At 41.9% G+C, this 288,358-nt stretch overlaps 10 protein-coding genes and 1 pseudogene across 11 annotated transcripts; 3 read left to right on the top strand and 8 right to left on the bottom strand.

The window, feature by feature from the left end:
• Nucleotides 1–8,828: 8,828 nt before the first annotated feature.
• Nucleotides 8,829–19,526, bottom strand: C1H3orf38 (chromosome 1 C3orf38 homolog). Its single transcript, XM_076350823.1, has 3 exons — nt 19,313–19,526; nt 16,954–17,174; nt 8,829–13,243 (listed from the first exon to the last, which is right to left on the bottom strand). The coding sequence occupies exons 1-3, from the start codon at nt 19,443–19,445 to the stop codon at nt 12,668–12,670; spliced, it is 930 nt and encodes a 309-aa protein (XP_076206938.1). The 5' UTR covers nt 19,446–19,526; the 3' UTR covers nt 8,829–12,667.
• Nucleotides 19,527–26,489: 6,963 nt separating this feature from the next.
• ZNF654 (zinc finger protein 654) lies at nt 26,490–62,796 on the bottom strand. Its single transcript, XM_076350812.1, has 9 exons — nt 62,647–62,796; nt 50,489–50,634; nt 45,832–45,913; nt 43,739–43,874; nt 39,432–39,634; nt 38,523–38,662; nt 33,564–33,705; nt 29,545–31,861; nt 26,490–29,152 (listed from the first exon to the last, which is right to left on the bottom strand). Exons 1-9 carry the CDS (start codon nt 62,776–62,778, stop codon nt 29,145–29,147), a joined length of 3,306 nt encoding a protein of 1,101 aa, XP_076206927.1. The 5' UTR covers nt 62,779–62,796; the 3' UTR covers nt 26,490–29,144.
• Nucleotides 62,797–63,506: 710 nt separating this feature from the next.
• CGGBP1 (CGG triplet repeat binding protein 1) lies at nt 63,507–67,283 on the top strand. The gene is made up of 2 exons (XM_076350798.1): nt 63,507–63,524; nt 66,213–67,283. Exon 2 carries the CDS (start codon nt 66,242–66,244, stop codon nt 66,743–66,745), a length of 504 nt encoding a protein of 167 aa, XP_076206913.1. The 5' UTR covers nt 63,507–63,524; nt 66,213–66,241; the 3' UTR covers nt 66,746–67,283.
• A 9,505-nt stretch (nt 67,284–76,788) lies between these two features.
• On the top strand, nt 76,789–99,318 carry BTLA (B and T lymphocyte associated). Its single transcript, XM_076350788.1, has 6 exons — nt 76,789–76,925; nt 94,292–94,600; nt 95,699–95,734; nt 96,419–96,556; nt 97,480–97,526; nt 98,624–99,318. Exons 1-6 carry the CDS (start codon nt 76,856–76,858, stop codon nt 98,963–98,965), a joined length of 942 nt encoding a protein of 313 aa, XP_076206903.1. The 5' UTR covers nt 76,789–76,855; the 3' UTR covers nt 98,966–99,318.
• Nucleotides 99,319–132,459: 33,141 nt separating this feature from the next.
• LOC143166416 (OX-2 membrane glycoprotein-like) lies at nt 132,460–152,115 on the bottom strand. 2 transcript variants are annotated; one of them, XM_076350774.1, is made up of 7 exons: nt 152,099–152,115; nt 151,176–151,239; nt 149,018–149,099; nt 146,674–147,000; nt 145,730–145,996; nt 143,742–143,858; nt 132,460–134,922 (listed from the first exon to the last, which is right to left on the bottom strand). In XM_076350774.1, the coding sequence occupies exons 3-6, from the start codon at nt 149,073–149,075 to the stop codon at nt 143,746–143,748; spliced, it is 765 nt and encodes a 254-aa protein (XP_076206889.1). In that variant the 5' UTR covers nt 149,076–149,099; nt 151,176–151,239; nt 152,099–152,115; the 3' UTR covers nt 132,460–134,922; nt 143,742–143,745. The 2 variants fall into 2 exon arrangements, with proteins under 2 accessions (XP_076206889.1, XP_076206880.1); XM_076350765.1 differs by lacking the exons at nt 151,176–151,239; nt 152,099–152,115 and adding an exon at nt 150,573–150,622.
• A 5,649-nt stretch (nt 152,116–157,764) lies between these two features.
• Nucleotides 157,765–161,607, bottom strand: LOC143158907 (uncharacterized). The gene is made up of 5 exons (XM_076335402.1): nt 161,604–161,607; nt 160,398–160,740; nt 159,316–159,381; nt 158,682–158,802; nt 157,765–158,043 (listed from the first exon to the last, which is right to left on the bottom strand). The coding sequence occupies exons 1-5, from the start codon at nt 161,605–161,607 to the stop codon at nt 157,765–157,767; spliced, it is 813 nt and encodes a 270-aa protein (XP_076191517.1).
• A 10,045-nt stretch (nt 161,608–171,652) lies between these two features.
• Nucleotides 171,653–180,046, bottom strand: LOC143158820 (nectin-3-like; annotated as a pseudogene).
• A 4,147-nt stretch (nt 180,047–184,193) lies between these two features.
• On the top strand, nt 184,194–197,034 carry LOC143155869 (uncharacterized). The gene is made up of 4 exons (XM_076328852.1): nt 184,194–184,352; nt 190,581–190,630; nt 192,312–192,346; nt 195,840–197,034. Exons 1-4 carry the CDS (start codon nt 184,327–184,329, stop codon nt 196,035–196,037), a joined length of 309 nt encoding a protein of 102 aa, XP_076184967.1. The 5' UTR covers nt 184,194–184,326; the 3' UTR covers nt 196,038–197,034.
• A 1,353-nt stretch (nt 197,035–198,387) lies between these two features.
• Nucleotides 198,388–207,776, bottom strand: C1H3orf52 (chromosome 1 C3orf52 homolog). Its single transcript, XM_076328851.1, has 6 exons — nt 207,514–207,776; nt 204,398–204,521; nt 203,695–203,828; nt 202,735–202,805; nt 200,660–200,859; nt 198,388–199,673 (listed from the first exon to the last, which is right to left on the bottom strand). Coding segments are annotated over exons 1-6 (699 nt in total). The 5' UTR covers nt 207,682–207,776; the 3' UTR covers nt 198,388–199,671.
• Nucleotides 207,777–211,391: 3,615 nt separating this feature from the next.
• On the bottom strand, nt 211,392–235,083 carry LOC143166411 (suppressor of tumorigenicity 14 protein-like). Its single transcript, XM_076350753.1, has 17 exons — nt 235,003–235,083; nt 234,500–234,668; nt 233,733–233,857; nt 232,752–232,819; nt 231,560–231,741; nt 231,425–231,463; nt 230,443–230,662; nt 227,672–227,811; nt 226,076–226,173; nt 225,039–225,151; nt 223,988–224,121; nt 220,022–220,129; nt 218,809–218,928; nt 218,005–218,188; nt 217,031–217,302; nt 214,183–214,319; nt 211,392–211,550 (listed from the first exon to the last, which is right to left on the bottom strand). Exons 1-17 carry the CDS (start codon nt 235,081–235,083, stop codon nt 211,392–211,394), a joined length of 2,349 nt encoding a protein of 782 aa, XP_076206868.1.
• A 1,719-nt stretch (nt 235,084–236,802) lies between these two features.
• TMPRSS7 (transmembrane serine protease 7) lies at nt 236,803–270,598 on the bottom strand. Its single transcript, XM_076350740.1, has 18 exons — nt 270,548–270,598; nt 265,832–266,030; nt 264,850–264,980; nt 261,809–261,876; nt 260,830–261,023; nt 259,885–259,923; nt 256,202–256,430; nt 254,663–254,793; nt 253,298–253,410; nt 251,556–251,662; nt 247,380–247,516; nt 246,108–246,215; nt 245,365–245,475; nt 244,104–244,220; nt 242,376–242,553; nt 241,932–242,200; nt 239,860–239,996; nt 236,803–237,079 (listed from the first exon to the last, which is right to left on the bottom strand). Exons 1-18 carry the CDS (start codon nt 270,596–270,598, stop codon nt 236,909–236,911), a joined length of 2,490 nt encoding a protein of 829 aa, XP_076206855.1. The 3' UTR covers nt 236,803–236,908.
• Between the last annotated feature and the right edge of the window lie 17,760 nt (nt 270,599–288,358).

Here is a 288,358-nt window from a genome sequence, read left to right as displayed (position 1 = left end):
TTCTTTTAAGCCTATTCCCTAATTTTTAATGCTTTAGTTACTGTAAGCAGATAAGAAAATACAAGGCCTCTAATTCTCTCTGGCCTTCCACAGGGCACGTAAGGCCAAGGGAAGCGCATGGTGGGATATAACATGTGCTTTCTGAAATGAAGTGCTGATTTAGGATGCTCTGTGTACAAATGAATTAGACACACGTAGCTGTCCCAAAACACTACCTCGGTAACTGCACCATCTCCATGCAATTGCAAGGTGGCACAGTTACTAATTAAACTTCCAAATGCATAGAGTGCTTCTGCCTTCCAGGACACAAGATCACAACTTACTTCTCCATGCAGCAGGAACCAGTATGTTACAATCAAGCTGCAGGATGCTTTTGCTTAGCAAACTTCCTACACGTGGAGTCACATGTCCGATAAACACATTGCAGGATAACCAGACACTCTTACCTCTGCCTGGGGCTGTTGGAGGATGGGGTCGGCGGTCTTTTCAAAGAAGCTGCAGAGCTGCCTCTTGTGTCAGGACCACCAAAAGGAGTCATCTACAGACAGTTTCTCCCTGTGGAGCCTTCGATTACTCAGAGCCTGCAGCCAGGTACTTTCCATGACAGGGTTTAAAAAAGTTATATACATCGTACTTAGCAGTGTCAGCTGGCTGCCAATGTTTGTCAGCTATAGCTTGAGAGCATCCAGCTTTCTTTGGGCTTGAATCAAAGCCCTCTGTTATGTACGTAAAAGCATTAGGGCAAACATGATGTTTGCATTCCCAGTGCAAAATTGCTCGTGGTTGGTTTTCTCTGATACAAAAGCCTCTAACCGGGTTTCAATTAGAAAGTTTTAACAGAATATTTTTATGATCTAGTTGTTTTATTGTCACCGCTCAGTACACCAGTGACACCACTTACGCGTACGGGTCCTTGTTTACCAGCCGGCTGTAAACGGGTGTTACGCCAGGCTGAAGCAAGCGCTGCCTTGTCAGTCACTTTTTTCTCACTTGTGCTGCAGCACTCAGCAAGCTCACGAGCCGGGCGTCCTGGGCTCCAACTATAAAACCTGACAGATTCATAAGAAAAATCCCAGTTTGGGCCAATAATATGGAAGACCAGCTAGCACTGAAATCCAGCTCACCTGGGGAAGAATTTGCCCTTCTGTTCCTCCCAAAGCCCTTGTCCTCACTATTAACCCTTCACTGACATCCCAGTAAATTATATATTATTCTCCTGCCCCTGGCAGAGCCCTTTCCCTTTATGTCTGGGGAAAGCAGTTGTTGCAAACAGCTGGAAAGAGACTTTTATGATTATTGTAGTAGCTGCAAAGTCATATGCCCCGTGGTAGCACTCGGATATCTATCACTTTCTGTTGCAGACTCAGCAGCACCAACACCGGTTTTAATGTAGAAATGGGTCCGCAGGCAGCCAGGGGAACCCACGGCACCCCAGCTCAGACGCATTTCAGAGAGCGGCAGCTGCAAGGGGCTGGCAACACCCTGGAAGATGCAGAAGACCCGTGGAAGGAGACATTGTTGGGGACACAGCTGGAGACACACTTGGAAGGAGGTGCTCCATGCCAAAGGGGGGCACAGCTGAGGGACCCCTGCTGGGGCAGGGACAACCCTGAGGGACCGCAGCCAGCCCACACTGGGGTAGAGACAGCCTTGGGAGACCGTGGCTCGCTGGCCACCCACGCCAGGGCAGGGGCACCCCTGAGGGACTGAGGGTGACACGCGGCGAAAGCAAGGGAAGGGGAGGCCAGAAAGGTGTTTGACTGAAGTTGACCCTGGGGAAGGGAGAGGAAAGGGGTTTCCCTAAGTGGGTTTTTTCATTTGTTTTCTTTCTTCTCAACCCTCAAATCAGCAATTAAAACTTTGTGTTAATTAGCAGTAAATTCAATCACGCAAAAATTGCTCGAGTCAAGACAGTTTTGCCCACGACACACAATCCCAAATTAAATTTGCCCTTACCTTAGAAGGCTTCCAGCTTATTTTATCCTATTGTATACAAATCTTCTGCAGAGATGCAAATCTAACACACGCAAACTACTAGACAACAACGTCAGGCATCAACAAGGCAGGTGTGTAAAGTATTTCAACTTCACATTCCTTTACGTTACCTTAGTAGTCGGTGGCTAAGGTGCAACAGGTAAATTCAGTCCTTATAACCTCTCTAGCTGAAGCATACAGGGTGCACACATTTCGCGGTCTCTATCGAAACTGTAGCCAATGAGGATGCACACACCATCATCTCCCTTCGCAACAGGCCAGTACAGAGAGCTCATAGTTTGGTCACTGTCAGTCTGTCCCAGATGCGATAATGTCAGTCTGTCCCAGATGTGGCCCTGCTGCCACCTCTCCTGGTGGAGAAGCCCTAGTCTATTCACTCATTCCTTGCCTGAAAGCTGCTCCTGCCCATTATTAGGGAGAGTAACTACTCTTTTTCTTCTTTTGAGGTTCTCAGGCACAAGACAAAATTGAAAATTGAATTGTAAATTTAAAATATTGAGATCCTTTTAGTGCCATAACAACTATTTCTAATAGCAGTGTTTAAAGTGTTTGCATCTCATAAGCTGAAGTTTCTAATTTCAGAAAAAAATGGCTATTCATCTGAGCATTTCAGATGTACGCCAGCTAGCAAGTAGTTGAAGACAAAGTGTTTTTCTGTAATAAACCTCCATAATGAAAACACCAGAGTAAAATCCTAGAGTTCAACTCAATATATCACGCTAATCTTCAGAATGGGATTTTCTCACCACTAATCTTGCTAGAGCTAGGGTACTGCGCAAATATATCTAAACCCATAATTACTGAAGAGATATTAAAAGGATCAATTTATTTCAATAAAAAAATGCAAACTTTGAGAAGAATTCATTAATACTCAAAATCCAGCCGTGCAATAAATAATACTAATGAACTGAGAAAAAGGAATAGATGAACAAGTACTGACATGATGTCTTATGCTTATTGCTGTTAAAGAGGAAATGACAACTACTCCATTTGAAATGTAATTCTAGTAAGGGAAATGCTAGAAAGTGAGAGAAAGACTTGTTAAAAATATGTATGTACATATATACACACATTTTATAAATGTATTATGATGAAAACTAATTTAATTTAGTCCTAAGGAGGCTATAATACCAGTTTCAACACCCTTAAGCTGTGTTTACATTAGCAAACAGTGCTGTGCAACAGGAGCATGAAACAGCTGTTGCCGAGATGCTGCCAGCACACAGACTATACATGTTGGGGCGGTTACCGCCAGCTAGCTCCAGGCTGGTCCCATGGACTGACTGCCTCGCAGTGAGCAGGGTACCTTAGGTGCAGGGCTGGAGGATCTCTCCAGTTTGGTTCCATCCGAAGGGAACCCAGAGTACATGCTTCAAGGGTGCTCTGTGATGTGAGTCAAAACACATTGATTGTGTGCGTGGCAGCAAACATGAAATTTTCTTCAAAAACTGCCTCCCGACTCAGACTAAAAAGCTTTCTACAGTGGAAGCACTCATAATGCTGTAGATGGTTCACTCTAGGACAAAACTAGCTAGACACAGCAGAAATGTAAGTACAACACTCACCCACATTACCTAGATGATCCTATGACAATGTGGGGTATCTAAAATAGCCTTTTAGGGCTGCAATAGCTGTTGAGACAGAACATAAAAACATCTTTTTCCATACGCTTATGAGCTTCTGCCATTAGCCAAGAGGAAAAAAAAAATCAAACACTTGGTTTGCTATTTTGGAGTTATGGCTATTCAAATAGCGCACTTGGAGTTAGCCAGGCTGCTTTAATGGACGCTTGCAATAATTTTCTACAGGCTTCCCAACGCAACCTGAGACAAATCCCACCAATATCCATATCTTCACTGCTCCTTAGTTACACCTGGCATTTTACAGAAGGGAAATCTTGGTGCCTCAGTTGTGACACAAAGAGCAGATTCACATCATGATGGGATCTGCACTGACCACAGGACATGCCTCTTCACAGGAGATTAAGGCTTTCTATATTACAAGAGAAGACCTGGTCACACCCTATTATCTTTGAGGAGTAGCTTGAGAGAGAGGAAGGAGCTGGAAATGACAACATGCAAAAGACAGCTGTCATAAATAGACCAATGATCTATTATTATTTTTACCACAGGAGCTGCTTCCCTCCCCGCCCCCCCATTTTTGTTTGTGTAGTTGAAAGGATGTAGAGCACCTAGGTCTCCTCAAACAAGTCACAATACATCTGAAGACTGAAAATGCCCGTCCAGAGAGCTGAGATACTGGGATCCGACTAAATATGAGGCAAAGAAAACAAGTGGCAAAAGTGTAAAAGATAAGTTAAAAGGAAAAATACAAAGATTGAAAACTCTTCCCTGACACTTAACTACGTGGAAAGAAGCATCTCCTCATTGTTTTCCACCTGCAAGTTTTACTCAGTTCCCCAATTCTTACAGCAGAGGAGGTGGGGAGTTACTATTCCCTGCTGCCACCTCTCCTGGTGGAGAAGCCCTAGTCTATTCACTCATTCCTTGCCTGAAAGCTGCTCCTGCCCATTATTAGGGAGAGTAACTACTCTTTTTCTTCTTTTGAGGTTCTCAGGCACAAGCCACCAGGCTTGTGGCAGACTTCAGCAGCTCAGGAGGGAGAAAGCTCTCTCCTGATGAGGGAGGATGAGCCCTTCGTTTTGTTAAATCACGGTCAAGTTATTAGAAATTGCCATTTCCTTTCTCTCAATAGTCTCGTGGAAAAATGCTGGCAAGGCACCAAAACCTCATCTAGATGAGAAGCTTTGGCTTTTACTGGTTTAAAAATGAGTGATTTGCGGCGGCACGTACACCATGATGTTATTCCCCTTGCAAGTATGCTCTCAGAGTGCAGAGAAGAGGCGGGTGTGCACAAATTACATGTCCCTTGCTCCTTCCAGCAGACGCCTGCCTCTTCCAGAGCAGGGCCAACCAGACCATAGAGCAGAATGGAGGAACCCTCAGGCTACATGCCACTCCCCCTCTCCTTTCTACCTGCACAAACCTGCCTGGCAAGCTCCGCAGCTACCTATATGAAAAACGGCAGACAGCTGCTGTAACAGCTAATGGCTGTTAGTGGCTTTCTGGATGCTTTTTACTGGGATTTTACAACAGCTTGAACCATTGCCTCTCTGCACACATAAGCCTATCACAAAAACCTCTGCTTTGTTCTAATCCACATCTCTAAAGAGCCCTTGTAAGGTCAATTACTACTGGCAATGAGCCAAATAAATTTCATATTTTTGTTCTCTGCTAAGTTTATCAAAGCAAGATAGGAAGTTTCTTACTTCTCATTCCACTCTATGCAAAATGTGATGGGCTGGGCATGTCTAGCTTCTCTGCCCAAATATAATTTCCAGTATATTTAATCTGGCTGTTTCCTTGGCATTTTCAATAAGGACTGGGGAATCCGAAAAAAAACCCAAAAAAACAAAACAAAAAAACCCAGAAGGAACACTGTTTGAACTCAGCATGATGCAGAGGGCTACAGACTACCTCTGAATGAGGGCGATCCTCTGCCCATTGAGCCTGAGAGGTGATTAAGATTTGCAGTTGCAAGCAATATTGAGAAACAGCAACTGTGCTGCCTTCAGGATCCCAGCCACCCGACCGAGGCATTCTGGAAAAAAAACAGGGAAGCAGACGCCAAAAGAAATGCATTTGTTAACAAGTCAGCTGAAATTTTATTGCCAGGAAGCCTTCTTATCACCATAATGTTTCCCTCTACAACCCTAGAACAACAGGTTTCCTGAATATCACATCACTCGATGGGCTTGACATCACTGACGGGCTGAAATCTTTAAAACACCCTTCAGATCCTTATCAAGGGCTGATGGACTGCCTTCAAGCTTTCCTTTTGATCGAGGCAAGGGAGCCACCGGCAATGTCAGGCCATTTCGTTGCCAGCAACGAAAGGGATAAAGCAGGCACTTCCTCCCCTGTCTCCAGAGCAAGCCTCAAGTGCCTGTGCCTGCATCCGTGCACGGTTTAATCAAGTGTACGACTACAGGCGAGCAATGAATCTGCCACCAGATGTCACCAAAAGGCCATTATGCCTGCTGAGACTAAACCCAGCCTCTGGATTTCCTGCAGGCAGGGCAGGGATGATTATAGTACTGTTATTACCCTTACAGTTACACAAGGTCGTTCCTTTCTACCACTAACAGCTGAAAATGGGTTTAAAAAAGAGGATTCCTTGCAATTGACTGGCATCACTGCGCATTCCAGGTTTACTTACATGGCACACAGGCTAATTAGCCCTTCCAGAGAGAGGCTTAACTTCACATCCGTCACAAACCGAAACTCAGAATCTCAAATTAAGGATTGTAACACCGGTGGAAATGTTGTCAGTATACGTAAAATTCTGCTCTTTAATGTCTTCTCCTCCTCGGTTAATGAGGCACTCCAGCAAGCACTGCTGTGGTCACAGCGATCAGTTGCCAGCTGCTTGTCCTCCAACCTTCCTGCACATGGGCCCACATAAATTGCCTTACGTACGCATCTTTTATCAGTCTTTACTGATGGGCACACTAAATAAGTCCTGTCTCTGGCTACTATGGTCCTTGCTATTAGTAGTATTTGAACTGCCAACTGCACTGCAAGTATGTCATCACTGTAGAGAAGGTAGGAGAGCCCTATGTTCTGCGTCGGTGAATACATCAGACTCGAAACCAGAGCCTGATGGTTCAGAGTGAAATACATCTGGGAAAATAGTTGTTGACAGCAGCTCCTGTTAGTTCCAAGCTGTGAGAGAAACGCTACAATTCACTAAGGATTTCTACTTTGTTTCCTGAAAAAAGAAACTTTCAATCTGCAGTAAGCCAAATCCTATGATTTTTGCTTTCTTTACTGAAGGCCTATATTTCTCTTTTTAAAGAACTTGATCACCTTGCAGAATTTACCCTTCTCAAACACTTAGGGGGAAAAGAACAAGCTATCAAGAAAGATAAGAGATTGCAAGAAACAGCAAGCAATGCAAAAAGAAGCAGAAGTGCCTCGTGACAAGGGAACAAGGAAAATTTCCTGCCATAATGAAGACAATTAGAACAGGAACAAAATAAAAGCAGAACAATGAAGAAATGCTAAAGTTCATCACCTGGAATGCCTTATTTCGCTGCTTACGTCATTCATGGTCTTGGAAGTGCCTCAATACTGAATTTCAAATATGAGCGTTCATTAGAGGAAACAACTAACAAGAACGTGGCATTACTTAGCCATCTTTAGACTCCACTCTAACAAATATCTGTGACTCTTTAAAACCAATTTGTTAAAAATACGTGACATTTGTCCAAAATAACTGGGAATTAGAGAAAAATCAGTATTTCAAGCAAACATTTTTCTCTTCTGGTTCTTCACACTTAACAGTTAAACCTGTCGAGTTCTCTCGGTTTAGTTTGAGAAGATCAAGAAATCAGTCACAAGATAAAAAAAAAAATCTCACAGCAGGTGATGCTCGAAGACTGACACAAGAAAACACTGCAGTTCCTCGTAACATCATGCTGGCAAAGTAGCTGCCTCTGCACACTATATGTAATGTTAGATCTTCACATTTAATAAAATATACAGAGAGGGTAAAGCTACAGTACTCTGCAATGATACGGTCTTGCTGCTGCAATCACCTTTCAGATTTTCTAACACTAGGATTTCTTCTGCCACCAGGTACTGCCTGGCATCACTCTGTAGGATGAACTTACTCTACACATTCCACCACCATCTTTAGATCTGTTGCTCTCTTCAAACAATTATATAATTCGTACTAAAATCGTACTAATTTGTAAATTAATCAGTTTTTAGCTACAGGCCACAAAAAGCATTTGACTTAGGCAAATTACTTCAACTGCCAAAAAAGTTAGTAAAGATTTTACAAATAAAGTCAAATTCATACTATTTGAAAAGCATAAAATCCACGCCTACAAGGTGTACTGCATTAAGACAGTTTCCTACAGCCTGTTCTGAAAAAAACACAGCACAGGCATCTGGTCAAACAACGGAGCAGAAGATGGGTTAGCACAGCTGATTCTCCTGCAGACATCTCCCTGCCCCCACCTCCTACAGCAGGCCTTGCTTCTGATCTGCAACGCCAGTATGACCCTTAGCTCGAAGAAATGTCCTTAGCAGCATTTAGCGTCCGACGTACTGTTAGCTTCCCATTTCAAAATAACAACTACTAATTAGGAGATCTACGTGCTGCTGAAGGCACCCAGACCCCCTAGAGAATTAAGAGCCTGCACTTTCACAGAGTGCTTAGCAGGGAAACTTTGTCATTTCTACCCTGCCTAATTTCGATTAAGATACGTGAGGAGGACTGCAGGTACTCTGCAGGCAGTGTGAGAAATGCTACTGCTTGCAAACATTTCAGGTGAGAAAACAATAGCAATTCCAAACAAATTGTTTTCCTCAATCCAATGGTATAACAACTGAGCTACTTCTGCAGCCACCACTAGAGTATATTACAATAAATTTGTGAACTAATAAAACTAGAGCTAGTCTGAGATGTGAAATAGTCTTTCCAGTAGCAATGAGGAATCCACACCTTTTGAAATAGTCCCTGAAATAAGCATTGGGGTTTTTAAGGTCAGGGAACTGGATGTAGGAAACGGTGTCAACTGACAGCTTGCTTAATGGTACATGCATTATGAAACATTAAGAAAAACAGACACTGAAGTCTGCAAAGGCAACGTTCATCCACCTTTGCAATTAATGAGGGGAAAAAATACAACCTAGCAAGTATTTTGATGAAGACTAGTCAGCAACCTTAAGATTTCCTCCTCAGATTACTAAGCAAGCAGGACATACATGAAGAATATTAGACACCTTCTACAAATTCCTAAATACATTTAAAAATTTTATTTCATGGAGGAAATGAGGATCCACAGAAAACAGGTTTCTTTCGTTATTATTACAAGCTTGATAAAATAGCATGCAGTTGAGCATTGCTGGATATTTAGACTACAGACACAAGTCAGAACTCATTTAATGCTCTGCATAAGGTCTCCTTGTGATTATTTTTCTTCTTCTGCATTAGGAGAGTAAGCACAGCCAAACCAATACAGCGTAACCTGCAGTAAGGTAGCTGGCCTGCATGACCACAGAGGTTCTGCTCATATATTGCTTTAAGACATTTAAGCTTCCTACTTCAGAGGCAAAAAAATTAAATCCGTCTGGTGTGGCTGATTAGAACAGAGGGCCACAATTTCCACTGTTTAACATTTATATAATTCGGCAAGTTCTGCCTCTTTCACTGCAAGTCAGTATTCTGCTTACTATCAAATTATTTTCCACAGACAGGTCTAGAAAATATAAATTTAGCTTTTCAGCTTAAGTAGTAGTGATAGACATAAGCAATTGTTACTGAAAATATTTGTCTTGAGCTTTGACTAAATAGTGCTACAAAGGAAAACTGATGAAAACAGTTTTAAAGAAGTTTCATTTAATTTTTCTGAATCTCCCAAATGCAATTAAAATGGCCGTTGTTTCCAAAGGTAAACCAACTAGTAGTTACTTCAACTCTGAACAGCAGCATCTAGAGGGAGTGATGAAATCACTTCCATAAATATTTCAAGTGAAGTTTTTTGGCTGTACTCCATTTAAACAAGTCCTAACTTGAAGGAAAAAGTCAAGGTCAAACTAAAAGGACTTTCTCAAATTTACCCTGCAGTTAGTGCTTTTCTACTCTTAAAAAAAATAATTCTGTGATTTGAAGGATTTTCAATGATTTGAAAATTGAATTCTGAACTCCCAGTAAGGATACATATTATAAACAATAATAAGAACACCAGAAAAATAAATACCTGTGACATCCTGTGGTATCGTACTACAAATATGACCTCTCAACTCTCACATGGCACAAAACAAGCACGCTTCTACATATATGAAATGTCAAAGAGCAGAGGCATCACCGCCTCCCTGCCTCCCCTACAACTGACTGCAAACAGGCAGCAGCTTTCAAAACACAGTTCCGCCTCCTTGCAAGGTGGAGAGCCTGAAGAACCATTATAAAACTGGAATCCTTTCTTCCAAGTGGAAATAAAATGTGTTTAGAAGGGATGAGTATGCTTTTGAAAGAGGGAATGCAGGCCTGGGAGAAAAAGAGGAAGGTGTATCACAGGACAAAAAAAAAAAAGTCATACCAGTTAATAACTGCAAAACCACAGTTACTCAGCATCAGCTGACTGTCAGCGCCTACCAAATATTCAGGTGGCGAGACTGTAAAGAGCAGATACTGTACTGTTTCCTGCATTTTGCAGCAGCAGCCTGGGATAACTGCCGCTCATCAGCAATCATCAACTGCTGATACCAGCTGCTCCTTGGTAACTACAATTTGAAGTAACCCACAAGCACACACCAAAACTAGCTGCTGCAAAAATCAGTTATCACTCAGCAGCTAATGAGCACAGACTAATGCATGCAGATTCTTAACAGCCTGATCAACAATGCAAGAGCAGCAACTGCACCAACAGGTCATCAGTAAATCATACAGCACCTACTCCACTCTGCAACAGAACAGGGATTTACACAGCGGTCACAAGGCTGTGACAATTTAACATTTTCTTGCATACTTTGTGTAGGAGAACTGAAGGAGTAAGAACAAGCTCATTAGGTACCAGCCTTAGTAAAAAGCTGATTTACCACAACGCTCCTTGCATTCAGTATTTTGAAGTTATCAAGCATAAACATTTGGAATGTAAGAATTAACAAAGACTGCTATTTGATCACTTGCTTAATCCCACAGAAATTCAGGTTGTCACCAAAAAAAAGCAAATTCTCATCTCTGTTCCTCAAGCTGACACCAGCACCTGTGTGGCCGGCCTTCTTACAGAGCTGATCAGCCTGAAGGGTTTCTGACAATGAGTTAGCTTTCATTGGGATCAGTCCCCACTCCCTCTCGTTCAGAGTTAGCACAAGCATTAATGCCGATACAAGAAGGAAGCAAGGACATGCACCTGAGTGGAGGAAGGGGACCGCCCGCACCACATCAGCTGAAAGCACTCATGAAAGCTACACCCGTAGTCATGTTGGTATGACTAAAGCAATAGTTACACTGCCAGTTACAAAGTACAGTTCTGCAAACAACAAAATATTTAGTTGAATTACGGGCTGTCATACTGAATGTTGAAAAGGTACCCATTTAGGCCCTTAGGTAGGCTTTTGTCCTCACTTGAAGAGGAATGCAATTCTCAACACATACGATGAAACTGCTTCTTCCGAATTTTAAATTCAGGGTGATTTTTATTTGTTATACATCAGTAGCTGAAGAAGCCACAACTCAACTGTTTATTGGGAAGGAACATTCCAACACAGTATTTGAACTTTTGCTCAGGAAAGAAATTATTTTAGAAATTTTTAAAGAGCACTCGAGATTCAGACTGTTCATAAAAACCAGTTCTGTGCATACTTGAATCTTCTTGTTTCCTCTCAGCCACCCATAATTTTACCATTTGTCACCTTTGACAAACATATCAAAACCAAAAGAACTTTTCCCATGTTACAGGGAATGTTTCCTTTTTCACAACTTGCATTGGTGAAGCTATAAAATTAAAACAAAACTCCCAAACAATCCAAGCAAGCTGCGGAAATAGAAGTTTTCATCTTGTTTCACCTCTAATCACTTATAAATTAAAAAAAAAAGTAAGAAAATTCAACTTCTACAATGGCAGTAATTTCAGTTATGAAGTAGTAATTGGGTTATTTATTTAATATCACCTGTCGTTGTAACTGCCCAGTGTTAACAAATTGACTTCTAGTCAATGTAACAAAGCAGCTCAGAGTAGATAGAATTCTTATTTTGAGAAAACATACAAAAATCACAACTATTATATTAAAAACTCTGGTGTAAGTATATACAAAATAATCATCAAAGCATTTTGTTCATACAGTGCTGCTGTAAATCATGAAATCAACTACTTGATCCAAAAGAGTCAGTGCTAGAAATGGATGCCTGGGCAACCATCTCAAATTTGTCTGCTTGGGGATACAGATAGAACAACAGAGAGTTTTGTCTGTATTCATTACAAAGTTGGAGCCATAAGGTAAAAGGAAAGGAAGCTACTAACCCAACGAAAAAAGACTTCAACGATGCCAAGTTCTCTGCATTGTCCCATTAAAGTACTTCTACTGTTCCGTGATGGAACCACATTTAGAACATAAATGGCAGCAGCCTCCATTCACATTATTTTGTCTGTTCTCCCCAAAAATTCCTGAAGCGGCAGATGATTTTCTTGGGACTTAGACGTCCATTTAGACACTCACTAATCCCAATTTCAAAAAGCCAGAAGCAATGACTTCCTGTTACAACTCAGATAAGAGTTTAAACTGGTGACCTGAAGAGAAGCAACCTGCAGTTTGTGAACCCCGAGTTATCTAGTTCATTATATACTGCTGCCAACCCATATTTAAATGTAACCATGTTTTGTAACCAAGAATAACCAAACTAACTCCTTTCCTAACTACAGTACAAAAACTAAAGTAATACTCTGAAACATTTTTTAGCTCTTAGAAAGGTGCCCGAAAGCATCACCTGTATTAAAACTTTAGACCGTATCTCAGTTCGTCATCCAGCAAATCTGACTCAAAAAAGGGACAACATCACATGGCTGCAACCATTTCAACTATGCACTACAAGTGCTGCATGTTCCCCCCCTCGCCCAGTCACACAGTTGTGAAAGAATTGCTCAGAATTTCTGAGGTTCAAACACAGTCAGTTCTTTCCCATCATACAACTCTTGAAGTTGGTTTGGCTCGTATTTTATGGAGGGTTTCTCAATTTGCATCCCAGGCTCCAGGGCATTCTGTCCAACTATTTTAAGATTCACAACTTTTATTTTCCAGGTATTCTCCCTAACGGGACAGCTAATGAGTCCAAAAATTTGTTCAAAGATGCCCAAACAAGTGTTGTCTCTATGTACCGTGCCAGCCACTGCTACCAGCACTAACCCATGTTGAGACGTGGCACATTTCAGTCCATTGGCGTGCAAATTAGGGTTGAATAGAAGATACTCTTCTTTAACCAACGAGAGCAGACGAAGGCTCACCATTTCTGCACCAACATATTCTTCCATGTTTTTTTCAAATGTGTTGTAACAGAACTTCATCCTGGCATCCTCCCAAAAATGCTGTGGTCCCCATCTTTCTTCAGATTTTAGTCCCAAGGGATGTTGAGAATTCAGGAGTTCAAAGAACCATTGACAGAACTCTCCTCCTAGATCATGAATGTCATCTTGTGGTGACTTTTGTCTCTCTCCACGACTCTGCAATCAAGCACATTTTTTTTTTCTTATAACTATTTAGCCTTAACATGCGAGATTACCATTTAGAACAACATAAAATCATGTAAATACTTATTTTAAACATTCTAAGTCTTCTTCAATTGTTCTGAGACAGAGTGCCTATAGAAAAACAACGAAGTAAAATCTAATTTATTTTCAAGATCATGATCATCTTATCTAGAGAATCAGGGTAGGTTGTCTGAATTACAGTTAGAATAGTCCTCCAGTTTTGTCTTGGTCTCCAATTTATAAACAAAGAGGAAAAGCTTGGTTCTACTGAAAAAAGGCAGGGGAAGGATTTTTGAACAACTTCCATGAGACCAGGATTCTCACACTGAGAGACAAAATTTCTGCTGAGTAAGAAGTACCTGGGTGACTAACTTCACTGGCCATTACATTTCCCAAAGAAGGTTACAGAAAAACAAGGATACAGACCCAACCTGAAAAGATAATCTCATATTAAGGCGTACCAATTTACTAAAAAGTGCTTACAAATAAGCACTTATGTTGACATGTTTTTCTGTTTCATCTTGCCATCAGTCTCTTCTTTTTGGTTCCTTTTAAGTTGGTGAATTGTGTTGGTCTCTGCATCTTCATATAGCTGATAAGAACAAATAGTACTTATCGGGAAGTCACCTTTTGAATATGCACATCCTTATACCTGAAGCTGACAGAATACTTCTGACTTATGGGGGTATTCTACCTATGTCAGTGGAATACGCTAAAAAAGTGCAAAACTAGTTCAGGAAGAACTGACGCTCAAAGAATTAATGTGTTCCAGAACTTTTTCTCCACCAGATGACGTGCCTGAATTTAGCCCTGTTTGGCAGTAAGACTGCCAAAAATCACCCAAAAGATGCTTGGTCACTTTCAAGAGTTATGTTTGTAGTCTTCACCATATTTCTTAATAGGAAAAGAGCCCAAATCAAAGAAAACCATAATTTATGTTACCTTTGCTCCTTCAAAATAGACAAAAGTCTTGAGGAATCTCAGTTACTTTTCTAATTGTACAACTGATCACTTAAAACAGACTGAGACAATATGACATTGGGATAGGAGGGCTGCAGGGATTTTCACATAGCAACATAGGCTTACTCCCAGAATAAAGGCAACTCCATTCAGCCTGTCATAAAATCCTTTGTTCAACACTGAATCTGCTGAGAAAGTATTTTTAAGTAGTGAGACAAAGTAAAGATTGCTAGCAGACAGCCAAACGTTCAAAGAATAATTCGAAAAGGCTCAGTCAAAGATTCTTGTCTTGTATAGAAGCCTTAGAGAAGAATGGGCCAGTGAAAGAAAGCATGAAAATACTCAAAACACGTCTTCCACTAGTTCCCCCATAGGTTACGGACAAGCCACTTGTGCCCTTTTTTCCCTTGTTTTACAGAAAATGACACACACACACTCCTAAAATACATCTAAGATGTAGGGGGATAAGAAATACTTCAAAATAATATTTAAGTTTAATGATGAGTTGCTGAGACTGACAACAGAGTGGTGGGTATAAAGTTTTGAAGCCAAATTCACAGTAAGTAGCAAAAGCAAGTATCAGCAAGGAACCAATGGTCATGTTATTAAAACCACATCAGAAGAGGGTGACAAACCACTCCAAGTGTTGTATCACTAAATAAAGTGATACTGTTGTACTGCAACAAAGCAAGCAGTAAGATTTTTTAGATGCTATTATGGGTCAAGCTAAGAAAAATAATCTATTCCTTGCAATTGAATTCTTGGAATGTCTACAACTGTGTGTAGAAGAATAGCAAAATTTAAGCACAACCATTTAGGAAACGAGTTGCTTCATGTTTAGATATTTAAGAAAGGTTTTTAAGTTGATTATAAAAACACATTTGGTTTAGAGGACACTTCTTTCTAAAGGAAGCGTCACTGTAAAAGGCAACAATTGGATGCTCAAGTAACAGTCCTGTGAGCCTATTTAATTTGTACATACATAGTTTGTTTATCCTCTGCTTTCTCTTACAACAGGTAAGATTTTTTACTTAAGCAAAATCATCCAAACTTTCCAACGTAAAGATATATCACCTCCAACTGTAAGGTGAGGTGTTTTTTGAACGAGAACTAAATGTACAGTTATTTTGTAGAGCTTCTCAGTATTTGCAACTTGACAGCAAGACTTTTGGAAGTAAACCAAATGTCAAGTTTGCTAACATCAAAGTCTAGTAAGTATTAAATTAAGTATGTTTTAAGTAAGTATTAAGTAATTAAGTATGAAAAGTTTGGAGACTTCTATATAGAAATATAGAAATGCTGTATTTGTTTCACAGTAAGTTGCAATTAATTTCTAATTCTGTTACATAGGTTCATTTTACCCATTTCTTCAAAACTGTGAGGGCCACAAGAATTAAGAGAAAACAAAGGCAAAGGAAGATGTATGTGATAAATAAACCAGTTGAACTTCTCATTCTTCGTGAACGTGTTTTAAGTACTTTGGAGAATTTAATTTACTTACTTTCAATCATAAAACTTCGCTATGGGGTAATACTTGGAAAGTGTTCTTGCAAGAGCAACTTTTTTTTTTTCCCCAAAGTATGCACACAAAAAATTGTTTTGAAAACAATTCTCACCTAAGTCGTAATTCTCATCAGTTAATCCCTGAGAGAAAGCTCAATACAATAGGTTATCAACAGCTACAGAGCTCTAACAGTCCAGCTGGTGGGGCTGTTGCCCATTAGGTCTCAGGAGTACCGGCACTTGAAAGAGCAAGGTGGCTATTTAGAGCCACATGGTAAAGATCCAAGACTAATAAAACACTGAAAGCTCATTACACCACGAGGATTTGCTAAATGTCAAAATTTTGAACTTCAGAATAACCTGTAATTGCCAAAACGCATTTAGCTACGCTGTATTAAGTGTTACTAATACCAACGGGAAAAAATGACACAGACCTGGCAGGGCTACAAACTACATTTCAACAATATAAAAATTTGCTAAAATCCATTCTGCACTCTAACTGCAAGAGGTGAAAAGGAAAACAGCTTACAGACAGTGCTACTTTGATTGCACTGTCTCTAGAAGTAGACCAAGGCCACTTACAAAAAGGTACTTTTCTCTCCATTCCCTCCCTCCCCTGCAACATTTTAGACCACAGTCTGACAGACGTTGTCACCCTGTGATCTACTATCGACAGCATCTCTTTGCTCTGCTCTGGGATGTGCCCTACCAATGGTATTGCTAGTGCCTGGTGGGCTGGAGGATGACTAGAAATCCCGGATCTATACCAAAAGTTTAAGAAGATCCACCACAGTAAAAAAATGACAAGGGGCTATGGAGGGTTTCTGTACGATTAACACTGTTTTCAGCTGTCCTTGAATCCACATAATTATTTGTGAATACCCTCTATTTTAGCTTACAGTGCAACTTAAAAATTAAAAGCATAGAGAAGACCCCACACATTAGAGTTCAAATGCACTAATATACTTTGCAAGACAGAGCAGAAGACTGTACTCTGCAAGTGATACGTTGGCACAGACACCTTTAAATGATGTAAATTTAAAAAAAACAGAAGAACAAAAAAACAACCAAAACCAAACAAGCCAAGAGTTAAAGAGATTCAGTACCTTCCTCAATACAGATGAAGAGCCACATTTTGGATGTACGTTAGAACATTTACACGGGTTATCCTGCAAAAGCAACGCTAAGCATCCTCTGGTCTTTCAGAAAGCAGCACTCACCTTTGCGTGTGGTTTTCTCTCCCCTGACTCTGAGGAACGTGTTGTGAGCTGCCCACTCCAGTACTGCTTTACACGATCAATGAGTAGATGTTTCTCAGAGGAAGGAGGCACTGGAATTCCTTGTGCTGCCAAATACTTAAAAATTATTTCTCGATAGACTTTTCTGCGTTTCAAAACTTCTTCTACATTTTGGCTGTAAACCAAAATGGCATGAATGGCTTCTGCAAGTAAAGAAATTTAAGTTAGCAGTTGCTTCTCTCACAATTAAAACCCAAACCTATGCCATTTCTTAAACTCCTGACCAGCACCTCCAAAGACAGTACAAGACAAGCCTAAATGAAATACAAAGACTTAAATTTGCAAACTGTAATCTGACCCAATCATATTAGACACAGAAGATACCCAAAGACTTGGGAACATGTTTAAAAAACGGCGCTGTTTTTACCGAAGACCTTGCTACCTTGTCATCCCTACTTCCAGTACCAATGACTGCTTGGAATTTATTATGTACTATTTGAGCTTGACGAAAAGGATGCAACTTTTTCTTCCAAATGAAATTACTAATATTCTTCAAGTATTTTCAAGCTGTTTAGAAACTCCAAGTGCTTCAAGAAGTATAAAGATTCTTGCACACAATGCATTTTACCTATACTTCCCGAGATGCAGCTAGCCTTAACTTCAAAATAAGGTCATTCAACATGAAATCATTTAGGGCTTCCTGCTTTGTGTCACCATACAGCAACTTCACTTAGCAAAAGCTGAGCTTGGTTTCATTCTCCATTTGAAAAGCTCTGGGATATTTCAAAATAAGCCATCCACATGTCTTCTTGGAAGCAAGATTACACAGAGAAAGAAGAACCAGACAAATCTTTTAAGGTTCTTCTGAATATGGACTATGAATCTTAATTTCTGCATCAAATGGGTAGTTCACATGATTCGGTCAGAGAACACATGTTATTTTGAAGAATATGCAAGTTTTCAAATGTTTCCCATGAACAGAAAATTGACCGAAACGCAGACGGAGAGATAACTAAGGTAATCTCTGATTCCTTGTATGCTGAACAAGAATTCTAGTAGCAGAAGTTTGCAGTTCTTCAGACAACCCACAGTAGTTTGTGAAAGCAAGGTTCCATCTAGGCTCCTGAAGACTGATGGAAATGGAATTAAATCTGTTTTATTTCCACGCTAATAAAATTACTGTTCCCGGGTTCACAAGAAAACACCATGCATCGTAGCACAACGACAGTGCATTGAAACGTAACATTAAAAAAAAAATCAGCTAAAAGGCTCTGTGGCAAAAATAGGAAACACAAAAACTGAAATACACTTTTAAAGTAGTTGTGGTAGCCATTTCTCACCTGAACTGAGGCTGGGTACTTAACATGTTACCTATAAAAACTGTAAAGTTTAAACAAGAAGAGACTAATAGCTGAAGTAAAAAAAATTAACATCTTTTCATTTAACCTAAAATCACTGCAAAAAGTAGATAAAAAAAGCAAGAAGAAAAACTACGGGCATAAGACCTTTACAAGAAATGTGTTTGGCAAATCTTACAGGTCTGAGTTATATCACGTGAAACGTATTCAAGGTTTTTGGATGAGTCTATTTCAGGGCAATATGCTGAGTGGCCTCAGGTAACTCATACAAAATTAAGTTGTACGAAACAAATCTCAACATCTACAAAGTTACGGGGGATGCTCACACCTGAAAGTGCTCTGTTCTACAAAGAAGTAAGTTCAACATTTGATTTCTGTTTTACCCTTTCAAAACCTGAAAGCAAACGTCATTAACGCAAACAGCAAGAGAGACTTGGGTTTTAAATACGTTTTTAAACACTAACAGGGCACAGCAGGGGCACAGCAGTGCACGAAGCTCACCGGGGGTGCGGGTGGGGGTGTGGCCTAGGAGGGAAAAAGAAGCGCCCGAGATCTGAAAACCTGCTAAAAGCCACTAGCAGCCGCACGTTCCCTGGCCAAAACAAACCCCAAACTCCCAGCAGCCAGATGCCCGCGCTGTTCGGAGGTACGCAGGCCCACTGGAGGAGGAGGCTCCCAACAGCCACAAACCAACAAAACGCAGCTGCACGTTTCGCCACAGCCCGGCACCGCGGCAGGGCGCTGCCAGCTCTCCAGGGCCCCGAAAATCCCCCTGGGCAGCTCCAGCACACCGGCCTAGCTCGCCTCCCCGCCAGGCCCGCGGCCGACCGGCCGGCCGGGGAAGGGGAGCGCAGGGGCGGGGCGGCCGCGCCCGCCGGCGGGGCACAGGGGCAAGTTCCAGCATCCCCGCCCCGGGGCCGGGAGGCGGTCGGGCCGGGAAGGCCGCCGCAGGAGTCAGCGTTCCCGTCGCGGGCTCCGCGCACCTTGGCGGCTCTCCGGGTGCACCAGGCGGTTGGTGACGGTGTCCGTCAGCGCCATCAGCTCCTCGGTCTCCAGAAACTCCAAGAGCTCGCGGCACCCAGCTTGCTCCCGCTCGCTCAGGCCCAGCGACGCCATCGCCCGGCCCGGCCCGGCCCGGGGAAGCCGGAGGCGCCGCCGCTTCCTCAACTGAAGCCCTAGCAACGGCGGCCCTGCACCGCGCTCTAAGCGGTGTTCCCCCCCTCCCGCGTCCTCAGCCTATAGGCGCCGGGTAGAAATAGCGGCTCGCACTGAGGTTCCGGCCGGGTGCCGGCGCCGCCGACGGAAAGAGCGGCGAGGCCGGGCCGCCGGCCTCCTCCCGGCAGCGAGAGAAACCTCCGCCGGGTTGGGTGCCCCCGGCCAGCAGCTGTCCGTGGAGAGCCCTTGCTCTTGCCAGGCAGGGGAGGGCCCGAGCGCTGCAGCCCAGCCCACGGGTGGAGGAAAGCCACAAGAAACTGAACTTAAATGTACACGTTGCATGTAGGAAGAGCTTACAATTAAGTATCACCCTTCCCTTCCATCGGATCGTGAAGTTGCCATGCTAATTTTATTCCCCCCACCCCTTAAGCCAGTGCAGTACTGCTACAAAGTGCTCTGACCCCGTCTGCCCTACATCACTGGCCCCCCCAGGCGCATGGTGACTTCCCCTCCTTGTCACGTGCAAGCCCAGCAGAGGATGCAAAGGAGAACAGAAAGCCAATCTCCCACAACTGTTTACTTTAACAACGGGTTTTCATCGTTGACGCAGAGCCAATGCCTCCCGTGTCAGTATTTCCAAGCAGCTCTCCAGGGTCACAGCCTGCCCAGAGATGGAGGCCTTACACAAACAAGGCTCCCAACAGGAGCCACCATCGGATCCTCGGGAACGGCTCAGTGCTCCTGCTGAGGTCAGGCAGATGCTCGCAGTGGAGACAGCCCCTGGAAGGCTATTGATAGGCCTCAAAAGCTGTGGTAACGTCTACAGTGGTCACTGTAGCTGGACTGACCGATCTTTGGGTATCTGAGATGCAGCCTCTGTGGCATCAAGTAAGGCTTCCACTTGTGACTGAGGGAGCTGTTGAACACCTTGGGAACTAATGCCAAGCAAGTGACACATGTCCACAAGAGTGGGAAATCTGACAGCACAACACCTGCCTAAGGAAATGAAGTTCTACAAGCCAAAGCTGCTTTTCTACTACATGCGAGGCTTGAACCTTGCGCTGCTCCTCCACTTGGCAGTATTTTCTCGGTCAAGGGCAGAATCACCAGTGATGGTAACTTCATGGGTTAGGGAGAGAAGAGAAAAAAGAGGAAAGATGAACAAAAAAGGGAAAAGACAACAGCAGAAGCTTCGGTTGAGCTAAGGACCACAAGCTACGTGAGGGCTGGTGCTGAGGAAAAATACAGGTGCAATGAGTCCTTGACCTCACTGTGGCAGAAAAAGCAGGCACTCTCATCAAACCCATAGTTTAATATGGGTAGCGTAAGGAGGCCACCTTTTGGTGCTAAAGTTGCCTGTGGCTTCAAAACCAGGAAGACCTAGAGTCCGTAAGGATATGCAGACCATCACTTGAAGACAATTACTGGTGATGCTTTTGTGCCAAGAGGTGACAAAACAACTGAATGCTTCTTTATGGCAGGCTCTGTTCAGATCGGTAGTAACGAATGCCTGCCCTCAAGATCTCATAAACCTAAGACAGAACACCTACGTGAACACGGAACACATCCCTACCCCGCCATGTTACATATACATTTGGTTTAGATTATTGTTTCCTTTTTGAGGTCTAAAAAACTGCCCATGCAGATCTCCCAGGTTCATCAGAAGGAAAACCAACACACATTCAGCTAGAGTAATAGGTATTCTCTTGAGCTATAGCAATGAATGCAAAATAAACCAGAAACAGCTGAACCAGTTTTGTTCATGAATTTTAAGTCTAACTTTCAGATAAAAATTCAGTCCTATAGCATCTGGAAAGATTCAACACAATAATGCTTACTGTCTGCTGTGCCAAATTTCCCCTCACGTGTACATTGATTTAATATTCTTTATGCAGTTAGAGCAGCATGTAACAGCTTCTATTGACATTAGCCTCATGTATAATATAGGTGGCCTTGCCATACAGCTATTACACATTCTGTAAGACCAGTTACTTGCACGCTCTTCATGTAAAACAAAGACCTCCCACCACAATATGCAGTGCAGAATTCTGCATATCCGTATTAAGAGTTTACAAAGCAAAATTGGTTCATCAAAAATGGGACAACCTATATGCCACCAAGGTAATTTTGCTGCTGAAATCCTGAATTTCTTAAAATTAATCCGGCAAGCTTAAAATTAGAAAAGGCATCTGAGAAATATAAATGAACTTTCCTTCATTTTGCTTATGTTTCAATAAACCTATTTAGATTTGCAGACTTCAGGGGAATAATAATAAACTGAATATTCTAGAATTCAGGGAAAAAAATCAAGATGCCATTTTAAAAATTAGATTATTTTGAGATGTTTGCTGTGTTTTCAGTAAATAATTTTTTTTTTTTGGCAGGTTGCCTTATAATTGTCACATTCCCATTAATTCTGAGAGAAGAAAAGTGTATGTCATCACAGATTGGAGAGCCTCTTTAATGTTCAGAACTGATTCTCCCCCCCCCCCCCCCCCCCCCCCCTTCTTATTTTAAATAAAGGCCAGCACTTTTAGCAGGATTATACCTATACCTTGTAAGTGCTTTCCCTTTGGGGGGGGGGGGGGGGGGGGAAGGGGAAAAATCTCAGAAACAGGTTTTATTTTTTTTCTTTCCCATAACTCAGAATTCCCTACAGAGTTTTTATTCAAACTTTCAAAATTGACTTTGTTCACTGACAAGGAATGCAAACTGACATTCCTAAAGGGGAAGAAACAGGAAAATTATTAGCCTATATAAACAAAAGGTGACTAGAACTCTTGTAACATTAAACTGCAGTCGTAATTCAAGGAGTCACTACAAGTGATCCTCTCCCCCCCCCGCCCGTCCCCCCCGGCCTATTCAGAATTTTATTTACTGCAAATTATATCCCTAAAAAGTCAACCATCCTCTTATTTCTATGAGCACAGTGCAGATGTCAGGCACCGAGACAGAAATACTGGATTTAATTATACTGATACATAGGAATATAGCTTCAGGCAGTGCTAGATACTGCTCTAAGTCACATAGGCACTGCTCTGACACCAGCAAGACAGCACAAAATATACTCGAGGTTATTTGGATTGGCAGGAACTGAACTGCAATACCAGTTAGACTTTTTTTTCCTTCCTTTGAAAGCTAAGCAAAATAAATGAGAAATTACTACAACACAAGCAAACACAGATATAAATTTTACAGTCATCTGAGAAGTAGCTGTTTTATAGGTGGGCACAGTCATAAACTGTAACAATTTCAGGATATTCACATACATACTTAAATGACGCTGGCCACTGCATTAACTCATTTTGCTGCTGCTATCCTACACTAAATTTCCCAACAAGTTAGCTTGTTACAGTGTCGACAATGCTGGTAGACGAAGATGACATGAACGGCCTGAAAGAATACGTTATAAAAATGGACAAGAGTAGCTAGTGACCACATGAAGCACATTCAGTTTAACTGCACCTCCCATTCAATTTTATTTCATAACCTTGAATTGATATCTTACACCCCCTACCTGCCATCATTGTTACATTTTTTTCTTACATAATTCTAAAAATCAGAAAAAAAATTGTTCCAAATATGACCTTTTCAACTTTCAACATACAAAATTCGAGGACTTAAAGTCATCTGTATACCAAACAACCTCAAAGTTGGCATCTGTCTTAAACTTACGTAGACTATTTCAAGCACCCTTGAGCACCTCTTTGGTCTGTCCAGCCGCTTCTAATTGTTAGGTGCTTCATTCATCCAGGCACCCCAACCTCCTCCTCCTGGGCTCAAAGCTCAGTATTTACTCCTCACAGTCCAGCTGTTTAACGCCGGACACGGAACTTTTCCTGCCCTGTTTACCAGCCACACTGACCCGTTGTGAAGTGGGCCACCGATGAGAAAACTTACAACGCTGCATTAGGCTACCAGCTTAGGGTACAGGTCTACTGAGAAATTGTTACTTCTGCCTGAGTTGTTAGCATGTCAAAGGAATTAAAACAATATCCAGGGCATAAAAGTTTACATTTGGTACATTAATATATTTTGCAATGAATTTATCAAATGGCTTATTGCCATTTTGATAAATATTTTGCCTGCAACATGCATGTGCCATAGTAGCAGAGACTTGAGAACCCTTACCCCTATACCCAAACTTAGTAACTCTCTCAGGCAAAGGCCTTGTCAAAATTATACAAAGTAGAAAATAAGGGTAAGTTTGAAGTCAAAACTTTGCACAAAAAAAAAAAAAATCACCATTCAAAATTTTGCAGAAGACAGTCAAAATCTGTGGTCAAAGAACATGAAGAATTTACAGGACTGCAAATAACACGTCTAAATAACCCAGCATTTCCAGATGATGGTATCGAACTTTTTGAAGCAAAAGAAAAAAGCAGTTACACTGTCTTTATCTCTGGACTACAGCCTTCAATCAAGGGGACTAACAAAGCAACGGAAACAAGCGTATCACACCAGATGTTACTATCCCTATTAGTAGCATTATCAGAAACAAACATAAGCTCATAAACGGCAAAAACCGAGGCTCAGCTCTACGTATTAGTGCCAACCAATCTTCCTAAAAGGTTTAGGCCAGCATTTGGTACTTGTTATGCAGGGCCGCTGGAGAACTTCAACAACTTTATGCGGGAGAAAGACAAACAGCTAGAAGCAGAGGTATCTTAAAACTGCTGCATCCAGACCTGTTTGTGGCCCCACGTTTGGCTTTCAAGCCCTACACAATAGCTTCAGAGTGGTTAACCTCCCCCGCATTTTGAAGCCATTGCCCCCCAGGGGTAAACACCATGCAAGCCATTAAAATGAACATAGGTCTTCCGATTTCTTTAAACACCACATCCAACTTTTCCTTGCTAACTTTATTCCTCCCAACCCCTACCACCTGCACCTCTGCCCTGCCAGCCTTATGCCGTTCTCCACACACGTGTTAAAAACTATTACACGAGCCCTCCATTACCAGGTCAGAAACTTCACAGGCCTGTCTCGCCCTGAGATCTGGGCTGATCAACGAGCAGATGCCCATTCCCCCTTGTGTTCTGATTGATTCCCTTTATCAGGGAGCGCAACGTCATCTGAACAATACATGATGCTTGTAAATTACATCGGTATATGGACTAATTACAAAGTCTGGTTTCCAAGTGCACATGGCTGACTATTTAAATAAATGATCCTGAAGTTGCCCGTGTTTTGAAGATGGTTAGGGCCAGTCAAACCTGAGGAGTGGACTGCTGGGTGTCTAAGGTTCAGGTGCTGATGGAAGCTTTTCCTGCAGTAGGTGTGCTCTTCACATGTCTCAGACTGATGACCAAAAAAAGCTATTCCTCTCCCTCAGACACAGACATGCTTCTCTCTTCAGCAGTTATCGATTTGTAAAGAATCTGTAATAATACTATGACTTTTTGAAGACTTATTTAACTAAGAGACCCCAAATTTACCAGAGCAGGTAGTTAATTAGCTAGAGGGAAGAAAAAGGGCGGGGGGAAGAGACAGGAGTTCTGTTTTAATTTCCTTGGTAATCCTGGGTATTCTTGGATATACCTGAATAGAATTAGTCTATTCAAATCCAAATATCCACGCACCAGGAACGTCAGGAGCTGGCAGCTTTACACAGGTGCTGTGCAACAATCATACATCAAACACAACACAGTAACTATAAACATTGCAGCCGTATTTTCAGAGTGATTCCCCAAAAGATAAGATCAATTACTATCAACAACAAAGACAATGTTTTATTGAACAAATCTATGTACAGTACAAAAAAGTTTTTAAAATGAAACACTACTGTTGATTTATTGCAGTTTGATGGCTCAGTTTTAATTTGTACTCTTATATAAAATGCAAAGTAAAATAATTTAACATTCAACAAGGAAGCACAAATTTCCTTTCTTGCTGAACCTGTAACAGCTTTTACAAATTAACAGAGTCCCAAAATGCATACACTGCATTTAATCAGAAAGGTGTTATACAGTACCAAATAAATTAAGAAAATATAACACTACCGCCCCCTTTGAGTCTTTTGTCCATACCACTGGTGTTAAACAATAAAAGAAATGAGTACAGCTGAACCTTCAATGTGATATTAAAATCACAAAGTTTAATGTTATAAATTATCCAAACTATACAATTTATAGTTTTAATGAATATGGCTAAATAACCAAAGTACCAGTGACCTTTCCCCACAGATATGACCACTTTCAACCTACTTCCAGTATTTCTTTTTTTGTGAAAGGTGCCTACCAAGCGGCAACTCTTTGAAAATTAGAATTTACATGACCTTTACAGTGAACTGTGATCGGGTTAGAGTAGACAGTCTTAAAAGGAAAGTCTAAATCCAAGTTACAGCCACCTGGAGGAACGTTATTAGAATACGATTATCAGCAATGAAATGCACAAACTTTGATCCAACAAAGCTCCTAAACTCATGTGTAACTTCAGGCAGCTTTAAGGTACTTGCATGCTTACATTACACATGTGCTTCAGTACTTACTGAATCAAAGTGACACATCCTGAAGAAGTATTTCCAATTACATCATACAATGCTTAATGCCTGGGGGGGAAAAAACCTTTCAATTCTAGATTTGGAACCTTTTTCAGCCCTAGAAGTTGCAGGCTTAGTATAGGGTAATACTCAACACACTAAAGAATCCTTAAACAGCATGTAGAATTATCCCCCACACATTACCAGTATCTTTTTGCTCCTGATTAAAGTTGCTTAATACTGCAACTATCTGAGAGTACCAATACGTATCAGAGAGCAGTTTAAGCAAAATGCAATGTCTTCTGAAGTAAAAATCATTACTTAAACCAAAAATGTTACCACCCACTTGCTACTTTAAGTCAATTTAGCATATTTCTGATAGGTGTTAGGTGATGCTAACGTTCACCTACGTAAGAATTCAGTTTTCCAGTTCTCCAAAGTGTATATACTGAACACATGGTATAAACAAATGGTGGTGTCCAAGAAAAGCATCTTTGAACAAAAAACGCGTTTAATGCAGGTACAAAAAATTATGGTCACAGTTTATGCATGTACATAGATGCATTTATCTACACACTTCAGCCAAAGAAAATACAAGTCTCAATCATGTTTTTAAAGCATCTTCAAACACGTGGAGCTCCAGGAAAAGGCAAAAAAGCACCAAAGATTAAAGGTACATTTAAAAGACTTTACACAAACATTTTTGTCATATTTATTGACTGAGTTTTCAGATTTTTAAAACTGTAATACTTTAAAATTAACCTTTTTTTCCAGATATATTTAAGCAAATTTAACTAGATTAACAATGTTAAGCAAAGAAAGGGGAGCCTGGGAACATTCAAGATGGTAACTGGGTCCTTAAAAATTAGTTGGTAACTTGAAAGCAAAAAATGTGAAAGTGCATTGGGCTGATAAGGTCCCCATTAATTTTATGTTTAAAAACTTTTAATGCATTTATATATGTAAATATATATAGTGTGTGTATATATGTATATATAATGAAGGATGCATTTAAATCAGTTTTTTTGCAACTGCAAAAAAAATTCTTTGGTGCCTCAAATGTCATACAAATCTCTGAAAGTGGGCCAGTCATCAGTATTAATGTAATGCACACATACCTGTGATCATAATTTTATAACCTTTTACATTAATCCAACTCAAAGTTAAGGCAAAATTTTTCTAGAATTCAAAAGAGTATGATTTTGAATTTGTGTTCTTTTTACCTCCCAGGAGGGGAAAAGGAAGCAGAATCAATGCAAATATCTGTTTAATTTCACAGAGGATTATTAGCAGAGGCATTACTGAACTATTAAGTTTAAGTTTCAGAACTACTTAACAGCCTATTTTACAATGAAACCCTTAGGTTTGCAAGTGTGAGCCATTGCTACAATGAACAGATCTTTTATGTACCTCTTGATTTTTTACTCATTAGTTTTTACATATCTGTTGATTTAAGCAAGTTGATCATCTTATTATGCCATACACGCATTGTGATGAACTATTCAGTAAGCAAACTAGCTGAGCAGGAACAGTTGGTCTTTGCTGTCCTACATTTCTGTGATGACTCCATCTATACACACCAGTTCTCACCACTATACCTTCCGTGCCTACAATCACATTAAAATTTTCAGCTACCCGCATAGAACAGGATCCCAAATAAAACATTTTTAGGTGGCAAGACAGTATAAGATAAATTAGAGGATAAATTAGCACAGTAATTAGACAATGTGCATGTTTGCCACACCTCTGTTTGGGGTGGGAAGACCATGAACTACAACAGCATCTTTTCTGGTTTCCAAATGTCCTGTATTTCAATGTTACATATAGAGCTGAATGACTCAGATTTCCCATCTTCACATTCTGATTGTTTCTATGAACAGTGAATTTTGGATAAAGTGCTTAACATTTAAATCTAACTCCTTCACTAACTTCTGGGAAAGGCCATCTTTTCAAGAGATGCTACTAGATAGGGTTGTAATGCGTCTTAAGGTTGAGTCAATACGTATTTTCTCCCTTCCTCTAGGCAGTAAGTAGTTACAGTACTGAGTTGTGACCTACCACCATTAAGCAACATCACAAACAGGCTCTTCCTGATCTTTTTTTTTTCCCCCCAACTTGACATATGCTTTGCTTATGACTGCCCTTTTTTTTTTTAAAAAAAAAACAAAACTTTTTTTTTTAAAACAGGAAGCCATCTCAAGTTCTTTTCAGTCATACCAACAGCTGAAGGACCTCTGTATTCACATAAAATTAGTTTAACTCTGCCCTGTAATGCAAGCTTAACCCCCTTCACCTTCTGTATTTGTTTCAATCTGCTTCTGTTAATATCCACACAATCTGTGCATGTACTGCTTGTATTAGTCTTCCTGCACCTACAACAGATGTTTTACAGGACACTCTTAACATACACATTTACCATAGCCTTGAAAAGGGCTTCTCTTATGCACAGTGGAAACCAGATGCATGCAACTTCCACACTTCATATCACATCAACTCACTTTTCCTTGCATGCTCTGTACTTCCAAGTTTTTGGCTATTCGAGCATTCCATCCATCTTAGATTTCTTTCTACATTCCTCTTTCTGGATTCTGAGTATAAGTTTACTAAATGAGCTCCATGCTTTTTAGCAGATAATGGAATCATACTCAAACTTCGAAAAAAAGAATGCATGGTTCCTCTACGCATTTCTTATCCATATTATAATAATGTAACAGCTTCTTGAATGATTCCTTCCCAGCTGTGTGGATGGATATCCTTTAACCACACATTTTCCAACTAAAGCAGCTTTCAGAATTGGCTGGTTTTATTTCCATAAGGCAATTAACACCTCTGCTTTCTCTGCTTGCTCAACTGTATGCCTTATTTTCCTTAAACCTTCATGCTAGAAAGACTGTGCCACTAAGCTTCAATCACACATTTGGAATGAATGTGGCTTTTCGGATAACTGGTACTTTGGGGATTTTGTAGCAACCTTTCTGGACTCAAGACCTGCAGAGCTCCTGCTACTCCTCTGTGAGTTTTGTCTAGAAAATGTGCTTTGTCTTTATCAAGGTCATGTTTTTCTTTAGTAATTTGAGACTGCTTTATGATTAAGGCCAACTGGGAAATTAACTGATGCTTCTTCATGTAGTGTTTTCTTACACCACTCCTCGTCCGATACATTTTCCCACAACATTGAATCAGGCACCTGCAAAAGAAAATGCATTGGGATCAAAATGAAGACTAACCAATGTAAATCATTCTTTAATCTAGAACACTGCTTTTGTTTTTCGACATGTTTAGTTTCAAACATGCAAGGAAAGACAGATTGAATTACCCCCTTCTGTCTTACGAGAAGCCTTTTCCATTAGAGTTGTCTACCAATTCTCAACACCTCTTTCTTATTCTAAACAGCATGTCCAATTTGAACTTCCAATTTAGCACAGTACTGTGATTTACTTCTCTAAGTTCTAGCATACTACAATTGCTTAGAAGTTGTGTCTGTCTTATCTATTCCATCAGGTTGCCTGTTTTCAAAGACCGTTTTCTGGTTGGTATTTTCCTCCAAACAAACCAACCCAGAAGGACTGTAAGACTTACTTTCATCATCTGAATCGAATCCAAAGAGCGTCTGACACTTCTTTTGTGCAAGGTGAGCCTCAAGTGCTTCTGAATTACAGTAGATGGTCAAGCAGTTGCCACATCTAAATCTTTCTGTTGATTTGCTACAAAATTTATCTTGTTCAGAATGAGCATCTACTTTATCAGTCAAAATTTTTCTACGTTTTGGCATGCTAATGTATCGTTCATCAAGATAACTTGGAGGCAATGGTCTAACATACGGTTTTGTTAAGATGACACCATATGAAGTATTCTCTGTTGTCTGATTTGGTTTAGAAGGTAATTGCGAGGCAGCAGCATTATTTTGTGGTATATCATGACAATTCTGTAAAACTGGTAACACTGACCCATTTTCTGTCCTTGTTTCATCTGCCACTCTGTCCAAAGGTATTTCTGATGACTTTGATGATGTCTGATCTACGTCACTGTGCCCATTGACTAGTTGGTCGCTAACAACATTACAGTTTTCAGAATTTGGCTGTAACACAGGTGTCTTTTGGTCTATCAAACTTAAAACTGTAGTGCCACCCTCAGATGAACTTTCATTTCCATTGTGAATTACATTATTTGCTTTCTTCTCAACACTTTGAATATATGTCTTTGGTTCTGTAGAATCCTTCCTTGACTTCCAAGTTGGAATTGGTAAATCTACAGTTTCTTTTTCATTAATAGATTCATCATCATCTTGGTAACTACAAAGTTCTGAAGGATCATCTGAAGAATCTTTTTCACTTGCATCTTCTGAACATTCTGGCGTTTTATTTAAATAATGCTGAGCCTCATGTTCGTACAGCAAAGGGAGCTCCTCAAATAGCTCACAGCACTCTGCAAAATTGCATTGAGCTTTAAAAACACTATGACTTTTTGTATGTTCTGCAAGCTCAGTTGACAGCTTAAATCTCTGATTACAATTAAAGTGTAAACAAAAGTAAACATTTGGATACACATGTCTCTTCAGGTGGTCTATAAAATGTTGGGAATCAGCAAATTTTCTCTGGCAGAACCGGCATTTTCCTTTATTCCATTTCATTATATGCTGCTGCACCTTCAAATCAGTTGGATGAGCTTTTCTTGCGTGTTTATTGAGGAATCTTATCTTTTTAAACACTCTAGCACAACCATTAGCAGGGCACTTAAAGCTTCCTTCCTCATCCATAGCATCAATGTCTTTTTGAGGGCAAAAAGCTCCATTCACTTTATGCAGAATAGGTGACTCTTTACTGGAGCTCTCATCATCTTCGGGCAAACTTTCTGTACTTAAAGCATCAGGAACGTTATTAAAACAGCTGTCACTACTATTTTCAGTAGCATCATCCTGGTCACTTAGATGGTTTTCCACCGCATCAAATACCTGTTCTGCATTCTCCTCCTCCACTTGGACCACTTGGTCAGCACTTGGAGCTATTGCAGTCTCTGGTTCATTATCTTTGGAACCATCAGAATTCCCGTTTTCAAGAGACAGAGAAACATCAGAACATTCTAGTTCATTAAGAGCAGGAGCCTGCTGACTAGCCTCAAGAACTGCAGCAAGATGTTGCCTTTCTATCTTCCTGACGTGATTCTTTAAGTGCTTCAGCATAAGTCCTCTTTGCCTGAACTTTCTGGTGCAAAGTACACAGGAAAAACTGCCCTTTTTTTGGTGAGCTTGTGCATGTTTCACGATGTGACCACCAACAAATTCCTTGTTGCATATCACACAGCGGTGCCTTGGTACAGTTTGATCTAACATTTTAGATGCCTCAAGAGCTTCATGGTTCTTTTTGACATTACCTTTGGACTGGGCTTCAGAGAGGTCTTCAGGGTCAAGCTCCCCATTGCTGACATCTGTTAAACAGACACGTTCCTCGCTCAGAGCCCTATACTCTGTTATCTTCTCTGTATTTGCAGTAGAGTTTTCCAGTGTACTTTCACTTAAGCCAACAAAGGCTTTATCCCCCAATAATGCTAAACAATTCTGCTTGATCATCAAGAAATTCCAAAACTCAGGATCAAAAAACAAACCTTTTTTCAAAATCGGAAGCAATTCAAAACGTACACGGTTTTGAACAGAACTAGTGCACTCATTGTATTCTTCATCTGCACATTTATACAAATGTTCAACAGTGTAGTACGATTCCAAGGTGCGCTCAAGAAAAAAGATTGAAAGAGCACAAATTCTGAGGATCTCCAAGTCATTTGGCAGAAAATGAGCAATTGCTTTATAAATAAGACTTTTCATGTTGGGATCTTCACGGAGGTCTAACTGTAGGGCACATCCACATATCTCAACACATATCTGAAGACCATCTTCACCAACCTGCAGAAAGGGAATTACAGTGTACATAATTATAAAGTATGCATAATGGTATTTTCCTTATGGGCTTACGGAAGTCTACAGCTTGAAAGTAAAATTAAAAAAAATCAGACCCACAGAAAAAAAAAAAAGAACTAGTCTAAACAATGCCCAAACATCAACATCCCATGTATTTATATTCATCTACTTGCAAAACAGTTAGGAGTTCAGAAAGCATCCTGCTAGTAAACTTCACCTAAAGGCATGTACATTTTAAAACAATGCTCAAAGACTATAAATACAGATACAAAAAATGCTCAAAAATAACATCTGGTTTGCACTGAAAGCTACACAGCTACTGTAAACAAAGCTTCAGATGCTTTTGCCACGTGCAGTTCTATAGTTAAAGAAGATTAATTATTTGGCAATATAAAATAAGACTGCGGCAAATCATATCTGATCTAGCAGTATCTTCTGTCTGCATCTTCACTATCTAGGCTGTGTCACATTATAATTGGACAGTTACTCTATATTTTGCCTCTGTTCCAACTCATTTAACTTGCATTGCATAAAAATACAAGCTATAAAATATCGCCCTCAATTTTGAACAATGACCACCAGGGAAACCATAACAACCCACGGCCAAGCATCCTAAAAGGCTTGACTTTTCAGAATTGACAAACCATCCTTCCAATGGGCAGAATTCCTATTCCACACTTCAGGCTGGGGGCCCTGCCATGAACATGTAATTCAGAGGGATGATCAGAAACAAACTGCCCAACAGGTAGCAGATTAAAGTAAAAAGAGTTTCAGGAAGTTTAGAAATAATTAATACCTACCTGTATTTAAATGTATGTTAACAAATACATACAATGCTCCATATGTAGTGGGTTATTAAAAAATATGATCATTCAGATGCAAATACAAATAAAAGTTATTCATGTCACCACAAGTATTTTAGAATACATACTGAGATTAAAATCTTGAACAGCAGCAAATCATTGCATTTAGAACTGTACAGCAGCACCCGTGACAAAATAATTTATAATTCACTTCGGGCATAGAATATGAAGGAGCTCTGTTCGGTCAGGTTAATGATAAAAAACAACATTTGTTTGGAAACAACTCACACTCCTGTGTGTGAAGCGTTGCACATTACATCTTTTGCAGATGTTTGTATGGGACAGTATAAGACTAACATCTGAAGCGTGAAACACTGCACTTTTCTGAAGCAAAATTATGTCCAGCTTTTCCTTTATGTTACATTAAGCACTTCCTCAGATTTGATTGGAACTGGTGAAAGGATTCAGAACTTAACAAAGGTGAAAGGCAGATAACAATGGTATTACACAAGTCTGATTTCCTTAAGGAGCCAGGCTGAAAAAAAAAAACCTACTGATGCATCTTTCACATTTAGTCTGTGTATTTATTATTAATTTCCCCATTTATTTATAGGGCATGACATTCCTCAAACTTACTGCAGACAGAAAGAAAAACTCAGAATTCAGTAAAATAAAAAAAATCTTAAACACACACAACAGATCACGGGCAATCATGATACTGAAGCACATCTGGAACTTGAGAAAATTTTTAAGCTAATATTGTGTCCTTCCCTCTCAACTTTCCAGAAAAAGTGGCCATTGCACAATATAAACATCACTTCTCTTTACTTTAACTAGTTACAAAAAGAATGGGGGGTGGGGCAAAACAAACAAACAAAACTTACTTCATCCTTAATGACTTTCATGAAAGGGAAAATTACTCTGACATTTGTAGCAATTCTTAAAAGCTGGTAGCACTGGTCAACAAATACTTGTTTTGATGGGTTAGATTTAAGCTGCAGTTTACTCCAAATGAAGATCAGGTCCCTATAAGTACAGAACAAAATATTTCAATTAGATTGAGTTTTAGAACTCCATCACTAAGCATGATGCATTACTAAGAACAACTATTTGCATATTCTGTAACTAAAATCATATTTGAGGGTGTAATACCAATCTAACTAACACCACAACTATGCACAATGGAAAATGCAACTTAATTACTTTGTTAAAGCTTTCAGGGTATCTCCTATCACTAAGCCAATTAAATATTCAACAAAATATTAATGTATTCAGCTTAGTATCAGAGAACTGCATAATAAAATCAGATTCTACAGCATCTAGCCCTTAACACCACAGGCAACAAACGTCAGGCTGAACAGCAAGCTGTGTGCTCTTGGGATTAAGTTACTTGCAGTACAAGGATGAGGAGTCCTTCAGGAAAAGAAGTGTTTGAATGTGGAAAATGGGAGCGTTGTAGAAAGCTAGCTTCTGATATGGTCCATTGACAGGAAATATCGATGTTCTCCAGTTATGCATATTACAACACAATTTTCTTTTTTTACTGCTGTCATCACTGGTCTTTCTAGCCGATAGCAGTTACATGAAAGTATCAGGCTCTACAGCTATTCACACATCTCTATGATCCTCAGTCAAACAACATTTCTGACTGATAGAAGGACACATAAGAACAGATTGCTAGACTCTGCAGCAGAACTCCTACACAGGTACTGTGTTTAGTCTATAAAATATAGCTAATTGAAATTTACAGCCTCTAATTTCTATGCACTTTAATTCAGAGACTCGGAAGGGCAACTGCACTTAACTTTTAGTTATAAGAAAATTTGCCAGCACAGAGATTTTACACAGGAGTAGATCTAGTTAGGACTAGGCAGAAATCCCACCATAACATTACAATGAAAACAGGGGACCAATTGACTTTCATTTTCTGAAGGAAGACACTTTTTTATTCCACCAGCCTCCTCCCTCAGAAAACACAAACTCAGTTACTGACAAAATATTTGGTTGATCTTCCAGAGTCTCTGGTTTGTGCCAGATACAAATCAGACAAACCAGACAAACCTTTTGAGACTAAGCTTGTCTAGTGAGGTCAGTGCCTGCATGAAGGGAAGCGACAGAACTGCCTCTGACAAAACACCAACTTCACTTTTAAATTTAGGACAGCTCTACAATTCTGCTTGACATTTTAAGAGCTAGACAAGAGAGCTTGATTGTTTTCTTTCATTCAGAACCCAAGAAAACTGAAGTTGAAAGAAAGATCAAGCTTACATGGGGGAAACTGTGAAAAAGGAGTTCTATAAGCAGCTCTACCCACAAAAAATTAGTCTTACAGGTTTTCTAAAGATACAAGCTGTTCACATCTGCCTTTACCAGGCTGGAAATCTAAATTCCTGAAAGTCTTTGCAAACTTCACGTGTAAGTTTGAAACTAGCGTCTTCATGCACCAAACCATTAATAAAAATTCAGTAAAAGTCTCAACCTGAAGTACAGAAGAACTGAACATTTTTGCTGTTAAATGTTACAGCAGTTAAATAATACAACTTATTCTCTGCTTTGTCTCATACCATTTGAGAGCAAGCCATTTCAACACTAATCCCAGAGAATTTGAGAAAACTCAAATTATTCTTCTGAGAGATTAGTGGTTAAAGTGGCTTGCCACGTGTTCAGACAAGTGTGACGGCTGGCACAAGGAAAGAACTGAAAAAGGAATGGAGAAAACTGAAAGTAGTAGGAACAGCTCCATGGGTGAAGAGCAAGCTGTTAAATCAGCTTAACCACCATTTGACTAGACCCTGATGTGAAACAGTATTTCAGTCTTATTCCTCCATGTAAACATGGAGGCTTCTCCTTCTCAAGCACATTTCTGTCTTCGATAATCATTAAGGATTAAAGCATTCTCAAAGAGCTGACTGGACTCTGTTTCAACCACTTAAATGCTTTGGATACCAACTTTAACACTGAAGTCAGCAGCACTTGAGATACTTCTGTGTCACTGACGACAACACAGATGATAAACTTGAGATAATGTAGGCAGGGGTAGTTTTCTATTTGCTCAATTATTACGGCATAGTAGTACAGTACTTAATGACATTTACTTCTTGGATAGTATAACTTAGTTCACACTGAGGCCTGTGCTTAAAGTATTATGGACATGTGTTGGGGCAATTTAAATTGTTACTGTGAGATCACAGAACTCGGTACCTCTTTACCAGCAGCAACCAGGTATTCCAGCCTGTTAACCCCCTGCAAAACACCAAACCCATTGCATGCCTCCATCAGCAACATAAGAGAATGGTTAAGCCTGCCCTACCTGACCTAGATCTAAAATCTTTGCTATTGTTGATAAGTAGAAAGTCTATCTTTTCTTGGGTATAGATAGCACACTTTACCAAAAATGTTATCCAATTCACAAAAATTACCTAAAGGCCAAAGAATGAACGATCGGGTGGGAAAAATTCCCTGACTTACTGAATTTACTGCATAGGAACCACTTGAAAACAGCCAAAACAGCATTTAAAAATTGCGAAAGGCAAGCCGTTCTGCTACACCTGTTCCATCAACATTTTGGCTGTCTTCCTGAAGAGACATCACTTTTTGATACTAGAAAGTCATTAATCACATCATGATGGACTGATCTCTTACCAATTCCTTGTACACAAATATTTCTAGTAAGACCAAGCACAGCTTGCTTTCTGATTAATTTGTAAGTGGGCTTTCACTTCAGAAAAATAATTCAGATTATCTGAATCTAGAATTTATTCTTAATGTCAATGAAAACAGTAAGAGTTTTGTGACAGAGCTGCTTAAAGTCCATCTTCCTCTGACATAGTAAGAGCTAATGTTTCAGCGTGAAGATTTCATATAGGCTGCTTCGCACGAAGCGATAGCAAGTATCTGCTATTTACAGCTTTCTAATCTATTTTGGTATCTTATCTTTGCTAGTAGTGTTTGCTGCTAGATCTGCAAGGTCCTCAATTCCAGACAAGGCAAGATGATTTACGCTGTGCTGAAGACGTTAAAAACTTCTCTAGGGAAAAATACACGATGTGGGTTAATTTAACCTGGCTCCTACTTCTTCGAAAATTTGAATTACATGCCTTCACAAGCTTTGTTCCAGTTTACATTATCTATCAAGCGTTATGCAGATTTCTCTTGTTGGGTACACAATTGTTAAGGCTCAGCATCTCTAAAAGAATGAAACAGCTGTTCTAGCTGCACAGACATAACTGCTCTGAACTCTTTCAAAAGATCCTCAAGTTCTATATTCTGAACAGAGGATTAAAATACTAAGAGATGCCAAAATGGCTTCCTTGATAAGCAGATATCAAACAGTACTTCAGTCTCTTCTGGAATTTCATTTTTGACATCCGCTTTGCCAGAACATAAGGACAGACATCTTGTTTGAATAGCAATTTTCAAAATGGATGATGCAAAACTTAATGATCAACTGGGTAAGAGCAAAGTTAACAAGTTACTATAGCAAAAGGCATAAAAAGTGGTTTAATTCCAATATTTAAAATGCACTTCTTAAAAGACTGAATCCCCGAAACAGAGAGCACTAACCATGTAACTAATACGTGCAGGTTACATCTGCAAATTTCCTGATAAGTAAGAAGTCAGGAGATCCAGCATTTGGGGAGGAATCAGCAAAGTCGGATTCCATTCCAAAGTTGGTCATTGGGCTCACACAAACTAGGTACCTTTTTGGTTGAACAACTTCGTCTGTCCTATGGGGACAGTCATGCCCACCTTTTTCTGGACAGACAATGAAAAACGCCACTAGGTATTGCCAATACATTGTATTATAAATGTAGGTCATAATCATAATTCCAAAGGTTTTGATTCAACACAATCAATTACTCATCCAATAGTCAAGGAAAAACTTTATTAACAAACCAAGCATTATCATGTCTGACCTTCACTACTTCCTCAAGAAGGAAAAAAAAAAAAAAAAGAGGAGAGACATCTTACTTTTCAGTTCCCTGAAATCTGGGAACAGGGAAATCCTAGAGTCTGAACTCCATATTAAAATTAGTTATGCAGATTAATAATTTGATCTCTATTGATTAAAAAACCCCAAATCCTTGCTGACTAAGCCTTTTTGCTTCAACTGCATAATCAAACAAACAATTTAAGCATACTTTATCAAGGAATGCAGATGTTACTTTAGGTACAGAAATTATACAGGCTAAACAGAAGGATTATCTTCCTTAGCCATCTTTCAGTCCTCAGAATGATGAAATTTTTGAGAACTCTTTAGAAAACTCTTCTTAGCCGTAAAAACATCCCACTATGAAGCTGATTCAGGGTCTACGAAGACATTCTTACATAAATGTTTTCTAGAGGACCACCATTTATGTTATAGCTCTGTTTATGAAGTAGAAGTTTGCATAATTCAGAGCACATTTTCAGAACCACATATTCTCTTTTTAGACAGATTGGTGACATACTACAGTTTGGTTATTATAAGCAGTGTCATCTAACTAGCAGAACAGCAAAACATCTGTATTGCCAGAGAGTCTACAGACTGCATATTGTTACACATTGCTAATAATAAATGCCATATTTATAGGTATTTACAGCCTGATGTATGTAAAAGCTCACCCTTCTGTAACTTTGAAACAGTTAGTAAGTGTTATGTACTATGTAGGCTACTACTGTGCATGATTGCGTGTAAAAAGGCAACAGGCATAACAGATGTACTAGGAATGTTTAAAAATCATGTTAGAATGTTTTTATCTGGTATTTTAAACTTGAGCTACATCTCAAAGTTAGGTGAGTTTCATTTTGGCAATAAGCATTTATTATCTGCTAAGCTGCTTCACCAGAAATAAAGTATTTACCATATACAATACATGTCCCCATTTTGAAGCTGTGGGACTAGGAACGATTCACATAGCTGTAAGGCTAAGGTAGTCTTCCCTTCTTTTTCAGTGTTGCAGATGATCTCAATTCCACTCTTGCAATCAGTCCTCAACAAGTGCTATACAATTAAAATAAAATCAATTTAGATAAATTTGCTAACATGAAATAAAAATCTATCAGACCTTGCTATATTAAAGAAGCTACTGAAAACTTCAGGAATTGCTATCAACATAGGATTTCTTTGGAACAGCTTTTGTGGAGGTCTGTAAATAGAGATTTTGGAGATATTTAGCGTTCTTTCATATTTCTTAGAGTAATGACAATTAGAATAATTGTCTGAGAAATTAAAAGACTACACAAAAGCACTTTTTTGCACGATGGTAGCTTGTTCTTAAAACAAGGTTAAGAAAAGCATTGTTATCTAGTAAATGCTATCAGTGATAAAAGTAGGGCCACATTCAGCTAAAGTGTCATTTTACATACTGGGGCATCATTAAAAAAACTTGAAGGCGAACAAAACTATATAATGTACAAAACACTGGACTGACATCAATTAGGCTCAAGTGCTTTTGCTAGAATAATAGTCAATAGTAAAATAGTCGATACACTCAAGTTACAAAATATTAATGACTCAAGTTATTTAGGGAATATATCTACAAGTAAACTTGACCAAAAAAATTGCATTTAGGTCAACAAGATTTGTAGGCGCTTAACATTAACTTTTCAAAGCTTAAGCCAGCACTAAGTTAAGCAACACCGGTGTAGTTGCCCGATTTTATGACATTTGGTTCTACAAAAACAGAGTTCCATATGCTCCTCTTGACAACTTGTATACAGTAAGTATAATGTACCACTTCATTAAAAAAATGTATACTGACAAACAATACCTCCTGGAATAGCTGATCTTCTAATGGTGACATATAAAGACAGGTGAAAAGAGCTTGATGGAAATACAGATCTTTACTGATATCTGGATGATTTATGCAAGATTTGATAAGAGCCATTGCCTCAGGGATGCGTTCACAGGCAATAAGGTATCTGGCACGTAGTTCAAAGAACAGTGGATTTTCAGAGCTTAAATATTTGTTAACTGTACAGAAAAGAAAGATTTAAAGGCAATTAGAATATGAAGTCCAAACAACAAATATATTTAAATGTAATGTTGTTTTTAATAGTGCAATGTCAACAAATAATATAAAAAAAGGCTCTGCTAAAGAAGCTATCGTATTAAATTAAACACCATCAAGAATCTGTCCTTCTGCTTGGAAACAGAAATTGTTATTTTTCTTACACCAGTAATCTAATTCAGTATTTTGTTTCTAACAGATCAACACAAGGTGCTGCAAAGGATTAGTAAAATATACACTATATAGAAGCAGATACGAACATTTTCAAGAAAGAAAATTCCCTCCTTTCTCAGCACTGGAATCTGGGTGATTGTCAGAAGTATAGGACTGACGTCACTTCCAACGCTATAAATGTTTAAAACAACTCAGGATACTCATTACCCATTAAAATGGAAGAGGTTGGAGTGGTGAAAAAGTTAACTAGAATTCACATGCTGTTGCTTTAAGTAGCTTTGAACACCTTAATTTTGCTTGGAGAAGTGGAAAATACAATACTTTTTCTTCCTCTAAAAGTGCTACTGGGCACAATTCTAAATCCCTAAATACCTTTAAATTCTAGGCCCTGATTTCTGGAAATCTGTTTTTCAGATCTAAAAGCTAATCTTAAAGCTAACATTTGAATGAAATTGTTTCAACTGAGATACTCAAAATACTTAATGTTTAAGTAATTGGGAATTATGAAATACATAAGATGCTTTAGATCTCTATTATAAAAGATCACACAGATTTCTAGTATCTCTTAGGATTAAAAGTTAAAATATCACTCAAGGGTACAAAATGCAATAATGCTGCTTTTATTTTGAGTATTGTTTGCATCTTGTCAAGTAAATGCACACTCCGAGGTGTTAACAGTGTGATAACATTTGTGTAATGTATTGGACAATATGGCCTGATCTTCCTCTTACATTCTCAACAGCTACCTTAACAGAAAGAGTTAAAACCCCACAATTTCTAGTGCATACCCTGTAGTACCATACAGTGTTTCATATTTTAAAAAAAGAAAAAAGAAAAGAAATTGTCAATTTAAAGTCAATGAAGGCTAGAAGTGAGCATGGGAAGTTTATACCTTAGAAGGAACCCATATTAAGAAAGTTACAAGCAACTTAAAGTGACACTTAAAATGATTAAAAAAATAGAATTGGTTACTGAAAACCATAATCTGAACAGCTAAGACAAACTTTTTTCCCAAAAATAAAAAGATTACTTGTATAACAAGCTTTCACTTAAAACTTTTTTTTTTTTAAGGACGTCTGGTTTGAAAGACATTCCTTATACTCAGGAACAGGATTTCTCTAGCATCTTTATTTTTACACAAGCTAATGGTATTATATGCTAGTGAACATTTAAGGAATATTATTCAAGGTGATACAAGGTTTTAGATGAGATTTGTTAATAGATGTACCATAAGGTCCACCACAAGAGAAGATCTCATTCCCACTATCCATTAGCACTTCTAGGCACAAACTTAGTAAAGACGACAACTGAAAGAAAAGCCAGGGTCTAACAGTGGTCATTAACTACAAGAAAAAGTGATCATACAGAACAATCCTTAAAGCCAGGTAAAGGCCTCTCCTTTTTTGAATTAACATACTTACGATAATAAACCAAATCATCAGTTTCATATGCAAACATTACCCAACAGATTAGTGAATATTCACATTGAAAAATCAGGCCAGAAATACTTAGCTTTTGTTATGTGCTAATGTTAAGAAAACGCTGCACATATAACAACTGGCTGTAACATCCTTCTCCCTCAAACGAGGGAAGATTGCAGTCCACAATACAGGTTAACTTGTTATATCATTTCCACTTTCTGTGTGGGGAACTCTTAGGTCAGTATGCCCCTCTGCTCCACAAATGAGAATCCTACTTCTGACAGCATGAGCTCCCAGGGAAGGGAGTCTCCTACACCCTCCAACACTGTTTTTAAACAGACTGAGTTCCAGCTACGCCACTGGCAGGATTGTGCTCCCTCCCTGTAGTGGAATGCCCTCTTTGCCCAAGGAAGCATTTACAGCTCTTCTAACCCCCCAACCAAAGACAACTGCTAACTATAGCAGCATTTAGACTAGTTAGTCTGTGATACATTAAAAACGGCTTGGGGAAAACAACATCTATTCTTGTCCAGGCAGCATGTGCGATGCTTTGCTTTACAGCAATAGATGCCAACCATCACCTTAGAAACTAATTAACTGCTTACATCTGAGTGTACCTTTGTCTACAGTACTCTTCTAGATGTTCACAGTAGGCTGCCTTACTGTCCCTAATCTACTAGAAGTTTATCGCTCCTGTGTTTCAACCCTGCTATTTTTCTTTAAACCAAAGACTGCCTTACTTTCCAGCCATCTCAAAATAGACTGCAATACTACAATTCATGTAAAGACAGACACAGCGAGGTTTGTCTTGGCCTAAGCTTCTCTGTGTAATTAATGAATCCAAGACAGGATTATGTAGTTCACACAGTACATATTTATCAAACTGACTTTTGCAAGTAATGGTTGGTGATTCAGCAATAATAGGCAGTTTTCCTTATTTAAAATAGTGATCCCTGAGGGAACTATACGGCCAAGTTTCAAAATATACAGCAAACACTGCCAGCCTATAGTAGTGCAGAATGTTTGCTCTGTAAGACTTCACAAGAATCAGATTTTAGAGGAAGTGAGACAAGAAAGAAAAAGCTTCCAAAAGATATTATCTAAAATAAAAAGTTTATCATCACAGATGAAATATGTCAAGGGGGTGTGTGGGGATATCAGAAGATGAAAGGAGGAAGAATACCTCAGCAGAGGGAAAGGAGATGTGGCCTGCAACAAAAGGAAACAAAATGATCATCTAGTGACAACAGGCCATCTCGTTCCTACTCTGCCACGTTAAAACTAAGTAAAAGTCCTCAAACTGCTACCCATCATATAGAGGCTTCATGATGACTAAGGGAATTATTAAGGCGAAGGACTAAACTAATTCCTTGCTGGAGATGGAGATTGAGACCTAACTTGAGATCATAACCACCAAAACTTCTAGAGTTCGTCATGCGATGCAGAACAAAACAAGGATAACCCTTTGTTTTCATTTTGTTTTTGTAGGTATTCGACTAGAAGTTTATCAGATATATAATAAAAATCATGAGTAAACTATGTTGCTCAAGTGCTTGCTTCACAAGAGAGAAAAACAACAAAGACTACCCACTTAATCACGTTAATTTGCTATCAAAATACTTTCTCTGGTTCAGGAGGCAGCTGAGCTGTTCTGACTTTATAGTCCTCTTCCTCTCTACAGAATGAACACATTGTCATAAACACAGTAATGAATCTGAATCATGCATTACACCACAGTAACTAGAGAAGAACTAGGATTTTCTATCACTATCAAATAGAAACAACTTATAAGAGGTCCTCTGTGAACACTGCTAGAAAATACGTAGTATAAGATGTTAGTAAAGACTTTACTGTAGATTGGATATTTTCCCCTTACAAACTTTCATTAACATACTGGCAATGTTTGTTTCCACGCACTGTTAAAAATGCTGGTTTACTCTGCAGCCTGAACAGAAATCTTTCTCCTACTCCCAACTCTAGGAATTACATATACATAAACAGAAAGCAGCTATCAGGTGTAGTCACAGGCCTCATTCTAAACAGAACCAAGAAAAGCCACAAGCCCAAGTATTTACAATTTAAAAAAAAATTGAGTCGGAGTACCATGAGACAGAAATACACATCAGGTCCTCCCCTGATCATGTTACTTCAGTAGCCTAACTAAAGTCAAGTCACTCTCCATGCTCTTTCAGGGGTTGAACACCTGGATTTGGTAAATTCATTTTATAAGTAACTGCTCAGTAGCCTCTTGTATCTGAATAATCTGACCTCTACACTATAAAAGTAGACTTAAACTACTAGCACAGAAATTTAGTTTTCTTTCAAATAAAAAAGGGACCGGTACATTTTACCACAGAAAAATAGTTAAATTGTGTGCAACACCAGCTGAAAACACCTGACCTTAATATAAAAAAAAGCATAATTTAGCACATTTTTCTGTACTCTAAAAAATTAACGTGGTAAATGAAATACCTAATTCCTGTGATACAGGCTTTGCCTTAAGAATTGCTTGTAATACTGGATCCTCCCATGGTCCACCATCTCGGATGATGCGAGTCACTAGTTCCAGGTTCATATTTCTGTATCTATTTAGAAGGTTCTGACATTCCTATACGTAAAAAGAAAAACAATTAGAAAGAAGAAAAAAGCATTGTCTAAAGATAAAGTTAGGCCATCCAAAAGATAAGAAACAAGAAAACTCACACATGTTTAATTATTTCCTCAGTCAACAATTCAAGCTACAAAGTCTTTTATTGACCAGGCCTACACAAAGACCTAAAGCAACAACTTATATTCTCTAAAAACAGTAATACAGAACTGTGGAAGCCAGAACGCTCATGTCTTCTATAGGCACGCAGCAAGAGCTTGTCATTTCCATAACAATGCAAAAACGCCTTTCCTTGAATTAGAGATATTACTGGCATACGCTGTGGGAGAAGTCTTCACCTCATGCTAGTCTGCACAGATTTAGACATGCTTGCTGATGCTGGATCTGTGATCCAGTGATTGTGTCTGAATTCTATGAGGGAAAAATGGAATTAAGCCATGTGAGTCACCAGCCCTCCTCAAGCAACCATTTTTCTCCAAATCTCTACATAACAGAAATTATGCTTGCCTAAAATAATCCGGAATGTTTTAGCCACCCATGATTTTCACATGTACCAAGTTCCCCCCTCTCCTTGTTATTTGCTGGTAAAAGTGTCAACATTAATGTTAATCAACAGTAGAATTTTAATCACAAGAAAAAGGTATCTAATTTTGAAACAAAAAGATGTAGCCGAAGAATGGCTTCTATGCACATACAATTAACTTCTTCACATATGCTTTTTTGCTGTAAATTCTTTTAGTTTCAACTCATTTTTTTTCTTTTATATTCAGGTGAATATGTTTGATGGTAAAAAATGGTTAAGTAACTGAAAATGGTTTTCACTACCAGTTTGATTACGCAACTGATTCAGAAATTCTTTATCTAGAAAACTATGTAAAGATATATTTTAATACATTCATTGTTTAGAAGTCAAGGCAATTGAGAATTGTAATACAAAAGCACAGAGAAAAAAGTGTTATACATCACACTTTTTCCTAAATACTTTCTTGTTCATAGACTGTTTTTGAAAAGCACTTATTGCAGGACTGCCAAAATGTCCCATTACTCTTATGCAAGAGACCCTACCCATTCCTGAGGCTGCTAAGCCACTCCTTGACCCCATTCTTCCACCAATTCTAATCAAGCATGTAATTGCTGCTGGTTTGATAATTAAGGTAAGTAGTGCTGACACATTAATTTGTAGCAGCAGTAACAAACAGGTATCAACATAAAAATAACAAAGGGATAGCTATTTTTCAAACTGCAGTTCCATGATCAGTATTAACAGAAGAAACGACCCTGGTTTTCATCCCTTCTTTCCCTACAACAAAGTTTCCTCTCATGGTTGCACAAGTGCTTGTGTTCCCATGCAGTGAACTTGACTCTCAAAATCAGTTCAGGTCAAAAAGACACCTGGCAAAAAAAGTTAAGATTTTAAATCCAGGACTACTTATCTTATGCAGTTGTATACAGCCATACAAAACCTTGTCCCAGTCTAGCCAAGAGTACAACAGTTTTAAACAATGTGAACTTATGCTGACCTGAAGAGCTCATTAAGATAGAACTTCAATTTCAAATTTACTGTTTAAAACCACAGAGGGAAACTTGAGGTTTCATGTCATTAACTGGTATGCAACACTGGATGACATTAAGTTCTAATTAGATATAAACAAGCAAAGCTTCCCTCTTCTATATATGGGAAACGCACAAAATATGTCTTTAACAAGATTGGTATTACAAACAGAGAAGTACATTTTACTAAGTCCAAGTAGATTCAAATAGCAATACTGATGATAAATGTAAGAATAAAAAGCTTTCCTTTCAAATATACCTTTTCCCCTTTGGGTATAAATGTAAGCAAAGCAGCTACCTTCTTTCACTATAATGGCATGTTTCCTCCAGGTTATATATCCACAAAAACTGTCTTTACATGTACTAAAATAATATTAAAGGTTTATATGAAAGTAGGCAACACTACCTGGATTGAACCTAAAATATCTTTCAAAGGATCTTCATAGAACTCGTCCTTTCCAAAGAACAGCAGCAATTCAAAAAAACTCCTAAAAAACAGAAGTAGTGACAAGTCAACCAAACTAAAAATGTTAATTCAAAAAATGAAACTACTGTAAGTCTATTAGTTTTCACAGCACTAAAAACAAAATTAGGAGTTTCATAAGTTCTAGACTCATGCCCATGCCAGACTCGCTCTAAAAAGTTTGGCTAATGCCCACACTCTCTAAACGCAACTTATATTTCAAAAACTTTATGTTGGTCTGCTATTTTGTGCTGGATTTTGGCAGTTAGACTTACACACACACACTCCAAACACATTATTCATCAGGCATCAAGTCGCAAATACAATACAGCTATAGATAAGCCAACAAGACCAGATCAGTAATAAAATAGATTATACTTAAGCACAATTTAAAATCCCTTCTGCCGCACCTTTTTCATAAGTTCAGGACATTTAGACTGACTTTTAGACCTGCCTGATCTTCTCCCTCAAGAACTCTTATGTCCTTCCTACTGCTGCTCCCCATTCACCATTATGAAAGTGAACCTTCCTCAAAAGCCAAAGCATTTGTCAGACACGCAGCGATTTTGAGGAAGAAAGAGGACAACTGTAAAATTACTATAGTATGCACAGTGTATAAGGAGTTACATTCGAGGAATAGTAACTTCACGTGAATGCAGATTCCCAACAATTCATATTTTCAAGTGTGATAAGCACTTTCTACTAACACATTTTATTCCATTTCAGCCTGTCTTGCCGTAACGCCCACCGAAGCCTCTCTATGAAGATGCAGGTTTAAAGGTGCTATTAATTTCATATTTCCAAAGAAAGCCATTGAAGATTATTTTCAAAGGGAGAGCTTTGTGCAAATATGCAATTGGAACTACATTCCTCTTCTGTGTGGCTTTCAAACAAATTGATAAAACTTCAGTTTTGCCACCAACAAGTTTTTAAGCAAATCAGGTCTGTGTGCAGCAACATGAATTCACAAATGTTACCTCAAAAGAGGTGGCAGATAAGGGAGAAGGCAGGACTGATCCTTTCAACAGCAGCCTAGATTTAAACTGACTTGTGGCCTCCATGTTTTCCATCATCTTAAAATACTTGTCTAGCATTTTATTTATTTTTAATACAGTGACTGAGACAAACAATCCTGACAGCAGAATCAGAGAGGTTGGTAAAAAGTAGCTTTCCAGAGCTCAAGTCAATTTAGGTCTTCACTTACAGAAGCATACTTCCAGATAATACTTGCAACTAGTCAATTCAATCAAAAACTAGCGAGTTGGATCTCATGGATCTGCAGACAGCTCCAGTGCACCTGCTATTGCTCTGCCTTAAGATTCAGAGAAATTTAATTTCTATTTGGAAAAGGTAACTACCAAGTACTGCACTAACATAATCTCCAATTGCTGGTTGAGAGAGTCATGAGCAGCAGGCAATAACTGGGCGACTCTCAGAGGAAAAGATAGTACTGAAAGAAAAACTGTATCTAGGGCGTTTTAGAAACGGGACTGAACAGCAAAGGCTTTGGTCTCGTAACAGAAGAAAATATGAATAATTTCCTTTAAGATTATTCTAGACATTTTTTCCAAACGAACAGGGAGAATAAGGAGGCAGAGAGTGAGAACGTGGAAGATGACTCCTAAAAGAGGTTCCAGCACTCTTCCAACCTATAGGTTTTTGAGTCAAGAGCTTGCTGATGGCAATTTCTTTCCTGACTACAGCATTTAGTCTTTTGTTGCGACAGCTCTTAAAACAAAAGGCAGATTTTCATGAACAGCTGGACAAGGAACTCTTTTGCAGAACAATTAAATTCACTGCAGTTATCCCCAAATTTAAAGTCAAACTTAAACATATTTAAAGTTAACACCCAAAGTATTCCTACAAAACATTTCCCTTTTAATAACACTAATTCAAAAGAAGTTAAAGAGCAGACTTAAGACAACTTTTTCTCTCAATAACATTTTCAGAAATATTGTGCATTAAAAGATCTTAATATTCACATAAACAAAATGAAGTTTTGTATGTGAATAATGCAAAAGTATCAAGAAATAAGGTTTCCTTTAGTTTATGCTGCAGTATTTTTCCTAACCTAAAGTGATAAGCTATGCCAAAAACAGACCTAGAAAATTTAAGATACACATTCATTATGTTCAATGACAGAACTTTTCTCCAGATTAGGTCCTTGAATCTCAACTCAAATATGGAATGAAAAAACAACCAGTACCCAAATAAGTACTTTGTTCTGAAAAACATTACCTCATTTCATGTTAATAAACAAAATTTTGCAGCATACTTGACCCTCAGAAAAGGTCAGGCATGAGTCATGTCATGATCTGGAAAGCAGCCAAACTGAAACTTAAATAATAAGACAAAACTAGTTCTAGCAAATGATGCATGGATCCGTTTTTATTTGCTTTGACTGATTTAAAGAGAATAGGATCTTGAAAAAAAAAAACCTCTGGAAATTAATAGTGAACAAGTGTAAACTACAGTTTTCTTCCCTATCAATGCACCTGCTCCACACTCTTATCAGACTAATAAAGGAAGCTATCAAAATATTTGTATTTCCTCATCACCAGTCTCCATTCAGTTAAAATTACTATAGTCAATTCCAGCTTGGCCCTGTTATCTTAAATCAGTCTGCAGGATTGCAGATCCACATTTACATCCGTTTATAATAATGGTGCTTCTACATTTATCACATCACTACTTTGATGTTACTGGCATCAGAAGATTGCCTAAGAACACTAGTATACTGGCACCATTAATGTATTAATGGCAATACAGATGCTGCTTCATTTGTGATGAACAGCAAGGCTAGTAAGCATAGGAAACGCAACAGTCATTACTGTTAATAGTTTATTGCCTGGTTACCAAGGAAATCTTACTCAAGTATGACAATACAGTCAGGCAGATTTTTGCTCTCCAAGAACTAAGACTTAATATACACCAAATTTTCAAAAGCAATTGGAGCAAGGTCTCCCAGGTAGCTGCAACTACTAAGTCCCAGGATCCCTTTACAATACCACATGCAAAACTACACCAGTCAGAGTCAGAAGAAAAAATAAGCTGGAGTCTAGAATGGAAGAAAATCTCAGTGAGTAAACCCAGCTCCAAAAACCAAGATAGACAAGGGTGACAGGAACTCAGTGACCAATTCACTTCTAGATTATCAGGAAGTTACCACCCTACATACAAATACCTGAATTTCTACCTTTTTTCCTCCCAAGCTTTGATATTTAAAAGTGTATAAAAGTGTGGTTTGAACTTTATAAGTCTTTTCCTAAAAACTAGTAGAAAAAAAAAACAGAGGTCACCATGTTTTGATGCAACTGCTAGTCATTCTCCGATACCTGAGCATTCCAGTTTTAAAAATCACGGTCTTATGTTTCCATAAATAGTCCCACGTCAAATAGTTTCATACACACAAAACAGTAAATCTCTTTGGTGAAGTCACACCAACACTTAAAGATAGCATATACTCTGTAAGTGTACAGAATAAACCCTTGACTCCTATGTAATTAGTACTAATAGCTCAAGAACAGTGGAAAGGATAAGCAACCCAGTCCTCCTGACCAAGTAAACTAAGTGAGGAAGACTAGGAGACTATTCACTTCTGATGACTAGATGAGGCGGGAGCAAGACATTTCCACACGAAATTCTGAACTGAGATACCGAGCTGTATTTGAAAGCACTGCTCAACAAGAAAGCTGTTTAACCAGCTGGACAAATAAATCTGATTTACTCAAACCAAACTCGCAATAAAGCTAGCTTTTAGGTTTCTGTCCCCATCTGCTGAGAGAAGGTCAAGTACATTGCATCTCGGATAAGTATATTTAACTCACTTCAAGATTTTTTTTTTTTTTTGCTTCCATTCAACATTGAGGTTTTGAAGCCTGAAAAGTAGGGTTTTAGAGCAATTAAAAAAAAGGGACTTTTACTTATCTACTGATCATTACCCTGACACTTTCAGCCTTCATCTGGGAAAACCACCAAAGCATCAAGAAAATCGAGATTATAGCAAGATTTATGACCTAACATTCTGCAGTTCTTTAAGTTGAATATGACTTTTGGTCAGTTAGCTGTATAACAAGTCATTCCCATAAGCATTTTGATGACTCAAACATAAAATCCATTCTAAAATTGACTCATTTCTTAAACACTACAAGAAATTTATCTTAACAAATACTTAGCTTATTACATCACTAGAGGTAAAACAGTAAAAACTTTAGATAAATTATTTACAGATAAATTAGATAAATTTAGATAAATTATTACTGTCAAAGGTTGGTCTTCAAATACTCCAAAATAAGATTTTCCAAGAAGTCTGTATGGTGATCACTTATTTCTTTAGATTATTCATTTTGCCAGAAAACCCTTATGACACAACATTGTAATACCTGACTTGAATATTTAACAAGGACATAAAAAGACTAAACTAAATTCTAGGTTTTGTATCCTCAGTTAGCAATTCTTGGTTCCACGTAGCTACGTCACCTGGTAAAACCACTCTTAAAAGCTCTGAGTATCTCTGAGACCCTATTGCTATTATAAAAGTAATACAGACAGTCTATATTGTAAAGGAAGTAATAATTTAAAAAAAAAAAGATGTACTTACAAAGCTAGGCTACTCAATACGTATTGTACGTGCTCACATTCAGCTGGGAATGATACACAGGCAGACGTGAAACAACAGAGCGCCGTCTGAAGCACCTGAAGCTGAGGCAAAGGAACCTGCCATCTTCCAGCATAATCTTCAACAACCTAATTGAAATATATATTACAATGGAAAACATTCTCTTTAGTCAGAAATAGTAAGTAGTTAATACTGTACCTGCTTTATCTCCTCTCCTTCTCCCTCAGAAGTAGGGTTTGTAACCAAAAAACCTGACCATTTTGTGTTATCAAACAAAAAAAATAGAAACTTTATGACCTACATTATAAAAGATATACCACAAAGAACCTTCAACTATTCTTTTCAGAGGGTAAGGCAGGAAATACTTTCTTCTTACATAGTATCACAGTAGATATTACATTCTGCATTTAAACACAAGTTTTTATTTTGCAAGAGGATACAAATTAGAGAGTCTATAACAATATCCAGACATTCCATTTTAAAACTTTCAAAGAGGGGAACAACTAGCCCATGCTCTTCTAGCCTTTATGTCAGCAGAGAAAGGCACAAACACACCAGTCACCCTTTCTTATCTGATCAAATAAGTAAATTTGGCCTTTTTTATCCGTATGATGGAACTAAGGCTAGTTATGCCCTGATCTACAGTTACGCAACTACATCACTATTTATAGAGAAACATGAAGGTGAAAAATAGGTGTTTTAACGGAGAAAATGGAGAAAAATCCTTGCTTGGTCATCTAGTCAATCTTGTTTGTATTAATAAATGCAAATTTCTGGCACTGCCCATGCCCACGTTGGGAGGCTGAATAACCCAACACCATCTGATATTTCTACACAAGTATCCCTATGCTGAAGCCCTCTGAAAGGCCCAGTCCATTTAGAGCACTCCATGTATAAAACACACAGCACCGAGTTCAGCATGAACCACAGCAATAAAACAGATGTCTGTAAAGACACCCACCAATTCTATGACAGACTAGTCGTTATGCTGCAGTCCCCCAGCAAGTAGAAGGCCAAGGGCTTCGGGTCGCCTCTCCTCCTTTAATTAACAGCTAAGACATGACTCACAGGCAGTATTCTAAGCAGAGACTGAAAACCATATTTCTTCCACGCTCTGGCACACAGCTTATCTCATTGCACTACAGTCAGGCTCCATTTGCTCACTTACTCTTGCCTTATTTTTTTTTTTTCATCATAACAGCACAGCTTCAATATAAGCAGAAGAGTGGACTGGCTGCACTTCAGGGCCTAGGGCACTCTTCTCCAGTTGAGGAAACCTAACTGAGATCTCCTACATCCTGAGAAAGTGAGAAGCAGCTGGGGAAACACAACATCATCAGCCATGTTGTAAAGAGAAAGTTAAAGCACTCCACAGCATATGGAAGAGACAAGTAACTGGCTTCAAGAAAGCTATGAAGTGCCAATCCTAGTTAACAGCTGGCCCACAAAGCATAGACTAAACCAAAAATCAGATATATCTCTCTTCAGGATTTCTTTTTGACTTAAAAGTCTGTGAATCCCACTTAGATTTGTCTAATTCCCCATGAACTAAATAAGGGGTTTGTAAGTCAGATTAAGTGGCCTACATTTTTAGTTCCAAAGCTGCGTGCCTAACTTTGTTTAAGGCTCTGCAACATGAACGGGCCAGTCTCCCATTTCTGACAGTTTGGTTATAGCCGCTCCAAAGCGAAGCAGTTACTGATAATGGGACCACTAATTTGTTCTCCTCACCAACAGCAGCTAAGACTGATTTATATTTTGTCAGTAGGTTTTGACTTTCCACCAAATTTATTTTAATAATTCCTGTTTGAAAATCTGTTAGCTTAATGCAGCAAATATCTAGGTCAACTGGAAGAGAATTAGCAGACTTGTAGATGATAAATACTCTTCCTCTTACAAGGAAGAATAAACATTTCATAAAATAGTACTGCCTCACACATCTATTGCAAGTTCTCTGAAATACTTTTAACAAGGTCCCCTGGATAGGAAAACACAAAAGCCTTAGGAGAAACAAAACAGACAGGGAAAACGAACTTCCTTTAGTGGCTTTAGCCTCCAAATGGCCAAACAAAGGTAGAAGTAAAACATTAGTTCCCACCATGGTGTTTCACAACACTCTGACCCAAGAGGTACAGTATAGATACATTCATAAGTGATTTCAAGCAATGAGACAACATTTTGCGATGATACTGGGTTTTTTTTCTTGGTAGCATAAAGTGCTAACTGTAAAGAACTGTAGAAAGGATTTATGACAGTGAGCAATGAAATTCAGTGTAGACAAGTGTGCAGTAGTACTTGGGGAACAAAACAATCCTAACAGGTAATATGATGGCCTTCAAACTGACAATTACCACCCAAGAGCAAGACTGTGTTATTATGGTAGATGTTTGAATGAAAAATCACCTCAATGCTCATTACAATGGCCAAGAAAGCAAATTAAATATTAGGAGAGTAAAAAGATAAAACAAAGCAGGGTGTTAACTGCTCAAAAACATAGCACATCCCCACATCTATAAAATTGCACGCTGGTTTGCTACCTACCCATTCCTACCTCAAAAGAGAATACAGAAGGCCTAAAAAAAAAGCTTCGAAGGAAGGCAAAAAATGCTAAGTACCAAAATAAATTTCACATAAGGATCAATGCAGCTAACTAGGACACTTTAGGTTGTAAAGAAATGACAAGTGCAGGGGGGGACACCAAACAAGGTTGGCAAGCAGGATCAAAATAAATTACAGGAGGTAGTTCTTCACACAGGGTGCAATTAAGCTGTGGAGCTCCTTACTGAAGGGATGCTGTGGATGCTGAATGGCTACATGAGTTGAAAGAGGCTGCATGAGCTGAAAAAGATATCCAGCAAAAGTTACTAACTACAGTAAATTAGCTGAACTGAAAATAGTTAGAAAGGGGAAAGTTACTGTATTTGCTCGTCTCACTCTTTGGTTAGGCATATATGAACTTTTGATAAGATTCTGGTCCTAATGTCAGAGTATTGCTTCTGCAAATAATCAGCATTCAAAAGCAATACAACAAAGGCTCATGCTGACGATAATAGTTAGACATTGCAGTCTCTGAAAGGTGCGGTCCTACTGTCCACACTGTATAAAGGCCTATACAGTCCTACTAGTTGCCATTGCTGCACCTACAGCGCTCATCTGAACCCAAAGCAAACTAGGAAGCTGCAGTCAGTTCAGGAACTAACTGGCAGAGAACAGCCTCCTCTCCCAAAAAAAAGCCACCAGTCACTGTCTGCATTAGCTCTCTCAACTGGCCCGCCACCCTGCCACAGAAATACCAGAGGCAGCACAGAAAGGAAGACACCACAACAGCAACATTGCCTTAGTCAGAGGCAGTTAGTCTGCAACTCAAATGTATCTGCAAAAGATTCACAGCAACAGCCTCCTGCAACTGGTCAGGAAGAATATGAATAGCATACTTTTTTTCTGAGTATGGATACCTGAAACCATGCATTCGTCAGTCCCGGGGGGGGGAAAAGTTTAAAATTGGTCAATTCTCAGCAGACTTGCAACAATCACCAATAAGAGATGGCGGGGAGGAGCACGCAGGGAGAGAAAAAGCTAAACTAAGTATGAAATGCATTCCAAACCACACCCCAGACACATTCTGTATGGGGGGGAAATAATGTATGTTTGTTTTACATTTCTCTGTATACTTCAATGTCTGTCTTTAAGTGATCTTACGGAATAGCTTTTTCCATTATAGAAACTAACACCTTTTTTTGTTCAAAATACTCAACATGCCATGCTTTGAAAAAGAACTGTAAACCAGAACATAGTCAAAGGTATATACCAAAAAGAACCCCCAAAACAAACAAAAAAACCCAGAAAACTTTACCACTTCTGACATTTTTCAAGGAAAACAAAAGTCGAAGGGACATGCGTAAGTTCACTCTCATGTTGTGAAGTTGTGTCATCAGAGCACTTCAGAAAGTCAGACAGATTATGCTGCTTGAGTCCTAAATGCTTTATTTAAAGTTTATGTCAGCACATTTTTAACAAGCACACTAATTTCAATATAATGAAGTCAGCCAAACAAGAAGCACATAACATTGTCAAAACAAAGTGGCCTGTTTCTTGTCCAATAGACAGTGCAGAAAACCAGAAGGGAGGTGACATTTTTATGTGACTTTCTGCAACAATTCCCTTCAAGAATTCTGTTAGGGTGCAATTTTTATATACTTAAAAACTCTCCATGCAACATTCCCCACTCTGTCTAACTTTTAAATTGCTACCATCCATGAAGAGACTGTGGGGCCTTTTGTCTTCCCTTTCTCATTCAGTGCAGATACAGATACTGAAAGGGAGGCTGTAGCATCTTTCTGACACCCCCTCAATTCAGCTCCACCCTTCTCCCACACCAATACACTATTTCTCCTTTAATATGTTTGAGTAGCTCAAAGGAAAATCCATGATTCAGATGTGTCCTATTAAGTGCAAAATCAAGACCAGACTTATCAGTATTCTATAAGAAGTTTCTAAGCACACAGCTAAAGCAGCTAACCCCAAAAATAACAAGGTAGTAATTAAAGACCTGAACCAATGTAAAAAATATTTTTTCCTCGAATATTATGTTTTAACTGATTAAATATACACATATATTTTAAGTGATTAATATACATATAAAATGATTTGACTATATTCCAAACACTTAAGAGAAATAACAATGCAAATAACTAGATTTGCGAATACATAGGACACAAATATTTTATGCAGTGCTAGGCCTGAAGTTGCTACAGCTTTTCCTGTCCCTCCCCACAATGAAAAAAGACACTAAAAAGAAACAAATCCCACCAATTTTAAAGTTTTGTCATGACCAGAATTTTAAATGAAGTTTAAATCAAGACCAGACTTACCAGTCTCCTATAAGAAGTTTCTAAGCACACAGCTAAAGCAGCTAACCCCCAAAATAACAAGGTAGTAATTAAAGACCATGACTTTTTGAGAGATTTAACTGTAAAGGAAGTCACCACAGGATTAAAACCACAACAGTTCTGTGAGTACTTCTGTTTACAGTTTTCAGAAAAAGAAAGCTAGTTGGCAAATATAGTGGTTGTCATTTGTTATACTAAGCAAATAAGTGGTTGTTACAGAATAGAATGAACCAAAAAGGATTTAAAATGCCAAGCAAAAAAGGGTCACTTTTAAAAAAAAAAGTTTCTTGAAAATTAAAAATCATAATTAAAAACAACACCTGCTATGGTTGCCTGTTCAGCAGAAGTACCAGAGCAACTTGGATACCAAAGTTCAGTTCTAGAAGAGAACTTGAATAACACTAAGTTTACTCTACCTGGAAACATCAGAAGAAATAAATCACACCTTTTTTACTGTCTTTTTAACCTATTTAGTGGACGATGAGCATTTTGCTCTATTTCCACATACAAACAAGCTAACTGTGTCGTCACAAAAAAGGATTCCATTATCCAAATGGAAAGCAGAAAAGGCCTTAAGATTTTAAGATAACATAGAACATTACTTAACAGATGCAAGTTTAAAATGGGTTTATATGGTGTAACTAAAAAAAAAAAAAAAAAGGATGTAAGCAATGGCTTTACTGCAATTCACATGTGAATATTACATAAGGAGTAACCAAACATAATTACACTTCTGGCAAAAGAAAAAACATCACCCAGCAACAGCATGACACATCCTATGAGATAAGTTTCTGCCAAAGCTCTACCCTTAAAGCTAAATGCTTCCCCCCACCCTTAATCACTGAAATCTCATCCATTTCCTCAGCCTGCTTGAGGCAAGAACAATATCTAAGACTGGGTTCCATATACCCGTTACATTTAGCTACCCAAAGGGCCAGTTTCCATACATATTTACAGTCTGTCACTTGCACAACAGTGAAAATGATATATTAATCCTAGAAAAGAAGTTTTGGCTACTTATAGCACTGTAGTAAATGTGCCTGTCTAAGATTTTATGACTGAAAGATAAATATTTATACTGAAAAGAAGTAATATTCCTCCTTATCTTTTGATTAGTGCCCCCAGAGTAAAAGTCAACTAATTTAAGGAATTGTTTTGATTATATATGGAAGAGAGAGTTGACAATCTTGTGAACACACACAAATGCATATGTCCAGATGACCAGTGATATTAGTAAAACACAACTTAAGATGCGCTTGAAGTAAAAAGTACAATTACTTCTTTCCCTCACCTGAACAACTGCTACCCAAAAGGACTTAACTTTTTGATTTTTACCTTACCCACTGCAGTAAGCATGCCTTTTCTAACTTGAAAAAGCCTACGCAGCAAGGCTATCAGACAGACAGAAGCATCATTCAATGGAGATACTACTTTTTAGGTATAAAAACCTGCCACTCCTTTGTAAGTTACAATCTTGATATATTTTTCCAAGCAAAACTCAAAAGCTTATTTTCATACAAAAGCTAAACTTTGAGACAAGGCATTAAAAACTGGAGAAGTAGCAATACCAAGAAGTTTGAGAGCGTGAAACAGGAAAGTTCCAAAGAAGCAGGAGAAAAACATTACAAAGATCAAGAAAAGTATACAACGTATCTGTACATTTGGGCGATGTTTCCTTTTTTAAATACTAACTCCTTAATTCCACTTTTAAAACAGGGAGATAATTTCTCAGGGTAAAGCCAAAAGGACAGCAGGCACAAAAGCTGAGGAGAAGCCAGTAGGAAGAGAGAAGTGAGTATGCGAATAAGAAAAGACTTTATGAAGTTAATGACAAGACAAGAGCACCAAATACTGACTCCTTCAGCCTACCGATCTGCAAATAAAGAGGTTGCAAACCAAATACTACTGTGAATTCTCCTAAGAAGCTGACTGAAAACAGCCAAATGCACTACATACACCACAACCTAGTCCTGCCTGATAGTGGCTTATCAGGTTTCCCATCAAGTGTCAAAAGGAAGAGTGCCACCACCTAACCCAGGACACCATTCTTTGCAGACAGGTAATCCTCAACAGAACCCAACCCTCACACTTGGCATTCAGCTTGGGAGTAAACATGAGCCGGTGCTTGCCACAGCTGTTTTGTAAGGATTTCCTTTTAAACCTGAACTTCACTTGAATTTCAAGCAGCACAATACTAAACTGCCAACTAGCAAACTGAATATGCTTGTTTTCACCAGCCCAGCATGGAAAGACCACCCAGTAAACAGAGAACACAATGTCAGGTTAATTTAAAAATTTAAACCATTTCAAGCAGTTATGTTATGCTTTGATAAACAGGTAAATTTAGTTACTGCAATGTATGGTTTGCCCTTTACAAGCTTTCATGTAACTAGCAATGTCACGCATCTAAAAACAACCCGAAAAACATCAGTCAAATAAGTCAAATGTGACTTTAAACAGTGCTCTCAAAATTTGAGCCACTAACAAGTAAAAAGCGTATTTATATTCAGGAAGCTACAAAAAACCCCCACCAAAACCTAGAACACCACAAATCATTACAAGAGAAAATAGGTGGTTAAAAACTACAAATTATACCTCCTCAGAGAAATAAGCCTCAAAGAAGTTGAAGAGATCACTTTCCACTACTAGTACTCATGTGAGCAAGATTTCTGTAGCTAAACTTTAAAATGATGTATGGAGATCAAATATGGATCCCAAAAGTCCAGAAAGTAGTAAAATAAAAGTCTGGCATAACCTAAAGGTTTGGGGGGTTTTTTGTATAAAATATAAAAGCAACTTAAAGACTATTGACTTGAAGTTCAAAGTAAGAGTCAAAAGCAAGTACTTTCAAATTTACACACATCACAAAAAGTGTGAAAATATATTAATCCCAAAATCAAAAGAACAAACATTCAAAGACATGTATATTTTTCTACCTTCATCCCCACAAAGCAAGACAGACAACAGTTGAGTCATACACCCCTGTATGGTTTTTGTCTACTAAAATAAATCCAGGAAACACTATCTTCTCTAGTGCGTTACTAAATTTTACTTCTTAGCTTTTGAGTTTATAAACCCAAGAATTACTTTTCTAGCAGTGACTCAAGATACCACCAATTAATGTAAGCAAACTAGGTAATCTTTATTTCAGGAGGTCAGATCACGGAAGGCCGTAAGCTGATGCCACAGTAAAAGCAGATCGAGTAGTGTTTACCCCTCACAGTATTACCTTGTTACTTTAGATCAGACTCGCCTTGTGTTTATTTCAGTCAGTACCGAACAACATAAAATAACATCTAGTACAGTTATGCAGCCATGTGGACAACTACAGAAATGTTGGGAGCAACTTGTAATATTTTGATAGTACTTGATGTTATGAGAAAAGATTCTGAAGAGAAAATTTCAAGCTAGTTGATAAAACTATACCCACGTCAAGTGCAACGAAATAAGCTATATCCATTTTCCAGCTCTCTGCTAAGGTCTGTTTCCAAATCAAGTAAATTTGGAAATTCATCCTTCTAACGTAAGTAATGTAAGTACTCCCTCCACCCTCATACCAGAAAACAACCATCTACACTATTTTCTCTGCCCTTCATCATTTGTATTTCACTCACACAGGAACCTCTCAATGGCTCTGGTCCCTGAGAAATCTCATGAAAGAATTTCAAATTCTGCATATAACATAACAAGTTGAAACTCATGAAGCTCTTCCAAACGTTTAGACTGAGAGGATTTCTGCTAGGTACCACCTTTCAAATTTCTTTACACCTACAAAGTAGTTACAGTCACCTTGTCCTTTTACTTGTCAAAGCTGGGAACAGTAGACTTGTTTTTCCCAATGTGTAAGTGGTTTCAATATACGGCGAACTTCACAAACAGGAAGAAATGCCAGGTCAACAATTTTTAGAAAGTAACATAGAAACAACTGGTGAGATGCAAGAGCTGGGCACTTATCTTCCAACTGCCTCTTTTCATTCCCAACCGCAGAAATCTTGATTTTTGTTTTCCCCATCATCAACCTCAGATAACAATCTAAGAAAACATTTTATCCCACTTTGCCTTGGAAGATTCAGGCTGTAATGACTCTGTATGACCACGCACACCTACAATACAAAAACAGATCCCAGAAACTACACACAGGTTTAGAGACTCCAAACTCTGACTTCATCTTGTATCATTATTTTGTGATTACGCATATATTTAAGGGAAATGCTCTGATAATCCAGTCATCTTTTGTAACTGTTACTTAACCTACTATCTGAAAGTGAAGTTCAGCTGCAATACTCCAGGCCTCAAGAGTACTGAACCTGGCTGTTTACAGCAATATTTTACCTTTCTAACATATTTCAAGGATGAAAGACACGTGCACGCCAATGCTTTTCAAGGTCTAAGCCACCCTCCTACTCTTTAAGATCAGCCAAGAGGTCTTTGCTTCAGTCTACAGAAAATGGCTCTGCAGACCAAAAAGGCTTTACACCTTGCTTCATTTTTCCTGTAGCTCTTACTGAGAGATGTGGATGTGCACACACCTCACACAGTAGCATAACTACAAGCAATCTAAACAATATTCTTTTCAGCTGACACCAAGCTTCATCACTATGATCGGAGCACAGCCATATATTTTAATAGACTGTTATTCTGAAAATAAAAATATTTCTTTCAGGTAGTTCAAACTCATAGTGTTATCGCTAAGCAACTATTTCTACAACTGCTGTTCAACTTTTGACACAAAACCAGGAACACAGGAGGCAAACTAGGACATTTAGAAGTGCCAAATAACTATTAAGACAAGCAAAACTGTGCTATCAGTGCAGAGTGGAATGAGGTGGAGAGGCTCGATCTGCACAACAGCCAAATATGACCTTCAGAAGATCTGGATAGAAAAGTACAAAGCAACAGGCTCTGACAAAAACTAGAGCCAAAGGGAAAAATTGCACTAGAAAAGACATATCTGGGGGAAAAAAAAAGAAGCTAAATCTAATAAAGTGACACAGTATTTAAGCAAGAAGTTTTGTTTTTACAACAAATGTTATGAGAAAGAAGTGACCTAAACTTCATGATACTTTCTGAAGAAGAAATATAAATATGCTTCATCACTTATCAAATAGGCTGAGGGCCTGTCAGCCTTCTGTACGTACAGGTATATATAGACCAGTATAAATTACACCACTGTCAGTCTCATGAGGGTAAATGAGCTAATGTGGAGCATGCACAACTTCATTTGTTGTCAAAACACAAATGTCAAACAGCTACCAGCTTTTTATACCAGTACCCTACACCAGTTAAGATCTTGTATTTATATAGTTAAATCAGTAGAAGAATCCATTACTAAAACACATGCTTAAACAAAACATGGAAGACTATATTTTGAGTGAGCACATGACTGCTGATCACACCAGGCCAAATTTAAACAAAACAAAAAAATCCCTGGAGACAAAGTGTTAATATATTAACTCACTTTCATCAGGATTATTTAAACTACGCATTGTTAAAAAGAAAATTTAAGAGAAAAGAAACAGAGCCTTTTATACACTCAGAACATTGGCTGCCCATGTAGAGAGTTCATAAACTCAAAGCAAAACAAAACAAAGTAGGGGAGAGGGCTTGGCAATCTTTCTACACAAAAGAAACTGCAGGAGGAGTCAAAGACAAATGATTTAGATGCTCTACCATTAATAACTGTGATACAACTGTTTTATAGGAAAATTCCTTCCCTGATCTTGTCCTCTTCTGTTCCCTGCTAATTCCTAGCTTTGTCTGGGAAACGGGATTTGCATTAGCATATGAAGCTACCACCCTGCCCACACCTCCTCCTAAATACGACGAATTCAACACACAGTAAGCGTAGCTAGAAAAATTTAAGATAAAACTCTCAGTGTTCAGCAGTAGCAAGTGTCTTTCCAACCTGCCAACTTAATAAAATATGGTTGTGATTTCTGACAACTGTAGTTTATGCCATACTTCCAAAGACATTCACTTCTCCTTTTACTGGCTTCACAATTTTTTTTTTTTCCACACATACTGAGTTTAAAGAAATCACTAAACATAAGAAAATATAAAAGGATCGATAAAACCAAAAAACAACCTGTGGACTTATTGAGCAGTAAGCTACCTGTGACGATTTTAAACACATCTTAGAGTAAATAGTATTTTAAGTAGACGTTTTATTGAATGTTAAAACAGGAAGAACAAAATAAGAACATGGAAACACGTTTCTTTAAATGGAAGAAAACAATTATAGTGGTGAGGTAAGCAGCCAAGAAGTTGTTGAAATGAAGTAATTCCATACAAAAAACCTCTAGACTGTGTTTCTGAAAACAGCAAGTAGTGTGGCTGAAATATACCCAGCACAACTAATGTTTCATCAACACCTGCTGATGAAAGCAACTAGGAAAAGCAACCTGTTGTTGCTCGTTACTTTGCAAGGCATACATGAAGAGGCTGCAAAGAGCGCAAGAATTCCGGGCCCACACGAAGAAACGCTGCTCTTCAAAGGAAAAAAAAAAAACAAAAACAAAAACAAACCCTGGTCTAATTTAGCCACCGTTATGGGAACTGTTTCCGAGGTCCTCCCTCCCTCCCCGCGCCCAACTCCCCAGCCCAGGCATAGCCACCCGGAATTGTTTTGCCCGCAGCACCGCCGCCGCCAGCACCGCCACCACCGCACGTGTCCCACTTCGCCGGGCCCAGCCGCGGCAGAGACTCCCAGCAGCGCCGGCGCCCCGCCGCCCCCAGACGCCCCCGGCTCTTCCTCGCCCGCTCCCGCCCCCCCCCCCGCCGGGAGACGCCTTCCCTCCCCTCCCCTCCCCCACGCAAACCTCCCTGCCAGCCCCAACCCGGCCCCGCGCCCGCCCCGGCCTCCACCCTCCCCCCGGGCCGGGCCGGGCCGGGCCGGGGGCACTCAGCGCCAGCACCGCGGCCGCCCCCCGCGGTCGGACAGACGTCGCCCCCCTCCCCCTTCCCAAGACACGGCAGCGGAGCGGGCCGGGCCCCCTCCCCCGCTAACACCCCCCCTCCCCCCCCCCAAGCCCTGCCCCGGCAGTGACCCCAAGCCGCCAGGGAGCGGCCCAACCCCCGCCCCGCGGAGGGCTGAGGAGCACCGGCACCGGCCCCGGCCCCGGCCCCGCGGCGTCCCCCTCCCCCGCCACCCCAAGGGGACCGGGGAGGGGGGGCCCGAGCCCCGCCGCGCCCCACCCCCGCCCGCGGGGGGGAGGGGCGAGGAGCGGGCCGGGGGGGCGGGGCGGCACTCACCTGGCAGAAGCGGCGGCAGTAATACTGGCTGTTGAGGAGGGCCGGCAGGCCGGCGGGGAGGCCCGGCGTCACCAGCGCCTCCAGCTCCTCACTGAGCCGCTCCGACTCCTGATCGCTCTCGTCTTCCGCCATGCTGCTCCGGCCGCCCTGCGCGTACCGAGCACCCCCCGCCCCGCCACGCCGGAAGGGTCGCCCCCCTCCCCGCAGCCTCACGTCCGGCCACGCCCACCCACCGCGCTCCTATTGGGCCAGCCGCCGTGCCGATCAACGGCCAACGACGAGAGCGCTCGCTGATGACCTCTGACCTCTGGCTCCTCCCTTCCACCCGGCCCCGCCGAAGCGTCCTTCGATTGGAGCAAAAGTCTCTTCGTTACTTTGTACCCCCCTTGCCATTGGCTGCTCATCCCGTCTGTTACACCTCCCTCCGCAGCCTCTTGCCGACGGCTGGCCGAAGCCCCCGTCCGCTAGACGCCACCGTCGCCCTCGCGCACTCTGACTGGCCCGAGCACGCCTCCATCACGGCGCTTACACCCGCCCCCCAATTCTAATTGGGCAAGAGTGCCGTCCATCTTCGCGAGCCCGGGCCAGGGGGAACCAATCAGTGAGAGGTTTCTCCCGCTCGGCCGCTCTGTGGCGGCGGGCAAGAGGCGGGCGCGGCGGTTGCTAGGCGGGTTGCTGGGTCCCGCCTACCGCGGCCGCCAGGGTGGGTAGGTCCGTCTGGCTGCGGCGCGGCGCTGCCTGCGCGGCGGCCCTCGGCGGAGGGGCGCGTCCGGCCCGCGGCGCGGGGCCCAGCGGCGGCGCAGAGGAGCCGCGGCGGCAGCCCCGCGGCGGCGCGGCGCCCGTCGGCGGGGCGTGGGGAGGCCGCGCGGCCGGAGCGGGTAACGGCACCCGGCAGGGGGCGGGCGGGGGCCGGTGGGGCGCGGCGCGGCGCGGCGGGGGGCTCTGCCTCGGCGGGGCCCGCCCGGGGCGCGCTCCGCCGCCTGGGGGGTCCAGGGCCGGTCGCCGGGGGGAGGGGAGGAGGCGGCAGCGAGGGGAAGGGGCGGCGGGGCCGCCTGCAGAGGCGGCGGCGCCTCCCGGCTCTGCCATGGAAACACCCGCCGTGCCGGGCGGAGGAAGGAGCGGGGCGGGGCCGGGAGGGGCCGCACCTGTCTGCCGCCGCGGCGCGGGGGGGGGGGGGGGGGGCGAGGCCTGGGGTGCGTGCGCCGCCGCCGCCGGGGGCCGGGCCGGGCCGTTCCGTTCCCTCAGCGCCCCGGGGCGGGGGAAGGAGAGGAAGGAGGCGGCCGGCGGGGCGGCGGAGCGCCGACCCCGCCGCTCCTCAGAGGCCCTCACGGGTTAAACGGCGCCGTTAATCCGGGGAGCAAACCCCAGGGAATAAATGCATCGAGCTCTGGTTCCCGGTCACAGCGAGGGGAACAGCGAAACCTGTTTGGCGGTGGGAAACCCGGACTTGTTTTCCTCCTCACCTGAAATACTCCTTGGGCTCGCCCCGAGGTCCCGTACACAGGCAGCGGTTCTGTCTCCGGTGGCACTTTTTAGCCACGGCGTGCTCATCCGCCTTCCCCGGGGCTCCCACCGCTTCGGAAAAGCCTGCCGCGTTTGCAAGCGTAACAGAGCGTAGATGGGGTGCCCGCCCTGGATGCCTTGTCCGCACCCACACCTTCCCCTGCACTTGGCAACCCAGGAGTAGTTCAGGCATTAGCGAACATCAGAGAGTCCACGCCAAAACTTGAGACCAAAAAAAAAAACCCACCAAAAATCCTGTGTTTCAGTAGTTGTACTGCTCACAGAATTCCTACGGATTCTGATAAAGCGTAAGTGCAGACACCTGGTTTGGTAGGGGATTTGACATTTCAGAAGCCTAAGCGACAAGTTTGTGTTAAGACTTGTTTTCCGCTTGATTTCAGGAAACGGTTACTTAGGAAACTCATGGGGATAAATTGCATAAAGCAACAAAAAGAATGGAAAAAGTTCCATCGATGGTGAAAAAAGATTGTTTATCTCAGTCTGTAGTGTTGTGCAGTATCAGTCAAGACTTCCAGTTCTGGAAAGTAGCAGACAGTGCAAAAAAATAACTGGGAAAGTAGCTGATAGCAAGATCTTGGTCTCCTTTTTTTCCAAAAGGTGGTCATCTCTTAGTGTGGCAGCAGTTTAAGAAAAAAAGACAATTTTGAAGACTGAATTCTCTGTTCCTTTACTCTATTTCCAGAGCAAGCAAAAGGCATTCTGGACAGCAGAAACGCCATTCACTCCTCAGAGCTGGACAAGCTCAACTTATAGTTAGTTTGGAAATTCTAGTCTTTTAAAGGCAGATCTTTTAAAATGTTGCAACAGCAAACTGTGTAACAAAATAAGTAAGTGTAGAGAATAATACCTCTGGAGGTGTTCCCATCTCTCAGTCTGCCTTGTAAGCATAGGCAATACAAAATTCTTCAAAGTCGTTCATACCCATAAGTAAATGCCCAGGCAGCCTATTATATTTCCTCAAAGTATTTGCTGAAATATATTTTTTAAGAAACACCCGCTGCCCTATTTTTTGATAAGGAAGTGGGTAGTTAATCTAATGAATGATCATTTTGCTCAGAAAACCTCAAACCTGAACAGAGCTGTTGCTTGACTGCAACTTTACTTTGAAAAGGACTTAAATTATCTTGGCTGAGATTTACACCAGCCACTCTATTTCTCAACAGCAAAAAAAGAAATAGGTCCTGTTTGATTTTAGTACACTTGACTAGGTTATTGCCTGCTTTGGTAACATAGCGTAACTTAGAATGATGTTAAAAACTCTCCAACTCTCTTAGTTATCAGAGAAGTTGTCGTCTTTGATAAAACAGGTTCTTATTTTGAATTGAAATGCATGCAACTTTCTGTTCACATTAGGCTGTTTCACCAGTCTCTAGTTTCAATGACAAAAAGATTTGCTTTTGCCTCCGAGTTAAGGTTCAATCTAGTGGTTGTGCTTTGAGCTGGGGCAAAAGTGAGGGGTGTTCCCAAATGAGGGCTGACAAAGCTCAGGTTTTCTTGGTTTGGTTTTGGGTTGTTTGTTTTGTTGAGGTTTTTTACTGGCTTTTGTAAGTGACAGTGATGGCCTTCTTGCCTGATATTTGGACAACTAAGTTTTTGCTAACAGAACTAATACACATTTTCAGGAAGTAAACAGAAAAATACTGACTCAACATAACTAAGAAACTGTGAAATATGTTAAAAATATTAAGAAGAAAGCACGCTTTACACTAAAGGGTAAAGAATAAAAACTGTCTTCAAGAAAATGAAAAAAAATCTTTCTATTTGACTTTCAGTGATGAACAGATTAAGTTTTGAGGGTTCTGTTGAGCTCTGTAGTTGTAGAAACTAAAAAGTATTTTACTCTGACCCACGAGGAGCTTGGTCTCCTAAGTTCTTTGGACTTTGAGATGAAGAACCTTTCAATAACAGTTTCATACAGGTGTCTTACGTGTAATTATCTCTTAGATGTCAATAAGCGCTGTATTGGATATTGAATAGACTGCATCCAGAACTATTTGGTTGAAATCATTAGCGCGCTTTAACAGCAATTTTTTTTTCCCCAGCTTTCAGGTAAAGTTTATTGAAGGCAACAATGGAACGGTTTGGAGTGAAGTCCGCTCCATCACGTAACCGCTCGAAGACTGCTTTGTATGTGACTCCTCAGGATCGCGTAACTGAGTTTGGCAGTGAGCTGCACGAAGATGGAGGAAAACTCTTCTGTACTTCCTGCAATGTGGTTCTGAATCACGTTCGCAAGTCTGCCATCAATGACCACCTCAAGTCTAAAACACACACAAAGCGAAAGGCAGAGTTTGAAGAACAGACCGTCAGGAAGAAGCAAAGGACTCTGACTGCCTCCCTTCAGTGCAACAGTACTGCCCAGACAGAGAAAACCAGTGTCATCCAGGACTTTGTGAAAATGTGCCTGGAAGCGAATATTCCACTTGAGAAGGCTGATCATCCATCTGTGCGAGCCTTCCTGTCCCGCTACGTCAAGAATGGCAGTTCGATACCTAAGTCAGACCAGCTAAGGAAAGCATACCTGCCTGATGGGTATGACAATGAGAACCAACTCATCAATACTGAAGACCGTTGAGAAGAAAACTCTTTTCATCATCGTTGTGAAGTTTTACATATTGATGGTGTGGTTTATTTTTATATTCATGCATATATACAGTGTTACATATTGGTTTTACAAGCTATTTTGTATTATTGTAGAAATGACAATCTATTTGTGAACCTAGTGGTATGCCACAGACTGTTGCTAACCCTGCTGTAGACGTCAGAGCTACATTGATGTAGGACTCATGATGAATGTAGGGAACACACCTGGCATACACCTTATCTATGTTCAGTCCAGCTGTAACTGATGCTAAGAAAAAGGCACTTGGATGGAGGACCTCACTTACCAAAACTGTGCATCTAAATATACGAGGAAGATGATGCGATAGGGATTGTTAATCGTGTCAGTGGATTGCTTTGTCCAGTATCCTGTCCGTGAGTGACCAAGAAGAAGTGCTGCACATTTGAAATGCAAGAAGCTGTAGAATGGTTAGTTAAAATATAACTGCTCTGTTGGGGGAGGGTTACTGCAAATTCCTATTCAAGTTCGATTTACGTTCTAAAACAGGAAACATTTTTCTTCTAGAATACTCTCTTATCCTATTTGGTGCAACCATGGATGTATTCATTATCTAGCTTAAATAGCCGGTCTCTTGCACTGACCTCTGAATGCCACTATTCTCACAAAGCTAGGGGTTCTGCAGGTTTACCATGCCCGCTTTTTTAAAATCACTGTTTCATTGTCTCGGTTTAACATGTCCCCTTCAGTTTCAGTGCCGATCTTTCAAAGTTGAGTAGACAAACCAGTAACTGAGTGTGGTTTGCAGTGCAGCTGGTGGCAAGTGAAACTTATACTGGACCAAGGTCTTAGTAGAGAGGATTAATGCCTTTTTCTTACTGGCGGGACGAAGGATGCTAAATCTAAATTGGGGGTGGGGGAGGCACTAAATTGTGGAGTTGAGAAAGCTTTTTTTACAGTGCCCAGGAGAAGAGGCTCCTCCATCTTTCCCTGAAGGTCCTCTACATCTCTGGCCTTGTCCTCAGCCTTTTAGTCAAAGGAGGTAAAGTGATTAAAATAGTTTTCAAAATAGTTACTGCAAAGGCTATTCAATACCTGTAAGCGCAAATAGGAAAGCGTGTGTACTTTGAAGCTATACTGGAATTACAGACCTGGGCTGTATTTCTTACTCTGTGCCAAGGCCACATCTATTGGACTGGCAAAAAGTAAAATGAGAAATTAAAGAATTTCAATAATGTTACCCTCCCCAAAATCTAGTAAACTGTTACTGAGCTATTCCAAATTACTATGCCAAATAGTCCACTCAATGTAAGCGCTCTATAAAGTTTTTGAATGGAATGAGGGAGCATTGTGCAGAGTGCTGGAATATGACCAACTTCTGCCTGCTCTAGATTTCCTTGAGATGCTCTGAGTTCAGGGAGGTGCCAAGCATCTTCTAGCAGCACAGAAATCCTCCACTCAGTGGGTACAATGGTGTAAGCATGCTTTAACTCCTTCAGGTGGAGCCAGTTCTTCTGTTCAGCTTCCTTTCCCCCGGTCGAGTTTCACGGTATCTGTTTCTCAGTATTTCTTTTATTCCAGATATTTACAGCAATACTAAGTAATTGCTAAAAAGAGACAAAATAACCTGCTTATTTTGTTTCTGTAGCTATTTCCCTAGCTATCTCAAGTGCAGTCTCTTTTGCTGGATTGAGAGAGACTTTCATACTTATTAACAACTGGTTTTTGTGCAATTAGCTTCTACAGAAATGCACGTGTTACATTATAACCATGTCTTGCACAGCCTTCTGCTGTGAGACGTGTTTGAATAAATGGACAAAACTAAAAAGCAGAAGGCTGCCTATCCGTGTGTACCAGTACATGGGTACACAGTACACTGCTGCACCTTTGGTCCCTGTTGAAGCTAGCGGGACTCCATGCAGTCACAGCAATCCTGTCAATGATACTGGTTGCTGGTTTAGAGCTTCATACAGAAATAATAGTAGTAATTTTTTTCTCTAATCCTAGATATCAAAATCTGCCTTCCAAAATATTTTTTGCTATTGCACAAGCTTGGGTTTAGCTTAAGATCATGAACTGCCTTGGGCTAGAACTGTTTTATAAATCTTCTTAAGCCAAGTGAAAGGTACACTGCCACTAGCCTTTTCTGTCCTGACAGTAATTGCAAGTGTTCTTTTACAGCTGCTGTTTCATTACGGTGAAACAATGTCCTTGCTTTAATTTTTTTTTTTTTTTTTTTTTTTTTTACCTTGTGAATGCTATCTTAGAATTGAAGCAAATACAAAACAATGGAGTGCTGAGAAAACAGGCTTCCATTAAACAAAAGCATCTAGAGAAGATGGTATGATTAAAAGCTATGAATTTGGGCTAGTTAGCTCAGTTCTTGCTAACATGGGATTTCACAGGCTGCACCCCATAACCATTTTATATAGGATTCAATGCTGTATGTTCTTCCCTTGACTGGCAAACCAACAGACATTTTGAAAAGCTTAACGGTAACATTAAATAGGCTCTTGCACAACTGAAAAAAAAACTAGTTACTTTCACTTATACGGTTTTACATAAAAATAAAAGTTAGCAACATCAACAGCTTTTGTTAAAAAAAGAAAGCCGGTCATTTTCAATAAGGCAAAGCAATGTTAGAACACTTAATTTCTCAAAAGCTTACTCTACTTATAAAGCAGTCTGTGTACAGAGCCTCAATTTACAGAATTAATACAATGCTGCAAGTATTTTCAGTAATTATTCTAGTACCAATTTATTTTTTATGCAGAATTACTGCAGCAGGTACGGGCCTGGTGAGAAACCTTATCAGTGTAGCCATAGGCTACCAACTCATAACAATTTGGAAGCAAAAAATGGTCATCAGGATTTTGAATGGAACTGGCTTAATGCCAATGCACAGCAGTTTGTAGGACACTGGTGTCTAGGATATTTTTGTTAAAAAAAAAAAGCCACAACATTTTTCAAGCTTTTTGAAAATCAAGATACCAATCCATTGCAACAAACGTTCATAGTGGAGTAAAACAATGAAGAATAAAGCACTTCCAGGTAAGCTAGAAAGAATAATGAGTAAGTAAGTTTATATTCATGGACATAACCCGGATCATCAGCAAGACAGTTACACTTATTTTCTTTAAAAGTAAAAATGGTTCCACTCAGTCTTGGAACAGAGTCCTGCAAACACTCAAGTTCAGAGCATAATTTTGCCAGTGTGGCTATAGTTGGATAAAGCATAACCTTGGTTTAATTGCTTTTGATCTTAGGAAAGATTTACAGCGGAAGTTTTCTGGTATATCTAAACCTAAGTAACAACTAATTCCTAGAACAGAGGCTGTGGTTAAGTTGTTTAACAGTCTCCATGAGGTTTTCCTTTTTTCTGCAAGAACACTGCATTATTTTTCCATGTATTTCCTGTGAAGAGTACTCTCAGAAGTACAGGGAGGATGGTAGCAATGTCTACATATGTATGTAAAATGAAAAGCAGGGACAAGCTATAAGGGATGCTTTTTGCCAGGTGGTTTTATTAATATATTTGAAGCTCTAAATGTAATACAAAAAAAAAAGAAAAAATATTTTCTTCTCTGACCAGGTACTTATATTAGTTTAGCCAACTCACAGCTAAAATTACTCCGAAGTTATTTTCTTGGAACAACACTTTCAAAGAGTAAAATACAAACAGGAACATTCTCTGTTTTATGACTGCTTACATGTATAAACCATGTTAGTTTCAGCTTGCATGTTCTTGAAAAAACATGAGCAAGTTTTAATATTTTTAAGCATTTTGAAGCCTGTAATTTGGCAGGTCCCTAGAGGAGGTGAAACATTTGACATAATGAAAGGGAAAGCTGTTTTTCAATTGAGAGAGAAACTTGGTTCGGCAAAGTATGGGATATTCTCATGATAGAAGGACTATTTTTAGCCAGAGCCCCTTTTAGCAATTCTGTTGAACTCAACAGTGAAATGCTCCCTGCTAGGTTTTGCAGCATGATGAGCTGGTTTTCAGGGAAGAAGGGCAGGGGGGGGGGGGGGAGGGGGGAAGAGCTGGAAGTTTGGCAAGGATAATCTCTATTTATATTTACATATAAAGAGAGGCAAGACTCGCTGTTGTTGTGCTCACATTGTACTCACTGCTAACTCTTTGTGTAATTTGAGTGCTTGTTGTCTTTGTACAATTTTAAGGTTGTGTCTAACTTTCAAAATAAATTTTTTTTAACAAAGCTTCTCATTGTAATAATGCTATTATAATTTAGTCTCTTTTGGGCTAGTGAAGATGCTTTATTTTTTGGTTTGGTGGTAAGGATGTCTTGCTGATGGTAAGTGGCCACAGAAATGGTTTTATTTAAACAGGTGATGAACTTACGATTAGATACTAGAGTGAGGCTGAAAGTACCTGGGTCCTGCAGTGCCACAAGAATTCCTGTTAGAACAGTAAGACCAGAGTAAGGGATTTAAGTGTTTATATTAAAATATTACTGGAAGAGAAATACTTTACTTTGTAAAGTTTTCACTTGGTAATGGAAAAATGGTCCTTTTTTTAAAAAATAAAGGAATTCCTTTTTCATAGAATTTATGCATGATCTCTTATTTTGCCAAGAAAGCAGATAAAGAACATGTGGTAGTTCACATATAACGGTAACATAAGATAGTCAAAATGGATGGTGACAGGAAAAATTAAAGAATGTGCATGCTGTCATTCTAGCTTAAGATACTGTCAAACTATATGTTGAAGCAGTTTGTTGGTGTATCCGTACAATCACACTGAAGTCTGTTTCAGGACTGGTTCTACAGAACCCCTGTTTCCTGTCAAGTATGTGACTTTCTTCACAGTGACAGAAATTCCCTAATTACGCCTTCTGTTGCAAGTGAACACCAAGTGAAATAATTGTTACTCATTTTGACACTGCAGTAAACGATTTGTAGGTATAGGATCTTGCAGCCTAATGCTTCAGGTCTTTTCAGGAAGAGCTTCTGCAATGTGTGAGAATTGGGTCTTACCAAACTGTCTGCAAAAAACTCACAGTTTGATCTCTGTCTCTTAGGGACTTCATGAAAGTTGAGCAAGTAACATCAGCCCATCAAAATTATCAAAGTGTAGGTTTGATTGTGTACACGTTCCTTTTCCTGAATTCTTATCTGGCTTGACATCTCATGATGGATCAGTAACAAACTCGTGCAACCTCTTGACTCATGGATTTATTAGTCATTACTTTCTCATTTTTAGTCATTTTCAGGTCACAGCACGTTAAGACCAAGTTACTTTTGTTGCCTTTATACCAAATGGAAAAGCAGAATAGAAATAAACATACCCTTTTATAAAGTTTTCTTGTGTGGACAATTCCTCTTTGAAACAGCATCTGTATACTTGCAAAATCAGTGTATCAGTAAGAATTTGTGTGGAAGCTGATGCAGAATCAGGTGAAGTATATATTTAAAGTTTAGTAATTAAGTCATGCTAAATTCTTATGATGACATTTTACTTTCCTAAGCGAATCATGCTGTTTAACCATATCCAAGATGCAGTAGGATGAAGTATACATAACTGCTTTTAGGCCACATTTATACTGATAATTAGATTTGACAGTTGTCATTTACATAGGCTGGACAGCCAAGACCGGAGGATAGACAGTCTCTGGCACTTCTGCTTAAGTGAGGTAAGAATTCCCCCCCCCCCCCCCCCCCCACTTTTCTCTTTCTACAAGGGGTTTGGAATTTGTGGGTCTTCTGGTGGTAGCGGCCACCTCTTCGATATTCAAAAGCAGATAGCACATCTCAAGTAAAAGCACAAGGTGCAGGCTCTGATATAGGATACAGAGAGCTACTGCGACTGTCACTCAGGCCTGACAGAGGGCAGCCTCAAGATCAGTGTTGCCCCTGAAGCTAAGTGTTATATATGACATATACTTAACACAGTTCTAGTCTATAAAATAGAAAATTAAGTATAAAATAGAAATTATAAACAATTGCTGAATAGCTATTTCAGTCCCTTTGAGTTTAGCTTTTGAGTATCCCAACTCCATGCTCACTTTAGGTTTCAGAAGCCAGAAACATTTGAAGATTTAGTCTTGCAAAAGAACACCTATTTTGCCAGAAGGTTTCTGCTAGATCTGGAGAAGGACACAAGGAAGATTACTGGTTTCAGTTGGTACGCAAAGCCCGTGTTCAGCTGAGCCAAACAAGCACAAACAATTTAAATTTATTCATGTTTTAGATGTATCTAAGCACTTACCTCTCTCTCTCTGTGTCTTCTGCCTAGTAGTGCAAGGAAAGGGAAATAAAAGCAGAGGACTACCTAAGTGCAGTGAGGTGACCAGTACTCATATTATATGTGCTCCATGAACACACTAAAATAAGAGTACACATTCATAAGGAATTTTCTACTGTCTTTCAGTGGATACTTTTACTTTTTCCTCCTATCTGATCCTTCTGTTCAGTAAGAACTATTGTGTCCCTGAGGGAAATAAGGAAATCTGTTTTCTCCTAACCAATAGAGTAGCTTACAGCAATGCAGTGGAGAGAGGTATCGTTCAGCAGTTCTGTTCAAAGCTGGAGGAAAAATAATTAGGAGCTTTAGAGGTTCTTAGGGGGTTTTTGTATATTGGTTTGCCTCAAGTATTTTTTTTAATCCGTCCTTCAGTGTACAGAATAGCTCCCAAACTCAGTGTTAAATTTCACTGCAGTAAATGAGACCTCCTTACCTTAATTCTTTTGTAATTAGCTTTAAATTGCTTTCTCCCTCCCCTTATTTCTGAAGCCTGTCATTATTGTAAGACAAATGCAATAACTAGAATAGCCGTGCTTACACTTTGTGTTTTATATACAGCAAAACCCTGAGTAGATTCTTAACCAACTCTATACTGAATGAACTGACACCCCTTGTGAGAGCGTCCAGGCCCATGCTCAGTCTGCACTTTAGAACCTGGTGCAAGGTGTGTTTGTTAATTCAACAAAGCTTAGCTCATCTCATTAAACTGAAATTGCTTAGGAAAAAGCAGGGAGATGCAGAGAATCTCATAGTGTGGAAAAAGGAAAGAACTTGCATGGAAATGAAGTAACTGATCCCACTTTAGCAGGGAGCCTCAGTAGTAAGAGATGAGAACAGGCTGCAGGGGCCAGCCATAGCTCATGCAGCAGCACATACTACTGCAAGCTGCGTGATCACTAGTGACAGGCAAGGAGCTGGATGGGAGACTCTAAATTATTGTTGTTCCTTTAAGATATTAAAGCTTCTTCATGTAGTGTAATGAAGGTAATTTTCAGCAGACTTACTGGAGCCCACTGCCTAAATGCTGTATCTCTCTATGTGGTTGGAGACCCATGCCTAACCACCTGCAAACAGGGAAAATGCAGCCCCAAAACGCAACCTTGTCTAGTCAGAAGAAAAACTGAGGTGGAACAGAAGGAACATTACATAGGGTTGTTTTTTTTTTCTACTTGTGTTTGGTAAAGCAGCAGCAGACACAACAAAGTGGACTGAATCAAGTGAAGAAAGTTTCTATTAATAGCAACCCTCAGGTGTTTAAGACTACCAAATTTTACTCCATATTTTTTGAGCCTCTTCCTGCAAATAGCATCCAACGCACACAGAACTGTGCTAATCGTTGTGTTTGAATTGCATTGAATTCTCTTAGTTCTTTAAATACTTGGTATCTGTTAGGATTCAGCTGAGGTCTGATTTGCATATAGCAAAGACATTACTGAGTTACTGCCGATAGTGGAAATCAGTGCCATCTAGTGACATCTTTTTCCACCATCTTCAAATGATATCTCATCTTGAATTAAACGCATATGCTCCTCCCTCTCCTAGTTATGCAGTTTTAGATTAGGACTCTCATTCCTTTCTTTGGTAAATAGTTACTTTATATTTACTCAGTATTTACTATCCTTTGAAACATGCTTTTAAAGCAAAACTAGAATATTTTAGTGTCTCAAATTCAGGGACTGATTTTCTCAAAAAATTAGAATATAAGTTACCATTTGGAGATCTACAAGATCTCATTTATAACTTAATAATATCACAAAAATAACAACCTTCCAGGAATGTCTCAAGGAAGTAATAAAGTCTTAACAAGAAAACGTGAAAGATTCAGATTCTTTGTCATCTTCCAGCAGATTCTCAAAAAACCCCACAACCCTACTCCTTAAGCAGAAGGGAGATAAAGGAAATAATGAAATGTCAGCAGTGATAGTAGAAGCCACATTTGCCAAAGCGTTTTTAAGAAAAGGGCTCCAAAAACATGGGTGAGTGTCCAAGATATTTACTATTGAAAATACAAGGTAAAGAATCCTCACAAGCCACATACAATATGCGGTACAGGAAATACGTGCTCCTTCCTGCCCCTCTGACCCACCTCACCTCTCCCGAAAGGCTAACGTATGACAGCACCTATTCTTACAGTTCAGAATACTTCCACAAAGTTAGCAACCAGGAATTATGCACCTAGACAGCCAATCTCAAAACACGGTAGAGAACAGACAAAACCTTGTCTTATTAAAAAGCTTCAGTCAGTAGCAAAGGACTCGGCCCAAAATAGTTCTTCTAATAAGAAGACAGAGATTAAGTACCAACTACTAATATTACATTCTTAGCACAAACTTTGGATAACTCAACATTAACAGAAGCAGAAATTACACTGCCAGGAAACACGTCCCTTTTAAAATGCCCAGTTTTACCATCTAAGCTAGCTATGGATTCAGCCACTAGATGTCTTCACTATACGGAAATGCAATCTGCGGTACTAGTATTTTGTCTCAAGTGGAAGCATGCTGTGCATGCAGTTATACTCAAGGAGTTTTCTTTCATAAATATTTTCCATTTAGACTGGATTGTAATTTTTGTAAGGCTATTTCAGTTTCTCACAAACATCAGTATGATTTTCCTGATCATCACATACTTAGCCAGACACTTCCAACTGGGAAATTTTGGAAAGCTGTTCAATTATTTTCTTCAGATATTACTTTGAAAAAATCCTGATAATTTACATTTTTGTTAGAGCATAATACGCATATATTTTGTCTAGAAAGCTTGAAATATTTGGAATAGAATAGTTCAGTTGGAAGGTACCTATAAACAATCATCTAGTCCAACTGCCTGACCACAAGTTAAAGCACGTTGTTAAGGGCACTGTCCAAATGCCTCTTCAACACTGATGGGCTTGGGGCATCGACCACCTCTCTAGGAAGCCTGTTCCAGTGTTTGACCACCCTCTCGGTAAAGAAATGCTTCCTAATGTCCAGTCTAAACCTCCCCATTTTAACATAGGATTTCATAACTGTATTCATTTCTTCCCTGGTTTCTGCTTGTGGTTGTTGTATTTGCATTGTAAGCAGAAGTGATAATTGCGATATACAAAGTTTCTGTTCAAACTTAGTTTGGTTCTAACTTTATGAAGAAACTCTGCATTGACAGAATTTTTGGGGAAGGTTCAGCTAAATGATTCAGTGTTTTAGAAATATTTAGGGGAAAAATGTGTTGAGGACATGCTGAAAAAGAACCCACAAAATCCAAACTCTATTTGGCCTTATGTTATAAGCAATCATCTCTTGTAGTGCATATTATTGTAAATTAATCTAATGCAAATTAAGACTAGTTAGACACGTGTTTCTGACATCTACCAGCTTGTGAATAGTGAATTTGTTCAGCTTCTTAATTTGTTAAGATTGAATTAGAATAATACACAAGGACTAAAGAAGTTTAAAGCACTGTTGTACGTCCCTTCTCTCTGCTATATCGCTGCTTGTAAAATCAAAACCTCAACTGTAGGAGCATCTTTAAAAAAAATCTGCAGCTGTTTGTTACACTGTGAGGGGAGCCAGAGAAAGGTGAAAGATGTTTTGCCTTCAATCGCAGAGGAGTTCTGAGATGATGTGAGATGATCAAGCAGTTCACGTTTCAACCACACAAAAAAGAGAGACAACTGCGTAACCACTCAGATTTTTTGCAGACATATTGCTTCCCCACCCCTTTCTGCACTGTCTTGACAGAAGAACTAGAAAAGGGAATCGGCTCAGACACATAGCCCAGATAAACCTAACAGGATGCAAGAGGCCATCTGAACTGCACTTTCTAAACCCGCGGGAACCTCTTCTCTCTACCATGCCCAGAGAACGAAGGCTCCTCCAGTCATGTTGATAAAAAGGATCTTACCGTACATCCTTCTAGTAATGCTGGCTCAGAGCAGCGATCAAGTTTACGGTAAGATGTGGTCTTATAATTTAATCTGTCTGCAGTTATTAAACATTGCAGGGGGAGAACAGAAACCAAAGCAGTGCTTAGTGTACCTTGGATATAATCTGTGTCTTATTTTATTACTATATCAGAGTCTTCTAATTCGATTAAAGATGATGATGATGACGACAATAATTGAGAAATATTAGGTAACAGTCTAGACCAGAACTCTAGCACTTAGGGACCAAACACATCTTGCTTTGTGGCCAAAGGCTCTGCCTTCATGGGGTTTGGCAGCATTCAAGCCTCTGTTTGAAATCCAGGAATCCTACTAGCTCTGAACTGGATCCAGAAAATTGTCCTTACTTATTTAGCTTAACTCCATCTAATTTTCATCCTGCTTTCAACTTTGAACCTCCACAGTTTTTAACTAGAGAGGCTCTCCTAATTTGGACTGATGCGAGAACTACCCCGTGCCCAGTATACTCCTAATATTTTTACTAGAGATTATTTTGTTTCAAGTTCTTTCCTGCTAATATCATATAGGAGACATAAATTTTAGTATTGAAAGGAAGGCAGTCATACAGAAAGGATAATGGCTAATGTAATGGATGCGCTCAGCTGCTGTTGATACATTTCAGATACATCAACTGATAAATTGATCAAAATAACATTTGTTATAAGGCACTGCTAAAATTACACAGACAAATTGAATTGGCTATGTGAAGCTTAGTTGACATGCATGACTAACTCTGCAAATCTATAGCATCTTTTGACACTCCTTGTTTTTATGAATAAACAACATCATTAATACTAACAGGAAAGGTTAAACAAGCATTCAGAACATCTGCCTAGGAAGGGAAACCCAAACATTTAGCTTAAAGACATGAATTACCAGGTCAGTTAGATGCAGCGGCTTCTTAATCAGGGCATGATCTGAGCTCAGGGAGGCTACTGAATTGCTTTATATTTGATTTTCAAATGAATAAACCAACATGCTTCTGAAGGGGGTGTATCTAGAGCTGATAGCCTCCTTCATACCCTAAATGGAAGCATCTTCTGTTCTTGTAAGAGTTAACCGCTGTTTCTATTAACTTCGTTAAATCTGCCTGTGTGATTAGTCCCTCACACAATCACCTCTCTGCATCATCCCGTATAGTTCACTAATACATGGACAAACCCTCCACACTCATCTGCCAGGTTCCTAGGTACTCTTTTTAAAACAGAATGTAATTTCTGTTATGCTGCTTATCACATGAATCTTGTTTACACAGAATTTATTTTACTAGGTTTTATTCTTTAATCTACATCAAGACTACTTGGGGTCCTCTGAGAACAATACTGTTTCCTTCTATACACCTATATTACTACAAATATCAGGATCATGTTTATAGGAGCATTACAGAGAGAAGTTTTGCAAGTCAGTCTCTACAGAACCATGATGTAATTTTTTTTTTTTTTAATATATTTTAGCCATAAGTTTTTGAAGCTTGTTTGGTTTTTTATTTGGTTAGAAGTAAGCTGATAATTGAAGCCAACTTATTTAAGCCTTGTATGTTGCAAATCTATCCAAAGTTTCCCTTACTCCTAACAGGAACAAAGTTGACCACTCAGATTTCATATACAAAGTCAATAACCAGCAAACCTCTTCTAAATTAGGGAAGGAGAAGTAAACTTGTTTCTGATAACTCACAACAGAAGGACCTTCTCCCCCTTTACCCCAGTAATTTTAGTCCAGTTAGACCCTGTGTCCTTTGTAACACCAAAGAATGGGTTGTTCCCATCCAGTCTCAAAGAGTGGTTGTTGCTGTCTGGACAGCATACACAAAGTAAATGAAGCTTTTCATCCCAATGAAAATGAAACCCAACAAACCTCCCCTCGTTCCAAGAAGCCCCAGCCAGTAACTAAGTACACGCAAGCATGCTCACTAATGGTGGGCACGGTTCTCGGGCTAAAATAACACCTTGCTGTTAGGCCTTCTTGTGGGATAGCCTGAACATGCTGACATTCAGCTAAACAGAATTGTTCCGTCTTCAAGTTTCAGTCATCAAAATATAAAGGCATATTTTCTGCATTTACACACTTTCATCAAGGATTAGTTAAAAAATGATGCAACTCTCCGTCAGCTACCTCAGCAAGCAGGTTGGCTTTACAAATACTACCATTGCCAGAAAAAAAAAAAAAAAAACAAAAAACCAGAAAACCAACAAGAAACCCAGAAAAACCTTCATTGTACATCAAGTAAATAGAAAAAGTACACTACTGTATCTTTAAGATGGCATGGGAAAAATTAAGTGAAAAGGACTAAAATTAGATTTCTATTAGCAAAATTACATTCTTCGAAAAATCTAAATTGTGGTATAAATTTGATGACTAAATGTCATCATCACTAAAAATGACTAAATTAAATTTTACATCATTCCTTGAAAAGTCTTCTCTGAAGCTGGGAGAAGTCTGAAAAAGCCCTATCCAGGTATCACTTAATATGTCTTCTGAAGTGCTTCTCTTTCTAAATGCACCTTACCTAAATTCAAGAAGGAAGCATATTTTTCCATGAGTTCTCCTCACAGCCCGTTTCTTTTTTTGTTGTTAAAATTAACAGTCATGAAGATCTCAGTGTTAAACATGAAACCCCAACAAATCTGCACTTTCTGGTTTAGTTTTTGTGCTATGGCCCCAATCAGAAACTTCCCAGAACATCGGACCCAAGTTAAAACCATTACTAGTGCTTCGTTGTGTTCACAGGCAGACCCAAACATAGGATTCAAAACTAACTGCAGACATTTATTTTTCATGAATAATTGACATTTTGTACCTCAGCCATTATCTGCCTCAGGGAATGATATATATGACTTGTATTCTATCCCATCCCTTGTTCCTTTTTTTTTTTTTTTTAAAGGGAGGAGAGAGTGAAAAACAAAGTAAAGATAAATCCTTTTGAAAACAAATGCCTCAGACAGAAATTTCAAGTAATAAGTCCTAGTTTACTGGAGTTGTTCTGAGTTCTTAGATGACTAGGTGTGAATGACACCATTTACAATTCAAATATTAGAAGGCTCAATTTTTAGCTATCATTTTTCTGCTAATGGGTTGAGTTAGGTAAATGGAAAGCCATCTCCATTAAACCTCTTTTGTTTGCTTAATGAGTCATGTCACGACTATGTTTTTTAGAACACAAGAATGAGAAAAAAAATTAAAACTGTTTTTTATAAAAGGAAGTATTGTCATGGGTATTGCCCTATTGTACAAGTTATGGAATACATGCTTTCATTTGAAATCCTTATCCTGGCAGTACACTGTACAGAAGATTTTCCTTACCTGTGCAAATTAATTTTTGGTGCAGCAGAGCCTGGCTCACCACAGCCCGTTCAGAAACACACTGAAGTGATCTAAAAGAAAACATACTTTTGGTCAATCTGAATCTTACCGAGGAGTGTAAGTTTGAAGCTGATACATAAGGCTTCCGTATGTTACAGATTCTTTTACCCGCTTGAAAACTGCACATTCAGATATTCATCATGACCACCAATATATGTGTCATTGAAAACTGAAGACTCTGTATAAGACCTTGTAACTGGTTTCAGGTCTCATCTTGTAACAGTGTTAAAAAAAGGGTAATTAAATTTATCTCAGAAAGCACTTTCACGTATAGAATATAATTGGCAGACAGTGCATCTACCACTGACTTCTCATAAGCCACAGGAGGCAGCTGATAGAAAAAAGTTAAGATACACTGTCACAGGAAAAGTGCACCAAGCCATCTTTGTGCTCATTCATTAATTGAAGTTTATTTTGTGTTTGTCTTTCTAATGACAACCAATGAACAGAAAAGGTTCTCCCTCATTATCAGGTGTGTTGATTTTTTTTCCCCTTTAAAAAAAAAAGATATCCCTCATTCTCTAGGATATTATGGTTTATATTGTTATTTAATCCCAAATCTTCACTGACACCAATTCCTGTCAAATGGCCTTTACAGGAAATCTGTGAAAGGTATTTTAAAAGTTTGCCTTAAATATTTTAGTCTATATAAAAAAGGTCCCAAATCTTTTTGTTTTTAAAAGGATTTTCTGCACTGCTTTTTGTCCACTTAAAGTTTCTTGCCAAGTGAGGTGTGATTTAGGAGAGAGGAAAGGTTAATTAGAGATTTCAGAGCATGTTCATTATGAATTCCCACACTTAATTACTAGAGAAAAAAAAGGCTGGGTTATAGGAAAAGGCTTCAAAAATAATTCAAACTAAGAATTTCCTAAAGCCTGAGAAAAAAGTTTAACTCTTATTCACTCATCTCTTCTGATGATATTGTTCTAGAACGTCCCCAAATTAATGACTAATAACATTTACCAAGGCCTAGGTTTCTTCCTAGCAAAAAGTTGAAAGCCTGAAGCCCAGGTCATCATTCAGCCATCAGTCATTAACAAGTCACAAAAACATACAAAAGCAATTGTGATTGTTTTTAATGCTCCAAGCATTGTCTTGTAACCATTAAGAAAACCATAATAATTAACAGCAGCCTAAAGTCCAATTGCTTTAAGCCTCTGAAAGAAAGGCCCTTTTGCAGGCTCTAGGGACAGTCTACAAATTCTCATACACACTGAAAGGCAAGCAGTAGCTTGTATAGCTCCTGATAAGGAAGTTCAAAAGATTGCTCTATTTGACTGACAGGAGGAAAAAAAAACCACCAACCCACACACAAATGAAATAGCAGTGTTTACCTAGTACCCACAGGCTTCTTCCAAGGGATCCACAAACAATAACTAAGAAAATTAAATCAATTTCCAGTAAGTTAAATTTCTCCTACTCAGTCTATAGCTACACTAGACAAGAAAAAAAAAAACCACTATAAACTAGAGGAAACACAAGACCAAGTGCAACCCAGTAATCTCAACATCCACTTGTTTTAAGGGAAAAGAGGAAGAGGATTTATATGCTAGGGTTAATTGACATCAGGCTGCCAAACACTTCCACCTGCATCAGCAGCCAGAAATGGAGGCTAAGAGCCAACACGTGTGTGTAGACCGGTGTCATGCAAACTTCTATCTGAAAATGCCTCTGAGGGTTAGTGGGACAGGAGGGCTCTACTGCTCAGAAATCCTGGGCAGGCAGTGACACTACTGGGCTGGGTAGCAAGTGCAGTACAAGTTTTCCCACGTGCAGTTCCCAAACCTCAGTGGCGTATTCCATAGGTAACCTCTTGGAGAAAGCAAGGGTGTTGGAGCCAGGGCCACTTGATGGCAGGGAATTTTGCTCTGGAAACACAACTTAACCAGACCCGATTATATTGGAATTATACTAGTAAGTGAATGATCACCACTAGAAGCTGAAGGAGCAAAACCGTGGCGCACGTTGGCATAGGCACTTGGGAAAAAACCAGAAGCACTATTCAAGCTCACCTGACTGAGAGACGTAATAGCACATTCTATTTGAACTCTCTTAAAAATATACTATGTGAGCAAGAGTAATACAAGTAATAGGAATGCCAGTGGAACTGTTTTTTAAAAAACAAATTGTAACCAGGTAAATCCTTTGTTTGCAGTGGAATAGCTCTTTATGACTTAATTGGTAGTAGTGCGGGAAGTTGTATGAGGGAAGTTTCTCGTTGTGGTATCAGTGCAAGTATCAGTGTGTCGTGGTTTAACTTCAGTTGGCAACTAAGCACCACGCAGCTGCTCGCTCACTCCCCCCCACCCGGTGGGATGGGGGAGAGAATTGGAAGAGCACAAGTTAGAAAAACTCGTGGGTTGAGATAAAAACAGTTTAATAATTGAAATAAAAATGATAATAATAATAATATGATAATAATAATAATAATACACAAAGCAAGTGATGCACAGTACAATTGCTCACCACCCGCCGACCGATGCCCAGCCAGTCCCCGAGCAGCGGCCCCCCCGGCCAGCTTTCCCCAGTTTATGTACTGAGCATGACGTCACATGGTATGGAATGTCCCTTTGGCCAGTTTGGCTGTGCCCCCTCCCAGCTTCTTGTGCACCTTCAGCCTTCTCAGTCGGTAGAACATGGGAAGCTGAAAAGTCCTTGGCTAGTGTAAGCATTACCTAGCAACAACTAAAACATCGGTGCGTTATCAACTTTGTTCTCATCCTAAATCCAAAACACTGTACCAGCTACTAGAAAAGAAATTAACTCTATCCCTGCCGAAACCAGGACAATATCCACCCCTTATTCTATACCATCTGCGTCATGCTCAAGTCTCATATTTTCCAGTATATTTTCATTAATCACCACCCCTTTATATATATATATATATATATACACACACAGAGATATCATTCCCTTCGTCTGTGGGCCATCCCTCTAAAATGTTCGGTGAGTTCATTTAGTCCATGACTTCGGGCTCCATCTGTCATAATAATCTTTCAGGGCAGGAAAAATGGAGATGGTATGTGGTGTTGGATTGTTCCATGTTGAAGTCAGTTCTGGTACCATCATCACTGTGCTTTGCTTGGTTTCACTGAAGTTATTCTTCATTAGTCTGGGTGATTCTTATTGTAATAACATTAGTATGGCATATAATATTATTAGTATTATTAGTATATCTGTGTATTATTAGTATAACTATTATAACTATAATTAGTACTTAACATCACACAATTCAGATCATTGGCTATTCTCACCCAAAATCAAATCCCCTTGAGGTACACATCGGACTTCCCCATCCTCCCGCATTATCCACCAAGTGCACCCAGGTCCTTGAGCAAAAGCAATCCCATGGATGGGTTTGCCTCTGCCTGAGGCAGGAATAACCCAGGCTGTCTTCCCCAGCATATTTTTTATGTGCACTACAGGAACTTTATTCCCATCTACAGTACGTAAAAATTCTGACTGGGCAGGGCCTGCTCGATTGGCAGATCCCCTAGTGTTGACTAACCAGGTGGCCTTTGCTAAATGCGTATCCCAATGTTTGAACGTCCCGCCACCCATTGCTCTCAGTGTAGTCTTTAACAGTCCATTGTATCGTTCAATTTTCCCAGAGGCTGGTGCATGACAGGGGATGTGATACACCCACTCAATGCCGTGCTCTTTGGCCCAGGTGTCTATGAGGTTGTTTCGGAAATGAGTCCCATTGTCTGACTCAATTCTTTCTGGGGTGCCATGTTGCCATAGGACTTGCTTTTCAAGGCCCAGGATAGTGTTCCGGGCAGTGGCATGGGGCACGGGATATGTTTCCAGCCATCCGGTGGTTGCCTCCACCATTGTAAGCACATGGCGCTTGCCTTGGCGGGTTTGTGGGAGTGTGATATAATCGATCTGCCAGGCCTCCCCATATTTATATTTCAACCATCGTCCTCCATACCAAAAAGGCTTTAACCGCTTGGCTTGTTTGATTGCAGCACATGTTTCGCATTCATGGATAACCTGGGCTATAGTGTCCATGGTCAAGTCCACCCCTCGATCACGAGCCCATCTATATGTTGCATCTCTTCCTTGGTGGCCTGAGGTGTCATGGGCCCACCGAGCTAGAAATAATTCACCCTTATGTTGCCAGTCCAGATCCACCTGAGCCACTTCAATCTTAGCAGCCTGATCCACCTGCTGGTTATTTTGATGTTCTTCAGTGGCCCGACTCTTGGGTACGTGAGCATCTACGTGACGGACTTTTACAAGCAGGTTCTCCACCCGGGCAGCAATATCTTGCCACAATGCGGCAGCCCAGATGGGTTTGCCTCTGCGCTGCCAGTTGCTCTGCTTCCATTGCTGCAACCACCCCCACAGGGCATTTGCCACCATCCATGAGTCAGTATAGAGATAGAGCACTGGCCACTTTTCTCGGTCAGCAATGTCTAAAGCCAGCTGGATGGCCTTTACTTCTGCAAATTGGCTCGATTCACCTTCTCCTTCAGCAGTTTCTACAACTTGTCGCATAGGACTCCATACAGCAGCTTTCCACCTCCGATGTTTTCCCACAAGACGACAGGACCCATCAGTGAACAGGGCATATTGCTTCTCATTTTCTGGTAGTTCATTATACATTGGGGCCTCTTCAGCACGCGTTACCTCCTCCTCTGGCAATATTCCAAAATCTTTGCCCTCTGGCCAATCCATGATCACTTCCAGGATTCCTGGGCGACTGGGGTTTCCTATTCGAGCCCGTTGTGTGATCAGTGCGACCCACTTACTCCATGTAGCATCAGTTGCATGATGTGTACAGGGGACCCTCCCTCTGAACATCCAGCCTAGCACCGGCAGTCGGGGTGCCAGGAGGAGCTGTGCTTCAGTGCCGATCACTTCTGAAGCAGCTCGAACCCCTTCATATGCTGCTAATATCTCTTTTTCAGTTGGAGTATAGCGGGCCTCGGATCCTCTGTATCCCCGACTCCAAAACCCTAGGGGTCGACCTCGAGTCTCCCCTGGTGCTTTCTGCCAGAGGCTCCAGGTAGGGCCATTCTCCCCGGCTGCGGTATAGAGCACATTTTTTACCTCTTGCCCTGCCCGGACTGGCCCCAGGGCTACTGCATGAACTATCTCCCGTTTAATTTGTTCAAAAGCTTGTCGTTGCTCAGGGCCCCATTTGAAATCGTTCTTCTTCCGGGTCACTTGATAGAGAGGGTTTACAATCAGACTGTAATTTGGAATGTGCATTCTCCAAAAAAACCACGACGCCTAAGAAAGCTTGTGTTTCCTTTTTGCTAGTTGGTGGAGACATGGCTGTTATTTTGTTGATCACATCCATTGGGATCTGACGACGTCCATCTTGCCATTTTATTCCTAAAAATTGGATCTCCTGTGCAGGTCCCTTGACCTTACTTTGTTTTATGGCAAAACCGGCCTTCAGCAGGATTTGGACTATTTCCTTCCCTTTTTCAAAAACTTCTCCTGCTGTGTTGCCCCACACGATGATATCATCAATGTATTGCAGGTGTTCTGGAGCTCCACCCTGTTCTAGTCTATGGCAAATGGTAGGGCTGTGTTTCCACCCCTGGGGCAGTCGGTTCCAGGTGTACTGAACGCCCCTCCAAGTGAAAGCAAACTGTGGCCTGCACTCCGCTGCCAAAGGGATTGAGAAAAACGCATTAGCAATATCAACTGTGGCATACCACTTGGCTGCCTTTGACTCCAGTTCGTATTGAAGTTCTAGCATGTCTGGCACAGCAGCACTCAGCGGTGGCGTGACTTCATTTAGGCCACGATAGTCTACTGTTAGTCTCCACTCTCCATTAGACTTCCGCACTGGCCATATGGGACTGTTAAAGGGTGAGCGGGTCTTGCTGATCACTCCTTGGCTCTCCAGTCGACGAATCAGCTTATGGATGGGAATCAGGGAGTCTCGGTTGGTGCGATATTGCCGCCGGTGCACTGTGGTGGTAGCAATTGGCACTTGTTGGTCTTCGACCTTCAGCAACCCCACAACAGAGGGGTCCTCCGAAAGACCAGGCAAGGTGGACAGCTGTTTAATTTCCTCCATCTCCAAGGCAGCTATACCAAAAGCCCACCGGTACCCTTTTGGGTCCTTGAAATACCCTCTCCTGAGGTAGTCTATGCCAAGGATGCACGGAGCATCTGGGCCAGTCACAATGGGGTGCTTCTGCCACCCGTTCCCAGTTAAACTCACTTCGGCTTCCAATACAGTTAGCTGTTGGGATTCCCCCCGTCACCCCAGAAATACAGATGGGTTCTGCCCCTATATAGCTTGATGGCATTAGGGTACACTGTGCACCGGTGTCTACCAGGGCCTTATACTTCTGTGGGTCTGACGTGCCAGGCCACCGAATCCACACAGTCCAGTAAACCCGGTTGTCCCTTTCCTCCCCCTGGCTGGAGGCAGGGCCCCTCTAATCCTCATCACAGTACTCATTTCTCATTTCTTGTACGTACGGGTCAGAAGTTTCTTCATTAAGATCAAGAGTAAGATCAGCCCTTCTACTCTCTCTGGGGAACTGCCCGCTGGAAACTGGAGCAGCAATTTTCCTGGAAGAACCTCTTTCTGTGATTGTTTTCCCTTGCAATTCGCGTACCCGTGCCCCTAGGGCTGCGGTAGGTTTTCCATCCCACTTCCTCATGTCCTCTCCGTGGTCACGCAGATAAAACCATAGGGTGCCCCGTGGTGTGTACCCTTTATATTCTCTCTCTTGAGCAAAAGAACGCTTACTTCTAATAGCCGAGATACTGGTCCGTACAGGTGAGGAGTAGGACCTATCCTCTCTGAGTTGCTGGATCTCCCGGGACAGTTTTTCGGACAGTTTCTCCACAGCCAAGACGATGGAGGAAGAAAGACTTTCCTCGTATTGCCGGAGTTGACTAGCCAATTCATCCACTGTTTGTTCCTCTCCATCTTTCCAGGTCATCACTGCCAATGAATTGGCGTATGACGATGGTGAGCTCCTTATAAACTTCCGCCACATGGGTCGTGTGCACTTGACTTCGTCTGGATCTTTGGATAGTTGTTTATTGTTCAGGTCACCATAAATCACCTCCAGCACAGCTAATTCTCTCAGAAACTGGATACCCTTCTCCATGGTGGCCCACTTGCTTGGGCGACATATGACATCTTCCTTAAAGGGATACCTTTCCTTCACGCTTGACAAGAGTCGCCTCCAAAGGCTGAGGATACGTGTCCCTTTTCCAATTGCTTTATCAATGCCCCCTTCCCTAGAAAGGGATCCCAGCTGCTTGGCTTCCCTATCCTCTAATTCCAGGCTACTGGCCCCATTATCCCAGCATCGGAGCAGCCAGGTGACAATATGCTCACCTGGACGACGGCTGAAATCTTTTCGTATATCTCGCAGCTCACTCAGGGATAGAGATCGGGTGGTCACTGCCTCGTTTATGAGTTCTTCCTCTTCCTCCTCCCCGATCAGCGGCCGGCTCTCCTCCTCCCATTCTCGTGATGGCCCTTCTCCAGGGTACTCGTACAGTTCTTCCTCCGGTTCCCTTTTAGAAGAAGCTTCTTCCTCCCTTACTAAACGAGCCGACTTCCGCTTCCAAAATTTCTTCTTGTGTACAGGGGCGACTGATACCGGCACAGGCTGGTTCTTTGGTTCAGCCACAGGGCCTGTTGCCGGGGTTGGAGTGGTCGCAGTGCATGTCGCCGGGGTTGGAGTGGCCGCAGTGCAAGTGCATGTCACCGGAGTCCGAGTAGCCGCAGGGCCTGTTGCCGGGGTTGGAGTGGCCACAGTGCACGTGCATGTCACCGGAGTCTGAGTGGCCGCAGGGCCTGTTGCCGGGGTCTGAGTGACCGCAGTGCATGTCGCCGGGGTCTGAGTGGCTGCAGTGCATGTCGCCGGGGTCTGAGTGGCCGCAGTGCATGTCGCCGGGGTCTGAGTGGCTGCAGTGCATGTCGCCGGGATTGGAGTGGCCGCAGTGCATGTCGCCAGGGTCTGAGTGGCCGTAGTGCATGTCGCTGGGGTTGGAGTGGCCGTAGTGCGTGTTGCCCGGGTTTGAGTGGCCGCAGGGCCTGTTGCCGGGGTCTGAGTGGCTGCACGGCCTGTCGCTGGGGTCGGAGTGGCCGCAGGGCGCGTTGCCCGGGTCTGAGTGGCCGCAGTGCGTGTCGTTTTACTGTCAGAGCCAGAGACCTTCCCTTCCCTTTGAGGGCACTGAATGGTGTTGAACAGGGCTCGGTAGGCATGGGCCAGGCCCCAGCACGTTGCAATGAGCTGCATCTCTCTGGAGTTGCCAGGGTGACAGCATACTTTTTCCAAATATTCTACTAACTTTTCAGGATTCTGCACTTGCTCAGGGGTGAAGTTCCAAAACACTGGGGGTGCCCATTGGCCTAGGTACTTGCCCATCTTGTCCCACACACCCTGCCACTCATAATTATTCAGCCTTGGGGCAGATCTCTGGATGATATTCTTAAATTGCTTACCAACTTTAGACAAAACCGAAACAGTATTCCCAAGAAGTATTAATAGAAGTATCTTAACTGCCCAAGGATGTTCAAAATACTGAAAAATTACTGTAATGAAGGAGGAAACATTATAGAAGAAGGTAGTGACCCTGCCATTCTGTATTTCCTCCGTAAAAAAACTCTCAGAAAAGTTACTGCAATTGCTAGTTGTCTCCACGAAATGATCTCTGTGGTACAGTAACGGCTTCATTGCGAAGTTTACATACCACACTAACGTCAAGGTCAATGTTCTAAAAACAAACCTCACAAGCGAGACATTACTATTCACTGCAGACCACAGCAAACTGCAAAACCCAACACCAATCTTTAACATGTACAGCAGGAAAAAGAGCGCGATGCAGATTATACAAATCAATGTCGAGAACAGAGAAACCAACATTGTGACCCACAACTACTAACAGATATAAGTTCTTTAATACACTCCGGTTAACCTGTTATTATCTCAAACCCTTCGAGCCCCACGTTGGGCGCCAAAAAAAAAGGACTGTCGTGGTTTAACTTCAGTTGGCAACTAAGCACCACGCAGCTGCTCGCTCACTCCCCCCCACCCGGTGGGATGGGGGAGAGAATTGGAAGAGCACAAGTTAGAAAAACTCGTGGGTTGAGATAAAAACAGTTTAATAATTGAAATAAAAATGATAATAATAATAATATGATAATAATAATAATAATACACAAAGCAAGTGATGCACAGTACAATTGCTCACCACCCGCCGACCGATGCCCAGCCAGTCCCCGAGCAGCGGCCCCCCCGGCCAGCTTTCCCCAGTTTAGGTACTGAGCATGACGTCACATGGTATGGAATGTCCCTTTGGCCAGTTTGGCTGTGCCCCCTCCCAGCTTCTTGTGCACCTTCAGCCTTCTCAGTCGGTAGAACATGGGAAGCTGAAAAGTCCTTGGCTAGTGTAAGCATTACCTAGCAACAACTAAAACATCGGTGCGTTATCAACTTTGTTCTCATCCTAAATCCAAAACACTGTACCAGCTACTAGAAAAGAAATTAACTCTATCCCTGCTGAAACCAGGACACAGTGTAACACTTGAACTGCTTATACCTTTCACCTACAGAGCAAGGGCTGCACAAAAACTACTCTAGAAGTATATCCAGAGCTCAGTAAGGCTTTTGCTCAGGAAATTTATATATACCCTCTCAGGGCGTGGCTGCAGGATAATTCAAAACTTTCTGTGCACCCAGTATCGCCCCTGTTCCCTCTCTCTGGGAGGTTCTGCCACTGAGTGTTACTCTAGGTTACACTGACCAGTGCAAGACAATCATTTCTTTAGAGCAATATTTAACACTGATAAGACATTTTCCTTTCCAACTACCCACACAACTAATGGTCTTCTGAATCCATGAGGACTGGTAACCCTGTCCCAAGTGAATGCTGTTGGATGTACAAAATTTGCTCAATGCTGATTGGGTGATTCTTCCAAAAGTGACAGTGGGCAGTGATGTGTACTTTGTTGTAAAAGCACCAGATGATTCAAAATCAAGGAAAACATGATGTCCCTGCATTGGAAAAAGATAAGAATGAAAGAGGTACAACAATTCGTGCCCCTCTCCCTGGTTCATAATGATGCTGAATGAGAGAGTGTCACTGAAATCTGTTTTAAAACTTTGAGAGAAACTGGACTTTTTGGACTTCTAGAAAAGTTTTGGGGTTTGTTTTGGGGGTTTTTGGGGGTGGGTTTTTTTTTTTCCCCAAAAGAGAATTTTGAAAAAGATAGAACTATATGATAAAATAATTAGATGAAGGACATCAGAAAATATCTGTTCTGCAGAGACCTGCATATCCTTCTGGAAACACCTGTTACATAGGATTATATCAGAAAGAAGGCTGCTATCAGGACACAATCCGAGCTTTATAGATACTTCCTGAAGCGTTATCTTCCATGGCAATCATTGCTGAAGTAATTGAAATCACTACTTTCTAATTTGAGCTTTTAGTTTCCATTTTCAGACTATTGATAACCATGTGCTGCTACTGTGGTATGACTAAAGTAGATATGACTTACTTGCCTGAAACCAAATCATGCTTTCTTTTAGTCAGAGGTGGAAGAGTCTAAGTGAAAGATAAGTGATTCTGCTTCATAACTATGTCTTTCAGAATGATCCTATTCAAGGGAGCAGAAAAGGGACTAGATGACTGGGCAGGGCATGCTGACCTAACACCTAAATGCTATCTTGTGAACGTGGCCAGGCTCTACACGTCAGAGCTGTTGCTATTGCAATATATTTGCCACATCATATACATTGCAATAAAAAAAAAGTTATGTATATTTAATATATTAAATACTACATTTAATTATTTTATTCACATTAAATATCATACAATATGTTAAATGTTATATTAAATATATTAAATATATTGCTATTGCTACCGCATCCAGATGGATGGTCCGTGGGAGAATATCTCTTCCTGTACACCACATATTTATTTATAATCAGGAGCTACTATTGAGGCAATGCTGTGGCAGAAAGCGGATCATGAGCATATCTTGTGTATCAGTGGAGACCATGTAAGAAATGCCATACTGCCTAAGACCAGTGCTCTGTCTCTGGCAGCAGCAAGAAGAAAGGCTGTTCAGGGAGAGCACATGAGCATGCCCACTCTCTGTGGTCCATTCCCCTCCTGTCCCGCCAGCAATGGAACAGTTGCATTGGGGACATCAGCATGTACATCTTTCCCAAGTCCTTTCAGTATCCATTTATGGACCTGATGTCCATGAACTTGTCTCCATGACTACGTACACGGACAGGTGAGAAGGTAAATTCAGCTATATTACCCTGACAGATGTCAGGGCCGCCAGTGATTCAAACTCTACAAGCTTCCACAGAAACCAGTTCCAGTATTACAGTTTTCACAGTCAGGAAGTTTTTCAAACTATGTAAGCAACCTTCCTTACTTCACTTTTAGCCCATTATTTCTCCCCACACCTAACAGAAACATGAAAAACCAGATTACTTCATTCTTCTTTTATGTCTTTACATGATTTAATATGTCCTTTCCTCTCATTGCTTTTCTTTAAATGAAACAACCCCAAGAATTTCAAGCTTTCCTCTATGGCCTTCTTGTCATGTTCATGGTATTTGCTGTCTTCTTTCCAACTTGGAGAGACTCCAAGCATTGCCCCCCTTCTTTCTTGAAGAGCAGTGCAAAAGACTGGACAAGACCTAGGTACACTTACCAGTCCTTAGCAGAACACAAAAGTTATCTCATGTCCGCTGTATATCTTCTTGAACTGACCCTGCCTTTTTACAAATCATTTCTCTAATTTATCTGGCAAATCTAATTTACTGCTGGTTATCTATTGATAGCTTTCTCTCTACGCTAACTAGTGAACTAATATTTTCTTAGTTTTACAATCAATATACTTACACTTGATGTGTTTTCCTAAGTGCATCTCATTCTCTGCCATGACTTTTCCAATGTTGCTCAGTTCTTTTATGCCCCTCCTTAATAACCTGACCTTCTTTATGCTTTTGGAGGCCTCCTTCTTGTCTCAGTGAAAAGTTTGTTCATGATTTAGCCAAGATAGTCTTTTGCTGCACTGCTGTAGTGTAGCTGCTTAGTGCTTGTACTCTCATCATTTATTGGATGGACCACCAGCGCTGTTTACGTCCTTTTCCTTTGTATTTACATCCGATGAGTTCTTATCTCCCAGGTCTCCAAACTTACTTAAGCTTTCTTTGCCGAACCCAACTATTTTTATTCTACTGCTCTCCTTCCTTCTCTTCTTAGGGATATTGAATGAGTTAAGGCTTCTAGTTCCCCTTGTTTTTTATCCAGACTTTTTTCATTCGTAAAAAGCTATTGTTTGTACCCAGAGCTATTGTCCTCCTTGTTCATTTTCTCATCTCCATTCAAATTATCTGAATTTCCTCCACTTGCCCCTTCCGCAAGGACCAATTTTAAAGTCCTTGTCCAAGTTGCTTACCTGTGTGCTTTTACCACTCTACTCACCCCACTTCAATCCTCATTTAAAGCTATCCTGACTGAGGGAAAGTTGGTATACAAGGATGATTTCAGATTTGGACCCCTCAAAGCAGAAACTTCCCAGGATGCCAAGTCCCATGAGCAGATGAGTTTTGCTATTGCACATGGCAGAGATATACCAGAGACCACAATTTCTTGCAGTGGCTGCAAATAACAGCCTTACAGTGAATAGCCTTTTCCTCATCACCAAGCACGATCAGGCACATTTGATAGGGCAAAATGAGAACAATATTAAAGATTTAGGTTTAGAGACAGATGAGTGCCACCTAATTTTTAGACACCCGTTCCCAGTCACCTTAAAGAGAGTGAACCGAAAAATCAACAGCAGCAAAGCATTAGCTCTGCTGTAATGAAGGTTATGAATACACTTATGCTTAAAACTCAGTATTACTGAGTGCTCTACAATTTATTTATGGTGTGGAGTAGTCTGAGATTTGTAGAGAAAAGGCTTGCAAACTAGAGGTCATAAATGAAAACTGTTACTCTGGCCATGCCAAGCTCTTGAATATACTACCCAGGTATTCACAAGGATTGCTGTATCACACGCATAAGAAAGCCTGGCTGACGGTGGAGGCGAGGTGTTCGGTGTCGCAGTTATGTGCGCTGGCTGCCTGGCGTCCCAGAGGCTCCGTCCCTTGAAACAGCACTGGCTGCTGACAGACAGACCCCTCCCCTCTCCACACTGCTCTTTCCTCCCCTATACATTTCTCCTGCCTACAAAACTTGCCTTCAACATACTTTACCATCTTTTCTACTCCCCTCTTTCAACCAGAAGATATTGATGTATTTAAGATTTCTTTCTCTGGACTTGCAAGCAATCACTTTCTTCAGTTCACAAGCACGGTACTGTTAGACAGGGTAGGGAAGTAGGGAGCGCGTGGGCATCACATAGTTTTTGTTACTTTTAGTTAGCCAGAGAAATAAAGCACCACAGGAAACATGAATCTTTAATAAAAGGTCAGGACATTCAATACCAAGACCCAGAGTTAAGGTGACATACCATAGCTTGAACACTGAGTTTAACAAAACATAACAAAAATAAAAAAATAGAGATAAGGTATATTTGCATTGAATATAATTCTTTTCATTATTACAATTATAAAAAATCTCTACCAAAGAAAAGCCTTTACTTCTGCAAATTAACAAGAACTGTGAAGTAAACAATAATCTGAAGTAAATCTAAAAGTAACAGAAAGGTCTGTGAGAAGGACGACACAGGAAAACCTGCTATGTATGTTTTATGTACTTTCTTTCTAAACTATTAAATTTCTAACTTGACTGAGCTATAGAAAAACGGGAAAAAATCATATCAGAGGGAGAAAGTGCATTTTAACAATCCTCCTAAAAATGAAAGAACCAATAGTCTTGATGTTATCTGCTATCACTGTCCCATATAGAGATCAGATCTCCTGCATATAGACAAGGTAAGTCTTGAGTAACGAGAGAGAAAAGGAACTGTGATTAGTGTTATGAGGAGTATATAGCAGACCCCCACCACCATGACTTTTGTTATGTTTTTCTTCTCTTCTAGGATTTGATGCCACCTATTGTCCAGTTGAAATTCAAGTTAAAAGAAACTCCCAGTACAAAATTAATGTCGGAAACTCTTTGATTATAAACTGTCCATTTCGTTACTGCAAGAAAAAGCCTCTCATGCAGTGGTGCAAGATAGAGGTGGATACATGTGTGCTGCTGAAGGAGGGCAAAGCAGAAGGGAATTCCAACGTGTTTACTCTGGAGCTTTTCCCAGTTAATCAGAATGACAGCGGAATTTATCGTTGTCGAGCAAGAGTGGACACCTTTTCCAGCGAGAGCCATGGAATAAAGGTTATTGTTGAAGGTGAGGCTCCTATGTTATGAAAGAGCCCTTTTAAACAAAAGGGTGCCACATACAGGAAAGCTCATGCATGCTGGATGATGGGTTCTCCCAACATGTTTGTCTGGTAGCACAGTTGTGGTGGTACTTACCACCTTCTTCATGCTTCTATCCTGCCTCTTGCTCCTGGGGAAATGAAATAACAAAATCAAGAAATAACAGGAGGATCTGGAAGAGAAAAGCAAAGCTGCCAGTACGAAACAGCCATTAGTGGACTATTTGATAATAAAAAAAAAAAAATCAATTGGAACACAAAAAGATTGTGGGAGGACAGCCTGATTGTACGTCTCATGGACTAGCCAGGATGCAAATGGTCATGCAGTAGCAGTCGATGAGGCCACACAACAGCAAAGAGGACAAAGCAATTCAAGCGTCTTGTTGAGAATGATCTCTCTTACAACAAACAGAGAAAGTATAGTTTTGTACACCAAGAAGTTCAAGAGCAGGAAAGATTACAATAGCTTTAAATGATCCTGAGGAGTTAAGGGCAAGTGAGGCCTTCACATTAACTTAGGCAGTTGGGATGCCAAGGCTAGATTATGACGAGCCACGCCTGCCCTCCTCAATGTTGCTCTGCAGCTAGAAAGTGATCTGTGTGGCTGCAGTGTCCTACTGACCCCAGGCAGCTGAGGTGTACGATTGTTCTGTTGCCAGTTCCTCTTCTGGTAAGTTAATGAACTTTAAAGCCTTGTTTAGTGCCACACGAAATGCTGCAACAGAGGGAGCAACATCAAAATTTATGGCTGTAATGTGCTAGCAGACACAGTATATGCCCAGCTCACGATGCAAGTTTCCTTCAAAATATGTGTTCTGCCAATCTATTTATTTGAACGCCAAAGAGGTCTGGAAGATAGAATTACTCTGTTGGCAGTGGGAGACCAACATGTCATTCCCCCTTCCCCCAGAACACCCTACCCTTTGCTTTTTGCATTTTGCTCCCTCTTCCATCGGCAGATTGAAGGGGAGCCTTGTAAAGACTTCAGTATGCAGCACAGAGAACACAACTGCAGCGCAAAATGTCAGGTTGCTGTTTCATTTCCCTGTCTTGTTTTTCTCTTTCAGAAAAGTCTGCAAACATTATCACAATTTCACCAGAAGGTAATTTCTGATTCTTATTTCCTCTTTAAGAGAGGGGAACTAATCTGTATTGCTATGAATTTCTGGTTAGAGTGTTTTGTGCAGTCAAGACAAATTTAAACTCACTGCTAAACTACAGTTGCTTTCTTCCCACTTGCACAACATACAGTCTCTCAAGGGTCACAGTTTTCAAGGCTATGACTGTCCAGCATTCAGCATAAAAGGGACAAAGCCAATCAAATTACCTCCTGGTGGTATAATCTACACTTCTGACATGCTCTTTAATATACCAGCAATATACGGCTTATACTTATAAAGTATTAGAAATCATGCTATACCGTCACTTTAACATAGCCTGAAGTATGGTTTTTACTCAGGCTCGGTTATTGCTCACAATTACAATTGCAAAAATATATTGGAAGTTCAGAGCACTGCTCTAATTCTGACCCTTTGTTTGCTTCTGCCAGCCTTCTGCCATGCATCATTCACCAATTACACTTTCCCATGCACTTTTCCTTCCGGTATCTTCATACTGCGTAGAATGCCCATGGAGATGGTTAGCTGATTGACATGCTGGACCAAGTTAAAGAATGTTTAAGTACGTTAAGAAGGCAGTTGCTTCAGAAAGACCTAATGCAAAAAAAAAAAAAAAAAAAAAAGCAGTCAAATATTTCTCTATGCTAATACATATTAATGCAATTTTAGATACCACTAGTATCTCAGAAGAGTCCCAAGAATCTGGAAACTACAAGATATTGCACATTATTTATGCTTCAGCATCTGTGGGTCTATGTTGTCCGTTCATCGTCGTATGCGTGTTTTGGTGTCTAAGGAGGTACCATGGTAAGTAGTTTCACCATCTAACCTTTGCCTAACATGCATTTGATTCCACACCTTTTTACAGCTTCACAGAAGTTGCATTCAAAGCTCTATGAAAATGCCGTAATAATTACCCCAAGTGATTGCTGAGATGTCCTTGCTGAGTGCACCTGTTAGGATACTGAATCTTTAAGAATTTAATTCGTCCCATGTATTGTTCCCTTCCAGAGACAGAGGGATGAAAGTAAAGTAAGAACAAATTAAAATCTCAGACTTTATAATAGTTGGAATTTTTTCTCCTGTATGGAGGAATATGCAAATAATCAAATTAGAAATAAATAGGAGTTTTAGCCATGCAAATGCAGTCAAGTTCTGTCCACTTACATTTTATATTCCTAGTTTTCCCCCTAAATTATCAAATAATTACAGTATTAATCTCTCCTGCTTTACAGGAATTCTTACACAGCTGCCATGTCCTAAATCAAGAATGGAACTTGGAGTCCCCCATATCTTAATTTAAGTGATCTCGCATTTGCCTATTATAATCCCGTGGATTTTTTATTTTAGGAAAATGAAATTATTTCGTCTTCCAATAAAATTTAACATGTTTGCTCATAGAATGGCTTTAGGATTTTCCGTGCCTTTTTATCCCCACTCAGTTCACTGAACACAGAGAAAACTGGTCACAAGTACACTAGGCATTTTTCTGCTCCTATTCAGAGCAGCTCTGTGGAACACAGAAATTCATTCTATGAATATATCATTCTGTGTTGGTTAGCTTTTGTCAGAATAGCTATTCCCAAATCCAGTTTGGAAATAGATTTTTATTCTTTGAGGTCCACTCAACAAGACAAGGGCTCCTATAGTAATTAATATTCCCTCCATAAGCAGAAAGGCACCTTCTCAATGCTGATTTATTGAAACATCTTTTTTTTTATTTTTCCCAGCAAAGCAAAAAAGAACTCCATTAACGCCACAGAGACAAGAGAGCCTGGTATGTTTAAACTTTGCCATCATCAAAACCTAACCACGTCCTGCATAACCACGTACCGAGAACAAATCTTTGTGTAGTACAAAACATGGCATAGGATCAGAGACAGATTTGGTGCCTGAACAGCTTGGCTTGCCTGGTGTGAGATATCACCATGGCTGAGCTGAAGGAAGGTCTTCGCCCCAAAGCTACTTTAGGCATCTAAATTCCTGTTAAAACGTATTAATTTGTACGTACCATTCCAGTAAGAGTTTAGGCACCTAAAGCACCTCTGTTGATCTGGTTCAAACTGTCTGTGTAAGACAAAAAATGTCCCACAGAGCAAGGAAAGTGTTTGAAAAGAAAGACTTTCATATGTGGCTAGCATGAATTCACACAGGTCTTGCAATCAGTTCCAGAGAAATTAGATTGGCAGAAGGCAGAATGCAAAAGACGCGACTGGAGCTGACAGCTATCAATCACAGGGGAAGTGTTGGTGGGGATCAAAGGGCACCAAACAGGGTGCAGAGCTCCCAAAGGGCAAGTTGGAGGAAAGAAAATTAAAAGCAGTATATTCTAAGTGGCTAGAAAAATGGATGTCAAAAGAGGACTTCATTAGAGAGAGATGAATTTATAGAGGAATTTGCAGATTTTGGAGAAGGAGAAGGATTTATTTGGAAAATAACAAGACAAAGAGGATAAGAAGCAAGAGATCAGGAAATGGGAGAATGGGAGCAATGAGGAAAAAAAGGTAGTCTGGGGTTTGGAGGTGAAAATAAGAAAGATTTCATAAACTGAGAAGGGAAAGCCTTGAATGAATGGGATAGAGAGCTCTCACAAAATGATGAATCAGTTTTGCCTTAAGTTGGCATCTTGCAAGAAAAGACAGAAAAGTTTGGGAAGGGACATGGAGAAAAGCAAGAGATACAAGAACGATTTCTAACTTTATTTCAAAGATCAACATAAAATCCAGTGACCAGGTGAATCCAATTCACCTGTGCTCAAAAGCAGTTTTAAGGGGATAAAGCAACTTGAACAAAATCTTACACACCTCTTATTTAGCAGGAGCACAGGCAACAACCAGATATGCACAGAGCTGTACCCTGTTCTGTTTTCTGCAGGTCAGAAGTCCAGCAGCTGCTCCATCCCATGCTGCTGGGACAACTCAAGATTCAGAAGAAAGCTCCTCACTTTACTATTGCTCCATGGCTAGCCCATTGCAGGCCTTGCACGGCAATGAAATTTATGACAATGATGTCCCTCCCTGGAACGCTCGGAGGACAGCATCTAATGCACCTCACAATGATCCTGTTATTCCTTCCACCCCAGTTTTACTTGAAAGCCCAGATGTCCTCACATACGCTGCACTAAATCATTCTGCTTCTGCAGAAAGATGCCAGAGAAGGCAACTAACTGTAGAACATGAATCTACAGAATATGCCTCCATTAATGTAAATAAATAAATGCGGCAAGGACTGCTCCAGGCAATGATTTTGCATGCAGTCCCAGTTCTAGCTTCCCTCCAGGATGTTGTTCCTTTCTCTTTCAGGAAAACTTCCCTTTTGTTAAGAACAACCTATGCTGTCGCATTCTGGTTGTAACACCAGAATTCAAAACACAGCCTGTGTTGATAGGTCGGTATTTGCACTGTGTGTTTGTCTCTTAAATGGGGGAATAAAAGCAAACAGTGAGCTTTCTTATTTTTCCTTTTTTTCAGGATTCTGCTTCTAGCCTGACTTTGATTTGGTTACGGTTTGAATATAGACAAAAGGGAGAAGGGGAAGGTTTTCCTAGGATAGAAACATGTAAAATGAATCTGTGAGAAAGATGATACTGAGTCAGGTTAATTTCTCCCAAGTAAAAGCTAAGAATGTTTGCGGGAGAATTTTTCTCTGAGTTTCTAAGAACATCCTTCCAAGGATTCAGTTTTTCATTCCAGTTTACTCTATCTCCTTGCAAAGTTCTTTGAGCACCATGAATGTCTAAAGCTATTGTTAACCAAAATCAAGTGAATACTTGTGTGTGTGTGTGTTTGTTTTGTGGAAGACAGGGAAGGAGAGGAGGGTTGTTTTCCTTTTACAAAGAGTTCTCACAAATAATGTGTGAGAAAATACTGAAATATAGCGCACTCTGTTTTTCTCTTGGTGCGATGATTGGTTAGCTAAGTTGTTGCATATTGCTTTTGTCCATGATGAATCAATGGAAAAAACAAATGATGAGCAGTGACTGACCCCAGTCAAAATCACAAATTTTTGTTCACAAATAACTGTGTATAACTGTGACATGCTAAGTTTTCCTCCCAACAGTGGCACAAAAATGTGATTATGCTTCATGCTCAGGTTTGTGGGAAAGAAGATAAAAAGGAGGTAAAGACCAAAGTGCCATTTGAAGTTTGAAAAGAATGCTCATGCCCTTCTTCTGCACCACTTATTCAGCTCTAGCTTGGAAAGCATCCATCTGCTTTTGCAAAATAACGCTCTTAAAAATTACTCTTAGTGATATTTGCACCAGAGGTTTACAGCGGCAAACAGAGAGTCTTTAACTTGGTTAAAAATTTGCACCACAGTTGAAAAGGAAGGATGTACTAGGTGTCAGGCTGCATGTAGCACATCAGATGATTTGTACTCAAGTTAATGGAAGAAAGTAAGGCTCTTCTATCTTCATATTTCATCTTGGCATCATTCCAGCTAACAACAAAGCTGTTAAGCACATACGCATTCACCCTGCTATTTTGGTAAGCTAGATGGTTTATTATGCTTATGGTACATTTGTGACCCGCCTACCCCCCCCGCTTTGAACTCAGTCACAGTATCTGTGTGGAGAAAAATCCATGGTAATGGTTTTTGCACTAAGTTGTTAGTTCAGGCCATTAGATGTGTTGGGATTTTTTTAAAGTATATAAATTATCAATCCAGTAAATCATTGATAATCCTCATTCAAAAAAGGTAGTAGAAAACGGTCTTCTAGAAAAATTCAGTTTGCTCTTTTTGTTTTAGTGGGCCAACCCTTGTATGGCTAGAGACTAATCATTTTAGGTGAAGGACTGGGAAACTTGGAGCAAGTTACGTATGAATAGGCCCAGAAATAGACCTTTAATTGCATTTATTGCTCAGCTGATGAAGGTACAATTATTTTCATAGACTACAAGTAGCTTTCAGAATAAGAAAACAATATTTCTTTGAAATAGATTCTACCTCAGTGACCTTAAACTGAAAAACAAGGACAGCCATTCAATGGAGAGCCTAAATGGATTTGAACAAAAGACATGAAACTTCTCTAATTGCTTTCCATGACCTGGTTACAGGCCTTGCAGGCAGAAGGGAAAGAGTAAAAAGGCCATCCTTCCAGAGAACAAGTACACATGAAACAATATGGTTCTCGACGATGCTTTACAATACTCTGCCCATACCATAGTACGTACAGGGAAGAGTCCAAAGACGCTCAGGAAGGCGAGGACGGGTGCTGGGGATAGGCGCTTTACCTGTTTGAGTTTCCAAACCAGCTCTGCAGTGCATTCATCAGGGCACACACAGCTTTCCCTCTGTCACCCCAGCCAGCTGAAAGCACCAGCAGGTCCGTTCAGAGCAGCCCCAGAATGACGCACCGGCAACTGGGACCTAGAATGAGACCAAACACACATGGAAGAAGTATTGCACCATCAAGAAACACAAAGGCTAGTGAAATCTTAGCATGGTTTGTTTCACCCATACGGCAAGGCTGAGCTTTGGCTTAATGAGGTCCCCAGAGAGCCAAGTTTGATTTGGAAGATGAGATTTTTGTAGATAAACAGGAAGTACCTCACCACCTTACCATCAAACATGCTAGCGTAGAAAAGCAAAGCACAGGAGCCTGCAGTAGGTTCATTTTTTTAAGCCAACAAATTGAAAGACTGTGCCTTTTGAAGCAGGGAAACAAAAGGCACTGACTGAAACCATCTGCCTTTTAAGGTGCAAATAATCCATTCAGATAAAGTACATCATCGCTCAGTTTTCACAGCCTTTTGGAAGAAAAGAAAAAAGTTGTTATTTCCACCATCCACTGGCTGTAAAACTGGCCAGTGGACAGAAGGACTGTGTGCTATTTCACTTAAGGTGCTACATATTCATCTCAATCATCTAGTGCACCTTTCAAAAACATAATGTCACATTTGAGACATCACACCCAACATCTGTTGTGTTAAGGCTCAGTGGACGGCCTCCAGATTTTACAGAGTAGCATCCTACTGGAGGGGCAGGACACCAGTGGGAGCAGAGCAGTTTTGTGATTTGCCCTGCGTGCTCAGTGCGTTGACTGAAAGGAGCCAGTACTGGGTTAAACCACGCAGTGAAACCACACAATCACAACAGTGCGCTAAAGGAAACAAATAGGCACGGGACCCATCCTGTGGGAGATGTACAGGACCTGTGCAGCCTCCCTAAGACATGGTCTGAGGGCCTCCAACTTATGTTACATAATTTTCTTACTTCTTGTCTTTCCTTTGCTCTTTTTGCACCAAATATGCTGTACAGGTATAGTCACACAGGAAGCCCAAAGAACAGAAACAAAGTCATATTGCTCTCAGTTACGCCCACAAACCCACATGGATGGAAAATAGCAAAGTCTGTGGAGCTGAAGGTCTGTTAATGCCAGCAAAGCACGTTATTGCTCTACATTGCAATCTCTTCCTTCAAGGGATTGACATGTAACTGGTTACTGCCTCCCGAGCAACCTGCATAGCACTCAAGCCTCTTACAAGCTTAGATGGGATGAGTGGGCTCTTAGGCAGTAAAACACATCAACCATCCTAGTTTCACTTTATCCAGTTATTCCCCCCCCCAAACTGTGCTTCCTCATAAAGACATAAAAAAATTAGAATAGCGTGAGGTTTATTCATTTGCCAACCTTTGGGCCCCAAAGGTCTATCAGACAGGGGACTGCTTTTGGCAAACCACAAAGTTTTTCATATTGCTATATCAAGCAACAGCTTGCCGAGCCTTGCTTCTCCACCTACCTGTTTTGCAATACTTTCCCCCACATCCCCACAATAGCCTGAGCCCCATTTTAGCTCATAAGGCTCACAGGCAGTGAGGAGAGCGCAGAAGGGAGTGCTACAGCTAAAAGTATGTGAGAAGTGGAGCTTACACCTCCAGGAAAAAGACATTGTCTTGCATTGCTAACTTTCCTGCTACTCCCAAAAACAAAGAAATAGGGTGTACAGACAATGTTTGTTCCCCAGTTCGCCTGAGCTGCTCCGCCTAGGTCCTGCTATACCTGCATTACCTGCACCGTTAAGGCAGTGGACTCAGGAAGAAAATGGGGCAGGACAGACAGATGGAAACACAGGATGGTTCGGGACTCAGCAGCCAAGCTCCACATCAAAGCCTTGCTCCCTGCACCCCAGCCATGCCCTGTGCTGCCAGCTTGGATCTTTCCAACCTCCAGGCAAGTGCTAACATTCCCTGGGTCTCCCTACATCCCGCATCCTCCCTGGGGACGGAGGACGCAAGCCTGGAGCTGAGCCCTGGGACCAGACCACAGCACCAGCCTCGGTGCACAGGCAGGTTGAGGGAAGAGGCCAACATCCATTTCCCTGCCTAGGCTGTTCCCCGTCCTGCTCCTTGCACAGGGTTCCTCATTCTGTGGTCTCCATGGCTCTGCTTCCCTACCCCATTTCATATCAACAAATGTCAGCCCAGGCAAATGGGAACCAGAGACAGGAACAGACACATGGACGGTGGCCAGGGAAGAGAGAGGAACAGATTTCAGGGGGAGACAGAGAGCAGGAGAGAGAGACCTGAATGGGCACCCAGAAAAGGATCCCCAAGGAAGACCGCCAGAGCCTAGAGGACAGCAAATTTAGCTACGAAGCTTGAGATGAAAACAACCCTATGTCCCTCAATACAAAAAAAATGAAGTAATCTCATTTTTCTCCTGTGAGTTTTAAATGGCAACTACTATTTTGCATTTAAAAAAAGCCTACACTGGGCCAGGCCTGTTCATGTGCAATTCCTGCTCGCCTAATGAAAAGGAAAATGCCTAAGAATCACGTTAGCCCACACTTCCATCCACACAGGTCAGTGGCATATGTCAGCCACATGAATCAACTGGACTCGTACTCTCTCAGTTTCACACAGGTGATCTTACCATGGCCTTTACATTCCTAACCAGTGCAGCTACATATCTAGCCTGAACTCAAATTTCAAACTCCTGTTCCCCTTTCTGCCTTCTCATACGTACATACACACCTCCAGGGACCCATGGATGGTGGTCAGTAGCTGCCATAGTTACTGTAATATAACTAAAGCAAGAAGGGATACTCAGTATTGGAAACACTGTTAAGAGGCTGAGCTTCTAACTATTCTGAATCTTGGCCTGTGAGACAGAGGAGTTCATGTTATAATGGACATGTACAATTAATTATGTGTTTTGTATAATTGATTTTAGTCAGGAGACATGCTTGATCAACTGAAGTTTGGAGTAAAGAATATGCTTGGCATGAGATGTAAGCAGACTTAACTGAGGACACGGGAGTGATCATTTTGCACGATTGAAGAGTAAAACTTTGCCAGCTTTAAGCTAGCGATACGGCAGCTGAGTTTTCATCCAAGTGGCATTTATTCTCAGGTAAACCAACTTGAATTCTCTTTTCAGATGAGATTTTCGAGATGAGCTAGTGCATATGCATTACTTTCTAGTTATCACACGTCTGCACACGGCATTACTGAGACTTCACTCAACAGCAGTGCTGTGGTGGTTGTTGCAGCTCAGCCACCTCTGCTGCTGAGACACAAACCTGTCATCTGGCAGTGAATCACAAGCATTCAGTTTTCATACTGCAGCTTCAGAAAGGGGAAAGGCATTCAGAGGCAGGCGTATTTGACAAGCACACTACCAGTGTACGAAAAGGAACTTTATGATACTGCGGTTAGAAACCAACAGTAACTAACAGACAATCTCTCTAGTCCACCCCAGCAAGACATGTGCACTGGGACTCAACACTTCCTAAAATCAAGCTGCCTTGGCCAATAAGAATCTCTTAAATTTATTAATAACCATCTAAGTCTTTCCATCTGAAATTGTGGCTAATAATATATTCTGTCGACGACTTGCACCTCAGTTGGGGTAGTACCTAGAAAAAGGCACACCTACTGCATATGCAGCATTCCTGCACGCAGCCAGATGCATCGACACCTGTCTGTTGACTGAGACCTGGACCAGAGGCCACGTCTCTTCAGGTCTCAGCACTGTTCTCTTTGTGGTCACAAAGAGACAGCTTTTCACCTAACGCAAAGGGATTCAGCGTCATAAAAATCTACAGAGCTACTTCACTTCACACCAGCTGATGTGTAGGTGTTTAGGTTTTACAGACAACAGTTCTTCAAACAGAGCTCAGGGTAATCCATAAAGTCACTATTCACAGATTTCTGGCTGCAGTCTCAGAGGCTACATTTATTTTCTCTCATGTAACCCATTCTAAAGCTGTCTGCCTCAGTAAAAGAGATGGGATTGTTGACTTTTAGTATGCACTAAGAAGCTTGCCTACTTTATAGTGTTTCTGGATTATGGGAAGGATGGTGAAGCAGGGGTAGCTTCTGCTAAATTTCTTTCTTCCTGTTTTAAATTGTTAATACCCAGAAGTCTGCCATCTAAACTTTACATCAGGGATTTAGCCTCATTTTCCTGAATTTTCACAAATTCTGCAGGGGCCCAGAACCTTTGGGAAATGCCATTTCAATTGCATTGATGTTGTGGTTTAACCCCAGCTGGCAACTAAGCACCACACAGCCGCTTGCTCACCCTCCCCCCCGTGGTGGGACAGGGGAGAGAATTGGAAGAGCAAAAGTAAGAAAACTCGTGGGTTGACATAAGAACAGCTTAATACTTGAAATAACAACAGCTTGTAATGGGGGGGGAGGGGAGAGAGAGAGAACCCAGGAAGGGGTGGTGGTGGTGGGGAAACCCCGCAAAAAAAACCCACCAAGAGCTGATGCAACCACTCACCACCCACCAACCGATGCCCAGCCAGTCCACGACCAGCAATCACTGCTCCCCGGCCAGCTTTCCCCCCGTTTATGTACTGAGCATGACGTCACATGGTATGGAATGTCCCTGTGGCCAGTTGGGGTCAGCTGTCCCGGCTGTGCCCCCTCCCAGCTTCTTGTGCACCTCCTCGCTGGCAGAGTATGGGAAGCTGAAAAGTCCTTGACTTAGTGTAAACACTGCTCAGCAACAACTAAAACATCAGTGTGTTATCACATTATTCTCATGCTTAATCCAAACCACAGCACTATGCCAGTTACTAGGAAGAAAATTAACTCTATCCCAGCCGAAACCAGGACAATTTTGATAAAAAAATGATACAATAACTTGCAGCTCCCTTTGTCCATGCCTTAGTCATTGGCAGTCATTTTTTTCTGGAAGAAGTGGAAGCTTCAGTAGACCCTCCATTTTCTCAAGAAAGTCATATTTAAAAGGTTAACTACAGTGGCAACCTCTGTCACAGTAGGAAAGCAAGACACAAAAACTCACCTTATGTAATTTATGGTTATAGTATCACTGCCAGCTCCCCAGCTGGGGACCTCACAGATGCACACGATGGTCGATTACCTCACTCAGAGGCTGAAAAACCCTGTGATCTATCATCTTCCTCTTCTCCGTAGTCTGGGAACAGGCTTTACTAAAACAGTGGTCTCACATTATGAGCAAGTGATAGGAAGTAATAAGTGTGCTTTGATTTTGGACACCTACTTGTCATGGTAAAACAAAGGTTGAGCAGAAACAGCTTTCAATACCCATGCAAGGCTCTCATCTTCCAGTGTGGTTTTTCTTTTTTGGAAGGGATTCGGAATTCTAAGCCCATGAAACCAAAACAAAAGGCAAACCAGAGACAAATCAGAAGTGTTAGTCAGTACTCAGGCTGACCTCAAAATACGGGAGTGGGTGCCAGGAAGCAAACTCAGAGTATAAGTGAACAAAAGAAGAGCAAAAGCTCTCCCCTGGGATCCTGGATAACCTCACGTTTCTTTGCAACAGTCCTCCAGGGGTGTAGCCCTTGCTGAAGTGCAGATTTCCACTGAGATGTGCAAACTGACACGTGCTGAGAGAAATTTTAACTGGGTCAAGTGGAGGTGCAAGGCTTCATTTTCTCGTCTTCTGAAGGTTTGCAGCACCTGCCTGTTGGCAAGAGGATATCTGGTATCAGAATTAGCACTGTAGCATCTGTCACCAGCACAGAAGGCCCTGGAAACTTTTTTCCCTAGTAAAAAAGAACAGAAGTGTAAGTCATCTCTGAAGTAGCCTGTGTAACACATTTCTCACCATGTTTTGCAAAAATGCACCCATTTCACATATAGGAAATGTGAGTGCTAACTGCTTGGAACTCAGACAATTTCTGGCTGTCAGTTCCAATAATGAAATGAAACTGCCTTCTTGAAAGCCATATGCACACATTTTTGGCTAAATGTGATGCATCTGCTCTTGGTAAAGTCACCTTCTTCGTAAAGTCACCTAGGGCTAAGCTTAAGATCACAGATCTCACTTGGATGTGGCATTCTGGCCAATCCTTCATCCAGCCTGCACTTTAACTAGGGTCAACTTTGAAGGTACACTAGGTTGCTCAGGGCTGGGTGCTTTTCACCACTCCATCTTTCCTATCTGTAAAATGAATTAAATGACATCACGATTGCAGAGTAAAAGGCAAGGAAGGACAACGTGACCCAGGACAAGATCACAATACTGAAGCCATCCCAAACAAGCCTTTCTCTAACTTATTTCTGCAGACTTTTAGTGATGGAGATTCCCTGGTCACTCAAGATCATCTATTCCAGCAGCTTATAATCACTACCAATAGAAGCTTTTCCTAATGTTTAGCCTGAAAATCCTTTCACAGACTTAAAGCCAGTACTTCTTATTCTATTTCAAGTGGACATGGAGAACATTTACTCCTATCCTCTTTACAGATTTGTATTTATGTATTTGAAGTTATCACATCTCACAGTAAACTAAATGACCCCAAGTCTTTCAGTCCTTCCTCAGACCCACCAGCAGTCTTGCTACTGTTCTCTCTGCTCTATCAAATTGGTTGACATCTTTCTTGAAGCCCTGAAAAATTGGACTCACTACCTTCCAAGATCCTATTTCTCTGAATCAGCAAGCACAGTTCTCAAATAATTTCTTAGTTATTTTACAGGGGAGAAAAAAAATTAAGTGGTGCCCTGTGTTAGACAAAAGGTTGTGAATTCATAGGTCTGGAAACAGCATTCTTGCTCCAGAAAACAGACAGGTGTTACCTAATAAGCTTTCACCCTGATATTATAAAATCAATCTTAAGGCTATAATGTCAAGGGAAGCATAGAATGTGAAAACTCTTTATACAGCTAAATATGAATTTTCAAATTATATGCATTTATTTTGCCAGGAGTTATGACAATCCTGAGCCCGGACACACCTGCCAACACCTATTGCAAAGACTGTGGAAAGAGGAGCTAGGAACGTAACTTATTCCTTCCTTTCCCTGCAGAGATGACATAATATCCTTTTACCTTAGAAACCAGAGAAATGCATACTGATTAGGCCAAATATATACCCAAGCTCTTTTGGTGGTCTGTTTGCATGCAAATAGCTCAGGTCACTGTTCTGTGGTTGGGGACCACAAGAATTCCTTGCAAACCCCATCCCGACCGAAGGTGATTGCGTCACATGCTTTGACATCTCACTTACATGGGATGGGGCCTGAAAACAGACCAGAAAGAGAAATTAGCTTAGATCTTTTGAAAACTTAGCTAAAATCTCGAAAAGCTATCTGGTAAACATGCTCCTAGATGTACAAGGTGAGCACCCTCACTGCAGAAGCATAGTTAGGAGAGGATCATGCATGCTGGGGAGGCTGCACTGCCCAACTGGACACTGCAGCAGCCAAAGCCACCACGGCCACTTGGTAGGCAAGAGGGAGATGGCTCTTGTCCCCTTGGTCCAAAATGACCACTGTCAGCAGAAAGAGCACCTCTCTGCAAAAAAAGGGTAAGGAGCATAGTATCTCCCACTACCGGGAGACTACCCACTGCTGGGACCACAGCCAAGCAGCCCTCATTCTGGCCATGATAATGCATGACCTCTCCATGTCCTGAAGGGTGCATTAATCACCTGTGGCTTGATCAGCTAGATAGCTGACCCTACTTGTGGGCTGACGTTCCCATCCCCATTCTCAGGGAGGTGCCCGATGCCCAGGGCTGCCCCTGGTGTCCCCTGGCTGTCCTGCTCCCGGCTGGGGGGGTGGGAGAGGTCCTGGCTGCCAGGCCCTGCCCTGCTGCCCCAGGTAGCTCCCGGCCCCGCTGCACCCCGACACAGGCAGGGAAGTCACCTGCCATCCCACTCTGCTGCAAGATACTCTCTGATTTCTCTGGGGAGAGGGGGTGGAAAAGGATATAAATAAAAAAGACAAAGTGATCTCCTATTTTTACGTCTCATTACTGCAAAGGGTAAGGTGGAAAGTACCAGACTCGTAAAGCACACTACTGTCTTTCATTTTCTACATGCGTGGAAATTTTGGATGAATGTGTCAAAGCATCCTACTTCCTCTGGGAACTGTTTTTACCAAAACCCCTGATAATCTGAACCTGCTTGCAAAAACAATACCCTGAAGGTTAGATCTGGTCAGGATTACTTTCTGTATATAAAGTGTCTAGTGAGTCACAAGTGTAGGGCCACTGCCCGTGTGAAAAGCTGAATGCAACATGAAGTCCTTCCAGGGAAAAAAATAATACACTTGAAATCTATTCAACATACCAAAAGCGTACACAGAGAACAACTTTTCTGGTTCCCGTGAGTGGGTAAATAGGAGTGACCGAACTGTCAGACCAACACACTCACCTGCATTTGCAAGTCACATTTCCTCTTATAATAGACATCGGCATCTGAGTTCACCACCGTCCTAATCTGGTAGTTATTCCCAAATAGTTAAGTGAGGGTAAAGTCTCACAAAAAGAGTGGATGCTACTAAGGGAATACATGTCAAATATCAAGGAAGGCCACAAAGGGGTTTGTCTACACCAGGGAATTTTTTTCCAGTGTTTGCCAGTATTTTACCTGTCTGTTGCTATGAGGGAATGGCTGGTAAGAATGCTGGGAGCAGACCCGTGGCCAGGCTGACCACGTCAGGGTGTTCAAGCCTGGAGGATGCCACTCCACCCAGCCCAGTAACACCAAGGACCAAAAAAACTGTGCTGTGATACCACCATCATCCAATTCAGTGCTGGCAACCCCCCGGCTTAGTTATTCAGCAACCACCAAAGGTAAAACTTTGAAGCCCTTTCCAGCCTAGACAAGGTCAGAAGGAGTGACCAAAACCTCTGCCACCTGGCCATCTTCTGAAGAGAAGAAAGAGCAAAGGGGAGCAGATGGAAGGATGCAGGAGCGCTACGGTCGCTTGGCTGTGCAGGGGCAGAACGCTTACTGCCCCTCACTGTTCTCTCCCCGAGCATACAGCATTCTCCCTCTCTTCTGATCGTGTTTTTAACGCCGTAAGATGTTGGGCAGAAGACTACTGTTTTGGTAGACCACTAGATGGCAGGAAACGGCAGGGATTGAGCACCAGCCGCGCCTTCCTCCCCTGCGAGCAGGACCCCCTAGTTCCCCTTCCCCAGCTGCGAGCCGAGACAAGCCTGCAGACCGGCCCTCCTAAATTCAATGAGTGCATCAGAGCGCAGACGCAACCCCTCTACACCCAAGCAAACCTCAAATTAATTTCCTCTTTTTTTTTTTTCTTTTTCTTCTTCTTCTTCTTCTTTTGGAGGGTGGTATTTTGGGGGATCTTTGGTTTTGCTTTGTCTTCCTACAGTGCTGAAAGAAGACATAGCACCTGTTTTGAGATGCCCCTGAACTGTGGCACAGTGGTGGTGCATCAATAGAGCCTGCTCTTTTTAGTGAAGGGCAGGAGCTTTTCTGCAGTTCTTTAGAAGACAGGATGACATGCCACCAGCCAAAAGAGGTTTTCATTGATTAAGAATAAAATAAAACCCTTACACCTTAAATTATATCTTTAATTGTTCACCCTTTTGCGCCTTCTCCTGAAGTGTTACGTGTCCAGAGAGAAAATCCCACAAAACTGTTGAAATTTCAGGGCTAAACAGGTTTACTCTGAGCAGTTTTCAGCACTACCACCCGGGGTATCATTTTTATTTGCATTTTTGGCCAGGGCAACTCTCATTTGCTTAACCAGAGAACACCAAACTCATTTTACAATATTTATTCCGTTTCAAGTCTTTTCTCCAAGTCTATGCTTTTTAAATACTCTGGTGTCAGGGAATGACCGTGTCATCCAAAAAGTTATATTCCAAACAGAAACAGAGCAAGATTCTTCTTAACAATATCTCTGCCACCTCCTGTCTTTCTTGACTCAGAGGAACCCTCTATAAGGATGGAAGTTGCCCCCTGTCCCATCCCTGCCCCTGAGCCCCTGCTGTGCCTGGCCATGTGAAGCCACGGCAGGGAGCTGAACGTCTTTCACTTTGGTGACTCTCCGATTGCCACAGGTCCTAATCCCCACCCCCAACCTGCTAACAGGCTGCCTCATCTGCAGGGCTTGCTTCTACTTGGCTGTCCCAAATTAACTGCTAAAATAATTGACTTTCTTTTGATTTTCTTAAAAGAACACATTTCTTTTGAACTGAATTTCTCTACATCTTCTACTCCCATCCAGCTTTGTCTCTGATAAATACAATATTTCAAAACTTGCTCATCTTTCCTCAGAGTTTCTTTCTCCTTCAGAAAGTAACTAATCAAAATGTAATATAAAACCTTATTTGCCACACGGGATATAATCAAGCATCCCAAAACTGACCTTGGCATCTTCCCCCTGGGCCCCGACTCTGTTGTGGGATTCATCCCACCCACTGCACACAGCTACAGTGGAACATTGTATCTGAGCTAACCACCACCAGGCTCCCTTAAGACTCATGGGAGAAAAATGAATCATATCTCACAATTTGTGCACACTATAGTTAAGTGGGCATTGGATGAATCACACCATAAAAAGGCTGATTCAGTCCTTGATTGTGAAGAAAGCCTTCCCATCCACAGAGTAGGGACCCAGTGACTTTGCTATGAGCTTCACCAAGGAGAACACGACTTCCTTTGGTGTGCTGTCATACGTTTATTTTCCAGCGTCCATGAGCCTCCTTTCCAACTGCAGTAAAGTACACCCACCTGGACCAATTAAGGCAGGTCTAAGAATGAGATCTGCTCACCTGATCCATATGCTGGGTCTGAGTATGATCCATTGGGTCTAGTTCCAGGACAGAAGATCCTCAACCTATGCTAATTTGTGGACGGCCTGCTACAAAAACAGATAAAAACTGAGCAGGAAGCAAAGCTACCATGACCCATGGCAGAAAGTACCTGTCTCAGCCCCTCAGACACAAAGGAGTGGAAGCAACTGAGCTACAGCGTTGATTCCAGGAGCTCAGAGCAGTGACCGTGACAGACAACACGAGGAAGGTCCCAGTGTGAGAGCTGGAGCGCACCCCTCTGCAATGCAGGAGAACAGAGTTGCCTTCATCCCCCCCTAACACGAAGGTGGCAGCAAAAGGAAGTCAAAGATTTGTATGAGTAAAAAACTTCAGGCCAGCCCACAGGTTTCCTCTGATCCCTGTAGCATCTGAAGTGAGATTACAGATTTTTAGGTAAACAAGGAAAACTAGGGTGGGTCTGATATTACAGTTTTCATATCAGATAAAGCGAGTACAAAGGTTAGTGGTGGCGAGAGATTGAATCCCAGCTTTCTCTTCTGCTGCACAGAAAAACAATTTGGTTACAGCTTGTCCCCACCATATTCTGGGATAAACAACTTCTGAGGGTTCTTGGTAGATGAACCAGAAGGAAGACAATTAATAATAAAAGAAAAGGGTATTTTTATAGTTTCATGTTTGTCTAAGCAGAGAGCATTTGAGAGGAGCAGACATACCACGCAAGCTGTTGCAGCTACAGTTAACCTCTTTCCATCACAGAAGAGGGCAATTTCTTTACAATATGTGGGGGCAGGGATGTTAAATTCCCTGGCGTGATTTACTGTTAGAGCAGCTCTATTAAAATCATTGAAAGATAACCATTAGAAACACTCATCAAGCATCACTGTAGAGAGTAAAGGAAAACCAAAGACTAAATCCTGAACCACTGCTTCTCCCTTTCTTCCTTAGCCAAAGTCAGGGCTCCTGCAAGAACCATCAGAGAGCGACATCCATGAAGTCAGGAGAACACCAGGTCAGCCATTTAGCATAACCCCTCTTTCATGAATTACAGAAATGGAGGAGAGGGGGGAAGAAAGAAAGGGGATTTACTCAAGGTCCGCCCAGCAGATCAGTGCAAGCACAGGAAGAGCAGCCAAGCACTGCTGACAGCGTGCACTTGGGATCAGTAGCAGAGCTGAGAAGGACTGCAGCGTGAAAATTTCCTCCCTGCATTTACTATTCTGATCCTTGTGAACTGCCTTACCCAAAGGACTGTCCCAGCAGGGCACACAAAGTACAGCTTTCCATATCCAGAAAATACGGTTATTGCACTTAACTATCACTTATCTCCCAAAGAATAGAAAACAAACATAACCTATTACAGGGCCTCAGAGAACTGTAATTTGCCCAAATATGGGGGGGAGACTATTCATTCAATCTTGACCATTTTAACAAGATGTCTAAAATTAATGTCCCTAGCATTCTCACGGTTCTTTTTCCATAAATAAATATCCTTTTGCTAGCTACTGTTTTTCCAGAATAAGGGCTGTATTACCAGCACGTGTACCTTTGATTACTAGTTGCATGGGATTAGATTATCTTTAAGTTTTAATTGTTCTTGCTTTGCTTTGACATTCTGAAGTACTAGATACACTCTCTAGTAGGTTAGTCTGCTAGTAGGTTTAAAAATTGTGTATTATCACAGGCTGTGTTTTGAGACAGCTCCTACTTTTGAAGTACGCAGAACGTAAATTCCTACCGGTATTCTCATAGTTGCTTCAACACCACTACTACAACAACAACAATTCCATTATAGGAATCATTTGATGCCATGGAGCAAATTACACATACTGAGAGGATATTGTGACTTCTGAGTGTTTTTCTTTCTTACAGAGCTTCAGTCATTGGTGAGGGCAACTGAGATGTCTGCATCCCCCAAGAAAAAGGACTGCAGCCAGTCAGAGATGACTTTTACAATCAGCCAAGCTAAAAATACTCGTCCCCCATCCACACATGCAAGATTTGGGCTGCACTAGCTGAGGCCTGCTGGCAATTAGAAGGCAAAAGCAGCAGTGTTTTATGTGGCTGCCTCAGGCAGTGCCCCTGGAGCTAGCGACAGGTAAAGCTCACAGGAAGATTCAAGACCTCTCATTAGGTTACCTGATCTGGCACACAGCTCTGGTGCAAGTTTTGATTACCTCCAAACTTACTCAGGGGTGACAAAACCCACAGGAACAAGTGAAGCTGCCTACATTGACAATACACAGCAGGCAGTGTCAGAGCAGGCCACGGGTGATGGGAGCGATGGCCCCCTGGCAGGTCTTCCAAGGAAAACAGCTCTGAATGACAAAGTTCTGGTTTTCCTCTTATAAATGGTGACTGCACTGTGGCCCTCCTCAGAGCGGAAAGACTACGATAAGGAGAAATAAACATTAGTTTCTTCTGAGACAGTCCAGAGCTTGCAAAGGTTTTAGAATAATGAGCAGGCACAGCACATTTTTTCGGGTGCCAAATAGAGGTTTTAACGTACTTCCTTTCAAAAATATATTTTTTGCTACCACCTTATCTTTGTTTTCCCTGAATTTATTGTAAATGTAATTTTGTTCCCAGCAGGAAGGTTATATGTGTAGCAGATGAAGGACCGTATTCAGAGTGTGGCGTGCACAGAGCGTTACCCTATAATTTTCACAGACATGTAGGTGTCTGTGTCACCTTGTAATTGCCTTACTATGTCTAAACCACAGGCTTGGTCTCTGCCAACAGTCAGAGAAAGAGGAGGGGGGTAGAAGGGCAACTGGCCCCGGCAAGGCAGGCAGGGGCTGAGCTGGGCACAGCCAGGGCACAGCCACACGCCACCCCCTGGAATTAGATACTGAGGTTTGGGCTGCCAATGTGCCAAACTGGGTCCAACCACTCGGGGGAGGGGAGGGAGTTTGAAAAATCTCCAGGAGTTTCAGGTGTATGAAAACAGCATTTTTGACTAAACAAACACAAAAGGTATTTGGCAGCTCTGTCCAGATAATTGTAGATAATTGTGCCCTCTGGGATAGCCCAGAGGAGGGGGATGTTTACACTGATGCTTAGGTCAGTGGTATGTACCTGTAACGTTTAATGCAGTCATCATAAATGATCCCTTTAATTTTTGCCACGAGAAAGCTTTTCAGAGTTTGTCTCCTCATAAGTTCTCCTAAAAAGTTGACATAAATGTTCAGAAAAAAGTATTTTCTGATGAAGATCATTTTTTTCAGATAGATTGTTTTGATGTAACAAAGAATTAAAAATTAATTCTGCGAGACTGTAAGATTTCATTTCCTCTTTATCTGAATAGGTGTTTTATTATTTCATTTGAAAATGCTATTTTAACTCACGTGTGGATTTCTTTTATATCTACTAGCTAAGCAGCTAACCTGTTACCATATCAGCTGCTGTTTTAGAAGTGGTTGCCTTGGTTAAGAAACGAATGAGACCTTGAACGGATAGGGCAAATAGGGCTTTTATGGTAGGCAAACAAATCTTCTGTCATCTTTAAGTTTGCATCAAGGTAAAATCGTTGTCTCACTCCATGATGACTCATGTTCCTTAAAGAAAGAGAAGACAAAGGTAGGAAGCCCTTTCAACCTGACTGCACGTTACTCATTTCCTGAATCCTCAGCCTCTGACCCTCCCTCCACCAAGGCACAACACTCACTGCCCCCAGGCACCCCTGCAGCTCCCGAGGGCTCTGAATGCCCATGCCCTCCTCTTCCTCGAGAGGAGGAGGAGGAGGAGGAGGAGGAGGAGAGGACAGGAAGCTATGGGCTTCTGAAACACTCAGAGCAGCGAATAATCACTGAAAACCACATCTTGAACAACCAAAATAGATGAGCGCTGTCTGTTCTAGTCACCAAATGAGGGAGAGTCCCATAGGGAAAATGTAGGTTGAGACTATGCTCATTCACACACCCAAGGAGGCCAAATTAAGATTACATACATAAGTTTTGCATTCTATCATTTCGTAACTTCCATTTACATAAGGGTATAACGCTGTTTTTCCTATTATTCATCCTGTTGTCTGGGTAAGCTGCCTCTTTTAGGATCTCCTTTCCGCTTTTTAGTTTCAAGGGCAGACAGTGCTGTCTCTGGCCATGCCTCGGTCTTTTCCGTTCTTCATGCAATTGTCTTCAAACACTCAACACACAAGAGGAGTTCTGACACCCTTTTCCCGTGCATTGCCTACCGCCCATTATCAGTGGGATCCTTGTTGCCCATTCCCGTTAGTCTCGCCAATAAGGTAACTGAAATCATGGTTCATCCATTTAGGACAGTGTCTTTCGTGTTGCCCTCTGAGAACTACTTCGCAACAGCACCCTGATTGCAGCGGGCTTCCCCTTCAGCTCCCAAAACTGTATTTTGGGCCTCACTGAGTATTTTGTGGCACCACCAGACAAATTCCAGTCCAAGCAAGTCCAGGAAATTAAATAAGTCGCAGCCAAACATAAATGCAGTTACTTGCTACCTAGCACCCAGGCTTGGACATTTTGAGCACAGCTTTCAGAAAGTCCCCCCTTCCCAGGTAATCTAACTACTTACACTTTTAAGAATACAAGGGGTTTTCGCCTTTAAAACACCCACTGCTTGAAATAGGGTATAGAAGAGGGGATCTCCTTGCTGATTTCATTCAACTTCAGATTAGGCCAGCCAGGAAATGCCACCTATATAACGCATTATTTTTGGCCTTAAAATGATGCCAGCTGGCAAACTAGGAGCTAGGGAGAACTAGGACGGGTTTTGCTGAATACATTAAAGTAAATAGAAATGAACAATTTTTCCTGGACTCTAATAATTCATCAAATAAAAGGACATAAAGGCTTGCAGCACAGTTCAAAGTGTTGATATGTAAGTTTAATTTAGTTTTAGTGAAGCTTTTCTGTCTTCATGAAAAGCATTGCAGCTCAGTTCTCACACACTCTGTTGGTCATCTTTACTAGGGACATGACCTCTATAGGATTGGATGGCCTCTTACCATGTCAATGTAGCAGGTTTCGCATGGGGCAGCCCAAGTATGCATTCCCATACAGAAAAGATGATCTTTGTAGCTCTTTAAGACTGAACATATCACCAATCTCAACTGAGCATCACACAAATAATATTTTAATACCATAAATGTCTCAGGTGAACATTTTTCTAGCTAACAGGCAAGAAAATTTTTCTCCTGGGTAGCTGAGTTGAAGCAAGGATGAATAGGTCTTACTTACTTACATCTTCACACGTAAGTACAGAAAGAGCTTTTGCTCCACTTCAGTAGGCACACATGCATTTTTTTTTTCCATGCAAGATTCTTAAAAACTTCCACAGTTTGCCAAAAGACTGTGTAATGGCTGTAAATGTTCTATGCTGCTTGGGGCCTGTAACTTAAGTGGATGTTTGAATTTAGATTCATTTTAAACAGAAGCCAAGACTATATACGAATCCCATAACTTAGAATGAGTAAACTTTTTAGCATTTTTCCCTCCCATGCGTTACATTAATCTCCCAACTTTCAATTTCAGCAGTAAGTCAGTAATACAATAAGCAAACTCTGTGCAAGTAATTTTGCACAAGTAATAAATGGACAGGAGACAGAATCAAGCATTGACATTCAACCTGTTTGACCTTCACGGTATGTTTGAACTTCAGCCTCTAGATGGAAGACCTTCTACTACAATGTTTGCTGCAAGCAGATCCAGGTTGCATATTATTTATTTGCTTATGAGAGATTAAATCTCCATTAGGCATTCCTCCAAGATTGTAACTAACAGCAAAAAATTTCAAAAATTATTTATCTTGGGCAAATTCATGAATACAGTCATGTAGGGTCAGCTTAGTACCTTTGAAGCTTAGTCTAAACCACAATGCACACCTATTCAGCAATACTGAATATTATTAGACAGTATTATATCAATCAGTGCCTGCCACCCATCTCTGTATTAGCTGAACAATAGATCCAGGTAATGTAAAATCACAAAATGAAGCTGTTTCACATGCCAGTGATTAATGATTTTACTTCATAGTAGAAAAAATTGCTCTACACCAAAAGCCCCAGAAATCTCACTGAACAAAAAAAGGTGGTTTAATGCCCTGCAACCACAAGCTCTATACAAAATGGACTATCAAGAAGGCTAAAGCATGAATCCTCACCGCAAGCCTTTATCCCTTGAGCTAAGACATGAATTGGTGAGATATATAGTGCACATGCTCCCATTCCCACAGAAGCTATGGATGCCTCCCTAGCTTGGCTTACAGGATAAGATAAGAACTTTCAGTAAGAGAAGAAAGCCTCTGCTTCTCTATGCTGCAGCTGATTAGGAAGGGACATTAACAAATCTGGAGTCAACCTGGGGACCCCGGCATTCTCTTGCTAGGCTCCCGCAAGCCAAAGATACTGGGGTTTACATTTTCGCTGGCAGATCTCTCTCCAATCAATATTCTGCTTTACTAACTCTCAGGCAGACCCTATAGAGGGTACGAGGTACTCCAAACATGGACCAGTCCCCCTTTTTTATTAATTACTATTCTTGGAAACTGAAGGCTGCTGGTTTGCCAGCTATGTAAAAAGAAATAAGTTTACATTTTGTCTAAATAAATATTTGATGACAACGCACAGTAACAGGAAAACAGTTACCAATTTTAGAGACAGGTACAGCCTTGTAGCTAACTTTGGCAAAACACTGGGATTCATGGATCTGTCTCCTCCTTGGGACCTACTTAAATGCAGACTTTCTCTGGGGTTTCCTGTAATCCATCAATTTGACAATCTTTCCTGGAATATCAGTTTAATAATATCAGCCTGGTATTTATGGAGGCTGTCATTTTAACTGGAGGAGAACTGAATGCAACTGCTCAAATTAGATGCTGACCTCCTTTGGGAATATGGATGTGGAATAACTTCCTGGACAAAAAAGAATAGAATAGAACAGAATAGTTCAGTTGGAAGGGACCTGCAATGATCATCTAGTCCAACTGCCTGACCACTTCAAGGCTGATAAAAAGTTAAAGCATGTTGTTAAGGGCATTGTCCAAATGCCTCCTAAACACTGACAGGCTTGGGGCATCGACCACCTCTCTAGGAAGCCTGTTCCAGTGTTTGACCACCTTTTCGGTAAAGAAATGCCTCCTAATGTCCAGTCTAAACCTCCCCTGGCACAGCTTTGAACCATTCCCACACATCCTTCACTGGATCCCAGGGAGAAGAGATCAGCACTTCCCTCTCCACTTTCCCTTCTCAGGAAGCTGTTGAGAGCAATGAGGTGGCCCCTCAGCCTCCTTTTCTCCAAACTAGACAAGGCCAAAGTACTTAGACACTCCTCACAGGACATTCCTTCCAGCCCTTTCACCAGCTTTGTTGCCCTCCTCTGAATGCATTCAAGGACCTGAACTTCCTTCTTAAACTGTGGGGCTCAGAACTGCACACAATATTCAAGGTGAGGCCACACCAATGCTGAATACAGCAGGATAATCACCTCTCTTGACCGGCTGGTTATACTGTGTTTGATGCACCCCAGGATGCGGTTTGCCCTCTTGGCTGCCAGGGCGCACCGCTGACTCATATTGAGCCTCCTGCCGACCAGCACCCCCAGATCCCCTTCTGCAGGGCTGCTCTCCAGCCACTCCTCTCCCAATTTATACTTGTGCCTGGCACTACTCTGTCCCAGGTGCAGAATCCAGCATTTGGCCTTGTGAAATTTCATCCCATTCATCATTGTCCAATGCTCCAATCTATCTAGATCCCTCTGCAAGGCCTCTTGTCCCTCAAGAGAGTCAATAGCACCTCCCAGTTTGGTATCAGCAGCAAACTTGCTAATGGTGCATTCAACTCCTGCATCCAGATCACTGATAAATATATTGAACAGAACTGGCCCTAGAATTGAACCCTGAGGAACACCACTGGTGACCGGTCGCCAGCCAGATGTAGCCCCATTCACCACAACCCTTTGAGCTCTGCCCTTCAGCCAGTTCTTCACCCAGCGCACCGTGTACCTGCTCATCCCGCAGTTGGACAGCTTGTCCAGAAGGATGCTGTGAGGAACAGTACCAAAAGCCTTACTAAAATCCAGAAATACTACATCCACTGCCTTCCCTTCCTCCACTAGGTGGGTGACCCTATCATAGAAGGATATCAAATTAGTTAAACAGGACTTTTCTTTCGTGAACCCATGTTGACTGTGCCTGATGATTGCATTATTCTTTAAATGCCTTTCAATAGTACCCAGTATGGTCTTCATAATTTTTCCAGGTACTGAGGTTAGACTAACAGGTCTGTGGTTCCCTGGGTCTTCCCTCACGCCCTTCTTGTAAATTGGAATAACGCTGGCTAGCTTCCAGTCAGCAGGGACCTCCCCAGACTCCCAAGACCTTTGGTAGATGATCGAGAGGGGTCCTGCTGTAACATCCGCTAGCTCCTTCAGAACTCTGGGATGAATCCCATCAGGCCCCATGGACTTAAGAACATTCAGCTGATACAGCTGGTCCCTTACAATTTCAGTGTCCACAAATGGAAAGTCACTATTCCCACAGTCATGGTCCTCCAACTCAGAGGTCTGGGCAGCCCAAGGTCTATCAGTATTATTAAAGACTGAGGCAAAAACCACATTGAATGCCTCCACTTTTTCTTCATCCCTATTTGTCAGATGACCATCTTCAACAAGTATCGGTCCAACGTTTTCTTTAGACCTCCTCTTGCTATTAACATACTCAAAAAAACCTTTCTTGTTGTCTGACACAACACTGGCCAGTTTCAACTCCAGTTCAGCTTTGGCCTTACATGTCTTCTCCCTGCCTATGCAAACCACATCTCTGTAGTCTTCCTGCAAAGCCTGACCTTGCTTCCAGAGATCATACAATTTCTTTTTCCTCTTAAGGTCCGTGAGGAGTTCTCTGTTCAGCCGAGCTGGTCTCCTGCCCTGCTTGCTTGACTTACGACACAATGGAATTGCCTGCTCCTGTGCTTCTAAAAGGTGGTTCTCAAAAACTGACCAGTACTCGTGGACTCCTAAGCCCTCGAAAGCAGATTCCCAGGGTACTCTGCTAAATAACTCCCTGAATAGCTTCAAGTTTTCTTTCCTGAAGTCCAGGGTGCCAACTCTGCTGTCCTTTTTTCTCATTACACTGACAATTTTAAACACAACCATTTCATGATCACTGTGGCCAAGACAGCCACCTACCATCACATACCCCACAAGTCTTTCTGTATTCACAAATAACAAGTCCAGGAGGGCATCTTGCCTAGCCGGCTCACTGAGTACTTGTGACAAGAAGCTGTCTTCAACAAACTTCTAGAATTTCCCAGACTTGCTTGTCGCAGCAGTATGGTATTCCCAGATGATGTCTGGGAAGTTGAAATCTCCCATAAGGACAAGAGTTACCAATCCAGAAATTTCTCCCGATTGCCTATAGAATAACTCGTCAGTGCTATCATCCTGGCTGGGCTATCAATAGTAGACACCCACTACAACACCTGCTTTGTTTTCCATCCCCCTAATCCTCACCCAGAAGCTCTCAAACACATCATCCCCAACGGTAAGGGCTGTACAGTCAAACCTCTCCCTTACATAGAGTACAACTCCTCCACCTCACCTGCCCTGTCTGTCCCTCCTGAACAGCCTGTAGCCCTCCATCCCAGCACTCCAAACATGGGACTCATCCCACCAAGTTTCACTAACACCAACGACATCATAGCTCTGGGAACAGACCAGCACTTCCAGTTTGTCCTGTTTGTTTCTCATACTGCATGTGTTGATGTACAAGCATTTCAGATGAATAAAAGAAGTGTTTTGGTGAACAGGAGCACAAACCCTAAGGGCTGATGTTTTAATCAACTACTGTAAAAAAAGAACTTCCTATAGGCTGGCAGGGCAGGATTCAAACCTCACAACGTGACCTTGAATAATATGATAATAGTGTTTCATATAAATGCATAAAACACCCCATATTTTATACCAACAAGTAAAGGCAAGCAGTGTGCTTAGTTCAGTGACAGGTCTCATCAGAAACATGCCAGGAGGGTACCACCGACTGAGGTGGATGACCATTTAGCCTTGACTGGCAACTGAGGGTTGTTGTGACATAGTCACCATATACCTAACCCTCCCTTTTTCCATCTCTCCCTCCTTGTACGCCCTAACAACATGTCGTCAAACTTACCTTTCAAAAGACTTTGCAAAAGTCTAAGAATACCTCAGCCTGCCTCTGTGCGAGAGCTCTGTATGAGGATAGGGAAGGGACTAATGCTTATCAGATTCATAATCCCTAGAAAGAGGGGTTTGCTGTTGGTTTCTAATATATGGTCACTGTTCAGAGGCATCCCAGGATGTACATAAAATGACATAAGTTACGGAGTACGCACTGCATCACTGCTGCTCCAGGACTTCAGCATAGATGCATTCACATAAGCAAAAGCAGAATGTGATGCTATACTAGATTTCTGAAAATACTTCCATTATCTTTCCAAAAATTAATTGTTTTTCTATAATTAATTATATCCCAGAACGAACCTCAATGAGTACTGGCACAAAATGTTTCCTTCTTATCTTCACAGCTTTTCAATTGTTCTCAGTTAAAAAAGAAAATGACAAAACACATACATATAACCAAAAAAACCACTGGAAAAAATAACAAGGAAAGTTACAGTTTATGACATTTAATCAGAGCTTCTCAGATCTGGAAGTGGAATACTTTAAGATACTAACAGTGGAAAGAATAAGCAGTACCATGTTTTTTTCTCTGATGGGGAGTGAGTCACTCAGATAAAAGTCACTTGTGAAATACCAGGATGTACAGTCTGCACTAGTTTCCTTTATAATTATCTTTTCATCATGTTTACAGTAGCAGGTTCTGGAAAAATGGGACACACTCAAACTTTTGGGCCTTCTAATTGTAAAGTTTAATTTTGGCCATTAATTTGGGCCATTTAATCGGAAAAATATTTTTTGACCCCCCAAAATTTTTTTATTTAATAAATCCTCACCTAAAGGATGAGCCGATAACTTAACAAAATCGATGGCACATACTGGACTAACCACACTCTCACAGCATGTTTGTCCATGGCTGAAAATAAATGGCATGAGGCCTTCCTTTGACCCATGTCTCTACACCCTTCTTCAGCCCAAAGGAAACCTTTCCATTCACAACCACATCGGTGTGATATCTGCCCATAAAGATCTACGGGCATCCCAGCAGTACTGCCAAAATATATGCAGTCAACTGGGAGCCAAAATATGCATCGTCCAGTTGTTTCCACTGCACTATATATAACCTTTGGGCATGACAGGTTACAAAGGCGATGGCAAGTGAACAGTCAAAAGGGCAAACAAAATATGGGGTGGGGGGAAAAAAAAAAGAGCATGAGAGTAGTGAGAAAAGTTAAGACACAAGAACAGAGGAGATACAGGATGGGAAAGACAGAGAAAACCTATCTGTGAACCTGCACCATTAAGGTCACTGTACATGTTCCTATCCTACCTATACCAACAACTCGCTGTGGCTCTCACTCCCCTTCCCCTCCTAATCACTTCTTGTGAGCTAAAACTCACAGCTGCACATTCTGTTCCTCCCTGGTGATTTTCAGACACATTCCCTGGATTCAAGCAGTGAAGGCTACAAAATAAGAAAATAACTTGGCAACCTACCCACCCCCACACATACATCTCTCATCCTCCCTTCTGCAGCGCTCTGCTTGTAGGAAATTAGTGGCAGCCACCAGAAACCTTTAGAAAAAACAAAGGATGGGAGTTAACCGTTTCAAAAGTTTTGCTACAAGACTAAAAGAGTTCAGCCCTCACCCGCTGGACTGGGTCATTGTATCAACAGCATTGCTCACAGGCAGCACAGCAAACTGGTGGGTCTCACCTCTTCCTGCAAAACTGCTTGGGAAGGGAAAAAGACACGCTGTGAAGAAAGTAGTCTGAACTTTCTCAGGATGTGGGAAAGCCAAGGGTTCACTGGCAGCTCGTTCTCGGGAGATTATGGAGCAGAAAGAAAACACACTCTCAAAATTAGGATTCAGTGAAAAATTTTAATTCCTACCCCCATGGGACAAAACAATTTTTCTTCCAAGTTAGGAAGGAGAAGCATCATTCTTAGTACTTTTTCTTTTCTGCACTACACTGCTTCAATCATACATAGCACAAATAAGATGAGAAAGAAGAGCTAGATCTCCACATTAATACCCAAAGATTTTTTCCAGCCTAAACCCACTGGGTTTACACACATGGGTTATGTCCCATCTCCCTCTTTTATAGGGAGACTGACAGTACTTTTGGTATTACATCTTCTACATTCAAATATTTTCCTCCCAGATGAATTAGCGGACTGAGGATTTCCCTACTACCTGCGAGGAAAGATGAAAATCTCTGATATGTAGCAAAATCAGACGTTTTCCTCCTGGAAGACAAGATATCCTGGACAACCTGGACTCGCTGCACACACAGACAGCTGCTGTGTGGCACAGGGGTAGTTGTACTCCAGTAGCTGCTTATTGGGGGTCCTTTAAGATGGTCCCAGGCCATGCAGATGTGTCTTCCACTGTGTCTAAATACTTGGCTTCTTAGAGAAGTGAAGTTCCTGATGTGCCTTTTGAGGGTTTGGGCCTTCCTTTTTTTCAATTTGGGCAGCGTGTGTCTTTAGAAAGGGAGTGATAGGTTCAAGTTGGCACTTGGGAAGGAGGAGAGAAGTCCTCTTTTTCTTGGAAGTAACTACATCTGTTCTAGAAAAGAAAGCTCCAGCCTGGAAGTTATTGCGTAGAAGGAGAGTCCCAGTGAAGAGCCCAGGACTTGCATCCCCTAAAGAAAGCACCATGAGGAGCTGAGAGCAGACGAGATGCTGCTGGAAGGTACTGTGCAAAATCTGATGCAAGGTAGAAAACCACGGAGTTGTCTGAAATTAAACCTGGAAGCAAGGACCTGCCTACACAAGGACACCACAAGGTGGGAACAAGATGTACACAGGCCCTTTATTTCTGTCTGTGACCTCAGTTTTCTCTTTCTAGAAGGTGAAGACTCCTCATTTAGATACTGACCAAACCCTACCTTTTTCAATTTAAAAGTCATTCTGTTTTTCAGTGGAAGATCTTGTCTAGGGAAAGGGCTGCTCAGAGTAACCTCAAAGCTGGGGTCATCTCAAGATCATGTCACAGAAGGCAGCAAATTGCACAGAAAGTTAAGTACTAGTTGTACGTACATATGTATGTTCATCTTAGAGGATAAAATATGACTACATGTGCCCCAAGAAGGAACCTGGAGTACTCTTTAAGGTTTTCTGCAAGAATGAAAACTAACATCTGTATTTCCACATATTTCTATTTGACCCTATTATCTAGAACTAAAGTCATATCTAGAACTAAAGTCATATCAACAGAGATCATCTTATAAACATGAGAATTTGCGTGGGTCTGTTTTCTTTTTTTAGCACAGAGGCCAAGCAGCAAAACTACCAGCATTAGGTATTAGCAATTCTCCTGGAAACAGGCAAGTTCATACAGGCAGCAAAAATCTGAAGAAGCCCTGCGTCAGGTTTCTGCAAGCGTAGGCTCTCCAGAAAGAGGGGCTCTTCTACTGCACCTCGAAGTGCAGCTGGCTTCTGACTTGCACTCCCTCCAACACCCTCTCCATCACACTAAGAAGTGGCCTCCTTAGGTTCCTCTTCACAAGGTTAAACTCTCCCCTGTAATCCTCCGTAATTCCTGTAATCGTGTCTACTTGCCGTAGTTCCTCTTCTGCCCTATAGCCCAGTGTTGATGGCACCCCATATCATACAGGGCAGGTTCAGGATCTCTCCTCTGCCCGGGGGGATTGGCTTCACCACCATCTGTCTCCCAGTGCTCTGAAGGCAAGGACACAGAGCCGTGTGGAGGTTGTTCTCAGCTCTTCCTTTAAGACAATTCCTCTTCATGCAAGGTAAGAGAAACCGAGGCAACTCCATTTCCAAATAGTTACTGGTTTGGAAATGCCACTGAAAAAAAAGAGATTAATAAAAAAAAAAAATATCCAACCTCTACCTAATGTCTAAGCACAGCTTATTCGGTTTGTTGTACATCCTAATCACTGCTTTCTTTTTCCCCCCCTCTACTGTAGTCTCTTACCTTCAACCAGAGCGGCAAAACAGAGTCAGAAGATGTAGAATTTTACATTATTTAGTGTTGTTCACAAGCTATCTATTCCTTAACATAAAACATTTTCATAGTAATTTATAAAGGTAAAATAAAACATTATCGAACACTAAGTTAAAGACTTATTAAACCTTGAAATACTTCTCTCACAAAATATTTATTTATTCCACTGAAGGTACCTTCCACCATTTCAGTGGGAAAGGCAAAAAACCCAATTGTTTATACTTACCCTATTTTTGGAAGCAAAACTTCTGGCAGTAAAGATGGTGAAGTAATACTTTCTTTTTTGACTTAACATTATTTACACTGTGACAAGATGAATAAAAATTCATTATTTTTAAAATAGAATACACCATGTATGTGTATGCCAGCACAAGAGAATGATTTGTAAACATCTAAATCATACAATATCTGAACTAGAACACAGTGTTTTGGGACAGGGCTGTATCAGTAGCCCCACTTCTCCTAAATGCCCATTTCAGGGGTATTTCCTCTTTGAGAAACAGCCCCAAGCTAATTATTTTCTCAAAATGATATAAATGCCTATAAATTCTAAACACAGCTCAAACCTCTCTCCCAAAGATTTCAGCAGGAAAGGTTAACAAATGCATACCGATACAATCGGTTACACATACGAAACACGTAACCGTATGAAAGCTGTACCTGCCCAAACCCACTCTGTAACGGAAGGGATTATACGCACCCCATCAAAACAGCCATTCTGTACACAGTGCAAGCAAACGAAGCAAGGATATTAAATTAAGTCTGCTTGCGCTATCCCAAGAGTGGTGTAAAACCACTGAGCAGAGAATTTACATCTCGTGTTGAATAATTTGTCATATTATCTACATAATACCAATTAGGCTGATAGCAAATAAGTTCATGCCTATTGTTTACCACTTACCCCTCAAATTTTCAGACTTATAAAAAGGTCATAAAGACCAGAAGAAACAATTGTGCAGTTTCTGGGACTATCTACCCTCTTATATTAAAATACCGGCCTTTCAGCTAATATAGAAAAGCTTGAGGAAGGGAGACCTCGCAGCAGAAACCTCGCCTTAAACACAAGGGGAAAATGTTCCGAGGAGTGCTTCCAGGAAACCAGAAATCTGTTCTAGTCGGTCCAGTTAGCTTCTTACACCATTTGAGGCTTCCACGTCCGATCTTTTGCAATGGCTCTGTCTTCCCCGCTTTTAGCGTAACATTTTTTCTAGATGCTGGGGTGCCCATACTGCTTTCTAGGGCTAATTTTACCCCTAGGTTCTTTACATTTACATTACACATGCAAAGCTATGTCAGAAGGGAGAGGGAAAATATCTGGGTTGGCTAGCAGAGAGACAGTTCCTGCTCCTGGGGGAATTGAGAGATTTTTCCATAGATGGGAGCGCTCCTTACATGCCAAAAAATAACAAGCTCTTTATACCAACTGTTAGGCACCACGTTTATCCCATAGCAGAGAGTTTTATCTTTCCCAGATCCAACATCAGATTAAAGTTTCTCATCCAAATCTGGCCTGCACAGCACTAACAGAAATGTGTCTGAAGACTCAGAGTCCATGTCTCACGTGAACCTGAACAGCTAAGGCCAGTGGAGCATTCAAAACATAAACTCTTCACAGTCCCAAAAAGCACTTCATAGGAAACACAGCTGGGAGACCGTGGCAAAAACCTCAACCTCGGGTGTTAAACAAGGCCATGCTGAGTAACTCCTGCAGCCTGATGCTGTAGGTCAGTCACAGGGCTTCACACTGCCTCCGCTCCCTTACCGATTCGGAGGGGACTGGACCAGACTGGAGCGGCTCCCCCTCAGTGTTTCACTCTTGGTAGACCGCCAACCACCTCCTACGTGCACCCCATGAACTTGTGTTGTTACTCCTCCCTGACACTGGGATTTCTGCTCTTCCAGTGAAAGCAGAACTTTTGCTTAGAAGGTGGCCAGCCTGCTCAAGAATCCCGATTTCTCCAATTTTCTCCAATTCCAATGTTCCAGTTTCTCAAGTGGCCAGTCTGCCCCTTCTCAAATATTGCAGTTCTGCCAGGCAGCCAAACCAAAACGTGGCTGGTCAACATGGACAGAGTAACAATTTCTCTTTCCAGTGAAGCAGATGGGAAAAGGATCTCAGTTCATGGTTACTACTGCAAGTTGCAATAAGATTTAGCCCCTCTGGTGCCCAAATCAGTTTAGAAGGTAGGATTCTCAGCTGCAAATTAGGAAGGGCTTCACTGAGGTGGGAGGGATGGGGGCAGGGGAAGAGAGGACCTGTTCACTACAGAAGAACCCTGGTCAACAGCACTCCTACCCTATCAATGATAACATTGCAACAAACTCCCTAAAAATCCCAAAATTAAAATATCGATCTCAGATCCCAGTAAACACTACACAGCTCAGTGCAAAGATATTCCTGCATAGTTCGTCTGAGATCCTACCATCACTCCAGATCAAGCAGCATGAATTTACCTTCATTTAACTCTGAATTCCAATCCCGTTCTTCCACATAGACTGGAAAATATTTCATATATCTCTTCTCACATCTCCCTATCTGTAGAGAAACACAGTGGTTTAAGGAAGAATTAGGAACACAAGGGGAGGGCACTGGGCTTGCCTGGAGGTGGAAGGGCAGAGTACCTGCTGCAGCAGTACAGTGGCCACCAGGCAGTCCTTTGGGCTGCTGCCCAACACATGTGCAGGTTTGCACCCATGGCAGTCAGGACAAGAGGAAAGAACAGCTGAGCATGCTTAAGCAACTACTTGACTCCAGGCACGTGATTTGGAGGCAGAGCAGGACACACGAGCGCTCTCTCAGCTCTCCCAGTGCAACCACTCTCATGCAGGTTCCTGCTGGGATGCTCGGGGCTGGCAGGGAAACAAGCCAGGTTTCTCTCACCTTGAGACTTCCCATCTCTCATTCCCATCACTATGCCTTCCATGCTGTCCAAGAAAACATTCTCCAGTGTTTCCATCAAAGCCTCGTGCGTTTTCCTAGTGCTGCTCTCATCGCCACAGAGTGCTCACTCCCAGGCTGGTTGGTCCAGCAAGAAAACAAGCCTTACCAACTGGATTTCATAGTTACCTTTTGATTTCTTATCCCAGATTGTGCTGTGATAAAGAAGGCAAAACAATGCCAATGTTTATCACCCCTACATAAAGATCAGTTAGCTGAAATCCCCATCTGCTTAATATAAATCAAACTTAACACTAGTGCAACAGTGGTGGGAGTACACTTCCCTTTTTCTCCACAGTGAAACACCGATCACGTTACTCAGTCAGGCCCACAGTTACACATTCTTTTTCCATGCATCTTGATGGGACAATCATGCAGCCCAGCAAGGGAGGAGAAGACATGTCAGTGGGCTCCACACAAGCTCCGGGTGGTGCATGCCCAGGATCTGGGCTCTGGAGCTCCTGCAGACAGACAGTCACCTCCATTTTTCCCAGGCCTGTCTACTGGTGTCCGGGTTATTTGCCTTTCCTAGAGGGGCTGCCTTCTGGTTTGTAAACAAGGACGAGCTTTCACCAGAGCTAATTTCACCGTGTGGTTACTACGACCCAGGGAGATAACACCTTCACATGATGGAGTGACCACTGTGGCCTTTCATGTGTCAGAGAGGGAAAGGGAGCAGCCAGATGGAGAGTGTGTCCAGATAAGCAGGAAAATAGCACTCTTCAGAGCAACCAGGAAGGGACTTGTCCAGGACTGAGAGGAACAAGGGGTCAGGGAAGCCTGAACAGGGAGGGACATAACCAAGAAGAAAGGAGCTGAAATCAGAAACACTTTAAGAGTGGGTGAAATCAAACATAAATCAGTCACTCTCTCACAGCGTGTTTCCTTACCGAAATACATTAACTAATAGTTTGTTAACCAAACGCTGCCAGAACAGGCAATCTGTCCGATGCATGCTTCATCTGCCAAGGAGTGACCTGCTTAAACCCCGTTTCAAGTAAGCAGTGGGAAACACCCTGCTTCCTTTTGTCAGCCTACTTACACTCAGCTACATTGTTTTCCAGAAGTGATTTACTAGGCTGCAACTAGTAAGGAAGTCCATCTCCTCTGTTTCCTTGAGGAAACTGAGATTAGCAAGGCCAGGGCTGCAATCCTATTCTTTACTGCCCAGTTCTGTCCGTCCAGGCGGCCACACTTCCCTCTAGCAGGCAGAATGACTCAAAGCACTGAGCTCCTGTCATTCCCATCTCCTTTGAGCCATCCCTGCGTATCTCATGGCAGAAGGACCCTTCGTTCCTGGGGGAGATACCGATCCTTTCGGCACACAGAAGCTGCAGATTGCCTCTTGCTTCAGCACGAGGGCTTCAGCAGTTGGGGGGCTGACTAAAAAACTTGCTACCCACACATTTTCTTACTAAGACAGGGCAGACAGCCTGCCTCAGACTCCATCCAGGCAGATTTTTTTTGAAGATAACCCATGAAAGTTGCAGAATGTCAGAAGGCACACTTGCCACCCCAGCACCAGCGCTGGTGAGCTTTCGGACCTGCTGGAAACACCATGAAGCAAGTTTCTTCCGGCACACAAAATGATCAGCACACCATTAAACGACTGACTGTGCAGAAACAGACCTGCAGAAGGCTGTGGAGGTTTCCAGCTGGATGTCATGAGATTAGGGCCACAGAAATAGGAACATCCTATTCAGAATGAAAAATGGCACGAGGTCCTGGAGAGGAAGCAGCAGGTGATATCTATATACAGAAAGTGAATATTGGTCACTGCACATGGTCTCAGAAACACACATTTAAGTGTTTCAGCTTAAAGTTAGCTCTAAGTCTTTCCGGGGGATAAACACTGGTCATCAACATGCAAATTCTTGTCCAGTGCTGATTCTGCCACTAACCTCAGCCCATCTTAAGGGGGGGGGGGGGAAAAACCCCAAAAACAAAACAGACAAAACCCCCCCATACATCCTCTTAGCTTCTAAAATTATCCTGCACTTCCTTCCTTGACATCTTGTTATGCAGCAGACTTTGAGAACAGCTGCCGCCATGCTTTCAAAGCAAACAGCATTTTAGTTAGCAGGGCAGCAGCCGGGTGACACAGGAGTGAAGCAGGCAGGCACATGGGATGGCACAAGAGGGAAAATGTCACCCAGAAGCATCCAGAAAGTCTACTTCTCAGACTTGGAAGCTAGAAATACGTTGCGCAGAGGCAAAATTCATGGATCGGTGAAGGATGAGGAAAGGAAACAGGAAAAAACGCAAGCATGCATTCGCCACTTCTTCAGAGGCAGCTGGAACAGCTGCCCTGACCTTGGGCTGGGTGGTCAAGTGTGGCAAGGCAATGAGAAAACACCTGAGGCAAAAAGAAAAAGTCATCTTCAAACTGCCATCAGAAGTCATTTTTATTTTTGCAAACTCACTCTTTCCTAGAAACCCAGCCCTGCCTGCTGGGGTTTTGAAGACCCTCTCTTTCCATCACCATGGCCATGCATGGAAGTCGTTAACTCTAGCAGACACTTCACCTTCCTGCCCCGTATGTCAGCACAATTCAAGACTAAGAATAATGGCATCCTTCAGCATGCCAGGGACAAAAGCACACAAAAAGAGGACACAGCTGTAGAAACAAAACAGTTCACTGTGACTCAAAAACAAAACCAAACATCTTGACAGGTTCTGAGGAGCAGGCTGTCAGCCAAAAAAGCAACCTTTTACAGGCTTTACGGCAACCTTGAGGTTTCCCTGAGGAAACCTGCTATTCTCCATTTGTTTACCTTTTGTGAAGTTAAGGGTGGCCAATCTACTTTCTCTGAGGTCATTCAACACTGCTACCGTACCTCAGCCCCAGCCTGAACTGCCCCAGCCCTCACTGTTCGGTTCCTGCCCTGCTCTGCCAGCACAACTCACCTTGCGACTGGTGGGCCAAGCAACACTTGACCCAGCTCTGCCAGGAGCTCCTGGGCCACGGCATGCAGCCCTTCTGCTTTTCTGTACGGCAAAAATTGCTCTTCTGCCTGGGAAAACCACAGCTTGCCCTGCACCGTGCTCAGGGCAGTGGTGCTGCTGGCTCGCTACCTTCCTTTTGTGCATGGAGAAGTGACCTGGCTGATCTCAGAGTGCCAAATTCCCAGGAGAAGCAACTACTAACTCCCATCACTCAGGGCAAGGTATATCAGCAACAAGACTTGCACTTATGGCCAGCATCTAGTAGGAATTTCTTCAGAAACCATCAGTAGCAACCATTTGTTTCCCTGAAAAATCGAGTGAGAGTTTATGTTGCAATCTCAAAACCTCTGGAAATCGCTGCCTATTCTACTCTACCAACTGGTAGAGCTCAGACAAGCAATAAACTGCTGCCTTTCACTGCTATTGCAAGACCTAGGACATAATCCCACGACACTCAGCTCCTTTAGGGAGATAGCAGCATTGCCATGTCCTTTTAACTAGATCCAAGTTTCTCACTGTCACATCTGTTAAGAAGAAAAGTGCAAGCTGATGCCATGACAAACAAAAATTACTGTGGTTTCACAATTCACCTCAAAAGGTCATATGTCTTAAAGAATACAGCAGGTCACTACTGCCTTTCCCAAAGGAATTATTCATGCACTTAGACCTCATGCGTGATGCTTCTCTCATCGATTTATAAAAGCTCACAAGCAGTGTGCTACAAATGAAAGGAATCATGCAGCCTTATGTTCAAAGTTGCTTTATTTGGCTTCTTTTCAGCAAAGGCAAATACAGAAAACAGCACAGTCAATGCATCAGCAGAGCATGTAACTTCAGATAAAGAATAATTAAGCAATGAACACAACACACACAAAACCTCTAGAAATATAAAACAACTTTTTGATTGACTGAAGTTATTTTCAAATCTGAAGTAAACCGCAGCTGCTGTGGTCAAAAATACTTCTCTAAATTTTGCTCAAAATTTTTTTTTGAAAAAAACAAACACCAAAAAACCCCCAAAAACCAAACCACCCCAAAACCAAAACACCTTAAAAACCCCCTGAAGTCCCACTTTCTATACAGAAAGGAAGCAAAATGTAAATCAAAACTACAAAAAAGCCCAACTTGCAATGAAGTGTCGCTGGTATCCCAAACAAGCAGGAAAAAAAAAAATAATGGACCAGTTGGTGTTTTGGCTGGATCAGATTTTTTTTTTTTAAATTAGAAAAAGTGAAATATATAAATAAATAATTCATATTGCACCTACAACAGTAACAGCAAACATCACCCCTCACGTCCTCAGTAACACACGCAAACATGCACACACACACAGCTTTTTGCCAGACTCTAGAGAGGCTGCTGCTCTGGAACCAACAAAATACTGGTTCTGAACACTTAGTTTAAGTCTTGCATCTGCTAAATCTTCTCTGTTGATTTTTTAGATTGACAGTTTGTAGTCTTGGTAAACATATGACATAAAAAGCACAATCCAAAATGCTACGCACTTAGTAAGATGAAATATTTCAGATGCACAAACAAATGCTAATCGAACCCAAAAGACAAGAGGATACTGGTAGTGATCCCAATATGATGACAAATATTCATACAGAAGGAAGACTGAGAAACACCTTAAACATTAGCACCCGTCAGCAGAACAAAAGTCACCAGAGTCCTCCCGTCCGTCTATTCCATCAGTAAAACAGGCCACGAAGTCAGTACGCCCAGAGGTAGGCTTGTTTTTAGCAGCCTTCACCCCGTGAAGCAGGCAGAGCCCTGGCGAGGCGCTGGCAGGCAGAGGGCACGCCGAGACTCCCACCCCTCACAGGTACGATGAGCTGCAAGGCAATGCCCGGGAGCGCTCTGCTCTCACAAGCAGCCTGCTGCCGCACAGCAAGTGGGGGGGACAGGCAACTGGAGCATTAAGCCTGGAAACGGCCAGATCAGCAGGCTTGGGCAGGCAGCGAGGAGCAACCGGGGGTGGTGGGGGGGAGAGGGGCTCCAATCCTACCCGGGGCAGGAGGAGAGTTAAGTCCCAGCTTGTAAGAGTAGTGCAGCGTCTTTCTCTGCTACCAAAAACATGACAAAGCAGTAAACTCTGCCTCTGTAAAATTCCCCACTGATACCATTACATTCACAGCAGTGACACACGATAGTTAGCTCAGGGTGTAACATCCCACACAACAAGGTCCAAGTATGGAATAATAGCTTTTGGCCAGCAGAGCGATTTGTCTGTTTTTAAAAAGACACAACAAAACAGGACGAAGACAGGGAGACTATTCCGAACATGCAAAACATAACCATAAGAACTATCGACAAACCTAGTCCGTGCATTTTGACGGCTGAGAAAGGGCTGGGCTGGGGTATTAACAGAGTTGTTTCAGAAAAAAACCCAGAGAGAACAACAGCAAAACAGAAAGGAAAGGAAAGATGGGGATGCCAATACTTCCACTACTGGGCTTTGCCTCCATCTCCTCCTCACTTATACATTAAAAAAACCACCCCAGGATTAGAAAGAAAAGCCAAATAAAATAAATTACTTATAACTCTTAATCTGTCACCTGCTTGGAGCCCTATTGCTCTTCCCCAATAATTTTGGCAGATTTGGTGTGGTTTGAGTCCTGTGGTTTTGAGTCCCAGCAGGTCTCTCCAGAGAGAGTTAGCCAATAGTCATTGGCACATTCAGACGTTCACTGCGGAAAAGGAGTTGGATCAGCCGGGTAAGAGAAGGAAAACCAGATGCCAGGAAGAGGGCGATGAACGGAGAGTTGCTGCAAGTGAAATTGCAGACAGATGTTGGTAAAAATTAAACCCCTCTTTACTGCGAGAGCAATTAGGCACTGGAAGAGGATCCTCAGAGAGCTTGCAGAGCCTCCATCATGGATGTTTTCAAAACTCGGCTGGAAGAAGGAAAATATATTTTGCACACTAGCAGTACCAACAGTGGCACGAGCAAAGTAGATTCTGCTTGGCAGCAAAGGAGCAGACTAAGTGGTCCCTCTGGTCCTACTTTTTATGATTAAGCGTCTAGACCGGATAACAAACATTGCACTAGTCTTTTCAGTGATCAACTCAGCGTCTAGATAGGGTAGTGTATGTGATGTATTTCCCTTTTATTGCTGTTTCTTTCCAGCCAGTCAAGTCACTGCTTGTAGTGTTAACTTCAGGCTGCTGGACTGTAATGATCTGGTAGGTGAATGGAAATCCTCTAGGATCCTAGAAAACAAAGAGAAAACAGGAAAAAGGATGAACTGTGGCCATTGCGTTGCTGCCTCAGGTCTTGCTGAGCAGTGTGGTTGCTGTTGGGGCGGGGGGAGAGAAATGCACAGTGGGGAAAGTGAGGAGGAACAGTCACAAAACTGCCCTTTGGTGGACAACCGTAGGGCCTTCCCTGCTGTACGAGTCGCACATCTTCCTAAAACACAACGAAACAGACTTCAGCCTGTGTTCCCCCTTGCTTCCTTTGTTCGCTACAGATGATACCTTACCTTAAATTTAAGAAACTACCTTATCTTTAACAGCACAGACGCATGCCTGCCACATAAAGTGTCGTTACATAGAAGGATCTGTGCCTAAACCCAGAATACCTGAGCCCAGGACTGCTTGCCCCGAGCACTGCAGGAGATGCCTGCAGAGCCACAGGCAGCACCGCTCCCAGCGGTCAGTGCTCACTCCATCCAGCTTGCCCCACGCTGACAACATCCCCCCCAGACTTCTCAAAAGGGATACCCTGAAGGATGTTCAGCCCCCTCACTATTTTGTTATGCTCCAAGGAGGAACAGTCTTAAAACTGGTGGGAAAAAAATATCTTTTTTTCCCCCTCCCCTTTTCTCCTTAAGCAACAGAAATTCCTTTGGGAGCATACTTATGAGAAAGCCTGAAAACAACAGTTATGAAAATGTCATGCTACACACTATGCAACAGTGTTTTCTCCTTGGGTGGGGATAAACTATGCAGCTCGCCAACACCCCATTCAAAGCCATTTACTACCAGCAGAAGGGCAGGTGCTGGCTTACGAACCGTTTTGCCTTGGGGGGAAGCCAAGTGATCCCACTCAGCTGTAGCTGCCAAAAGACATTACCAGTGTAGAGGGGAGTACACTATTGAAAAAGATGTTTTAAAACCCAGGTGATTTATATTACACAAGACACCAATTTACATGTGAATTTCAGTTTATGATTGCTGCAGTTATTACAGTACAACCACAAACATTTATTTTTAAGTAAACTAATGAAAACACAGAAGGAGAAAACAGAATTACATTGGAAGATTTAAATCAAAGCTTCTTGCCTGGTGATTTCAATCACCAAGATTTAAATACCAGTCCCGCTTACAGTACTCTATAAAAAGCAACTGCTAGATTTTTTTGCCTCCCCCTCCCCAAAGACTGTCTTCCCACCCTAAAATTATTCTAAAATCACTCTACAGCTCTGATCACAGTGCCTAGAGACAATGGGCCAAAGAGACTATTAGCCTTTGCCCTACCCGTATTTGGAGCACTCCCTGGGGACGTGCGGTGTCTTGCCTTCAGCCAGCTGGCTGGTTATTCTGCCCTTCACTTTCCTATCGCTTTAAACAGCAGCCAGCCCTCCTCAGAAACCTGGAGGAGATCTACACACACATCAGGATGAAGTTTGCACATCCTACCGTAACACGCATGGTGGAAATTTGGAAAGATCAGCTTAAAAGCTGTTCCTGCCCTCAGGTAAACACTGGAGTAGCAGGCATGTCGTGGCACTGCTCGTGCTGCACAGCACCATCAGCCAGCCCTTAAGCTGATCGTGGCCATCTGGACTACCGCTACACAGCACGCCCCATAACCTCACCCTCTGCCTCAACGTAAGCACAGCTTGAGATTCACTTGCTTGCATCTCCTGAAAATTTGATAAGGTACCTTGAAAGTAACTGGACAATTGTAATGCCCCTTTTTGAATGTAGAAATTGGCAGCCGAGTGCAAAGCTCTACTGCACATTTAAACAGTAGAAAAAAAATAAGAAGGCATCTCCAAACAAGAGACACAGAATATGACACGACAAATTTTCAGAATTAATATTAATCTATTTGCATATAACAAGAATGATTTACTGGGGGGAAAAAAAAAGAAATAAAAAAGAAAAAAAAGAAAAAAGGCATTCTTCATTTCCTACTAATACAATATCAAATGAATCAGAAATGTTATTACACTGTTCTTTGTTTTCATTAAACTAAGACCATTAACACATGTTCAAACAATATTTCAGATTTTAAAAAAATTGATCTGAAGACAAGATTACGTGAATTTGAAAAAAAAAACCCAACAACTTACTATGTACCTATTACTAAACCAAACATTTTTTTTAATTCTGGAAACCACACACACTGCAGAATTCAGAATATAACGGTGAGATAAGGAATATACAAAACCCTAAATGGATTTATAAACTAGAAAAGCAAACCAATTTTCCTGGCTGGTAATACACAAATAAGTTTATTTATTGAATATATAAATAGTTTGATATTTCAGAACGTCATTCTGATGTTTGAGACCCAATTTATGACACTACCTTTACGTGGCTTTGAAAAAAAATAATAAAATATATGGCATTCTTACTTTTTGTGTAGAAGAGTAAGAAAAAGGTTTCCATCTCCTTATCTAATAGCCCTGCATAGAGCCGAAGTATTTTGCAAAGGAAAAATATTTTGGAATCAAGCACATAAATAATTCTCACGAAGGAAGTAAATGAGAAACCGAAGCAGCGAGGCAACTATTCATATATCACAGGAGTGCTATTTTTTCTCCCTTTCAGCTGCCAGCCATTTTATTTTCTGGTTATATACAAAGCCCTATTGTCGCAATGAAAATGAGAATGAAGAACGAGAAAATTACTTCATAATGAAATGGCAGCACAGATATGATGCACAGGATAAAAACTGTGTTAATCACACATAGTAAAGGCCTCCCTGTCTGCAAAGAAAGGGCGCTGTTTTCAGTAGCCTGTACTTTGAAACCTCTCCTTTAGATGGGCAGGACAAGCTCCGAGATGTTCCTACGCCGCTACTTTAATCCTGTCGGTGGCAAACAGGTTTTATTTCATCCTTCCAGACAAAAAACCCAGCCGTGCCCCAGGAGACCTGAATGCATCCATGCACCTTTCCCTCCTTCCTCCTCTGCTACTCCTTCTCCCAGGTCTTCTCCGCAATGGAGAGCGGGACGAGGAACATGCTTTCACCAGCGAAGCATGCTGGGGGAAAACACGATGGGAAAACGAACAAAGCGCCAGCCATCCCCGTCCCTCGCAATGAAAACAGGTAGCACTAAATCGTGGAAAGCGTGGAAAGAGCGCCCATGCTTTCTACATATGCGATGCAGACCGAAGGGTACTGCCAGACACGTTTCTGTGAACAGAAAATTAAGTGACTTACTAGGGAACAGGAGTTGTCTGGAAGCAGCGTGTGATTAAACCAAGAAAACATCTTCATTTGGGTTGCAAAATATTTGTGTCTGCGGGAAACCTGATGGGCAGCCTGACAGCAGAATTACCCCTCCGCTGACATTTTTGTATGGGTTTGGGGTTTTGGTTTTTTTTCTTTCTTTTTTTTTTTTTTCCTTTCTCCCCTCATTAGCTCTGTTTAGGTCTGTTTGGCTACAACGTTTTTACGCTGTGGTTTTTTGGTTTTTGGGCGGGGTTTTTTTGGTGTAGTGTTAAGAAGGGTAAAGGAATGAGGCTGTTGTAAGCAAAACAACTCTCACTTACACCACTGCATATTTTTGCTATTTTGGGGAATTCAAAATAGGACAAATATAATCTCCTACTCATGATAAAGCCACACTTGAGAGGAAACCAAGGCGATTCTAAAATGAGCCTCTCCAGCTGAGACACGATGGCCAGAGACCCGTTCCTCCGTGAGCAGGGTGTATTATATCCATCTGCCTCATGACAATTATGTCCCGAGTTTATCATCTGAAGGGCTGTTATTTAGCTGTCACTTCAGGAAAAATTATTCTGAAAAGTCTCCTAAAACCGAGTTGCTACTATATTGTTCTCAACTATCTAGTCTCTCACTATTAAGAAAAACAGCTGTATGTCAAAGCAAATCCACTGAAGAAACAAGCCAAGTCATGCAGATAAAATAAGAATTGCCATAATTTTTAAGCCAAAGCTCAGAAACACAGCCTTCCCCAGACGGCATAAACACTAGAGGATACTGCTATAATGGCTTTTCCAGAAAGAATTCCTATCTTTACTATAAACAAAGCAATGGAAAGTGTGTGCAAGCACTGGTTCTTGTAAAGTTTCCCAAATAACTGGAATCTCCTGCACAAGACTTCCATATTTCCCAACCTTTTAGGACATCTTTGGCCACCAAAATTTAGGTTTCTAATACCTACATATTACAGCTGATCAGCCAAGTTGCTATTTGCAGCTTAACAGACCTAAACCTGTATTATTTGTAGCAACTTCCAAACTTCAAAAAACAATCATCAGGGCGTCTTAAATTCCTACTCAAGCTATTAAGTGATCTCTAGCTGGTAACAAAGAGGTATTTTCAATCTGGTTTATAGCGTTTGTGTAACAGTCGAGGTGCACTGAGGTTCAGCATCTCTTTGAAATACAGTTAGTTGGCTGTATTCAGACACAAACATCTTGAAACAAAGAATTTAATGCTGCTTAATCTAAGTTCTGTAAAATTTCCTCTTGAAGGAAAACCTGAATGTTTCAATTTCCAAACAGGAAAAACCCATTGCTATGTTGGTGCTTTCTGCAGAATGGATTTTTTGATCTGACCTAGTCTCTTCTCCTACGACTCTTCAAGTTTTCTTCTTCCAGGTTCACCTAATCTGCTCAGCTTTCTTAGGTCGCATCATATCTATTCAATAACAAGCTCCAAGAATTTTTTGTCCTGTTGTTATAGCTTTTTAAACACAAATATACTATTTGACCATTTCTAAAGCTTTCCACATGGCAAAACATGCATAAGCTACCCAAGAGAGATCACCATACCAATGCTTAAAACAAAACAAAACAAAACATGCTGGTCTTTATATCCATTTGTGAAATAGCTCTTCCTCACAGACAACCACAAGCCTCCAGAAAACTGTTTGTGTGGAATTTTATCCCCCTGCTGACCGCTAAGTCCTGAGAACTGACTATAAAGCTTTTTAACTGGCCAGGCTGAAATATGAGTATCCTTCAAGCCTTGAAATAAATAACTGATGCTGTGGAAAGCATTCAGGTTGAGACATGTACGCGATAGGTAAGTCACAGACATTTATTCAGACTAATAGCCTTCATTTTGCTTCAATCCAGGCACTTGGCTTGTTAACTGGACTGCTTTACATCGGTGTGGTCTACAGTTAAGCTCTATTAGTTGAGCCAGGTAGGAAACGGTGTAACTTTTTACCAGAAGAGTAGCACTAAGAAACTTCCAGCATGGATGAAGTTATGTCTGGTGATTCATTGCAGCCTGCTCATCGCACTTAAACCAAGTGATAGGCACGTCTAGGTTTGCCTCTCTGCCTGGCAGAGGATGAAGATGTGAGTTTTCCATAGCTTTTGCATCAGGTTTCGCCACAAAGGCTGCTCGGTTTGTTTCCAAACAAGTGACTTTTTGCCAAACGTTGTGAAGACACTTCACTTGGCATGTTTTCAGGGAGAACCAAAACGTATGTATGCTCTGTATCTGGTACACAAGGCAAATGCCTGAGGGATGGGACATCAGCTTTGAGCCCCAGCTCTTCATCTGATTCCCAAGCGTCTACCATGGAGAGGAGGGAAACAACAAAAATAAAAGCAAAGCAAAACCCAGCCATACTCTCAACAGCAGAAACAGAAGAGAAGAAACTTTGACGGAGAAGGGTCCCCAGGCACCCAGATAAAAAGCTGTTATTTTACTTTAAAAACCAGGCATCTTGACAAGACTGGAAAGGCTTCGCTTGTTATCTAGTGCAGAATGAAAAGAAGTGAAGCCCCAGATAATGGCCTCAGACATTGGTATCCTCCAGCCAGCGCTATTAGCTCTCTATTGTCCTGTTACAAAAAGCGCATCCGGAAATATATACGTAGGCGCTGCTCCTCGTTCCAACACAATCTGAGGATAGTAGAGGATAAAACCAGAAAAGGACTTTCTGCAAGATGTTATTCTCTTTTGGGTGAATAGACTGCAACCAATGCTTTAAAGAGCATACACATATTTCCCAGATGATCGGGGCAAAAACAAATCACCACAAAAACAGACTAGGGTCCACAGTGTGCTGCTCAGAGGGGAGCTAAGGATGTGTAGGGGATTTCCTCATTACAATGTGGTATTTGTGGAGTGGTAATGCACTCTAAACATAGCGTTAAAAATTACTGTAGCTCCACAGGTATTGGCATTCTAAGGATTTGGCCGGGAAAGTGACAGTGGAATCATATACAAGGTAAATTGTAAGTAACTTAGCAACAGGCAGGCAAGGCCATCCAGAGGGAAAAAAAAAAAAAAAAAAAAAAAAAAAAAAAAAAAAAAAAAATATCAGATGGTGACAGAGTGGTCAAGCTGCACCAATATTGGAGTTTTACAACAAACTAATTAATGGGGCCTTCAGGGAAACAGATGTACATTAGGAAGATGATAGACTACACATTTCCCTAAGCTGGTCACTGTACGAAGGAATAAGATCAGCTGGTCAAAATTACTCTGGATAAAGTAATGCCGCCTTTATGCAAAAAGGATCCAGGTCAGCGCATTACATTTTCAAAACTCAAGATGGAAAAGCAACGGAAAAGATACAGACTGAGACTGATAAAAACTAGACTACACTTAAAGAACAGAGACTGAACAATTTACAAGCCCACTGCAGAAGTCACATCCTGGCAACACTGTTAATCAAAACCCCTGATAAATGGGAAGGAACACAAACAATTGAAGTCCCTCAAATCTGCTTTTGTTGATAAACTCTAATACAACAAACTTAGATCCACTGCTAAACACTGCTCGTCTGATTTACCCCCTGTAAATACCTGCCCCGGTGAACAGGTATTTACATGAAGTCTCGACCCTGTGACACGCTGGCGCACGCGTGGGGCCAGGAATCCAGATGTCCCCCCAGGCAGCGGGGCGTGAGACTCCACTCCGATTGCTGACACAGGGACGCTTCAAGCTCTGAGCCACTAGCTAAGGAAGAAGGGGCACGGTGCTTTCAGCTTGAACATATTATACTTTTCTGTGTCTTATGCTTTCCTCACAAGGCGGAGGAGGGGGCTCTGTTCAAAGTTTCCAAAATAATGTGTAGGCTCTGTTGTTGTGCATCACAGCGGTGTCTCCGCAGCAAGAAATCGTGTCTTGCATGACCCACGACGTGGCACAGGGATGCGTGAAATGGCTTGAGGGTTCCAAGCCTGATACCTAGCGGGTGGCGTAGGGCACAGGAAACCTGCTGTGAAGCTAGCCGTACTGCCTGCCGGGGATGGTCCTGTTATAAGCTATCGCTGGAAACACATACAGGCATTGCCTGGGGAACCGCTAATATCCAAGGGCCAGAATTGTGCCAGGAGGTATGTTAACATCCTCAGCCTAGTCTAAACATGAACAACCTAGTCTTGTCAAGCAACGTTTCACTGACTGACCCTGCTCCTGCTTCAGGCACCAGTGCAGTCACAGCATCCCAGTGTGGTTTCTCCTCATCTGGCATGCAACGAAGGGGCTTTGAAACTCTGCAAGGCAGCACCTGCACTTTTTAGCGCTCTCTTTGCCTGGTCACTCTCTGGTCTGCTCTAGCAGGTGATCCCAGACCTCTGCCAGGTCACCTCTGCCTCAAGGTCTCTCCTTCAAGGTCTGCTTAGTACAAGCTCCTCTGTGTTTGGAATGGTTGTTCTAAATAAAGATACATCTTTCTTTTGAGCATTTCACCTTTTTCTTCTGATCCCTTAAAAAAAAAAAATTAAGAACCAACTCCTTGCCCTTTAACTTCCAGGTTGGTCTGAAAATTCGACAGAAATTTTCTCTTCTGAATTTTTTATAGGATCAATGGAAAGCTCACATACATTTTATAATTAAGAAGTTACATTTGGGGTGTAAGAAGTGTTCATTTCTCTTTCTTCTCAGTGAAGACTTTTGTGCCTCTGACAGTAGCAGATTTACTAAATCAACCCCTCTTAACAGTAGATGCTGTAGGTCTAAGTTCACAATAGACAGGTCTGATACTTCTGGAAACACTTCTTTACCTTATATCATATTATCATCATGAAGCAACTAAATATTCAGGAACTGAGTTAATGCGTGCTGGTGTTTCTAAACATATTAGTAGAATTTAAAGCCAGATGCAGCATTTTGGTCTAGTTAAGCAAGAATGAAACTACCAATGACCATCAAATTTCTGTGATTTCTGAAGCCTAATGCCTCCCCCCTCTTCTATTTTTTTTCCTTTCACTCTGTTATTAGTAATTAAGACTAGAAGGTTGAGTTAATCCATGATCAGGTCATCACACATACAAGGACATTACACTGACTGCAATTTCTCCTTAATTCATCATTAGGAAGCAGACTCATATGCCAAGTTTGGGTGCACTTCTCCATCATATTACACTGTTTGTCTTAAAAATACAAAGAGGGTGCTGTGACCAGGAGAAAGCCCTTCCCTTGAGGGCACGTCACTCTGCACGAGCAGGTTTCTCTCCAACATACCTCTTCTGCCAAAAATTCTCTGAGCATAGTTACACTCGACACTTTTGTGGCCCTCCATGAAAACGCAAAAGACCAGTGAATTACTTTTGCTGAGCCTTCTGCCTGAAAGCAAACCACGAGCAGCATGTCCTGCTCTGCTTGGATCCTCCCCTCACAATCTGTAGACTTGTATTGTCCCTTGGCAGTAGCAGTGGGAAAACAGCTCTTAAAATTACATGCAACTGAGGCAATCTCTAATAACTGTAAACACATTATTATAAAGTTTACTTGTCCAATATGACAGTCTCATACCGCCTAATGGTATCTCAACAAAGTCTCATTCTTCTCTGCAGATGACCAAGACCTTATAATGGGCTCCACGGAAACCGTTGGTTTCCATGTATCAGTGACTCACCACTTCAACCCCTCCTGCATATCCTCTTCCTCCACCACAGCGTGATCAGAATCAGAACTATGATGACAATTAAAATCCCCACAATAATCATCAGCCAAAGCAACGAGGATCCCTCTTCTGTGAAAACAAAACAACAAAAAAGACACCAAACTAAGCTGGTTTATATAGGAAAAAGAGCAAAAAATGCCAGGAGGATGTCTGATTAATGACAATGGTTCCTCATCGAGATTGTGAAAGTTATTGCTAAGCTACATGAAAGCAGCAATTGCTCAAAAGAGAGAGTGAACGTGTGTATCTTCAAAGACAAACCTACTTGCCCACAGAAAACGCTTTGTGAAGAAAAGATGTGCTCATGTTCATCCATGGCAAAGAAAACTGTCATTTCCATACCTGATACAATAGTTGGCACGCGTACATAAGCAGAACTTTATACAAGTCTTGACACTTTCTGAAGAGTTTTTTTGTTCATCCAGAATGTGAGTCTTTTGTTTGTAAAAGAAAAGTTATTCCTTTTACCGTTAAACACTTATCACTGTTGCAAAGGCTAAATTAACTTTCAGAAAAGAAGACAGGCTATGTTTTGATGCCTGCAAGTAGCTCTACCCAACATCTGAGCATAAATGTCCCTCCCTGGTTAGATATTACTCACTTCATTTGACTGCCATTAATCAAAATGATAATACAAAGGCTCATTTCAATGCTCACTGATGTTAGCTGGAAAGCTTTCTGAATTAAAATTTATTTGAATCAAGCCAAAACTATCATGTCTTTTAACAAAGCTAGGTTGAACTATTCATTTGATTTTCTCTTTCTCTAAAATATAAGATTGTTAAAACAACAAGCTATTAGCTGATTTTTCATTCTCTTAGCAAGGAATAACAACAGTCTTAGTTTCCTGCTTTCTGAGATACACATTTCCTTTTCAAAAGGCCAAAACAAAAGAATATTGCATTTGAGACAGGACAAAAAGATTTACTGTGCTTTTTCAATTAGTGTCACTCAGAATTAAGACCTAATTTGCTTTTGAACTTTTAGAGATAAGATAGTAAAAGTCAGATTTTACTCTTTACTATTATTCCTATAACAATCACTTCTTGAGCACGTAATTTGGGAATTAACCCACAATCCCAAACTGCTTTTCCTGTCTTCCTAATTTCCAGGTGGTCTTCCTTTTAAGGCTCTGAATTTGGAGACGTGAATTTTAAATCACCTAAGTCAATGTTCCTGTGTGAACGGAGAATGGTACTTTAGCTTTTAATGTTTCTGTTTCTCATCTATGGAACTAGGGTGAAAGTCTTTCCAGCAGAACAGAACGTTGGAAGAAGAAATAAATCAGCCCTACAAGGTATTCAGATGTTATATTGATGTATTTAAGATTTCCCCATAAAACTAGTGTAAGTATCTTCAACTGACCACCTTCCTGTCTCCCCAAAAATACTATTCCTCCCTGACCATTCCTGCAATGTGCACGTCTTAGCAAAAATGTCAGAAACTAAAACATAATACACAGTTTAACTGTACCAAAACATGTAGTAAGTTTGACTGAAACACTTGGTTAATTGTTGTTCAGAAATAGTTTGTTATTAATTTCAGAACTTCCACTTCAGTGTTCATTTAGTGACCCACAGAGTTTTTACTTCATCTAGAGAGATACCAGGTGACAAATATTTATATCTATCTTTGGACTGTCAAAGAAACTATGAAGGTCTCCGTGAAAACTGAAGTTCGTCTTGCTGCAAAACACATGCTGCCTCTAAAACCCATAGCTCCCTAGCTGACTAGTTTGGCTTTTTTCCCCTCTTGGAGAGGGCCCCAGTATGTTATCCTCTTAAAGACAGCAATGAACGCAAAGTAGGATTTCCTTTCTTCTTCCTTGGCACAAACACATTTCACTCCCTCCTCTTCCCAGGAGATTCCTATCCAAACATGCTATTGCAAAACACGGAGGCCAAGAGAATGCTACCAAGTAGCTTGTATCATTCACCCACCTCCTTTCATTTTCACAGGCAATTCCATTTTTTCATTTGTGTTGCTTACTCTGCAGGTCAAGTCCTGCGCACCGACACTCTGAGTGTTGTAGATCTCCAGTTTACTGGTGATGGACACCATCCCATTGGTGTGTCTGACCGTCTCCTGTGTAGGAGTAGAATTGAACAAGTTGTTCCAGGTGATGGTGGGCTCTGGGAGGCCAACAGCATTACAGATGGCTATCAAATGACCTTCGGAAATGTTGTAACGGACAGATGCATTGAGACCTTCCAATACACAAATGAGACAATCCATCACTACAATGAGCACCTGGTCATAAGCAGTAATAGCAGTTTAATCATTATCAGTCAGAGCAAAGCTTAATGGATTCGCACTGAGCCCCACGGCACAGGAATGCAAGAAGAGTTCATTGGGTCAGGTCCCCCCCATGATTCAATACTCTTCCCTTATACTGAAGTTACATACCCCAAAGGTTTCACTCAACCTGAAATCCCATGTTTTAAAATAATCTGTTAAACTAAAACCATTTCTTGGTCCGTGCTGTTCTCCTATCTGCTAATTGCCTATCAATGGTAGGGTTCGGCACAGCAGCTCACAGCACTGGGGTTGCACCTGGCACCAAGAGGAAACTGCAACAGGCAACGTTGGTTTGCCCAAGTTCCAGCTGGGACTGCTCAGGGGCTTACAAAGAAAGATCCCACTCCTTGCTTTTTAGCTGCTACTCACAGAATGACAAACAAGGATAGCCCAGAGCAAAAACACCACAACAGGCTTGAATATGACCCCACAGAGTCTTGCTCACAGCAGTAACACTCTGTTTCTACACCATGTTCCACTGAGGGATGTTCCTACCACTGCAGTTCCTGAGTCCACTCAAGGAAATGCTGTGGGTGAGAAAACACCTCTTTTTCCACTAGAGACATATCCCTGCAGAGAACCTCACCAAAGACACTCAGGCAGGTACGTCCTGAGAAGGAGCCGAAAGGGAAGGCATTGAAGAGACACGTGTAACACCCTGAATCATCCATTCTAGTGTCCCAAAAAGTGATGTTTGTCTCATTGAGTACCAGACTTGTGAAATTCATTCGGTCTTGATAGGGCTCGTGAATCTTTAATCCTTTTATGGTACTGTATGTAGCTATATTATTGTGTGATTTTTCAGAGTCCTTTTGCCATGTCACTTGCAGAACATCCTTGGGTTCTGTCAGGGCACAGCTGAGAGTCACATTGTCGCCCACCTTCACGTTTCTGTGTTCAGGCTGCGGAACCACTGCAATGACATGAAATAGTTAGCGAAATGGGCAGATATCACACATACTCAGAAGCCTAATGCTGATTCTAAGGCCTGGATCACCCACAGACACAACAATTCCATCAATTACACATTGTTTCTACGGTTTTCCCCCACCAAAAATTCCTTCTCCTGCATCCTCCTAGAAATCAATGAAGTTATGTTGATTTCATAGAATCATAGAGGTTGGAAAAGACCTCTAAGATCATCGAGTCCAACCATCGACCCAACACCACCATGTCCACTAAACCATGTCCCTAAGTGCCTCATCTACTCGTCTTTTAAATACCTCCAGGGGTGGGGACTCCACCACTTCCCTGGGCAGCCTGTTCCAATGTTTCACCACTCTTTCAGTAAAGAAATTTTTCCTTACATCCAATCTAAACCTCCCCTGGCGCAACTTGAGGCCATTTCCTCTCGTCCTATCGCTAGTTACTTGGGAGAAGAGACCAACACCCACCTCGCTACAACCTCCTTTCAGGCAGTTGTAGAGAGCGATGAGGTCTCCCCTCAGCCTCCTTTTCTCCAGGCTAAACAGTCCCAGTTCCCTCAGCCGCTCCTCAGAAGACTTGTTCTCCAGACCCCTCACCAGCCTCGTTGCCCTTCTCTGGACACGCTCCAGCACCTCGATGTCCTTCTTGTAGTGAGGGGCCCAAAACTGAACACAGTATTCGAGGTGCGGCCTCACCAGTGCCGAGTACGCTTCCCTACTCCTGCTGGCCACACTATTTCTGATACAGGCCAGGATGCCATTGGCCTTCTTGGCCACCTGGGCACACTGCCGGCTCATGTTCAGCCGGCTGTCAACCAACACCCCCAGGTCCTTCTCTGCTGGGCAGCTTTCCAGCCATTCTTCCCCAAGCCTGTAGCGCTGCATGGGGTTGTTGTGGCCGAAGTGCAGGACCCAGCACTTGTCCTTGTTGAACCTCATACAGTTGGTCTGGGCCCATCGATCCAGCCTGTCCAGGTCCCTCTGCAGAGCCTTCCTACCCTCGAGCAGATCAACACTCCCGCCCAGCTTGGTGTCGTCTGCAAACTTACTGAGGGTGCACTCGATCCCCTCATCCAGATCATCGATAAAGATATTGAACAAGACCGGCCCCAAAACTGAGCCCTGGGGAACACCGCTCGTGACTGGCCGCCAACTGGATGTAACTCCATTCACCACAACTCTCTGGGCCCGGCCGTCCAGCCAGTTTTTGACCCAGCGCAGAGTACACCTGTCTAAGCCATGAGCCGCCAGCTTCTCTAGGAGAATGCTGTGGGAGACGGTGTCAAAGGCCTTACTGAAGTCCAGGCAGACCACATCCACAGCCTTTCCCTCATCCACTAGGCGGGTCACCTGGTCATAGAAGGAGATCAGGTTGGTCAAGCAGGACCTGCCTTTCATGAATTTACACTGGCTGAGGCTCTGGCTTTCTTCTAAACTGTTTAAAAGAAAAAGACATACCCTATTTCTGTACCCATCCCTACAGACTTCCCACTTCAGTTTTATTAAATCAGCTCATGGCTTCTCATTCTCAGCAAAGACTCAATTTTTGTTTCCTAAAAGCTAGAGGAAGATTGAATGCACAAGGGAAGTGCACACCAAGCCATTCTCGGAGAACTGAGCAGCAAAATGGGCTAAAGAGAATTTCTGGACTATGTAGCTTCAGAGTTTGCAGCGCATTTGAGAGGGAGGGAAAGAAAAAGAGAGATTTGCTCCCGAGGGGAGGATCCACTATGGGAAGTTGTGAACTCAGGTGAACAATTGTGTCCAGTGCCATTGTAGATATGGGATGCTGCATGTCCCTCCCATCTCCAAATGCTGCTCCAGGAGGTCTTGCATCACATCTGCCAGCTCCATGTCTATGCCTCAGCTATCTAACGTACGTCAAATGGCACCAGCAATCTGTATTTCACCTATTTTTGCCTCTTACTCTGACTGTTGAAGCCTCAGGAATCAGAAACCAGTTCCCCAATCATTTTCAGGCAGATTTCAGGAAATTCAACTTACCTTTTGCCTTTCCAATCCCAGCACAAGCCAGACACAAAACCAGAGCTTGGAAAGTCATTCTGGAAGGGAAAATCTGCTTCACCTAAAAAAAGATGAGGAGAGATGGGTGGCTCAATGACAGATCATCTTCCGGTGATATCACATCTCTGGGCTGCAAACGTTAATGCAGCCTCACATGCAGCTTTGTCATGTGAGAAAAACAGTTCTGGGGGCAGATGACGAGTTTTGACAGGTCTCATTACACAACACAGAAAGGGCTTCGGTCAAGGTGGGAAAAAAATTGCACGATGGAAGTTAGAAAGGCATTAATACACCAGAAGTGTGATGCACTGGTTGTCCAGGACTAGCTGTGGCACTGGGAGAGAGGTAGGGTTAGCTTGTGAGATCAAGGGTTAAGTTGAAAGCAGCTTCTCTGAGGACTTCAGCACTCCCTATCTGTCCAAAATTGCATGAATTAGGGAACTTTTGGGGCATACTGCACCCGCTACATACAAATATATTTCCAAGGTGGGAAAAGGGCAAAAATAAGGTTGCGTTGCTGCTTTCCCTAGTGAACAGCTTTTGACTTGCTTCCCATTCCCTCAATGAGTTAATATTGCCACAATACAACTGAATAGTAGACCTGCCTGGAACTGAAGCTGGTGTCGTGTTTAAGTGGAAACGTTATTTCGCACAAAATACCTCTGTAACCCACATCACCTACACCTAAGGTTTTTTGCCAATGTCTGCAAAACTAGCTGACGTTTCTTGAGAGTGTCTTCTGTCAAGAACACAAGCAAAGCCCAACTTTTAAAAGATTTTCACAACATGCAAAAAATAGAAGAGACAATCAACTGCAAAGCATTTTCTGTGTTATCATACAGCTTAAAAAAGGAGGACTGATGAAGAAATAAATGAATTAGAGGGAGAAAAAAAATTCTATTTAAGAAACAAATTCCCAGCAAACTTGTGCACACAACGCATACGCACACAACCAGTAGCCTGCCTTTAAATTTTAAACACACTGTGCTAAAACAACTCCCGATACAACTCCGCAGTTACCAAGCGTGAGTACAGACCAAGTTCTTATGTGCATAATACGGAAACAAGAAACCATCAGCAACGAGGCCAACAAATAATGACTTTTCCAGATAATACAATGTAGTCAGATACGTGTGGATGGCTCTAAGAAGCTCAGACAGACATTCCTAAAAACATGCAAAAATCAAGGGCCAGCAGAGCAAGCCAGAGAGAAATTTCAAGTTATGAAAGTGTTTGTAAACCAGTGAAAGATGTGCCACACCTGCAGGAAAGCACAGTTTTCAACAACCACCTTCTGTCTCGCTGCTTTAATACCCGTTGACGTCCTTAACACGCCATTGCTCACAGCCGGTGTAGCTACAAGATTTCATACAGTGAGGAACCAGGCTGTTGTGTAGCTATACTGGTCACAAAAAAAGTCCCTTTAGTTCACAAGTCCAATCTAGCATATTACAGGGGAAAAATAAAGGAGGGGGGGGGGAAAAAGCTTCTAAGATCAGAGCAAGTAAAGAGCAAATCCTTCACTGTGCTGTACCTTTCCAAACCACACCTCAGAGGTCTCCCGAGCCATCGATCCAGCCACCTGTGCTGGCTTCACTAGTCCTCCGCGACCTTGGGTAAAACTTCTCCAACTTTCAAAAACCTTTTATACTTCTGGCGGCCGGCTCCAATAACGACCCGGCGCCTCTCGTCCCCGCTGACTGCCGGCCTCACCCAAGCTGCAGAAGGCAACTGCTGCACTCCGGCACCTTGGGGATCCTCCCGGTCAGAAAAGGCAGGGGAAGGCTCGGGCACCCGCTCCAACACCTGGGAACAGCCGGGACCCGCTTCTGCGCCCGGTGCGCCTCCGCCGCATGGAGCCGCTACCCGCCTTCCCGGGCGGCGGCCAAACCTAGCCCGGCAGGGGCGCGGCGGCGGCGGCAGCGGCGGGCGGCGGCGGGCGGCGGCAGCGGCGGGCGGCGGCCTCTCCCCCCCCCCCCGCCCCGGCGGTTACTCCAGCTTTCCACCCTTCCGGCGGGGTGCCGCTCTCAGCGCCGCCGGGCTCCCGCCGCCCTGCGGAGATCGCAGGCTGCCCCACGCCCACCCCGCCCGGACACCCACTGCCTACCCCCCCCCCCCCCCCAAGTCCACCTCAAACCTGTAAATGCGGCCAGCGGGAGCGGGGAAAGCGGCGAGAGGGATGGCTACTCACGGCCAAGTACCTGGAAGCGGGGAGGGAGGGAGGGAGGGAGTAAACGTGCCCGAGGGCCTCGGATAGGCGGAACCGCCCGCCGCCACCGCCGCGGCAGTCCCAGGAGCGAGTCCCGTCCCCCAGCCCCGCCGATGGCGGTGCCCTCGGCGCGTTTGCTCTCCCAATCGAAAGGAACCCGCCGCGATGGGCCGCGGTCAGAGGTTGCCGTGCCGATACAGCAGCGGGAGCCTGTGGTTAGCTCATCCCCTTTGCGCTTGTCACTTATCCAGCACTAACGCTGTGAACGCGTTTTATTATCTCCCGGCCCCTCCTGCCCCTGGAATTGGCGGCAAAGGGTTTCCCTCACTCCTGCCCTGGAATTGGCGGCAAAGGGTTTCCCTCACTCCCGCCGTCTTCTCTTTCCCTCAAGGGTTATTAATATGCACCAAATTAACGAACTGATCTTGGAAGAACAAATAAAAAAAAAACCCAAACCACCACTTGCTTAAAGCAAGAGCGTGGGAAACCCTGAGATGCAGCGAGGTTTCAGTCAGAGAAGGCTGTAAGCACAGAGTTAGTTCCAACAGCTCTCCGGGACGGATGATCGCGCTGCTTGTGAAAATCAGCAGCGTAAACCCGAACCTCCTGGTAACAGGTCACCAGCCTGGCAATAGTCAGCAATAAAATTTTGAGTACTAGATCAAGGCTCTGCCTTTTTTCTGGATCCTCAGTCCAGCTAAACAAAACCCACCCTTTTTCCTGATGTTAGGCTGAGGGAAATTAGTTTAAAAAAAAAAAAAAAATCAATAGAAGATCTTATGGAAAGGGAAGGTCATTTCATTATACAAAATCTGTAGGCAAGTTGATTTTATGCCCAGTTTCATACTCACAAGCTGTAGATGTTCAAACGGTCTGGCCAGGATCTTCTGGGTTTCTCTTCATTGGTGAAGAGAAACTGATTTTGAGATATGTCTTTTATATCATTGGGAGCGGTCTTTTGCTTTCGCTGCTACCTTCCTGTTGGGCTGGGAGGAAAAGGGGCAGCACAACTGATACAGGGCAGTCTCGCTGCCATCTTCCCATTGTTAGACTACAGGATCTTCCACTGACAAGTTGTCTCTGTTGCAGTTTTATCAGGCTTGACAGAAACAACCCATTTCTCAATTTGATTAATTAGACACAGCATCCTTTGCAATAAATACAGGACATTCGGTGTTTGCTGTTTCTTCAGCTGCTTTCTCACACACACACATGCGCACGCGTGTGTTCACGTCATTCATACCAATCGTAATATTTCTCTTGCAAGGCCCTACAAGGTCTTCTGTTTTAAAACATCATTGCTCATGGGAAAGATATCAGAGTTGGCACAATTTCAAGCCCCTGCGAAAATTAATTGACAAAGATGCCCACGTAGTGGCCAAAAGCCCACATAAAACCAGAAACCCTTTCTTATTTAAGACACAGATGTGTGGGAATATTTGGAGCACTGCTATTAAACTGCCTGAAGGAATGGGGTGGTATTTGCACCTTTCCTGGGTCATCTCAGGCTCACCCATGTGTTAACCATGCCTGTTCTGCTGCTCTCAGTAACTCAGTGCACAAACCAGTGCCTTTTGACCTGTAAAAAAAGAAAGCCCCCACTGCCCCCGCCAGATCAGGTCTAACCTGTTGCTGGAGGCTGGGGGCCAGGGCAGTGGCTCTTCCAGCTGGATACAGCTGTCCTTGGAGACATCTTCTCCACCACTGTGCCCGATTTAGTGGAGCCCTTCCTCTGCCAAATAACAAACCAAAGCCCAAGCTCCACTACTACCTTTTTTCAACATTTTCTTCTATCTCCTCGGACCAATGAGTAGGTCTCAAGTCACCTAAACTTCCTTCTGCCAGCCTTTCCCTTTTTGTTCCAAGTAGAGAGTGGGTTCCCTCTAAAGCAGGACAGGTCTCCAGCGACTAACTTACTACTTGTTGTTTGAGGCTGACATACCTACACCCTTCACACGTTTTTCTTTTTATTAAAAAAATGTGTTAGCAAGTCTTCTGTGCTCACCTGCCTTCACTATAGTTGAGGGGATTTCAGAGAGAACTCCAGAGAACTGCGGACTACACAACTTAAAATAAATTTATCCAGAAATGCCCTGTACCATCAAAATGACAAAAACAGGGAAGTCCCAGGGACATCTTCCTGCCCTTATTTCATGAAAATAAAGGGGACATTTGGGAGACTTGAGTGATACATTATATTAGCTCGCCCTGTAACTCATGTCTACTGAGGCGGAAAGTTCTATATTTATCCAAATTTTACTGCTCCTTCAATGGGCTAGGGAAACTTAAAGAAGAAACAAGAAAATGGTGAAAAGGTCTGGAAAGTAAGAGGGCTGCTTCTTTGGAAGAGAGGGAGGAAACTAGAGCCGAGCAAGGAAAGGATAGCTCTGAAGTAGTAGATGAAGACCAGAGGTAACCTCAGGGCAGACAGAGGCAAACGGAAAGTACTCCAGGCAGACCAGCAATGGCAGAAAATTAAAAATCTTTTTATATTCATAGAAGAACAAGACACAAAAAATCCCTTTCTGCCCTATTCTGTGCTCTCATGTCAACCATTTCTTTTTACACAGACCTGGCTCAGCTCAGCAAAGTTCTTTGTACATCACCTTCTCTGGAGCTGGTGGTGGCCGAGCTGACACTGACTATCTGGCATGGCAAAGCCTGTAAAGTTAGTGAGAAAGAGCGTGAGTAGAGACCTCTTGTCCTAAAATCCAGTGACTTCTTTGTTCCTCTCCTTTTATTTCCTCACCTGCAATACACCCTGCCTGCTGGTGGAAGAGGCAATCTGAAATCCCTTCTGTCATGAATGACGTCTATTCTTTATTCTTTCCTCTGCCTTCTGGGTGGACACACTCTGCTGTTAATGTATTTCTTGGTTCTTCCCTTGATTTCTGGACTAATGACCTCTTTTAAGCAGAACCATTTGAGCCAGTAACCCGTGAAACTTGTACAGGTTTAAGGAAAAGAGTATGATACAGCTGATGCAAGTTGCCATTATTTAACAGGGAAAGAAAAAAAGAGTGTTAGAGGATGGCTGGAGTCAGTGACACGGATTCCAGTAAAACCAAACCCACTAAGTTTTACAGGGCGTGTTGCCTCCTGGAGGCTTACATCAGAACTGTTAGGCTCTGCTGATTCAACTCCCTTCTGGCTCTGCTCATATAAATTATCATATCCCCCTTAATCATCATATTCAAGCAATGTTTCCTCAAGTAGTGAATGCTCAGATAGGTCTACTAGGAGGTCCAGCCTGGTCCAGAGGATCTGCCATCAGCTGTCATTTTGCTAGTGACTCAACCATATGACCATGGACAAACCACATCTTTTCTCTCTCTCAAAATTACTTCTATAAAACAAGCCAATGCTACATGGTTTGCAGTTTGAGATCCTACCAATTTCTCCAGCGCAAACTGCACCATTTCCCAGCAGAGAAAGTTAACCATGTGGGTGGGGATAAAACCACAGAAAAGTTCTGGGGTCCCTTTACACGGCAAGAAAGGGCTGGATACGTTCTACATTTTGCTTTGCTTTCCACCTCTAGAATAGCTGTGTAAAATGGAAGACACCTGAATTTAAACTTTGCAAGCTCCCATTCTCTTCCCTTCTCTCACTTCCCAGTGAAACTTGTTGGTCTTTTTGTGTTGATGACTCTTCACCTTTCTCTCACTGATCTTCATTTGTGTGCCTTTTCTTTGCATGAGGGCTGAGCATCCTGGCAGCCAGGGGCTGTGGATACCACTGTTTGTGCAGACCCTCTTAGAAGTGGGCTGCATATTACACAGACTAACAAATATACTTGCACCCCAGACAGTGCAAATCCTAGTTTCCTAGGGATGAGTAACTGGGAGAAAATCAGGTTGATAGTCAGGAAGGAAGGATATTTCATAAAAGAAAGGTGAGACAGTCATTACAATTTTTTATATTAATTTCTGCCGTCCCACAGAGCCTCCTTCAGCTCTTGGGACAGGCACACTAAAAAGAAAGCAAGCTTGAGCATGTTATCTGGGTCTTGTTAGTGAGGCTGGCTTTGGGACAGCTTGGTCTCAGCTTTTTGTTTTGTTTTGCTTCTAAAACTGGTAATGTTTTTCCTTCTGAAAGGAAAACCCACAATTACTAGGACTGAAAGAAACAATTAATTCCATTTCATCAGGAAGAATCAAAGAGCACTTCTAAACTCCCACTTGAAGAGTAGTGAAAAACAGGTCATCTGCCCTGTAGAAATCCAGTACTGGGCTGTTTTAAAAAGCCCTCAAGTGAGACATTCTGGAAAAATTGAGGCTTTTTCTGCCTATTTGTTTTCTGAGTCCTTGGTGTGCATTTCATCGTATTTTCATTTTTCCTTCTCAATCACCAAAGCTAACTTTTTAGTCTTAGAAAAACTACCCTTTTGCACCGAGGATAAATCATGTACTTGCTGCCAGAAGTACAGAGGAGAGGCCATTCCTCTCCCCCTCCTTCAGCAGGCTCTGAACCACTCAGCTGGAGTACCACTGGTCACTATCTCACAGCACTGAGCCTGCACATTTCTCTTTACAATTTCCATTTCCTGGGAAAAAGTTATCTTTGAAAAGCAGTTGTTAAACTCGCTCACCTCTTCTTTTGTTGTTGTGTTTATACACATATTGATGGCTTCCAATCACAGCCACAATTGAAAGTCACATAAATGTCCATGACTACCATGGAAAAAACCCACAGATAATTTCTCTGAAAAAAAAAATTAATGAGCATTTAATCTCAGAAAACTCTCATTCAAGGAATGCCAAGTTGAAGCCCCCCATTGTAACCTACATGCATGTGGCATGACAAGCTTCAAGGCAAGCTGAATCAGCACATGATTTTCAGAATGCAGGGAACAGTTGTCCTTCAAATGCTGAGCAACTCTTGGATAAAACATCACTTGAGATTGACTTCTAAAGGTCCCTTGGTCAAGAAGCCCGAGATTGTTTTCTAAAGGTCCATTGACCAAGAAGCCCAGCTGCAGAAAATTCAGCTCTCAGGAGGCAACCCTGGGCAGAACTTGTCAGAGGGATTTGGGCAGCCTAGATACCTTCCCAGGTACTACCAAATGCCTGCCATTCCCACTTCTCTAGCACACCTTCTTTTATCCATCACAGGCTAGCCTGGCAGCTTGGAGAACAGGCTTGGGAACATTTCCATGTTTCCTTCCCTGGTCCTTTGCAAGAGCTCTTTCTCCAGGAGAGCAAGGCAGGACTGAAACCAAATGCCCAGTTCCTTCTGTCAGTCCCTTTCAATACCTTCTCTTCCAGTGACCACAGTCAGTGTCCGCTGCAGGACAACCCTCAAAGTCATTTAGTTGTGTTGTTCCTGAATGTCTTTGGATACAGTGGTTGTAATTTCTTGATACCTGGGATAGGCTTGCTGGATACCAAAAGACTATTTGAAAGTCCAAAGAGAAAAAAATAGCACTAGTGAGTTGCTATTTTAATAGAAGACTCACTGGAGGCGTTTTCACGTTCATTCGTGATCTCTCCCACTAGAGGGTACTCTGCTATTACAAAAGAAAGTGCTCTGCGCTGAGGCTGCACCGTGACACAAGCTGTTAGAAGAGCCTTTGCAAATACATTGGAGGGACATTTCTAACACACCTTGTGTAGTGATACAGAGAGCTGGAGGGGAAGCTTTTCAGCTCGAGCCCTTACAAACATAACTTTTTTCAAAATACTGATCTCGGTACAGTTCCACGGGTCTCGCTGCATCTGCAGCACAGATACTCCTGCCTGATTACTCGTGAAATGTCAAAGGGTGTCCCAGGACACCTCACCTACTCACCAACTTGTCTGGCTTGACCCTTGCTGGCGCTCACATGCTCACCCACGCTCACTCCAGGTGCTGCACCAGGGACACACAGGCTCTGACCCTGGTCCGTCCTGGTAACTGGCACTTAGTTTCTCTCACTCAGGTGTCTCCAGTCGCTGGTACCCAGGCACACATGCCCGCTGGCCCATGGTCCCGGCCCAGCTGTTGGCACCAGGCCCCCATACACACGTGCACATTGGCTAGGGAGTCCCTCACCCAGGAAGAGAGTTCAAAATGGAGTTTAATGAGAAGACAGGACAGACCATGGTGACCAGGCACTGGGCATGGCCAGACAAGTGTACTGACTGGCCTCCTGTGTACATGCAACCAGTCCTTTTTATCCCTTTATCCCTCTATTTTCCCAGGCTTTTTCACTCCTAATTCCCCTTGATTCCTCCCTTTCTCACCTTTGATGCCTCCCCTAAACATCCTATAATAAGTCCTGTGCAGTCCCAAAATGATCTTCCCCTGCATCCCATCATGTGTCCATACCCCTTTAGGCAGTGACCCCCCTCAGTTCAAAAGGTGCTCCACTGATGACTCATGTGGATAGGTTTCACACCCGAACCCTGGGGCTGAGGATCTCCTGTGACATCCCTGGGAGGGGCCTGGGCAAGGTGCCCCTTCTTCTGAGTCCTTAGTTTGGACTCCCCACCTGCCCTTGGGCCCTTGTGCTCCTCTGGGCTTGTGGAGGCAGCCTTTAGTGGGCTGATGTCTCTCCTTTCTGTGCTGGGGAGCAGCCAGGGTGGGGTGTTATTTGGACTCCCCCACCTGCCGTTGCCCCTCTGTCCTCCTTCATGGGTGTGCAGCCGAGCTCCTTGACGCATAAGCCAGGAGGTCCCCTCTCAAACACGCTGTGGACATTGCTGTTCAGGTTCTCCGCTTCCTCTGAAAACAAGCGCCTGCAATTTTTTTTCTCTCTCAGGTTTCTCTTCAGACCTGGTAGTCTTTTGTGAAGTGAGGAGCCTGGTGACTGCTCCTGCAAGAGACCCAGCACAGTGGTGTAGTAACCACGACAAAGTTCTATGTTATCTGGCAAAGAAAATTGACAAGAAGACAAGAGGGCTCTCATTCACAGCACAGGACTAGCAAGAGCTTGCAAGGAAAACAGGGAACCTGTGGGAGGTCAGAGAAAAGTGGCTAGGGGGGGTGACTCCCAGCTGTGGTCACTTACTGGTTTTGTCTGTGGATGCCACCAGCCCTCCAGGGCACCTTCATGCCTGCGTGATCAACAGGGCAGGGCAGACTTTTCTGGGAAAACTTCTGTGTGAGGCTGCTGGTTACAGCACCTGAGCTGTGCTGCGCTCCCTTGCCTTTGTCCAGAAGGGACATCCCATCTGCCCTCCTGAGCATTTCCAGTACCTCTTCCATGCCTTTCCACCTAACTGTTGACTAACTCTTCTCCTTCACGCTCCAGGCCTTCCCGAGCATTGCTAGAGGTTAGATGGGGCACGTATGGTGTCATCTACCTGGTGTGGCTGTCCCATGCAGCAAAGACATGGCAGCAAGAGCAGACCCCAGCTCTTGATGGAAGGGTTTTGTCACATTCCTGGTAAGTGTTGCCAAGGCTTTTGAAGGTTGTGAATAATTACTGGAAGCCCTGGACACTTGCATTACCTCATTTTGATAAACAATGTGCTGGTCCTTCGGCTTGTGCAGGCTCACGGCTTTCTCGCTTAGGTCTCGGTGTAAGCCTCTCTCCTTTGCAGGTATTCTGGGTGCACTATGTCTCTTCACTCTGAAAAAAACCACAAACTAGTCAAATAACGCTTAGAAACCTCCTGGAATTTAGAGTGAATCTTGCTGTTTTAAAGATGCTGTTACCATCTGGGTGAGTTTCCAGGGCAGGTATACAAAAACACCAACAGGAAACAGAAGGGCAAATTGCAAGGTGAACACAGGCAAGCCATGTCATTTGCAAGAAAATGGAAATTATTCTTACTTTTTCCTTTTTCTGTTGATTAGTCTCATGACACAGCGTATCAAGATTGTTAAGAACACCATAGCTGTTAAGACTGCCATGATGATTATGCTCTTCTGAACACCTACAAAAAGAAAGCAGTAAGTTCACACAGAACATAGAGGGATGTCAACATGTTTCTCCTCTTCTTCCAGAGGTTGGGACTAAAGTGAAACATTCATCAGTTTGTGCTCATTTATTCTTTGAAGAAGAGAAAGAAACAGTGTAACAACGTAACACTGTGGTAGGTGAGGAACTTTATTTTTTAAATAAATACCGATAATGTCTCACATTTCCTTGGTATTGGGGGAACCAAACCCCAGCATTTTTACTCCTGATCTATTTGTGCTTCTGTTTCTTGGAAAGTCTCCCATCCTTCCTGAGACATACCCTCCTGCAAGATCTTCCATGTGAAATGTTGTTCCCCAGCATTCGACAGACAGGGGCCTGCTCTGCTGGTACCCTCCAGCTGTGGATACTGCTGGAGAGCTGATCGCATCTGCTCTAAATTAGTGATTATGTAGAAATATAAACAGAGATATATATACATATGTACACACAAACCTACATATTTATTAGAGAGAGAGATATATACACACCCCCACCACACAGACACAAAGGCACCACAGGGAGGAGTCTTCTGGGTGGTTTCAAATCATGAAATCTTCATTTAACATGAGGTCTGAACTCCCAGAAAATGTCTAACGAGACCTATGTAAGCACAAGCTGCACTCCCACAATTGCACATCCTTTCCTAAGTGCTCCCCACCACATGCTGCACGTCTCCATACAAACACAGCCTACCTTCCCTTCCTTTTTCCAGGTAAACTGCCTTCATTTTCCTTCCCTGTGGGTGGTCAAGGAGGCAGGCCAAGGCATGGAGGCGGTTGGCAGAGAAGGTAAGTCTGTTTACCACCGTTACTGTTCCATTTGCGTTTTGGATCTGGTGTATTTCAGGGGACTCATCCAGGTCCCTGTCATCCAGCCAGGTGATTTTGGGGGCAGGCTTTCCTGTTGCTGAACAAACTGCGGTGAGGAGACCCTCGGTGGGCAGGTGGGAATCATATTCCACTGTTAGCTCAGAAATTGCTGAGAGCAAAAAGAGAAGGTACTTTTTACACTCTGTGGCGAGTTTATAGTCAAAGCTGGACAGGTCACCTCTCTGTACGTGGGTTCTTATCCGAAAGCACCTCCTGGCTTATTTACCTCCACCTCCTCTGAGGAGAGGTGTGGCAATTCTGGAGACTATCCACCAAGGAAATGCTGCTGCATGGAAAGTCACCATGCGGTGGAGAGGATAATGCCTTACCCACCTCCTGACTGCATCAGACCTGTGCTGAGTGCCAGAAAGTGAGAAGGTATTAGTGGAAAACTTACTTTGGATGTTGAGGCATATATCTTTGCTGAAAGAGCCATGAGGGAACACGTTGAAAATGCATCTGTAATAGGACTCATCCTCGAACGTGAGATTTTGGAGTGTGATAGCTGAGGCCTTCAGGGTTGCTCTAGTGAAACGCACCTTCTTCTGAAATGACCCTATCAGCCTCAGCCCATGGTTTGGGCTGTAGGTGGCTATGTTCTGGAAGGAAGACCCATTTTTCTTCTGCCAGGTGACTTGCAAAACATCCATCGAGAGTGAGAGGTTGCAATAGAAGTTTGCCTCTCCGCCAAGGGCTGCTGCAATAACGCTATCAGATTTCACAGCTTCCTTCAAACCTAGGAACAAAGCAAACCCCAAAATCAGAGCAAGAGGAAAAGAATTCACTCAGGGAAGGCTATAGTGCCTTGAAGTATCCAGTCACAGTGTTCCCATCTTGCAGAGCACTGGAACAAGGAACTCCACCACGAGGCCGTGTGGCACACTGGGAGACCTCAGACACCTTGGTCTCACGCGTGGCCATGAGAGCCACAGCCATTAGCCTATGCTGTACATTTCCCGTGGTGAGGAGGAAGGTGGCATGGGAACAGAGGGCAGGCAGGCTCCTTAGCAAGCACAGCAAACTCAAGCCACAGGCTCATCTGCCTGCTTCTTCCCAGCGTGTTACTCTTAGCTCGCTTTTGTCCCCGGGAGTTCAGAGGTGTCCTCTACAGACCTGACACACAGCAACCACCCAGCGAAAGCAGCTCTTGCTCCTGAGAATATCCCTGCTCCCCTCTCGCCGGCACCTGCAAGGGTGCAGGGGGAGGCAGAGCAGCCCAGGAGGGCTGGGAGGCAGTGCAAATAACTGCAGAGGGATATCCCCCTGCCCCAGCCTCCCCCAACAGAAGCGTGTGCCGCCCAGACATGCGCATTGGAAATGCAAACCTGCTCCATCCCTTGTGCTGAGGAGCTTAGCAACACTTACAAAGAAAGGGAATACACAGGCTGAAGATACAACTTGAGTGCAAAGACAAACTGCCCTGTGCCCTCTCTGACCTGCATTTCCCGATTTTGCTGCTGGCCAACCCCCAGATTACTAGCTACTGTTCCAGTTACCAATTAGTATCAGTCAGGATGGCATCTGGGTCTCTTTGCTTGCCAAGAAAGGCTGGTGCTGCTCCGGAATCAACCTTGTGTGAGGAAAGGACGCTCCACTCACCCATCGCCGGCTCCTCCAGCTGGCAGCCCCTGCAGAACAGGAGCAGGCAGATTTCAGCCCAGCAAAGCAGGGGGAAAAGCATCTTGGGACAGAGCAATTGCCTAGAAAAGCTTGCCCCCTTTCCCTGCATCCCTCAGAGAGCATCTGGCATGCCGAGGGGGACGGTTGAAAATTTTGTGCCTTTTTTCAAAGCGCTTCTCAGAGGCCAATCAGCAGAGCCATGGTGGCAAGGTTGGCAGGGAGCGGCCAGCCAGGTGGGAACTGTCCCCTCATTTCCTCCCAGGAGCCTGGTCAATCATTAATCCCGGCAAACCGGCTGCAGGTTAGCAGCATGACTTTGTCCCTCACTGACTGCCAGAGCTGGAAATAAACAGCACTACCCTTTTTCTTTTTCCCAGCAGCAAAGCTTGGTGTTACCCCTTGTTAGCCCCATGCTGCTGAGCTCCGCTACGGGTGCCATCAGAAGGACTTGCGCCTCGCAAAGTGTAAATGTGGAATCTTCCTGGTAAGCGCAGGTGGTGGCTGGTGGAGAGGGAAGAAATGAGGGGTCACAGGCCCTGGCAGCCCCCGCTCCCTTTCTCTTCGGCAGGGAAGGGAGGGTAGGCAGGGAGGCACTGCCTGTGGATCACCGCCTCTGCGGCTTGCTGAGCACCGATCCTGGGCTCCTTGGGGAGGTCACTTTCCTCCCCCGGGCCTGGCACAGAGGACTCACAAGCAAGAACAGGAGATGATTCTCCACCAAGAGAGCAGTGTGGAGACACCTGCAGATGCCACTGCTTCGCCCCAACCCACAAGCACACCAAAATGACAAATTGGATTATGAAAGGAGTCTCTACAGAAGGCAGGTTTGGCTGAAGTCTCCCACCCCAAATGTGTTTGCATCTCATGTGATTCCACAAAGGGAAAGCCAGGGATGCGACAGTGCTCCTGGGCTCAGGGGCGAGGTCTTGTGCCCAAGGGTTTCACTGTAGAACAACACAGCACAGCTCCTGGCCACATGGTAATCCAGCGGTGAGATTAAGCACCATGTGAAGTTTCTAGCTGTATTTACAGAAGGATACCCACCATAGTCTATACAATTTTTCTGGGTTTTTCTGTAAGAAAGGGAGAAGGCTCTCTTACAGGAAAATATGAGAAGCAAATACCATGCACATTCTGTTTGTGTTCATCTCTGCTATTTAGGAATTTGACTCTTCCCTCCATCAGGAGGGGCAGCATAATGTTTTAGATTTCTTGCAGTTTTCCACAGATTTACATTCCCCCCCCTCCCCCCAACCTTGTAGATTAATTAATAAAAAGGTGAGGTGGACTCCAGAACATCCCTGCTGGCACCTCCATTAGGGGAAGGGGCTCCATCCAGCCTCTCATTGGGCCTCACAGCACCAGCTTGCATTGCAGGCAAAGAGCAGGGAAGTGAAACCAGCACACACCACCACATCAGAGCCTTTCCACAGGGTCCCTCGGGGATTTTCAGCTTCTCTCCCCTTCCCTGGCTCTATCATCTCCTTTTTCTGATGCCAGCTCCCATCTCAGTCTCCTCTTTCCCAGACTTCTGCTCTGGGCAGAAGGGGCTGCCTTACCCCAGGGGAGCAGCCAGGCAGGAGCATTTGGGATCCACTTCTCTGTGACTTGGAGCGAGCCCCCAGGGGCCTGCCAAGTGATGGTCCACAGCAAACTCTATGGCATGTAGTAGAGAAAGCCATGGCAACTCACTTATGTCCCCTTTCCTAGGGTCAGAATTGCCAACCAAATTCAGGTGCTTTATTGACAAACCAAAAAACCTTAACAAAAACAAGCATCAGAGATTCTTACAGAAGCAACTCGAGACAAGAAAGGGAGGGCAAGGACAAGAGAGGATGCAGATAATGCTGTGGAGATCACACGGGGACTTTCCTGGGTTAGGAGGACCAAAGAGCAAGTGGAGATGAATACGCTCAATGCACATGGGCAACCTCATGGGCAATGCGAGCTCGCTGCCCCAAGCAAACACCCAGCCCTAGCTAACGTGAAGCAACCAAGACAAATATCACTGCAATGTGGATCTTGCACCCAAGATACAGTAGACAGAGCAGATCTGCTCCTCTCTCATTGGTCCCAAGAGCCCAGCTGGAGATGGGAAAGCAGACCCAGGTGCAGGCACCAGCAGAGGGTCACATGCATAAAGAGTTTTGTGGAGGTGTATCTTCAGTTTCTTTCCTATGTGAGAGGGGACGTTGGTGCAATCATCTTAAATTCATTAAAATTATTAAAACATCTCTCCCCTTTTAGAAACTCTTCATTATCCAGGCAGCAAAATGGGCTCGAGTATTTTTATTACAGCAACAGCCTTTACCCTTTGAATCTCTGTTTTTTTTACCCGGGCAAGGATCCTGCCATCCAACTGCATGCTGTGGGGCAAAACATGCCCCCACCTGCTCACATATAAAATAACAACATACAAAAATGGCACTTGCACCTCTAAAAGGTCCTGGTAACAGGTCAGATTATCAAAAAGGAATCTGTTCAACCTCTCATCGTTTCCCACATCCCTCCTCCCCAACTTTTACTTTATGTAGTTCCTGAACTTTGTACACAAAAAGAAACTGGCTGGTTTTCTTTTTTCAGACATTTATCAAAGGCTCTAGAAGATATGGTTGGTTTTTTAAAAAAAAAAAAACTATCCTGGAGGACTGCTTGTCCAAGCCAGACCTCAATGCTTTCAATTTTTCAAATAAAGCAGCATGTTTGGACTGTAAGTGCTGGAGAGTCTGACCTTAATTAATTAATTCTTATTTTCTGAAGAAAAAAAAAAATTAAGTCTGCAGAACTGCACTAGGATTAAATTGAAAAGACGACTTTCTGGGGGCCACTCTTTTTCAGGCTTTAGTTTTGCTATTTACACTGATGCCAAAGAGGAGAATTACTAGTAAAGAGAAAGAGTTCATCAGCAGTTTTATAGCACTGTATTTTCTCCTGCTTTCTGTTGATTTATATTTCTTGTTCTCAGTTCTGCTGGAGGCCAAGGGGCACCCTGTTCCTGGGCACAGCCTGTAGACAAAAGGGTGAGTATGAAAGGAAATGTTGGCTCACTCCTGGCTGCAAGCCCAGACACGTTGGCTGCTGAGCCAAAAGGGGCAGACATCAGCCTGGCAAATGCCGTGCAGACACTCTGAGAGCAGGTAGTCACTGAAGGGGTTTACCCCCCTTGTTTCCTGTTGGTTGCATGTTTACTTCAGTTAGGAAGTTATGGGGATTTTATGCTTTTGATCAGAAACCAACTGGGGAATGTAGAGTGCGATACCCAGTACCACCTCCCTCCCACAGCATCAGCTCCCACTGTGCCCAGCCCTCTCCTTCCCTGGCTGCATTACCCGTAGCCGGTCTCAGGTCATATACCAGCCGGCACCAACCGAGGGGCAAAAAGAAACCGTCCATCACTAATTAACTCTGCAAAACAGGACACTTGCTCACGCACTTAAGTGGTAAGCTTTCCAAGCACTCCTCAAATTCCTCTTCCCAAGCTCTTTGCACATCTTCTCTGTGGCTTGGTTGTCAAACTGGCCAAACTTCTCAAGCCAATCAGTCTGCTAATGCCCTGCAGAAGTGAGAGGCCAGAGAGCAGTATGGATCCCAGATAACATTCTTGTTGCAAAGCTAATCTTGTGAGAAGCGTTTCTCCTGGAAGCAGCCAAGTCCTAAGGACTTGTTTTCTAACAAATTACCAACCTGAAAGATTTCCTGGGGAAATCATTCCCCCATTTGGCTCCACTTAGAGCCCCTTCCCCTGCCCTTGGGCTCTGCGTGTGCCCTTTTGCCCTGGTCCCCTCTCCTTCCCTCTTTCCTCCCTAACTCCCACTTCCCAGCTCAGCCCTGTGAAAACCATGGATGGAGAAGGGCAAGGGGTGCCCAGCAGGGGAGGGGTGATCCAGGCAAGAGGACAGCATCTTCAAAGGTGTGATGAGATGGAATAACATCAGGGAGAGGAAACAACCTTGAACAGGCCAGGAGAGGCAAACTACGTGGCTGGGTCAAGTAACAGCAAAGCAAAGGACAAGCTTTCTGTTGTTTGCAGCAGAGGTGTTGCACTGGTTGATAGTACAACATCAGGTCTGGATCCCATGGACCAGAAAAAGAGCAAAGGGAGAAGAAATGTGCTAAGGGAATAAAGGAAACTGTAGAGAATCAAGTAGGGGGTCCCCAGACCGTCTTGATCACCTTTCAGGAAAAACATCTGTCCCACTAACGATGATGGTGCTGTTTCCTGGTGGCTTCTGGCTTCAGTTTTTCCAAGTTGGCCTCCAAATCCATGTCTGCTAGTTCCACAGCAGAATGATAGAGTCACAAACCTGAGACTAGAAGAGTTAAAACTGCACAATGACCACATGTTCCTTCTGCTGGGCCAGAGCCCACTGGAGAACCTGGTGCATCACGCGCCCCTTCGGGCTGGGATGTTATTACCCATGACTCAGGATTCAGCCCCCCTTCTTTTGCATCCAAGTCAGAAGGTTTCCACCCCAGAGGAGCCTGCAGGGCTTTCTGTTGGTGATACAGCGAGGTCTTGGTTTCCCCGTGCAGCCTGAGCTAGACTCTGAGCAATGCTTTCCGATTGTCTTGACATGGTCAGAAATCTTTACAATAAAGATTTTCAGAAAGAAATGTTGATGTTATATACATAGATAAATACTGAAGCCTTGAGTAGGGAACTGACACCTTGCTTCCATTAATAAATCCTTTCTAGAAAGGAGACAGCCTACATTTAATACCCTTAAAATTAAACTGTTCTGAAGTAGATAGGCAAAGATCTTCAGAAAACTATACTAGGACATTCCCCCTTTTGTCCTCTTTGTGTATAGGTTCTGATATTTAGAGAAAAGTTTGTAGCAAAGATATTTCTTTTTATTCAGCTGATGGGCAGCTAAAACCCCACCACGATCTCACTTATGAAAATAGCTACATTCCTGTAGACAAGGAAGGCTGAAGGCAAATTGGTTTCTTTAAGCCTAAAATGTAACCCTGGGCGTTTATGATGAGATGGTGGACATGCTGTGATTTATTTGAAGGATAATATCAAATGAAATATTCTGATTGGAAAAAAATCTCTAATTTTTACTCTAAAAGTGTAGGGTTTTTTTCTGCAAGCTTTTCATTGCATCTTAGTCTCTCATGTACAATTTCAAGTGCTCTTTTACTAGACAAACTGCCTTTTCTTCCCTTTTCCTTAGGGTGGTTAAGGACTGCAGCTTCTGACAAGTTAGGGAAGTCAAAACTCTGTTTGTATTGTGTATGGGTCTTAGACTAAGGATTCCCTCAGGCTTCCCAGAAATTTCAGGTGGCTTTTTTTCAAAGCTGAGTAGACTACAACAGAATCCATCCACAAACAGCTTGGACAAGAGTTCAGAACTCCTTTCACACACAGCTTTTTATGAGCAAAGATGAAAGCAGCAGAGATATAAGAAGGCCCTTTGTATGGCTTCCAAAATATGAGTAATTTCTGGTATACCAAGAGTGAAAACAAAAATATGCTTGATTTTTATCTGCCTGGTTCGATAGTCTCATTTATGAAAGAGAAAAATGCACTCAATTAGTGCAATTCTCTTATTTCAGCTGATTTGCAGGGGCTCAGTGCTGAAAACTGAATGAAAAACAATAGGTTACATTTTCTTCCATGTCTGAGTTCAGAAGAAAATTTACTGGTGTGGTATTTAGTAGATGAATCATTCCCCCAGGGTCACACAGCAGAGAAATGATGAATGATGCTTTCAATCTTCTATCACCAAAACAAAGTTCCTTTTCACTGCGTGGATTTAGTCCCATGCCTCTGGCCAGCAGTGGTTTCAGAAAAAGAATATTTTTCCTATTTCAGCCAGTGACTTGTAAAACGTCTAAGGGCAGCATTTCAGCTACATTTCAAAGTCACGTCTTCAGCCAGAGCTGCTGGGGTGATTCCTTTACACCTTACTGCTCTCTTAAAACTGTGAACCCAGTACCCAGGCAGAGAAAAATACCAACGCAGTACATCTCTGAAACAGCCTGGCATGCCAAAACAGGAACCTGGACATTTTATACAGCCTGAGGACCCTTTATTATATACCAATATATATAAATACAAAATACACAGTTTAAAAGGACGCTGTCTTAAGGTCCTACGTGAGTTAAAACCTTAACCCAAGCTGGCTAATGTCAAGATCAAAGGATCCCAGAGTCTTGAGGTGCAGGTTAAATAATCCCATCTGCTTTGCAGAGAGAAAACACATTACCCAGAGCCAGTTTTACCCAGGTAAGAGGCAAGCAGGAGGGTGGCATTCCCGCTTGCCCTCTTTCCATCTGTTAGGAAAAATGATGCCCTGCATCCACACCACTGTTGCCCTGGGCTGGACAAGTTGCAGTGACAGGAGGTGGCTGAAGGCAGGGTTGGGTCAGACCAACAACTGCCCAGCCACGAGACAGGTAAAAACCTAGGCTTTTTGCAGTTTGGGGTTGTTTGGGTTTTTTTTTTTTTTGGTGGTAGCAATAGTAGCTCAGAACATTCCTGTAGAATAAACTTTGAAAATACGTTCTGCTTCCATTTACTTACAAAGTTAACCTGCTTCATATCACTCATATTGAAGCAGCAAGGTAGAGCAGTCCATTCCACATTAATTTCTTACCAGTTTTATTTTTACTACTCAACACCTATTCAAAATTTGCAACATTTCATAGTCTAGATACTATTTATTAAAATAAATACTAAGTATCTGTATAAACCCATCTGAAATGCAACCTCCAAAGAATTACTGCCAAATCGTTAACAGAGATAACTGGACAGACAAGCACAAGATAATCAAAGAAACCTCAGAACAGCAGTTAGGATGTTATTCACCCACAGTAAAAACTTCTGATCCCCTCAGTCATGTGCTTGTTTGTTCACTGAAAAGTTGGGGGTTTTTATCTATTTCATACTCTTTTTTTCCCAGCTAACGGCCAGTTAATTATACATAGTCTGTATGCTTACATTCATTTCATTGCTACATGAAGCCAAACTCCACAGCACTAGCATATAGCATTTTATGGCATTGCATTTTAGTAGCTGGCTTTGTATAGCATGAAGGCAAATACATGTGTTGGTTTTAAGTGTTCTGCCTTTGGATGTCATTTGCTGTTCTGATTCTGATACTGTGAAAGACAAATAAATCGATAGCATCTTCCTTTTATGTACAGCATTTTGCTTGTAAGCTACCACATTCTCCTCTTTCACTCAGTCTCTAGTCCTATCATGCTCGTAAGCAGAAACCTACAAAATCTTTTCACAATTCAACATTCAGCTAAATAGTAAAAGAAATTACAATCCCGCACATAAACAGATACTTCCATGACTCCAAACCCTGCTTTCCTCCACTCCAGTTGATCAGCTTGTAGAAAATAATAATAATAGGTAATCTCTGCAGTCTTCCTAAGTTTATAAAGGTTTCTTGCCAGCTTTGTGCCTTTCTCTCTTCCCTCTGAAAATCCTTTTCATTACCTGTGTCCAGACTCCCTGTTTCTGCCAGAGACTCATTTATCTTTTTTAAAAAAAGACCCATTAGTTTAAACATTAGTGGAAACCTTCTTCTAAAACTCAAAAAAACCCTCTCCAAACCCCCCCTGAAGCGCAAGTGCGGACCCTGCTGAGTGGCGAGGGCTGACACTGCACAGCCTGTTCAGGAGGAGTGCCAGGGGTTGAGCCCTGCCCTCTCGCCCACATCCTGCCCCCCACAAACCACTGACCCAGGGGAAAACCTGCTTCTCCCCCAGCCCCTTCCCTCACAGAGGAAGAGGAAATTAAGCTGCAATGGCGGAAAAGCTTGCACAAAATGTGCTTCCTCCTTTGACAATTACGGGTCTCAGGAGAAGAATTCCTGATTGTGATGGTTGCAGCCAGTTCCCCTTTCCCCGCACTCACCAGCTGCACTATTACTAAGCGTTAGGGAGCCTAAAAAAGCATTTTATGACAAGGACTGGGTTTATTAATTCTCAACTCACCTACTCGCTTTCATTTTAGGTTACTTAGCTTTCTGACTACAACTCAGCCTGGTTCATCTGGGATGCACATTTGAAATAGATGGGTGAGGAAAAAACAGCTGACATGCACTTGCTCCAGGAAGCCAGGAGGAGAGGAAACAGCCTGCACTGGCTGTCTTCTTGCTGCCCACAAGACCACACCAGCCAGGTGGGCTCATTTCTCCTTCCCTGGGTCTACAAGGAAAAATTTCATGGGCATAGGGTGGGATTCAGGGAATTACAGGAGAACTGCTCAGATCTGACCTACAGGTTATAAGTAATGAATTTTAGCAATAGGTAACACTTGCTGCCCTGCACTGGTGTATATCTGCCAACATGCAGCATCCACCCCCTCGCTCCTACCAGCCTCCTGCTTCCCACTGCACTCACCTGCCACTACACCATGACATACACAAAATCCACCAGGCAGCCTACTGCCCCTCCAACTGCCCTTTTATTTCCCTGCTTCCTCCTGCAGGCAGGTGGGATGCCTGGAAACACAAGGCAGCTGTGATGGATTAGTGAAATTAAGAAGGGGGCTGTGGAAACCACAGAAGAAGAAGAGGGGAGAAGGAAACTTCTATGTGCCCTTTGCTTTTGCATTACTTTCTAGGAAAGGCTGGTGGAAGTCGGAGTTGGCAACTTCCTCGTGTCTGATGACTCCTGGCTTGAAGCCAGTCGCTCTTGATGCCTGGATTACAAGTTCAGGTCGGCTGCAGTCTTGGCCTGATCTCTTATGCCCTTTGGGGAGCAAGACCTTCAACACCTGAAGCTCACAGCAGCGTGCTAAGCTGCTCTCCGGGTTTTCTGCACCCCAGCTCCTGGTGGGGGTCTCCTTTGGCCCAACAGCAACACCTCCCAGGCCAGCGCACCTACAAAATGCTGCCCTGTTTCAGACAGTCCCCCACCCAGTTTTGAGCTTGCAATGTTAAAGTATCAGGAATAAAGGAATAAACATAACTTTCAAAACCCCCAAAAATACAAAACATGAGTTTCATTATGCAGATCCCCACAGACAGTCTGAGTCTCAAATAAATACTTTAAAGATTTTTTCTACAAAACGGAATATTATAGTGTAACAAAATAAATAAATATCTATTATAAATTGTCCTTTTTTGTATTTCCCTCAGAGTGAAGTCACAGCAGGTTTGCTCGGAAGCCTGAGGTGCCATTGTAAGAAGTTTCTCTCTCACATGCGTAGGGCGGGCAGCTGCTCAGGTGTTCAGCAGCGCGCCGGGGCTGGGGGACACTGCAGGAGCCCACCTGCCCACAGCTCCATACTGCCCGTACTTCTTGGCCTTGGTACAGGCAGGAAGGACCTAACAAAAGAGAGGTTGTTGGGTTTTTTTTCCTTCTTCAAAATATATGGTTATTTTAAGTGCAGGCGTAAAGATCCAGGCTGTGTACATTACCAAATGGGTCCTTGCATCTCTGTGTGTGAGGGGAGACTAAAATTTTCCCCTCGCAACCCCCCTAGCAGGCTCCAGCTTGGACTTAGAGGCATGGCACCCATGGAAGAAGACGTATCACATTTCCTCCCACTGCTTTTTGTCTCCAAAACACCCATCAAAAGTAAGGGTGCACACTCTGGGCATATCCCACGAGGAGGCTGAGGTGCCATCAGCACAAAACTGGGCTGCAATTTTCTGAAACAATGCCACCTCACTCAGTTTACCTCTGCCTTGAGCTTGCCTCCTTCACCCCCTGTGCCAGAACAGCCTCGGTGGACAACCAGTAGTGCCTCAGCCCCTGCTGCAATGCGGCACCCTGAGCTTTCCACACAGAGGCACACTCTTCCTTTAAAGACCCCATTTTGTTTGAGATGCGTCCTCAGAGCTGCTTCCTCCACGAGCTGCACTGGCCCTGCCAGAGGGAGGTTATTTTAGGAGATGCAGAAAAATGGTGCAAGGGTACAGCCACTGCTTGCACAACTATTTTGTGCATAAATATAATAACAGAGCCACACTTCCCCCACAGAATGTCTTGTCATTGAGAAAATGAATGTTTTCTAGCTGTCATCACTGTCAAGTGCCTATGGGACTAGCTAAGCACCTTCAGGTTTCCCCTTCCCAGCGTGCTGCTACCCAGCTGTCTGGCTGGGGGCTGATCTCTTCGTCTCTCCCTGCCCCGGGTGCAGCCCGGGCTGGGCAGCATGCAGCCAGCTCCTATGTGGCCGGGCAGAGCTGGGTCCCGGTGGCAAGCCTCGCAACCGGTGTGGGTGAGCCCTACAGCAGCCTGGGGAAAGGTGGACCTACCCAGCATTGCCGGGCTGGGTTTCCCTCTGGGTCACGTAGGTGCCTGAGGCAGCAGCAGAGGCAGGCGAGAAGGAGGAGGGAAGTCAGGGGGACCAGCACCCCCACTGCAATGGCAATGGCTGGTGCCACACTGCTGTCCGGACCTGTGGGGAAAGCAGCGGGTACTCAGTTTGTGCATGAAGAAAATAAAACAACCCAAACCCATTTCAGACATTCCTTGACCAGTCCCCAGGGTGAGATAGGGCAGATAGGTGCACTGGGAGCACATGCCAGCACGCACACAAGTGGCACCGCCAGCAGACCTGCGTTTGGGGACTGTTGCCACGGTCAGGCGTGTGACACCCAGCCCCTCCGAGCTACCCAAAGCCGCACGTCCTCTTGATGCATCAGGCTACGTGACAGGGAAACCCTGCAAGTCCTCGGCAGAGGCAGGGAGGCTTGTGCACATCACAGCGTGCAGGGGACCCGACAAGCAGTAAGACATTGTATGCCATCGCCAAGGGTGTTTGGATGCTCCTTGGCACCTCCTCTGTCCCTCCCCAGCCCAACCTTGGCTGCTCTTCCAGATGTCTTCCCCACCTGCCCCCCCACCCCCCCTACCCCCTCAGAGGAGTTTCCTGATCTACCCCAGGAGGTGTTTTGTGGCCTCCTCCCTGCTCCAGGACAGGAGCAGTGTTGCATACTAACCCTGCACCATGGTGTCCATGGGCAGGACCAGGGTCACATTTAGAGAGGGGTGTTGGATCACGCAGGCGATGGGATACTCCTGGAGGATTTTGGAGTGGGTGTGGGTGAAGTTGCTGATGACAGTCACAGTCTGGTTGTCGAGCCTGACATGGTACTCCCTTGGTTTCTGCTGCAGGATGCTGGGAAGGTGCCAGGTGATTTTTGGAGCTGGTTTCCCTGTTGCTGAGCAGCTCATCCCCACCACTTTCTCAGAGCCCTCAGCTTTGTCTGGACTGGGTATAAGCTTAGCCTCCACTTTGGGGTCCGAGATGGCTGTAAAACACAAAGTAACAAAATCCGTTACTTTCTGCTCACGTTTGAGCAAAGACCATCTGTATTCACTATTATCTTGGAGGACAACCTTGATATTTAATCTTGCCTCCTCATCCCCAAAGCCCCAGCAGTGACAAATAAACATGAAAGTGATCAGGCAGCAGTCCGGAAATGAAGAGCTTGGCAAAAACAAAGGACAAGAGGGTAGAAGCATTTGTGTTTCAGTTCTGTTATTAACGGCAGCACTGCAGCATCCCGACTGAGAAGTGGTGATTATGGACGAGTAAAGAGCAACAGGTAGTGAAACCATGAAACCACATGTCCTCCTCTCTCTGAAAGGGCTGACTGCTTCAATGAGTCAAAATTCTTGTTCTTTTCCCCTAAACTTATCTGCAGGATTAGCTTTATTGCTGTTTGAGATGTGCAGGCTTGTGGACCAAAGGACTAAATGCATCTATTTGTGCAAGACAGTAATAGTGAATTTGTATGTGGTTACACCACAGGATTTCACCTGTGGAGGTTTTGTGCTTGTACAACTTTCTTCCCTCTAGTGTCGGGTTTTGGGGGTGTCATGGTATCCCTCAAAACCTTCATTAAAGATCACTTCTTCTGAACTCCTCCTCACCCTAGATTTGTGGATGCTGTCGCATTTAGTCTTACTCAGCAAGAAGGATGAACTACAGGCATCATTCATGCTTACTCACTCGCATGAAGCCTGCTTGCTGATTCCTATTTATACAAACTGTATTTGCAAGGAATAAAGAAAGGGGAGGAGTACAAGAAGCTGTTTTCAGCCTGGGTAGAACTCCAGGGGAGATCTGTACACATAAGGACATGTCTATCCCCTGTGGAAAATAACCTATTTACTCCTCAGCCATAAAATCATACCATAATTTAGGTAAGGACCTAAAGGAAAGGACCTTTTTGAGCAAAAAGGACCTCTGGAGGTCATCTCATCCAAGCCCCTCCTCAAAGCCAGGCTAATTAGCTCAGTTTGCTCAGGCCAAGACCTATAAAGGCACGTAGCTCCATTTGGCAGTGCAATCCACAGGTTTCCGTATGACGGTTTACCAGCCTGCCTTCTACTTCAGTGCATGGGCTAATGGTGTAGGGGTCCAAACCACACTCTACTTCTAGGTCCCTGTTTCTGACAATATTACTTTTTTTAACCATTTAAGTGCAGTGACAATTCTAGTTTCATTCAAGTCTGAGTTAATATGAATGCCTTCTGATTAAAAAAGTATCTATTACTATATTTAGTGGTACTCCATGTGTATATTACTATTCACATAACAAAAATACCAATGGCAATATTTATGCTGAAATTAATCTTGTCCCAACACTAGCAAACATATCACTATCATTTAGTGATCCTACTTTTAAACAAAAAAAAAATCTGTTTATTCTTCTTAGGAAAAAATGATTGTTTTTCCTTTTGGAAGGTGAACAAAGATTTGCATATGAATGAGGTGTAGAAGACACCAAAGGATCCTGTGAAAGGGGGAAAAGGCTTGTGCCAGATGCATAATGGCACCTATAACCTCCTGGTACAATTCCAGATGCACCTCACGAGGTTGTCTGGATCCTCCAAGCCATAACTGCCAGAGGGTGGAAGCAAGACATTGTATACCATCAGTTTTGCTTTTTTTTTTTTTTTTTTTTTTTTTACGGCTAGACCTCATTTATTTACTATGGTTGTACCTGCCTAGAAAAAAAAAAGTAGGTATTTCTCTTTTTTTGCATCACCCATAGACAGAAACTCAAACCCCACAAAGTTGATGAAACCCACTAGTGTTGCTCTGAGAGCAACAAGAAAAGTGTGTAGGGGGATTTCAGTTGGAACTTCTCAAAATCTCCCATGTATGAAAACACAAGTGTCACAAACAGTTTATATTTTGATTAATAAATGATCTCCGAACTTCTTCTTTCACTCACGGGATGCATAAAAATAAGATATCCACCCACAGCATTAACTTCAAATATTAGGTTGCAACATCCAAAAGCAGTAAAGGAAAGCTGTGACGGATGTTTCCAGAGGGGATGGGAAAAATTGCTCACTATCTTGGCAGAAACACATGCACTCCACATCTGCTCTTCTTGTGACTAAGCAGTTCTCTCTCTTCCCACATTGGATCCCAAGAAATGAGTATCAAGTGAAAAACATACTGTAGCATTGAGCTTCCCCTTAGCAAGTGTCTGTAATAGATGCACAGTCAAAACCTGTAAGTGCTTGCGTTTGCAGTAAAGTCCTGCTACACTGTTTGTTAGCGTGTGCCCACTGTTGATGTTTGATGCATACACTTAAATTAGCTGCTTCTTTTGCCTTTCATCAAAACATTTGTTTCCAGTGAAAAAGTACCTTCAAGAGATACTGTGCGCAAGTACCTGCTTTAGTAGCTCTTGCAAAGCAGTAATGCAAACGTTCCCAAATTTGAGCTGTGGCAAAAATTTTAGGAATTCCTAAAAAAATTTGAGGAATTACAGTATGCCTTGTGATGACCGAAAGCCTTTTCCAACCGTATGGGTGTTCACCAGCAACACCGTGCCTCGGTTTCCCTGTCTAAGAAATAGCGATGGCATTTCTCCACTGTGCTCAAGACTTCCAGGCGAATGGTGCCATCTGCAATGAAGGCAGAAGGTCTCCAAAGATGGCCCAGCAAATGCCTGGGGAATTTTGCAACCCAGCAAGTCTTGCCCATTCTCGTGTGGCACATCCCTTTCTCTCTGTACCTGCTCACTCCATCCCCTTCCTGGGTTTCATTCTCATCCTCTTTGGTGATGAAGGTCAGAAAAACCTTTCCAAAGCAAAACAGGGGGGGAAGGGGAGCAGGTGGTTCAAAAGAGACCTGCCAAGCACGCTTGAAACTATTCTGTTCCAAAACAGGTTTTGCTACAGGGTAGGAAATTGCTGCTTCTTCTTGGGTTTGCTGTTTTCAGCCAGGCAGGTCTGAGGTTCCTCCAGTCATGCCTGTTTCTTTCTTCACAGTGTTGTATCCAGTTCTTACATGGTTTCACTTCCCCTCGTCATGCAGCGACAGTGCCCATCCTGGAACAGCCCCTTTTGCGAAGGCTGTTGTAATCCGGCAATTACCAGTTTGTAAACTCCCTGGCAGTCCCCTCTTGAGGGCAAAGACATGGCAGCATTTTGTTTTCAGCTGGTGACTCTGGCTTGCTCACGTTGCCCTGAATCCCTGAGCTTTGGGAGATTCCTGCTGGCTTCACACTCCATCCCGGGGAGTCCTCTGGGCTTGTTCAGGCAAGTTGTTCCCATCATTATGAGTCAGGGAATAAGGGAGTAAGACTGTGGCTTTTAAGTAGCATCACTTAAATTAGCTTCAATGAAATACACCATATGTGAACCAAAATCTTCTGTCACAGTGTCGAACGCTGAGTTTATTCATGGTGACCCTCCAGGACATGTTCGATGAAGCACATTTCAGGGAGGTCACCATGACCCCCGTGAGCCAGCCCCTGGCAGTGGCCCGTGAGTCTGTGCTGGTGCAGCAGGAGCAGCCTGCCCACGAGAGAGGTGAAACCCTTCTCAGTTGATGCGTTTTTGTCCAAGATGCAGGAAGAGAGGCTTGCAGGAGTGTGTGTAGCAGCAGAAAAACATTTTTTTTTAAAGTAGTGCTCTGCTAAAGGATGAATCATAGCCACAAGGCTGGTGATTTTGGGAAATATTTTCCCCACTTGGATAAAAAAACAAATATAACTCCGTGTTTAGATTTACATGATAAACAAGAATGGGATCCCTCTGCAAGGCACTTCCACATTTTCCTGTAATGTATAATCAGTGTTTACCCTCTGAATGACTCAGGGCTGGGTGTCTTTACTAACAGCTTCCTCTTCATATCTGAAATATTGAGTGAATTTCTCCTAATTTCTCTTTTCTGCTCTAGGACCTTTCCCAAGAGAGAGGAAAAAGAACTTTTGTTCCAGGCTTGGTTTTCCCTCATATTCCCCCCGCCCCCTGCTTTCCCCTATTGCTTAGGTCATCTTTCCCCTATAAGCCAGGAGCATCTTTTTGTCCATGCAGAGGACTCCTGGCATGTGGGTATGTGTGTGGGCATATGTGTTTGTGTCTTTGTCCGCAGAAGGTACTAGGGATAAAAAAAATACTCTGCAGGCGTCATACCACCAGCAGCACGTCCCAGACACTGATATTTTCCACACGGGACATGATCTTTGGCCAATGTCCCCACAGCAGAGTCAGCGATGAGAAAGTCAGGAGCCAACAGGGTGTCCTCAGGGTGTGTTTAATGTCTCAGCTTCCTCACTGTCAGAAAACCAAGACCCTCCCTCAAAAGATAAACAGCTTTTCACTCTTGTTCCTTTTGAGTTCATCTATTTGTCTGTGTTTCAGCTTGTACTGGCTAGCTGATGATTTCATATGGAGGTGTCAAATATTGCCACCTCGACTCATGATTTAACTCTTTTCTTGAAGCTAATTGACGCTGACCTGCACAAGATATTCATGTGGCAAAGCCCACAAGCTGCACCGTATTTCAGCCTTTTTTTTTGCAACCCTTTCCTGAGCCCAGCATAACTACTATCATTTTTACTATAGCTTCAAAATCAGCTTCCAGATTCTCTGGTCACACACATGCCGCTCTGCTTTTTGCATATTTTAAATTTTTAAGACCGAAGGCAGAGTAAGAAAAAAGTGCCTGATTTCCAGGCTTCAGAGGTGACAGCAGCAGTGAAAGGAAGCAGAGGAGTATGGGGTTCACGGCTGCGGCAGGCCAGCTGTCAGCACAGCACATGGCCAGGGAAACTTGGAGTAAGTCATGGGTTATACATCAGCTTTTGGATTTCACTGTTATTAACTTAAAGGGGAAGAAAATTAAAGAACTGTTGAACGCTGGTTTCCCATCAAAGGTAAAACTAGAAAGGGAGGGGGAGCCAGAGAGGAAGCTGAGCCACCTTTCCCACAGCAATTTAGCAATGACCAGTGGTCAGGGAAGGTTTTTCCCGGGGAAAACGACTTGGTCCTCAGATGACAGCCCATACGCCATTATGATGCCTTACCGTAAACCTTGAGACACATCCTGCCGGTGACAGCCCCCGAGGGGAACGTGTTGAAGATGCACTTGTAGCATCCTTCATCTTGGAAGGTGACTCCACTAAGGGAGATGGCCGAGGCTTGTAACTCACTGTGGGCAAAGCTCACATGGCCAACGTAACCCTTTGCTATCTTTTGGCCATTCATTGTACTGTAAGTCGCTATGTTGTCTTCAGCCCCATCTGTCTCCTTCTGCCAGGTCACCTGTAGCACATCTTCTTTCGTGACCGACCGGCATGAAAAAGTAACGTTTCCTCCCGCCTGGACCGACTGTGTCTTTCTGTGCATCACCTGCACGGAGCCTGGGGGAGAAGCGGGTACTGCACTCAGCATTTCTCACCACCCTTCTGCAACCCACCCCCAGCAGAGTCCCCCCAGCCCCTCACCCTCACGCCTGAGCAAAGCAGCTCCGGAGGGTCTCTGCCCCTCCATCCAGGGAAAAAATGAAAATGCAGCTCAAAAGAATTGCCCTGAGAGTTTTGCTGGGCCTGACACCTCTCACACAAAGCATCTCGCCAGCCTGATAACCTGTGCTATAGAAAGCGCCACCAGGAAAGACAGCTGCAATGTCAGGAGTGACTGATTTCTGTCTGCTAAGACTGCTATCCCATGGGCACTCATGGAGAGGTTCCCTAAACGTTCAGCCATGCTAATGTCCAAATGGCCACCGGCCCATTACCGCTCTCTGAGCCCTCCTGCAGCACAGTGAGAAGTAAATCAGTAAAGCTGCTAAAAATTCTTATGTGTATCACTATACATCGTGCATCCGCATTTGTCAAAGACTGACAAGAGAACAGAAAACCAGAAGGAAAAAACAAGGTAGGGAGGACCAGAGGCAAACTGCATCCGTCCTCCTATCTCAGGCTTGAGGCCGTGCAACTGGTAAGCAGCTGAGACCCTGCTGAAGGCCCACAGACGGAAAACTTTCGTAGCATAAATGCCATGGTATTAAAGGTCTCCAGGGAAAAGAAAAAAAAAAAATCAGTCTCCTTTTCCAATTCACAGACACATGTGGAAAAACTATTAAGGGGACAGGCAATCAAGATGGACGCTCCCAGGTTTGACAGCTCAGCTCCATAGTCCTCTTAGGATAATAGTTTTTAAAGTTTATTTGTGTACATCAGCATGGGAAGGGAGATATCAGCAGGGACAGATACAGCACTGAAAACATATAATTCAATTTACAAGAAAGGGAAATATCTTTGCAGATTTTAAAGACGAGTGAGGCTGTCTGCAGTGCCCAGAGGTACACTTGTCTAACCTGCCCGACAAAGCTCGCTCAGGTCCTGCCCCCTCTGTGGCTGTGGCCATAGCCTGGCAGGTCTCCGCAGGAGACTGAGAAACCAGCTGTGAAGCTGTGCCAGTCATTTTGCTTTTCAGAGCTCAGTAGTGCCATAGGCAGAATACACACCATGACCATGGAAGTTAGTTTGAAACAAATTCAGGCTTTTCTACATGATTTTTAATTACAAAACCAAATGTAACACACCCACACTTTCAGTGGCCTGAGCAGACACCTACAAGCACCATGTCCATCACTACAAATAATTCTGTCCTGGCTAAAGCAAATCAGTGCCATACTCTGACCCAAATCCCAGCCACAACAGGAGATTAAATCAAACTTCAGTCATTCGGGGTCATTGGGAGCGTTTGGACATTTGCCTGGTTTATGATTTGCAAATTGCAATAAATTCATACATCTGCCTGCAGCTTATAAATGCACTGGTAGTAAATTAAGGAGAGGATGCTGTCAAGGCAACCAGCAGTGACATGTCTGAAGCCCCATGCGAGCGGTGCAGTCGCGTGCAGTGCCACAAGTGCCCTGTCACCACTGGGCTTGCCCCAGGGGATGCGAGGGGGGGGACTGCAGCACCCAGCAGCACAGCAGCAGGCTAGCAGGGTGACCGAGGTCCCTAACGCCGTTACAGTAACAATCCAGACAGACAGACAAGGGAGTTACCTGACGCAACGGTCCAGATGCTGGAGAGGAGCAGACAAGCGACCATCATCTTAGCTGTGCCCTCAGCGAGAGGAACGAGCGACTGATCCATTGAGCGCGGCTTCCCCTTTTTTATACACTTCACTCTTACTCTAGGGACATTCCCCCTCGCTGCACATACGGTAAGAGGCATCTCATAAAAACCTCCCGCCCTCTGGCACTCAGCTGAACAACAAAAATTTTGGGGTACATGACAACAAATGTCAGAAATTGAAGATTTCCCAGCTGGGCTGGTAGACAGATGGGGTAACGGGGTTACAAGGCTGGGTTTTTCACAAGTGCCTTTTCCATAAGGTTAGGTTTTTGCAAGTGCCTAAATAAAAGCCCAGATTTCTAAGATGGCTGAACATCCAATGCCTGTCAGTCTGCGAGGGGCAGGAGTAAAGGCCACCCTGGCCCTGACCTGAGCTCAGGGAAAGGAGCTCAGGTCAATAGTCATGCTGCAATGAGTACTACAAATGTCTCCAACATGTAACTCGGAGGACCCAGTTAGGGGTCTGCACTCCACGTGTAAATCAGTGGAGACCCAGGAGCTGCTGATGCCGCTGTAACGCAACTCTTTTTCCAGGTAAGGAGACCAGAGCAAGCCAAGCGTCCAACCCCCAGGTCATACGTTGCCTCGGGGAAAAAATAGAGCCTTGGCCTCCTCTCTCCTCCATTGAGGTTGCCCCCATCTCAGCAGGTCCATGCTCCTTCCCCAGCCCCGTCCCTAAGAAAGACAGGGCTGCCGTCCCGCAAGCACACCCATTCCTCTCCACCTTCACCTTGAGATGACATAAAAATAGCTCACACAGCGTTTTGAGTCATTGTTTTTGTGCTTTTTTGCTTTGTCATTTTTACGCCTGTGTTTCTCTTATTCTGCCAGCTGTGATCACATTGCTGAAACCAACAACACCTTCAGCCCATGGGTTGCTCACGCACCGCGTGGTGGGGCAACCAGCCAGCAAGACCTCATTTGCTAATCAAACTTGTACTGGTAAACTGTGTTTCATGTTTCTACTTTCTGACTAGGTGGCTTACATTTTTGCAAATTCTTACTACTCCAAATGACTATGATTGCACTAAAAATGTTTAATTGCTGCACAGATTAACCTTGAATCATGCAAATAGGTTGGGGGAAGCCAATGGGCCCAAATCATAATGCAACAAAAAAAAATTCTCAGACATGCTTACACATACATAGTTCCTTCTCCCAAGTGGTAATTAATTATCTGAAAACAGAAACAGCTCAAGTATCAGTATTCCTCTAAAGAAACATTTTGGAGGTGCTTTTGAATAGGTTCAATAATTCATTCCCATCTCTCTGCAAACTGCGATTGCTTCATAGTATTTTCTTTTTCCTTTGAGGTATCACATCTCATTTTCCTTTCCTTTCCTTATTTTCATAGTTGCATTTTCCTGCAAGATTTCTGGACGGGCATTCTGGCCTGACCAAAATGTGAAATCAATGAAAAACTGTTCTTGTGGGGTTTGCCAGACCATTTTACAGCTATTAAGCAATGCCAATAGCTTCAACAGGCTCTGGACCAAGTCAGAGGGAAAACTGCCAGCCTTGAAATGGAGATTCATAAGCAAACATTTAATTTCTGATTGTCAGTCTCTCAGAACTTCCAAAACTGAAAAAAATATTAAAGATTTGCTGAAACTACGTCCTTTTGCACCAAAGCCTCCTAGCAGGGTGTGAGTGACCTATTAAAAAAGATTAACAGAAGAGCTTTCCATAAGCTTCCAACAGTGCAGACGCTGTTGAAGTCCTCATAGCTTAACTTCACCACTTAGTGATCACAAAAGGAACTGCACTCGATGTAAAAAAGAACTGCAAGCCCAGTTGATGTATTTTTCTGCTCATAGGAAAAGTTCTTGTCAGCTTAACCGTTTTATTTTCTGCCAGAAACACTCTAATCTTCCAAAAGTCCTTCCAAATAACCCTGAAAACCTGGGTGCTGCTACAGCAAACATCTTTCAATAAAGAGCAAGCCTTCACTCTTAGTAACATCCAAGGAAAGGATAGAGATGGCTATTGCTGTTGGAAAAATGTGTTGACTTTAAATTGTTTACAGCATCCCCCTCCTGGTGATAAGGAGCTGGCTGCTCCTTCCAGGCTCTGCCTCTCCCCTGACAGCTCCTGACACCACAGGGAACCCAGACATGCAGGGACCTCCCTCCCAGCCCATGTGCGTGTGTGCCTGCATGCGCATCCAACTGCTGCAGCATCTCTTTCTGACCCCCCTTCCTCCAGGGACCAGCCAACATCAGCAGTTGATGCATTACTTTAAATATAAGGCAGGCAGGAATGTGAGGTCCACTCATTTACCCCACTACTCATTTCAATTTTGTAAGTATATCTTGAAGTGCAGTTCAGACAGTTCCTGATCTGTTAGTCTTTGCATAGACTTTTGGTGGATTACAGACCTCCTCCTTGCTTGTCAGTCAGATCCCATGCTCTCCTGCTTCAGTTGCACAGCAGCTTCATTTCTGAGAACTGCACACCATGCCTGAGCTTCAGGCACTTTCCAAAGCCAGTGAAAGCTTGGGAATAAATTAGGCGGAAGATAGTTCTGCAACCACTGCTTGAAAAACCCAGTGATTCACATTCTTCCCTTTCTTTCTGCTGCACTAGGATGGTCTCTCTAGTTCCCAGTAAATCAAAAAAGGACATACAAGAATTAATTGCACAGTCACTAAATGACAACATTTCCACACAGCCCAAGTGACTAATGATATCGATAAATCACATAGTTGAACTTCTGGAAAATGTTGCCGATGGTAGCCACTCAGGCAGAATTGTAGTCTTAAACATTGTTTTGTTAACCATCAATCTAAAACATTGGTTTTCCAACCACCCAAACCCAGCTTAACAACCGGGTAGCTGCCTACCTTGTCAGCAGGGTTCAGTGCTGCCTCTCAAGGCATTGCCTGTAAAGAGAACAAAAGAGAGGGAGATGATTTCATCCACTGCTGAATTGTAGTGACTTTTGGAGGTTGGTCCATCTAGTAGTAGTACTAGTACCTACTACTAGTAGTAGGTACCACTCTTGGGAAGGAGCTTGTCAAATGCAATTGAACAGGCCTGGCACTTTATAACAAGTTCATAAATAATGCCTGCGTACGGCAAATCCCTCTACATCTCGGTTGGATTTGGAGAGCTGCAGTACACTAGGGTAAAGACAGTAGCTGCATCTACCGATGTACGCTCCAGCCTGTGTCGCTGCGTCAGGGCGGGCTGCAGCAGGACCTGCAGTCAGTAGCCAAGGGATGCTGCAGGACCAGGTGATGTTCATTCGGGCAGGGTTACAGATGAAGTGTCATGTTTGTGCACAAGTTTTAGATCAGACAGCACAAGGGTACTTTGTATGCAGCCACAGCTGTTTATCCTTGGTCATGTTTGACTTGGAGTTATTTGATCTGTGATGTCTTCCCAAACGCTGCTCCCTCCCTCTGCTACCACACTGCCGTCGGCTGCAGTAAAGGACTGCAAATTACAGCTGCTGGTGCTGAAATCTGGTGTGGGACTGCCTAGCAAGTGCAAAAGAGAAACAAAGGAGGGGTGTTGCTTAGCCGAGACCTAGCTCATGGTGGAGTACATCTATCTGCAAAATCATGTTACCAGGGGACAGCACATGTTGTGCTGAAACTGTCCGGTTAACCGCCCATCAGCTCTCACCTCTGTGTTTTGATGAAATTGCTGCAGACACCTGAAGTCTTACAGAGATTTTTTTTTTCTTTCCCAGCAATGTACTGCAATTACAATGTGTGAATTAAAACATACTTATTCCCTGAACCATCAGCCCTGCAAATTGTATTTCTGGTTCTTCTATTTTTCTTCTTCCTTGTAGCTCAGGAGGAAGAAAAAGTGATAAAAAAAGACAAAGAGGAGAGGAGGAAGCAAAAACAGATTGCATTGGAAAGTTTCTGTAGAAAAGGCTGTGCTTCATTGGGGTTGAAGGTTGTTTTTTTTTTACCATTTGGTTTGTCACACCATTTCTCAGAAGAACAAGATGGCTGGGCATGTGGTTTCCTCTTGCCGAGAGCACCCCAAGTTGCTATTTCAGTCGAGGCATCCTAGGGGGAGTCCATGCTGCAACCCACTAGTCGCTTCGTGGAGGCCACCGGCACCAGCACGCACTTGGTGGCCCCTGTGCCCCAGGAAGTCACGTCACTCATCCATTCCTCCCCTTTTCCTCTCCCACCCCCACTCATCAGTGCTTGCCTGCGGTGGAGACTTTGGGTTTGTTGGGGGGTTTTTTAGGTGCACAATATCTGGGTGTTGCATACACTTACGGTGTGAGAGATAACGAGCCTCTTCGGTCACTGCATTTCACTCTGTAACACAGCCAGTATAGAAAACAATTCAGCCAGTAGGGAAACCACACCAAAATTGGCTACCCAAGGGTGCAGAGATCCAGTGGAAGGATGGGAAACTGCCTGCCAAAAATAAGGTAGGTTCAATACCATTTTATATTTAATTACTAAACAAGAGGGCTGAGAGTGATTATACTAAAAATAGGAACAAATGGTACCTGCAATGAATCAGCCCTAAGGGACCATGTAAGACACCATGAGGAGCTTCTTGATTAAACAAAGGTAATTTAGCAAGCAAATTATGATGAACAAGATAGTTCTTAGTATGTCAAAGAGTATTGCCTCAGGATGTTTTTTATGGAGGTGACTTAATCTATAGGCTCCCAGCACTGAGAGGCTGCTGAAGCAGGGAAGGGAGTTACAGGTGAGGAACACAAGGAGCAGAGAGTACTTGTCATCTGCTCCGGGTTTCCTGGCAAGAAAATTACACTTAGAGGTTCACCTTGCCACCTCTTATCTGTTGCACCGTGTCTCATGAAGACAAGCTTTTATATTGAAAGATAGTATAGCATATAAATAGATTAGAAATATAGAAATAGGTTAAATTATACAAAATATTTAAATGGTGTACATGGTATATATAAATATACTAAAGTTATGTACAACAGTAGGTAGGAATAGATTATCTCCTAAGGCGCTGTGAAGACAGAGGACGATGCTCGGCAGGAGCCACCTAGGACAGGCGGGTTGCCTTCAGCACCATCTGTGCCGGAGATGCTCAGTGCAGGGACCCCGAGCACAGCCGGGCACCGGCCAGGCTGCTCCTCTGCTACGGCAAACAGGCTGCCATCGCTGCCCTCTCTGAGGCGAGGGTTTCCAGCAGGATTCACCACTGTTCAGCACAGTACTCTTTAATGTCACCCACAGAAAGGGGGGCAAATTATATCAGAAATTTCCCCTTTACCGGGAATTATATTACAAATTTCCCTTTTACCTGGATACAGTAAAGCACTTGGATATTTCTGAGTTTATCCCATCCAAACAGGACATGCCGGAAAGCTTGGGCTCTTGAAGCACCACATTACAAAGCAGAGAAATAAAGTCACATAGCTGGAAATTTTTAAATAATAGTAATGAACCCCCTCCAACAAAACTGGCTGGCTCAAGCAATGACTTTTTTCACTAACGTGAACAAAAGGAGGTTTGCTCTGGGAAAGCGGCAACTCGTGCTATCTTACAGCAACCTGGGATTTTCAAGGAGGGTGCCTAACCCCATGTACCTAAATATTATGAAATGGGGAAGGTGAGAGGCAGATCCCCGGACACAAGTGGGTGAGAGCTGGCACCGCAGTTGGCAGTGCTGCACGGGGTGTCCGGGGCTGGCCCGATCAGGCTAGGAGAACCCACCACAGTGCCACAGCTGCACATGGCTCTCTCGCTCTCCAACCTTGCTGTGTTGTGGTACACAGCAGTGTTTTGCCTGGCCTGGCTAGCCATAGGCATAGGAAAAGACACCTGGAAAAGGCAACACCACTTCAGAGTAGCGAGTGCTGGATGGCTGTCCCACACAGGCATCCAGCCCCCCAGCCATTGCTTTGCCGGGTATTCGTGTCACAGCCTTGCTTCTGCTAAATACTGTCCTAGCTCTCGGTCAGTGCCTTTTTACTTCTAAGGGATGGTCATCAGGGCTCTCCGGTAACACCTCTCCTAGTAGAAACAACCAGAAAACCACTGTGTGGACAGATGATTTCCCTGAAGGCCCACAGAAAGGAAAATCCCCTCTCTTTCCCATTGTCTTCCTGGTAGATCAAAGAAAAAGACGTGCAACCTCTGAGTACTGTACCCTGACTGCTTACTTGGTCTTAAGGAGCTCAGATGAGGCACTCAGTTGCCAAAATTAAATGTTCTGCTTGTTTCCGAAGGGAGCGCATCCCTCACCTCCCTGCAGGTCTGTAGCCAGAGGTCTAAGGTGTGACAGCTTTACCTGGCCTTGAGGGAAAGGGCAAAAGTCCCCAAAGCATGAAGCCTGGCTCTCAGAAGCAGTTGAGTCAAGGCCAACAAAATCCATGTGAAGTTCCTGGGTCCTCACCTGTGGCAGCAAGGAGCAGCAATGAACTCACATGCCTGTAGGGTTGCAGCCCCGGCTCTTAGCTCCCAAGCTTGCTGAATCCCCATTGCTTTAAGTGCCTGTGTCACACTTACAGATGGGACTTCTGCTGCTTTTGAAAACGTTCCTGACTGCTTTTTACCAGCAGGAATCAGGACACCGCGAGCAAGATTTTCATAAAGCAGATTTTTCCTGCTAGCTGTTGACGGGGCTGTGAAACCCATATCCCCCTTCATAGGGGAGGGGAGGAAGGTCCACTGCTGTAAAAGGTGGCACTGGCACGGTGCCGTGTTGCAACCTGTGCTCATGCAGCTCCAACACTGCTTTCCTCATTTTCAAACACTCTTCTGTAACAAACCACTGCCAGGAGAGGTAACACAGGGAGAGCATTAACTAGCTGCCCTTGCAGGACAGAGAGCAACTGCAACCCATCTCACTCCATCTCCCGTCGATTAGCAGTGCCTGCTTGCCATGAGTTTTGTGCAGCACGTCACTCCTCAGTCATAGCCGCCTGATTGCTGTTAAAGCCGGGTCTTTCTGGAAAATCACAGACCTTGCAGAAGTTCAGAGGGATGGAGAAATGACGAAGGTTTTGGATTTGTTTGTTTGGGTTTTTTTCAGAAAAACTGTCATTCCTGTGCAGTGACTCAGCATCTTGGCAAAGCTCTGGCGCTGCAAGGTCCAGCGCCAGCCCAGCGCCGGCCGCTGCTGCTCACCAGGCAGCACGAGAGGCAGAGACTGAGGGTCGGGTAGGAAGGGCTCCTCTGGTCCACAGCACAGGCAGGCTCACACTCAGGCTAAAGGAAAAGCTCAGGTTGCAACATGAGAGTTTATACAGTATCTCACAGCAGTCAGCCCATCCACACCAACCTGATCCTGAGTTCCTGAAGGCACTTAGACCTGCTGCAGGATCAAATCCATAGCAATTGCGCTAAGGTTGCCCAAAGCGCCCCTGTTTCTTGTCTTAGACACTAGGCACGCACCCACCTCCAAAAATCCTCCCCAAAGCATTTTGTTCTGCATTCACAGCTTATGTTGCTATAAGCCCGAATTCCTAAGGAATGAGGCTCATGCAGTCACACCATCCAGCTGTCAGTGTCTCTCCTGAATAGCTTTAACCAGATCTGGAAAAAAAACAAAGTAGATGGGCACCTGCGAATGGGGGAGTGTCTACAAGGCTTGGGAAAACCAGCAGCCAGGTGGAGGAAATAACCCCAAACAATCACTCCATTGAGGCCAGCAGGCAAAGTTCATCAGCTTGAGGTGAATCAGCCCATGAATAGGTGAGGACCAGCCACGGCTAGTGAGGTCCCGGGGGGGAGAACACAGGGGCAATTACAGGGGTAGCAGCAACTACAACACACTGAAGCGATGGTGTGTTGGGCTTTCTTAGTCAAGCAGCTAGACACGGAACAAAGATGGCACTTTTTTGCTTGGTCGGATGAGGTTTTTTTAGGGTTTGGCAGTTTTGTGTTAGAGGTGGTTGGTTTGAGGAACCAGGTAGGAGCAAAACTATTTCTGGACCGGTAACCTCTTGTTGAGGGAGAACAAGTTAGGTGGAGACAACAGCCGCAGCGGCTCCCCACAGAAGTCCTCTCTCCTGAAGGCTAGTGCTGTCATGTCCCACAGCAGACCAGAGGAGCGTCGTATTTCTGAAAGCAGGCGAGGCTGGCATCACCCCTTACAAAGGCGGCTCAATGGATATGTGTGTGACCGTACCAGCAGCGTCCCACTACCTCCACCTAGGAAGTCCCCCTTTGGGGACACAAAGGGCATCCACCGCCTCGTCTCTTGGCACTTTGGCAAATGGGTTTGAAGTGAAATCAGACTGAAGGCACCCTTAGCTTCAGGTGTGCAAAGTGGACCTAACGCAAACTCGAGCTCTTAATAGTAGGTGGCTTGATACTGCAGCTGCCGGGAGAAAATGTCGCAGCCTGGAGCTGAATGATTTCAGACCCCACCATTTATCCAAAGACCCCGCTGCCTCCTCTGTATTTAGTTTCTTGACCCTCTTTTCTTCTTCCTATATATCCCCAAGCCTGCCACTTCACCCCTTCTATTTGGAGAGCTTACTTTTTAGTGGCACGTCTATATTTGGCTTCACCGTTTCCCAAGAGTGACAGCCTCTGGAGCCCGTACAACAGCTCATACAGCTGCTCTGCAAACAGCAAAGTGAAACTATAGAAACAAAGAAAATGAATTCTGCCTTTGTTTTTATTTTCACAGTTGAGTCACATTTCTCCTCTTTTGAGCCTGCTGCCAGAACTATTTCCCAGCATTTTCACTGATAAAGCTGTACTTATAATTGCCTCCAAAAAAGCCTGACAAGAGCCAACCCCTCCAAAAACCCCCCAACCACAGGCAAGTTGGGCTCTCCTCCTCTAACTGCTGGGCACCTGCCTCAAAGGAGCCAGCATGTCTGTAGTATGAATGCAGATGCCGAGAAATGCTTTCAATTCTCAGACCATGCAACATATTTTCCCACAGGATTACACATTATTGGCTAAATAAGAAGACTTTATCTAAGGGTTGTGCGGCAGTTTACAGGTCTAATTTGTTACAGAAACATATGCTATTTATCTTTTGACAGTTCAGGAGAAGAGCTATCCAAGCCCAACGACCTTTCCTTCCGAGCAAGAGACTAAAAAATCAGAAGCCAATTGAATATAAACAAGAAAAAGTGGAATAAATAGATGATCAGAAAACAAAAATATTTATATCAAACTCATGATATCTGATAGTTATGATATACTCCTAATGTAATTATGTGTATTATAAAGATACATAAGATATACATACATTTATTTAAAATGTATCTCATGGAACTTCTAGGACCAAATTGTGTGAAGCGTTCACATCTCCAACTAAGCTAGAAGAGTTTGTGCTCGGTGTGGGCAAAATGCTACATACAATTCAAAGAAAGCCAGGTAGGCCACCTGGAATGAGGTAGGATTAGCTTTATCTTTATTCCCAGCCACAATAAAAGCGATCTAAACTCTCCCACTAAACAGGAAGTCGGGATGTTCACTAATATTTGTGAAAATTTCTGCTACTGTGATAAGAACACCAGGGGCATGTGCAGAAAGAAATTATTCCATGCTAATTGCCGAACTTGGGTAGTATATGAAATAACTAAGATCCGGGAGCACACGTTTAGCAAGGAAAGTATCAACAGCGACAAAGAATGGTGACATTATCTATTTACCTCCAGTCCTAGGAAAGAAAAAGAATATGCAAATATGCAATTAGAGACTGCTTCATAATGCACCTCCACCAGCAAGTTGGGTGCATTTCCCAACTTCATAAGACTTGACAGCTTTACAGTCCCTTAGTACATTTTTATTATATATGTAAATCTAACATATAAATATCAGTACCACATTGTAAAATGTTTGCAAATTACTCTACAGGCATTTTACAAGCACAAAATTGTAAACTATAAGCAATAGAGCACGCTCCAGCGAGCCTAGCTCTTATTATCAAAAAGCTTGGTAACAGAACAGTCTGGATGTGATTTAAAGGATCTTAAATTTGCCAAATAATTTCAGTACTTAAACCTGGAAGTATAGTCTTCTGCTTGAAACAGCAAAGTTTATTTGCTGCTGGAGATTAGATGAGTCAGGAACTGGCCTGTCTGCTAGCCTCATGCTCACCCGTGGGTTTGCAGTTTGTGTTACACAATTGCCATGTTTCTCTTCCTTTTGAGTTTCACCGAGACACACCAGTGCATAGATTGATGTGAATAATCTTGGGGGGGGGATGGGGCTGGTTCTCTCATATCTCTTCACAATATTTGCTGCTCACTCATCCATCTGGAGATATTTAATACGGACAAGCCCAGAAAGGTTGATTGCTCCTCAAAACCACAAACTTTGCTGAGCTAATGTCAGGCTCCCCAGGGGGACAGAGGCTGCACTTCACAGGAATGGCTAAATGCCGTAATGCCTGCCGCCAGCTGCCGGCTTGTCCCTGCCATCCCTCCATCCGTGGACCTGTGATTTGTGCTTTTCCTCCCCCGGGGCAGCCCCCGCTCCCACAGCTCCAGGGGCAGGGCTCGGTGCCTGCCTGGGGCTGCCTCCGGGGGAGGACAGGGGAAAGGCTGAGAGGGCAGAGGCAGAGAAGCTGCATAAAGTGACTTGTCCGAAAAGCTGGTGGAGGGGTCTCCCTTCGTGACTGTGGGCGCCCAGGGGTTGGCAGTGGGGAGCAAGGACTAACCAGCACCAGACCTAACCTGCCCACCCTTATTTCCATACCCTAGGTGGAAAGTGCACATCCCCATCAGGAGAAAAAGATACTCCCACAAGGAAAGTAAGTAAAGAGGCTCCTCGAGCACCCCGAGGGTGGTGTGGCACAGCATGTGTGGGGGAGTGGGGGAGCCCTCTGCCAGCACCCAGCATCGCTGCGGAGGCAGCTGGTGGGCACAGACATGGCTGTGGGCAGCAGCCATAGCAAGGCATTTTGCATCCCAGCTGGGGGAAACCTCCTTGCGTCCAGTGGGGGGATACCTGCCCTCTTGCTGCCCCACCACGCTGGATTATTTGGGGCCTCTTTGGTTTTTTTGTTTCTGGAATGACACAGCACAAGGGGGCGGCCGTCCCCTCCAGCCTCCTAAACCACGCGTGCTTTGGCCACCGCCACACAGCTGCCTCCCGTGATGGCGAATTTGGCCTTGGTACATCACAGCCAGGGCTGCAGGCCTGCAAGCTCCCGAACCGCAGCGGGGCAGCACCTGCTCCATGGGGCATCTGTGCTACACCCCTGCTTCGTCCCAGCAAACCAGGCAGAGACCTGCAGGAGGAAGGGGACTGCCAGCACAGCACACCCCGTGTTTGGTCACACGCCAGCCCCCATTCCCCATATACAAGCACAGTTTAGGACTTTTTCTAAACACACGTAGGTATGAGGTATTCTCCTAATAAAATGCTTTCTGCATATTAAATATGCAAATAGGGATGACACATAGTAGCCAGGATCACGCGTGTTCACGTGAATCACGAGGTCTTGGTTTCAATTCAGTCTGCTACATTTCCCATCAGTAGGTAAAGCCATTCATGTAGGGATGGTATAATACTTTTACCACTTTCACAAGCTGCAGTATTTACGTAGGAACAGCTTCTTGTTAGTCATGTACATCATCAATTTCATGGCAATGACAAGGCAGCACAGTAATGTTTTAAACCACTGCACGTTCTCTCAGATGGCAGCTTTAATGCAATATTGAGAGACTGACGTCTTTCCTTCAGTCAGGCTGCAAAACAAGTACACTTAAAAACCTCATTATCTTAGGCAAAAGTGAAAGCTCAGCTCTGAAATTTTACAGGAGCAACAAATAGTTCAATCAACCTTGCAACAAAAACCAGCTAGGCAGCTAAAAATAAAGCTGTGAGAAAGGATGATACAAACAACAACCCCCTGACATTTAGATGCTTACGGGACAGAGAGACAAATTTCCAGAAAAGCCCAAGCCCGCTGAACCCATGTGCACAAACACCCAGTGCACACTCGGGCATGTAGCACATCACATAGTGCCTCTGCGCCCCAGCGCCCAGCCAGCGATCCCAGGGAGAATTAAGGCTGCATTGGCCATAAGGCTGAAATACAGTCGGAGAGCAAGCAAGCAAGAACAACCATTTCTGAGAGAGATATGTAAAACTGATTTCAGTTAAGTAAAAAAAACACCAAAAAAACAAAAAACCAAAACAACAAGGTTGCACATCTAGGTTTTATTAAGGTCGATGAGCAGTGTTTCATGACGTAAGTGTGTGTTAAACTAGAGAAAAGATAAATCTTGAAAAGCCATCAGACTTTTTTAGCCCTCAGAGATTCAACCCTTTCCCCAACTAATGTCACACTAGCTCATGCTTTTGTACAGACTGTGCTCAGTCTGTAGCTAAGTCTGAGTAAATCCTGTGCTGCAGAAAGGCCTTGTGTCCTGTCGCTGCACCAAAGAATGACAATCATCACATGTGTTTTCTTCCTCTTTCCCCAGCACAGACCTACAGCCATTCGCCAAGTACCGTCAAGGTAATGACTAAAAGTGAATGTTTTTGCTGCTTTCCAGGGCAACTGAGTCCAAAATATTCATGTATCAGAAAGACAAGGTGTCCATCACGTTCCCACAGGAGAGACAAAAACTTATAATCAGGGTATTTGCTTGGGATGCAGAAAAACATCAGTTTAAGCCTATGTACCAAACAAATGTATGTACATAAACTATAAAAATGATACGCACCCCACTCTCGGGCAGCCGGCGGCCAAACAGACCGCAGCACTCACCTGTAATTTCAGAGGCTGAGTGCAATGCTGCCTGGCCTGAATCAGGCAATTCAGGAGGCTGTGCCTCATGATCATGTCCTAGATGAGTGTCCCCAGCCACTGGGCAATTTATGGTTGTGGGGGTACTTCTCTCTCCTCCTCCTTTCCTTCTCCCCTCAGCTTTCTGGTAGCCAGCATAACCTCTCTTGCCTACAGTTACATCAAAACTGACATGATTCCACAAAAAAGTTTCAGTTTCAGCACGACATCTTTTAATAAAAAGCCATTTAACTGGACTATTTCCAACTACCTTTAGTAACAAAAGAAGTCTTCAGCTGAAAGACAAAGGGAGATTTAATACTTGGAGGCTTAAAAGGTTTTGGTTAATCTTTCCATCTTAAAAAAAATTAGCGGATGTCTCAATGAATGGCTATGTCTGTGTTGGAACAGAAGAAGGTTTCCCTTTCCAATGTCCCACTGACTCTAAAAGGAGGAAGAAAAGCCTCAAACTATGCACTGTCAGATTGAATATTTAGTTTCTTATAAACCAGAATGGATCAAATGGTTGCACTGCAGGAGAGGACACTCAGGAAAGACTGGTATGATTAACATATTGCCCAGTCCATCTTACTTCCCTGCTTTGGGGTTAGATTCAGGAGCTCTGGCACTGCACCCCAAGGTAATTTAAGAGGTAACTATAGTAATTTAAGAGTTAACTATATAACTTGGTGTGTGCCCTGCTCCTCTGCCCAAACTTATCGTCCTGGAGGCAAGGGGCAGCAGGGGTGGGGGAGCAGCCACTTCTCAACTGATGTACTTCACAGTCTCCTGTACTGGTTTGTTTGTGTTCATATACGGGGCTCCAAGAGGCAGCAGCTGAGTACCTGTGGTTTGCTACCTCTGCTTTGTAAATAGTTCTTTTTATCAGAGGGCGAGTGAAGTTGCCTCTTGAGTCACCAATGACAAATGATCACCAGAAGCCCTATGCACGGCAGAACAAAGCACTGCCATTTAGCAGCCCAACCTGGTGTTTGGGGTTTTTTTTTATAACGATGACATCAGTAAACAAAAGTTGGTGCCCGTCAGATATGTGGGTGTTTAGCAGAAAATTTTGAAGAAAGTGGGCAAAATGACAGAAAAGGGTGTGATTAAATGAGCTCATCATTTCTACATGTGAGTGTGGGGTGGACTGTGGGGGAAGAGACGAGGAGGGGGTGGAACTGTAATGGGGAACCTGCCAAGTAGCTGTCTAGTTTTAAGAGTTTTTGGTCCCAAGTAAAAGCCCCAGAGTGTGGTCTGAAGACAGTCCTGGGAGGGTTGTTAGTGGATTAGGAGAGACGCCCCTTCCAAGTATTAAACTTGGCCTATGAATAACGAAAGTCTCAAATGAAATCTCAAGAGTCTTCATGCTCACTCCTCCTGCGCTGTCACAGTGTGTGGGACAAATCACTCCACCGCTGCACTTCAGTCTCCCCACTGATAAGAGAAGTCGATGATAACAGCCTTTCAAAACTTGTAGACTGGAAGAATTCTGGAAAATGTGGCTATGAGCAAGTCTTGGGTAGACCTATATGTTGGAAGGGACAAGAGGGTCTGCAGACTTCACTCAGTGGATTTGGAGACAGTCACTCATGAAGATAAAGAACCTACCTGTTCTCATTTTGCAGGCACATTAGGAAAAATACTGTTGCCCTCCCAATTCTTTGCAATAGTGACTAGGGGAGGAGAGCACCATGCCCCTGCAAATAGGTAGGGAATTCCTTTTCTTAAGCAAGTCCATCCTGATTGCTCTGCTCCTTAAAACTTCTGGAAGTTCTAAATCTCAAAATTTTATAAAGCCTCAAATCAAAACTCAGGAATTATTTTCAGCGAAGTGTCCTCAAAGTCAGGAGATCTTTCACACCAAGCAGAATCTAAACAGACAAAATGATTTATATAAGCTGGGAAAATCTGAGACAGATTCTGCAGGAATGAAGTTCTAGCAACTATTTCTCACTTCTAGGTTTGAAAAATAAAAGAGAACCCTTTGGGTTTATTAGCGCATGGAGCAGAGACCTCTGTTCCACATACAGAGTATGAAGGGTAGCTACAAATGTCAGCATGAACTCAGCAACACCCACTTAAAATACTGCTACTACTGCAGACAATAGAGGACGACACTATAAAGCCCATACTTACTGGCTTTATTACCCAGTGGGTTCAAATCAAGAACATCAGGGCAAACAAATTTTTAACTTCTGGCTCTGAGTACTTAATCACTTCACATCATCCTTTTAATGAGTCATCCTGTTAGCTATTTAGATGCACTATCACCCACAACCCATTAGCAAACACCTTCAAGAGGCAAAAGGAGGGACAAGTCTCAACAAAGTTGGGAAAGCATTTACCCACACAATCTTACCTCCTCCTCCATTAATGGCTCTTCCTTCTCCTCCCTCTGTTTTCAAGGAAAGCATTAGACAAGGACTACCAGGGAGGGGGTTAGCCACCGCTGCATCTCCCGTGAGGCCAGGGCCCCTTCCAGGACAGTGTGTCTCCTGCACAGACACAGGCACACACACACACTTGGGGTCTCAGTCGACTCCCAGACCCTACAGTCTCTCTGACAACTGGCCACGACTCCCCTGGCCCTCCCTTTATTCCCCTCCTTTCCCATGCTTTTTGCTCTGCAAATCACCCTGATCCCTCCCTTCAGTTCCTCCCATAAATATCCCATAATAAGTCTTGTGTAAACCCCAAATGCTCTCCCTTCACATGCATCGATACTGTGTCCCATGACTTTAGTAACTCCCCCTCCACCCCCATCTGTAAGGTGATCTGGAGAGCTGCTCCCGTTCACTTATTGGATAGATGTCACCCTGGGACCACACCGGCTTTCCTGGGACAGCCCTGGGGGGACCCAGGGCAGGGCATGATTTGGGTTCCTCCACCTGCCATGTGCCACTGTGCTCCTCGTGTGTGTGGTGATGAGCTTTTTATTATGTAACCTGCCACTAAGTGCTATCAACCTCAGAACAAGAGTCAGGCCTTCACCCTCCATCCACACCAAGCGTGCACGTGGTGTTGGGTGCTCCTGGTGTCCAGCCACAGCCTGTACAGTAGGGAAATGACAGTGGATTTACAAACCATTCTCGGTACTATGTACATTGGTCAACACCACTGCATGAGCACACAGGCTATATTACAGATTTGTTCACATTGCAAACTTCTTCAGGGTATAATCACATTGACGCTTCTCTCTCTCTCTCTCTCCTCCTCTCAGGAACATTCTGCCAAAAAAAATTCTATGAATTCCAGTGAACTGTGGTACTCTACTGTCAGCCACGATGTAAAACATAAAGCCTCTGTGATTAACACCAATAATCAGACAGAATATGCATTTGTCAACGTGTCCAAGAGGAAGGAAAATATTGCCAGCGCTGAAGAGCACAGTGAATATGATTATGTCCTGATAACTTAGAAAGGGACACTTTCTGCTCCCAAGGCACTCTTTTACTTGAATGCTTAAGCCAGCAGTGTGCAACCTTGCTAACCATCGTACCTCTGCTGTCAGGTCTTCAGACAAACACCCCTCTCATGTTACTGAGCTTACTCATTAAGACACATCTGCCAGTGATTTCCAGTGAGACAAATCTGTCCATGAAAAGGTGATCACAGAAAGAGACGTGCACAGGGTACAGGACTTGACAATTAAACCAAGAGGAATCAGTAGCAACTGCCATTGTAAGACAGCGTTTCTCTATAGAAAATTAGGTGCTTCATTACTAGAAGCAACTGAGGCTGCACATTTTTCCGGACTTTTACAGCACTTTTTTTTAAAAAGGGGTCTTACAGAACTACTGATAGAAGTCTCAAAAATGCAATAACAACACCCCTTGTTGTTGGGATTTTTGTTTGGGTGTGTGGGGGTGTTTTTTAAATTAAAGCATAGACCCTGTGTTAGGTGCACTTAGTCTTTTCCAAAGTTTCTCTGGCCTGCTTGATAAATACCATTATACAATGTACAATTTCAATAAATAACTGATTTCTCAAATTGCCCCCCCCCTTAAATGTAATACTACTTATCTCAGCATGAAGTCTTAATGAAGTTGGAATTAAATAAAACAGCAACAAACTACATGCAAAACAAAAATTCCAGCCACTTGGAAGATTATGAAACCTGATGCTGCACAGGCAGTAACTCCACACCTCTCAGCAGAAGATTCCCAGGTGTCGCCTCCGGGACACAACGCTTCCAGCTCACTCCTGCTGGAGTCTCAGGTTTGTCTCTCTGCCATGCCAAACCATAACCTCCCCATAGCCCATCACCCCTCTGCAAGCAGCATTTCTGGACATGCACATAGGACTGAAATCCGTTATTCAACTGTTCACCAGAGCTTATAAAGTGATTATGTGCCTGTGTTCTTGGTTGAGCATGTTTTTTTGCTCCCTCCATTTTTGTAATAAAAAAATTTGGAAGAAAATGTTGAACAGTTTTCCTGATTTTAAATCTTCCTTCGTATGTGATTGCTGGCTGCAGCTCTGGCTTTACGGTGTAGCGCCTTTGCGATTCCCACATGCAGTTTCAGTGCCGGGGGCAGCCCCACGGGTGAATGGTTGCAGGCAGCAGTGGACAGACAGACTGCTAGCATGGTGCAGGCATCACTCTCTGCAGGTACCACTGCAGTGACAGGCAGCTGAATCTGCCCAAAATTTGTACCGGCTGCTGTGGCTACACAGATGACTGCCTACCATGGGATTTTAAAGGGCTGGTTGTACTCTCCACAAGCTGAATTACCAGAACTCTCTTTTCTCTTCCTTTTTAACAGTGTCTCCGTTGCCTCAGTCATTAAAGTATTACCCACACTTCTTCTATTAAAATTAACATTAAGCATTCACACAAAATATCTAACTTGATGAAATAATGTGTTTTCACACTGCTCTGTCCCTAATGGATGAGGTCATGATTAATTCACTTGGTTGTTTTCTTTTACATGATTAATTTACCTCAAAGATATAAAACCAGAAACCACTTTTTGTCATTTTTTGACATTTCCTTCAATGCGAGTTCAAAGCTTGACTGGAGGTAGACTGTAAAGTTGGGCATTTTCTGTTGAGTATCACAACATCTTGCTGCAACTCCACCTCCTTCTTTCCTGTGAATTGCTGGGGTAAAGGTACTGGGGCAGAGGAGGATGGCTGGAAAAAAAATGAATGCTTGGCTCCTTCTTTTTTTCTGTTGACTCTTAATGCACATAAGTCTATCACCATAAAGAAGCATAATCATTATATTATTTTTCAGTTCTTAGAAACAGAATCAAGATAAAGAAGTGTTCAAGGGCAGGTTCAGTCATCTTAGTAAGAGCAATAAGATCAAACAACATCTCAAGGTAAATTATTTCTTTGCTGCTGGTATTTTCATAGCCTGCTACTTTTGGGACAAACCATACAAACCATGAATTTTATCCTTCCCCAATGTAAGAATCAAAAGGAATATCTCTTCTAGTTGTATGCTGTATAGAATATTGCATCAAGAGAAATTATGGTTCTTACAGCCAACACTATGTCTTACAAATCAAGATGGGGTCAGAATTAGCCACAGATATAAGATCCATGTGAACTACAGATTTGGTCCAGGCTGTTTCCCAAACTCAGTTAAAACTCAAGCAACAACAAATACGGGTTTGAGTGTACAGGTCTGTCAGACAGAAGCTTCATACAGCTCTCAGCATGTAGAATTCTGATGGTTATTTTCCAACTCAAACAGCTGAAAGACTGGAGCTGCTGAAGAATGAAAACAATCACTTTAAGAGTAAAAATAAATAATTTAATGCACAGTAAAATTGTCAGATTACTCCTTAAATAAACTAATAATATTAGAAAAAGAGAAACAATTTCCCGTAAGATATTTCTCACAATACAAAAGGTTTCTTAAAATACATTTGTCTATCTAACAGTACTAACATTTATACTGGCTATAAACAAATTACAAGAAGCTATACTTCACTAACATGGTAGTGAATACATTCCATTCCGCGTAAGGTTAATGCTTAATTTTTAATTTTCATGTTATAGCCAGTTACTAGTTATAACTCTCATGCCACGCTGGCCTACATGGTCTGCTTCAGCACCTTTCTCTTGGCATTGGTCCATCTCATCTGATCTCTTGTCAACAAGAACAACTATTTGCTGCCTTATTAAGGCAAATATCTTGCATCTGTTCATTTTTACCCCCACTGCTGGACAGGGACTATAATTAAAGATATAGACTAGTTTCTCTTTGAATTTACAAATGCCAGTCAAATATCTGTCTGTTCACTAGTACCAGTAGCTAATTATTAAAGCACACAGGTAATTTGACCCTTGAAAGATTCCTGTGGCGTTCAGATGCGTTAGTGAACAAGATATGTTTCTTCCCGATGTTTCTTCCTTCATTTCTATTTCACATTACAGAAGAGAAAAATGGAGCAGATACCACCTTATCTAGGAAGACTGTAGGATGAACAAGGGAATGATGAGAGCTGAAGCTCACTTAAGAAGCTAGTGCAAAGGCCTTGCATGTAATCAAAGAAAATAGAGAGGATATTTAAGTTTTCAGGCTGTTTTATGAGGAAAGAACAACAGGGAAACATGGCATATGAAGTTAGCAGGGAAAAAAGTAAGAGACATGAGCATGGGTGGAAGTGAGCATTAAGGATGAAGCTGTGCAGATAATTTTGGATAAGCCAAGAGAAGAAGAAAGGAGCCACGTGCAAGACTGCTTTTAAAGCTCGTGCAGGAAATCCAGATTTAATCGTAAGGCAAGGCAAAGCAGAGGTTTCAAAGTCAACAGAGCATGCATCAGACAAGATACATGATTTTCACGAGTGAAATGGGTTATTGAGATATCAGGACAACAATAAAGAAGGAGGTAGCGGTGTTATAGGAGTACAATACTGTTATAAATATACCACATTTTCCATTTACAATTTTGCATCATAGACAGTATTTACAGGACAACATCTTTAGAAGTGTTTCTACCTAATGAATAGCTCCCTACCCTGGGATTACTAATAGATAGGAGAAGCCCATCTCTTCTAGGCAGCGAGGGAGATGAGGAGTCTTTCCCATCATTTCTCTGAAAGTTAAAATAGTATATTATTAACATTAAAATGAAACTTTAGTTAGACATTTCAGCATATTCTTTCCTGTCCCTTTTACACTGCATTTTCTATGAAACCTGTCAATATGTAAGGAACAAAATTATACTGAGAATTGGAACTCATGACTTGTTGCTCTCTTGTCCCTTGATAAGAGTACCACAGAAAATCAATACGAGTTAATTGCAAATCTTACTTATATACACCGTATGGTGATGTGCTAGACTAGAATTATTCTGAAAACACATAGGTGTGGCTCAGTAAGCTGGGGGTGTGGGGAAGCAGCTGCATGCATTGTTTTCAGTAAAACTGCAAAGCTCATAGGACTTTTATACTGACATTTCAATCAAGACAAATCTAAATGCATTAGAATCACTACTAGTCACCAGTAGGCATTGGAATCACTACCTAGAAAACCTGGAAGAAAGAACATTTGGTTCCTTTAAAAGGAATAATAAATTTTCAAAAAAAACCTCTGAAAAGACAAAAGTTGGGAGGCTTTTTCATCCTTGACTGTGGAAAAAAACAGAAGTTCACTCCCAAATTACTTATCCTGTTTTATTCGGATTAAAATTTGTTTTATAAGCATTCAAATATGAATATACAATAAGGAGAAACATTTTTAATTATTTGGCTCCCCGTTATGGTACACACACATATGAGGAGATTTTCTTTGTAGGCATAAAATGCAAGAGGAGATCTGAAAAGTTTGGTTGGACTCTGTAGCTAACCAGTCTCATCACTACTCCCTTTCTCATCAGAGGACCAAACAGTGAATGTTAGGTTATAAGCTAAGCATAGCAAGACTTTCTTGTAAACTGAATATTTTACAATTTTCTTAATACTGTTGTGCAAAATATATTTACTAACAAATCTCTACATATTTCCAGAAAGATTGCCCTCCTTTCAAGTAAATACTTCTGCTCTTTGTAAAGAAACAGTCTCTCTAATGTACAGCACTTACATGTTAATGTGAGAGAAGTCGGGTCAAGCTTTAACCTGTTACATTCAGATGTCCCAGGATTAAAAGCATCATCTTCATCATAAATATTTTGACGTAAAACATTCCTTATAAAATCTGGGTTCATTGTGTTTTCCATAAACTCCGCTGCTGATGGTGGTACAGAAAACTCTAGCTGATAAAATACAGTAGAGCTTTCATTACTGAAAAACAAAGTCAAGCATGAATGCCTTCAAGTCCCCACTGGATCTTTTCTTTTTTGAGAAGACTGACTTTTCATATCAATATTGGCATGGATTTTTTTTAAACTTGTTCTAAAGAAAAGCATTATAAAAGAAAACTGCCATCAAAGATTCCAGTTTCCTCCTCCCCCTCCCTTCTTAGAGCAGCCCTTGACATTAACAGAAACTGGGCACATACCTGAAGCCAACCTGAGACACATTTTCAAATGCACAAAGGGCAATTGGACATGTGTCCTAATGGGATGAGGTTTTCAGCACTCGTGCTTCACAAGTACATAACAATAAGAGGTGCTGTGATATCTCATGCATAGGTTAACAGAACCTGCAGAAAGATTTGTTCTCCTGCTAGCTGTACTTGGGGCCACCCAGCTGTGCTCCTAACTCAGCTCTGGAGTGGAGTGTGCAAACCACTGAACTGGAGTCCATCTTTGGAGATTTCATTGTTTGTGGTCTACCAATCCACTGACTACAACTCGACAGTCACATTTTGTACTCACAGAATTTAAAACATCCAAAATGTAGTTAGATGGGGGAAAAGAAAAAGGGACAGAGAGAGAGAGAGACAAGCCGGGGGGTGGGGTGGGTGGGTGCAGAGAGAGAGAGATCAGCTAGTCAATATATATGCAGAACTACGGCTTTGTACCTGATGGTTTAAATCATAATTTTTACCTGTAAGGCTAAGGAGCTACAGCTCACTCATTGAACAGAGCCGGCATGCCCAAGGCTGGCAGTGTAGGGGAGCACATTCCCCAAAGTGCCCTCAGGACTGCCTCTTGCTGCAAGCCAAGGGGGCTCTTCCTCTGTCCTTGCTCTCTTAAGGGCCTTGGGACTTCGCAAATCTACTTCCCTTGGTTTTCTCCCATCTTTCTAATCCCTTTTGCAACAGTGCTTTTTCAGAAGTCCTTGTGGAAACTCTCTGACTGCCTTCCCTTGCCTCTGTGCTATCTCTCCATGGCAGGACCATGCTGCAGCTGATCTTTCCAGCCCCACTTTTCCCTCTGCTGCTCAGCCTCCCTCCTGTTGTAAATCTGTGGTATCTCCATAGATTAACACTTCACAGTCTCAAACACTGTAAACTCCTTAGCCTTCCTCCAGTGCCAGTTTCTGCCGAGAGTAAGATCCTCCCTCTGTTCCAGCTTGAAGCTCTCTGTTGCCTCTGCAAGGCAGGCCTGGATGCTTTTCCCCTTCTTCCCACCACTGCTACTCCTCTGGCTCCACCAGACTCCGGTGGCTGAGTCTCTCCCACCCAGGCTAGCCTAGCCTCCACTCTGCCACCTGCTCTGCCTCTCACTCCTGTTCCCCCAGTCTCTCCAACACGTTGCTGCTTTGAGATTTGCTCCTGTTTTCCAAAATAAAGTGAGGGGGAAAAGTGGTCCAAACAAACCAGCAATACAATATTACTCTTTTGGCTCTCACGACTTGTATGTCCCTGTTGCCTTTAGCTCTTTTGGAAACAAAACAGTTCTCCCCTCCCCATGAACACTGTTTTATTTATTTAAGGCTATTTAAGCCATGTCAATCTCAAGTGGTTCCAGCACCTCATTTTCCTTTAAATAAATATGCTTGAATATGTATATTAAGGGCTGCACTTGGAACCAAAGACAACAGAGATGATACTTAACAGCACCAAAATGTTACTGTCATTATATATTATTAGCAGCATTTGCCATTTACACCAGAGGATGCTTCGATGGTTTTTCACTACCTATATATGTAACTGTCCCCCAATCAACCCATATTTTGCAGATTTAAGTTTGTGCATATTTACATAGGCACATGTATGTCTCATCAAAAGCCTGGAATTTTCAGATAATTTTGGTGACAGAAATTGCTTACCTGAAATAAACCACCTGAGCTGACCTAAAGTAGCGTCCTAGAGCTGGAGATGAACTGTAGACATCTGTTAACTTAGAGAGAAAAAAGAAAAGAAAAAGAAAAAAAATATTTCTTCCATTCATTCTCTCTTTTCCCCATAAAAGAAAGTACAGCGGATCATTCTTACAGGGTGTTTTAAGGTGCATAAACATAGGTGCTGAAGGTCAAATATCAGCAAATATCTGCCCTGGAAAAGGTACACAATCCCTTTAAGCTTGACAGACAAGTTAATCTGTGTGTTTGAGTGATTACTATATAACCTTAACAAAATGGAGGCATTCAGGGTGAACTAAAAGTATGTGCTCACGTTGCCATGTGCAATTTATGTTTGGCTTGGGTTTTTATTAGTACCAAAAAGCCCTTCTACTCTTGGTAGAGGGAAGGGTGTCTCTACTGAGACTCCCTTTCCACAATAAGTCTAAATCAGCACTGTCATGCCTGCTGAGCTTGTTTCAGCTGTAACTCAGAGCTGTGATGGCTCAATGGAAATGGCAGCTATAAACCCAGGCTGTCATCGTGTACTTACAGAAGAATGCAACACACAGGATGTTTAGCCAGCACTGGGTTTAGATGACCTTCACAGACCCCTCCTAACATAAATTATTCAATGATTCTATGAAAAAGGTGAAGACTATGTCCCAAACATTACTCAAATTTGGGAAAAAAATATTTTTTGGGGAAAAAAAGGCTTTTTTTTTTTTTTTTAAATCAATGTAAACTGCTTGTGTACTTAAAAGCAGACAATTCTTTTTTCTAGATCAGGACTTAAAATTATACCAGAAAAAGTACAAGTCGGAATTTTTTGTGGACTTGCAAATGACCGAGTTGCTACACAGAGAAACAGAAACTTCTTAAAAGGGAAAACACTGAATCTGTGTTACAAGCAGAAACAGCTTTGCCAAGAACCACACCAACACATACCCTCTTAGTAATGTCTTCAGAGAAAAAGTGTGGGAGACCACACATTAACTCCAACGTTCCTGAAAAATTGCGACAATTTTCACTATTTAGTAGTGCATCAGGATCCCAATAGTCATCCTCATCTGTGTAAACATCTAATATTCAAAAGGAGATAAAAAGGGGAGGAAAAAATTCCAGTTAGCAGAAGTTTTGGAAAAAAACCCTCTTGGCTTTCTTCAGGGTGGCTTTCTCACAAATTTCCTAGGTAATGACTGACTGAGAGTGACAGAAAGAAAGTGCAAGTCACTTGAGGAAAAGTGACAGCACATGGAGGTCAATCACCCGCCCCCATTAGTGAAAGTCAGCTGCTTTGGGAGCCTGACAGTCACTGATACCACACGAGGGGACGTAAGTGATCCATTGCACTTGTTGCAATGCTACAAGCATCATTTCCATCCTCACCCCCAACCCTGTTCTCCTAACATTGTCTCACTAAGCTACAAACTGGAATTGCCATCTGATCAGGATACAAGTTGCTTGCTGCCTGCTAAAATAAAAGTGTTCATATCCACTACTCAACACACCATCCTCTGCAGTCAACATCCCAGTCCCTTCAGCAGTTTACAGAAGGAGTTTAAAGGATGCTACTGTTCAATCTGTGTTATATTAGATTGTACATATTGTACATTTTTATTAGAGGACGAACTAAGAGTGAGATACTTACTAGAATAAAGAATTAGGCTGATGACAATGACCAGGAAGAATACTAGAAAAATTGTAGTTATAACCATCCATAGTTTACACTTCCAGAAAACTACATTCCCGCATGATTTCCAGTGATTTCTCTCCTAGTTACAAAAGGAAGGGGTATGTTGATTAATGAAATAAGGTGGGAAAAAAAAATATTTAAGCATGTCTCTACTGTAACATTTAGAAACAAAAAACCCCACCTAGATGGGAGAGTCTCATTGGTAAGCAATGCCCTACACCAGGGGTTCCCACCCTTAAGCGCTGCTGCAGGTGGGAACGTAGACCTGTAGAAGGCAAAGGACATTCACAGGCAGGCCATTATTTGAAAGAGACGTATCATTCCCCATTTGTGCAGAATTTCCAATTCCTGAATTGCCCATAAAGCTAAGGTGCTACAAAGGTTCTTTCATGGCTTCCAAATTTTTGTTTAAACTACGTAGATTTGATTTGCATGTTCCACAAGCTGTCCTTTTAATGTTTCCCATCTCTCCCAACCAAAAAGGTGTCTGTGGAGGGATTTCCAAAATCATTTACCTCTGCGACGCTGGTATCATCAGTCTGTATAGCTCCTGGATGCCAGCACCCAAAGCAAGTGGACTGCTATTCATTAGATAATATTACATTAAAGAACACTGTAGAATAATTTAGACTTTTACAGCTGACTCCCTTTTTCTTCAAAAGGTTGGAAACTTGAAGGCTATTGAGCACATTTACCAGAAAGTTTATTACAAATCTCATCTGTCCTAGGACATCACGAGGAAACTCTCTTGAAAGAAATTGTGCATGTGTGCACGTTCATATAGGAAAGAAAGGAGAGAAAGGACAATACCTGCCTTTCATTTAATTTTTAATAAGATGTAAGATCATGGCAGATCATGGCAGAAGTTAGTGTTTTATCAGTTACCCCAGCAGTACCAATATTAAAAAAGAAAAAAGCTTAGGTGATATAGCAAAACAAATTAAAAAACCCTCCAACTATTTTGTTCCACAGCCAGAAGATTGAAGGAAGGGCATGAATTCATAAGAAAGTAGACCATGCTGCCTTTTTAATTACTCCTCCTCCTCCTCCCTATCCACCGTAAACCCAGCTGTAAACTCCATGTCCTTTTTGACATCAGTACCAGGCGAGAAAAAGCACATGCTGTAGGTTGTCTGGGCCACACACGTGCAAGTTGGCAAGAACTAGCTGCTGGATGGAAGCACTAACCCACGTTACCTCCCTTTACTTTTTGAACTTTCTAAGAACCCAGCATAATAGAAAGCCTTTCACTGAATTTAACTGACATCCACCAGCTGGCTTAAAGCTTCTTTGGGGGTGGCAGATGAACAGGAGGAGAAAACAGACACCCACAGAAAGATCTTACAAGAGTAATTTCTCCAGGAGCGGAGAAAGGGAGAAAGGGAAAAACACTCTCTGCAGACACCCCTGCATGCAGAACTTTGCTTTGGCGGAGAACGAAGGGCAAAGGCTGAATATGGTTTTGCTTACAGCATGCTTTCAGGTGTAATCATGTTTACGTATGTATTATTTATCTGATTTTTAAAATGTATTAGAAGAATGAAGCTTCGATTTAATACTTGACACTAGCATATAATTTTGTATCTGAAAAAAGAAAAAAAACCCAGTAAGTACTGCCTAGAGTACAACTATGAAATCAGACATAGTAATATCAGCTGAGACAGACAGATATCAAGCCCAAGTTTCGTTTGAGCCACATATTTAGACCATCACAACAGTGAAATTCTTAATCACACATAGCAAACTGGCTTGATCTCAAGCAAACATTCAGCTCCCCAGCTATCCCCTACCAGCTGGGCCAACACCCTCTGGACATTGCCCACATACGTCACAAGACTGCCGGGAGGGAGCAGCAGCAGAGAAAATCTCTCCCTGGTGGGCAGGGCAGTTCTTCTGATTAACCTGCCACCCGAGCAGGAAGCAGAGCATGATAATTTTCCAGTGGTCCCTATAGGCTAGGAAGCCAATTGCCAGAATCAGCAGAAACAGAGCCCAAATGAAAACTCAGTTCTGGGAAGGGGAAGGCTAAACAGAAACTTAAGGGTAAAGTTTCTCAAGATAGCCAAGCGGATCTCCTGCCTCTCCTCCACCCTCTCCTGTTCCTCTTTGCACCTCCCTATAATTTGTCTGACCCTGCAGCAAGCTGTTTCAGCTTACCAGACCAGAAGGGAAGTAACTGGTCCCCGATATAGTAGAATAAATGGGGTTTTTGCCTAGCTGGTGGAATGAATAAGCCCACAGAGATGATCAGTGGGGCTCGCACAAGGAAGCAGTCGCTGTTGCTTGGCCAGGAGCAGGAAGGGAGGGGTGGCATGACTAATATAGATGAGTTCTCGGAAGAGCTCAGCCATCCCTAGAGAAAAGTGGGGAAACTTCTTAGCTCTGCCCCAGATATTCCCTCTGCTCTTGAGTAAGTAATAAAAATTGTTGTACAACAGTCACCTGTGCATATATACTAATCCTCTGCCAGCATTAGTCTGTTCCATAGCTTTAAGCTAAATGCTGGGAGCTACCTCCCTCAGGACTCACATGCTGGTCTTAACTGAGGCTTTGGGGCACTCTATTCATACAAATTCACAATTGTTAGCAACTGCAAATTGCTCAAAGATAAAAAGAGAGAGAATCCAGCATGGTCTGTTGCAGAACATCCTATTCTTGTTTTGGCAATGCTGTTTTCTGATAAATTTGTTCTGAAAGAAAGCCTGGTTTTAATATGGGTTTCAACTTTTCTCCTGTCTGGTTTCGAGCCCAATCCCACTGACAGCACATGAAAAGAGAAAGCAAAACTCAGAGTACCACTTACAACTTCATTTTCTAAGTTAAAGTTCACAAACAGCCAAGCACCAAAAAATAAAAAAGCTTAAAATCCCACTCCAATATTAGAATACTTCATTGTGAAGAAGAAAAGAAATATGTTTAACAGGTTTTCAGCCTTTACTTTCAAGTGAATAACCTTTCCCTCTCCCTCAAATCAAACCACCCTTACAAGATGTTCCTGCAAAGTGTCATTTCTCTTGCTGTGTGGTATTTTCCCCAACAGCAAGCATCAAATGAGCAAGTGAAATTCCTACCTTTCTTGTTTGAGCATTTAAAGGCTTGCCATGACCAGCCTCACAGTCCTCCACGTTATCTTCTTGTAATTCAATAATCTCATGCTCCTGACCAGAGCTTTGCCTTTTCATAGCTTCTGTCTCTGCGCGAGGACCTCTGTATCTGAAGCAAGCACGGAGGCAACTCATTTCCTTCTGGTTTCAGCAGCGATTATGGTCAGTAGTAGTTCTGGTATGAGGCTGGAGATGGTAACAGTGAGAGTTGGGATAGTTTTCACAGGAGTGATCTCAAAACACTGATAAATAAGGGGAATTCCTTGAAAGGACAAATAACGTCATCTGCACTAGCCACAGAGAAATGGGAGGCGGAGGAAGTATCGATTTGCCTAGCCACCAGAATTACAGCCCTCAGCTGTGCAATACTAGGTTTTCCAGTTTGTCTACCTTACTGTACCAGCCCTTGACAAGCACAAGCAGGTGACTAAACCTTCAGCAACGTTATCATTTGCTGAAGCAATTTTGAAAGGAAACAGATTGCTTTCCCTGCTGCTGTCAGCCGAAACAGTAGAATACTATTGCTGTTATCCGCACAGATAAAAAAACAGATGTGGTTCTGAACAGCATAAACTGAGTAAAGGATCACATAGCTTGTGGTTCGGTTAGGCTGTGAAGGGAACTTATAATATCCATCAACACTTCTAATTTTAGTCTCCCTGTATAGTCAATAAAGAAATGAATGTTACTGACCATTGTGCTGTGAATTGTCATCTCTCTCTAGCTGTTATATAGCCCAAAATCACGTTTGGTGCGAAAGATCCATTTATGTCTATTCACATACTATCCAACCTAAACCTGAGAAGCCGCTTCCATGTAAAAAACAAAAGGACAAATCTGAAGAGAGGAGGAAGGTGGCCTTCAATTTCAGCTTGTGCTCTACAGGGCATGCTTTTAGGAAGCAAAGCATGGTGTGAGTTGAGATCTGGCCTGCGCTAGTTTCCCACATGAACTCTCCCATGCTACTTAGAGTCACTCAAAACAATTTACTGCAGCCAGGGGCTGATTCCTCCCCCCACTCCCCCAGTATCCTTCATCCTACTTCCTCTCATTTCTCCTGTTCTGTCTCCATCCTCATGTTCCTCCTTCCTCCGCACAGGGCACCTCTCTCCCCTTTGGATCAAAACGGTTGGGCAGGCAGCTGGTAACTGCACTCTCGCTCACTCTCTTGTCGCAACACAGAGAGGATCATGGATTAAGAGGAAAACAAAGCCTCTTTCTCCAACTACCTCTCTTGCTGGCTGAGCATCCACTCACAGCACTGCTCCTTCTTTTTCCTGCCAAATGCTGAGGATACTTTTCCTCCCCCCAGATTTTCCAATTGTGCAACTCATCTGGCTACTGATGCCTGGAGCGTTGCCCGGGGGTTCAGATTCCTGATGTCGGGTCACAGCTATCCAGGCAAAGGCACTCCATCAAGCTGAGCATATGGCTTGGTTTCATTCAGCGAATAAAAAGAAATACAAATTGCATACCCCACATTTTGGTTCTGGAGAATCCTTAAAACTCTGGAGGACTGAGGATGAAGCTGAGCAGTCTTCAAGATCAAAACGTGTGTCTGGATCCACAAGATTTTACCTGGGACATCTTCACTAGAAAAAGTCTTTACCTACTGGTTCTCAGTATTCCTGCTGGAGATGAGCTTCATTTATTTCATTTCCACTCACAGTAAAAGACCTTACCTTCCTACTGAATTGTCTGAAACCAAAACAGTTTTTCTAAGTCAAACGAGTTAATGATTATGGATCCCACCCTGCAAAAGCCAAAGTACTTTTATTTACATCTGTGAAGGAGCTCCTTACAAAATCTTGAGTTTCTTTCGTCTGGGTAATCCAACTTCCACACTTGGTGCCTTTCTTACATGTGAAGTAACTGACCCTTCTGATGCATGGAGCTGAGAAACTCTTAAAGAAAACGGGAAGTCGAGAACTGATTTGAACTTTCTGGCCTAGGCTTTTATCTAAAACAGAACAGCAGGAAAACTGTTTTTTTCTATAGTGAAGACATCTCTGGTTTCAATATAAGGAAAAGAAACATGCCCTTAAATGTCCGCTTTAGTAAAACAGGCAAGTTAGGCTCAGCTTTACAAAAAGACAAAACTCCAAGGTACAAATATAGTTCTGATTGCAGCTGGGGATTAGAGTTTCAGAGGCGCAATCAAATGAATAAAACATAGCCACTTCATTTTTAGCATGTGTTTATTAAAAAGGAAGATGTGAATGACTGACTAGCCTTTAAAGATACTAACCCCCCTAAAATATAGGTTTTGAGTATAGCTTATGTAGTAAGTTTGACAAAAGCATGGGGGGGGGGGGGGGGCGAAATGCCCAACACTAGCACAAGAAAGGAAGGAAAAGCAGTATCAGTGTCAGACGCAGGAATCTCACTTCATGCAGATTACAGTGCTAGCTCATTCCAGTGTTTTCCCCACATGCTGACAAGGTGGGTCTAAAACTAAACAAGGATCACATATTTATGTACCGTAGAATAAGAGTGTGCTGTGTGGACAGCAATGACTGGTATTCAAAGCGCTGGCTTCATTTTTTTTTTTTTTTTAATATATTAAAGGTGAAAGCTAAACACTTCCAAACACTGAGCACAATTTTAAGACCATCTAGAAAGACCACCTAGACAGATCTTTTATTAAACTGAATACCAGCATTCTTAAGTCCCATAAACAGCTTTGGAAACCTTAAATCAGCTAGATTTGGGCTGATAGGCTCATCAAGAGATTATAATTATCAAAGCTAGATTTACTGCTAGTGTTAAAGAAAAGTGGCTGTCATTTCCTCTTCTACTTTCTTTGAGTCCAAGGATGCATCCAACCACAATAAAACCCTTTTCCTTTTATGTCCCTTTCAATGTCATGTGGCCACGTGGGCATAGCCCGGGAAGAGACACAAACCAAAAATCCTGACCCTGAAACTCTGCTTGCTGCAGACCAAGGACATCAGGAAAAGCAGCACAAACCCACCAGGAGCGTGCTAAAATTCACAAAGCATGCCAGAGCCAGAGCTGGGGAAATACACTTGTAACATATTGCAAACATCAGACCTTACAACTACGTTCAAATTGTAAAGAGAATGTAAGAAAGCACCAAAGTTTCCTTTTGTTTTATTAATTAAAACTGAGTATTTCTTTCCTCTTATTTAAACATCATCCCAAAGAACCTTAATGATGCTCTTCTGGTTCTTTAACGAAAATTTCTTGCATCCTAACATTCATGAGCTATATATCTGATGTTTTCAGGAAAACATATGAGACAGCCCAAAAGTTACAGCCCAGAAAGGAACAGTCGTGCAGTGGCAGCATAACTAAAGAATGAATTAATCTCAGCTTTGTACACTATACTGATTATAGTACTTTTATTTTCAAGAAACATGAAATAATTATTTATGTTTAGAATCCTGTAACATCACTAAGGTAATATATATGAATTGAGTATATATGGGATGTGGCCATAAATATCCAGATATGTGTATGTGGAAAAGTATATAGATATATACATAGCAAGGGAAATGGAAGGAGAGGAGGATTTACAAAAGAAAGATTTGGCTGGATTTTTGTTACAGGTTCTAAACCATTTTATGTTGTTTTTAAGGCAGTGCTGTTTCTGCTGCTGGGGATAAGGAAGATGAATCCAAAAGGAATCTGAAGTTGCTCTGAATCTGAACAGTTACTGCTAGGTGAACAACAAATGATAGTTTCTTCATTAAGAAAGTGCATTCTTTCACAAAGAAACACTCGATGGCATTTTCATGTTATATCATTAGAGATGGCCATAACAGACTACTGTAGGAAGCAGCTTTCGTAAGGGAGATGATCTGCATTTTCTCCTTGGCACATCAGTTTGTATTCTGACGAATCCAGTCATAAAGTGCCGTCACCTTAGTGTATACACCAGGACGATTGCGTCGAGCACATCCTTCACCCCAGCTCACAATGCCAGCAAGGTACCATCTATTTCCCTTTCCTGTACAGGCCAAGGGACCTCCAGAATCTCCCTAAAATGAAGGGAGTTCAGCCATTAGTGCACGCGCACACACACACAGAGCACTGCAACAAAAGTTAGGTTATTTAAGGACAGTAAATACCTGCCCCTCTCTTGCTCAAATTACAATTTAATATTAGAATCTTATTTCTGGATAGAATGTACCCAGGTAGATGTAAAATTTATTCAATTTATTTTAACTTATGGAAGTAGCACACTAATCAATATAAAGCAATGGCAAGAAGTTGTTTAAAAAATTACTCATTGCTAATGTCCCATTACAGGATTCATAAAGCAACTGATCACAGGCTGAGTGGGGAGAGGAGAAGACAGGGATGGGAAGTGGGAATTCTGCTACCCTTTGACCATAAATTGTTCACAGGTTGAAGGCAGAACTCTTATACCGTCTATTAAATAGGAATAGAAAGATACCACATAACCCCAACAGAAAAAACAACCAACCAACCAACAAAAAAAAAAAAAAAACAACCAAAAAACAAACAAGGCACAATTAAGTATTATCAGCAGTTTCATAATCAAGACTGTGTCTACATTCAAAGAGGGAGTGGAAGAACAAAGACTAAGGAACACGCAAATAAGAACTGGCTTCTTAAAGGGAACATGCAGCTCTGTACAGCAACGTAGAAAAGTAAAAATTCCCATTTAGTTTGATTCACAGGATCAAAATGCATTTGGGCTCACAAATGCTTTGTGCCCTTCATTGTTTTAACCTTGTGTGCCTTCTGTGAACAGACCAGTTCACAGAACTCCGAGCAGTTATGAATGCAGCTCATCTCTGCAGCTATTCCTTATGCATACAAGGCAGTCGGCAGCCTCCAAGTTGGCCCTGGGGTTTGTTTGCTGCCCCCAGTTGGAGCTAAAACGTGGAAGAGGTCAGAAGAAAGCCATGTACCGAAAAAAGAGTAACAATAGAAAGCCTTCATCACCCAATAAAACAAAATTATCTAGAGATAAGAAAAGAAGCCAGAACAGTTCTTCCTCTCTCTCAGGCTGCTGTCATACTGGCAATTTTGATAATCCAAAAAGCTGATCTCAAAGTGGTTTGAGAAAGCAGGCTATATACCCTGGCCAGTTCTGAAAGACTGAAGGGGCTGTATGCTGGTAGAGAGGACGGATCATAAAAAAGACCAAAGAACATCCTAGAGTGATAAGAAAACAGTGTCTGAAAGAGTAAATGTTTTATTTCTCACTGTAAGTATCACATCCTCTAAGGATGAAAGGTGTTTGGAAGCTCCACATAACCTGTGCAGTACATGCACAGCTTAGGTGTCCATGAAGAAATGAAACAAATCAGAATGCCCACAAGTCTGAAACTGTAGTAAAAGGGTTTCAGGGTGCTGTGGGGATTTCCTGAACTGCCAACATCATTCCTCTCTAGCACTGCAGAAGAAATATCCTAGGGACTGAAAAGAAAGAAATAGCAAAGGTGCTACTCAGACTAAGAACTTAAAGGCCCAGAGGGCCAGCATGCCAGGACTCAGACACAGCATGTTATTTTAGAAACTGGATTGACCAATAAGGTATATAGACAAATTGCTTAAAATGTCCATCTAAAAATTCAAGGGCATCTCTTAAACAACACATTTTTTGGAGGAACATCAAGTCTCTAAAACAATATGTTTTGCAAAACAATTCCAAGATCTAAGGTTATACACAAACTGCACATAAAGTTAACAAAAAAAATAATTCATTGAATTAGAACTTAGAGACTGCAGGAAGATCCTGCAAATGGTCTATTGTGTATAAAGAAGTTTGACCCATTAAGAGATATGATCTTGCAAAAATTATCCTATTACCTTAAAATAGTAAAATTTATATATTACAGAAAAATTTGATCAAATTACCACAGTCTAAAATCAGTAACACATTTCTCTCCCTTTACACAGTAACAGGTATAATGACCATGTTTCTAATTTTGAAAGTGGATATTCATCATAATAAGTTTAAATCCTGATAAAGTACACAACTAGTTTAACAACTGATAATGAGAAAGAAGGCAGAGTCAAGACAGTTGAAGTACGTCCAAAAAGTGGTTTCTGATTGTGTGTGCAAATAAACTAGGTCATATAAGTTACGATACCATGATGTAATCAAAACTTGTAATTATACACATGAATGAACATAGGAAACTGAAAGGCAGCATTGCAACTGCATTTACCAAACCTAGTTTACCTTTGCCTTTTGTATTTCTTTGTAACTGTAACAATACATTACTCACCATACTGTTACAGTATTTTATTAATCCCACACCCAGACATCAAAAAAGGAAAAAAAATGATTATGAATAGCAAAAATCGCAGATGGCCCTAACTTTATACCCTTTACCCTTACATATCTCTTCTTTTATAAGAAACATAACTGTTGAAGAGGAAAAAGAATTCTTTTCGACACATTTTACCCCTTATCTTTGCGAAGCAACATTTCTCAAGAGATTCAGAAATTATCTATGCCAAATTTCCTTCCTTATTTTGGAGAACCTTTAATTGCCATGTTTAATTAACCATACACTCAAGACATCTCTATTACTAAGAAAAAAAAACAAAACAGAAACAACCCACAACTCTGAACAGTTTTCCAATGAAAGCAAACATTCATTTGTAGTTTCTCTACAAATTCCAGATTACCTGGCATGCATCAACGCCACCACTAAGATTCCCAGCACACAGCATACGTGATGTGATAAGATCATCATACAGCTTGTTGCAAACACTTTGGTTAATTATCCTCACTCGAGCTTCCTGCAGCATTTTGGCAAGGTGACCTAGAAAAAATACAAAAGGTATTGCAGAGGTTATGGTGGTACAGATTTCTAACAGAGATACCACTTGTCAAAACAAGAGATTTGCTCCAAACTCAAAATCTACCCAGCTGATGGCAGGAGAGTAATTCCCTTCCCTTTAATTGCTGCCTGCCCTCAGTTTTTGAAAGCTGTTTTCTACACTACCCTCTAGACATAAAGGTCCCTATGCACCACCTTTCCATTTCCTTAGTCTTTATCCTTATGAGCATCTTCTGCTAGAAAGTAGTAAAAAAAGCCATGGAAATTATGAGTATAATACAAGATTCCACACAACGTGACTAATTTTGAATGCCATTTCAAAACATGGCTGGAAACATATCCCGTGCCCCATGCCACTGCCCAGAACACTACCCTGGGCCTTGAAAAGCAAGTCCTATGGCGACATGGCACCCCAGAAAGAATTGAGTCAGACAACGGGACTCATTTCCGAAACAATCTCATAGACACCTGGGCCAAAGAGCACGGCATTGAGTGGGTGTATCACATCCCCTATCATGCACCAGCCTCCGGGAAAATTGAACGATACAATGGACTGTTAAAGACTACACTGAGAGCAATGGGTGGCGGGACGTTCAAACATTGGGATACGCATTTAGCAAAGGCCACCTGGTTAGTCAACACGAGGGGATCTGCCAATCGAGCTGGCCCTGCCCAGTCAGAACTTTTACGTACTGTAGATGGGAATAAAGTCCCTGTAGTGCACATAAAAAAATATGTTGGGGAAAACAGTCTGAGTTATTCCTGCCTCGGGCAGAGGCAAACCCATCCGTGGGATTGCTTTTGCTCAAGGACCTGGGTGCGCTTGGTGGACAATGCGGGAGGATGGGGAAGTCCGATGTGTACCTCAAGGGGATTTGATTTTGGGTGAGAATAGCCAATGATCTGAATTATGTGATGTTAAGTACTACATAATATTATATGCCATACTAATGATATTACAATAAGAATCACCCAGATTAATGAAGAATAACTTCAATGAAACCAAGCAAAGCACAGTGATGATGGTACCAGAACTGACTTCAACATGAAACAATCCAACACCACATACCATCTCCATTTTTCCTGCCCTGGAAGATTATTATGACAGATGGAGCCCGAAGTCATGGACTAAATTAACTCACTGAACATTTTAGAGGGATGGCCCACAGACGAAGGGAATGATATCTCTGTGTGTGTGTATATATATATATATTAAAAAAAAAAGGGGGGGTGGTGATTAATGAAAAAGTACTGGAAAATATGAGACTTGAGCATGAGACAGATGGTATAGAATAAGGGGTGGATATTGTCCTGGTTTCGGCAGGGACAGAGTTAATTTCCTTCCTAGTAGCTGGTGCAGTGCTGTGTTTTGGACTTAGGATGAGAACAAAGTTGATAACGCACCCATGTTTCAGTTGTTGCTAGGTAATGCTTACACTAGCCAAGGACTTCTTAGTTTCCCATGCTCTACTGACTGAGAAGGCTGGAGGGGCACAAGAAGCTGGGAGGGGACACAGCCAAACTGGCCAAAGGGGCATTCCATACCATGTGATGTCATGCTCAGTACCTAAACTGGGGAAAGCTGGCCGGGGGGGCCGCTGCTCGGGGACTGGCTGGGCATCGGTTGGCGGGTGGTAAGCAATTGTACTGTACATCATTTGCTTTGTGTAGTATTATTATCATTTTATTTCAGTTATTAAACTGTTTTTATCTCAACCCACGAGTTTTTCTCACTTGTGCTCTTCCAATTCTCTCCCCCATCCCACCACGGGGCGGGGGGGGTGGGTGGGGAGTGAGCGAGCAGCTGCGTGGTGCTCAGTTGCCGACTGAGGTTAAACCACGACAATGCCCAAAGCTTTTTGTTATTATTTGTGCTCCAAACATTGTCCAAGTCCTAGTAAATGAAATTTCTACATTCTTTTCCATCCTCTCACTTCTAGGGAAGGACCAGAGGAATGGAGCTGATGGGGGGGGTGTAATAATTAAAAAAAAAAAAAAAAAAAAAAAAAAAAAAAAAAAAAATCAAGCCTGTAAGTCACAAGTGATGCTAAGAGCTTAATTCTGTACTATAGTATTGGCATAAGGTGTCATTGTGAACTAAATATCTTCAGTCATATTTTGGCTCAACAGTGAACATAACCTTTTCAATACCTGGATGATCAGAGGAAGTACTGGGTTTTGGTTTGTTTGCTTATTTGTGTCTGAGGGTGGGTTGGGAATGAAACAGGTAAGATAGAAAAATATGGCTTTTTCACATACCATTATACTGATTTTTAAATATTACCTACATCATTTTGTTAAAAAGCAAGACATTGTAAGGCAGCTTCAATTGTAAAGCCATTTGCACTTCATTAGGCTATTACGTAATTATCTAGATTTAAATCTTTTTTTTTTAAAGGCTTATTAAGAAAGCCAGAATTACCATGAGCATAAAACAGGGCACATTTTTGTAAATCTATGATCATTTGCTTTTCAACGGTCTGTGACCCCCAAGTACGCATATTGGCACTTATCACCTGCCATCCAAGCAAATATTCAGAATTCACAGACGGTAGCTAAGAGGATATTTTCTAGTTTTTTATAGACCTACTAAGTAAACCACAGGTATTTTTTCTTACAACTATAAATATTTCATTGTTAGAGTTTAAAATTAAGCCAAACTTGCAAGAAGTATATCCAGGAAATGAACATACTATTCTCTTTTATGGCTCCCCAGCCAGTTACATAGCAGACAGTTCCATAAACAAATACTCTAGAGGTGCTGGGCAAACAAATGGGCTGTACCAGCTCACTGAAGAATACAGGCGTCTCCATTTCCAGCAGGGCAACGTCATAGTCTGAGATAGATTGGTCATACAGTGGGTGGACAATAATCCTTTTGATTGATCTCATAGCTACATGATTGCTCTTTTCATTAATAGTATGTAAGCCCATATATGCTCTCCATCCTGAAGGAACGGAGTATCTGTAAAGAGAATGGTTTTAGATTGTCCCATTGGAAAGTAATGCAGAATCAGTTCACTCCATTTTATCTATTTTTTGGTATTGATGAGATTCATCAAAACCAAAGTGAATGGAGTAGAATACCACTTAGAAAGACAGATGCACTATAGTCTCTGCCTCCTAAAACATTAAGTAACAGTTTTACTCACCATTTTGAAAATAATAATTTCTTGGAGCTATAAGACCAATTCTTTGCAATGCACCATGTTTTGGAAGTCAGAAAAATGTATTATTAAACTCTGTTTCCTCCTTGCCACATGCAGGAGGTACATCTTTTCAATTTACACTACCTAAAATGAACATTGGTGAGTTTTACACTCCACTTATCAATAAATAGTCCTTTCCTTGGGAGAAAAGGCCATAGCTTCTACTCAGAAAATCCTTGCCTTCTAAAAAAAATGGTGTTTACCCTAAAATCTAACAAAACAGTGTGTTTTATCATGCAGGATTCACTGGCAATGGAGGCAAAATAACTACTTCAGATAGTTAGGACTTTTGAAGCCAGCAGAATACAATATTGAGGGTTCATGTAGTGATATCATGTCACAGAGTTATACCCTGAATCAACTTATCTAGACAAGGAATAGCTACTGCAGACTTTTGAAAGCAACACTGTGAGGTAATTAAACTGCAAATACTCTATGACAGTATAACTTCTTCATACCTCACAGAATCAGAATCCAGGAAGCAATGGGCAGCAGATATCAGCCACCTATTGGAAATAACAGATGCGCCACATACATGGCCGTGTGCTCCCATCTGTAAACTTGCTTGCCAAGGCCACTTTCCAGATCTTGCATCTCCACCTCCAACAATTCTGTTTTTCTTAAGCTGGTGTCTTCCACAAGCTAATAGAAATAATGGAATAAAATAGTAACAAAAAACACAAAGTCATTTCACTTTGCTATACTTAATACATAAATTTTTATCCATAGACCTCAAAGCTGTTGGAAAAAAAGTATTTTCTTACTGTCCAGTTGAGAAAAAGGTAAGGGTACTCACCCATTTTCACTCAATGGACAGGTCAGGAATAAACCAATCATTGCCTATCCTCCTTTACAGCTTTTTAAAGAGGTTAGTAACTCAAAAAGACATCTAACCACAATTCTAAGCTGGGTTGTTTCCAAAAGTACACTTGAATAAAATCTCCTATCTTTTCCCTCCTTACATACACAGCTCCTTGACTGCATTTCATTCAGCTCAAACAAGCACTAAGACCTACCAGCTTAACCTGGAAGTGTGCATTGCTTGAAATAAATCATCACAGATAGAATGGATCAATGGATTTAAAATGAAACAGTGCAAAATTCAAGGCAGACATTTTCATACAGATGTTACCGGGAGATTCATTTTTTTAAATTCACATCTGATTTAATCAATTCTTAATTCAATAATGCTTGACTATAGCACAAATTCCTGACTCAGTTTCCCAAGTCATTAGCTAATTTTTAAATAAATGTTATCATACCACAGTTCATTTCATCAGATCCATCTGCACAGTCTCTTTTCCCATCACACTCAGGATTTGTTTTCAGCAAGCATTTTCCATTGAGGCATTTGTATGCGTAAGGGGAGCAACTTTTGTAGGCTGAAATAAGAGAGAGAAGATAGTATCACATGTTTGGAGCCATGGTTTCAAATGATTAAAAATCCTTGCACGTTCAGCCTACCCAGTGGTGAAAGCTGTTCAAAGCTACACATTCCAGTCTACTTGAAGTCATAGTCTGTACCGTTGTAAACTGGTCCCTCTATGGAGAAGGGACAAGGGGGGATGTTCCACTCTGATTAATGATCACACTAATTTCAGTCTCCACTGCCCATGGGGAAAGACAGAAGAGCCTCCAACTGTCCTCACTCCCATTTTACTTAACTCTAAACTGAGCAAGCTAGGCTTGTCAGATCTGTTGTTTTACTTTCACCAGTGCTACTGGCATTGCAAATTATAAATCTTCACAGCAGATATCATCTGGAAGTCAACCTTTTTGTTTTTAAGTGAAAGTTGATAAAATTGTGGAAGAGCTTTATACCTCACCTCCAAGAAATTTTTGGCTAAGGGCTATCACAGTTTACTATGTGGGAATCCTGACAGATTTCAGCAACAGGTTTTCATTATTATCATTCTTATTATCAGTTGTTTACAGTGACCTCTAAACAGTGGTAGGGATTTTTTTTTTCAACAAACAAGGACATACTCCTGGCTACCTCAAGGACCTAAGATTCAAAGCAAGGCAAAAATTATAAAGGCAAAATGCAGCAAGTCACTAGGGAGACATTAGTAGTACCAGCAATGTCTGTAACCATGGTGTATCTACAGTAAAAAGACTATGCATGTGGCAAAGGGCAAAAGTCCCAAAGCTATTATGTCTCTCTCCCTTACATTATTTGGTACTGATCTGGCAGCAGTTGGGGAAAAAGTGCTTTTCTAACAGGATCACCAGCAAGCTGTGGTTAGGTCATCTAACTAAAATCACTGTTATCTTGGATTTTGCTTCATTAATTTCTTGTCTAGACTCTCCTGAGAACTAGTTATACTCTGCATGTTTTGTTTTCACTATTATGAAACTGGTACTTTGTGCTATAAAAAAAATATATAGAAATACTACATTTATCCATTAAAATAAGCATATTCCTGCTTCTGCCTTCCACCACTTTTTGGAAAATAGCTAAAAATATATACTTACAGCAGTTGTTTTCATTACTGTCCTCCCCACAGCTGTCATCATCTTTACAAGTCTTATACTGATGCTTACACTTCCTATCACCACAGTTCAACTGTTCTGGATTACAACCTGGAGAAGAAAGGTCTGTAAATGTTTTAAAATCCAAATAGCTGGTTAGCAGCCATGTGCTACACTCCCTACCAGAAGTCACCTTGATGTTACTGTGCCATCCCTGCCAGACATTAGTCTACCTTGTTTTTGATAGCCTTCAGTGACAGAGACTTGTTGCATTATCTAACTTGTGCTGCACTCTCTGACCTTGGATTACCTTCTGGTCACTCTTTCTGGCATCTCTTCTTTGTTCCCTATCTTCTTTGATGTGCAGTGCCCAATTTGATACAGTAGTCTAGCTGAAACCTTCCCACTGGTGACTGGGAAGATCTTTTCAAACTCTTGTCTTACATCCCAGCATGACACTTTAAAAAATGAAACAACAAAACACCAAACAAACACAAAACACACAGAAAATTGTATGACTTTGTGACTCTTGAGTCAGCTTTTGAGCCACTATCACCGCCCAGCCATTTTTCAGTAGAAAAGTAACTTAGGCAAGCCACACGTGTATTTGATTACCTAAATTCAGCTCTTGTCTTTATTGAATGGAATATCATTTTCTCCATATACATTCTCCAGCTTATCAGGATCATTTATAAATCCATCCCTCTTTCTATTGTGTGGCACTTTTCCTATTTCATAAGCATCTTCTCTAATCCATCATTTAGATCAATAACAAAAATTATGAGATGTCCCATAACAGATACTGGCAGAATGATGATAAATATATCCTTCCATTTCGGTAATGAGCCATTGGCAATCATTCTCTGGAAACAGTTTTCTATATTTTTTTCTCACTGTGTTTCCTTTACTTACTGATAAGTTTGTCATACAAGACAGTGTCAAAGTACAACTTCCCCTCTATTTATCCCCTCACAGCAGAAAACTAAAACAAAATAAAAACCTCCATGCTAGTATTTAATACTTTTTTAACTGTTTACAAATAGTTTAGTTTGACCACTTGTTGCTTAATATTTTTTTTGGAGGCTAAACTTGTAAAGATTGGTGTAAAATTCCCTTCTAATTTTTTCTGTTCTCTCACTCTTTAAAGAGATGCATTACACAACCTCTTCTTCGGACTTTTAGATCTTCACCCACGTTCTTCATGTGATCTTAAAGATAGCCATTAATATTTTAGAGATCATTTCAGCCAGTCTCTAAACTTCCTAGAACAAACTGTTTACAGGAGAACACAAACAAGAGATAATTGCCCTACCTAATTAATCGCTACCATCTGAGCAGCCTTTCCAGCCTTCAGGCTGATTGCTTGAAGGAATGCATGTTCTATCTGCACATCTAAGGACAAGCTAGAAAAATAAGAAATTAATGACACTAGAAATGCTGTCACAGTCTAAATGTATTAACACAGGACTGTACCATGAAGAAATATTAAAATAGCTATTAAAAACACAAGGCTAGTGTCATTTATAAACTAAATTGAATGTTAAAAAAGGAAAGGCTCTCTTACTGGGCACAATCTGCCAAAGATTTTTATCGAGCAGTCTGAATTAAATGAACCAATATTGACCTAAATGGACTTAGAAAATTAAATTCACATTCACTGCCTCAGTCTAAGGGTTGAAAGTAATTCAGCACAGATACATAATTACTACTGATAGTGAACACCTCTTTAATTTGTTAAGGTAATATATTTTACACAGGAGCATCTAAGAAGAGAGAGGGGGAAAAAAAGTCAAAACTAGGCATTTCTCCTTAGTATTATAACTACAAATTTCCTGACATTAAAATGTTATAGAAATTCATCTCTCACTCCAAGTTCATGTCTGATGTGAATAAGTGCTTTATCAAACACTTCAAATCCAGCAGTTTCATTATGAAACAGCCTTTCACCAAGCATTTCTTTCACTTTCACTTAAACTAACAATTAGTGTTGATGCTAAGGTGTTTCTTTGCAATATATCAAAAATGTTTGTTCTATTCCACTTTTTCAGGTGTGCCAGCAAAAAAATCCAGCCCCAGACATTGGCTGCCACAGATAGATGATCTGTGAAAGAATACGCAGCAAAAAAAGTTCCTGTTTCTGCCCAGGTCAAGTCAACTTAAACTTTTTCCCCTCTAGCACCACAGGCAAATTAACAGCTAAATGAGATTGAAGGACCAAACAGCTATGTTCCACATTTATTTAATCAATTCTGATCTGGAGTCATTTAGTCCTCTTCACCATCTTGCATGTGATGCCAGTGGGAGGAAAGCACACACTACGCAGCCAGCACTAGCTCAAAGCAAGAGTCTTTCTGTATTCTCTTCACCATTCCCTGAAGTTATTCAGCTGATGGCTGCCATTTGCTTTCCAGGCCAACTCCAAGAGCAGAGCCTGTTATTTTAATAACCGTGCTTTGGTAGGCTCCCAACAATAGGAAGAAGGTAATCTTATGTGGGCGGCTGCAGGTACTAAAGATGTGGGAGAAAATGAATCTTTTTTTTTCCCTCCCTCTTACTATTGCTACAGGCAAGGCTATCATGGAAGACCAGTGCTCTCAATACATTCTGCTCTTTCAGATAGCCCTCCACAAATGCCTTTACTGTATCAACTTGATACTGACACATCACAGCTAATCTACCTCTCCTGGTGAGTCTTAATACAGATCTTTAAGATAGTGACTAAGGATTGATTACATGACTTTGAGCCATCTGCTTGCTGGATCACTGCTAGAAACAGAGCAGAGCACACGGAAAGTAAAGACTTGTACATGCAGTAAAAACAGGGGGTTTTCTCTGCAGAAAAAGGTATTCTTCTTAGCTTTTGACTCATCTTTGAACCATTTTTGAGGCAGTAACCAGAGTAACCACAGGACACAGTATAGTTTGTAACTTTTTCCAGTAGAATGAGGCACACACTGGTGGAAAAAGAAATCCCTGAAAACATGAGTCCTGCAGAACGACTGACCATGAAATCTGCCACTTATTTCTAATGAAAGGCATGAAGCAAGAATCTATACCAGAGATCTTAATACACAAATACTTCTAAGTCAGCAGCGAACAGAACTACACTCAGTCAAGCAAGCTGAGGATCTGAAGAGGTTTCACAAACTGAACTGATCTCTTGAAATCATGGAGAACTTCAGCTGTCTAGATGTTAATTGGGAGAAAGAAGTTGGTTGGCTTAGAAACAAAAACAGACAATGTTTCTGGAAACTGCTAAAGAGAAGGTATTTACAAAGAATATACTGCAGGTGTATCTTTTCTAAGAAATATCACAAGTAAATATATATATTTTCTGAAAATCTTTGTTCCACCCTCTGGAAGCCCCCCCCCCCAAAAAAAAAAAAAAAAAAAAAAAATCTAACACTGCTCCAGAAGCGCGGAGACTGGGGAATCAGGAAAGGTCTGTAAGAAACCCAGTCATATTTCTGCAACACCTGCTAGCAAGGGGTCCTTATTGACTCTCAGCGAAAACTTAAATAGTTTGTCTAAACCTGGAAGCTGATCCAGAGTACATTGAGCTGCTATTTTAAAGAAAAGACTGACTATTCATGGTTAACTGCTGTTGGCAGAAGAGTCATGCTTAAAGCCTCTCTGCCATACTATTTTCATGTTGTAGCTTGGCTATTTTAAGATGTTAGAAAAATGCCAAATAATTAGATCTACGGAAATTGCAAAATTTTACTTTTACTTCCCATTTTACAGAAGGGTTGCTAAAAGTTAGAAAATAAGTACTAGCTTCTAAAAGCATCTTTTATCTAATTTTGTACATCTATTTGTTCAATTAAATACATAACAACATTTTAAACATTTCTCTCTTGCAATTAGGTTAAGAAAAAAAGGCAGGTCGATTTGTATGTGGTTGGTCTCTCAAGCACAGTTTCTCGAAGGTTTCTCCTTAAAAATTAAAGTGCATGCTTATTCACTTACGATCTGTGTGACTGAAGGCTTTGTATTCAATATAAAACCCTCTGTGTGTGACCAGTTCATCGGAATGGAAGTTGATTGCAACAGAATAGCCATATTCTCTGTTTCTGTTGTTTTCTGAGAGAGCTTTACAGTATCTAGCAAGGCAAAAGTGAGAATAATTAATTTCTAACCAAACTGACCATTACCATCCAGCTACCTCTCCTTTTACTGAAGGGTACCAATGCCAAAAATATTTAAAACAATACAATAAAGATCAGCTATTTTTTTTTTTTTAGCATTAAAACAGCCCAACAGAAGTATTAGAAAGTCTATTTACAAATGCCTTCCACTCCACAACTTTTCTGGGACTAGCAGACTTTGAAACAAAATACAGCACGATGATCAATGTCAGAATCTACCTTATAAATACAAACCACTTCTAAGCGTGCTTGATTTCAGATTTCCCTTTTGGGTTTGCAAACCCAAAAGGCTACAAATCCAGTAATGGAGTCATACAGCCAAATCCAACAGCTGTTGTTGGTTTCAGTATGCTCCTTCAAAGAGACAAATCACTCTGAGTACTGTTTTGCTGGGGTTTTTGTTTGGGGTTTTTTAATTTGGTTTGTTTTTTTTTAAGCACACACATTGCAATTTGTCTTATTTACAGAAAACAATTACATTAACTGAACAGTAAGTGGTAAAGAAAATGAAACTTCAGATGACGCAAGCTCTTCACTCATGTCAAGATCATTGCCAGGAATTTACAGTTCAACTACAGCTGCATAAAATCCTGCAGTTTTCTATGTCATTGCTCTTAAGGGAAACAACAAAGTAAGTAAATGCCTAACAACGTAGAAAAAGCAGGATGTTTAAATTAACATGATGACAAATGTTCGGTACTAGGGCAGGATTAAGAACATTATTCTGCCAAAATTCAGTGGAAGCATGCCAGTTCTTGTTGAAATGTATCTTTCTGCACTGGAAGTGGTGAGATGTTTTTTCTTAAGTACAGTATGTTGTGCAGAACATCGAAGTGCAAATTAATACGTCAGAAAATAGTGTATTTACTCACCTAACCCCATCAATTTCTAACCAGTCTTTATCACATTTACTGGACCCTGGAGACTTCTCTTGAATTTGTATTATGAGGATTTTTAATGAGAGCTTATAGCCAGGCAATGGTGCCTAAAAAATCAAAGGATAAATACCCTGATACACACACCCACAAAATAAAAAGGCCTGTGCTTCTAAGATGCTAAATCTTGTTTTACTTATTATCAGATTGAAAATATTGCATTTTTTATGATGCAAATAAGCACCTTTGAAGAAGCACTATATCTGAGGTTCATGCTATGTTTGTACTGCCACGTGTTCCTGTAGGTCAAATAAGAGATTTAAGATATCTATGGCAGCTGGTCACTCAACTGCATTAGCTATGACCTCTCTGTTTTAGAAAGCCTTTTTCTTCCTTTTCCTGCATATAGATGAGAGTTTTGTGCTACAAGCTGCTAATAATTTTCATTAAGCAGGTGAAAGGTAGAGACGATTACCAACTCATAGACATGAAAAGCATCCTTTTCCGGGGAAAGTCAAAAAAGTAGAGAAATGCTTAATGGAGCAACAGATAAACACACCAGGAAGTTGGTGGAAATCATGAATGGATTCTAAGTCCTGCCAGAGGGCTTGCTGGAAATCCAGAGCTGAATTTCTGAGCAAGAAAAGGTCCTGTTTCCGCAGAGTTCAGGGAAATACAGTGTGGTCTCCGTCATATGAGGCATGATTTACACGACCATTTTTTTCTTCTGACATAAAAGCAAAGCCCTGACTATTAGCAATTTTCTCTGGCTGCTAGGAGTTGTCATCTTACCCATCACTTTGTTTCTGTTATGAATACTCCTCAACATTTTGGAAGCTGGCAATGTTTACCTCCCATAGCTGGCACTTGTACATAGGAGAGGAAAGAAATGGGTGCCTGAGAAGAAGTCAGGTGCAGTGGTCTTAGTACGTTTTCCCTTCATTTCACCCACACTGAAAGCCATTTCTCCCAATTTCATGTCTGTATCACATAAAGCAAAGTCATTACTACTCAGAAGAGTTCCCAGCACTTACTCTGATGATCCAGCTGCAGTCGATGTTTGGTGGGTAGTAACTCGGGTAATAAGGGGAACTCAGTGTTCCATTCCAGGAAATATAATGACCATCACACACTGGGAGAGAAATACATCAGCAAGCAACACAGTTATCTCAGTTGGGCTAAAGTGCAAAGCCTACTGCACTTGCTAGGACCCTTCTCTATGTATAGAGTTAGAAGAATGGGTTGTGACAATACTAAACTCAGGTTTTGCCTGTATTAACAGAAAATCATGTAACTTCCACTTCGCCATCACCCTGAATTTCTCTTATGTTTGGATCAAATTACAATTAAGGATAAGCACAAACCGCCTCTGACTGGAGTTTTTTTAAAAACGTTCTTTCATGGTAAGTGGAAGAAGCAATTAAATGTGGACAAAACAGACCTCCCCCTTCCAATTTACTTCTGAGCTTTCTGTAGACATTTTCAAAAATTAAAAACCAATTAGCCCAATGAAGTGAAACCTCTCATTAATTTCACATAAACCAGGAAGTTTGTGTGTCAATTCTCAGTCTGAAAATTCATGCCACATTTGAACTATATCTTCGAGGTTTTATTTTCTACCAAGAACTCTCCTAGATATCCAGTCCTTAGTGCTTTTGGTTTCCTTTAGGTAACATAGTAAATGCAAATATGAATATAACAGAAATTAAGACAGTTTTGAAAATAGCGAAATTTTGTGGCAAAACCTGGACTATATGTCATTTGGAGTGTCCATCTTCAGAACAATGAAGCAATTCTAATTTGTAATGTGCATGGGATGAGTATTTGCCTAGGCAGCATCCACAGAGACATAAGCTGAAATGTGTAAGCTTTGGAGAAGTTTATCCACATGCTATCCCCTATGATTTGTTCCGCAAGTTAAAAAATAGCCACTTGCTTAATTGTCAAAATTCTTTCATTTAGACCTTACCAAACAACTGAGGCTAAACTTTCACTTGTGAAACCCCTGTGTCTCCTGTAAAATACTACGGTTTATCATTATTCAAAATATTTCACTAATCACCCAGAACTCCTGCAAAATTCATACTACTCCATAGGTTTGGAATACACTTCTTGGGTCTTGAATACACTTTTCTTATGCAGTTAACTACACTGAACAGTGCTTTCAGAAAAGGATCAAAGACATATTAGAAGTATTTGCTCTTGTTTTCCATTTTCATTAAACACGCATTCCCCGAGCTGGGGATAGATTGCCAAAAGTGATAGAAGTGCTGGTCTGCCACTGGGGCTATCTAGCTTTGGCTAGACATATAGTGCCTGTAGTGCTATCTGGCTGGCTGCTCTGTTACCATTGCTCAGTGTTACCCATGTAGTAAGAGTAATGTCTGGGAAAGATGGCTTGGGTAGTAATCAGGAAGACAAAAAATCTCCCAGACCAAAGGATATTCTCTATTCTTTGTTCAGTTCTCAGACTTTTTTTTTTTTTTTAAGTGGATCAGAATGACAATTCCCTCACTTATATGCCAACATTCCCTCCCCCCCAGATATGTTCAGAATATATCAACTTTTTTAGAGGCAACAAGAGGAGTAAGTGTGTTTAGATCAGATGGTTGTTTCTATTAATTACTTACTGATTTTTGGAACGGCTTGAAAGTGAGCTTTTAATATGTTGCTTTCTTCTTTTTGGTCCAGTGAGAAGGTAAGCAACATTACATTACTTGACGAAGTTAAACGTACAACAGGAGGAGTCCGGGCCCCAGGTCCACACCATCTGAAATATTACAAAAATTGCATTAAAAAAAAAAAATTCCCACGTTCCAGTCATCTTTGCTGAGAAACTGGGCAGAAGTAACACTGATCTGGTCATCTGTGTTTCAGAAGTATTCCCCTGGCAACAACTTCCCTTTTATTGTTCCACTCAATTGATACTACATGAGACGCTAGAGTTTTTTTGAGGCTGAGTTACTCAGGGTGAACATCACAGATATTCTTGCCTAACAGGTGCCCTGGAGTTTTCAGACCTGTAGAAGCATCAGAAAGGCAGTGCCAGATTATGTTACTTCAGTAGTGATAGTGGTACTGAGTAGTAGTGGGTAGCATGGAAAAGGCAACAAGTGCCAGTGCAGCAGTGTTGGGCAGCATCTATGCAACAGACTACAAGCCCAAAGCATTTCCAAGCTATTAATATTCAGCTTGGTTTCATGTCACAAAAGCTGTCACACAAGATGTGGAACCCCATGCATGGCAACTATTTCTTCTTATTGTTCTTCTTTTGTTTAAGTAATGATGAGTTAATTCATATCCTGAAGCTTGAATACTTACTATCACTTGTAATTTGAGATGCTATTTCTTGCATCTGTGAATTCACTCTTGCATTTCTTCCATTTTGAAATCCACAGCATATTTTGGATTTCTTTTCATTAATTTACAAATCTGCATGTGAAAAATTCCTAACAGCTTTCTTTTTTTTCTGTGCACAGCAAATTAAAACAATTAAGACCAGACCTCACAGTAAGAGGGTATTTCCAGCACACCCCTGCATCAAGTTCTTTGACTTGACACTGAGATCCAGAGTGGCAGCATTAAAATAAAATTTTTGAACCTTAAACTGAAAGTAGTCCTCTTCTGCTTTTAGCAGGCTGTTCCCTCTCCCATTTCATGTGAGACACTAGACAACGGATCTGTGGTTTGCTTCTCTTTTGCAGACATTATTAAATCCTTTTTATCATAATACCTGTCAAATCCTTTATAAAATGAACAATTTGAGTCCCCTCCCCACTGCCAGGTGGAAATCTTTCAGCATCTTGATCTTCTACCCACGTTGACAGCCTGGCTTATCTTCTAGCTGTACCTTTTGTCACAGTATCATCAGAAAAGCAAGGCAAGCACATATGAGAAGAGTTGTCCACATGAGACACCTACTTTTACAGTACATCTCACAATCTCAGCTCACTCACTCTTTAGTATTTGTCACTGAACTTCTGTATTACTGCAGTTTACAGAAACTGATGAGAATCTTTTTAGTCACTGTGTGTGATCCTAGGACTGGACGTCAGGGAATAATCGCTATGATACAGTAATTCCTGGCTCTCATGGATATTGGAGATATTATTATTAGTTCTACTTCATCTGTCCTAAGTATATGACTAGCTGCTTTTAGCTTAAGTAGAAAAATAGTAGGCATATGCAAAACCACACATTTGCTAGGCTGGCAATAAAAGTAATCAAAAAAGTTGACTTTTTTGGAGGTACCATAGGGCGTTTAACACTATTTCAGTCACCAAATTCTGTTCCAGTTCTTTGATTGTGCATTGATGTGTCTTTCTTGAACTTTCTGTCTTACACCTTACTGCATCGATGTTCTCTGAACGTGTTACATCATACACCTCTGTTGGTTTTGCCAGCTTCCAGGTGCTTTCATGCTCTTGACCGACTATGCTTCTCGTTCCTAAAAAGCTGAGCCATCGCTAATAATGCACAACAGAGTAACAGTCCCAGCAATAACCCATAGTCAGCAGCAGAGCAGATGCAGCCCAACATCAGGAATTAGATTCTCCATGCTATGCTATAATCTGAGGCTAACTCCTTACAAAAACCCTGTGTTCACTCCATGCCTGGCTTTCTGACAGTCTGCCAACAATGGCAAGCTCTTGTACCTTGTTGCATAAGGAGAGAGACAAAAGTCTGTTAATGGAGCTGAAGATGACTACCCACTCATTTGAAGTAAGTTAAAGCACTACTAAATAAGTCTGTTTCAGACACTGTTAACTGAATCTGCATGCTCAGCTACCTCTTCCTAAAGTTCTTAAAAAAAAAAAATTTCCTCCCTTAACACCATCCATCCTCAGATTCTAAAACTTGTTTATTTATTTTGTTAATGAAGACAGGTTCATGGTGAATTACATGTCCATACATAAAATTTGACTCTGAAAAGTGGGAGCAGTGTGGTCACTGAAGGTTACAAGATCATCTGATCTCACTTATGCAAATGGACTACATGGTGGCTCTGGGGATGGAGCCTTCCATAGACACAATACCCCTGTTATGAAAAGGGATTTGCCTGTGTCAGGACTGCTTTAAAACATGTGTTTTCTAAAAGCAATAGAATACAATACTCTAAAAAAATTAAAGTCTGTATCTTTTTGAGTTATGATAGTAACTGCATGAAATTGAAACCAGTAAAAATTAGTCATAATGTAGAATAAAACCCACAGGAATTTATAATTCATTGGAGGGGGGAATAATATGGAAGATCTTTTTGTTAGCCTTATGCAAGATTTTTAATTAAGTTGTATCTGGAGTCTTACATTTTGGAAGCCTGTTTGTTATCATTTTGATACCTTGACAGTTTCAGAGAGTTTCTGTACAGCTCAATAAACATCTTTGTTCTGTACTATCATACCTTGTAATGATCTTGTTCTGCAGAGGAAGAAGGAAATCATATGCTGATAAGTGGTGTGATGCACAGCTCTCTGGAGTGACACCATGCAAAGTGATAACTACCAGTCTCACCACATAGTTAGAAGGAACTCGCAGCCTCCATTGGTAAAAAGACTTTTTGGGATTCATCAGAGTTAGAGTCCTGTTGTTACCTGGCTTGGCATACAGGTCAAAGGATACTGCTATACAAAAGAAGCTAGATCAGTGGTTGAAAAACTGTTAAGTTGAAAGATATATTAAGTTATTGGGTAAAATTTCAGAAGAGGCGGCAACAATCGCCTACCAGCACTTCTTGATTACTCTAATCTCCTCTTCCCTTACTTTTACAACTCTATTCCCTTTTCCCTACCAGGCTGCATCACCTTCTCCCCCTGCTCTGGCCAAGGAAGCAAAACACCTCACCACCACCAGTTCATCATACACTCAGCAAACAGGAGGGGACTTGGCTGCAACTGCTACCAGCTCTGCTTGAAACCTACTGCTTCCTTTGCCGTCTTCTCTTCACCCCTCTCCATGCAATGAGAACACTAAGAATATGAAGCCAATCTTGAGGTGTGCTTGATATGGAGAAACCAAAGGGAATTAAAGCTCTACAGTATTTGACTGATCACTAACTATGAATAACCAAAATTATCTAGTCACAAGGCAAATAAAATATGTATAATTTTATATAGTAGCTTTTTAAAAGATGCCAAGAAAAAGAGCCACAGCTCATTGCAATTCAGTGGGAAGTATTGAATTTCAACCATTATAGTCAGAACATCAGAATAAAAGCTGTAAGGCATTTTCATCTCAGCCTTTATTTGAAGCACAGGCCGGGGAGGTCCCTGGTCTGGTTTAGTTCACAGGCCCTACAGATATAAGAATAACTGGGAAACTGCCATTCTTATGTTACAGGATTTTTTTTCCCAAAGTGATATTAGTTGGGATTGAAGAACAATTACCTGATTTTAGCATCACATCATATTCTGTGGAATCTGAAACTGAAATTTAACAAGTATCAGCTACACAAGCCAAAGACACAAACTGAAGAAAGAAAAATAGACAGAATAGGTGTTAAATGACAGGTACATTGTTACCAAAAAGCTCCATTGTAGCGAGATCAAAATCTTCCTCCCCAGAAGAACTGAACATGTGAGCTGCTTGTTTACTACTGATTTCTTTTTGTTCCACTGGGGTTAATTTTTTAAGAGAAGCAACCATATCTTGTGGTGCCCAGAATGTATTCCAGTAGTAAGCTCGAAGTCCAGACTCTCCTTCACTGTGGAGGGAAAAAAATGCATCATAAATACACTCTAATTAGTATTTTGGACATGCTTTCCACTGGTCTGCATTTCTGGTTTGCACGGTTTCATAGCCAGTTGAACTGCTGTGCAAAAAGTTGCAGCTGAACACAGTGGCAAAAAGCTCTCATTTAACAATTGCTTTTTCTATACAGTAGAAATACTTCAAAAATATGCTGCTTAAACAGTAGCACACTGAGGCTGAAAACTACACCTCACAGAAAATCCTTGCAATAATTTTTACGGAATTGGATATTTCCATCCCTGCTGCATAATTATACACTTTTCAGACCATATTACAGTTCTAGACACATTTTCCTTAATACTTTTAATTGAGTCTCAGACCATACGACAATATAATTTTATGCCCATACGTTGATACATTTCACACAATTCTTGTTAAAATAAATAATCTGTATGTGTGCATATAGAAAGTATTACTTAAATGATTCAACGAGACAGTCCATCACACTCTTCCTTTCAAAATGGTCTATGGACTGACCTTTCAGAAGTTTTCAAAGCCTCTCAGGATAGTAGTAGCCATCTGCTCAATGTATTTACATTTCTCAGCAGGAGCTTAAGTAGAGTGCCCTGCCCAAAATTGTACCTTTAAGTTGTTTTGAGAAGTTAAAAAGGAACTTTATTTAAATAGACAAAACCAAAATAAGATTCTGCACGTGGTAGAGAAAAAACCCTGCTGAACTGTGATTTCAAAAATCAAATGTAGATGAATAGACTACAAAGTAATCCGTAAACCAAGGCACAATTAATCAGATGTCATTTCTCTCACCAATTCTACAGAGCAAGGCAGAAATCACACTATTAACTTAGCTCTTAGCTCACATACTTGAGTGCATTTCTGCATTTTTCATTTCCTATTATAGAGATCTACATATTTTTCCAGATAACTAATTTAAAATGCACAAAAAAAGATAAGACAAACACAACTGAATCTCAAATTTATACCACATGCTGGAACAGAACCTACCTGAAAGCAGCCACTACAGACTTCAAGTAGTACTTTCCCAAGAAGGAAGACTCATATGATTTTGCAAGCTGACGGTTAAATAATGGGAAAAGAAAATGTAAAAAGTGTTATATTTTAGTGTCAATATAATCTCTTATGCTATAAAGCATTTGTCTTATTTCTTCCTTTCCCCTTCTTCACCCCGTCCCATATTACAAACACTATCAATCATTTTCACAAAATATATCAAATAAGGATCATAAATGTGTATTCATTTCCACTAAAAAAAATATACTTTTAAGTCACATCACTATTGAGATAACTCTTGATAATTAGGCATGAAAAAGAAGCCTTTATGAATACATTTATATTTTTGTTTCAGTCTTTAAATTTCCGTCATATAATGTGGACATGAGCAACTTGTATTGGCTGTGCACAAAGCAGCTTGGAGACACTAGATTAGGTCTTTTGGGAAATACAGTCTAACAGAGAACTGCTTTGTGTTTAAGACGGCTGTTCACATGTACCCAGGAAACAGTATTGATCTCACAAATAGGAACTTTCATAAGAAGTGCAAGAAAGCAAGCACTGTTGTGGGGAATAAGGGAAAACAAAACAAAACAAAAAATTAAGCATTGAATTTGAGCTCTAATTAAAAAAAAAAAAAACAACAAAGGGAAAAATGTAGCAAGGAAGAGTGTGTGAGTAAAATAAAACAAAACAAAAACCACACTCCTAATTCCTTTAAGAAGAATAATTTGTCCATAACCTTGAAACCCCCAGGTTTTATTACCTAGGAAATGTTAGCCTTACTGCAAGACACATAGCCCCAAATGTCTAGCTACATTCCTAAAGCTGTACACTGTTGAGGCACTTGCTAGCTTTAAACTTACTATTTTGAAGAAAAAAAAAATTGTGACTAACTGGAGTCTTCTCCTTGTTCCCAATGGGATTCTGTAATAAATATCTTTAAATTATTGCTATAGTTATGTGGGAACTTACATAACTTTGGATTGCTTCTGCTTGCAGGAGGAATTTCTGTGACTTTGGATCATTGAGGTCATTTGTATAAGTCAAATTAGGAATTTCTACACTTCCACCAATATAAATAAAGGAGAAAGCTGGAGCTGAGAAAAAAAAGGACAAAAAAATTAGCACACCTAATAACATTAAGGAAAAGCTACCAGAACAAGAGGCTTGCAGAAGCATGTATTTGTCCTTGGCATCGGTAGGCATTAGTTCTTATGAGAAACACGCAATAATAGCCAGAGTGCTATTGATTGATAGAATAATGCTCAGAAGGAAAGGAGAGGTACAGGTTCAGACAGGCATTTCTACTAGCAAGCTTTAATTGTTAAAGTTCCATTTTTTGCAGTGCTGGAGAGATACGATTTTAATGGCTATAAGTTGAGACCTAGGAAGGAGTGTACATCATTTAGGTGCCTGTTCTGTTTTGAAAAAGTGAATAGAAGATAGGTAATTCCTATAGGTTCTTGGGAAAGATGACAGTTATAATAATGATGGTATCCATAAGCAGAGACAAACAATTTAGAGGTAAAATACATACCTTCATTATTCTTGTGCAACGATCAACTGCTAATTATTATGCATTTTGTTGCCTTAGTAAAGACATTAAGGAGAAGGGAAAGTCTCCTTTATACACGCATTACGCGCTTAGCTGCTTAGTGCACAGCTTGCTTTCCGTACTAATCGTTCACACAGTGCAAAATACCCATCCCATCCAGCCCATGCTGGGGAGTAACACTTACATAACGAACAGTGCAGGACTAGCACAATTACTGTAACTATTAAAGAAACTATAGGTAATATTCCTAGAAGCCATCTCCTCCAGAAACACAATCTCATCCATTTGAAGAAACAGTACGTCTGACACAAGCCTTCTGGGTAGGATGGGTAGTAGTGAATATGCAGACTTTCCTAGAGAAAGACATGGGAAGGCATCAATTAGTAAGACAACAGAAGAAGAGCTATTGTACCCTATTTTAGTATAATTGCCCTTTTAGTTTTTAAAGAGGTTTAAATTGAGATAATATCTTTCATGTTATCATCAGCTATGTCACACATGAAACCCGCATATTTCTCGGCTGCTTGTTTGTGGCATGTATTTCAAGCTATGTAAGTGGGGGGGAAAATTGCTATCACTTTGGTTAGGAGCAATTTGCACATGAAGAACAGAGGTCAATACACACCAGAGTGGGCAGAGAGATCATTTACTGTGTTCCTGCTGTAAAGCTTAGCTGGTATCTCTTACCTGCCCTGCAGTCTGCTCAGAGTCGCATGGAGCTGGTATGCTGTACACAGAAATCCGGCTGGAGGGGAAAGCCCGTATCATGATGCCTTGACAAATGCCTTCTGACAAACCTAGTAACAAAGTCCTAAATGAGCCTCATTTCTTAAACGTAACCCAGAATAACATAGTGCTCTCCCCGCCATGCACACCAGGCTTCTCTCATTTCACCTTTGCCATACTGCTTGAAGCTGGAGCCAGCTGATCTACAATCAAAGAAGGTGGGGAGGAAAAGTTACCACCGCTGTAACTCTTTGTTTCCCTAACTGACTAAGTAGGATATGGATTCCATCATTTGAAAAGAGATCAGCTACCTACTTCTTTGAGAAATACAAGAATAGGAAGTAATTTATGACACAAAGCAAAGGACATGCGAGCAATTTACAGGTAAAAAGTCCCAAAGCAAGGTAAATGAGGCAACTTCTAATAAACACCTGCTGGAATCCACAGAAATATTTATGAGAAAGAAATGCTCAATTCCACAGACCACCTGAATTTTCCAGCCTCAAGCCGGTACCACAGAATAAACGTAATTGCAAAGCAATTCATGTTCACATTTCCTGTTTGGAATTAAAAACAGTTTTTAAGTCAGAAAGCCAACAAGTTCAGGGTGTTCTGCATGTAAAATAAGAAAATCAAGGATGTGTGTGGGGAATTAACATATTTTACACATGAGGAGAGAGAGACAGAGCGCACTAGCACAGAGAACAAAACCTGGAAAAACAAAACAGACCCAAGAAACCTCAGCTCCAGAAAACAAAAAGGGAACAAACCAACCCGAACACCAATCACGTAGAGACTACAAAAGGGATTAATTGGAAGGCAATCCTCATAGCTCAGGAATGCAAACTACAACTGTAGACAGACTGCTTTGTTCAAGTCCCTTTTTTTCAACAGCCTATCTCTGCTACACACACAACCTGCTGATTGACTGATACTTCGCTCCCTCCTTCATGGAAAAGAAACCCACAGAAAAAGTCTAGAGGAAATAAAACCTCTTTTGCATCATCTCTAAAAATTATATCAAGATTTTTTTAAAACTATATACGGTCAGAGAACCTAATTTCATAGCAGTTTAAAATACCTCTCAGAGAGTAGAGGCATTGGTTTTATTTGGGCAAGGACAAGATCATTGCAATAACACACATCACCGTATTTCCTCATCTTGTTAAGGTTGCCTGCAGATAAAGAATTCAAATTCTCAAGTGGATGAACTGTGAATAATCTTGAATATGGGGAAATTAAGGCAGGAAATGAAAGAGTTAGTAGCTCCAAACCATGCAGTTAATTAAAATGGAAGTTGGAGAAGGAATAAAACTAATGCTTGCTTTCATGCTTAACCGCAGAACTTCTAATCTCCAAAAATAACGGCTCTATGGATTTGAGAGGATTGAGTTCACTTTCTGCAAGCCCTCCTCTCCCTCTCTTGCTGGAGGAGGTAGGGAAGGTAGTATTTGCAAGAGTACTAACAGTTGATTGCTGCTTCACAGTCACTACTGTATTGGGCCATACATATCTCAGAGGAAATGACTGAGTAAGACTTATGCTCTGTCTCAATTGTTTCTTCAGCTTCCCGATAGATGATTGCACATGCGCTTAGCTGGTGTCTGGAAAATGAACACAAAGTGCCAGAAGTTTATTACTGCACCTTCTCCTGTGTCTCCAGACACCTGCATAGAACGACAACCACAAGATCAGTCTCTTCCTCTTTCACCAAGGTTTGATGAAAGGGTATTTGTTACTTCCATATGTCTACTCCAGAATCAAATATTGACATGCAAAGAAATTCCACCACTGAACAGTTTTACCAAATGTGATTTTTAATGAAGATATCCAGGACATGTTTTATTCCAGCAAAACAGTTTTCAAGTTACAAGACTGAAGGCACATATTTGTGAATCCATGGAGCAAAATTTGATACTTTTGTGTAGACACCAGGGAAACGTGGTCTTCCACATCCATAACCCCAGCTAACAATGCCAGCCAAAAACCATTTTCCATCTCCGTTACTTTGACATGACAACGGTCCACCGGAATCACCCTATAAAAGAATACATTGAGTTGTATGTGTTTACAATAAAGATTATTAAAACTGGGACAAAAGTCTACAGAAGATGTTTTGCCTGAGTAATTCCAACAGTGATTATATTTTCCCATTCACACAGTTCAAACCATCAGATAGTCAACGGGGTTTTTTTTCTTGAAGTAGATGGGATTGCAGAGCTGTACCAAAATTTGCTCTTTCACAAGAGAGGGCTAGTTCTCACTCTTTAAAGACAATAATAATGATATTACATTTCATGGCTAGGTTTAAAAGTCACAATTAACTTCCTAGCCTCAAACTTACAGCTAACTCCAAAATCTGCTGCTTAATATGTGTCCTGGTTTTCACTGGGATAGAGTTAATTTCCTTCCTAGTAGCTGGTACAGTGCTGTGTGTTGGATTTAGGAGGAGAATAATGTTGATAACACACCCATGTTTTAGTTGTTGCTGAGCAGTGCTCACACTAGTCAAGGACTTTTCAGCTTCCCATGCTCTACCGATGTGAGAAGGCTGGAGGTGCACAAGAAGCTGGAGGGGGCACAGCCAGGACAGCTGACCCAAACTGGCCACAGGGACATTCCATACCATGTGACGTCATGCTCAGTACATAAATGGGAGGAAAGCTGGCCAGGGGGGCTGCCGCTCGGGGACTGGCTGGGCATCGGTAGGGAGGTGGTGAGCAATTGCATCATGCATCACTTGCTTTGTATATTCTTTATTATTATTAAGATTTTATTTTATTTAAATTATTAAACTGTTTTCATCTCAACCCATGAGTTTTCTCACTTTCACTCTTCCAATTCTCTCCCCCATCCCACCGGGGGGGGGGGTGGGGGGGGTGGGGGCGGGGAGTGAGCGAGCGGCTGTGTGGCACTCAGTTGCCAGCTGAGGTTAAGCCATGACAATATGCATGTTCATTTATAGGTTACACACCTAATGACTCAAAAAAATAGTAAGGGGTTTTTTTTTAAATAAAATTTAAAATACAGTTACAGTATTTAATAATGATAACTTCTTTCAAATTAAAATAAATGGAAACAGATTGGATCCCTCAATTGATTTGGTTTTTGGGTTTGTTTGTTTGGTTGGTTTGGGTTTTTTATTAAGAAGGAAAAAAACTAAGTGCTATCCTCTAGTAGATGCAAGCCAGCAGGTAATGTTTAGGGGCACACAATGTCTTTTTAATTAGGGCAGTTAAAATGAAGTCTGTTATAAACTTCAAAATTTTATGCAGCATGGCATAATTCCATAATACAGGACAATACAAATAGTACTCTTCCTTTATATGGTATTCTTGTAGAAATATATTGGCAGACATTCAGGGGGGGGAAAAAAAAAGTGCCACCATTTCAGGGAAATCTCTTGGACCAAGCTTATACTTTCTTGTGAGACTCTGCTGTAGACACAACCTCTCTGAAACAGACAGCTAGCAGCAAATTAAACTTTACCAAAGCATTGGATGCAATAAAGGATTCCAAAACCAAAGGTGAGTTGGTTAAATGTCAATGTTTTGCAACAGAAGTGCTTTCCTTCTAGACGTATATTTTGTTAGAGCTAGCAAACTATTTGCTTTAACTTTATAGGATCTTAGGATATGCAGGTTGGTAGGGACATCAGGAGATGATCTAAGTAAATCCTGCTTTGAACAGCAGGTGGCTTATCTTGAATTGCCTCACAAAATGGTTAAAGATCTAACTTAGAAGATCATTTTTTCCATCCTTGACAATTAAGATTTTGCATTTAGAGTGTCAAATTTTCAACTTTTTTTCTTTAATTCCTGGGGCAAAAGTGGAACACCAGCATTTTTCACAAAACAAAAATCCCACATTTTGATCAGCTCTAACAACTACCAGACTCAGTCACACATCATTTGCCCTTACAGAAAAGCAGCAAAAAGACCTGTAAATTATGCCGTTCCTTGGCTATATCTTGAGTGGCCAGGCAGATAACTGGAGAAAAAAATTCTCCAGTTAGTGAAAATGAAGCTTAATGTCAATGATCTCATTAATCTCTAAAAAGCAGCTGGTACATTATACTCCTTCAGACATTGCTTGCCCTGAGATTCATTGTGGTCTCTCTCACTTTTATGTAGACCAGTGAAAGCTAGAGCATCTTGAAGATTCCAGATATCCATCATAAAAAAAAAAAAAGTAGTTTTACTACTATTTTAGCAGTAAATGTACTATTATTTTAGTAGTAAATATATATGATTCATATAAGTTCTAAATAATATAGTATATATTGTATAACATATATATTTATATCTTATTTTATATTATATATCATGTGTGTATATATATAGTTTTACTACTATTCACTAGAAGTAAATTCAGAACTTCACATTTATTATTGTCCAGCATTTCCAGATCAGATTTATTATATATTTGAAAATTTATGCCTAGTAGTCTGCATCTCATCAGATAGTCCTGTAGTTCCAAGTTGGGAGGGAAGGATCCTGAAAAGAGACAAGCTAGTTTCTCAGTTTTTTCTTCAACTGAGACTCTTGTACCAAAAATTGCCTGACCTGTTATTGGGACTTGCAAATTGACCGGCCCTTGGCCCACAACTGAGACTTAGTGATGCTATTCATATACATAAAGCAGCAAAACTCTGAAAACACCCAGATGACAGATTTGCTGATGAAGAATTCTTGCATTGCTGTTTTTCAGAACTGAAGTGTATGGACCACAAAGTGGTTTGCCAGTCAGTTCTTACACCTCATCATGCAACGATTAAAGCTGAGATAAACTCTATGCAAGATATGCTAAAATACATACTTTGCACCCATCTCTTTTCCCAGACATTAGTCCAGCACAAAACATCCTAGCTGTGATAATCCCGTATGTGGAATGACATAACGTTTGGTCAATAATTTCTACCTCTGCTTTCTGAAGAATTGCTGAACCTTCATCATCTGGAAAACAAATTGAAAGAAAGATGATTCAAGAGAGCTTAGCATTTTACTCATCTATTGAAAGGCAAAAAAAGAAGTCTTCAGAAAATATCCTCAGATACTTTTGACCTCCAAGTTATTCCAGATTCCAAACAACTAACTACAACAGCACAGAAAACCACTTAGGTATCAGGCATTTATGTAATGTGAACTTGGTCCTTTAGCCACACCAGATACAATGGCATAATCACTAGGGTTGGCCAAAAAGCTTTTTCTAATGCCTTTTGCAAAGTGTCTCAAGATTTCTTATTTTATTCTCTTTTTATTTTTAAAAGGAAACAGGATTTTACAAAGGTATTTGGATCATCACAAGACAGATTTGCAATTCGGGTGGTGTCTCTGAAGGGGTTGGATCCAAAATTAAAGGTATGAGTCAGAGTTACAGAATGCAGATTGCTCTTTTGGCAGCATAAAGAACTTGGACATATCTCAAATTTGGCCCTCTCTGTCTGAAAATTTTGCTAAAATACCTTTTTTCTGTAAAATACATACTTCTGGAAAAACAGAATTAAACTGAATTGTCCCCTCCTTTCGATACAACAGCTTTAATAATATCACCAGGTGATCCTCTCAAAATTTGGATATAGCCAAAGAAACTTCACCAATATATTCAAATATGCAAGTGCTGGTTTACATCATGAAACTTTGTTTCAGAATTTGATAAAGCTCGTATGTAATAAAGTATACTTAAAAAATACTTAAACTGATTTGGCAATCAAATTGTATAAACCAATGCAGGGAAAAAGAGGGGAACAGGGGAAAAAAAAAAATCCCTTTTTTCTTTTTGAGGCATCACATTTATCTTTCAAATAACCAGCTTTTAAATAGCACGGGGACTAACCAGTAGGCCAAAGAGAGACACTACACCACACCACACATCCGTACCAACATCTTTTCCCAGTAAGGTGGTTGCACTTGGTTTGCAACCATATATTCTCTCACAGCTATTTATAGAGAGGCTAAATGTAATTTGGCGGGTAGTATTTCTGGCTGCGAATGTCACGTCAAAATGCTGGAGGTTAATTACCCTGTTGCTGCCTCGCACCACACATTTGCCTTTCCTACTTTCCGCCAAGAGCAGCGGGGCGGCTGGGCCGGCATGGTGCCGGCAGCCCTGAGAGGGCAGGCGAGGCTGGGCCAGGGCAGCCCTGCAGGTGCAGGCAAACCACCTGGGCCAGGCCTGTGCTGGCAGACCCGGGGCTTGGCACGGTGGCGGTTATGCAATTTATGCCGAGGGAAGCCATCACACCTACAGCTACACTGGAAGGGCTTTAGGAAAGCAGCCACAAGAGGGGCAGAAGGTACCAGCATTCGCACCAGGGAGGAGGCAGCTCAGGACAAGGTGGTGGGAGGGCCAGGCCTACCCCTGCCATGGGGCAGCCCACCATTACAGGGGCAGCCATTTTGTCAATGCAGTGGCCATTTTGTCAAGCCACACTCCAAGGATGGAGCTGGCACCTCACAGCTGGGGTCAGTGCCACAGGCTGTTCAGCCTACAGAGGCTGAAGGCGGGAGGAGGGACACTTAGCAGTTTCATCCTCCTGCGGCAAGCAACAAAGGGTACATTTAGGTGTGCTAACACACCTCCAAGAATAACAAAGGGGAAAACCAATACCGTGTTATTTCGGAGTAAGCGTAGTTCCCTGCAAGTCTTAGCTAACAACAGGAGCACACAGGACTTCCAGATCCACAGGACCAGCAGCCAATTTTCTTGAGCATATGAAGGTATGTGCATGCAGGAACCTACTTCCATAGGACAGTAAATTCAAAACATTATGATTTTCTGCACAACTCAGCCATGCAACAAAAGCAGGTGTCCTGCGCACACACCCACAGCTGTGAAGGCTGCTGTTTACCTGGGAACAAAATTAGCTCAACTAAAGCTATAAAACTCACCTGTTTCCCGCTTTTGGCCCCAACCTGTTATCCAGCACTTGTCACCACTGCGGACTTTATGCGAAAAGGGAGGCACGCAGATCGGCTGGATGACATGGCTCATTGTGTCCGGCCATGGCTTGCTCAGCTGCAGTAGCGCAATGTCATAGTCGTAGTTCCTGCTGTTGTAGTATTCGTGGACGATGATCCGTCTCACTGCAGATACAAACTTTGCATGGCCTTGAGTTTGCATTCCCAGGTGAGCACGCCATGCTCTGGGGTCAGCCAGCCTGGTTGGGACCAAACAAGCCATCTCTTTAAAAAGTACCCCAAAACAGCCCCCGACAGCAGGGCAGGTGAAAGATGAGGGCACATCCCTCCTCGGTGCGGTTCAAACTCTGGAAGCTAAAGGCATTTGGGGACGCTGACAATTTTTGGGACAGAGTTAAGGGGAAGACTGCTTACTTGCTCCCTTGAAAGCAGTGAGCTGCAGACACAAGCCACTCTTTCGATATCACTGATGCCCCACAGTAAGCAGCTCCCACAAAATGAAGGCTGACCTGCCAGGGCCATTCACCTTCCTCAGTGTTCGTACCGCCTACAATCCGAGAGATGGGATTGCTGCTCTTGCTGCTGCCACAACCTGCAAGGGATATTTCAGGTTATAATCTCCATCCACAGTGCTTTCCTTTAACGAGAGCGCTTCCCATATATGGCATGAAAGAATCTTGCACTTTGAAATGTTTTGAAATATATTTCTGTCCTGGTTTTGGTAAACCACGACAATTTCCTTGCCCTGCTCTAATCAGAAAATGTCTCTATTTGGCTACTCTACTCCTTAAACAGAAGATCACTCCATAAAAAAAGGCACTGGCCTGGGAAATTTAATAAGTTTTTTTTTTTAGCTCTGCTACAGAAATTGGCCTCTAAATATTTCTTGTGTCAGAAATATCAAAGGATCCATTGATTTAATAAGCATCAAAATAAATATATAAAAATAGACAATCCCTCATCTCTTTTTAATACTGTCAGCCCTGAACTGAAAGGAGTTCATCAGGAAGGAAGGAAGTTCAGCATCATCAGGACACTTATTTCTTGCCAAAACAGTGGGAACAATACAAGAAAAATGTTTATAGTAGCAGCCACATATGTGGAGTTTAGTCATTTATTATTTCAGAAATCAGGTGGTCCAACCATTAATTTGCATGGAAACAACTGAAAGCCTGAAAATGTTATATATTACTAACTCACAGGTGAAGAAGTCATGTCTCAGCACAAAAAGCTGCACACTAATTTGAAGAGCAACGGAGAAAGGCCCTACAGAGGGGGCCATCCCTAGTGCATGCACATAAAGCCTCTGCTCAGGAATTTTAGTCCCACACTCCCACGCACAGGTGTTAATGCTTCTGGGCACTTTCCAGCGCTCAGCCAAAGAGTCAAAAGCAGCATTAATGTTTCCAAACACAAGTAGGCATATAGTTAGTCTTTTAAGATGTTCTACTGAATCCAAGGCAGGTGCTGGCAGATTTGACATACAGGTAGCATGCCAGAAACAGCTAAGGGCTAGACAAAATACCAGAGAATATTCAGCTTAAGCAACTAATCCTAACCCCGCTTTTATTGCTACTGCAGTAACAATCACCTGTTCTCTTTACAGCAAAACAAACTGAAAAGCTTGTACACAGGTTACTTTAGGAGGATTTGAGACTAGAACCTAGCTTGATACTATGAAATATTGGGGTCTTCACCATCCAGAAGAGACAGAGAAGTGAAAAGTTTGTGGTTTTTATCTCATTGCAGCTGTGTCACTCCTGAAGTCCAAATACAGTTTGACTCCAACAGAAGTACCTGACACTGCTGCAGGCAACGAAAATGCTGCCTTACCAACTAGTCAAGTTCACTCTGCAATTAACCCTGCTTCCCTGCTCCTTAACATAGCTACAATAAGCTTTACAGCTGACTAAGACTCCCCATACCAGCAAGCTCACCTTCCCACAAGAATTTAGGAAATTCTGCAACCAGACCTGAAGTGAACCGATAGCTGATCATTACCCCACTATCACTGAGAGGACGTAATAAAAACCTCAATACCCACTGCATGAGTTGTACCCACTCCAAAACAGGAAGAAATAAAGGGCTTTATTGTGTAAAAAGTTCAAAGTTCAAAAAGCTGAACATTTGAGAGGGACTTACTGCAGCTGCTTTCATCACTTCCATCAATACAGTCCACGGTCCCATCACACTTTGCATTTTGTTTCCTAATGCAAATGTTATTCCTGCACTTAAATGTGTGGTTGGTGCAAGGAATACCTGAAATAGTTGTGGGGAAAACAAAAAGACTATTGGCTCAGCTTAACACATGAAGACATGTCTGCACAGATAAAAGATTCATATATGTATTAATAGATAGGAGGGAACATAGCAAAAGAGCACTTTGGCTGGTATGGCTTAAACTAATCTCTAAGTAGAATAAACTATTCAAGTAGAACTGCATCTATACTAAGGCTTGCATCAAGTTGGCTGAGTCTGAACAAAGATTTCCTCCCATCCTTTCCCATAGCACTAATGAACATGGATATAGTAATGAAAACTTAGCTGTAGAGCAAGTGTTAGGCTAGAAAGAGAAAACATCCAGTACTCTGGAAAGAAGCCCTCCTTTATATTTCAGTATTAAATATGAAAAAAAAGACAGTAGTGAAAGCAGTCTTACTAGTGAAAGCAGTTTTACTAATTGTATTTAGTTAAACTGCAACCCCAACCTTGGCATTTTCCTGTTTCCCTGTGGCTCGCAATAAATGAGGCCACTCAAACCCAATCTATTTTTTCTTGTCAACACACAGAAATATCCTGTAACCATTTGCACAGACTGTCTACTCAAGCATGTCAAAAAACATTACTTTTCTTTAAAAAAGTTACTTGCAGCACTTCCCAGTTGTGCTCCCTTTCATACGTCATGGTGTCCATTTATTCTAAAAAGTTAAAGAAATGGCTGACTCAAAACTTTCATGTGCCTAATGCTAAATTTATAGCTTCCATAGCATTTTAAACACATTAACCTTATAACCGTGAAAACTGTTCCAGAGAAACTATCATTTTTATAGTTATTTTACAGATGGTAAAACAGATCCAGGAAATAATTTGCACAGATTATGCCTTAAAGAGATGAAATCTGGGATTTAAGCTTTAGATCCCTAGATCCCCATCCTGCACCCAGAGTACTTAAGTCTTCTGCCAGTATTTTGCTGAAACAGATGTTCATGAGCTCATTAAAAAGAAACAGTTTAAAATCAATAACGGCTTGTTTATAAGCATATCAGAAAACTGAACAGAATTATATAGCCTGAGTTAGATTTGATAGTACCTCTTAACTCTTTGAATACGGCATCCAGTATTCAAGTCAGGATTGGATAGATGATAGAAGAGAGAAAAAAATTAATCACGAGAGTAGCCTTACTGTGGGTGCAGTTCTGCTCATCTTTTCCATTCTCACAATCACTTACTCCATTGCAGGCAAGCAGGTTATCCTGTATTGCGAAGCTGGAGTTACAGTTCCACTCAGGGACAACTTTAAAAACATAAGTCAAATCAGCTTCAGAAGCGCGCTTGTAATGCTAACACTACCCTTCTGACTATTCCTGGGTACCACTTTTCATAGCTCTACTGCATGATACAAGGATGAGTGCACACATTATGCATGGAGAAAATAAAGCACAAGAGAGTTCAGTGACCTATCCCAGTTCACACATTGCCCCAAGTGGAGTGGCCCAAGTTCTAACCCTCTTTCACTATGGACATTTATTATCACTCTCATCTGCTCTATGCACCACAATTTGTCATTCCCCCATGAAAATAAAATAACTAGGCTCAAAATAGAACAGAACTTTATAATTACCAGCATTTATCACATGAGGAAAAACTAAAATATAGCTTATTACAGCTATTTTTGCACATCTAACTTTCTTGCTCATGCTTTCCAGTGCCATACCTTCTTCATTCTTAGTTTCGTTCCTTGCTAATTGACTAGGAATTAAGCACTCAAGAGACTGACTGATAGTCTCTACCTGGAAATACAAAGAAAGCGGGAAACGTTTTTTTTTCCCCCTAAAAAAAAATTCACCTTGTTTCAGCTGCCTTTTAAGACTAGAGAATACATTCATTAGGTTTTCCAGTCAAGATCTCTAGTAAGTGAATACAAACCACAAAAGAGTTCATCACTTTCATCGAAGCAGTTGTTTATCCCATCACAGCGCTGCATCTGCTGGATGCATAAGCCAGTAGAACACTTGAAATGTCCAGGTGGACATGCTGGAGGTAAAAAAAAAAAGAAAAACAACAAAACCCCACACAAAACAAAACCCCAAACAACCTAAAAGTTTCCTTTTCCCAAATATTGCCAGCTCACTTCAATTTACAGTCACTAAGCTGTTCCAAGGGATGATAAAGTTTCTCTAAAATTTAATAGTCTGTATGCATTGCCAGCACTTAAATTGAGTTCAGATGTTGAAAAGTGGGATTTAAAAAAGAAGAAAAAATATCTCTAAAGTTCCAATTCAGCTGTTACTGCAGTATGTACTGCAGGCTCTACACTAGGACTGGACCAAATCAGCCAGTGTTTTATGGTGCAACACAAGGCAGCTTAGAATGCCATCTTCTTTTAAAGGACAGTCTCACTTTCAGTAACCAAAATTTGCAACACTTTGCAACTTCAGTTAGTAAACTGTATTGAGGTGACTTATGAATTACATAAATGTTTGCCTTTTAAAATAAAATCATGAAGTTACCACCTTTTTACATACTCCACATATATGCAATGCATAAAATCGCTCTAATGTGACAAGTAGCTATGACTAGAAACCATTGCTTCTCTACTACTATAACAGCATGAATATGTAAGATTAACAAAGGGGAAAAAATATCAGTAAACAGTTGTCCGTTTCAGGGCTTGAAAAAAACTCACAGTCAGTAGACTATTTTATCAACTTTTTGAGATGTTTTCCAGCTCAGGTTTCTACTTGCACACAAAGTATTTAAATTGATGGAAACACTGGAATAAGCCATTGGTTATTTCATACTCTCTGTCCATTACCTGGAAGCCTTTGTGATAATAGAAACATTGCAAACAAAACCTTGGGGATGAAAACAAACAGGAACATCAGACTTCAGTTGACTGCACCATGGCCATAGCCACACAGGAAGCTTTAAGGACTGTGCAGAAGAGAGCAGTTTGTGTGCGTACAGGAAACCAGAGCATGCTGCACATGCCCACAAACCTTAGCTGCATAGCCTTGATAAGCTAGAAAGGGCTCTTCATTTGCTAGTCACCCGACTTAGTAAGATTAGAAAAGAAAATAAACAAAAACCCAACAGAGAATTTCCTGCATAAACCTAATGAAGTCCTACTGGACCTGAAAAATGCTGCTTCACAGATCTGAAATGCAAAGATAGGTTGAAAAAGAAAATCCATCTTACGTTGGCTGATGTTATAGCTGCCATACTCCACCAGAAGTGGCTTCTCTGAGACCTTCGAGCTGCACTGAAGCTCGATGTTGACAGCAGAACTTGCAATGTGGAAGACTGTTGGGTGATCGACATAGTAACCGCAGTACCTAAAAGTGTTCAGTGGAGTTCTAGAGCAGCCTTCACATCAAAATTGCCTTACATACAATTTAAATGTCAACATCACTGAAATTCAGCAATACAGTCAGCTGCCATACTTTAATTAAGAACCAAAATCTGAAGCAGTACCCAAATTCCCCAAAATGCTGGTCATAATCCTTCATGACCACATACATGCAAGGAGAATGTTTTGCCAGAAAGTCTAGAGGAATGAAGAAATTTATCAAGACAAACATGGGTACTTTTGTCACCGCTTCTAATATGTTTTCAAAAGATTTGGATTTTTGGGAAGACTTAAGTAAATTTGGTGGGAGGGGAAATGTCAGCACAGTGGACAGCAAATTTAGCTGCTCTGATTTTGAGGATTGCCCCTAAAGAAGAGTGCACAAAGGGATTGGGATAAAATTGGTCCAACTACTCTGGAGGCAGGGTGGAATAGATTTAGGGAAACTGAAAATATTTCTAAGTAGTCACCTAGCCTTCATCCACCATTAACAATCTGGAATTTTACCTTTGAAAGTCATGTCTTCAAATAAATAGTCTAGATGGAAAAAAAAAAAAAAATCCCTTGGGTGCGCATCTGCTTTAAGCTGCCATTTTGGCAAAGAGCTTCCTTGGACTTCTGCCTAAGTGCCACTTGACTCAGAGAAACCTAAGTGCTCCCTGATATTAGCAAACATTTCATCCATCCATTGCTAATGCATTTCTATTGCCCCTTTCATCAAAGATGCTGAAGATGTTGCAACTGGCATTTAGATGCTACTGTAGCTGGGGGGGGAAACCAACACCAAAAAAAACCCCCAAGACTCCAAAAAACCTCCTTAGCAGGGAAAGGTTGCTGGATCATACTTTAAAAATTGGAGACAGTTTTAAATGTAGTAAACCCAGTGAACGTTGACAGTACAGGTTGTTCTAGAAGTAGAAATAAGGACCCTCTCCTCTGTTCCACTGAAACACCCCAAAAATGCAGCACTTATGAGAAAAACATCTGGCTTTAAGACTCCTGTCAAGAAAAGTACTTATCAGCCTAAACAGATTTAAGAGCAGAAGCAGCTGTATTGATTCTTAGCACACTGGGCACATACACTTGCTTGGCAGCAGTGCAAGGTCACATGCTGCAGTTAGAATGAATTCGAAGAACATGAAAATGGATTATTTGTATTGTTAAATAGACTATGATCCAGAGGTAAATATTTCCCTTGTTTATTTTGGCAACGCCAGGCATTGCACCAGGACTACTCTTCATGTCAATGAATGCAGGGGAATCGGGCAGTGATTTCCATGTGGATAGATGTTGCCTGGTGTCCTGTGCACCACACTGAAGCATGCCATAGGGAATGGCCATGCTCATTCATGTTTCCATATGTGCTTTGTTTCACCCTATGAAAATGAAACATCCTTTTAACAGATCTAGGAGATTCTGTTCCAGCAATGCGAAAAATAAATAAAAAAAAAAAATTATAAAAAAAATAGACTCCTCTTACACATCCTCAAAACAGATGCAAAGAGAGTTAATTTAAGAGCTTTCCACTATAGTAAAGTTAATTGTCAAAAAAAACCCAACAAAAAAACACAACAAAATCTATCAGGGCTAAGAGTGAAGACTTCCTGCTACAGGATGTCTTATTCACACTCATTTTAGTGTCTCTGTCATCAATGTTCCCAACCTAAAACAGCCTGCTAAAGTGCATAGCAAAATGCCTCCTAACCATCTGATTCCCCTCAATTAGCCCACAGACATTTTCTACATGTCTTCTTCTGTCGATGACTTAGACAACATCCCTTCAACAAACCTTAGCACCATTAAAAAAAACAAATTGCAGGCTGCATTGACCATTTCTCAGCCACATAAAACCACCTCATCTCGCCAGAAGTAGAGGAAGCTCCCGCCCATCTGTGGAAGAGCTGAGAGCTACATCAAAGAAGCCATCTCCTGTACACAGTGAGAAATGCCATATGCTTGTGGGATTTGTAAGACAGAGCTACAGATCCTTGGGGGCCTTCTACTGGTGTTTTACTAGCCATTTCTCCAGGTCCAGGGCAAACAGAGGTTGCAAGGCACCATCTGCAACTCTGTGCCATTGCTACAGAGAGAAACTAATTAAGGGGATCCTGTCCCATATGTTGAAGCAGGGAGTGGGATACCTTTTCAGGGGATGAGTAGATACATGCATCCTGTAGCAGACACAATGGGATGTTGCACCAACAGCTTTAAGAAAAATAAAACACTGGCAACCTCTTTGTTCACATAAGCCTCTAACAGTCTGCTCACAGGAACTCGTTGATATTTCTGCCTATGAGAATTTCAGCAAAAGCAGTTCATCAGCTGTAACTCCTCTGACTAGGCAGAGGAACATTTGCATTTCCACTGGAAGAAAGACAAGGAAGAACCGCACGTTTGTGTTCAGTGTCTCTGGTTAGATAAAGTTGACCCTAGAGATTTGAAGGAACCTTGTCTGCACCATCTTCACGGCAGCAGTCTTTATTTGCCAAGATCAGTCTCCTGAAGCTTCTTAATCCTTTTTACCTGAGATAGCAGAATATGCATGCTATAAGCTGCAATTGCAGGAAGCTGAAAAAGTGGGGTCCCCCCCTCCATTTCATTAACCATTAAAATTTGGGGAAACAACAACAACAAAAAAAATCAAATATCAAAGTGTTTCATGCTTTAAATCATATTTTTTTCCGTGGAAAGTAGACATAGAACAGAAAGTCATAGAGGTTCAAAAGCCTTATTTTCAGTGAAAGAGACACTTTCAAAGGAAAATTTGTCTTGGTCTATTTAAACATCAGCAACTTGCAACAGAAATCAGGAGCATGTATTCTTGTACAGTATTTCAAAAGTAACCCCAAGTGCATTTCTAAGGGTCATACTCTGACATTTGATTCTGTGGAATGTATAATTGGTAGGCTTATTTAAAAGCTGCACTTTCACATAGAGAATCCTTACAATATGAACCCATCATAATTTTTTTCTCCAGATTTTGCCTTTATTTGATTCATCTCTCAGCCATCCCTAATACCTCAAATCTTTCCAATTGTGTCATAAAAAGAAAACCAAAAAACCCCACAAACACACCGAATGTCTGTTTTGACTTGTGTTTTTATGTGCCCATCCAGTCCGCAACCAATTCCCATTAAGGCACAATTTTAGGAGCTTCAGACAAAATGAGTTTTCTCTATATAAGTACAACATGGTATCAAAGAATAGAGGAAGTTTTCTCCTCTGTAATTCCTTCAGTTACACTCTTAAAAGCCTGACTGACTTTGCTTAGTTTCAGTAGCGAGTTCAGAAATTCAGTTTCAAGTCTGATCTTATTGAGGTTTCCATTTGAACAAAGTTTAAAAAAAAAAAAAAAAAAATCCAACATCCTAAATCTAACCTTGTCTCATCATCCACTGATTGAAAGATGACTTAAAAAAACTGAGGAAAAAATGGGTGGACAATGTGCATGGGAAAGCAGCAGTATTTTAATAAAAAACCAGCAGCAATATTTTAATAAAAAACACTTAAGAAATACAGTGGTACCTTGGTAGTCAATCTGTGTGGTTTCTCTTTCAAGAGCCAGTGACTGGAATGCGGAAGCAGTTACTCTTCTATTCCCAATAATCTCATTGTAATAGCTTTCACTGAGAAGTTAATTAGGTTCAGTGTCCTCGTGAGCAATCACAGAATTAAGTTACACTTAAAAGGGTTTTAACAGACCTTGTTCAATGATCCCAGAAAACCCAGAATTATTTCAGGGTTCACAGGAGATCCACCTTCACCCAACTCTTTCCATTTCTTTCTCTCCAGAGAGTACCAAAGGCTCTTGTTTTCATCTTTCTGGTACGACTCAATAGAAAAAAATTTGATATGTATATATATTTTACAAAGATTCAGTTACGTCATCAACCAAAGTGAAAGAATGGTAAGAGACACCAGTGAAGTATCTCTGTCTTTGTGGAAACTCCCTGAGTGAGCTGCAGTAGTGATGGGAAGGTTTATTTTGGTAATGTTAGTTTAATAACCCATGCAGAAGTACTTACATGTGTTCATTAATTTTCCACCATCCTCTCTCACAACCTTTAATATTCTTCTCACTGATGGTATAGTTATGCAACTTCAGAGCTATACCAAGGCTCTTCTGTGGAGTCTGTTGTGAGCAAGACAGAGAGTGCAAGCGGTCTTCTTTTTCCTTTTGTGGACATAGTACACAAAAGTCTTTAGACTTATCTTAGCAATTACAGCACTTGGCAATGCCATGCTCTGGGAGCTGTGCTGACTTCGCCAGCTCGACAGGCAGCACTTGAGACACCTGCCAGCTATTCAGTCTTGAGTAAAAGCAAAGGTTGGCAAAGCCCCACCACAGCTGCAGGCTTTCTCCCCCTCTAGCTAACAGCCCTTTCATCTTCAAAAAGCCACTGGCCATAGAAAGCAGCTTTTGTATCAAGATCAAAGCACTCAAACACATCCAAATTTACTTGTGTAGGGACACACAGCCCCAACGGATTGTTAGGTAAGATACCGCACTGAATACCTGTATCACCTTTGTAATGCTAGGAGTTACTTCTACCACAATAGCGTAGTTTTCTGCTAGTGCCTGCTCATCGAAGCATTCTTTAGCATTTTACAAAAGATTTTTAAGCCCAGCAGTATCATGAGGGTTCATAATTAATTAGAATTTCCTTTATTAAAAGGAACAGAACCTTTTTGCAAGGTAAGGCAACATTCCTTTAAGAACAAGGGCTAGTTCAGGACCAGAATCCAGAAATGGAGATATTTCTTCTTTCTTACAGAAAACATGATTTGGGAAATGAGGGAAGTTTCAGCATTGAGCTACTGGGAAATTAAACTGTTTTGAGAAATAAGTCTTGGGCGTTGCCCATGTCAAGTCCAGAAAGTTTTCCCTCATATGTCCAGGGTGAATTGAAGACCTGAAGTTTAGGCAAAAAAGTAACCGCCTTAGCTTTCTAGAAGAGGAAGAGGCTGTAGGTCGTGGCTAGCTGGACTCCATTCAGATTGGTGTGATTCAACGTGGGCAACCACTAGCTTAACCGGACATGAGTAGCATAAGCAGAAAGATGGGTAACCAGTGGACTGCTTTGTATCCATTGCCAGATTCTTTAGAGAGGAAAACAGTAAGGGCAAAACCGTAAGTCGAAGATCATATTTTAGCAGCATCAATAGGGAAATACTAGTGTCATCAGACAAGGCATGACAAAACTATTTCAAACAGATGTAAACTTTCGGTCATTTGCTTTCAGGAAAGTACCTGAAAAGATGCAGAAAAAGGATGCCAAGAAAAAACAGTCTGTGGGATTGTGCTGATAGGGCAGAACATCTTAGGAGACAAAAATTCAATTTATTATAGACTCAGAAGACATATCAGAGAAGCAGCAGTAATAACTAAGTTAGAGGACTCTCTTGTACATACTTTTTTTCTAAATTTTGGGGGGTGGGAAGAGGGGAATTAAAAACAGTAAAGTCTTACATGCTCTGCTGTGAAGCAATTCTGCAGGCTAAACATCAAACCTTAGCTCTTTACCTTTATAATAGGACAGCTTAGGAACTATGTTCTCTTCGTTAAGAATAAGTGCACAGAAAACAAAAGAAAAAACCCGACACAAAAAAACTGAGCACCGCCAGCTATTCAGCTATGTCATTTCTATAAACTGCCACATCTGTAAGGATGCGGGTTATTCCCTACACAGTTGCTTCTGCTATACTTACAGGTTCCATGTGCCCAAAACACACAACAGTGCCTAAGAGAGAAAGAGATTCACGTTACCTGGAAGTTCCACACACAAAGACATTTTGGAGGATAATAGCTTGGGTAATAGGGACTTGTGATTCTCCCTTCATAGCCAATTTTCTCTTTTGTCACTATTGCTTTTCCACACCCTAGGGAAAAAAAGGAAGCAAAAGTCGGTAAACTTTAATATATTTCCAGCAAAGCTATTCAGTGGGCTAAGCATCCAAATTTATCAGAAGTCTTCCACTGCAAAACAGGGCAGCTTAGGAATTATATTTATCTGTGTTCAAGCTGTAAAAAGATACCCTTCCCAATGATGCAGACAGAGACAAGGGATGTAAAAATCTAGGAATGCTTGCTGGGCTCTGCAGGACTAGGAGAAAACATTGTGAAGTTTTATATTGTTTATTTCACCGAAGGCAGTTCTGCAAATAAGTCTCAGTGAACAGTGTTGCACATCAATACATCCACGCTGCAGTAGTACACGAGGACCTCTAGTCTTAAAATGCAACCAGTTAGAAGAGAAATGGACAACATGCTAATCTAATCAGTCTCCTGGAAGCCAAAACTTCCTTTTATGACTGCTCAATGGATTTAAAGAATTCATTAAAAACAATACACACACACACACACAGAGAAACCAACAAAGAAAACCCAGCCCTGAATTTAAACCAAACAAACAAACAAAAGTAATAGCCCTGAATTTAAAGTTACTTATAATGGAGAATTTATCACATGCTTTTGTGATGGTATTTTAATGTTTAATTACTCTCAGCATGAAAAGTATGCAGCGTCTTTTTAAGCAGCTTGAATTTCCTTGCATTGGATTGTGTTAGATTTTACTCCTTGTGCTACTAGTGTGATGTTCCTTGTACTATTTGTGATTATGATCTAACCACTTCTTAAAGCAATTAAAAGCAGAAGATGGACTTGATGCAGAAACATAACTGACTCCTTTGTGTTAATGAGGAGGCAGGGACCGATAGAAAACGCAGACAAAGCTCCTGAAGTTTTATTTTCTGAAAGTAGATTTAGTGCTGAATTCCTTCCATCTTTAACATTATCACTGAGTCCCAAACCAGGAGAGAGGCCAGAGCAGTGCTACACTTGGAATAACAACTCCACCTACTGGCACACTGCAGTCCTGACCAACTGAATTCAGTCAGTGCTGGTTTCAGCCTTCTCCCTTCATATTGCACTTAAGGACAGCTAACCTGCACAGATCAAATTAATCAAGAGGAAGGCAGACACTCAGTAATGCAGAGGAGATGAAGGAGAGAGACAGGCATGTAGGAAAAAAGAAACCGAGATACAGGAGTCATATATCCATACTCAGGAACCTTTGGGATCTTAGAGAGAAATAACACAATAAACACATTTCCAAACACAAAACAAACCTACTTTCTTGTGTAATGACCTCAAAATAGCCATGGAATTCCTTCCGTTCCTTTTTTTGCGCTGCCTTAAACATTACCAGCATGAGATTATTTGTGGACACAAGTGACACCAATGAATCAGCTGGTTCACAAGCTCTGAGGGGCAAGAAAGGAGAGTACACATGTAAGCAATCGGTAAAAAACAAACAAACCCCCAAACAAAACCCCCAAACAAACCCCCAACACATCGCTCTCATTCTGTGCATAAATTTTCCACTGGTGCAGAGCTTACCTACTTCAAAGCCCAGTAAAAACTCCACGCTCTTAAACACAAAAGTACCTGTTACAAGGCCAGTTAGAAACTCAGTACTAGAAAGTCACTTCGTACAAAAAAGAAAGAAATTGCAAACATGAAAAGGAAGATAGAATGGTTAGCTCTAGGAGATAATACTGACTTTCAGCCTTCACTCCAAGCAAAAATGAATGAAGCCAATAGTAAAGAAAAGTTTGTAGAAAGAGAAAAATTATTTTATTAGACCAACAGATTTAGCTTGGCGCTGGGGAGTTGGAAAGACAAGCAAGTTATTCAAGTCAGAAATGAAGAACCTGAGCCAATCAACTAGTCCCATTAAAAAAAAAAGTTACTTTCTATATGCATTACCTAGCAGATATCCTCAGTCCTCTACAGATACTAAACAAGTAAGTGAACACCATCTGCTGTTTTATAGGCAAGTCAGTGACTGGCTCAGACTACTAGAGGACAGCTCTCAAAGAGGACTGAAAAGCCAATGCTCTTTTTTGAGGCTTATACACACACTGACAGGCCAGAGAAGAGGATTTCAGGGGTCAAAACACTGAGCTCTTTGTCTGCTTGATGGAGGTGCTGTCTTCACCTTTTAGTATGACAGAGCCCTGTGGAACTAGTTACGAGGAATTTAAAACAAAAAACCCTAAACAAGCCTACTGGATCATTAAAGAGAGAAAACAATAGAAAAATAATTTAAAAAAAAAATAGTCCACATCCCTCAATCCATCAGAGCTTCAACTCTAGATTTTAATAACCCTCTAAATTACTCAAATAGAGCAGCTATAAAAAGCGCTGAACTGGTGAGTGGCGGTAAGTATCCAAAGAATCACGAGACTTAGTTTTAGAACTTCAGTCTTCATATCAAGAGCACTAATCTTCATACAGAAGAAGAGTTTGCTTAAAGGAGGAAATTTTGACATCTTCTTTTAGTTAGCATTTGTTTCCTGACAAGAAACAGAAAATTACGCCCAGTAATGTGTGAACTTCTCATAGTTCTGCAGCTGGGTGAAGATGCACTCCAGTTGAAGAGCAAAGAAGAATTTAAAGAATATTTAACTGTTTCTTTTATTAGCAAGATCAGCTTTTCCACTTTAAAAAAAAAAAAAAATATTTTGCCAGGTGTTGTGTGCATAATGCATGAAGATCAGAGTATTTTTAGCAAAACAAGCCAAAACCCACCAAAAATGCAGTCGACAAATCTACAGAAAAACAACCCAAATGATTGTCAATGAATTCTCAATGAAAATTTATACTCACTGGTACAGTATCTTATGTTTGATTGGCATCAGAGAGTCATAAACAGTTAACGAGTCAGTGATGCAGTTATCTGCTTCAATCTGAAGGGATACTATTGAAAGACGAATAAGATGGCCCACTGATGCAATCAGCTTAAAATAGCAGATCGTTCCCCCTGAGGCAGCATGGATATCCAGAGGAAAGTGCTCATGTAGGCGATCAGCATACAGATCATACATACAACTTGTTCCTGTGGAAATGTCACATTTTCAACACTGGACACTCATCGAGTACAAAAAAAAAATCCTAAAAATAATTTTAAACTAAAGCAACATATGAAAGCATAGATAAACGTGAAACAAAGTAGTCTATGCCACTGTTTCTTTGCACCTTAGTTGTAAGTCTGTGGTCAAGGAAAAGTCTATTCATAAAGCTACAGAACACCGCAAACAGTGCTGTAAATAAGTCCTTGTAGGGTATTTGCACAAAAGCACCGCCATTTTGTACAACAGGTATTCGCAGTTAACAAAGATCTATGGAGCTCCCAGAGGATGAAGTACTTAAACAATTGTTCACTGGGAAATGTTCATCAAGGCAGAAATCAACTGCTCGCCCCTACAGATATTAGGATATTTATAATAAATAAAATAAAAACAAAATAAAAAAAATCAAGCTACATTTTTTTATTACTCTGGGGTTTTTTAGATTATTGTTCAAACATCAGGCTTCTCAATGTTTTATTACAGCTCATGAAAATGTAAGTTGTGAATGAAGTGAATGTAAGTTGTGAAATGTAAGTGAAATGAGCTGTAAGTGCTACCACTAAATTCAGAGTCACCAATTCATTCAGATTGGAAGGGATGCTAAGACCTTTCTTGTTCTATGCCCTGCTCAAAGCAGGGTCAAAATTAATTCAGACCAGGAGTTTTTCCTGTCAAGTCTTGAAAACTTTTGCAGCATTAGAAGTCACTATTAGAAATGGAAGTACCGTGAAATGTAAGCCATACAGCCTAGCCTACAAAACACTTCTATTAAAAAGAAGCCAAAAGAAAGGCAAAAAAAGGCTGTCGTAATTTAGATAAGAATCACCAGAAAATTACCCTGCTTGCATCCAATTTTCCAATTAAACTGAAACAATTGTTGCTTTCAAGTCAAACATATTGAGGTCTTTATTTCAATTCAATATTGCAGCTCCCATTCAGCAAAAAGGTTAGGGATTTTTTTGTTTGGTCATATCTAAAACTCTTAACATAACTCTTTGAAAGGTGGGAAGGAAGAAAATGCAAATTAGGGAGAATAAGATCCAAAGTAAACATTTGCATTAATTTCTGTCTATTAAAAAGGCAAGTCTCTGAAATAGTTACTATCGTGGAACACCAATTAGAGCACTGTGAAAGTTCACTATCAATTGTTGACTCAAACTAAATGTTGGCCTTTTAACCAGCAGTTAATCAAGACAGGAAGTGGTAGGCTTTGTCTGACTTCCACTTCTAATTTACAATCTTGAAACTAATGCTATGAATGTTCATGAACAATCTGTAAGGGTCACATACCGTGCAACTGAATTACAGTTATAACTATTTAAAGCTTTGGTTGAGCTATTGTTCTCTCTTCCTTCTTGTTCTTATCTCTTCCAAATAACATTCTTTTTATAATAGTTATTTGTGCTTATTTACTCACCCCTAACAAAGCCAGCTTTGATCATAGTCTTTAGAATTATGTGACTACCACTATTTCTACTAAGTAGTTAATAATGTGATGAGCTCACTGCTGGTGAGAAGCATGGTGCAGAGATTTCAGAGCTGGCTCTGGAACTAGAAGTAATGCAAGCCTACCAGTTTGAAACCAAAGCTGGATACAGTCTTTACCCAAGCAGACCCTGCATAGCCAGATACCATGGCATACCATGGCAATGCAGGTAGAGATTCAGCTGATGTGAGTGACAAGTCCCTTCTCCAACCCGTTCTTCAATAAATCTGCACTCAAGTGCTGTGCCTGAACTGATAACTAGGTGTATCTTCATGCCAAAGTAACTCTATAGCTCTCAAGATACAACCAGGCGATGCACCTTCCTTGTATGCTGCTGCATTAACACTTTAACCTCTGCACCATATTCTACAGTCCTAAGCAGACACACTCAAGGTACTCCAACAAATGAAATTGCACCAGTATAAGACTTTCTCAACTCCTGTGGCAATCCATGTTGTTGTTCCCCTGCAACTTCATTGCATACCAGCGCTATGCTTCTGACAGATACCAGTTGCCACCTGTGGTTGACTACATTGTGAGTCTCTGAAAGACATCTAGAATATGGCAGGTCACCCTTCTCCCTTTGTGTGAAAGATACCATACAAGTCCTAAAAAAGCCTTAGAATCAATATTTGTGTTGCACTGTTCTTATTTTCTTCTCCTTTAGGGAATATACTCCAGAATAAATTGAAACATAAGATCTGACTGTACTAATTCCTCTGCCCTGGAACACTGAACTGCGGAATGAAATTGCTATACAAGTGAGCACCAACGCACAAAATTATTTTATATAATTAAAATGCATGTAAGGAGATGTGACAAAGGCCAATATTGCTATGCTTTGCAGTTTAAGTCAGGAAAGGTTTTGAGCAAATGAATGCTGTATCAAACTTGACTTGAATTTTGAGAAATTATGGGCTGATATCAATCTAGGCATTGCAAACCATGGTCCAGGGTCTGTGACCCGAAGTCCACCTGTGGACAGCAGTACTAGGAGACCTTGACTTGGCTGCGCTAACAAAAGTAATTGTTGAATTCTGAGAAAGTATGCAAGCTAAAACCTTGCAAGATAACAGAAGCGGAAATCACAGATAAAAATGCAATTGTTGAAATAGTACAAGTTAATGTCTCAGAAAAGACAAATACAGACATGGAAAGGTAAAAAACTGAAACGGTGCAACCTCACAAGATGAAAAGTAAGCCTGTGTCAAGGAACAAGGGAGGCCAACACATCCCTACCTAATTGACAACTGCTGGCCCAGCAGAGACTTATCAGGTGTCTGCATCAAAGGTGATTAGCATACTACTGCTTAGCCTAGTAGCACATTTTTTCTAGGTACCTACTCCACATGCTAGTGAACATAGATGCACTGTACTCTTAAACTGCTTGTAAAGCCTCTGCACACTGCCAAAGAACCCTACTGGGAGGTTTACAACATGAGACCAAGCAGGTATATAAGTAGTGTCACCCATAACCCTGGCAAAACTGAACTGCTTAAACTAATTTCTGTTAGAGAATTCATTCAAAAGAAAAACTCATCATTAACCGTGAAGAAAAAGGAGTAAAGGAGGATAAAGGATGGACAAAAGCATTGCTATTGTTTATCTCAAAAGCCAATAAATAGATTTAAATTCAGTACTGCCCAGTTTAGAAAAGCTTAATCTTCTCTTCAACGCAGAGTGAATAGCAAACAACTAACCGACTGAGTTTATTTCCTACCATGCCACCAGGTACATCTAAAAAATTTACCAGTCAGACTAAAGGCAGATAGTTTCTGTATTTGTCGCATGCAAGACTCTTGGTTACTCTTATAGCAACTCAGGACATAAATGCCAAGGCTGAATTTAACCCTCTTAAATTAACACTGAACAGTATCTTTGAGTCTAAAGACATGAACTAAAAGCTTTGTTCTCCACCTCTTCTCTGCCAGGAAACTGCCAAAATGGTGAATTACCTGTTCCTGTTGTTGACCAATAATCTGACCGAAGACCTGCTGCACAGAAAAAGAGTTGTGTGAGTCTTCTCATTTGCCCAAAATCCAGAATCCACGGTTTAATTCAATCACACTTCTTTAATCATAACACTAAACACACAGGACAAAACAGCTATCTCAACAAGGGAGGCTGCCCAAACCCCCTTCATTTCTGCAAATTCTGCAAGCAGCTTTGGAGGTATCATGTCCCCAGACATCTTCGTGCCTGAGGCAAGAAGAGACTGTACGTCAATTAAGCAGTCAAATTTAATTGAAGGACTGAGACAGAGGTACTCAAGAGGTCATTTTCTCACCCTTGGCCAGAAAGTCTTTTTCAGCTTTCAGTTGGACAGAGATGTTCAAATGAAGCTTGTTCTGTCCTTTGTTCATAGAGCTGAAAATCATACAACATTTTGTAGCTAATTACATTAAACAGATACTTCAGTCCTATGTTGCTAATTTCTTCCCCAGATAGGAATGGCACGGGAGTTGTTTAATGAATGGGCAGCTATCTGTTTCTTAATTTTTAATAAAGGGATGACAAGAATCTAATTTTCAATGGAGGGGCTAAAATCTGAACCATGTGGAAACCTTAGCCCTTCATCTTTTTATACTTTTAAAGTCACAGACTAACCCAAATCTGAGCTGGCTACAAGGTGTCAGGCTTAGCTCCTGATTTTGAACATAAGCGCTCCAAGTAAAGGAAGTTTTGCAATTGGTGTTCACAGATACTTTGTACCTTGATTTGACCTCAAATCTGGTTTTGATTTTGCTTTTCCTCTTTTTCTTTCTATAATAATTTTAGTATTAGAAGCTAAAGATGCTGGGAAAAGATTTTGGTTTATTTATAGAATTTGCTACTCCAAGATAAAAATGTTTGCTTAATAAAGTGTTTCCTCAAGGATATGGGTATGTGCTAATACTAACCACTTAGTACAATGGAGTCCATGTCGACCGCAAGGCCCTGAAGACTTCCCACAGAGGTCCGGTTAACGATACTTGTCTGAATGGAATCCTTTAAAATGGCAGCCACACAATCCTCACACAGCACTTGGCCTTTCGCCTGTGGTACCACAAATATGATCCAGAAATGAATAAGGAGGCCTCCATTGTTGTTGTTACTGAAATAAAAAGGTCCTACGGATTACCAACATGTTGAAAATTTTTGAAAGACTAGACTCTCAACACAAGCTTCTGAAGTACAAATTTAGAAAAGTATGGTTTATTTCCATCTTGCCTTGTTGCTTTGACACACTGAATGTTTTTTCTCTCCTAGAAAATAAAAAAAAAATTTAAAAAGAGCCCAAAACACCAAAACACACTCCTCACACCCAGTTGGGGATCTTCACTAGGCTGACTTCCTGAGGGCTCCTGACTTTTGAGGTCTATGGAAATCATCATATCTACTTGAATTAGAGCTGGATTATCTCCTAAAGATCACTGGATTGGAATAACTAATCTCTAGCATTAATTGCATACATAATATTAGAGTAAGTGTACTTTATTGCAGTATAGGGATTTTCCCATTCTTCTGTCAGTGAACAGTTTTATACCAATAACATTACTTATAAAATATGTGCAACTTGGGTAATAATACAGAGTTGTGCTCTAGCAGCACATTTAAGTGGTTAAACTTCTGTGTGACCTATCAGCTAAAGCATCACCAAACCTCTTTAGAGACATTATTTCTGTTTACCTTATATTATATTCCTGGCAGACAAGGAACTGCTTATATGACTTTAGCCCTTACTTTTGTGAAATGAATTGGTACAGGTTATAAGTGTATTTTGCTATCGATACAAATGCATAGCAAAGAGATTAAATCATAACTACCAAAAATAGGTTTCTCTTGTGGGCTCATTACATTATATACTACCCAGCAGAAATACATTAACCACAGTTTTACCTGACTTCTGAAACTGTGGACTGCTTATAAAATTTGGAGAAAGAGGAGCTTGCGTAGACCAAATTCATCTGAAAGAGAAAGTATTAAGCCAATTAAGATTTAGCATTTCTGAAAAATCAGCCATACCCAAAGATGTCATATACCTAGGCTTTCCTAGGAACGTCCTCTTTTCCACCAAGAATATGCAATCTGCACACATTTCCAGACATACAGCAGCCAAACTAGGCAGAGCAGCAGACAGGAACAGACCAGCACTGCAATGCACCCATAACAAGTCCAGTATTCCCAGGAAACATCAAATCTTCTGCCCATGGCCAGCTGACGTGTGCAGCAATGCTTTTTCCAAGTAAATGAGTTTTGAAAAGAGCACACATTCTTTGCCCAGCAAATCCCAAACACAGAGGGCTTCCCTATCCTGATGCTAAAACTTAGGGGCAGTTTTCAGGAAATAAGTACGTACTCATAACATTTTGTGTGTTGGTACTAAGGTGCAGTTAACAACACATATGAGAACTTTTTCCACAGAATCACAGAAAGGCTGAGATTGGAAGGGGCCCCTGGAGAGCATCCAGTCCAACCCCTCTGCTCAAAGCAGGATCAACTACACCAGGTTGTTCAGGGCCACGTCCAGTTGAATACCTCCAAGAATGGAGACTCCACAGCCTCTCTGGACAACCTGCTCCAGTGTTTGATCACCTTCACAGTTAAACATTTTTTTCTAATATTTATGTGGAATTTTCTTGCATTTCAATTCAGTTTGTGTCTATTTTCTTCACTAACGGCTTCGTATTAACATATTTCTTTCCGATACACAATGTGATATATGTGGAGAAGGACAAACTCTGCTCATTTCATGCTGTGGGGCTGCCTTTGGGGAAAGCAAGCTCTCAATTCCACCAGTTCTTTGTATGTGTGTGGTGATACCAGTGTGACAATAACTTTCATTCCTCTTGTTCAAAGAGGCACAATTCTAAAGCCACAAGGTGGCATGTACCTCAAGCAGTTCAGGCCTCATCCTGCTGCTTAATAGTTAAAATTAATGCCCAAGGGATGGTAACATGGATTACTTTGAAGCAAAGGCTGTAAAAATCACATTAATATTACTCCCTAACTTTTAGTGTTTGACACAGGAAGTTTGAACAATTATTTTAAGGGCCTAAATAAAATGGGTAGAGCTCAATCTTTCTCCAGATTAGGCTACAAGGGATTTTATATATTACTGTTATTATCAAAGGGAAAAGGAGCCTATCTTGAGAGGTTCTTCCATTACCACTCTGGGGGTCTCTGGGCCAGGAGCCACGAACAAAAGGGTTTCAAGGAGAAAAAACAAACAAAACCCAAACCTCCCACATCCCTACTAGCAATTTTAGTCAACAGTCATGTCACCAAGAAGTGCAGTTTCAGCAATGTAAAATCCATTGGTGAGTTCAGGCAGAGTTTACAGACAAAAAAATAATTTCCAATTTACGTTCAAGTAGGAGGTGGTGACACTGGCAGTTCACACCTGTTGTCACCTCTCTCCACTATGTGACAACAGCAGGATGCTCTGGGACAAGAGCAAGACACCGGGCTCACAGCAGGTTAGAGCTGCTCCATGGAGAGTGGGGGAAGGACACTTCTTGTGCTTGTTGTCTGTCACCCCTGCCTGAAAGCGCTTCAGACGTTAAGATGCAGGACTAGGAAAACTAGACTATCTGCTTTCAAGTCCAGCTTTTGGGGGGGGGGGGGAGATAGAGCTGGAAAACAGGAACATGAGTTCATATAATAAGATGACAAAAACTTAACAATTATTCAAAAATGTCTTGGTTCCATCTGACATTATTATTATCTTTTTATTTGTTTAGCAGTTTTCTTACTATTGCTTGAATCCTTATGTGGACAGCGCTGCATTTCCTGGTGCTAATGTCTTTTTCCTCCCCACACCAAATGTCTTTAAAGTCAAATTCATTTTAACCAAGATTCCCACCCCTCTCTTCCCACACCAGAGCAGTCTTAACTGCCTACAACAGATGGCTGTTTCTGCTTTGACTGATGCAAGGTGTTTGGGAAGAGTAATGGTCTTTAGAATACCTGGCATCAGAAGGAAACGTAAATATGTTTGAGAGCGCTAGAGTAATTATAGATCCTCTAAGGCAGAAGACTGGCAGCAGATACCAATTTAAATGCAAAAGACTTCATCGGTTTAATGTCTCAAATGTGGCAATTAAGTTTTGAAGGGCTTGTGTAGAGTTCTATTCATAGACTCCGATTTGTGGGGGGAAATAAGTAAAATTTTTAGTAAATGCAAAGTCAAACGGACCTTTTCAAAACTCAGTTTGTGATTAACAAGCTGGAAGCACTCAGTTCTTTCCTGCCTCCAGATGCCACCCTTTGTACATAATCTTCCAGTTGGGGTGTGTCCTGGTTTCGGCGGGGACAGAGTTAATTTCCTTCCTAGTAGCTGGTACAGTGCTGTGTGTTGGATTTAGGATGAGAACAAAGTTGATAACACACCGATGTTTTAGTTGTTGCTAGGTAATGCTTACACTAGCCAAGGACTTTTCAGTTTCCCATGTTCTACCGACTGAGAAGGCTGGAGGTGCACAAGAAGCTGGGAGGGGGCACAGCCAAACTGGCCAAAGGGGCATTCCATACCATGTGACGTCATGCTCAGTACCTAAACTGGGGGAAAGCTGGCCGGGGGGGCCGCTGCTCGGGGACTGGCTGGGCATCGGTTGGCGGGTGGTGAGCAATTGTACTGTACATCACTTGCTTTGTGTATTATTATCATATTATTATCATTTTATTTCAGTTATTAAACTGTTTTTATCTCAACCCATGAGTTTTTCTCACTTGTGCTTTTCCAATTCTCTCCCCCATCCCACGGGGGGGGTGAGGGGGGTGGGGAGTGAGCGAGCGGCTGCGTGGTGCTTAGTTGCCAACTGAGGTTAAACCACGACAGGGTAGGAAGTAGAACACAGCAGACTCAATGGCACCTGAAAGTCGCACCTCTTGTTCACAGCTCTGATCTTTTTGCTAGCCAAGCAGCCCACTCATCTTACCACATGCTGCACATTCTGTGCCATGGAAAGGAATTCTTTCGACTCCTTCTGCCTATATTCTGGGAGAAATTCTATGTTGGCAACACGAAACAGTCCAACAAAATACAATGCATCTTTGTTTTCTGCCTGAACTGCAAGAACAAAGAAGACAGTTAGCCTCCAATTTTTTATTTTGTTTTTAATAACAAAGAGATTTTTTTACTGATTAAATTCTAAATCAAATTAATCTATTCAGCCTTACAGTGGAAGGGACTACCAAATGAACACTACGTTTTCACAGCCAAACTGTCCTAGATGAGTACCACAATATGAAAGTTAATTGAGCACCTGTTCCCTACACGCAAGATAAGATACCACCATACAAATGAACCAGCATAATGAAGGCAATATCAACATCCAGATTCTGCAGCATCCCTAAGGAATCTTAGGCAATATTAGCATTGGAGGTTTAAAGAGGAGAACATAGCTTTTACTGCCCACTTAGACACATCAAACAAGAAAGCAACACTCCACAGAAGTGATAATTTCTTGTCCTGTCCAGTGTTTTTACAAGTCTTATAAATATTTGCCTTCTATATTTTACTCCCCTTTAATTTCTTTAAATCTATTCTGCATGAGAGACAAAGAACTTACCTGGCCTTCAGCAGGCCAAGAAACACAATGGAAGTCAAAAATTGAGGAATCAAGTTCATAGGTACTGTTGGGTCTGTGCAATTAGCTAGCACATGTAAAAAAAAAAGTTTTGCATAACACTTAAAAAGTCACACTTCCTAAAGCCAGCAGCTATGCCTGCTCTTATAATTACTTGTTAATTCAACTGTCTGAAGTCTTAATAAAGATGCTCAAAAGTCTTTCAGGCCCCATTTAAATAAGTTTGTGTATTTTAGAAAGAGCCTTCAGGACAAGTGAGATCCTAAAACGAACTAAAAGTGCTATTGGGGATAGTGATGTATGAAATTGGCATGAGCTTTCAGCAACTCACCAATGAAGAGCCACAGTAATGTCCAGGTTACAACTCCTAAAATGAATAGAATGAGGGTAAAGAGAATTATTTTGTTTTGAAGATTCCACAGCAACTTATCTTTTTTCTTCAATTTCAATTTGTCATGTTTTTTCCTTGCCAGAATCCTCTTTGCCAACTTATCTTCTGCAGTTACCATTTGGACTGAGATGTTGGCTACCTAAAATAAGGTGAAAGACAACAAAAAATGTGGAACATTTCTAACAGCAATTGACTGACCAATGACTAGAACAGATTCCCACACATATATGCAGTCTGTTACTGCATATACACAACTATAATTAACTTAGTAGCAGTTTAAAACTCCAGTCAGAAAGTAAGGTCCTTTTCTTCCAGACACTTGCTGATATAAGTCAGTCCCTGTTGCGTAAGGATGTAAAAATACGTTGAACCCTAGGATAACAGCTCACCATGCAACAGCTACCCAGCATTAACCATCTGAATGAATGCTAATATCCTTGGGCATTCCTCATTAGTGTAAATTAGCCCTCTTTAGTCCAAAGGGTAGACAGCACTGAATTACCTTGCACTGTCTGCAGCTGAGATGTATACACAGACAAGTACTGCAGAATAGCAGCTTTTCACCAACAGCTTGGTAACATAACCTAGCAAGGTGTCTCATAACCCAAATAGTTGCTATGCTTATGCAAGTTTAGTGCGGAAGCAGACACATGTTCAGCCATTCATTCCCTTTGTGTGAAGTGGAAGGGAGGGGTTAGCATGATATTCAAATAGTCAATCCTTTTTCCAGTACTATGACTTGTCATTTCCCTGCTAAAGTACCGAGAGACGGGCATATGCACACTATCATTGCTTCCTCCCAGTCCATGGTCAAAAAGTCACTGTTGTTCAAAAAACCCCACTTTCTTCTCAGACCAGAACTATCCCACTACAAGTGGGCTCAACCCATTCATTCCTCAGAAAAAAGTCTCTGCTTCCTTTCAGGATGAGAAGCGGTGGGTACAGATATCCTCCTCCTGCATGACCCTCTGAGAAGTTCCCTCCAGTGAACAGGAGGACACATCACAGGTCTTGCTGGGATGAGACCTGGACAAGGTCATCACCTGGATATCCAGCCCCTTGACAGTTTATTTTGAACTACAGTCCCAGATTTTCTAAAACTAGGTTCAAAATACCTCCTGACCATCTTATCTAGGTACAAAAGACTACTATGTGACCATTTCTGCATTTGCAGGAACATTTTCTACTTCCTATAAGTATCTTATCTATCTACAGTTTGGCCTGCTCTGGAAAATCTGTTTGTACCAGACACTCCCCCAGGCATTTTCCTCTGCAGGAGATAATCAATGCATTTAAGCATACAAATAATGCCTATCAGTTGCTGCAGGCACAGAAAAAGCTGCCTGGGGAAATCTCTGGGACTTCATAAAATTCCCACTTGGAGAGCTCCTGTGACAGTCAAACACTTTGTTGTGAGATCAGCAAGAGGTTCAATCACCTTTTCTCAAGTCAATTCATTGTCTCGTCTATGCAGAGGTTAGCTGGCGAGTTCCTGGACCACTCAGGGCATTAATGACCAAGTGCACTGGGTATGAACATAGGCATAGCTGTGATACCCAGCTGCACCAGAATTAGAACTATAAAAAAATCCCTTGAATTTCCTCCTTATATCACACTATAACATAAGTTACATAATATTGTCACATCAATAAGGAATGCTCAGGAAAAATATTCCAAAAACATGTTGATGCTAGTGAGAGGGAAGCTCTCGAGGCTGCCTTAGGAAGTTGTGGGTTCTCCGTGACTGGAGGTGTTGACAAACACCAGTCAGCAATCAGCAGCAAGAGTTTTAGTGGAAAATCTTCTATGAAGCACAAAACAGCCTTTGAGACAAAAAGACCTGGCTCAGGAGCTCATATAATACAAAGATGAAACTGAACTTCACCATTTTAAAGATGAAGACCAAAACAAACAAACAAGATCTTTTTCCCTTCTCTTTGGAATAGCTTGATTCATTTTAAGGGCATTTTCAAAGTCGGTCTCCGCCACCTCACAGCTGATTTTATGCCACTTGTGGGCTAGGACCTACTCAGAGGTCCTACATCATCTCTCAGCAATGCAAATCAAGAATCTTTGACAAAGACCAATGATAACTGGTCTATGATTTGCTCAAGGTGCAGATAGCCTCACTCTGCTGAGGGACGAACCCCTGTCCCATCACCTATCCCCTTCTGTGCCCACACAGAAATACACTGAGGAATTCACAATCACGCTAGAACAGATGCACGTACAACAGCACAGACCCTGACTTGGGCAGATCTGGCTGTTCCCCATGCTCAATAGATCCTTCTTAGCCCCTGCAGAGCTACAAGGGGTAGGCACCAAGGAGAAAGCCTGCAACAAGCTTCCAGGCTATTTGCCATCATTTCATTCTTTGAAGCCTCTCAGAAAGTACACTGCAAGAGTGTGGCCTGTCGTAGACTAAAAGCTGTGGGCACAAGACTAATTTTTCATCCCTACTAATTATTTTTCACTTGAGGAGGGAGAAGACTATGAAAGTCAGGAGGTACCCAGCTAAGAACTGCACTACAAGTTATCAATGTGGGATGCCAAGTTTAATATAGCGGCTACAAAAACTACGTGCTGATGGAGCTTGACACCCAGGAAATGCCAAGCATAACTACTAGACATTTGCAAAAGCAATGCTGTGAAATAATCTACAATAAGTGGTTTTTTCCTTCTGCCCAACACTAGTAGAGCCACATCTGAAGTACTGTGCCCAGTTTTGGCCCATCAGTATAACAGATGTTGATAAACTGGAGTGATTCCAGGGGAGGGCCACCAAGAGGCGAGGGGCTGGAGGATGTGATGAACAGCAAAAAGCTGAGAGCCCTGGGATTGTTTAGCTGGAGACAAGAAGGCAAAGTCAGTGTGAGTAAATCTAATTATAGATTTCCCTACCTAAAGTGGGTTATGGAGAAAACAGAGCCACACTTTTCTCACTGATGCACAGTGAGGAGACAGCCACAACAGTCACACATGGCAGCAGGGGAAAGTCCAGCTGGACATGGGCGGGGAAGGAGAGTGGAGGGGAAGAGAAAAGTATTTCACCATGAGGTTCATGCACCTAAGCCATGCCCACAGAGATCAGGGAACCTCCATCCCTGGAGATATTTAAAACTCAGTGGGACAAGGCCCCAAGAAATCTGTTCTGACTTTGATGTTAGCCCTGTTTTTAAAAAATGGTTGGTAGATCCCCTTCAGAAGTCCCCACCAATGTAAGTTTTTCTATGACTCTCTGATATTATGCCCTAGTAACGCTTTCAATAAGAAGGCTCTGTGAAACCTCACAGAGAGAGCATGAGCAACATCTTCACAGATATCCTGCCAGTCCCATAGTCAAATACAATGGCCAGCAATCTTTCACCTCAGAGTTCAGCATGTTCAAAGATGAGAAGAAGGAGTAATAAGTAATAATGAGTAATAAGACCCGGTAATACACTTTACGATTTCCTCAAACAAAACGTGAAAACACTGAACTGGAATATTGCAGACTCTTATCTTCCATCTAGGTAATTAACTGCACTTGTTTTGCATGTTCTCAAGAAGGACTCAGTTTGCCTGCCTTCTGTATTTTTTAAAAACCTTATTGAGTATAAGTCTGTTTAAGGATGAAAACCAAATTGCCTTTCTGTTTGTTTAAAGCTCTGCTCTGTCATGTAAAGTTCCCTTATATGCTCAGGTGTTCAATAGGTCAGCTTGAGACAGCTGAATGAATGCTCAGTTCTGACATCTGAAATTTGGGCCACTTTCATCAAGGTTCCCCCCAGAATATTTTATATTTAAGTTTTCCCATGCCATTCGTTTTTGTAACTGTAGACCTAACCAGACAGATTTATTCTTAAAAATTAGACACAAAGTTTCTGTCAAGGATTGTTAAAGACTGCTCAAGATTGACATCACTGGACTGTAAGTATGTACTTTAAAGAACTAATGCCTTCATTGCATCTACAACAATTCTAATGTTATTTTTAAAAAAATGCACTTCATGTATCAAGACTTGCATTGCAAAGTTCTCTATTACACAGGATTCATAGGAATATTGAATGCTATGCTCTACATTTTAAATATTTCCCTAGGTTATATTAGTTTACCATAAACCACTTTATAGTAAGAAAAACAAAAGGCAAAGTTAAGCTGTTCCCTTCCCTCAATAAGGTTCACAATTCTTAATTCAGCTTTCCTTTCTACTGCAACTTAGTTCTTATACTCTAGAATTGGCTTCCAGCTAAAACTGCAATTTGACTATCACCATACACTGAATTATTTAATTGTTTCTTTGTCATGAGTTAATGTTCATGCAATAATCCCTTTTTCTATCTTCTCAGGGCAAAGCAAAACACTTTACCTACTTTAATGTTGTCTTTCTTGCCTAGAAATTGATTTCTTTTTGGAAAAACATGCTGCCATGACACCAATATAAGTTCTCCTATTGTCACACTGACATTCCCATTATTTCAGTTGCCTGAAAATGCACGTTACCAGCAATCTCAAGGTAGACAAACCTATGTTGGCATTTTTAGAGTGAGTTATAAAATAGAAAGTTATAACAAATCTAACTGGGATGTTAAGTTTAATACTTGAGAATTAGGTCATAAGAGATCTAATAGCGTCAAGAAGTGTAAGAAATCCAGAATGCCTAAGTCACCTACTTACACTTAGTTCTTCTTCAGGTTTAGCTGCTGGGTGATCATTTTTTTCATCCATTCCAGCAGAATTCATTTTACTGCTTGTCCCAGCTGAAAAAGAGCCTTGCACCTTTTTTCGGGCACCACTTCTACTTCTGAAGCTGAAGACAGCTAACAGCAATGTCCAGGACCAAGAGAGGCATCAATTTACTTTGATGAGTTTCCAATTGTAATCTCATCTGCCCTGTTGCTCTTTTGTGAATATTAGAAGGATGCTATCGAGTAACTTTAGACGTCAAAGTCGGACTGAATGAATAGACTCTTCGTAGTCTTTTTAAGCTGAAATAGACTTTAACTTGTTAAAACAAAGTCACAGTGCTAAAATCTATATATCATTAAAACTTCACAAAATTAGCTGGCATAAACAAGAAAAGTAGCAAGTAAAATGTACATATGAGAGCAAAATCATGCAACTAAAAGAAGGAAAATAAATTTATGCACCTTGAGTAAAAGTGCTGCAAATAGCAGATAACCATTGCAAACCAAGAAGAGCATTTTGACTCCTTTTTAGAATTTTGTAACGTGCCTTTTGAACACTCAAATTTAGTTATTTTATTGTAACTGAGAAATAAGCTGCTCCAGGCAACATATTTTGTATTGTTAAAATAGATCAGGCTTCAAACTGAGAATCCTTTGTGTAATCAGATGCAGGAAGTCACTTGTACCATAACAGTTCCATCCTATTTTCTTTGATAATTAAATATTTATAGAGGATGTAAAACAGTACTTTCCTCAATGGATGCTAACTACAGAGCTGTCTTTACTTTTAAGTGATTAACAATCTCAATGCCTTCCTTGGGTCAACTTCAGAAATGGTACGGGAAAAATGCCAACTTTTTATTAAAAAAAAAACCCAGCCCTTCTATTAATTTATCTTTGAAGATATAAAACCTAGACTAACAATCATAAAAACTTTAGCAGCACTGTAGTGGAGAGGTATAGAATAGAAAAGATGTAGTCAAACCTCATAAGAGGTGAGCTCCAGGCACGGTCTACACTCCGTCTGTGTAACCAGCAACAGATTACTTCAACTAGAACGTAAAAATCCTACAGTTAGATAATGTACTTGTAAACTAAAATATTTCTTGTCTGTGTGTTAGTCTTTGACTTATGCCCTGAAGCACAATATTTACGTCCCCAGTCATTGTTTGTTATTAGTTTAGAACTGCAACGTATTCTAACCACATGAAGTGGTTACTTTAAGCTCTGGGCCTTATTAATGCTTTAGTAGCATAGCAAAACCTATTAATTTATTCCATATTACTATATATAGTTGCTTCCAATTCCCGCTTTTTTTTTTTTTAATTACACTTAATTTTTTGGGGACTACTGTGGTCTCTTAAAGTGTTAATGTAATTCCCAAAAGCCTTCCACTATCCTGTGCACAGGGAGTTACTATAATACAAATGGTATTTCAGAAGCTGGTCCATAGGTTAGAAGAGCATTGTACATAAAAATAATTTCCCTTTGTCAGTATCAAAAAGTCTTTTGCATGTTTATTCAATAAGCCCTTTATGCTCTGAGGAAGCACAGTTATCTCCAGATTTCTCTTTTTTTCCAGCCATTTAACATCACATATTTTCTCCTGAGAAGATAAAAATAACCATGGTGTTTGTTATTGAAGTAGCAACAAGAGACAATCAAAAGGTATAGTATTAAATGTGTGCTTTAAACCTGATAAGAAAATTATATGCCATTTTCTCTAGATTACACAGAAAGGCTGAGGTGGAAGTTATTTCCATTCCTTCAACAAGGTAAATAACATTATTATGCACCTTTCACATACCTAAGGTGTATATGGGCCGCTGGTATGAAATAAATAGATGAAGCAAAAAATAGAATGATGGAGAAGGAGGTGGAGGTGGTCCTCCAGGTGCCAGAGCAGAGATCCATGCTGCAGCCTGTGGAGGTGACCTGCTGGAGTAGATGGATATTCCTGAAGGACTGTGGCCCATGGAAAGCCCATGCTGGAGCAGAGGAAAAGAGTGAGAAAGGAGCAGCAGAGAGAAACCATTGTATACTGACCATAAACCCCATCCCCACTGCGCTACTCAGGGTTTGGGGGGTGGAGGGTGGCAGGCAAGTAGAGGAGTCGTGAGCGAAGAAATGAAGTTGAGCCTGGGAAACGGGGGGAGGAACAGTGTTGTTTCAATGTTTGCCTTTTCGTTTCCCACTACCCAAATTAGTAGTTACATTTTTATTTAATTGGCAATAAATTAAGTCAATTTTCCCCAAGTTGAGTCTGTTTTGCCTGCGACAGTGATTGGCAAGTAATCTCCCTGTCTTCATCTCAAACCATTATTTTTCTCTCCTTCCTGCTCTTCCCATTTTCTCCCCCCATCCTGCTGAGGAGGGGAGGGAGGGACTGAGCGGCTGGGTGGGAGTTTGGCTGATAGCCACAGCTAACCCACAACAGTGTTGCAGTACCTGGTACTTACTTCCCCCTCTACTCCTTTTAAAAAGCAAAATTAGGGTTTGAGGGGTTCCCCCCCGCCAAGATAAGTGCATTCTGTTTCCAAGTAAAGCTAAGAATAAAGAGGTTGGCAAACTGAAATAAAACATGAAACACATTAGAAATAAAATCATCTTATGAAAGTGAGCACTGCCGTTTCCTTCTGTTTCGTTAATTGCATGTTCCTTATATAAAAAAAGTCTGAAGATTAAAAAAATTCAAAGCCAATGCAAACCGTAGGCTTACTCTCAGGTTCCCCTGTTAGATACCAGTGATTCCAGGTCAGCTTGAAAAGTTAATATGAGCCAATTATTCCATTTCTGAGGTCTGTGGAGAAACATGCTTTCACATAGGTCCACCTGAACGGGCTATTGGCTTTAAGCCATTACTTGATACACATGAACTGGTATTAAGCAGCTTGATTTTATCTCCTGCCAGTAATGCATATCAAAACATGACTCTTATGTCTTTCTGACCCAAATCAACATAACACCTATGTTGACTAGTTTCAGAAGCATCCTATTTTCTTGCCCTTGTCATGGCTTCCAGACCAGTTCCACCTCCTCATGTTTTCCTACTACTACAAAACCCACTGTCACAAATCAGAGACTTCTCAGTTTACTCACACAATGACAGTGACGCTTGGTTTTACTCACATCATTCTCTCTTAGGGCCGTAGCTTCCTCATGCACATCTGTTTGGCAGCCTGACTTTCCGTTTCCCATCTCTTGGAGACCCTCACACAACCAGGGGCAGCTTGTTAGTCTAATCTGTGACGCCCCCAGCCCACCGAGTCCCCGATTAAGGGAAAGGCCGCAGGAGACCTACGCAACAGCCTCAAGCCACAGCTGAGATGTCTGCCTACATTACACAGGTATCATGGAGGAAGCTGGGATACCAGTGATTCAGCTCTCTAGGAGAAAAAGCTTGTCTTGTGCTGCACAAACCTAGTGCTATGCCAGGAAAGAGGTAGGGTTCATCTCGCCTGTCTCATATTGTCTGGAAGTTCGGCATATAAATCCAAGTTTGTTTTCCAGACCCAGTCTATACACGATGGTGACAGAGAAGCTCTCAAAACAGAGAAGGTGAATCACACTTTCACCACTGAGTACAGACAGAAAAGAGGCAATTATTTTATCAAACCTATCATCTACAAAATCCTCTCTGTGTAATAGAAATGTTTCCCTTCTGACCAAAGCTGCCTTCATGATCAGTTCAGAAGCAGTCTTTCTTGCTCCTTTAACTGAGAGGAGCCTAGAACCAGCCTGCCAGCATCAGCCCACTAACACATCAGGGTACTCTAGAGAGCTACTAACCTCAGCATGACATTTTTTCCAAACTGAACATCAGAAGTGACAGAGTTTGCTTGTATTTCAGGATCTCCCTTTGCTAAGCAGCAATGTCCAACAAGCTGCACAAAAACATGGGAAAAAAAAGAGTCCATACACAATGCAAAGTCAATTCTACTAAAACCTGGTTTTACTACCTGTAAGAATTCTCTTGCATATTGCTTGTATGTGTTTTTCTTTAGCCAAAACTCAGGTAAAGCACAGGTCTTAACATGTCTGTGAAAACTAAACAAGGGTTTAAGTGATGATTTATGATAACATTTGGTAAGGCATTCATAAAGATTCTTGAGTCAATCAATTTTTCATCAGAGCTGACACAGACCAACACTGTATGATTGCATATTTTGTCCCTTGAATAATTTCTTCAATTTACAGACAAGATTACTTCCAACAGAGGAAGAAAAGGTTTTCGCTGTCCTTCCCAATAACCCAGCTGAATTTGTAATTCAGTTTCATTTTGAACCTAGAGAAGGTCAAATACCTATACCTTCAATAAGTACATACTAATAATAACTGGTATGGTATTAACAGTCTGCAAAGATCTGCATACACACAGGCAAGTCATTAACATTTCGGATACATCTCGTCCATCACAGGAGACAGAACCAGCACACAATAGCTGTTTCTTTAATTTTTTGGAAGCTGAAATTGTGAGCAAGTTGAAATGAGGCTTTTACCAATGTACGGAAGTGGGTGGCAATTGATTACTAAATACTAAATTATTAATAATGGTTTACTAACAAACATTTCAGTATCAACTTTGAACCTCTTTCTCCTCCCGCATTGAAAGAAAACCACACTGCTTGCCTTTGAGATCTTTGTCATCTGGAGATGCAGCTTCAAATCACAGTTCTTGTATTTATTTTTTCTTCTCCTTGAGCTCTTACTTAATTTCTGATTCCTGACAATGCCTGGCTATGCGCTAGAGGCCTCCAATGTAACAAAATAGTTTCCAACAGACAGAATAATCTTGGAAATTACAGGCAATTGAGCTGTCTTCAAAGATCCAGAGATGACATGTAACTGCCATTGACAGAGCATATCGTCTGAAATGAAGCAGCTGACCGCCTTGCATAGCAGCCTCCCTGAGCGCTAATAGAGCTATTTTGCCTCGCCTCTGCATGCTGAGAACAGCTTAGTTATTTGTATCCCCATCAATTTAAATTAAAACAAAAAGGCTAAGTGAGCACATCTTTTGGCCACAGCATCCATTTATCAGTCTGTGGCATTTTAAGGACAGACAAGCCCTGCTATTCCATCAGTTAATGGTCTCGCACCACTCGCCTCTTATTTGGGCCACTAGCTAATTTTACTCTCAATTCTTTCTCGCTTGTATGAAACTGGACAGCTATGTATGGCAGGGAGCGAGGCAAGTAATATTGACACAGCGTACATGAATCATACTACTAGATTACATACAACTTGTTAGGAGAATCACAGTGCTAGGCTAGGAAATCTGCCGCATTTCAAATAAAATAAATAATATATTAAAAAGCTAGAGTTTCCACAGTAATGAGGTTGACCCAGTTGAGCTAGCTCTGAAGCCAATGATAACACTCTCTGCAGAAGTCAAGTCATGGCAGCACTTCAGCCAAGCAAAAGCAACATTTGTAGCTTTTCAGGTGAAGAGATGTGCCGATGTGCAAACCGACCCATCAGAGCGCTCAGTGGCGCCTGTTTGGATAGGTCAGGCCTGAGCAGAGTTTGACAAGGCAAGTCAAAGCACTTACTCTTACTGGTGAACGTGTCTGTGCTCCTCCCTGCAAATCATGCTTCAGGTGGTCCACCTGGCCCTTAACTGGTGCCCTGTTTAAAGTGAACAAAGATGAAATTTAGAAGCTCCTTAAGGCTTCAGCTTATAAGCAGTGCTGTCCAAAAGCATTAGTCCATGAGGCTAAGACTCCCAGAAGCTGTTATGATTGAGGGATACCCCATCCTCTGTCAAACCCTATGTGCCACGTGGAAGGCAAACAGGAAAACATCTCTCTTCCCACACTTTCATAGCAGTCAGTTGCCATAATGGATGCCCGCCTGAAACGAGGCTAACGTTCAGTGCAAGTGAACCAAAGATCTCTCACTCATGTACGCAGGACTGCAGCGTCTCCCCCGGGAAACACTGTGCCCAAGGCCTCCACAAGCCTCACGCCAGCCTAGCCCCAGTGTTTGCCACAAATAAATTTCCCTATAAAATGCTAATGTAATATACTTGTCCCGCCTTTCCACAGTTGCATTTTCCTTGCAATTAAGCAGAGAATAACTTTGATACCCTGGAAGAAAACCAGCACTGGAAGTTTAATTCCTTGTCTTCTCCTCTGTCTTTCAAAAACCTACCCATGCCCCTTCCTTTCAGTCTTGACCTTTCATCTCATTTCTACTTCTCTGATCATCTTCTAAGTAGGAGGACAGTACAAAAAAAACGGGAAAAAAATCTGGAACTTTTTCTGGCTTCATTACTTCCACCTAAAAGACTTCAGCAGGGCATTCAGGCCACCTGTGACACTTTTATCCCTACTCTATCAGGTCTCAGAGTCCTGTGATGTTATCATCCAGGCAGTGACAGACTACAGCAAGCACATACAACTTTAAACTGTTAAGGAGCAGAACAGATTTTTTTTTTTAAATTTTTGTTTTTAAAGCAAGTAACTTGAATTAACCTACTATTAAACAGTTAAATTATTTGCACTTCCAAGTGTTAAACAAGCTGTTTCACTCAGTCTGGTGAATTTGGGGTTTCAGTTGCTTTGTTCAGGGGTTATGGGGCAGCTCGACATTCCACCCCCTAGAAGTGACCAACACTGCTGTTGTCATCCCTCACCTACCAAAAATTTTGATAAGTAGAGTACCCAAAAGACCTACAGAGGTTAACTCAAGAACTGAAAAGACATACTTGACGGGGAGGGACACCAGGAAGTTAGTCCAGTTAATTTGACAAGGAAAAGTTTAAACGCAAGTATTTTTAGTGTTTGAATTACATAGCTCTGTTATTGGCAGGCTCCTCACCAAGGCAAAGAAAATTGTAAGTGCCAGCAGAGGCGGGGCAGTACAACTAGATAACTTACAAAGAAAATCTGGTGTTCAGAGTAAAAACCACACACAAGCACAGAAGAAACAGTCGAGATGAACCACTAGTGAGGACTGTTAACGATGAATGCAACTGACCAAGAATTGCACTGACTCCTGTTCACCAAATTGCACGGTCCCCTGTTCAAGATTTTTTTTCAGAGATGCTCCTGATGTTCTTGCTAGGTCATCGCAGTCCCCTCTGACCTTAACATCTTTGAGTACTTGCAGGCAACTACTCTGTCTCAGCTGCAGGGACACTAATCTTCATTAAGGGTTGATCACCAGCTTGAATATCTGCTCCTGCCCTTGGGCTGAGTGCAGTGAAATAACAGGCAGAAGTTAAGAGGATCTGAACTGACAGAAACAAAAATGAAAGTCTAAATATAAAACTTGTTACTGTGATCCACATAAGCTGCATTTGTTTCTCCTGCCTGCTTCTAGGTTCTGCATTACACAGTTTGCTGTTTGTATGTTGGTTAGAGCAGCAGGACTTCAAAGGGTTGGATATGGTCATGATCTGCATATGGCAGTGTCCTTACGCATTCACTGTCGCATGATGAAATTGCAAGAACTGTAGAGCTGTTAACAGGAGGGGGCTACAGCCCTGTCCGCTCCATTTACGATGTCATCACAAGGCCCTGACTAAAAAAAAAAAAAAAAAAAATTTGTTACCATAGTTTGAACTACAGCTGAGGGGGTTTTGTTTTGTTTCTACCTTTTTTGTCTGTGTGTGGAAGTTCAGCAGAGAGAAGCACCCTTTCCAGCCCTTGGGTCTCCACACAGCCTCAACTCAAAGAGCTCGTGAACCTTCCTCCAGCACCATCATGTTACCCAGTTCCATCAGTCGACATCTCACAGCAACACCACTTGAGCCAGCTCTGTGGACAAAAGCTTTATCTGGGATTTAAATACTGTATTTTTCCACAAGCAGGCCCTACTCCATATTCTTTCAAGCAGGTTCAACTCTCCCAATGTTAGAGCAAATCACCTCACAAAAGATAAAATGAAGCTAATCAAGACCATTGGGGAAATCAGTCTGATCAGCAGTTTGCCAGACTGGGGAAGCCACCTGAGATTTGTTTAAGGATCAGTACCTGAGGATCAGGAGGACATCACAGCAAACAGAAGCTGATCACACGTGTACAAGTACGGTGCCTAGTAAAGATAGCTGATCACATAAGCTGCACTTGCCTACTGCAGTGAAATTTCAGTATTCTTTGTTGTCTGGAAAGCATGGGATAAGATCCCCACACTAAATCCTTTGTGTACAGTAATGTCAGAACCTGCCAAGCCTCTGCACTTCCTCTGCTAACAGAGAAGAGCTGAACGTCTGTGTGCCTTGGCCTTCAGACACAGGGAGCTCCCTATATCCACTTCCATGTTGGCTGGTCATCTTCCTACCTTTTGCCTGTCCAGACTTGTAGTAGATTTATTTTCACAGGCAAGATGGATTCCTCATGGTGTTTCGCTAAGTCAAAAGGAGGGGAGAGCTAATTTAAGATCATCTGAGATGCTGGCAGAGCCACTCTTCTAAGAGTTTTTACTGCCATAGCCACATAACAATACAAACAAGACAAAAAAATGCCTACACTTTTGACGTGGACAGCCTGGACCCTTCCTCACATAGCTTAGGATCTTGTGCAGCCTCACGGTGTCTTGGCTCTCAATCTTGCAAGTGACATGCAGGCCTGTCAATATTTCTCCTCCAGAACCATTACCGGGAGGCAGCTGTACGGGCCCTGCTACCCTCACACGCTTATGCTGAACCCATCACATTGTTGGGATCCTGTTCAAGAGACCAAATTTCTGAACTTGTCTCGGCCTGATCATTTCTCAAATGTTTCTCTAGTAACATTTTTAAGAATAGATTTAGACTCCAATTTCCCTGTGTTTCTTCTGGCGTGGGGGGGAACTGCACATACAACAGGATTCCTGAGGTTTAAATTGTATTTTTCAACAAGTCTTCATAATACATTGCATTTTCAGTGCAGCCCTCCTCCTGAGGATTTTAAAGGACTCCCAGACACCACGATAAGTCTCAGAAGTGCTTTGCATTTGTAGTGAATCCCAAGGGAGGAAACATGATTCATTCTGTAAAATGCCAAGCAAAGAGCAATAACCACAGCCTTTATCTCAAAGGACAAAGTGTAGTTACAAGCGCCCAGCTCATAAGTAATGTTGTATAAAGAGCTATTTTTGGAGTTAGTTTTCCTCACGCCAAGGAGCAACAGTTTCAAAAAAAAAAAAATTCCTCTTCTTTTGGAGGTCCTGGTTTCCTTTTGATGGATAGACACTCATCCATCTCAGAATAAAGAGACTTCAATGGGAACACTGTCTTTTGTTTCTTCAGATCAGTAGCTCCCACCAGACACAGGAACCGCTTATCCCAGTGCGGCAGCTTTGCCTGCACAGAGGTGAGGTTCTGGAGAGAGCATGTGCATTTTGCTGTGCATTCAGTCTTATTTTTAGACAGCCAAGTAAACAAACAAATGCCCGTTCTCTTTAAGCAATATACATTACCGGTCTCTGCTATGAAGAACTTCCCACTAATGCGAATAAAGATCCGCCTTCCCTCATTCCCAGCCAAGATGACAGGACTTTCACCTTCACTTGCTATATATAGGTTTTAAATTAGCAATATTAACTGAGAATATACAAACATTGACCAAAGGAACAATCAAAATTTGAGACCCTTGGTGACCTGTGGTGACAGAAGGAGTGGTATGGATGACATTAAGTCTGACTGTTTTATGTTTCCATTTGTAGAGGTTATTCATCTCCTTCTCCTCCCAAATGAGGGGGATCCTCCTTTTTCTAATAGAGCAGCTGGTTCCCCCTCCTAGGGATCCCTTCCACTCTAGTCTTTTTTTCCCAAAAACACCTTTTATTCTGTCCATCTTTCCCTTTATTTCATGGATTATTTCAAGCTGTTCATCTAGCTATTCTTCTAATTCATTTACTCTAATTTACATTATTTCCTAAAGACCCACCACACGTATAAAACAGGCAAATTGGTAGCAGGTAGGAAATGTTTGCTTTTAGTTTTTCTTTTCTATCAGACCATATTTCGCCCCCATCCCTCTTTTCAAGTTCAAATAAGGAGTCCAGGAATCAAAAAAATTACCTTTGTTTTCTCTGCCTATTACGGGGTGTTGCATACATCATCCCCCGCTTACGCCAGCCATGACCACCGCGGTTCAGTCCCTTGCAGACTTTGCTGACCACACAGTGCTCTGTTTGGAGTTCACACCTCACCACCATGACATTGCAAGCGAGCAAAGAAGTGCAGCTGTTTCCATCCTCCATTTTCCGATTCTGATACTCTAAAAATATCACTGCAAGGAAAGGTTTTGAAGTTTAAAGCATGCTAACTGTTCTCAGCTGGTCTTAATCACATGTTATACCCACAGTACAGATTAAACTAACAATATCATTTTAAGAAGACTGTCCCAAACAGAAAGCTAAGTCGCTCCTTTTATTTCAAAATTATTATGAAGAAGGTATCGTTTTCTGAAATTCATTGTCTTCAAAACTAAAGATTCATTCTGGATGAATGCTAAGGTTTATGATTCATCCCATTATAGCTAGTACACAGCCTCTTAAAGAAAGCAGACAGTGTTCAGAACTGAAACCTCCTTCCTCCATACCTCCCGCTTTTGTAAGAGGCAGCGTTTATACTTAGTTGAAGGGCATGAACATCATCGCTCCTTCAGTTAAGTGCTCCCTGGGCCCATTTATCTCCAGCTAATAATCCAATTTGCCTGGATGTACTTGACTCCAGTGGGAGTGCAATTCACAGAGCAACTGCAGAAGATAGTTCTTAAGGGACTCATCATATTACACGGAGACAGACATTTTAAATACAGAACATATTCTGCCAAAGTCAGGTTCACTCATGCAGCCTGCTTCAGTGACACTGCAGTACTATGGCTTGCTTTTATTTCACAACTCCCACTTAAAAAGCAAACCGCACAAAAACTGTTTAATCATTCATGGATTCGTTTTACAGAATACAGAGACTGCTGAATCTGGCTGTAAACAATAATTTTCCTTTTGATCCTCATCCTACACCAAGTACATAAAAAGAAAGAGAAAGACAGAGAAGTAATAGGAAAAAAGAAAATTAGCCAATTACTACAAGTGCACTATGTTTTTTTTTCTACTTTGATTCAATTGGTTACAGGTTTTTCACATCCAGAAAACATGGAAACCTACCACAGCAATCACCTTCACATCATACTTCTCTTTGTATTCTCTCTTGAAAGGTTAAGGCAATAGCTTGACTTATTAACACACAAAAAAATTAATATCGTATCTGTTCCAGCCATTGTATTTGGCACCTTAAAAAACAGCTTGGATTATGGTAATGCTTATGAGGAAAGGATGGACATAGTTAAACATTTCACAGCAGGAAAAGAAAACAACTTTTGTTTTTAAGCAAGACCCCCAGGACTAAGTAAAGCTCTTACAAAACACACACTAGGATTTCAGTGGGTCTCTTTTTGAGACCCAAGCACAAATGCTTTTTAATTACACTAAGAAATCCTAAAGAGTAGATCTCTGATACAAATGGTAGAGAACTAAACTCAGTGCACAAGAGTCTGGAAAATAATTCCCAGGACTCAGCAACTGCAAGTCCATTCCTTAAAACTCACTACATTGACCTTCACAGTGGCAGTCAGCACATCTTAGCTGCGAGCCTTTCTCAAGTGAGCCAGCTGTCCTCTGCCCCGAGCAGCTCCTGCAAAGGACTATGTGTGCTCGGGAGACAGATGCCTTCATACAGCCACACTCCTACACAGTTCACTTTCAGCTGTGGCCATGCTGCCCCTGGTTAATAACGGCTCCATCAACACCCAGCAATAAAACACACTTAATAACAAACAGCCAAGAAGGTTTAATAGCTGCTTTGCTACATTCCCAGCAGCCCCTGCCAGTGCTAAACCACTTTAGGGATGCTGCCTCAGAGCAAAAGCTCCCACAACAGGAAAGCAAAGTGCACTTCAACTTATGCACATGAGCCTGAGTTTTGTTTACCTCACCTTATCTTTCCTCAGGCAAGGCCCAAACCTTTCGCTGCAGTTCCTTCATGCAATCTAGCAACCAAATCCACCTGGCTACAGCTCAAACTCTTGCTTTTCAGTAGTAAAACCTTCTCCAGCTGCTACTCGTGTGGGGACCCAGCTGTAGCCCATCTTCATAGAATCACAGAATCATTTAGGTTGGAAAAGACCCTTAAGATCATCAAGTCCAACCGTTAACTGTGTTCCCAAATACCCTTCTGAGGTAGGGGGAATCCAAGAAATGCTGCTTTGATTTAACATCACTGCCACAACTGTGGCATAATGCTTGATTCATCTGAACTGTTGTGACAGATCAGGGGAAAAGGTCTCTTTGGAGGATGCCAGGAGATGGTGATCACTCCTGGCAAAGGCACAGATTCCCTTGATATCCCACTTACGCCTTCCAAACTGTACCTGAAGTATTGATTTTTCCTCCTTGCGTAGAAAATTTTTTCTATTCCCTTGGAAAGCCAATGTTGCCATGGTATCCGAGCACTTACGTGACTGTTTTCCTGCGAGATGGGGAAGTGGGTTTGTCCCCCTTTTACCAAGGGCCAAACCTCCAAAGACCAGATCAGGTGCTCAGCAGCTCTGGGGGTGTTAAGGCACATCCATGGGGAGAGGCGCTCCAGCATTTTTAAGAACCTGGTCAAAACAATATCTCTTGGGCTGTGTGTTGGAAGGAGCTGGAAGCAGCAGAGCTACCCTTCCATCTACATTATAGGTGGGAGCTAATACAAAGAAACTTAGAATGAAGAGTTGACTCATAATGACACTAATGCAAAACCTGCTCCTAAAAACAATCCCTGCTCATTTTTGTCCCTTTCTTTTTCTGTGCCTTAACAAGAAATGAGAGAAACAGCATTTAGCTGATTTTTGTGCAAACACAAAAGCTTTCATCCACCTCACATCTTTATTGACAAGATGACAATGCATACCCTTTCTCAAAATCCGGTTTGGAAATACCCAGCAGTTGTGGCTCTGTCTCAGACACGTTGTGCTGCTTCGAGCCCCGGCAAGCCACGTGCCTGGGGGTGCCTGCTCCTTCCCTCTAGCGCTGCCTCTCCCCTCGCCAGGCGAGCCTGGCCCTGCAGATCCTCAGACCAGAGCAGAGACCACTCCTGCGTTTCTGGACATCACTTCTTCTGAACCTAGACATAAGCGTTAAACCTGCCACATGGTCTGCAGAGCACTGACTCAGTAGAGCATAGGATTTACTCCTGCCCAATAACGGAGTAACATTTCTACCAAAGTGAGCCATTTAAGAGAAATTTCATTAGGGAGAAAGGTCACCTCTCTAATTTCCTCTATAAATCCAATAGGACTACAGACAAATGTATTCCTGCATCTGAGAAATGGCATTATGACTTTACTTGAATGTCACAGCATTGTGCACTGTGCTGTCACATGAACACTGCAAGATGCAAGCAGAAAAATCTCCTTCCATCCAAGGCTGTGATTTTCCCCCTATAGTAATAGTTAATAACTTCTTTTTCATCCCCCCCCTCCCATTTTATCTCATGGTTTTCTATTGCTTGAGCTTAGTCACAAAACTGTGGTGTTTTTATTTTGGAGATTCAGGTGGGAAGAACAACCTCAGCGAAGTTTAAATAGGTAAATCTGTTTGTTAGAGTGGGGACAGGTGGCTGCCTGCGCATGTTTTCCTAGCAGTCGCTTGTGCTGTCTTTGTGCCCATGTCACTTGCCTTTCCTGCAGGACACCAAGCCCCACAGAGAGGGAAAACACGTGTTTCCAGTCAAAAGCATATTGTATGCAAAACACGTGCTGACAAAATTGTCTGTTCCTTTCTCCGTCTATTTGGGGATCACCTTAAATTTAGAGTGTCGCAGATTGTTTGCCTTAGTGGCTTATGTGTGCATTACAAAGTCAGCTTTTATGTTTCTTTTTAAGTTTATAGAAGACAAAATAGCTGGAGGGGGGTCTGTGTACACACGCTTACCTGCAACCTTGGTGGCTCCTCACTCCCTGGCTCAGGAACTACCATGGCAGTCACAGAAAGGGCTTAGAGTCAATGGCTGAATTTCTTTCATCTAAAGGTGCTCGCTTCCCTTCTCAAGATATTTAAAGCTTATTTCTAGTTAGGAGACATTACAATAGCACTGATCCTATTAATGCCCGAGCTGTTCAAGCCATCACTATTAAGTGAGCGTTAGCCCTGCTTTCATACAAGAGAAACGGCAAAGCCAAATGCAATCGATTGCAGACATAGAAATGAAACTCTGATGTCCTGAGTCCTCACTCTTCCTCCCTGGCGGCTCTCTTTTGGCCGAAGCAGTTAGTGAAACAGGTCAGCTTGGTCTGAATGCGCCATGGCTGGAGTGCGAACAGCCTGCGCTGGCAGCTCGCAGGCAGAAGGGAAGGGTCGGCTGGCGCCTGTTGCTGCCAGCAGCACCTTCTCCTTGCATCCCTGCTGAGCGCAGGGGATGCTGTTCAGCAGAGACATGTTGCAAAGTGATGCTATGGACAAATTTACTGAAGAGCGAAGCCTCTTCATGCCGTTCACCCTCATTAGTTTTTATTTAAAACACGTCACGTTATGTTAGCCTAATAGTCCTCAAGCTCCAGCTTAATTGAACTGGCTGAACTTAATATTGACTTTCTGTTCATTGTATTTTCTTTCTGCTCTCCTTATAAATGGGGATAAACTTGGATTCCACGCTCATGTATGTGGTTCTTCCTCACTCACACACCTATACAGCATCCTTTCAGAAGGCCATTAGATGCCACCTTAATGTTGAAAAGAAGTTACTAAGTAATTGTTCATAATGAGGTCACGGTCACAAAACCTTCATAGAGGCAGATAAATGTCATTTACATTTCTACAGGTATGGCAAACTGAAGCACGAGGCAGCAACGTTTAGGGTGTTTCTGGTCCAGCCTGCTATGATGGAGCTTTCTCTGGTACAGCTGTTGGGGGGGAGGATATTTAAAGCACTTTCTCACAAAAATATTTTATTTTGGTTTTAAGCTGGGGTAGTTGACCAAGTTACAGCCGGGCTTCAAGAAGGGTTATAGGCAGCATGCGAGGGGTCTTACCTTAGCTCATACTTCATGTCAAACTGAGTCCACAGCCTTAAGTGAGATGTTGTTCATCATCTGCGGAGGGAACCCTCCCCTAAGCATTAGAGAGGCCAATAGCTAGGAGAGGAAACACAGGCACACCCCCTCCAAGCGCTCACTTACACCATACCCTTCAGTACCTGTTCAAAGCTCCTGTATGTCTCTATTCTAATGTATATCAAGACTTTTAGTAGTAACAATGCAGAATGTTGTCATAGAAATTAATTAGGCTTCTAGGAGAGCTGCGTAAGTGTTTTTGATGCAGTAGAAGCAAACTTACAATGGCTTATTGTTAATATAAGAAAAACAATAATGTTTCCTGCGAACTTGGTTACTAAACTCACCTTGTACTATATTAATTAACTTCTTAGCTTAAGATATTTGCAAACTTAGTAGTAAGGATGTTTTAATAGGAGAACATTAGTAGGCCAGAGTGTGTTAATATTAATTAATAATAACATTAATATTTCTATATCCATCACATGGGAATATGGAAGGATAAGGTTAACCCACAGAATGAAGTATACTTTGCAGCATCTACCGCCAGATATTAACAGCTAGATTAGTTTGATGATTTAAGGTAGTGAAAGAATGTGTTGTGAGCTTGGGGAGGGGGTACCAAAAATAAGATCCTGGGGAATCAGTCTTTTTTGCTGTTGTTCCCACACTAACCAGGTCCCGTGTCTGCAGCCACAGGGTATGGATTTTCTTTCCTGGAGCACTTAGCTGTTGTTGCTTATATGGTTTGTTAAAATTACCATGGGGTTTTTTTGCTGTGCAAGCACACGATGTTTTCTATAACTTCAATGAGGCTGTTAGAATGCCAGAACTAATGAAAGCACATTTAATTAGGGAATGTAGCTTTGATGAAAGAACATTTAATTGGGGCATGGTCTTTCTTCTGCTGGGATGTACCCTATTGCAACAATCGCACATGCTGATGGAGAAGGAACAGCAGGGGCAGCAGAAGGCGGCTGGGCTCAAGTGCTCTAAGTAGCTTCTTCTGTTGCCACTGCCAGAGGCAGAGCACCGGGCTAGACGGACCACTGCTCCGACTAGTAGGTCTGTCTGCTCTTCTGAGTCAGCTGTGCTAATTAATGGCTGGGACCTGAATTTGCCCAGGTCCCCTCTGCTGGCTGTAAGGTCAGGGAGAAAATTTGATGGGGGGGAGGGGGGGGAGCGCGCAGGTGATGCCACAGCGTGGCATCAGGGATACAGAAAACCAGTAACATACCCTGGGAATGCAATTGGCACGTGGCACTTAAAAACGATGTTTCCAGACATACAGAATGGCAATTCTACAGCCAAACAGAGGGGCGGGGAGTTGCAGGTCACCAAGCTCAGGTCCGGCTCCTGCAGGCTGTGTCCCCCATGAAGGTGGTGCTGGGCAGAGGGGTCAGGCTGTGACCTCTCAGGCCTCTTACCTGCAAGGCAGTTCTTCCAGCTCCTCTCATCCAGCTCTTTTGTCTGCTGTGGCTGTGACTTTCTAGTTTCTATCAGGCAAAGATGGTTGCTGTTCACATTCACAACAGTCATTTGTCTTGCCATCAGCCCGGATTTTCTTAATCGCTTATTTGCTTTTAGTAAGAAAAATTGCTATCCTCTTCACATTACACCTAATGTAGTATCTAGGGGGAAGTTACGTGTTATACTTTGCACTGAGCTAACGCCCCACCATAGCTGAAAGGTGAGCTCCTACCCCAGGTGCACCATCTGGGATGGTCATCTGATCCTCTGCTGAGCTAATTCACCTAAATAACAGAAAAATAGCCCTAAACAGGTAGTAAACACAAAAAAAGTGCTTGACAAGAGCACAGGGGAGGAGCCAAGATGCCCTGGCAGGTACAAGAGGAGGTACAAGTGGGGGCAGGACTTTTTCAGTGGCAGCTGCTATAGATCCCCTCAGCCCCAACCATGTAACGTGACCTTTACATCACTTCTCGCTTGCTGTGCTCCACAGTGCTTCAGCAAAGGTCGACTGAAGTGGGGAGGTGTTATTCCTATCCTTCTCCTGACAGGGAGGATAAAGCTTCATCTGAGCTGGGGGAATCATCCCTTCAGTTTACTCAGTGGTAGGAACTTTTGAAGCCACATCAATCTGCGTGTCGCTGGCTCCAGGGCTACTTAGTAAACAACTAGCTGCCACCATGTGTCACTAGGTTCAAACCCAGACAGAAGTCACCCCTACCTATATATGTAGGCACTCAGACAGCTGTCAGAATAGATTACCTTTCATTTGTTACCCGCCCAGATATCACGTTTTCAGGCCTTCTTGGAAGTCTGTCATGAATTAAAAAAAAAAAGCCCACAGAATTCAATTATCATGTTTCTCTTCCCACTCACCTGTGGGGAAGAAGTGATTGGGCTTTGCGAGTGAATGCGGCAGGGATAGTTAACAGCAAGAAAACTCTGGAGAGAAAATAGTGTGCATGCCCCAAGTATACGTGCCACACAGCCGCGAGGCAACCCGCGCTGACTAGCAGGTCAACCTGCTCTGGTAAGTTTCTGTGGCCAGATGACCACGTCAGCAAGTTCTTCTATTGACTCTCCAGCAAACTGTCCCAAAATGAACTACCAACCGCATTTACAGCCCATCACAGGTGAGCATAACAGATTATTTGAATTTGAACTGTGGGCGTTTCTCAGGTTAGAAGCATTCCAGCACTTTTCTCCTATTTCTTCCTTTGCATTTAAAACACAGCTTGTTTTGCGCTTTGTTTGATATAGTATCAACTATCACAAGGTAAAGCCTGTTCTCACCTCTGTCTGAC

Source organism: Aptenodytes patagonicus, chromosome 1 (genome assembly GCF_965638725.1).
Source record: "Aptenodytes patagonicus chromosome 1, bAptPat1.pri.cur, whole genome shotgun sequence".
NCBI lineage: Eukaryota > Metazoa > Chordata > Aves > Sphenisciformes > Spheniscidae > Aptenodytes > Aptenodytes patagonicus.
Note: the sequence above shows the minus strand (reverse complement) of the source record. Positions and strands in the feature narration are given on the sequence as shown.

Excerpts from the sequence above, each read along its gene's own strand:
- C1H3orf52 (XM_076328851.1), bottom strand. The coding sequence starts at position 207,681 with ATGAGTTGCCTCCGTGCTTGCTTCAGATACAGAGGTCCTCGCGCAGAG. Across the intron at positions 203,829-204,397 it reads CAGCCTAATTCTTTATTCTA|ATGTTTACACAGATGAGGAT; the intron begins GTAAGTATCTCA and ends TTTGAATATTAG. Across the intron at positions 202,806-203,694 it reads CTGAAGACATTACTAAGAGG|TTAACAGATGTCTACAGTTC; the intron begins GTATGTGTTGGT and ends TTTCTCTCTAAG.
- LOC143155869 (XM_076328852.1), top strand. The coding sequence starts at position 184,327 with ATGGGAAACTGCCTGCCAAAAATAAG. Across the intron at positions 184,353-190,580 it reads AACTGCCTGCCAAAAATAAG|GTGGAAAGTGCACATCCCCA; the intron begins GTAGGTTCAATA and ends TCCATACCCTAG. Across the intron at positions 192,347-195,839 it reads ATTCGCCAAGTACCGTCAAG|GAACATTCTGCCAAAAAAAA; the intron begins GTAATGACTAAA and ends TCCTCCTCTCAG.
- LOC143158907 (XM_076335402.1), bottom strand. Across the intron at positions 158,803-159,315 it reads TCCCCCAATACCAAGGAAAT|AGTGAAGAGACATAGTGCAC; the intron begins GTGAGACATTAT and ends GGTTTTTTTCAG. Across the intron at positions 158,044-158,681 it reads ACATTGTTTATCAAAATGAG|GAGCAGTCACCAGGCTCCTC; the intron begins GTAATGCAAGTG and ends GGTCTCTTGCAG.
- CGGBP1 (XM_076350798.1), top strand. The coding sequence starts at position 66,242 with ATGGAACGGTTTGGAGTGAAGTCCGCTCCATCACGTAACCGCTCGAAG.
- C1H3orf38 (XM_076350823.1), bottom strand. The coding sequence starts at position 19,445 with ATGGCGTCGCTGGGCCTGAGCGAGCGGGAGCAAGCTGGGTGCCGCGAG. Across the intron at positions 17,175-19,312 it reads GCACCCGGAGAGCCGCCAAG|AAGCCATTCATGCCATTTTG; the intron begins GTGCGCGGAGCC and ends CTTTACTTGCAG. Across the intron at positions 13,244-16,953 it reads AGAGAAAACCACACGCAAAG|AGTCGTGGAGAGAGACAAAA; the intron begins GTGAGTGCTGCT and ends GCTTGATTGCAG.
- LOC143166411 (XM_076350753.1), bottom strand. The coding sequence starts at position 235,083 with ATGATACGGGCTTTCCCCTCCAGCCGGATTTCTGTGTACAGCATACCA. Across the intron at positions 227,812-230,442 it reads CAGAACAAGATCATTACAAG|ATGGTGTGGACCTGGGGCCC; the intron begins GTATGATAGTAC and ends GTAATATTTCAG. Across the intron at positions 224,122-225,038 it reads TTAGAAATTGATGGGGTTAG|ATACTGTAAAGCTCTCTCAG; the intron begins GTGAGTAAATAC and ends TTGCCTTGCTAG.
- LOC143166416 (XM_076350765.1), bottom strand. The coding sequence starts at position 150,608 with ATGGCTCGGGAGACCTCTGAGGTGTGGTTTGGAAAG. Across the intron at positions 145,997-146,673 it reads TACCTGCCTGAGTGTCTTTG|GTCTCAATGCATCTGTCCGT; the intron begins GTGAGGTTCTCT and ends GTGTATTGGAAG. Across the intron at positions 143,859-145,729 it reads GCCTGTGAAAATGAAAGGAG|AAGAGGGATCCTCGTTGCTT; the intron begins GTGGGTGAATGA and ends TTGTTTTCACAG.
- ZNF654 (XM_076350812.1), bottom strand. The coding sequence starts at position 62,778 with ATGGCGGAAGACGAGAGCGATCAGGAGTCGGAGCGGCTCAGTGAGGAG. Across the intron at positions 39,635-43,738 it reads GCCTGTATCACAGGAATTAG|TTAACAAATATTTAAGCTCT; the intron begins GTATTTCATTTA and ends TTTTCTGTACAG. Across the intron at positions 38,663-39,431 it reads AAGATCAGCTATTCCAGGAG|CACTTGTTGAGGACTGATTG; the intron begins GTATTGTTTGTC and ends TTAATTGTATAG.
- TMPRSS7 (XM_076350740.1), bottom strand. The coding sequence starts at position 270,598 with ATGGATGAAAAAAATGATCACCCAGCAGCTAAACCTGAAGAAGAACTA. Across the intron at positions 256,431-259,884 it reads TTGGTCAACAACAGGAACAG|GAACAAGTTGTATGTATGAT; the intron begins GTAATTCACCAT and ends ACATTTCCACAG. Across the intron at positions 239,997-241,931 it reads GGGCCAAAAGCGGGAAACAG|ATGATGAAGGTTCAGCAATT; the intron begins GTGAGTTTTATA and ends TTTGTTTTCCAG.
- BTLA (XM_076350788.1), top strand. The coding sequence starts at position 76,856 with ATGTTGATAAAAAGGATCTTACCGTACATCCTTCTAGTAATGCTGGCT. Across the intron at positions 96,557-97,479 it reads GTGTCTAAGGAGGTACCATG|CAAAGCAAAAAAGAACTCCA; the intron begins GTAAGTAGTTTC and ends TATTTTTCCCAG. Across the intron at positions 97,527-98,623 it reads CACAGAGACAAGAGAGCCTG|GTCAGAAGTCCAGCAGCTGC; the intron begins GTATGTTTAAAC and ends TGTTTTCTGCAG.